Genomic DNA, 245,080 nt, shown 5'->3' on the forward strand with positions numbered 1-245,080 from the left:
GGAGAAAGGACCCCAAAACCCAAGCCAGGCGGAATCCCTCCCGCCGCCCCCGGAGAAAACCCTCTCCGGAGTCTGGAAAGCACAGAAAGGCGATCGTTGGGTTACGGATCCATCTCCGAGGAACAATAATAATAAAAATAAAATTCAGGCCGATGCCATAGAGGCTACCCCCAAAAAGCCAAGAATAATTCCAACCTGGGCGTCCAATCCACCTTGAGAAAAATAAAGATCCACCTTAAACGCAGCCCCCCAAAGAGGCCGTCCTCCTTCGGAGCCAGTCCACCTTAAGGCTTGCTTTTCTGGCCTCCCCCCCAGTCTTTTTTTATCGCCCCCCCACCGACCAGTTTTTTTTTAGGGGGGTTTTTGCGCACGACAGCTGCCCAGATGCGCGCCGGGGAGACCCCCTTTTTCCCAGCGCCGGGTCTGCGCACGGGGATCCCCCGCCGGGCCGCCTTCCCGGGTCCCCCGCCGGGCGTCGAGGCGCCTCCGCCGCCGGCCCCGCTCCGGACAAAAGGCCGGCCGCCCGACCGGCTCCCTCCGACCGCGGCGCTGGAGAGCTCCGGCCGCCGGCCCGCTCGCCTCCTGGCCCGGGTTTCCTTTTCGTGGGGGGGAGCGCACGCGCCCTGGGCGCACGGAGCCGGCGAGCAACAGCGACTGCAGCCGCCTGAAGGCGGCGGCGGGGACGAGCCGGCCGCCTTTAAAGACGCGGCTGGGTGAGTCAGAAAGCCGAGCGGGGCCGGCCGGCACTGACGGGAGGGAGTCAGGGGCGCCGGGGCGCGTCAGCCGCGAAGCCCGGCGGAGAGCCCGTGGCTCAGGGGGAGAGCGCCTGCTCGGCACGCGGGAGGTCCCCGGTGGGAGCCCCGGCGTCTCCAGGGACTAGGCGGGGCGACGCGAAAGACCTCCGCCGGAGAGCCTGGGGAGCTTTGGGGAGGGGCTGTGGCTCGGTGGCTCAGAGCGCCTGCTTGGCACGCGGGAGGTCCCAGGTTCGATCCCCGGCGTCTCCAAGGTCTAGGCAGGGGGATGTGAAAGACCTCTGCCGGGGAGCCTTGGGGAGGGGCTGTGGCTCAGAGCGCCTGCTTGGCACGCAGGAGGTCCCAGGTTCGATTCCTGGCGTCTCCAAGGTCTAGGCAGGGTGATGCGAAAGACTCCAGGTTCGATCCCCGGCGTCTCCAGGCCCTAGGCAGGGGTGATGTGAAAGACCACTGCCGGGGAGCCTTGGGGAGGGGCTGGGCTCAGTGGCACTAGCGCCTGCTTGGCACGCAGGGGGTCCCAGGTTCGATCCCCCGCGTCTCCAAGGTCTAGGCAGGGTGATGCGAAAGACTCCAGGTTCGATCCCCGGCGTCTCCAAGGTCTAGGCAGGGTGATGTGAAAGACCTCTGCCGGAGAGCCTTGGGGAGGAGGTGTGGCTTGGTGCGCAGGAGGTCCCAGGTTCGATCCCCGGGGTCTCCAGTTAAAAGGTCTGGGCGAATAGGGGCTGTGGTTCAGTCTCCAGTTAAAGAGACTAAGGAAATGGATGTGAAAGACCAGGCCCGAGAATCTTGGAAGTTCAGTGGTAGAGGTTCAGTGGTAGAGCATCTGCTTGGCACGCAGGAGGTCCCAGGTTCAATCCCCGACATCTCCAGTTAAAGGGACTAGGCTAGTAGGTCATGAGAAAGAACCTGGCCTGAGATACTGGAGAGCCTTGGAGAGGGGCCGTGGGTCAGATGTAGAGCACCTGCTTGGCATGCAGGAGTTCCCAGGTTTGATCCCTGGCGAGTAGGTAATGTGAAAGTGGGGACAAGACATAGCTCAGTGGTCGAGCATCAGCTTGGCATGCAGAAGGTCCCAGGTTCAATCAAGGGAACTTAGCCTGATGTGAAAGACCTCCGCCTGAGCCCCTGGAGAGCCTTGGAGAGGGGCTGTGGCTCAGTGGTAAAACATCTGCTCGACACGCAGAAAGTCCCAGGTTCGATCCTCGGCTTCTCCAGTTCAAGGGACTAGGTCAGTAGGTGATGTGAAAGACCCCTGCCTGAGACCTTGCAGAGCCACTGCCGGTCTGAGTAGACAATACTGACTTTGATGGACCAAAGGTCTGATTCATTGTTCATGTGTGGAGAAAGAAAAAAGGTTGCCTTGGACCAGGAGAGCCCCCAAGCCCAACTAATAAATAATATCAACAACAATAATAGCAACAACAACAATAAATTATTATAATTATTATTATATATATAATAAATATAATAATATATAATAAATCATGGATTATTATTCTTATATAATAAATTTAAATGGATTATTATTCTTATATAATAAATTTATTGTGTGTGTTTAGGGTTGCCAGCTCCGGGTAGGGAAATATCTGGTGGGCAGGGTGTGGGGCTGTGCAGGGACTTCAATGGGACTTCAATGCCGTAGGACCAATTACCAAAGCGGCCATTTTTCTCCAGGGGAACTGATTGCTATTTCAACTCGGCAGTGAGCTTCACATACCATGTGGTTATGTCCCGCCGGAATCGGAACTCAACGGAACTGGTTTCTATCGGCTGGAGATCAGTTGTAATAGTGGGAGATCTCCAGCTACTACTTGGAGGTTGGCAACCCTATGTTGAGTGGTGCTTCTGACCCTACATGAATCGATGACCTCCAAAACATCCCTAGAAGTGAAAATGTCAATACCTTATGTATTTTCAGAGAGGGGAAAATCCCCAAATGCTCCTTCCAGGGCCACCTATCTCTAAACACATGGCTGCCGTTGAAAACGGCAGCTGTGTGCTTGGCTGGTCTCTTTCCCCTCCATATAGTAATACCCGTGAATGCCATCACGAGCTTCTACATTTCCTCGATACCTTCCAGCCCCAGCCGATGATCTGAAGCAAGAACAAAACAAAGAACTTTATGATGTCAGGATGTGGGCATTTGCCAAGGGGAGGGGCTAAACACATAGATGCCAATTTTGGCGGCAAGCATGCTCTTAGCCTGACCTTCTGTCCCCCCCATTGTTCACGTAAGTGCACTCTCAGGCATGGATTGATGCCCAAACATGTCATGGCCAAGACCTCTGGACATAAAACTGCACATAATCCAAGCCCTTAACTCAGGCCTGTGCAGCCTCAGAACCGCCAAGATAAATGTAACTCACCAGTTGCCCATTGTAGCCTGCAAGGTGCTGGACAGACCCCCTGTTCAGGCAGTCCCGAGGGCAGCAAAACAAACCGGGGGATTTATGGAGCCACCCCCCAAAATTGCAGCCTGTGCTTTGCATCACAATACGACCCGGCTGACCAGCAGTGATAACAGAATGTTCCTTCTCATTGTGTCTCTTTGGCTCATGTTGTTGGAGGCTTCGGGGAACAATGTCTGACAGCAGAAGAGAGTTCTTCCCCCACCAATTTGTACCATTTCCCCCCCTTTCCATTAAAGAAATGTAATGCAAGGTAATAGAATTCCTTCTGGAACATAAAGATTTGAGAAAAGCAATAGAGTTGCAAAAACAAATCGCCAGTCAAGTCACTTTCTATGGGACGAAGACGGCAGGGCATGTAGCTGAATTAGGATTGCCAACTCCAGGTTGGGACATTCCTGGAGATTTAAGGGCAGAACCTGCAGAGGGCAGGGTTTGCGGAGAGGAGGGACCTCAGTGGAGATGTGATGCCGTAGAAGAAAAAGAAGAGTTGGTTTTTGTACCCCACTTTTCTCTACCTTTAAGGAGTCTCAAAGCAGCTTACAATCGCCTTCCCTTCCTCTCCCCACAACAGACACCTTGTGAGGTAGGTGGGGCTGAGAGAGTTCGGAGAGAACTGTGACCAGCCCAAGGTCATCCAGCAGGCTTCATGCGGAGGAGTGGGGATCAAACCCGGTTCTCCAGATTAGAGTCCACCACTCCTAACCACTACACCACGCTGGCCACCCTCAGAAGTCACAATTTCCCTGAGCGGAAGAGATCGCCGTAATCTGGAGATCAGTTGTAATTCCAGGAGATCTCCAGGCATTGCCTGTAGGATGGCAACCTTAAGCAGAATGCCACTTGTTACCAATAACTCACAATGGAGAGGTTTTAGCTGGATCATAAAAACTCCACACGTTCTCCTGGAAGATAATCCTAGGCGCACTTCCTTGGGAGTAAGAAGAAGAAGAAGAGTGGGTTTTTATCTGCTGACTTTACCACTCAAGGGAGACTCAAACCGGCGTACAATCACAGACACCCTGTGGGGTAGGTGAGGCTGAGAGAGCTCTAAGAGAACTGTGACTAGCCCACGGTCACCCAGCTGGCTTCATGTGTAGGAGTGGGGAAACAAATCCAGTTCACCAGATTCGCCTCCGCCGCTCATGTGGAGGAGTGGGGAACCAAACTCGGTTCTCCAGGTCAGACTCCACCGCTCCAAACCACCGCTCTTAACCACTACGCCACGCTGGTTCCATAGAGCACCACGGTAAGCACCATAGAATGCAGTGGGACTTACTTCTGAGTAGACGCGCCTAGGGTTGGGCTATAAGTGCGTTTGCCTTTAAGGTGCCCTAGGGCTTTTTGTTGTGTTTGGACCAAATGGGTAGATTATACAGCGCATGTGTGTTTTGTGCGTGTGCCAACCATTCAGTGGCGTTTCACAAAGGAAGCAGAATTTTCATCTCCTGATAAGCTCCCAGGTTGCGAAGTGGAACACTCCACCTGGGAGAACACCTAACGAAGAAATCCATTAAACAATTAATGTTCCGCAACTGAACAAAGGTGTGCGCCGCTGAACACGAAACAAGCCCTCGTGTTGAGCCTATGTCAACAACGCCAGAATAAATTTATAAATAAATGAAAGGCTGCTGAGACTTCTCGGAGCTGTATATCCCACGGAGTCTGCTTGTTGCATCTCTGGTTGATGCCTGGTTCTGACCTTGCCCCCTTCCAATCACCTTTTGCTGGGACAGAGGATTCTCTGAACTGAGCGATGCAGGATTATGAAACGACGCAGTGGAATAATTTGTCCTTAGAAGAGGGTCCCTGTTGTATCTCTCCATGAGTCATCACGTTGGGTTAGCCTCCTTCCAATCAGAAAGGTGCACTCAGCACTGTGATTCACTCAGAAATGCAGGCCGTGGGCTTCTCCGAGAGTATGGAATTCTTTATCGTTCCCTTGCCTCTCCAAAATGTGGCTCTGTCTGAAATGGTTTGGGAGACCTTGGTAGTAGGGTTGCCAGCTCCAGGTTGGGAAACTCCTGGAGATAGGGGGATGGAGCTTTGGGAGGACAGGGACCATAGTGGGGTACAATGCCACGGAGTCCACCCTCCAAAGCATCCATTTTCTTCAGGGGAACTGATCTCTGTAGTTTGGAGGTGCTGTAATTCCAGGAGATCCCTATAAGTCACCATAAATCGGAAGGAACTTGACAGCACTTAACACAGAGACACAACTCACTTCGTCATAAGTCGGAAGGAACTTGACAGCACTTAACACACACGCAACTCACTTTACTCAGGTCTTTGTGAGGCTCGGTTATAGATTTATCCTGTCCTTCCACAAGGAAGGATTTACTGAGTTAAAAGCCTTTTTCTTTAAATCTCATCCAGCCATTCAAATAATAATTTAGTTTAGAATTAGCGTTGCCAACCTCCAGGTACTAGCTGGAGATCTCCTGCAATTACAACTCATCTCCAGCCGATAGAGATCAGTTCCCCTGGAGAAAATGGCCGCTTTGGCAATTGGACTCTATGGCATTGAAGTCCCCTCCCCAAACCCCACCCTCCGCAGGCTCTGCCTCAAAAACCTCCCGCTGCTGGCGAAGAGGGACCTGGCGACCCTATTCAGTATAAGAACCCAGGAGGTTGAGCTACAATAATTAATTACAATAAAAATACATTTATTATTGCGTGAAGTTGCGCTTTAGAAGAGTTGCAGACGTAAATTTCAAAAGGTCAATGTCATACCTTTGAGGAAGCAAATGAGATTTGCCATGTTTTTAACTCTTTAAAGGAGATCCCTAGGTCCCACCTGGAGACTGGAATCCCTACGCGGGAGAGAGAGAGAAAGAATTCAACCACTGCGAAGAGGTCTAACAGCACAATGTAGGTTCATCTCTCCATCCCGAGCAAATTAGATGCATCGCTGCTTAATTAGCAAGAGGGAGCCTGTTGTGTTCGTCGCACCTGGGGTAGCTTGTTACGCAGAATTATAAAGCAATTAGTGATGTTGCGGTTGAAAAGCTGGGAGGGGGGAATGCTACAGGAGGCATCCCAAAGGACTCCCATGACATCGGCAAGTTCTGCTGGGAAGCGTTTTGAGGATGTTCTTGCCATCAAAGGCATAAAAAAGCCCTCAAAACATCACTGAAAGGGTCTGTAGAGAGCTAAGGAGAGCCGGTATCCGCAAACATGCTGAAAATTAGAAGGATTTTGGAGGATAGTCCTCCAAATCCCCATTTCTGAATCCCCATTCAGAGGCAGGAAACCCCTGAAATCCAGAGCCAGGAGACACCATCAGGGGGAGGCCTCGGCCTCCATGCCCTGTTGTTGGCCCTCCATAGCAACTGGTTGGCCACTGTGTAAGTCAGGATGCTGGACTAGATGGACCACTGGTCTGATCCAGCAAGACTCTTCTGATGTTCTTATGAAGCCCTTGGCCTCTATGCCCTGTTGCTGGACCTCGAGGAGAACTGGTTGGCCACTGTGTAAGACAGGATGCTGGACTAGATGGACCACTGGTCTGATCCAGCAAGACTCTTCTGATGTTCTTATGAAGCCCTTGGCCTCTATGCCCTGTTGCTGGACCTCGAGGAGAACTGGTTGGCCACTGTGTAAGACAGGATGCTGGACTAGATGGACCACTGGTCTGATCCAGCAAGACTCTTCTGATGTTCTTATGAAGCCCTTGGCCTCTATGCCCTGTTGCTGGACCTCGAGGAGAACTGGTTGGCCACTGTGTAAGACAGGATGCTGGACTAGATGGACCACTGGTCTGATCCAGCAAGACTCTTCTGATGTTCTTATGAAGGCTTCGGCCTCGTGGCCTCTTGTTGGTCCTCCAGAGGAACTGGTTGTCCACTGCGTGAGACAGGATGCTCACTGTGAGAGGAGAGACCCTGTGGGGTAGGTTAGGCCAAGACAGGGCGACTGGCTAAAAGGCACTAAGCAAGTCCTTTCTCTCCGCTGCTCCATGCCGACAATCCAAACCCTTGGCAGCTATTTTAGGCTTTTGTAAAATGCTGGGGAGATCCAGCCACTGATAGAAGAAGAAGATGCCTGTCCACAGCTGCTGGCGAAACGTCAGGAAAGAAAATACCAAGACCACGGTCACACAGCCCGGATAACCTACAAGAACCAATGAACTCTGACCGTGAAAGCCTTCGACAATATTTAGAAGAAGAAGAGTTGGCTGATTTTCTCTGCCTTTTAAGGAGTCTCAAACCGGCTTACAATCTCCTTCCCTTCCTCTCCCCGCAACAGACACCTTGTGAGGTAGGTGAGGCTGAGAGAGTTCGGAGAGAACTGGGACCAGCCCAAGGTCACCGAGCAGGCTTCATGTGGAGGAGTGGGGAAACAAACCTGATTAGCGTCCACCGCTCATGTGGAGGAGTGGGGGATCAAACCACCGCTCTTAACCACTACACCATAGGAAAAGCCCTGCTGGATCAGACCAGTGCTCCATCTAGTCCGGCATCCTGCCTCACACAGCGGCCACCCAGTTCCTCTGCAGGGCCAACAACAGAGCACAGAGGCTGAGACCTTCCCCGATGCTGCCTCCTATCATGGCTATTCAGAGGTTTACTCCCTCTGAACATGGAGGTTCTCTTTAGTCACCACGGATAGTAGCCACTGATAAGACTTATCCTCCATGAATCTGTCTAAACCCTCTTTAAAGATGACTACGCCTGTGGCCCTCGTGACCTCCTGTGGCAGCAAATTCTACATTTCCTGGCAACTCCTTTGCAACAAAATGAACCCTATGCAAACTTTTGTGAGTCCAAGCTCACTTCTTCAAATACATGAAGTGTACATCCATTAGGCGGAGCTAGATTCGAGTCCAGTAGCCCTTTATCAAATCTTGTTGGTTTTAAGGTGCTACTGAACTCAAGCTTAGCTCTTTTACTGGAAACCAGCATTGATACCCTCCTGAAACTATCCATTTGGCAGATCTGTTTCGCCTAGGCTTGCCAACCTCCAGGTGGTGAATGGAGATCTCCTGCTATTACAACTGATCTCCAGGTGACAGAGGTCAGTTCACCTGGAGGCAATGGCTTCTTTGGAAAGTGGACTCTATGGCATTATACCCCATCGAAGTCCCTCCCCAAACCCCACCCTCCTCAGGTTCCACCCCCAAAATCTCCAGGTATGTCCCAACGCATAGCTGGCGACCCTGGTTTCTCCTCTGATAAACTTCCATGGCTTCAAAACGGGAAAACTACAGTAGTAGGAAGGGGTTAGGAAATCCTGAGCCAAGAATTACATAACATAAGAAAAAGCCCTGCTGGATCAGACCAAGGTCCATCAAGTCCAGCAGTCTGTTCACACAGTGGCCAACCAGGTGCCTCTAGGAAGCCCACAAGCAAGACATAAGAACATAAGAAAGGCCATGCTGGATCAGACCAAGGTCCATCAAGTCCAACAGTCCGTTCACACAGTGGCCAACCAGGTGCCTCTAGGAAGCCCACAAGCAAGACATAAGAACATAAGAAAGGTCCTGCTGGATCAGACCAAGGTTCATCAAGTCCAGCAGTCCATTCACACAGTGGCCAACCAGGTGCCTCTAGGAAGCCCACAAACAGGACGACTGCAGCAGCACCGTCCTTCCTGTTCTCAATGCCCTCCCAAGAACCACAGTTCTCAGAGCTTCTTGGGCAAGAAACCAGGACAGTCAAAACTCATCTGGAACCCCTTCAGATCTATTATAGCGTGGGTGTCCTTGGAGTTTGAAATCCCTGCAAAGGGAACACCGTTAAGTCCATCTGCTTGGCTTCAAAGTGCCGGGTAGTTTTAAATTCCATGGAAAAACAAATACCAGCTCAGCCATCTCCCTGACAACAGAGGTTCATGTTCTGATTAGCATTGGGGAGACACCCAATTTAATTGCTGGAATTTTAAATTCTCAAATGGCCTGTAATATAGTTAGGGTTGCCAACCTCCAGGTACTAGCGGGAGGTCTCCTGCCATTACAACCGATCTCCAGCTGATAGAGATCAGTTCACCTGGAGAAAATAGCTGCTTTGGCAATTGGACTCTTATGACATTGAAGTCCCTCCCCTCCCCAACTCTGCCCTCCTCAGGCTCTGCCCCAAAAACCTCCTGCCGGTAGCAAAGAGGGACCTGGCAACCCTAAGTATGGTGTTTAGAATTTTGAACTAGGTGACTTGGGTTCAAATCTCTGTTTTGCTATGAAGCTTCCTGGATGACATGAGGCTAATCTCCCGCTTTCAACCTCAACGACTGCATAGGATCATTGTGAGGATACAACGGAGAAGAAGAAGAAGAGTTGGTTTTTATATGCCGACTTTCTCTAGCACTTAAGGGAGACTCAAACCGGCTTACAATCACTTTCCCTTCCCCTCCCCACAACAGACCACCCTGTGAGGTAGTTGGGGCTGAGAGAGTGTGACTAGCCCAAGGTCACCCAGCTGGCTCCGTGTGTAGGAGTGGGGGAAACAAATCCAGTTCACCAGATGGGCCTCCGCCGCTCATGTGGAGGAGTGTGGGAATCAAACCCGGTTCTCCAGATCAGAGTCCACCGCTCCAAACCACCGCTCTTAACCACGACACCTCACTGGCTCTCTCAGGGGGAGAGATCCCTGGAGAAAGGGTGAAGTAAAAATGTGCTACTTAAATTCTTTTCTTTTTTGCTTCTCTGTCTCAGTTTCTTCTTGCCATGGCCTCCTCTAATCTAAGCAAGCCTGCTAACATATCCTATTTTAAGATTTTACAAAGCGCAGAGTAGGATTTCTCGATCATACTCCAAAATATCCTCTCTGCTGCTGGTATACAGGCCATTCAGCCTGATGAAGAATTCTGTGTCACCGAAAACCTCACTTGCTATTTTTGGGACATTTTGGGCCATAAAAAGGCATTACGCAATTGCCATTTATGGAAGTTACCTACGATCTGTCACACCGGCCCACGAGACTTATCTAAACACAGCTGCGTTGCAGAACGGTGCCGTTCTGTTTGCTCTTCGTTGCTGCCCTTCTTCTACGGCTGGATTTTGAACCCCTGCAAAAAAAAGAAGAAGAAGCCAAAATTAAATTCATACCCTGAGACTCTTGCCAGTTTCCAACGGAAATGGCAGCTGAATACGCAAAGCTTGGCGGAGCCTCCGTTTAGCTGGGAAAGAGGGCAGAAGTCAACAAATGTTTGGAGATGGCCAGAGCCAAAAACTACAGAATGAATGGGGAAAGGAAGCACAGCTGTAACTACGGGTTGAAGGGGCATGCTTCTAGTCCACAGTGAGAGCCAGAAGTGCAATGTCGTATTGCTGAGTCATTCTACCAATTAAGGAGATGCAAGTGGTAGAAAGCTGAACTACATATTTCTGAGTGCTCCCTAGGGTTGCCAACTCCAGGTTGAGAAATTCCAGGAGATTTGGGGGTGGAGCCTGGGGCGGGCAGGGCTTGTAAAGGGACCGCCACAAGGTATAATGCGATAGAGTCCACCCTCCCACGTAGCCATTTTCTCCAGGGGAACTGATCTCTGTCATCTGGAGATCAGTTGCAAATTCCGGGACATTTCCCTGCCCCACCTGAAGGTTGGCAACCATATTGCTAGGGTTGCCAGGTCCCTCTTCACCACCGGCAGGAGATTTTTGGAGCGGAGCCTGAGGAAGGGAGGGACTTCAATGCCATAGAGTCCAATTGCCAAAGTGGCCCTTTTCTCCAGGTGAAGTGATCTCTATCAGCTGGAGATCAGTTGTAATAGCAGGAGATCTCTAGCTAGTACCTGGAGGTTAGCAAGAAAAAAACAGCACAAGGCTCTCTATATATTCAAATTGCAAAAAGTTATATTAAATAGAAAATATTACAAAAAACAATTTTAAATAGTGCATCGAATACAATTTTTCTTTCGATGTATTCGATGCACTATTTAAAATTGTGGAATTAAGATATTGTTATCTTGAGCAAAATCTTCTTTGATGCTCATTGAGAGATTTTTCCATGTTTGTATTTCTATGTTATTTGTTTGGTCACTAATTGGGTGGTATTCACATTTGTCACATTGTTTGTCATTTTTGTCTATTTAATATAACTTTTTGCAATTTGAATATATATAGAGCCTTGTGCTGTTTTTTCTTGCTAACCGCTTTGTTATAGCACAGGTGTATTTTTCCTTCCAGTACCTGGAGGTTGGCAACCCTACATAGTGCCCCCCAAAGTTTAAAAAAACCAACAGTCCAAAGACACCGAATATAGAAACATAGCAGTTCAGGGAGACAGGATTTAAACATCGCATCGCCACAACCAATACTCTGATTCCATCCTGGTTTAATTGCTGTAATTCACTTTGAGAAGACAAAAATCACTGGAAAAGACAACAATGCTAGGAAAAGTTGAAGGCAGCAGGAAAAGAGGAAGACAGAACATGAGATTGATCAATTCAATCAAGGAATCCCCTGCCCTCAGTTTGCAAGACCTGTGCAAGGCTGTTAACGACAGGATGGTTTGGAGGTCATTAATTCATAGGGTCGCCATGAGACGGAAGGAACTTGAAAGCGCTTAACACACACACACACCTCACTTTACACACAGGTCTCTGTGAGGCTTGATTATAGATTTATCCTGTCCTTCCGCAGGGAAGGACTTAATGATTTAAAGTCTTTTTTTAAAAAAATCTCATCCATCCATTCAAATAATGGTTTGGTTCAGTATAAAAACCTCGAAGGTTGAGCCTCAACCATTAAAAATAATATTACAAATATATATTTATTAAGTGCAATTGCATTTTAAAAGAGTTAAAAACATAAATTGCAAACAGGTAAATTTCATGCTTATGAGGAATCACATAAAATTTACCTTTTGAGGTTTATGTTTTTAACTCTCTTAAAGCGCAATTGCACTTAATAAATATATATTTGTAATGTTATTTTTAATTATTGTGGCTCAACCTAGGTTCCTAGTCTGTTTCACAGGTTGGGCATAGCTCTCTTAGTTTGGTTGGCCCAGTATAAGACAACTTCAGATGATAACATTTCCGGATATCTCAATTAGTGTAATGTTTTGTCCTTTGTGGCAGTGCCAGTCTCCGTTCTCGATACAGTCTCTAACCATTTCTGTCTGTGAGGCTTGAAGCGCGGGCTAGCCTGACCTTAAAGCAACTGAAAGCACAGCTCTGCAGGCACAAAATTTACGTGCCATTTTACCGCAATATGAAAGCCAGGTTGCAACTCATTGGGTTGGACAGCCCTGGCCCCGGCCTGGTGGCACTCCCTTTCTAATGAGACCAGGGCCCTGCGGGATGCTAAGGAATTCTGCATGGCCTGCAAAACGGAGTTGTTCCACCAGTAGGGTTGCCAACTGCCAGGTAGTAGCAGGAGATCTCCTGCTAATTCAACTGATCTCCAGCCGATAGAGATCAAATCACCTGGAGAAAAATGGCCACTTTGGCAATTGGACTCTATGGCATTGAAGTCCCTCCCCTCCCCAAACCCTGCCCTTCTCAGGCTCTGCCCCAAAAATCTCCCGTTGGTGGCGTAGAGGGACCTGGTAACCCTATCCACCAGGCCTACGGGGTTGCCAACCTCCAGGTAGTTACTGCTATATTCTGTATGGAAAAATACCAAAATAATAAAAAAAATTACAAATAAACCTTATTTCCTTTTTACTGTATGTTGTATATACTTCATACAAACTCACAATCATTGGACTTCTCACAGACATATACATACAGATTTACAAATCTGAATGTATAGGCATGATATGCCCTTGCAGTTTTTTCAAATCTGGTATAATTGCCAATTTTTCTATGAGCATTACTTGCCCTCACAATCTATGCTGTGCCATGTGCCATGCCAACTTTATTTCCCGGGATTGGGTAAAGTTTCAATAATCTTTATCAAGGCATCAACCTAAAAAATAACAATAAAAACATTTATAATCAAATGCAAGTAGCATTGGTTCTCGTAGGTTATCCGGGCTGTGTAACCATGGTCTTGGTATTTTTACACAGCCCGGATAACCTACGAGAACCAATGAACTCTGACCGTGAAAGGCTTCGAAAGCCTTTTAGCAAGTACCATAATTTAATTTCTTTTACCCTTACCATACTTACTGAAATTGAGGCAACAGCCTTCCCTTGCCGGTCACGATTGAAAAGTGCCAGACCTAACATGAGGTCCCTATACTTTTTATTTTGGCAATTGGACTATATGGCGTTGAAGTCCCTCCCCTCCCCAAACCCCATCCTTCTCAGGCTCCTTTCTTTATTTTGTCTCTGTCACCTCTGGTCCAACAGGTTGCCCAGGTTTTTGAAACAACGCCTACACAACCTGTTCACCAGCGGCATCAATGGCATGAGCGTGCATCCCACTAGCGCTCTTTCATCTCTCTGAAAATAAGCAGCCATCGCCTGTCTCTGGCTTTGATTTGAAATAGGACCACCGGGACAAAAAACAAACAAACATAGCTTCAGGTTCCCCACCAGTGAGGCCCTTTTAACAAATCAAATCTAAAAAATCTCAGAGGCAGATACATGAAGGGGATAAGATCAATGCATGTGTCAACATCGCCGAGGACACAGAAAGAGAAACGCTGAAGCGGGCAGAGTGACAACCGGCCTCTTTGCCAGGCCTCAAGGTCATCTGTCTGGCTCCCCGCATGACTTTTCAGCCCAACGTAAAAGCCAAGCACAGTCTAACACTGCAGATGGCTGCCATCCAAGAAGAAGAAGAGTTAGTTTTTATATGCTGAATTCCTCTACCACTTAAGGAAGAATCAAACCGGCTTACAATCACCTCTCCTTCCCCTCCCCACAACAGACACCCTGTGAAGTAGGTGGGGCTGAGAGAGTGTGACTAGCCCAAGGTCACCCAGCTGGCTTCATGTGTAGGAGTGGGGGAACCAACCCAGTTCACCAGATTAGCCTCCATCGCTCATGTGGAGGAGTGGGGAATCAAACCTGGTTCTCCAGATCAGAGTCCACTGCTCCGAACCACCACTCTTAACCACTACAGAGGAAGAAGAAGAAGAGTTGGCTTTTATATGCCGACTTTCTCTACCACTTAAGGAAGAATCAAACCGGCTTACAATCACCTTCCCTTCCCCTCCCCACAACAGACACCCTGGGAGGTAGGTGGGGCTGAGAGAGTGTGACTAGCCCAAGGTAACCCAGCAGGCTTCATGTGTAGGAGTGAGGAAACAGATCCAGTTCACCAAATTAGCCTCCGCCGCTCATGTGGAGGAGTGGGGAATCAAACCCGGTTCTCCAGAGCAGAGTCCACCGCTCCAAACCACCGCTCTTAACCACTACACCACGCTGGCTTATCCACAGAGAGCAGAGTCCAATTTCTTACCTGCGTCTTGGATCAGGGCCCACTGGTGGACCTCTGGAAAATTTCCGGTGAATTTCCAAAGTATGTTTTGCAATCAGATCCACAAGCATACAAATTTGTAGCAGGTGTAGAGTTTCCCATTTCCCAAACTCCTTATTTGTTTATTTTTGTTTAAAGAAGAATTGGTTTTTATATGTCGACTTTCTCTACCTTTTAAGGAGAATCAAACCGGCTTACAATCTCCTTCCCTTCCTCTCCTCACAACAGACACCTTGTGAGGTAGGTGGGGCTGAGAGAGTTCGGAGAGAACTGTGACCAGCCCAAGGTCACCCAGCAGGCTTCATGTGCAGGAGCGGGGAAACCAACCCGGGTCACCAGATTAGAGTCCACCGCTCTTAACCACTACACCACACTGGCAAATATATTGCCTTTAAAAGAACTGGCAGTGTCAGGAGAACAGTGAAAATGTTGCTTATAGTTAGGGTTGCCAGCTCCAGGTTGGGAAATACCTGGAGATTTGGGGGATGGAGCCTGAGGAGGGCGGGGTTTGAGGAGGGGAGGGACTTCAACACCATAGAGTCCAATTGCCAAAGCGGCCATTTTCTCCAGGGGAACTGATCTCTGTCGCCTGGAGATGAGTTGTAATTGCGGGAGATCTCCAGCCACTACCTGGAGGATGGCAACCCTACTTATAGCGTGGTTCTGTTTATTTGTTTAGCATATTTCTACGTGCCCTGACCCGGATGGCCCAGGGTAGCCTGATCTCGTCAGATCTCGGAAGTTAAGCGGCCAGCGGGGTCACCCTGGCTGGCGCTGAGAGACCACCAAGAAAGTCTAGGGTTGTCACTCAGAGGCAGGCAACAGCAAACCACCTCTCTTTGTCTCTTGCCTTGATTGTAAGGATTGCTGTAAGTTGGCTGCGACGTGATGCCACTTTTCACCACCACCCTATTTTTATGCCGCCTCTTCAAAACCTTGCGTGAATTGGCTTACAATTAAAAAACGCAGTATAGAACACAAGCCATTAAAAATCGCAAGTGGCTCTACAGAAGCTCAGGAAAGTGAACATGAAAAAAAGAACAAAAGAAAAGCCTCGCTGGATCAGACCAAGGTCCATCAAGTCCAGCAGTCTGTTCACCCAGTGGCCAACCAGGTGCCTCTAGGAAGCCCACAAACAAGACGACTGCAGCAGATTGTCCTGCCTGTGCTCCACCGCACCCAAAATAATAGGTATGCTCCTCTGATCCTGGAGATAATAGGTATGCATCATGACTAATATCCATTTTGACTGGTAGCCATGGATAGCTCTCTCCTCCATGAGCATGTCCACTCCCCTCTTAAAGCCTTCCAAGTTGCCAGCCATCACCACATCCTGGGGCAGGGAGTTCCACAATTTAACTATGTGTTGCATGAAGAAATACTTCCTTTTATCTGTTTTGAATTTCTCACCCCTCAGCTTCAGCAGATGACCCCACGTTCTAGTATTAGAAGAGAGGGAGAAAAGTGTCTCCCTGTCCACTCTCTCCAAACCATGCATAATTTTATAGACCTCTATCATGTCTCCCCTTAACCTTAAGTGGAAGAAGGTGCTGCTAGCCGCAGAATTCAGGGTGGTGTTTAAAAGCAAGCTCCCAGTCCTTCTGGTGGCAAAGACATGCCTGGAAAATATATGGGCAAACCCTGATGAAATCTCAGGAGCCAGAGGGAATGCTGAGTAGAGATCCAGGATATCAAGGGTGTGGCTTGATTGACCCATATAACCCCCCCCCCCGGCTTCTCCCTATTATTGGGAGAAGCATAATACAAAATGCAAATTAGTAAACATTACAGAACAAAATATGCAAAACGAAAGCCATCACGTCGACTGATTCAGCTTTCAAAGTTCAAGTACCAACCATATCATTCAATATTGTTTGTTGCATCTTCCGGGGTTACACCGGTGTTCAAACGCGTTTCGCTTTCTTTAGAACATGATCCTCATAGTCCCCTATCTTTGGCCATTTATGCCCGGGAGGTTTTGCCTTGGACTTGCCGCTCAGTCGAGGCACATTTTCCCCGTCCGAATTCTCAAAACTCCAAAATAAGCCCCCATGCAGAGTTTTGAGGTTTCTGATGGGGAAAATGTACATCTAGAGAGCAGCAAATCCAAGGAAAAACCTTCCATGCATAAGAGGCCTTTGAGAAATCTTCAGAAACCTGGCAGGGGAAAGGAGAATCAGAGTGGCATTTATGGTGGTTTCCTGCATTTCCCAGCAATATGTTCTACCACGACTTTACATCAGTTCCACAGCGCCACATGGGGTTGCCAGCCTCCAGGAGGGGCCTGGAGCTCTCTCAGAATTACAGCTGATCTCCAGACGACAGAGATTAGTTCCCCTGGAGAAAATGGCTGCTTTGGAAGGATGGACTCTGTGGTATTATAACCTGCGGAGATCCCTCCCCGTCCTGAAACCCCATCCTCCCTAGGCTTTACCTCCAAAATCTCCAGGAATTTCCCAACCCAGAGTTGGAAACCCTAGCTCCACATTTGCTGTAGACAGTTGTTGTTTTCAGTTGAAGGACACAGGAGGAGCTAGGCTGTCCAAACAAAAACCAATCTGGAACTAACTATGTGTTTTTTTATTGTTTTATTGCACCAATTTTGACCTGGATATTCCAGACGGGGTTTCCCCCCCTCATAAATAAATAGTTCCTATATAGCCACCGAGGAGTCTCTGATTGTGTCTGCTGTCCCCACAACACAATAGCATTGTGACAAAAACATGATCCCCGAGTAGGGTTGCCAACCTCCAGGTACTAGCTGGAGATCTCCTGCTATTACAACCGATCTCCAGCCAATAAGAGAGCAGTTCCCTTGGAGAAAATGACCGCTTTGGTCATTGGACTCTATGGCATTGAAGTCCGTCCCCTCCCCAAACCATGCCCTCCTCAGGCTCCGCCCCAAAAACCTCCCGGCGGTGGTGAAGAGGGACCTGGCAACCCTATGCAGCTTCTTGTTGAATTTTCAGACTTGTCTGGAATTTTTTTAAAGCCCAGTTGGACCCAGATAGGCAGAGAAATCTTTCCTTAATGGAAAATCGCCTACGGTACATTTTGTTCCGACTCTAATCACAGTGGATTACTCAAATCGTGCATGTGTTAAACTTAATTGCGGCTGTCTCCAGATGCCTGTCTCTGTTTGCTCAATGTGGGCATACGATTATGCCCTTCACCTTTATCCCGTGGGCCTGCCGCCGACACCTTTGGAAGTCCATTGGAAGAGGGTGCATACATACAGACCCACATCGCATTGCTCAAAATCCAGATCCAGACGTCTAAACATGCCCATTTGGGCCCCGCACAAACTCAGAGGTTGTACCCATGTGCTGACACAGGAGTCAGGTGCCCAGAGGAAAGGTAGAGCAGTGGTTTTCTTCAGATCAGGCCTGTTCTTCCATTGGTAGGGTTGCCAATTCCAGGTTGGGAAATTCCTGGAGACGGGGAGGTACAGGTTGGGGAGGGAGGGAGCTCAGCAGGGTTTAGCCAGCGTGGGGTAGTGGTTAAGAGCGGTGGACTCTAATCTGAAGAACCGGGTTCAATTCCCCACTCCTCCATGTGAGCGGCGGACTCTAATCTGGTGGACTGGGTTGGTTTCCCCACTCCTACACACGAAGCCAGCTGGGCTAGTCACAGTTCTCTCTGAACTCTCTCAGCCCCACCTGCCTCACAAGGTGTCTCTTGTGGGGAGGGGAAGGGTAGGTGATTGTAAGGCAGTTTGAGACTCCTTTCGGTCGACAAAATCGGGGTATAAATATCTCTTCTTCTTAATGTCAAAATGTTCACCTTCCAAAGCAGCCGTTTTCTCCAGGGGAATTGATTGCCATAGTCTGGATATGTTGCCAATCCAGGAGATCTCTAGGCCTCACCTGGAGGTTGGCAACCCTATCATTGAGGAGGTCCCTGTGCTAGAGAGCATTAAGAACCAGTGGTTAGCTGACTGTGCAAGAGCTGGGAAGATCTGTCTTCCAAACCTCTTTCAGTTATAAAACTCATGGGTGACGGGGGGTGACCTGGGGCCAGCCGAGAACGCAATTCACGTCATATCTTTTATGGACCAACCCAACAACACAGAACAGCCCGAGAGCTTTCAGGTTCATGAAACCTCTTCTTCAGGCTGGGTGTTAAAAAAAAAATGTTTACGAAGGGTTTGGGGAAGAGACAATGCTTCGGGACATGGTGTTAAGTCCTGTTGAAGTGTACACTGTGTATTAGATGCAGAGCAGATTCGAAGCAAGCTGGCTTTAAGTTCCTCGAAGCGAGAGGCCATAAAATGATTAAACTCCATAGCAAAATTAGTTCAACGAATGTCTTTGTTCCCTTTCGCTGTTAGCTGTTATCTCTCATCCTTACCTACTTCAATGGTAGGGTTGCCAGGTCCCTCACCAAACACACACAAAGCGGGTGCTAGTTTTTTTGGTAAAGCATTCAGCACCTTGGCTGAAGCAGACGCCCGTCTAAGCCTGCAATGCTGGCTTTCTAGTAGGACCGTGAGATGAGTCAAGAAACCTTGGATCAATTACGAGAGTCCTTAAAAATCAATTAACCTATTGAATCTGCATAACTTTGCATATGACTAAAAGGATCGTGCCGGAGGTTAAAAATAGGTATCTTCTTTTGGTCTCAAGTGACCAATGCATGTGTCACACCGAGCGTTCTCTCAGAAGAAGCATTCCTTCTGGCGTGAAGGAGAAGGCAAGAATGCCTCTTCTAAGACGGTGCTTTGATTTTGCTCTTAGATGAGATACTCATTGTAGCATGACGGGCGACGTCTCAGAAGACGCATTCCATTCCGTGTGCGAGAGAAGGGGGCCATGTGTATCCCAGGAAGGCACCTTGTTTTAAAATTAGGTACCCAAGCTAAGGTTGCCTACCTCCAGGTACTAGCTGAAGATCTCCTGCTAAGACAACTGATCTCCAGCTGATGGAGATCAGTTCCCCTGGAGAAAATGGCCGCTTTGGCCATTGGACTCTATGGCACTGAAGTCCCTCCCCTTCCCAAACCCCGCCCTCCTCAGGCTCCACCTCAAAAACCTCTTGCCGGGGGTGAAGAGGGGCCTGGCAACCTTAACCCAAGAAGCATCCGAGAAGAGGCTTGTGCCTGTTTGGGAGAGACGGGGGATGCTTCTTCCAGGAAGGTGTTTGTCTTTTTTTGAGATGATGAGAGACCAGGAAGTGTTTCAGACGAGGCATTCCCTCAGAGTCAGAGAGAAAGAGAGGATACCTCTTCTAAGAAGGTGCTTTGTTTTTAGGTGATGTGCCCATTGTAACATAACAGGCCGCACTGGGAGGGGGGGAGGCCTCTGAGTGCAAGGGCGTAGGGGATGCCTCCTCTAAGAAGTCCCCTGCCACCCATGGATTTGTAAATCCTGCGATTCAAAATAATACTTGACTCAATAACGGCAGCCACAGCCTTCAGTTTGCCAGGCCCACACAAGGCTGTCAACATTAGTACATTTGGGAGGCTGTTCATTCATTCATATATATATCACCATCAAGTCACATCTGTATGAACACATGAAGCTGCCTTATACTGAATCAGACCCTTGGTCCATCAAAGTATTGTCTACTCAGACTGGCAGCGGCTCTCCAGGGTCTCAGGCAGAGGTCTTTCACATCACCTACTTGTCTGGTCCCTTTAACTTTAAGTGGACATATTCATGGAGGAAAGGGGTATTCATGGCTATTAGTTAGAATGGATACTAGTCATGCTGCATACCTATTCTCTCCAGTATCAGAGGAGCATGCCTGTTATTTTGAGTGTGTTGGAACACAGGCAGGACAATGCAGTCATCTTGTTTGTGGCTTCCTAGAGGCACCTGGTTGGCCACTGTGTGAACAGACTGCTGGACTTGATGGGCCTTGGTCTGATCCAGCAGGGCCTTTCTTATGTTCTTATGTCGGGGATTGAACCTGGGACCTCCTGCATGCCAACCAGATACTCTACCATTGAGCCACAGCCCCTCCCCTAAAGTAAAGTAAAGTAAAGCATTATCGGTCAAGGAGGGAAATATGGAAATATATTGAACACATGAACACATGAAGCTGCCTTATACTGAATCAGACCCTTGGTTCAGCAGCTCTCCAGGGTCTCAGGTAGAGGTCTTTTTCATCACCTACTTGCCTGGTCCCTTTAACTAGTGATGTTGGGGATTGAACCTGGGACCTTCTGCATGCCAAGCAGATGCTCTACCACTGAATAATAACCCTTCCCCTAACGTAAAGTAAAGCATTATCGGTCAAGGAGGGAAATATGGAAATATATTGAACACATGAACACATGAAGCTGCCTTATACTGAATCAGGCCCTTGGTTCAGCTGCTCTCCAGGGTCTCAGGCAAGGGTCTTTCACATAACCTACTTGCCTGGTCCCTTTAACTGGAGATGTTGGGGACTGAACCTGGGACCTTCTGCATGCCAAGCAGATGCTCTACCACTGAGCCACAGCCCCTGATGGGGTTTTCAAGGCAAGAGATGTTCTGAGGTGGTTTGCCATTGCCTGCCTTGTGGTCACGCCCCTGGTATTCCTTGGAGGTCTCCCATCCAAATACTTGCCAGGGTCAACCCTGCTTAGCTTCTGAGGTCTGCCGCGATCAGGCTAGCCTGGGCTATCCAGGTCAGGTCATAATTAATTCATAGGTTCGTCATAAGTTGGAAGCAGCTTGACAGCACATAACATATACAACTCTTTAACCTCCCCAAATGCCCTAAAACCTGACTAATTGGGGGCAGCACCTTTTAAAGAGATTAAAGGATTTAATTGATTTCTCTGTTTATTTGCATCCAGCGTTTATCAACTCTTTAACCTTCAAAATACCCTGAAACCTGACTAATTGGGGGCAGTACCTCCTAAAGCGATCAAAGGATTTAAATTGATCCATCTGTTTATTTATTTACAGCGTTTCTCAACCTGCCTTTCTCCCGTGATGGGCTCAAGTTGGCTGATCGATTGATCAAATCGATTAACTGGCAAGGCCGCTATATTATACATTTGGTTGCCAGGTCCCTCTTCGCCACCGGCGCAAGGTTTTGGGGGAGGAGCCTGTGGAGGGCGGGGTTTAGGGAGGGGAGGGACTTCAATGCCATAGAGTCCAATTGCCAAAGCGGACATTTTCTCCTGATGAATTGATCTCTGTCGGCTGGAGATCAGCCGTAATAGCAAGAGATCTCCAGCCACCACCTGGATGTTGGCAACCCTAGAATTCATTACGGCTTTGAACAAAGCGAGACTTCCTAGCTGAAATGAGATCAACCCCCCGTTACTACAGCATGTTCTTTGTTCAGCTCTCTTTAACCACAACATTTCCCAACATGGGACTTTGTATTTGTTGATTTGGGAAGGGGAGAAGGCGGGGACAGTGTGTCTGCTCTTGCTCGATGCAACCGAGTTAGCAGATCTTATCTCCAGCTCTTTCAAGTTCTCCCGGACTTGCAGGACGAGCCCAGGACAAAGCCGATGGATGAGTCAAGTTTATTCAACTGTGGCATGACTCACCACAAGGATCCACACCGATCAGCCGCAGGGCTGCTGACAGATGGATCACAGTGTCCCGTGAACACAGCATGTCCGGCATCCCTCGACTAGGTAGGAAAAGTTGTTGTCCTTGACTCATGGACTTAGTAAGGAGCCTTGTGAATTGATGAGGCAATTAAAGTAATGGATTGGGCTCCGACCTGGAGAAGCTTTTGATCTTGGGATTCCAAAGGGTGTCATGCGCTCGAGATGCTCTTCTAGTGGTAAAGCAGGGCACGAGACATGGCATCTAGATCCATTGGGTAAAATAAGAATCGCAGGTCGAGACACAAGCAAATGAACATCCAGGGAAACCACGGGGAGAGGTGGACAGGAAGAGATATAGGCAACAGTAGGCCAGAGAAGATGCGGAGAGGTTGTATTTAAAAGGGGACAGGAACATAAGAAAAGCCCTGCTGGATCAGACCAGGGGTCACATGAACACATGAAGCTGCCTTATACTGAATCAGACTGTCGGTCCATCAAAGTCAGTATTGTCTACTCAGAATGGCAGCGGCTCTCCAAGGTCTCAGGCCGAGGTCTTTCATATCACCTACTTGCCTGGTCCCTTTAACTGGAGATGCCGGGGATTGAACCTGGGGCCTTCTGCATGCCAAGCAGATGCTCTACCACTGAGCCACAGCCCCTCCCCTAAAAGATAAAGGATCCATCTAGGCCATCATCCTGTTTCACACAGTGGCCAACCAGTTGCCCTGGAGAGCCAGCAATGGGGCATAAAGACTAAGATCTTCCCCAAATGTTTCCTTCCAGCATGTAGTTTCTGAGGTTTACTGCCTCTGAATATGGAAGTTTCCTTTACTCACCAGGGCTAGTAGCCTTTGATGGACTTCTCCTCCATGGATCTGTCTAACCCCCTTTAAAAGGGCTTGTGGCCATCACTACCTCCACTGGCAGGGAATTCCACAATTTAATTAGTCACTGTCCGGTATCCATTGCCCATCAACTTCGTTGGGTGCTCCCAAATTCTAGTATTATGGGAAGTGGAGGGGCCGTGGCTCAGTGGTAGAGCATCTGCGTAACATGCAGAAGGTCCCAGGTTCAATCCCCGGCATCTCCTGTTAAAGGGACTAGGCAAGTAGGTGATGTGAATTCGGCCCCCTTGAGAGCTCTTATACAGGCCGCAAGCCAACCACACACACCCCACTCTCGATCTGGGCTGGCGAGGCATGGCTTGGCCTGACCAAGTGACTTTTATGTCATACGAAGACGAAGAAGAGTTGGTTTTTATATGCTGATTTTCTCTACCTTTTAAGGAGAATCAAACCGGCTTACAATCTCCTTCCCTTCCTCTCCTCACAACAGACACCTTGTGAGGTAGGTGAGGGTAAGACGGCTGGAAGAGAACTGTAACTAGCCCAAGGTAACCCAGTTGGCTTCATGTGGAGGAGTGGGAAACCAGCCTGGTTCACTAGATGAGCCTCCGCCGCTCCTGTGGAGGAGTGGGGAATCAAACCCGGTTCTCCAGATTAGAGTCCACTGCTCCTAACCACTACACCATGCTCTCCGGCCCTTGTAACAATTGAGTTCGACACCCCTGTGATAGCGCTATCTCTGCACATATCATCTAAGGCTACCTTATCTCTGCACCTATCATCTGAGGCTACCTTATCATGAGTCAGATGGTTGGTCTGTCAAGCTCACTGTTGTCTACTCTGGCCATGGCTCGCTGATATCTTGGTTGGAGACCTTTCCCCGATTACCTGAGATCCTTTGGCTGGAGACAGCAGGAATTAGGGTTGCCAGCTCCAGCTTAGAAAATTCCTGAAGATTTGGGGGTGGAGCCTGGTTGTGGACCTCAGTGGGGTACAATGCCATCGAGTCCACCCTCGGAAACAGCCATTTTCTCCAGGGGAACTGATCTCCGTTGTCTGGAGATCAACTCTAATTCAGGGAGATCTCCAGGCCCCACCTAAAGGCTGGCATCCCTAGCAGGAACGGGAACTTGGACCTTATACATGCGAAGCAGATGCTGCACCGCTAAGCCTGCCTCCAGTCTGCCGGCCGCAGAAAAGCACATTTCCAAGTGCTTTGGGGCCTAACTACATTACAAAGATCTCGTCTGTGTCGGCCACAAAGACTTTCACTCAGATGGGGGCAGCGAAGCACCCCTCTGGTAGCCCAAATCTCGGACACATGGGGATTTGATTTAGATTGGGATCATGGCGAGCAGGGAGATGGGATGTGTACCCCCCCCCCCTTACCATTTCCCAATCTCAAACGGCCCTGGGGAAATAATGTTTGCCCCATCTGCGGCCGCGGTTTCCTTTTGCAAAATCCTGGGAAGATCGGATCTCGGATCTCCCAGGCTCTCCTCTCCTTTGGCCTGATGCAGAGATTATATGTTATCCCCGGAGTCAAAGGCTCTCAAGCTATTCCAGCTACTGGTTGTTTACATATCCAAGAGGTGATTAAGAGGTTAAAGGGAGCGGACGACTCCCTAGCAAGATAAATCGCTTTTCTTGTCGCTGTTACGTCCTGCAGATGTCAGTGGAATATATGCAAAGCGAGATACCAGAAGAAGCCGTTGTCCCAGCTGTGCTGGGTGGCGTGTAACAAGAGTTGCATCATCTATAGATATTTTCTTTTATGATACATCTACGGAACGGGTCATGAGGGCAGTGTTGTAGATGACGGAGTGGGAATGGAAATATGGCACATAAGAAAAGCCATGCTGGATCAGACCAAGGGCCATCAAGTCCTGCAGTCTGTTCACACAGTGGCCAACCAGGTGCCTCTAGGGAGCCCCCAAACAAGACGATTGCGGCAGCATTGACCTGCCTGTGTTCCAAAGCACCTAATATAATAGGCATGCTCCTCTGATCCTGGAGAGAATAGGTATGCATCATGACTAGTAGCCATTTTGACTAGTAGCCATGAATACCCATCTCCTCCATGTACATGTCCACTCCCCTCTTTAAGCCTTCCAAGTTGGCAGCCATCACCGCATCCTGGGGCAGGGAGTTCCACAACTGAACTATGCGTTTTGTGAAGAAATACTTCCTTTTACAAGTTTTGAATCTCTCACCCTCCAGCTTCAGCAGATGACCCCATGTTCTAGTATTCTGAGAAGGGAGAAAAGCGTCTCCCTGTCCACTCTTGCCAAACCATGAATAATTTTATAGACTTCCATCATGTCTCCCCATAACCACCTTCTTTCCAAACTGAACAGGTGCCTCTAGGAAGCCCACAAACAAGACAACTGCAGCAGCACCATCCTGCATGAGTTCCAGAGCACCTAATATATCCGGCATGCTCCTCTGATCCTGGGGAGAATAGGTATGCATCATGACCAGTATCCATTTTGACTAGTAGCCATGAATACCCCTCTCCTTCATGAACATGTCCACTCCCCTCTTAAAGCCTTCCAAGTTGGCACATGATTGAGAATTATTTGCAGGGTGTGATTTCGATTTACAGGAACATTTCACCACACCACGTCAGGCCTAACTAAATGTTTACTACATGTTTACACGGGTCTGCTATGGGGGCTTTTAGTCAGATGTCTGTGTGAGAGAGCCAGGGTGGTATATTGGATAAAGCGTCGGGCTAGCATCTGGGAGACCGAGGTTTGAATCCTCACTCTGCCATAGAAACTTTCTGGGTGAACTTGGGCCAGTCGCACTCTCTCAGGCTAACCTGCTTCACAGGATTGTTGTGAGGCTACTGTGGAGGCGAGAAAGATGTAAGCCCCTTTAGATCCCTGTTGGACCGAAAGGTAGGGTATAAATACCATCAATTAATAAATTAATGCAGTGGCAGCCGCAAGTCCCTCCGTGGGAACCCAGTTTTCTGGTGTGCGGGGCCCCACTTCAGATCCACACCAGTGTGCAGGAATCAAGGGCTTCTATAGGTTAGGGATGTGCCAGAGGTTCAAATGTAAACAGGGAGAAGGTGTGAAAAGGGATGTCCTTAAATTTTGTATTTGCACTTGTTCACTGCATTTAATCCCTTTCCTCTAGGATGATTCTCTGTTATTAATAGTTTAAATGCTATCTTCCAGACCTGGGATTCCAGCCAATTCAGGATCATGCTCAGAATGTGATTTCAGGTAGTCAATCAGAAGACTTCTGATGTGGGACTATGTGATGACGTCATGAAGCTAGTTCAACACAATGTCAAGTAGTATTGCCCTGACTTTGGATGGATTACCCTTTTTCTCAGTCCCAACTCACAAAAAAACACTAAAGAGTATCTCCCATTTGGCTGAACTTCAAGATAACTTTGGGTATTGCAAACATTTACCAAGTTGGTGGAAGAGTTTTGTGAAAAGCTTACATGTCACCACAGAAATCTAAATTACTGCTACCCAAGCTATTATTTGACCAAATGGTATCGTCGGTTTTTAGGATCAACCACAATTAAGGTAATTTTATCGGTCCTGTTTCTTGCACTATAAAAATATCATATGATAAAGTATTAAATGATAACATTAAAAATGAAACAGACAATTCCGTTTGATTGCATTCTGCACTTTTCTAGAGTTAAACACAGCGTCCATCAAGTCACATCTGAAATGATGTACGGGCTGCCCCATCATTGTTTCCATTTCTCATGCAAGAAGGCATTATTACCTTGTCAGGGAACCATTTCCATGTGTCACCTCTGGCAAAGCTGGCCCTGATCCAAAAAGTCTGTCATAGTTGAACGCTTCGATGTCAACCCTTCATTCCCTTATGGTTGTCTTCTGTTATTTTTTTTAATGGGATTGGAATTTGGGTGCCTTATGTAACTCATTAGTAAAAGTGTGTCCCTAAGATGACTTGGCTTGCCCAAGACGGACACGTGAGCTGTCCTCAGGAAGCTAAGCAATCCAGTCATGTAGCAAGCATGAGGTCTTGCCTCGAGAACTCAGCCGCCTGCTTGCAACTCACCCCAATCCTGAATTTCACAACTTTGTTCCGAGCACATTCATGCCCAGCAATTCCTTTCACTTCATTGGTTTGAGTTCTGAAGTTTCGCCAACAGGTTTCTTGCAAAGCTGGTTTGGACCAAAGGGTTTGCTCACCGTCAGCCTTTGCATCCGCAACCAAAAGTAGTGACCAAGGGCACCACAAAAGGGAGCCAGCGTGGTGTAGTGATTAAGAGCGGTGGTTTGGAGCAGCGGAGTCTGATCTGGAGAACCGGGTTTGATCCCCCCACTCCTCCACATGACCAGCGGAGGCTAATCTGGTGGACCGGGTTTGTTTCCCCACTCCTTCATATGAAGCCAACTGGGTGACCTTGGGCAAGTTACAGTTCTGTTAGAGCTCTCTCAGCCCTACCTCACAGGGTGTTTGTTGTGGGGAAGGTGATTGTAAGCCAGTTCGATTCTTCCTTAAGTGGTAGAGAAAGTTGGCATATAAAAACCAACTTTTCTTCTTCATCATCTCCATGGATCAGGGACACGCTGGGAGAGATGGCACTAACCACAGCAACCACAGCAAGGTGAGAGCATGGTAAGAGCCAGTAGTGGTTAAGAGCAGCAAATTCGAATCTGGAGACCAGGGTTTGATTCCCCACTAGGGTTGTGCAAAAAAACATTTTCCAGTAAATTTCGGGTTCAAGTTTATTGGGCCTGATTTTTTTGGTAAACCCAAAATAAGCTCAATACCCATACTAGTAAATTTCGGTATTCAGCTTATTTTTGGGTTTACCGAAAAATTCAGGCCCATTATAGTCTATGGGGGGCATTTTTGGAGGTAGAGTGCTCTACCACTGAGCCACAGTCCCTCTTGTCCTACCAGTCAGTTCCTTGCAACAGCTTGGCATTACAGACCAGTGCATTTCCCAAGAAGCCAGATCTGCTATCAACAAGGCAAGTGTTGGAATGATCTCTGTACTTGCAATCAAACAATTAGTATTTTTTTTTAACAAGCGGCAGCTGGTTATCAAGCTGAGCGCTTGCCAAGGCTTCCTAGATATTTATCAGCATGTGCCGCACTGATGTCCATTTTGCACGTGTAAGCGCATAAGGGAAAAGCGAGGCCAGGAAGTGAGAGTTGCCATTAAACGCAAAATTGCAGAGGATTTCAAAGGTGGCTCACTGACCGAGCAAAGATAAATGTAACATTGGCACATTCACCACAGCATATCCTTTCCTCAAGGAGCAATCCTGGCTACACAAACTTCCTTACACTAGTCAAAAACATCTTCAATCATCACACGCAGTTAGCAATGGGCAAATACCCCCAGGAACCACTTGCATTTCTGCAAGCATTCTGGTCAAATGCTCGACGAACATTTGCGAGCATTCAATGGATACTTGCTTATGCAACCTTCCCTCACAGCCAGAAAGAAGGCGGTTAAGGGAAGCCATGATAGAGGTTTATAAAATTGTGAATGGTATGGAGAAAGTGGACGGGGAGCAGCTTTTCTCCCTCTCTCAGAATACTAGAATGCGGGGTCATCTGCTGAAGCTGGAGGGTGAGAGATTCAAAACTGATAAAAGGAAGTATTTCTTCACAATAGAGTCGCCATGAGTCGGAAGCGACTTGATGGCACTTAACACACATTTCTTCACACAACACATAGTTAAATTGTGGAACTCTCTGCCCCAGGATGTGGTGATGGCTGCCAACATGGAAGGCTTTAAGAGGGGAGTGGACATGCTCATGGAGGAGAGAGCTATCCATGGCTACCAGTCAAAATGGATATTAGTCATGATACATACCTAATCTCTCAAATATCAGAGGAGCAGGCCTATTATATTACGTGCTGTGGAACACAAGCAGGATACTGCTGCATTTGTCTTGTTTGTGGGCTTCCTAGAGACACCTGGTTGGCCACTGCTGGACTTGATGGACCTTGGTCTGATCCAGCAGGGCCTTTCTTATGTTCTTATGTTCATAACACTTACTTTTGTGAAGGGAGGGGGAAGAATCCTGCAGCGGGGGGACAGGTCTATCTTCCCAACTTTCCTGAGCATCGTTTCCTTTTAAGGCTGTTGGGAACTGTAGTTTCTGAGATGTCGCAAACTGAGTTGGAAAGCCAAGAGCATTGCCGTTCCCATCGACCCCAGCAACCCATTAAGTTCTGAGCAGGCACCAAAAGCTGTTACCGGCTGACTTCCTACGCAATGATGAAACCCTGCCAACTGCACAGATGCAAATACACTAAAAAATGCTGCTCCTCTTAAACAGTAAGCCTATCAGGTGCTCGACAGGAGAAGTATTCATCGCAAGAAGACTTGAGCTCGAATTCTGAGCATGGTATTTGCACTACTTCACGCAGGGCTGTCCAACCTTAAAAACAAACATTTTGAAGTAGCATCTATGCATTCAGGGAAGCAGGGCCATTCCTAAACCTGGACGTAAGAAGAGGAGTTGGTTTTTATATGCCAACTTTCTCTACCGCTTAAGGGAGAATCAAACCGGCTTACAATCACCTTCCCTCCCCCTCCCCACAACAGACATCCAGATCAGAGTCTACCGCTCCAAACCACCGCTCTTAACCACTACACCACACTGGCTGGAAAGATCCATCTACCTCCTGGCCAGCATGCCAGAGACATCATCACTGCCATACTGGGGACTGACACTGGTCCTCAGAAATAGAGCATTCTTAGAAAATGGTATTTAATTATTTTGACCGTAACCTCTTTGGGATTGGAAGTGCATTTGGGAACGCTGTCATGAGCAGGTGTGAGCCCATGTGGCAGAGAGGGCTGATCAACCCACCAAACAAAACAATCCATTCATGCTTTACCATACTCTATCAGATGAATTGCTAAGATAAGCCGTAAGAGAACCGTTGATCACCAATCGTGTTGGAGTTGGGATTCCTCCCCACCCCCTGGAAATGGAAACAGACTTTCTAGAATTATTTTTAACAAGCGGGGCCCCGCAAAAGTTGCAGGGAGGGAAACCATCCTCTGATCCCGGAGAGAATACCTAACGGAGCCAGAAGTCACACCTCTTGACAGCTTTGCTCCATTTCTTTCTAAAATCTCCGCAGTACGTTTGACCATCTGTTAGGGAACGGCTCTCTTCTCGACTAAATCTGGTTGTCTTTGCTGCCCCCCTCTGGCAACAGATGAGATTTTGTTCTGAATTCTTCGAATCATGGAGTTGGAAGGGACCACCCGGGTCATCTCGTCCAACCCCCTGCACAATGCAGGACATTCACAACTACCTCTCCCACACACACCCAGTGCCCAGAAGGTGGCCAAGATGCCCTCCCTCTCATGAACTGCCTAAGTTCATAGAATCAGCATTGCTGACAGATGGCCATCTAGCCTCTTGATGCAAATGACGTAGCGGTTGGGCGAGGCCTTTTCTTTAACTCTGAAAACACAGGAACGGGATTTGAATTGAATGGTTGCGGAGCTGGAGGAAAGAGGATTTAATCCCCCACAATGCCATGTTTCTAACAGACCTCTCCTCCACCCTCCCATTCAGGTCTGTACCATGGGAAGGAGCTGTTCTCCTCCCTAGGCTGTGACGTCTCACCTACGGACCACCATTTTTGGCTACAGGGGGTCATGGAAATTGTGCCCCGCAGTCTGTTTTAGAGATGCTGAGACTGGTCCTGGCTCCTGACTGGACAAGGAGTCACCGAGGTTTCCCCTTTCAACCAACTAACTTGGCCGCCAGGGTTGCCCCTTATCTCTACAGTTAAATAGTTAAATTGTGGAATTCCCTGCCTCAGGATGTGGTGATGGCTGGACTTGATGGAGCCTTGGTCTGATCCAGCATGGCCTTTCTTATGTTCTTACGAGATGCCCATGGGAGAGGTCATCTTCCAGCGAACGACTGTGGCTGTGGAGAGGTCTTTCCCTAATTCCCTTTCCCCCAAAAAAGGGCAGGTGGTGATGGTCAATGCTATCCCCCCACAACGGCAGAAGGTTGGGGATCAGCAGTGGGCCATCCTGGGATAATGGGATCCTGGCCACTGCCCAAGGAAACTGACCTCCACTGACCCACAGGGATCCTAGTTCTGACCCAGCAGTGCCTAACTATGGTCCAGCAGATCTCTTCAGATCAGAAGAAGAGTTGGTTGTTATATGCCGACTTTCTCTACCACTTAAGGCAGAATCAAACCAGCTTGCAATCACCTTTGGCATTGTACCCTTTGCATTGTACCCTTTGCATTTTACATTTTGCATTGAACCCTTTGCATCCTGACTCCCTTCTTTGTAGAAGAAGAAGAGTTGGTTTTTATATGTCAACTTTCTCTACCACTTAAGGGAGAATCAAACCGGCTTACATTCACCTTCCCTTTTCCTCCCTACAACAGACACCCTGTGAGGTAGGTGGGACTGAGAGAGCTGTGACTAGCCCAAGATCACCCAGCTGGCTTCGTGTGAAGGAGTGGGGAAACAAATCCAGTTCACCAGATTAGCGTCCGCCGCTCCTGTGGAGGAGGCAGGGAATCAAACCCAGTTCTCCAGATCAGACTCCATTGCTCCAAACCACCACTCCTAATCACTACACCACTCTGGCTCTCTACATCAGCTGCCAGAGGGGGCAATCTTTCCGCTCTCTGGCCTGTTTCCTAGAATTATCTGCCCATTGCCAAGCCCTGCACTCAGACTCTGCACCTTGGACTGTGACAGAAACCTCTCTGCGGCCAGAGAGTCAGTAGTTCGAAGATGACCTCCCCCATGGACATCCTGTCCAGTGTGACATGACCCTGGTTCAGCATACGACTTACCTCTTTCGACAACGACCGTGCCAGGTCCCGAGTTCTCTTTTCTTTGTACTTGGACTCCCACCTGCCTTTGGAAAAGAGTGAGAGTCCAGCAGCACCTTAAAGACTAACAAAATTTCTGGCAGGGTATATGCTTTTGTGATCGATCTCGACTGCCTTGTTTGCAATAAAACCCTTGTGCAATTACCACGTGTGCCAATTCTCCCTCCACCTTCTCTTTGGGTACCAAAGGTGTTTTATTCCCAAGACCTAGAGCACGATATGGCTAGGCAATATTCCTGACTCCAAGATGAGTCAGAACCTTTATTCCTTCCAACGTTTGGGGCAAGGGAGTGGGGAAACAAGAAAGTGAGAACCCCTCCAGAGTCTGCTGTTAAAGCTCGTTAAATTAAAAGAAGAAGAAGAACGAAATCGGAAAGAAAGACCCCCCAAAATAAGCAAAGTTCACTTCTCATGGAGAATCTGAAACCGTTCCCAACACGTTGCTAGGAATGTTGTTGTTGTGTGTTGCTCGTTTTAACAGTGCGGCATCCTGTGATTTTTTTTTAACCCCCCCTTGCATCCCTGAATTGCTGCGGTATTGTCCGGTCCTTGTCCTGCTAGCTGTCATAGCGGCCCGGCGGCCAAAGCTGCTGTCCGAAGGCTAGCAAAGATGAGGCCGGCGGAGAGTCCGAGCACTGAGCGTGACCAGAGCGGCTTGGAGGAGGACGAGGTACACGAGCACACCTCACTCTCGGAACGGCTCTCGTCGTGGTGTCCTTGCTTGGAGCGCACCCTGGTCCTGGTGCTCTCGGCCGGCTCGGGCGCGTCCGACTGCATGTCGCCGCACACCAACCAGTCTCTCGCAATGGATTGTGGGTATCCGGGCTCTGCCTCCAGGCTGCCGTCCAATACTTTCCAGTATTCTTTGCCTTTGAAGAAGTAGAGAGACCCTGCGTGGGGAAAGAAGAAGAAAAGGGGTTGATTTTTATATGCCGTCTTTCTCTACCACTTAAGGGAGACTCAAACCGGCTGACAATCACCTTCCCTTCCCCTCCCCATAACAGACACCCTGTGAGGCAGGTAGGGCTGAGAGAGCTGTGACTAGCGCTTAGATGAAGTGTGCTACAGTTTGTATAAGAATGCTTATTTCTTTTATTTCAGTTAGCATTTCTGTGATGTCTGCAGGGAGGGATGTTACCTAGTTAAAGAAAAACAGGTCAAACTAACCTTATGAGATCTAATCAAGACAAGCCCGTCATAATATATTTGTCTAGGAAGAAAACACAAGGGGACTAAAGACATAGCTTTGAGATCAGGAGCTTGTCTTGTTGAAGGCTCCGCCTTAGAAGAGACATTCCCCGTCTCTTGCATACAGGAGGGAATGCCTCTCCTTTCCCCAACAGACAGGAATGTCTTTTCTAAGGCTCCATCTTAGAAGATACATTTCTTGTCTCTTGCATACAGGAAGGAATGCTTCTCCTGTCTCCATCAGACAGGAATGTCTTTTCAAAGGCTCCACCTTATAAGAGGCATTCCCCATCTCTTGCATACAGGAGGGAATGCCTCTCCTTTCCCCAACAGACAGGAATATCTTTTCTAAGGCTCCATCTTAGAAGAGACATTCCTTGTCTCTTGCATACAGGAGGGAATGCTTCTTCTATCTCCATCAGACAGGAATGCCTCTTCTAAGGCTCCACCTTATAAGAGGCATTCCCTGTCTCTTGGATACATTAAGGAATGCCTCTCCTCTCTCCAACAGACAGGAAGGCCTATTCTAAGGCTCCATCTTAGAAGAGGCATTCCCCAGCTCTTGCATACAGGAGGGAATGCCTCTAATGTCTCCAACAAGTAAGAATGCCTCTTCTAAGATGGCTTTTGCCCCCTGTGGTATTTTGAAAAAAGAACTTATACTAAAATCCAACAGTGAATTTTCAACCTGCTGAACAATTACATTGGTGACCTGCTTTAAGGCAGCCTAAAGACTTTCGGATCAATTCACCCCGCCAGATTACACAGCCACAAGTTACAGCCCTATCTTCACCCACAAACAGCGATTCACTGTCATTTGTCTGGGAAACAACAGGAAAACGTTATCAGCCCTTTGACGTCAATTGCATTGTGGGAGGACCCGTGGGAGCAAGAGGAACAGACCCGCCGATGTGGGATGTTGGACTTCTGCGCTGGGACTTGTGGTGTGTTTCGTGGTTCTAACAAACAGCTGTGTGTGTATATATGTCTATGCAGAGGGAGGGAGATATGGATCAGGGCAGCGGCACTGAGAAAGAGGATCTTCCAGCTTGGGTAATTCATCCCATCCAAAATGTACCTCCCCCAGGTTGTTTTTAGCCTTGGTAGGGAAAATAAATGAGTTAAATTGTGGGACTCCCTACCCCAGGATGTGTTGATAGCTGCCAGCTTGGAAGGCTTTAAGAGGGGAGTGGACATGTTCATGGAGGAGAGGGCTATCCATGGCTAATAGCGAAAATGGATACTAGTCATGATGCATACCTATTCTCTCCAGGATCAGAGAAGCATGCCTATAATATGAGGTGCTGTGGAACACGGGAAGGATAGTGCTGCTGCCGTCATCTTGTTTGTGGGCTTCCTAGAGGCACCTGGTTGGCCACTGTGTGAACAGAGTGCTGGACTTGATGGGCCTTGATCTGATCCAGCATGGCCTTTCTTATGTTCTTAGGAGTGTTCCCCTGTCTCATGCCAGGGCAAAGCACCACTGTTAGCCGAACGGACCCACTGTTAGCCTTATACTTGACACCCCTGCTCTAAGCCTACCCACTCACCATCTGACCACCGCGTGGCGTCATCCAAGTTGCTGGGAATCCCCTTCCACAAGATGTCCTCCGAAGGGTAGCCAGGGTCCATGTGCCGCTCGCGGTCGTTGTAGCTCCAGTAGAGATTATCCTTAAAGAAATAAGCCTTGTCATTGTGGGCCCAGGAAAACGCGGCGTCGATGCCTCCCAGCGGCAAGCCAAAATCCGAGATTGGCCGAGGGTAGCCTTCCTCCACATTATTGTCTTTGAACACCCAGTATCTGTCTCCTGGGGAGAAGAAACAGGCAGGTGGGTAGCAACGTCATTTCTGCCGCGCAGCAGAGAGCCAGCTTCCCGCGCAGGCAAGGTTACCCCGCACCGCCAACTGCTGCAGCAGCCCTTCAAATGGAATCTGCCACACTCCGGGAGGGGAACGAGAAGAAATCATGAATTGCCGAGAAAGCTGTTTTAGTGTGCACATTCCAAACTCAAGTATAAAAGGTACAGAAAGAGGTAATCTGCTAAAGGACGCTTCATTTGCAACCGACCCAGATACCCTGGTGCTTTTCGACAGCGCAATATCACAGAATTCCCCTCTCGTTGGCTCAAAGAGATAGTGTGTGTTGGAGAGGATAGCATCTTGGCCTTGGCAGTGCAGTATGAAATCCTCACTTGCCAGGAAGTAACATTAGGCTAGTCATTCTATCTCATCTCAGCCTACCTCACAGGGTTGTAGAGAAGATGTTTGAAGACTGCCTGTGAGGGGGAGATCACCACCTCCCTAGGCTGCCAATCTCACTGCTGAACTACTCTCAATGTAAAAAAAAACCAACTCTTCACTAGCCAGGCCGTAATTTAAACCCATTATTGTGAGTCCTATCCTCTGCTGCCAACAAGAACAGCTCCCTGCCCTCTTAAGTTGTTTTCTGTTTCCCTAGAAGGTCGGACCAGAACCAACAGGTTGAAATTAAATCAAAAGAGTTTCCGTCTAGACATTAGGAAGAACTTCCTAACTGTTTGAGCAGTTCCTCAGTGGAAGAGGCTTCATCGGGAGGTGGTAAGCTCCCCTGGAGGTTTTTAAGCAGAGGCTAGATGGCCATCAGTCAGCAATGCTGCCTCTATGACCTTAGACAGATCATGAGAGGGAGGGCATCTTTGCCATCTTCTGGGCATGGAAAAGGGGTCACCTGGTGTGTGTGTGGGTGTGGGGGGAACGGTAGTTGTGAATTTCCTGCATTGTGCAGGGGGTTGGACTAGATGACCCTGGTGACCCTTTCCAACTCTATGATTCTATGATTCATGAGTCAACACTGGGGTAACAATGGGCCAGATCATTAGTGCATGTAGCTCAGTAGCTCAGGATTTTGGCCACCTATGAGGGCTAGCAAATGACTCTGGGAGCTCCACAAGGAGGATGTGATGGTGATGCCGTAAATCCCGCTGTTGGGATCCCTCATGGGACTGTTTCTCAAGCTTCCTTCCGCCCAGGAACGCTGTTGCATCAGCAAATGCTGAAAACGGGCGTCTTTGCTAGGTGAGCCAGCAGAGGGCAGCTTAGTCAACAAAACACTCAGCCTTTCTAACAAACTACTGGACATATTAACACCCGTCTAAAAGAAGACTAACACAACCTGCAAAATGTGTCTTGGGAAGGAAAGCAACGAGGGGAAGAAAATGCACATGCAAAAATCCTTATTGCACAAGATACATTATGCAGGAGGTGTCTGTCTGTCTGTCTGTCTTCTAGCTCGCCATCCCCGGCCACAGCTGGTTCAGGGCGGGTAACAACATGTAGTCTGTCTGTCTGTCTGTCTGTCTGTCTGTCTGTCTATCTTCTAGCTCGCCCTCCCCGGCCACAGCTGGTTCAGGGCGGGTAACAACATCTAAAACCATACCACAATTCATAATAACATCAATAAGCAATCAGTATAAAACCTAAAAAGGCTATCGTATTTTGGTCACGTCATGAGATGACAAGAGTCACTGGAAAAGACAGTCATGCTAGGAAAGGTTGAAGGCAGCAGGAAAAGAGGAAGACCCAACAAGAGATGGATTGACTCAATAAAGGAAGCCACGGCCCTCAGTTTGCAAGATCTGAGCAAGGCTGTCAAAGATAGGACATTTTGGAGGACTTTCAGTCATAGGGTCGCCATGAGTCGGAAGTGACTTGACGGCACTTAACACACACACACACATAAAACCCTATAGCATAAAATCATTAAAATCGTGCCTGGCCAGCGATCTATTTTGGGGGGATACACTGGATTGTGTTCCAGTGGTGAAATGCGTGAGGTGGTGGAGGGTGTTGCTGAATGGCAACAAATGAGCAAATACAGAGCTCTCGGGATACGACAATCATGGCGGACACTCTCTTACCTTTGAAGAACACAATCTTATGGTCGTGGGTCCTTTCGTAAACAGCATCCACACTATCCAGATTGAGAGGCAAGCCCCGCCAGAAACGATGGATCTGGGCTGGCTGGAGGGAGACCAAATGCTTGTTGCGGGTCAGTCTCCAGAAGTATTTTCCTGCACAGAGAAGTGCTGGTTAGGACAGCGGTGGGCAAGATTCAGGCTCGAATGGTCTACTGTGCTTGTTTGTCTGGGATCCGCCAGGTAGGGCTGATTGGAAAAAAACAACACCCCAGTTTCCCCTAAGGATGGAGCCACCCAGACCTGGATGGCCCAGGCTAGTCCAATCTCATCAGATCTCAGAGACTAAGCTGGGTCACACATGAACACATGAAGCTGCCTTATACCGAATCAGACCCTTGGTTCATCCAAGTCGGTATTGTCTACTCTGACCGGCAGCGACTCTCCAGGGTCTCAGGCAGGGGTCTTTCACATCACCTACTTGCATAGTCCCTTTAACTGGAGATGCCGGGGATTGAACCTGGGACCTTTTGCATGCCAAGCAGATGCTCTACCCCTGAGCCACAGCCCCTCCCAACCCGAGATCAGGAAAAACAATATCCTTGTAGTGGACAAATTTGTCCTTTTTTTTCCATTTGCAACTTTGAAACTGGCTTTCTGGGCTCAGCTAGGCACGTTTCCCCCTCTTTTCATTGATGTGAGAGGTGGCAAACATCAGGCAGGGCTAGGTGGAGGCTTTATCGAATCAGACACAAGCCTGCCAGTTCCAGGCTGTGTGCTGGAACTTGCAGGAGTTTAATAGCTGAGCCGTGACACAACCAGCACCCGCCTGATTAACATGTCCTCGTTGATTTAAGTTCATTGTGTCTTAAGCTTCTCACCTCTCCCCCATCCCTTTTCTTTGTCCTTTCCACGCTGGGAGCCAGCGTGGTGTAGTGGTTAAGAGTGGTGTTTTGGAGCGGTGGACTCTGATCTGGATAACCGGGTTTGATTCCCCACTCCTCCACACGAGCGGCGGAGGCTAATCTGGTGAACTGGGTTTGTTTCCCCACTCCTACACATGGAGCCAGCTGGGTGACCTTGGGCTAGTCACAGCTCTGTTAGAGCTCTCTCAACCCCACCTACCTCACAGGGTGTCTGTTGTGGGGAGGGGAAGGGAAAGTGATTGTAAGCAGGTTTGATTCTTCCTTAAGTGGTAGAGAAAGTCGGCATATAAAAACCGACTCCTCCTCCTCCTTCTTCTTCATCTTCTACTCCAGAGTATTTTGCGGGGGGGGGGCACAGAGAGTGCATTCTCTGGTGTTGGAGGAGCGTTTTAAGGATACCATGGACCGCCAGAAAGACATATAAATGGGTTCTAGATCAAATCAAACCTGAACTATCCCTACAAGCTAAAATGACCAAACTGAGGCTATCGTACTTTGGTCACATTGTAAGAAAACATTGGAAAAGACAATAGTGCTAGGAAAAGTGGAAGGCAGACGGAAAAGAGGAAGACCCAACATGAGATGGTTAAAAAAAGAAGCGTTGGTTTTTATATGCTGACTTTCTCTACCCTTCTTTATGCACAGCAGCAATCATAGGATGGGGGAGAAGTCCCAATTCAAGATTTGTATTTGAGATAGCTGGCTTCTTTTCTTCTGCATCTTTAACAGCTGGTGAGATTGTCTTTCTGCATTCTATGGAAATTGGTTCCTCGCCAGTAACGCAGGAGGCCAAATGTCCCGCCCTTCAACATCTGCAAGGCAGTTTGGCTTTCCCCTCTTTTTACTTATTTAAAATTATAATTATAAGGATTTATATCATACAGTGGTAATTATTCCCCACTTTGTGGATTTGCTCTATATGACACCAACGGACACATGAATAATACATGGGAGGGCATCCGGGGTGGCAGCGATTTCCTACTTCTTTGACGAACGGTTTTTCAAAAGGGAAAGGAGAAACCCGAGCTACCATTTCGGCGGCCTCTGCATATTTATGGGAAACATGTGCAATTAAATATGGTGATCCTTTGCATCCCTAACGATGCTTGCGCTAGGAAAGGGCAGGCGCCTAATGCTTCAGGAAGTAATCATCGTCGGGCTGCATCAGGGTTTCTTCCCTCGCAAAAGGTATTATATGTCCAAAGTTCAAAGCAATCCAAAACTCGTTCAACTTAATAGGAGGAAATGTGTGTGGTGTGCTGTGTTTCGGAGTTGTTTTCTTTCTCGAGGATGGGTTAAGGCAACCCCTGGTAAATAAGTCTAACAGCAATATGCCATAGCATTTTGCTTTTCACGCAGAGTTGGGTGGGGCCATGGCTGGGTTGTAGAGCGACCGCTTGGCATGCAAAAGGTCCCAGGTTCAATCCCCCGCACCTCGAGCTAAAACAGATCAGGGAAGTCTCATCTGAGACCCTGGAGAGCCGTGGCCAGAGTAGACAGGAGATGCCAGAGATTGAACCTGGGACCTTCTGCATGCCAAGCAGAGGCTCTACCACTGAACCACGGCCCCTCCCCAGTGGTTTGATCCAGCAGGGCTCTTCTGATGTTCTTAAATGCCCCATTTTTTGGCCATTTCATCTTGATTATAGCCAAGAACAGCCCCTTGAATCTTCCTATAAAGAATGTACTTCTGTCCCCTCTTTCTACTGTACCCTGAAAGGTCCCAGGTTTCATCCCTGGAATTTCCATTTAGAGGACCTTGAGTAGACTAAAATCTGCCTAAAATCCTGGACAGCTGCTGCCACTATTGAGCTAGATGGAATGACCCAGAGTCCTTATAAACATTCTTCACAACGGATAAGCAGGGGTTCCGCTAAAAATAAGAGGGGGAAAGTAAGTCAAGTGCTGATATTCTTACAAAGGTGTCACAACGAGTCCCATGATAATAATGTATGTGAAGTGAACCCTGAAAGGTCCCTTAAATGTCAAGTAACCCTGTGGTATAGTGGTCAGAACGTCAGACTAGGATCTGGGAGACCCAGGTTCAAATCCCTACTCGGCCATGGAAGCTTGGGTGACCTTGGGCTAGTCCCACTCTCTCAGTCTAACCTGATTCACAGGGTTAGAACATAAGAACATAAGAAAGGCTCAGCTGGATCAGACCAAGGCCCATCAAGTCCAGCAGTCTGTTCACACAGTGGCCAACCAGGTGCCTCCAGGAAGCCACAAACAGGACGAGTGCAGCAGCACCATCCTGCCTGAGTTCCACCGCACCCAAAATAATAGTTATGCTCCTCTGATACCAGAGAGAATTGGTATGCAGCATGACTAGTATCCATTCTAACTAATGGCCATGAATACCCCTCTCCTCCATGAATATGTCCACTCCCCTCTTAAAGCCCTCCAGCTGGCAGCCATCACCACATCCTGGGGCAGGGTTGTTGTGAGGATGAAATGGAGAAAAGGAAAATGATATAAGCCGCTTTTGGTCACCATCGTGGGGAAAGTGGGGCGTAAGTGAAGTCGCTACATAAAATACTAAAGTACAGGCTGTCAACATATGTCAAAGTTATGCCTAGTCTGCAGTTTGCTAAACAGATCATACTGATCAGAGTGACAGCTAGGTCATGTGATGATGCTGGTCTGATCCAGTTTGTACAGCCAGGAATGGGGATTTCCAGAATGACTCATCTCAGGTGAACTGTGATTGGTCATGAATGTGTATATAAGTCTGTATAGTGAATGTAAGTTACCTATTGCCTGAAATATATATGCTGGCGGAGCATGCTGATGCTCAGAGCTGTGAATGTTAACAGCCAAAGGACTCTGTGTAGATATTGTAAATAAACTGTACATAGCAGAACTGCGTGGTGTGAAGTTGCTACCAGGTAAACTCCTGAAGTCCAGACAAGCTGTGCGCGACAGGGTTATGGGCCCAGATAGACTGCGCTGAGAGCTGGAGGTTCTATTGGAGTTGGTGAGCTGCTGCCGTGAGTTGCTGCTGTGAGCAGTTTGGATGTCTACAGAGGCCAGCGACGCTGAGGACCTTGATGTACAGTCTGAAGACGGTTCAGTTGTTTCTGACAAGGAGTCGGAGGAGGAACCAGGGGAAGATAATCAGCTACTGCCGGTGAGAGAAGATATCGTGGCGCAAGCTGTTTCTGCTATGCTGGTTGATAAACTGACTGCAGATAACTATGCCGTGTGGTCTCTGCGAATGGAGCATTATCTTAAGCGTGAGTCATTGTGGACGTATGTGGATTCTCCCCCACAAGCTCCCACACCTGAGGAAAGTTTAAAAGACCAGAAGGCATTGGCCACGTTGATATTAAGTGTTGCTGATGACCAGTTGGTGCATGTGGCGGGACAGGGGTCAGCTAAAGATGCCTGGAATAGCCTCAAGGCTGTATATGTGCAAGACACAGCTGGATCTCTTATTTCCCTGATGAGAAGGATTTATAGAAAGACTATGGAGCCAAATGAGAGTGTTAGAGCTCATTTGAACACCTTAGCCATGTATTTTCAACTGCTGGCTCAGAGGGGAAAGCAGATTTCTGACCAGAACCAGGTGTTTATAGTTTTAAGTTCCCTGACGGAGCATTTCGACCCACTTATCTCAGCCCTTGAATCTGTGGATGCAGCAAAGTTGACCTTGCAGTATATCTCAGGCAGATTGCTAGAGGAAGATGCGCGACATATGCAACGGGAGTTGGCAGCCGGCCAGACCGGGAGCTGTGCCAAGCAAGAGATAAGGAAGGATACAAGCCTCAGCTGTGAAGCAAGTAAGCCTATACCTATGGTGTTACGTGAAAAGAGATGTTTCAGATGTGGGAAAGAGGGACACATTCAAAGATTTTGCCCTGCTGCAAGGAAATACAAAGAAGGAAAAAGGACTCAATTTGTGACCAAACAGCAAGCTACGCTGGTGAGAGCAAGTCCAGACTCCCTGAATGACTCTTGGATAATTGACTCAGGAGCTTCACAAATATTTGTGAGGGAGGAAAGACTATTAATGAACTCACATCAATCGGCGTTAGGTCATGTAAGTTTAGCAGATGGACGTTCTGCAACTGTTTCCTGTGAAGGAAGTGTAATGTTTGGAAGTTTAAACCATACATTCAATGATGTGCTTTGTATACCATCTCTTGAAAGAAACTTATTAAGTATAAGTGCACTAGATTCTGCTGGATTCAGTGTGACTTTCAGAAATAAGTGCTGTAATATTCTCAAAGGTGATAAAGTTATGGCAGTGGGGAATTTGAAAGATAATGTGTATGTGCTAGAGAACATGGCAGGTAAAGCACAAACAGTGTTAAATAAAAACCCACACCATAAATGTATACATTTGCTACATAGAAAACTTGGCCATGTGGGTTGGGGTACCTTGAATAAAACTCTTGCCATGCTGGGCAAAGAGAAGGTTGAAAGGTGCAAAACATATCTGGATTGTGATGTGTGCAAGCAAAGTAAGTCTAAAGCACACCCAGTTGCACCAAGGAGTGACAGAGTAACAAAAACCCCTCTATATCTTATACATAGTGATCTGGTAGGCCCTTTCCCAGACAGTATATCTAAAAGAAAATATCTTCTTCTTTTGATAGATGATGCCACAAGGTTCACATGGGTGTATCCCATAGCAAAGAAGTCAGAGGTGTGTGATACTATAAAGATGTGGGCTAACAATGTGCAAAGGCAATTGGGGCATAAAATTTGTAAGTTCCAAAGTGATTTTGGGGGCGAGTACATGTCTGGTGAAATGGCTCATTGGTTTAAGACTCAAGGTATTGAACACAGAATTGCTAATGTATCCATGAGTCAAGAAAATGGTGTTGCAGAGAGAAAGGCAGGAGTACTGCAAACAATGATAAAATCAATGCTACTTGATGCTGGATTGCCAAAAATGTTCTGGGCAGAAGCGGCAAAAAATGCTTCTTATATTTCAAATAGAATTTGGACAAGTGCCACAAATAATATTCCATACAAGGCTTTGTATGGGAAAGATCCCAGTTTGGATCATATCAGGATATTTGGCAGTAAAGCATGGGTAAATATACCACTGAAACAACGGAGGAACGGTGGTGAAAGAGCAAAAAAGTTGACACTCCTGGGGTATCAGACAGGAATGAAATCTTACCGTTTTGTAAATAACCAGAATACATTAAGTTTCAGTCGTTCAGCTTCATTCTGTGAGGATGCTAATTGGCCTAAAATACATGCAAACCAATTACCATCCACAGTACTGTTACCTATGAATAATGATTCTGATAACATGCCAGAGGTGAAACAGGAGGTGCAGTCACCAATACATGCAGACTCTGAGAGTGTGCAAAGTGCAGATCAGAGAGAAGTGCCAAGAGTGTCCTCTAGATCTACAAAAGGTATTCCACCTCAAAGGTATGGTGTAACTGCTAACCATGTGTTTGTGAAAGTTCCAACTGATTACAATGAAGTGTTAAGTTTAGCCTCAGAAGAGAAAAATGCCTGGCTGCAAGCCATGGAGGCGGAATATAACTCATTGGTGTCAAATGAAGTATTTTCCTTATCTGAATTGCCGGCAGATAAGAAAACTCTGAGTTGCCGTTGGTTGTACAGACTCAAAACCTTGCCAAATGGAAATGTTAAATATAAGGCAAGATTAGTTGCGAGGGGATTTACGCAGGTGGTTGGACAAGATTATTATGAATCATTTGCTCCCACAATTCGCATGGAAACAATAAGAGTTGCATTAACTAAGGCTGGAGCAGAAGGAATGCTAGTTGATCATTTTGATTTTGATACTGCATATCTGAACGCACCTATTGAGGAAGAGTTATATCTTGATCAAATACCAGGGTTCAAATGTCAAAATGCCAAAACAGTGTTAAAATTGCACAAGGCATTATATGGCTTAAAGCAATCAGGACATGCATGGAATATGTGTATAAAAAATGCTTTAACCAAAAAAGGGTTTAAGCAGAGTGTGTCTGATCCATGTCTGTATCAAGCAGAAATATGTAAACAAACCTGTTATTTATTACTTTTTGTGGATGATGTATGTCTAATGTACCACAACAAGGAACAGTTGAAATGGTTTATGCAGACCATACAAGAAATGTTTAAAATGAAACATCTAGGCCCAATTAAGAATTACCTAGGGGTGCAAGTCTCCAGAAATGAGAATGGTTGGTTTGAACTAAGCCAGGAGACTAAAATAAGTGAATTGCTGGAGAAGTATAACATGAGTGAGGCGCATGAGGTTACAACACCTATGACAACAAGTTACAATAGGGAACCGGATGATAAAGTGTTTGAACAGAAAGGATTGTATCAATCACTAGTGGGATCTCTACTGTACATAGGATGTTGGACCAGGCCTGATATATGTGTTGCTGTTCACTGGTTATGCAGAAAACATGCCTGTCCATACCAGAAGGATTGGGTGGCGGCAAAGAGAGTTCTAAGATATTTAAAGGGAACTATAGCCAACAAATTAGTGCTGAAAGCAGATCAAAAACCAGCATTAATGGCTTACAGTGATGCCAGTTGGAGTGAACATAATGATGGCAAGTCCACAACAGGATTTACATTGTATGTTTTAGGATCCCTAGTACAGTGGAAAACAATAAAACAAACCCACGTTTCCACTAGTACATGTGAGGCAGAATACTCAGCTTTAAGTGATTGCCTAGTACAATCAGAATGGTGCATTCAATTACTGTCTGACTTGAAGATAGAATGTATGATACCAATAACTATAATGTGTGACAATACTGCAGCGCAACAATTAGCAAATGACCAGGGAGTGCGCACTAGGAGTAAGCACATTAATATACGGTATCAAAATGTACGGGAAGCTGTGAATAGAGGAATAATAAGTCTGAAATATTGTACCTCTGAAAATAATGTAGCAGACATATTTACTAAGTGTTTGAATACTGAAAGATTTCATTACTTAAAGAAATGGCTGTGTTTAACAAACGTTTGACTAGGGAGGCGTGTCAACATATGTCAAAGTTATGCCTAGTCTGCAGTTTGCTAAACAGATCATACTGATCAGAGTGACAGCTAGGTCATGTGATGATGCTGGTCTGATCCAGTTTGTACAGCCAGGAATGGGGATTTCCAGAATGACTCATCTCAGGTGAACTGTGATTGGTCATGAATGTGTATATAAGTCTGTATAGTGAATGTAAGTTACCTATTGCCTGAAATATATATGCTGGCGGAGCATGCTGATGCTCAGAGCTGTGAATGTTAACAGCCAAAGGACTCTGTGTAGATATTGTAAATAAACTGTACATAGCAGAACTGCGTGGTGTGAAGTTGCTACCAGGTAAACTCCTGAAGTCCAGACAAGCTGTGCGCGACACAGGCAAGTACTGGTTTTGGACATTTTTGGGAGGAGAAAAAAAAAACCATTCTCATAGGAGACCAAACAGAGACGAGACGGTGCTTGGATGAAGAAGTAGCAGAAGGGTTCTTCAGGGCCGTAGTTTTGTTCCTGGAGAAGTACCGCCAGCAGATGGTTGGGAAGTGCGAAGACAGATGGGCCATATAATTAAGGTGCAAACTTGTGACATTTGGAATGAGAGGACATACACAGATTGTCACCTTGGGGGGAAAAATCCAGAGCTTTCAAAAAGGAGCAGGCTGACAGCCAAGAATTGTGTGGCTGAAGGACTTAAGGGACCACCGGAGGGATTACTACAGGGCCACACAAAGCAATCAACACCTAAATGGAAGCAATAAACTACAGGTAGTCACATTTTGATAACATAACTTTAAAAGTCCCCAACGGTGGAGAGCTTGTCAATTATCTCAGAGCTTTTGCATTCACTGGAACAAGGGAAGGTGGGGCAGTTTTGCTTCTTAGGAACACTTCAGGGATACCACTGAAAATGGCATCCTCATCTCAAATCCTTCCCTTCTTCCCCATCATGTGTAGCTTCACATACCCAGTGCTTGTCATGACATTGCTCTCCCCGTGCATGTTGAGAGGAGGCATAACGTGATGCTATCAAAACATGTTGTTTCATGTTACGAAGGATGGGTCACAGGGAATGCCATTTTCAGCAGCATCCCCATGTCACCTGTTCATAATATAATAGCAGCTGTGCTAGGTCAGACCAAGGGTCCATCCAGTGCAGCTTCCTGTTTCTCACCATGGACAACTAGAAGAAGAGAAGAACGTGCCGTCAAGTTGCTGCCGACTCATGGTGATCCCTTCCACAGAGTGTTCCAGGCAGGACAGGAGTGGAAATGGTTTGCCATTGCCTCCCTCTGAATAGCAACCCCTGTCTTCCTTTGCAGTTTCCATCCCAGTACTACCCATAACTAACTGTGCTTAGCTTCCAAGACCTAATGAGCTGGGGCCAAACTGGGCTAATCAGGGTGCTAAGGAAACCTTCCATGTCCCCAGATGTCCTACAGGCTGGGGATAAAGGTATCTCCCTGATATGATCAGGGTTTTGGAGACCAAGCCCAATGAAGAAAGGCTGAGGGACTTGGGAATGTTCAGTCTGGAGAAGAGGAGAAGAAGAAGAGTTGGTTTTTATATGCCGACTTTCTCTACCACTTAAGGAAGAATTGAACTGGCTAACAATCACCTTCCCCTCCCACAACAGACACCCTGTGAGGTAGGTGGGGCTGAGAGAGCTCTAAGAGAGCTGTGACTAGCCTAAGGTAAGGGGGCAGCAGTGGGCGCTAGAGGTGGGCCCCTTCAATTGTGCTGTTCACTAATTTACAATAGATCAGGCTATGACACCATGCTGGCAAACTTGGTGGAAACTCAGAATTTTTGGTTCTTGTGGGCTATCCGGGCTGTGTGACCGTGGTCTTGGTATTTTCTTTCCTGACGTTTCGCCAGCAGCTGTGGCAGGCATCTTCAGAGGAGTGACACTGAAGGACAGTGTCTCTCAGTGTCAAGTGTGTAGGAAGAGTAATATATAGTCAGAAGGGGGTTGGGTTTGAGCTGAGTCATTGTCCTGCATTGTCCTATCAGAATTTTGTTCCCAGATTTTGAAAAGCTGGTACCACTGGATCAAGTCCATCAGTTTTGTTGAATAAATTTCAACTAAAAAGTTTCCTTTGGATTTGAACAGATTTTCCAATTAATTGTTACTGTTTTGAAATTGTATTGTTATTGCCTTCTTTAGTGTGTCATGCAAACCCCTGCTTTGAACAATGCTTTTTATAGGATAGGATAGGATAGGATAGGATAGGGGGCACTGGGATTGAGTTTGTGGAACCGAGGGACGGTGGCCTGAAAAGTTTGGGAATCACTGGCCTAGAGCATCCCTGACAAGTGCTTGTCCAGCCTCCGCTTAAAGACTGCTAGTGAGGGGGAGCTCACCGCCTCCCAGCATTCAAAGCACCCAAACGAGGACAGAAAGAAAGAAGATGAACACGCTCACCTTTGAAAAAGAAAGCCTCTCCTCTGATTTGAGCCACTGCGTCAAAATGCGTGCTGCACCGGTTGGGCACGTCTCTCCGGAGCCTGGCGGAAAGAGAATCACATTGCGTTGCTCGGTGGCGACCGATGCCGCCGGCTCTGCCCAGTGAGGCAGAATTCCCCCAAACCTCCCAGGTACCAAACACTGCAACCGGGACAAAAAGGTAGAGGAAGCAGCAGCCAGGCATTCTTCCATCATGCCTGGATGCAACTGGGTGCCCTTGCTCTTCCAGCTGTTAGCAATGGGGCTTCCCCACCCCAATAGGTATAGAGTGCTGGCTGCAACTAACAGAATCAGTCTAATGGAACGCTGACCTGAAAATCACTGCATTAGAGGGAGGCATTCCCACAAAGCACTCATGTTACCAGTAGGCACAGCAGATGAACACATGAACACTGCCTTATACTGAATCAGACACTTGGTCCATCAAAGTCAGTATTGTCTACTCAGCTCTCCAGGGTCTCAGGCTGAGGTCTTTCACATCACCTACTTGCTTAGTCCCTTTAACTGGAGATGCCAAGGATTGAACCTGGGACCTTCTGCATGCCAAGCAGATGCTCTACCACTGAGCCACAGGCCTTCCCCGAACTGTATGAACACGTCAAGCTGCCTTATACTGAATCAGGCCCTTGGTCCATCGAAGTCAGTATTGTCTACTCAGACAGGCAGCGGCTCTCCAGGGTCTCAAGCAGAAGTCTTTCACATCACCCCCTTGCCTAGTCCGTTTAACTGGAGATGCCGGGGACTGAACCTGGGACCTTCTGCATGCCGAGCAGATGCTCTGCCACTGAAGAACTGCACACCCAACATTTCTCTTTAAATCCCACCCTTCCTTCCAGATAAATCTGCAGGGTAACTTGAGGCAAATCTAAAAAAATCATCTAAAATACAGCAATCCAGAAAGAAAAAGCCGAAACCACAGAGCAAGCGGGAAGGGAAAATAAAATACAGACTTCCAATAAGCAAAGTAGGGTTGTCAGCTTTCAGGTGGGGCCTGGAGATCTCCCGAAGTGACAACTGATCTCCAGATGACAGAGATCAATTCCCCTGGAAAAAATGGCTGCGTTGGAGGGTGGACTCTGTGGCATGAGACCATGCTGAGGTGACTCACCTCCCCAAGCCCCGCGCTCCCTAGGGCCCACCCCCAAATCTCCTGGAATTTCCCATCCTGAAGTTGGCAGACACTAGTCCGACACTCTTAACCACGACCCCACAAAGCAGCCATTTCCAACTGGATGAAAACGCAGGAGCAGCGAGATCACCCCTTTCCTCAGCCCTGCCACCACAATCCATATTATTCCCCCCCACCTCTCCATAGGGCTAGAATGATTAGGGGACTAGAGTAACTTTCCTATGAGGAGCGGATAAACCACTTAGCGGATAAACCACTGTCTAGCTTGGAAAGAAGGTGGCTGAGGGGAGACATGATAGAGGTCTATGAAATTATGCATGGTTTGGAGAGAGTGGACAGGGAGAAACTTTTCTCCCTCTCTCATAATACCAGAATGCGGGTTCATCTGCTGAAGCTGGAGGGTGAGAGATTCAAAACTGATATCCATGGCTACTAGTTAAAATGGATACTAGTCATGATGCATATCTATTCTCTCCAGGATCAGAGGAGCATGCCTAGTATATTAGATGCTGGGAAACACAGGCAGGATGGTGCTGCTGCAGTCGTCTTGTTTGTGGGCTTCCTAGAGGCCCCTGGTTGGCCACTGTGTGAACAGACCGCTGGACTTGATGGACCTTGGTCTGATCCAGCAGGGCTTTTCTTATGTTCTTATGTCAGAAGTTGCAGGTGCGGAACGCCATCCCCATGTGGATTTCGGCTTTTACAACTACGCGTAAACGTTTGCTTTTGAAAACGCTTGAGAAAACCGCCGGCCTCCAGAGAAGCTGCAGAAAACGGAGAGTGAGAGATTGTGCGATTGCCGGAGAGAAAAAAGCGGGCGCATTGAAAAATTAATGGGGCCCGAGTTTGCCTGAGGGTGTCAGAGAAGGAGCGTTCCCGCCCCCCCCCCCCCCCGCTGCAGCCACGAAGCAAGGAGACTTTAGGGCAAAGAGAGGACGCTAAACGTCTTTGATGTCCCTTCAAGGACAAATCTCCGGCAAACCAGCTTGAGGGCAACTTTGCTTCTTCATTATTGCAAGCACGGACCTTTCCTCTGGAAGCAGTAGCTAGGAACCAAGAGGTGATGGGGTGGCAGCAAAGTATAATTCCTGCTCTCTTCCAGACCAGTGCCGAGAGAAGGAATGGGCCCTGCTGAATACAGTAACTAGCCATCTGAAGAGCCCTGCTGGATAGGACCAAAGGCCCATCCCATCCATAAGAACATAAGAAAGGCCATGCTGGATCAGACTAAGGCCCATCAAGTCCAGTAGTCTCCTCAAACAGCGGCCAACCAGGTGCCTCTAGGAAGCCCACAAATAAGACGACTGCAGCAGCATTGCCCTGCCTGCATTCCACAGCACCTAATATAATAGGCATGCTCCTCTGATCCTGGAGAGAATAGGTATGCATCCTGACTAGTATCCATTTTGACTAGTAACCATGAAAACCCCTCTCCTCCATGAACATGTCCACTCCCCTCTTAAAGCCTTCCAAGTTGGCAGCCATCACCACATCCTGGGGCAGGGAGTTCCACAATTTCACTATGCATTGTGTGAAGAAATGCTTCCTTTTATCCATTTTGAATCTCTCACCCTCCAGCTTCAGCAGATGACCTCGCGTTCTAGTATTATGAGAGAAGAAGAAAAGCTTCGCCCTGTCCACTCTCTCCATACCATGGATATTTTAAAGACCTCTATCATGTCTCTCCTTAACCGCCTTCTTTCCAAGCTAAACAGCCCTAAGCATTTTAGACCCTCTTCGTAGGGCAGTGGCTCCAGTCCCCTGATCATTTGGGTTGCTCTTTTCTGCACCTTCTCAAGCTCTGCAATATCCTTCTTTAGGTGTGGTGACCAGCATCCTGCTAGCCACAATGACCAACCAGATTCCTTCAGGATGTCCTCAAGGAGGGCATGACGGCACCAGCTGATCCTTGCTGTTACCCCCCCCCCCCAAAAAAAAACTGGCAGTCAGAGTTACTCTGCTTCTAAATCCCCATGAATCTAATTAATTCGTGGGCTTGGAGGGTTTCAATTGCTGGACCGAACTGGACTCAGATCCTTGCTCAGCCAAGAACGTTTTAGGGCGACTCGTGAGCACGTGACTTTCTTTTAACCTTAGTTCCCCTGTTGTTCCATTGGGGATTTTCCCAGTGCTGACCAAATGACAGCGCATCAAATTCAAATCCAGTCAGCCCCATTTGCACTGCCCGTTCTTTTGAAACTGACATTGGGAGCAAGGACTTCAGATGGTTCGGCCCATGCCCGCTTTGCTCCGAGTAGAAAGGCATAAAAAATGCCGTCAAATTAAAACGTTCCGCCAGTTCAGAACGCAGCAGCCATCTGGTTTTTTAGCTTCAGCTGCTGAAACCACACAGACACGCTATACGCCTCTTTCATCAAAAGAACTAGAACACGAACATTCATCCAGCATTCAAACTGTGGATTCTGCAGGCCTCACACTATGGCCATTTATGCAGGGTCAATTCTGATGCTCGCTCAAAGCTCTTTTTTAAAATGCGACCTTTTAAAATGCCTGTTCACAGTCCCGATGCAAAAGGAGAAATTCCATCCTCCCACTTGCCTGCTCCTTCGTTCCTTCATTTCCATAGCCATTAGCAATCTCCGTTTGCATAGCTAACGCACGGCTGTGGTTTTGCATGCTTCCTTGAGGGGATTCTTCAAGGCGGGGGTGGAGCAAACACAAAAGGTCGTGTTAAAGGAGCTCATAAGAAATGCGAAGCAGGTATGCGCCGGCTTCGCAGTCACTTCCTGAATGGCGGTTCAGCGTGAAAAACTAAAAAAAAATATGCAGGGCACTTCAGCCTGGAATGTGATGCTAATTACCAAGCATAAATGGCCTAAAATTTAAATTCTGCGCTTCGGCATCAAGACCTTAGATCCAAGCCGCTCTGAGCCCCATTTTGCGGTGGGATGGCAGGATATAAATTGAAATAAATAAATAAATAAATGAAAGAAAGAATCCCAGAACAATGTTTTCTACTTATTTATTTACTTATTTATTTTATTTTATACCTGCCCTCACTCCCCAACTGAGGCCGGGTTCAGGGCAGCCCTGCCCCACATTCCATCACACAATGGGTATCGATTATTTATGTCTGGATCTCACTTACGGGATGGAGGAACGATTCTCCGGCAAGTCGGGCAGGAAGGGGTGGTCGTCCTCTTTCGTGGCTTCGAGCCTGGCTGTCGGGGACACAGACTCTCTGACCCCTGAGCACAAAGACAAGGATCAATTCAAGCACGATGGACAGTTTCTTCACCCTTCTCCTTAACCTTCCCCAGTTTCTTCCCCTTCCCCTATGAGTGGTAGACCCAACCAATACAACATCCTTGAGGGACAGAGGACCTCCTCAGCCATGATCCATCATACCCCCTCCTGAACAGTTTGGTTAGTTAGGGTCCACCCCCTTTGGCTTCAAAAGAGACAGATTCCCTCCAGTGAAAAAGTAGGGAGAGACCACAGACTAGGGGGTCTTACTGTCCAGAGGCCACGCCATTCGGTAATGTCAGAAACAACAGGATCTCTCTTCCTACCATGAGATAGGCTGATTTGCTAGCTGCTGCCTGTCATCTGGCAGGCAGCAGTTAGTCAATCAGTCTGTCTTCCCCAGGGCCTTAATGAATTACCCTGAGGTCAAGAACAAACATACCTAAGGGCCAAAATTAATACTAAGTGCAAATTATTTTCTGTAATTATATGTAATGAATTTATTACGGACAAAGATCAACAACTTGTATATAGCCCTACTATAGCCTCTATATTTCTATTAAAAACGGGAACGTAAAACACAACTAGACACAACCAATTAGACCCAAACTAAGACCAAACGCGTTTCGGCCATGTGGCCTTAATCCATTAACTCCAGAATGCAATTATACCTTTATACAGATATACAAATATATGTCAGTAAAACAATCTTTATGACTGAGTGAAAGTGGTGTTTATAAAATATGAAGATTACTTATATAAACACCATCCAGGTTTTCCTTCTCAATTTTAGGCTTCAGTAAATCTGAAAAATTAATTTCTTTTATTTTTTAAAAAAAACCTTGAATGGGGAGATGTTAGATTTCTTGCCTACTATGGTGAACTGATCAATGTATCCCAGTCATAAAGATGTCCAGGGCCTTCCCAGAACTTGCATCTGAGGAAACCCGGACCCCCGAGTGTTAGAGAACTCGATGAGATCTATGGGCTACCCAGCCAGTTCTCTACCCAATGCAACTCAACGTGGGTGTGGCCCAGGGCAATCAACTCACCATACAGCTGCCAGATCCGGACTTTGTCTTCATATGGCAGGTCGTACTTCAAGGGATCCCCGACAGGACCTTGGTAATATGGCCTCATGATAGACTCTATGGCAGAGATGTGGCTTAAGCCAATGGCGTGACCAAATTCATGGACTGCCACAGCAAACAGGTCCATTCCGTTGGTATCTGAAAATCCGGTGGGATAATACTGATAAGCTTTCAATGTTCAAAGCAGCTCACCATGTTATAACTCCTATTTTGGCCCTGTAAAGTAGGCCAGAACTTTTAATCCCTATATTGCGGGGGACGGGGAATGAGATAGAGAGGCTTCTCTAAAGCAGTTGAGTAAGTCTGTGGCGGTCATTGATTAAGGGTAACCTCTCAGATAGTAACTCATTCAGTTATCTAGTACAACGTCACAGTGGTGGAAAGTTGCAGCTGATTTATGAAGACCCTGTAGGGTTTAGAACGTAAGAACGGTCATGCTGGATCAGACCAAGGGCCATCAAGTCCAGCAGTCTGTTCACACAGTGGCCAACCAGGTGCCTCTAAGAAGCCCACAAACAAGACGATTGCAGTGACATTATCCTGCCTGTGTTCCAAAGCACCTAATATAATAGGCATGCTCCTTTGATACTAGAGAGAATAGGCATGCATCATGACTGGTATCCATTTTGACTAGTAACCACGAATACCCCTCTCCTCCATGGACATGTCCACTCCCCTCTTAAAGCCTTCCAAGTTGGCAACTATCACCACATCCTGGGGCAGGGAGTTCCGCAATTTATCTAGGCAGATGAGCAGAGGCGGTTTGCCATTGCCTGTGTAGCAACCTTTGGAGGTCTCCCATCCAAATACTAACCAGGGCCGACCCTGCTAAGCTTCCAAGATCTGGCGAGTACAATATTATAAATACATAGCTCAGAATGGTTCCCAGAGCTTGCTAACGTCAGATTAATTTATGTATTTATTTTTAAATTCTACATTGCCTTTCCATTCTCAAAACCCTTAACATACTATGGACAAGATTCTGGCTCTGCTCCAAGGATGTCACCTAGGTGGCTTCCTGTACTCAAAAAACATCTGTAGCCAGAAGGGACCTCAGTAGTAAAGCAGATATTGTGTGTAAAAGGTCCCAGGTCCAGTTTCATCACCCGCAGCAGATGTTGGGAACAGCTTTCTCTGCCCGAGACCTTGGAGAACGACAGCCAATCAGAGCAGGCAATGCTGAGCTAGATGGACCATTATGACCGCTTCATGCAAAGGTGGAAATGCTCAGTGTGCCATGTTCTCAGCCTCCCACGACTGTTTCCGCCCCCTATTCCACGTTGTGATTGACAACTCCAAGCCTAGTTTCTTTTTATTAGAAAAAGTTGGAAGGAAGTTGCTTGAATTCTACCTGGAGGCCAAAAGGGCCCCTTGGGAGTTTGGCAAAGCACACGGGGAAGAAGAAACAACCTTTCTTCCTTCTCCACTCAAGTAGAAAGCGGGAATAGTTTTTGATCTACCTTAGCTTTTCAACATCCCCGGGATATCCAAATAATTCTTATTTCTCGTAGAATATGTTTTTCTTTCTGAATTTCCTTCTTTCGTTTATGACAGCTCATTTGCGACTTCCATAAAGAGAGGGTGGGGTTTTTTTTTGTAATCACCAGGAACTGCTTAGCCCCAGGAGAACAAATGAATAAGATGCATGCTTCCAGAAACCTCAATGCCAAATTGACAACCGGGAAGATATTTTTATGCCACCCGCAGAGGTCAGGGAGAATGGACTCAGTAAAAGATAAGGCTCCAGACACCTCCTGATTTTTGTTATGTGGCTGTATTTCCCCCTTGTCATGAAGTGCTCTTGCATCCAGGGTTGTGTGTCTCTGTTGACACAGCGATACATAACTACAGACACTGTCAAAAGTCATAATTCCCAGGCTCCGTATGAGAATCTGTCTGTATCATAATGACTGGGTTGTATTACGAATCAAGCGCTGTTTCCCTGAGAAGTTCTGCTGCCGACCAGAATGTTAAGTGCACATGTGAAATTGGCATTCAGAAGTCTGGCGGCGCTGATGAAATTCACAATTCCCTGACTCAGCATGTGATTTTGTCCTGGCTTGTAATGAAGAAGAAGAGTTGGGTTTTATACACCAATTTTCTCTACCTTTTAAGGAGAATCAAACCAGTTTACAATCTCCTTCCCTTCCTCTCCCCACAACAGACACCTTGTGAGGTAGGCGAGGCTGAAAGAGTTCAGAGAGAAAGAGTTCAGACTGGCCCAAGGTTACCCAGTGGACTTCATGTGGAGGAGTTGGGAAACCCACTCAGTCTTATCTTAGACAAACCTACAACATGTGGTTGCGGTCAGGATTAGATGGAAGAGGGGTAGTGCCGATCGCCACTTTGGGGTCAGGAAGCAATTTTCCTCCAGGACAGATTGGCCAGGTATCCTAGAGGGGTTTTTTGGCCATCTTCTGGGCATGGAGTAGGGGTCACTGGGGTGCAGAGGGGGAGGTAGTTGTGAATTTCCTGCATTGTGCAAGGGGTTGGACTAGATGACCCTGGTGGTTCCTTCCAACTCTGATTCTATGAAAACCATATTTCCCCCTGGACAATAAAATGTGACTGAGATATACTGACCAATGTTTCACCTAGAAGAAGAGTTGCTGTTTATATGCTGATTTTCTCTGCCACTTAAGGAAGACTCAAACCGGCTTATAATCTCCTTCCCTCCCCCTCCCCACAACAGACACCCTTTGAGGTAATTGGGGTTGAGAGAGCTCTAAAAGAGCTGTGACTAGCCCAGGGTCACCCAGCAGGCGTCATGTGGAGGAGTGGGGAAACCAACCCGGTTCACCAGATTAGAATCTGCCACTATATGGAGGAGTGGGGAATCAAACCCGGTTCTCCAGATGAGAGTCCACCGCTCTTAACCACTATACCACGGTGAATCTCTCCTAGTCCAGCACATCCTGGTAGTTGGTCCAGGAGTCCAGTAAGGGCCTTTCCAGGGCTATAGAGCTGCCAAGAACTGAACTAAAGCCCCCTTTTCACCACTGAGCTCGGCAGGAGATGGAATTACTACAGCAGTTTCATGAGCAGTTGCTGAAATCCGGGTGAGAATGGCTCAAAGCCAGCAAGCTGTCAATTCTGCACAGTTGTCCATACGAGATTCACAAAACATTGCCGCTTATTCAACGTACCGTTGGATTTTGCGTCGTTTATATGTTGAACTGCACAATTTATATAGTGCTTGACACTTTTACTTTTCTTTTAATGTTACGGCAGAACCCATGGGGCCGTATGAGCACCCCCCACACCACACTTATAGTTTTCGCCTATGATATTTGGGTATGGACATACTACTCATTCATCCGCAAGTGTTACCAGCCAAGGGCTAAAAAACAATACAAATGTTTTATTCATTCCTTCATCCACTGAACTGTGGGTCTCCTTAATGGAGGTCCAAGGCTGGGAGGGGGAGGGAAACCAGCCAATGTGGTACAGTGGTAAGAGCGCTGGACTAAGAACTGGAGGACCTGGGTTCAAATCGCCACTCAGGCAGGGAACTTGCTGGGGGACCTTGGACCCCTCTCTCAGCCAAGCCTACCTCACAGGGTTGTTGCTGGGAGGACAAAATGGAAGAAGGGAGAATGAAATAAGCTGTGTTGGGATCTCGTTGCCGAGAAAAGCGGGTCTTAAATATCTACAGAAATAAATTTAAACCGCAGCTACCTTACAGGGTGGTTGTGAGGATAAAATGGAGAAAACGGAGGATCAGAATGTGACAGAGAAGTTATTTTCAGCGCCATGGCACATTCTAGGTCAAACTGGGCCCAGAATCCCATGAAATAGAAACATAACCACCCAGGGTTCTGTAAGATTTGGGAAGAGCAGAGAACCTGTCATTCAATTCTCCGAGACCCTAGAGCAGGGGTGTCAAACGTAAAGAGACAAAACTAGAGGATGCTACGGTCTTTTTCTTCATATTTCTGTGTGGTTTGACCAGCAGAAACCCAACAGTTACTATGTGTTTCACCACAGAGATGCAGTAGGAAATGGCGCCCCTGTTGAACTTCTGCCTTTGATGCAGCTGTCATAGAAACTTTGCCAGAAAAAAAGATGATAATCCAGGGCTTCCCATCCCCTGCTGGCACTCCATGGGGTGGGGTGGGGGAAGGTGGGTAAAAACAGTAAATGGTGGGTAAAAAAAAAAGTGATGCCATTTCCAGCCAAAAAAGTGGAAAATTGTCACCGCATCATGTGACGCTCTAGGAATCCCTGGAAACTCTATGGTTTTTACCACAGAGCTTTGGGGAAACCCTAGAGTGTCTTGCAATGTGGTGATATCACTTCCTGGTTTTTTTTTTTTTTGGCTGCATCATGTGAAGCCATTCCTTTATGTCCCAATCTTGGCACAGCCAAGGGCTGGCAACCCTGCCCTATGCCAAGAAAACTCCAGAGGTCAGCCAAGAAGCCCGTGGAAACCCATGACTTTCACAGAGGCCAGTCTTCCCTTCTGCGCCTTCTTCATCTTCAGAGCCGCCCATAGTAGAAAAGAGAAAACCTTCTAGTTTCTCTGCTGCTCTCTTACCCTGACATACCTGCGGATCGGAAGGTCCAGTATTCATCATCGTCAAAGTGGGTGTCTCCAGCGGTGTGGTGTTCCCCCGGGAAGAAAGCATGAGCCACCGTGCCGCCCGGGCCATCGAAGGGGTACCCGTCGTCGTGGTCCGATTTGGAGAAGTCGATTTGTATGTCGGCGTTGTTGCCTGCCACTTCGTGGAAATTCAGCGGCGTGATGTCGCTCCACACCTTCAGGGCATAGTACATGAGGGCACGGACGGTGTCGTGGCCCAGGTGAGATTCCTTGGGGAAGGTGCGGACTCTGAAACAGAAGGAGGAAACCCAACGATCTGAGAGGAGGGAAAGGGCTCAAATAAGGGAGCGCTTGCTGAAGATGCAAGGGGTCGGGGACTCGGTGCCCATATTTGTTAACAAGATCTTCTCCCCTTTGGAGACCCTGGAGAGGCGCTGCTAGTCAGAGTAGACAATATTGACATTGACAGACCAAGGGACTCAGGATAAGGAAGTTTAGGGAGCTCATCTGTGTACCTTAGGAATAGGGTTGCCAACAACCTGGAGGGAAAAGTAAACGTCCTGCCCCTTTAACAGAGGCTTAATGCGTGGAAATGGGCAGCTGAAGTTTTTCATGGCATGGAGGTAAATAACATTGCCTGGGCAATTACATCCCACTGGGTTACCCTGGGCCAGTCACTCACCCTCTTTCAGCCTGCCCTACCTTGCAGGGTTGCTGTAAGGATAAAACAGAGCAAGAGAGACTCACGTGCACTGTATTCAGAGGGAGGACAGGATAAAAATGTAATATATTGAGGTTAAGGAAAATGGGGTTCACATTGCATGGAAGTGGATTTTGGGTTCAATATTAGAGTAATATTTTGGGGTAAATATTTTGGTAAATATTAGAGTAACAGCTAACCTAAGAGTAATTAAGAATAACAGTAACTTAAAAATAACAGTTGTTCAACAGCTTGCTTCGGGAGGCTGTGGGTCGTCCCTCACCGGAGGTCTTGAAGAATCTGCTGGAGATACCGTAGCTGTGTATTCCAGAAGTGGCCTGGGAGCGAGGTTGGACTAGATGACCTCTAAGCCACCTTCCAGCATGCCCTCTCTGCTCTTCTCCCCTACGCTACTATTCAGATTAAATCTGCAAGCTTTCAGAGCTGCGTTCATTTCTTTCTTCCGTTCTCACTGTCTCTCAAAGGCAGGGAACACATAAAGCGCATCAAGCAAGAATACAAAATAGAAAACGAAAAAATACATAGAAACTTAGAAAGCAATAGCACACATATACCCGTGAAAGAAACAAGAAAATAAGATCTGGGTGACCATAGAGACATTTGCTAAGATTACAATAATTTCCCTTTAATAATAAACTATTCTACCATCTTAATGATAAAGCGCATCATGTCTCATTTGGCCCTAAGAAGCAACTTTGCTTGCTGGGAATGTAGGGTTTTTTTCTCTCTCTCTCTCTCTGTCTTTGCTGGTTATCTACCTGGAACAGCTTCACGCTGAGCCCTCTGATTATAAGCAGGGAGGGGGACCGGCAGTATTTGATGGGGGAATGAGCAAGCCGAGCATCGGCGCTCGACTCCGGGGGGATTTGGGGGGCAGGCACCCCAGGAACAAACAGCAGCTGCTGGCGGCCGAGAACAGCAATTACCTCCCCCGCTCACACATATACCGGTCAACACCCCTGTTTTCGGCTCGAGGCGATAAAGCCGGGGACCCTTTCTAGAAATCTGCTCCGTTAATTGGCTCCGCGCGGCGGACACCGATCCGGTTATCTTTCGACGCCACAGGTTGGAGGCTGCTTAATAGCCGGCCTGCGCAAGGCTCAAAGGCCCAATTGAGAAAAGCCATTAGTCGGAGCATTAATTAATGAATTCCCACCGGAGCTGCGGAAGGGCAATAAACGCTTGTTTATCTCAAAGCGCAGGTGGGGTGGTGGTCTCCCCGTTCGGTATGCGCGGTCCTTCGTCCCTCCCCACACTGTGCTCAACAGACCATCCTTGGACTGTTCAAGATACGTCACCAGATGTCCGGAAGAGAATTCAGAGGAAAGGTCTTTATTCAGCTTTTCAGAGCAAACATGGAGAAGGGGTGATGGGTGGTGAGAAAAAAGATTTGCCCCCTGCTTATCCTTTCCACTGTTCTTTCATGAGGTTTTGGTGGCGGTGGCGATCGCAGTCCCCTCCCCGTTGGAAGCCATATTTTTTTTACCCGTGAGGGACCAGAGTGAGGGCAGGAAACATGGCTTCCTGACCTCACGCTGCTGTGTGGCTTCAGCTGACATGCAGAGATAAAAAAATAGGCCAAGATCGATGGTGGAAATTTGTCATCAGGGGAGTGGACATGTCAGGGGAGTGGACATGTTCATGGAGGAGAGGGGTATTCATGGCTACTAGTCAAAATGGATACTAGTCATGATGCATACCTATTCTCTCCAGGATCAGTGGAGCATGCCTATTATATTAGGTGCTGTGGAGCACAGGCAGGACAATGCTGCCGTCATCGTCTTGTTTGTGGGCTTCCTAGAGGCACCTGGTTGACCACTGTGTGAACAGACTGCTGGACTTGATGGACCTTGGTCTGATCCAGCAGGGCTTTCCTTATGTTCTTATGGAGGAAGGGGCTATCCATGGCTACTAGTCAAAATGGATACTAGTCATGGTGCATACCTATTCTCTGCAGGATCAGAAGAGCATGCCCATTATGTTGGGTGCTGTGGAACACAAGCAGGATGGTGCTGCTGCAGCTGTCTTGTTTGGGGGCTTCCTAGAGGTTGGCCACTGTGTGAACAGACTGCTGGGCTTGATGGACCTTTGACTGATCCGGCACGGCCTTTCTTATAGTCTTATGTAAGTGGCAGCCGGCTTATGGCAACCTCGCAGGATTTACGAGGTCAAGAGACGAACAGAGGTGGGTTTGCCATTGCCAGCCTCTGCAGAGCAACCTTGGCCTTCCTTGGCAGCCTCCCATCCAAATACTAACCAGGACCGACCCTTCTTAGCTTCCGAGATCTGACAAGGTTCTGGACAAGCTCCTGGACTATCAGCTAAAAATTCCCTAAGCTTTGAGCCCGCAGGCTTCTTCGGGGGAATCTGTTAGTCTTTCAGACGGTTGCGTCTCTGTCTGTTACTGCTCTCGATATGCTTCCTTTCGCTTTGCTTCCTCTGGGAATGGAAAAATTCTAATGCAATGGGAGCGAATGAAGTGTGTTGGATTTAATGCTGGGCCTAGTTTGTGGCATTGGGCGAAAACGCATGGACGCTTTATCCTCCTTGAATCCCTGTTTCAGCCAGGATTCAGCCAGGATCGAACGCATGCGTTTCGCCTAATATGCATTCAATCCTGGCTAAAACAGGGATTAAAGGAGGATAAAGCGACCGTGCGTTTTCGCCCATTCATTCAGTATTCACTCAGCACTCAGTCTCAGATCCTGTCAAAAGTCAGACGTCTCTCTGTATAACTGTGTTAGCTCTCTGCCTCACACACAATGAATAAGTAACAAGCCTCTTAAGCAGAGAATGTTGTTTATTTACAGAACCTTATAATCCTTTTATTAAATACAGTTTTCTTTTATCTTACATGCGTGAGTTGTTTATATTCCTCCACTTACCTTTTGGCTTTTTTTACTCTGCTGACTTACAAGGGTGGTGTATCCCGCAACAAGTGAGTACCGGGACATTGCCCCACATAAGGAAAAGCATTAACCTCCATTTCCCCCCCTACAGTGTATGCGCACATGTGTGATGTATGTAGAAGGAGTCGTGCCTAATGCAAAAAAAAAAAACAACAACACCCCAACACACCAGAAAAAAACACCACACACACCAGAATTGCTTGCTCTCAAAGGAATGTTTCAGAGCTCTGAGCGCACCTTGTTCCAGCGTCACAACCGACCAAGCAGAACCCATTAGGCAGAGAACGCAAAACGATGCCAATTGTCTTAATTTGCATAAATTTATATAGGCTGTGCAATAAAGCTCTTCTTGGCACGTCAAACCAGAGCTAACTCGGCTCTCCCAATTAAGCTTTTTTAAAGGTCAGAGGACGCAACAGTCCTGCTGATGGGTAATTCAAGATGACCGGCTTAATTGCCTACCGGATGGTCCAGGGAGTCAAAGAGGGGCAAAGAGGAGACCGAGCGACAGATGGAGGCTTGACCTCCGAGCGCGGCACTGGCAAGCCATACAGCCCTGCGCTCGTGGCTTTTGCTACGGCTGCCGCTGCAAATCCCTCGGCCTGTTTTCGTTCCTGGCCTTGTCACAGAGCTGAAAAGCGTCCTGCAGCTCGTTGGGCAATAAAGTCCGAGGAACAGCTGTAGTCACTGACCCGTCTCTGCAAAAAGGCAGCGCCTGCTTGGAAGTCCCACGATCTCCAGGGCATAGGGCTTGCTTCCCTGCCAACTTTGCTGCTTTAATAGGCTTTAATAGGATAGGGCTATCCGTGGCTACTAGTCAAGATGAATACTAGTCATGATGCATGCCTATTCTCTACAGTATTTGAGGAACATGCCTATTATAAAGCAGGTGCTGTGGAACACAGGCAGGATGGTGCTGCTGCAGTCGTCTTGTTTGTGGGCTTCATAGAGGCCCCTGGTTGGCTCCTGTGTGAACAAACTGCTGGACTTGATGGACCTTGGTCTGAGTTAGGAGGACTTTCTTTATGTTCTTATGTTCTACCGGACTCAGCTGACGCAGGCCTTTGATGGTCACTAAGCCACTCATAAAGGCCCCAAGAACTTCCTCTGCTTTTCTGGAGTACCTGGCCACACCTGTGGCATTCTCCCATGTATCCTCAGGGCTTGACTACATGATACTCTTTCCCAGGAGATGTCCCTGGATCCGACTGACAGATGTGTGGCCAGGACATGATTCCCAGATAAGCATGCAGGCTCCAATTTGGATTGGGACCATAGCACACCTACCTCACAGGGTGTCTGTTGTTGGGAGGGGAAGGGATTTTAAGCCAATTTGATTCTTCCTTAAGTGGTAGAGAAAATCAGCATATAAAAATGAACTCCCCTCCTCCTCCTCCTCCAGGTATGCCAGCTTTCTAGGTACAGGGAGCCTTTTATGCTGGGGAGGGCTTAAACTTTCAAAAAAAACCTTCCAGAAATGGCGGGGAGAAAGGCTACAACGCATCCTTTTTAAGGGATGCTTCTGGTGCATATATTGGCATGTGTGAAAATGTCACGCACACCGTTACATGTGCTGATGGCATGCGTGCCCATTTGCAACACGGCGTGGGAAGCAGCCATCAATGGCTTTCTGACATGTAGCAGCAAAACCAGCAACGGCGGGGGGGCGACAACAGAATTTGTTCCATCTGTTCCTGCCTAAGAACGCCAAGGCAGAGTAACCAGTTCTTCCCAGGGAATTCTGCTGGCCTCCAATTTACGTCCGCCATGGGGGTGTTTGCTGCCTCTCGCTGAGATGCCACCCTCCCGCGTCGCTGTCGGCCTGACTGACATTTTCCAGTAAGCCGAGAGTTATCAGAACCAGAGGGGTTGTTTTGGCTTTGAAGACCTGCTCGAAAGATGATGACTCAGAGTCCGGGATGTGTCCTTTCCGACAGATTGACGGTACCCAGGATGAGTCTCCGGGAAGGGTTTTTCTGGAGGAAAATGCTGAGTCAGTCTGCAGGCCGGGGCCAGCTGCCTTTCCCTGTCGTTTCACTGCATTTACACAAGGAAATAGGTGGGACAGTGTGATTTCTGAGCAGATGCTTGCAGTATGGGATGCCAGGGGGAGATAGGGAGAGGCAGGTACTTACCGTGGTGGGGGGAAGGAGGAGGAGGAGGAGGAGAAGGAGAAGGAGAAGGAGAAGGAGAAGGAGGAGAAGGAGAAGAAGAAGAAGAGTTGGTTTTTATATGCCGACTTTCTCTACCACTTAAGGAAGAATCAAACCGGCTTACAGTCACCTTCCCTTCCTCTCCCCACAAGAGTCACCCTGTGAGGTAGGTAAGGCTGTGAGATCTGTGACGATCGCTACTGTGACAGCCCCCTAAAATCCTCTTTGGGTAGGGTTGCCAGGCTCATTGGATGAGCTTGGGCCGGTCGCTCTCAGCCTAACCTGCCCTGCAGGGTTCTTGGGAGGATAAAACGGAGGGGGCAAGAACGAGGTACTCCACTCTGAGCTCTTCAACAATACAAAAGCATATTTGGGGAGAGCTCTCCTAAAGGGGTCTTTGAATTCGACTGATTTGTGACAAAAGGTGGAGGCAGTCAGGTTGATCCATCTGAAAAAGAATGACAACCAACACTGGTTCTGTAATAACTTTCTAGAGGGGACCTATCTAATTTCTGCAGAATTCTGAGCATGCTTGAGAGCTCTCCCAAATTCTTCATCAGGAGGGGGGATGTTTAGTCCCAAAAGAGGAAGGGTGGTGAGAAAAGGCTGTTTCAGAGCATGCAGTCTGCAGTCAGAAGAAGAAGAAGAAGAAGAAGAAGAAGGAGAGTTGGTTTTTATACGCCAACTTTCTCTGCCACTTAAGGAAGTATCAAACTGGCTTACACTCACCTCCCCTTCCTACAGACACCCTGTGAGGTGGGTGGGGCTGAGAGAGTTCATAGAGAAGTGTGACTAGCCCAAGGGCACCCAGCTGGCTTCATGTGTCGGAGCGGGGAAACCAACCCAGTTCACCAGATTAGCCTCCGCTGCTCATGTGGAGGAGTGGGGAATCAAACCCGGTTCTCCAGATTAGAGTCCACCGCTCCAAACCACTCCTCTTAACCACTATACCACGCTGGCTCCGTAGCCACCCCACAAGGGCGGCTTTTAGTTAGACGACGCTGCATGCAAAACAGATTTCAAGATGCACTGAAAGCTACTGGGATAGAGAAGGGGAAAGACTTCCGCTCTCCCTCGGAAAAGATAAAAGCCAGCAGTTACTCAGATCCCTTCCCCGCGCGAATCAGGACACTCAGCTCTCTCACAAGGAAGAAGGAAAAAACAAGGTAGCCTCTATATTAGCAAAAATGGAGAGTGATTTTAGGCGATGTCTTTATGAGTCATTAGCTCTGCTCCCCCCCCAGCTCTGATTTCACATGTCAATTTTTGCAAGGCGCAGCAGGGGGCGCTGTTGCCACGCAGGCCAGTCCCCCAAATGCAAGAGACGTGCCCCGCACAGCGTTCTAGCAGAGCAGACCCCCCGTGGGGAAAGAAAGCTCCAGCGAATGCGGTTCTTCGAAGACCACAGAACAGAACAAATCCACTGCAAGCCCCAAACACGTCTCTTTCGCGCTTGATCTCAGTTCGGCGGGTTGCGCTCTCGGGTGGCTCTCTTCTTCTGCGCAGGACGGCCGCTACAGATAACTTTAAAAAGTTCTGCTAGGAACAAATCAGGCAGCGGCCTTCGACGTCAATCCGACAAAAATAAGGAGCCGCTCGAAAAGCTCCCCGCCTCGTCGCAAGCACTGTGACCCAAGTCTTTCCTCCGCCGGCCGTCTTCGTTCTGCTGAGTGTTTAATTTCGCCTTGGACTTGGTACCCCACCGGTTTGCCAGGGCTGCTTTCCTTTTGCCACCCTGACATCCAAGGCGATCGTTTCAAAGGGTAGCTGTTTTGGTCTGCAGTAGAAGACCCAGATTCGAGTCCAGTAGCACCTTAAAGATCAACAAGATTTCCAGGGTGTGAGCTTTCAAGAGTCAATGCTCCCTTTGTCAGATACAAGCAGGAAGAAGAGAAGAAGAGAGAAGAAGAGTTGTTTCTTTATATGCCGACTTTCTCTGCCACTTAAGGAAGAATCAAACCAGCTAACAATCACCATCCTTTCCCCTCCCCACAACAGACACCCTGTGAAGTAGGTGGGGCTGAGAGAGCTCTAAGAGAGCTGTGACTAGCCCAAGGTGACCCAGCTGGCTTCATGTGTAAGAGTGTAATTTCTGCAGAATTCTGAGGATGCATGAGAGCTCTCCCAAATTCTTCATCGGGAGGAGGGATGTTTAGTCCCAAAAGAGGAAGGGTGCTGAGAAAAGGCTGTTTCAAGGCATGCAGTCAGAAGAAGGAGGAGGAGGAGAAGGAGAGTTGGTTTTTATATGCCGACTTTCTCTGCCACTTAAGGAAGAATCAAACTGGCCTACAATCACCTTCCCCCCCCCCCCCACAACACACACCCTGTGAAGTAGGTGGGGCTGAGAGAGCTCTAAGAGAGCTGTGACTAGCCCAAGGTCACCCAGCTGGCTTCATATGTAGGAGTGGGGAAACCAATCCAGTTCTCCAGATCAGCCTCCGCTGCTCATATGGAGAAGTGGGGAATCAAACCCGGTTCTCCAGATTGGAGTCCACCACTCCTAACCACTGTTCTTAACCACTACACGCTGGCTCTCCAGCCAGAAATGGAGATCCCTAAGTCCTTATCTTCTGGTCAGAAGGTGGAAGGGTTGCTACAAAGAAGGGAGTCAGGATGCAAAGGGTACAACGCAAAATGTAATCCGCTTGATTAGAGCAGGGGGAAATGCTTAAGGGCATTCTGCCCTCCCACCTTCTGACTGGGATATAAGGACCCAGTTAATCTCCGTTCCTACTTGCAAGGAGCTTTGACTCTCGAAAGCTTATACCCTGAAAATCTTGTTGGTCTCTAAGGTGCTGTTGGACTCGAGTCTGACACCAGCATGGTCCTTTGTGACTGGTGGCAGCTCTCAAGGAAGGACACCTTTCCTGAGACGCCGGAGATGCAATTGATGATTTTCTGCATGGAAAACACACGCTCTGCCACTCAGCCATGAGCCCTTCCTGCTGAAGAGCCAGAACATAAACTCAGGTGATCTGTTATTTATCCTTTCCTCTGCCTACAGAAGTATCATTGCCCTGCGAACGTATGAAGCTGCCTTATTTGGAGCCAGATCTAGATCAGTGTCGTCCACTTCGGTTGGCACCAGCTCTCCGGGTTCTCAACACTTGGTCCCGATGGTTGTTTATTCAGAGAGGCCAGCGGCTGAACGTAGGAGCTTGTGCGTGCAAAGGTGCTCGGTAACCTTTTCCAGACTGAAACCGAAAAGCCCTTTAAAGTCTTCATGACAAATGCATCTTCTCTTCCAACATTCGGGATTGGGTGCTTAAGAGTGAGGCTGCATCAGACAGGCAATCAATCTCCCAGTCCAAATTCTCACCATGGTTTAAACAGTTTAAAAGGGACCATGTCAGAGCTCCGTATCTGGTCAGTATCCCCTGCCATAACCTCAGAATAGCTTTGACCTCCCTCCGGTTTCAAACCATGCCAACGGCTTTGATAGCTGGACGTTACTCCCAAACACCATGGGTCTCTTGCCTATGTATTTGTGGAGCCGCTCCAGAGGGCCTAATTCATTACACCTTATTCTGTCCTCTCTACACAGAGCCCAATCTAAATTTCTCGGAGCGTTTTTGAAGGGCCTACATCTTTTTCGGATCAGAGAAGCTGCTCTTTCTCCTATCAGATGCCAACCCTGATGTTTCCTACAAAGTGTCACTCTTTGCTTTAGCAGCCAAGAAAATCCGAGCTAAAGCTGTTGTTAATCAGGGAGTTTAACATATTCAATTACTAGCTTCTTGGTGGTCAGACTGGTTTAAAGTTATTTTAATCTTATATTAATGTTATTTTAATGTTATTTGGTGTTTTGTATGGTAGATTGTGATGGCCTTTGGCCACAAACAATAAACTTCATTACCAGCATCTTCTCTCATTCCAAACAAGAAGGACACAAAATGGTGGATGCAACCAAGAGGGCAGCATAAGTTTCTACACCGATTTCAGTCCCTTTTGCAAACTAGTGGCGAGTCCCGACGCGAGAAACCACTTCAATACCAGCAGCTGGCACCATTCCAGCGGCCATCTGTTTGGCCTCCCGATCTCTCTTTTTCTGACCAGCAAGCAAATGACGATTTGTATTCCCAGCATCCTTTATCACACCGCCACAGACAGCCAACGTTGAGTAAACTCTCAAGCCACCTTCAAGAGGCTGGAGCTCCGAGTTTTGTGCTGGGCATGAAAAATCCATGATCAAACGTTCTCGTGTGCTCAAAATATTCAGGACAGGCTTCTCGAATAAATCCCCAGAAGAGGAAGGCATGAGGAAAGCAGGCATGGATCAGAGAGGAAAAAGCTAGTCGCAAAAATACAACATTAGTTCAGGCTAGGGAAACACACAAGAGTCACTGGAAAAGACCATCATGCTAAGAGAAGTTGAAGGCAGCAGGAAATGAGGAAGACCCAAAAGAGGTGGATTGACTCTATAAAAGAAGCCACGGCCCTCAGTTTGCAAGACCTGATCAAGCCTGTTAAGGAGAGGACATTTTGGAGGACATTGATTCATAGGGTCGCCATGAGTCAGAAGCGACTTGACGGCACTTAACAAACACGCCCACAGGGAAACACCATTTGGTTCTCTGCCACAGCTTGCCTGTATGGACTTAGGCACAACCCCAGTGTGTATCAGTTAATCCTCTGCTGTGAACATTTTGCAATGGAGAGAAATGATGGGTAAGCTTGGCTCACTATGGCTGCTTAGAGAGGATGGAACTTAGCATTTTCTCAGAGGCTCTGCAGCTGGCCTACCAGCATAACCCCCCACGGTATTTATTTATTTTGTGCATACCCCCCACTTTCCTCCCCAGTAGGGACCCAAAAGGTCTTACATCATTCTCCTCTCCTCCATTTATCCTCACAACAACCCTATGAGGTAGATTAGGTGGGGTGTGACCCCCAAAAAAACCTCCCACCGGTGGCAAAGAGGGACCTAGGACCCCTAGTGATGGCTTGAACACAAATGCTAATCTACAATGTGACGACCCAGCATGTGTGAACCAGCCCCGAGAAACTCCCAAATTCGGGGTTAGATGCATGCCTACCTCCAAGATAAGTTCCTTTTATTCCACTTTGTCACACCCTGAGCGTGCCGCTTCCTCCGCACCTCCGATTCGGAAAGATCAGGTAAAGAGCACCGAGGCGTCTTCATTAATTTCAACGTGGCTTTGTCTGTATTTCAAAAAACAAGCCACAAAAAAAGCTGGGTTATTGCCTTGGAATATAGCACAATGGAACAGACCTGTTTGCAATGGTGGTATTACTTGCAGGCTTACAAGGTGCTGGAGATGGGCAGACTTCAACCGGGAATGCCATTTTTGATGGCAGCCCCGTGTCGACTTCTGTCCTTAGAGCGCAGGACTGCCTGCAGCTCCAGATGTGCTTTTCTCACATCTGTTGGTTAAATGTTAACGCTTGTAATGTCAGACTCAATCAGACATTATTCAGTTATCACAATTGCCGCTGACAGACGCGCATAATTTTATGCAATGCTTAGGAAAAACCACATGAATAGCATGGAATTTTTTTAGCCAGTGTAGCATATTGAGGAAGAACTAGACCTCAGTTCGAATTCCCTATTCTACCATGAAGTTAACTGGTTAACCTTGGGCCTTTCATGCTCTTTCAGCCTATCCTCCCTCACAGGGTTGTTGTGAGATAAAGTGGAGGAAGGGAGAATCATGCATGCTTCCTTTTGCTCCTGGGAGAAAGGAATGAGATAGAAAGTTGTACTCACAAGGCTAGTTCTTGGGAGAGATTGGAAAATTGATTGCAATCCCTTTGCAACCAGAAACGACTCTTTAAAATTATGGGAGTTAATAGTTTGAGCGAAACGAACAGTTAACCAAAGTTCAAATAAAACGTTGCATTTTAATTGGAAGGCTTTTTTTAACCAAGAAAGAGGGATAGAAATGTTTCAGATAAATCGATCAGATTCTCAGCATTAAAATACTGATACTGGCTTCCTGAAGGTAGCTTACAATGAATATATTAATCAAGATGAAACTTACTTTTAAAAACCCATCAGCATTAAAACTGCCAATAGCAACTGTATTTTTCAGGATCCACTTCCTAAGTAGCTTGCCTTCTCTAAATAAAATGTGAGAACCCCACATTGTGTATGTGTGTGTGTAAAGTGCCATCAAGTCACAGTTGACCTAAGGCAACCCAGTAAGGTTTTCAAGGCAAGAGACTAACACAGGTGGTTTGCCATTGCCTTTCTCTGCATAGCAACCCTGGTATTCCTTGGTGGTCGCCCATCCAAATACTAACCAGGGCCAACCGTGCTTAGCTTCCGAGATCTGATGAGATTGGGCTAGCCTGGGCCATTCAGGTCAGGGGTCTCCAGGGTCTTGTGTGTGTGTGTAAAGTGGTGTCGTCGCAGCCAACCTACGGCAACCCAGTAGGGTTTTCAAGGCAAGAGACTGAGAGATGTGGTTTGCCATTGCTTTCCTCTGCATAGCGACTCTGGTATTCCTTGGTGGTCTCTCATCCAAGTATTGACCATGGCTGATCCTGCCTCCCAAGTCCTGATGAACTCTGGCCAAACCAGGCTATTCAGGCAGTTGAAAATCATGGAGGAAGGATTACCCTCAATCTCTGTTTAATTTCAGCAGCTCCATGGTTGAGTTTTGCAAACTAAACAAAACAAGAGATCAGTCACAGATCTCCGGGTATCATATCTAGCAGCATCCTTATTTGGGGACTTTTTTTTTTTTAGGAATCTAGAACATTTCTGCATGCTGCCAGTAGTAAGCAGTAATAACACAACCAGCACATAATATGCTAATATTTCCTGTCGGAGCCTTAATGCCCTTTGGAATTCCTTCTTTGTTCTCCTGCCCTCACACTGCTGTGTGGCTTCAGCTGTCACGTAGAGATAAAAAATAGGCCAAGGTCAATGGTGGAAATTTGTCACCAAGTCACAGCAGACTTATGGCGATCCTGTAGGGGTTTCAAGGCCAGAGATGTTCACAAGTGGTTTGCCATTGTCTGTGTAGCAACCCTGGACGTCCTTGGTGGTCTCCCATCCAAGAGCCAGAGTGGTGTAGTGGTTAAGAGCGGTGGTTTGGAGCGGTGGACTCTGATCTGGAGAACCGGGTTTGATTCCCCACTCCTCCCCATGAGCGGCAGACGCTAATCTGGAGAACTGGATTGGTTTCCCCGCTCCTACACTTGAAGCCAGCTGGGTGACCCTGGCCTAGTTACAGGTCTCTTAGAGCTCTCTCAGCCCCACCTACCTCAGAGGATGACTGTTGTGGAGAGGGGAAGGGAAGGTGATTGAAAGATGTAAGCTCTTTTTGGTCCCCATTGGGGAGAAAAGCGGGGTAGAAATGAAGTGTGTAAGCAAGCCAACATCAATTTGCCAAAGAGCCTCCATTCCTAGCTCACCCTCTTCCTCCTTCTCCCTCCTGGCTTTGAGAATCACTTCAAGGGAATCATGTCCTAATTTGGGGACTTGACCCACGGCTACAGAACTGGTGACTTAAAGAAAAAATGAAGTTGTGCATGTGATATGAAAAAAAAAAAGATCATAACTTCAGGATCTTTCACCACTTTGGGGTCAGGAAGCAATTTTCCTCCAGGCCAGATTGGCCAGGGATCCTGGAGGGTTTTTTTTGGCCATCTTCTGGGCATGGAGAAGGAGGAGGAGAGTTGGTTTTTATATGCCGACTTTCTCTACCACTTAAGGCAGAATCAAACCAGCTTACAATCACCTTCCCTTTCCTTCCCCTCCCCACAACAGACACCCTGGGAGGTAGGTGGGGCTGAGAGAGCTGTGACTAGCCCAAGGTCACCCAGCTGGCTTCATGTGGAGGAGTGGGGAAACTAACCTGGTTCACAAGATTAGCCTCCGCCGCTCATGTGGAGGAGTGGGGAATCAAATCCGGTTCTCCAGATCAGAGTCCACCGCTCCAAACCACTGCTCTTAACCACAGCATCACGCTGGCTCTCTGGAAGTCACTGGGGTTGTTGGGGGAAAATCGTTGTGAATTTTCTGCACTGTGCAAGGGGTTGGACGAGATGACCCTGGTGGTCCCATCCAACTTTATGATTCTATGATTTATTCAGGCAACTGCTAGCGTGAGTCTGGTTTCAAGATCTCTTTTCGAAGGAAGTGATTACCCGCTCCCATTTACATTTCAGGGGCACGCTCTTCAAATTTCAACAGCCGGGCAGGCAAACCAATAAAAACAAACCATCCTCACTCTTTTGCTCCCGGGCACCTCGGTGCATCCGATAAGATAGGAAAGAAAAATAATTACACATATTTAATTAAGAGCCAGGAAGGAAAGCCCAGCCAACGCAGCAAGAGGGGGAGGAAGGGAGGAAAGGGAAAAGCTGTCAAACGAAGAAACCCAACGTCTGCTGCTCAACGTCTGAGTCACCCAGAGCTGCCAAGGATGTTCTTGCATTGGGCAAAGACGCTGGATCTCTGAATTAGCAGCTTCTCTCCTACAAGGGAAGCAAATCTGAGGAGTGACCCGCACGATGGCAGACTTAACAGGATGTCTTTTTTCATCAAATGGGCACAGGTGCACTGCGCATGCTGCCAAAATAAATTGCTTCTAATGCACAACCCTGACAATTCAAATTTAGTGCAAAATTCTGCAACCGCAGTCATTATGCACCTTTGCATCGGTCCTCTTATCGTCTTAATTCTGGTTTTGTTGGTCCCAGAGAGGGGAAAGAGTCCACAGGGCACTGAATTTACACTCGGCTTTGCTCTTCATACTTTCAGGGCCACCTTTTCAACCAAAAGTGCTAGAAGCTTTTCAATGAACACAGAAGTTCTCAGAAAAAGGCAGTCCATATATTTTTATTTTGTTTACACCCCTCCTGTCTCCCCTATGGGGATCCAAAGCAGCTTACATTGTTCTTCTCTCTTCCATTTTATCCTCACAACAAACCTTCGTGGTAGGTAAGGCTGAGTGTGTGTGACCGGCCCAAGGTCACCCAACAAGAACATAAGAAAGGCCATGCTGGATCAGACCAAGGTCCATCGCATGAACACATGAACACATTAAGCTGCCTTCTACTGAATCAGACCCTTGGTCCATCAAAGTCAGTATTGTCTACTTAGTCCGGCAGTGGCTCTTCAGGGTCTAAGGCAGAGGTCTTTCACGTCACTCACTTGCCTGGTCCCTTTAACTGGAGATGCCGGGGATTGAACCTGGGACCTTCTGCATGCCAAGCAGATGCTCTACCACTGAGCCATGGCCCCTCCCCTAAAGTCCAGCAGTCTGTTCACACAGTGGCCAACCAACAAGCTTCCATGGCAGAGTGGGGATTCGAACCTGGGTCTCTCAGATTCTAGTCCAACACTCTGGCAAGTGGCTGGGAGGAAGGAGTGTCAGGGGAAACGCAGGGCGAACTTTGAGGTCAGCGCACAAGTACGCAGAGAGGCAGTTTTACGCGTGGCTCATCTGGGAGAGCTCTGTCAAGGATCGCCAGCGCTCCCAGCGTCTGAAATGGAAGGCAGATGCTGTCGTCGCAGGAACAGTGCGCTCCAATGCCGAGAAAAGTAATAAGTTCCTAGCCCTTATGGCTGAAGGCAAAGGGCATATTTATTGTGGCAGAAGGAAGGTTTAGGGACACCAGCTGTCATAAAAGGCTCACATAAAAGAGAGGGAGAATTAATTTTATCCTGGACGCCTATGGAAAGGACAACAGAGATAGAAAGAAGAGTTGGTTTTTATACCCTGCTTTTCTCTACCTTTAAGGAGTCTCAAAGCGGCTTACAATCGCCTTCCCTTTCCCTCCCCACAACAGGCACCTTGTGAGGCAGGTGGCCATGCTGGCTCTTTAAGACTATTGATAGCTATTAGAATAGCTCAGTGAAACTTCCTTGCTGGGAGGAAGCATAACTGTATGTCAGGTACTGGAGGAAAAAAAAAATAGGAGATACGGATTCATTGGTAAAACTACACAGGGCTGGAAAAAGTATACCCCTTCTTCCTCTGAGTTACAATATTGAACTGAATCTGGATGGCTGCTAGTGGGTTTTGTAAAAATGCTGGGAAAATCTAGTCCTGGATCTTCCATGGGGAGAGGAGTAACACTGAAGGACAGTGTTTCTCAGTGTCAAGTGTGTAAGAAGAGTAATATATAGTCAGAAAGGGGTTGGGTTTGAGCTGAGTCATTGTCCTGCAAAGTATTAAAGGTAATGTGCAAATCATTGTCCTGTAAGTATCAAGATAATGTGCTAATAAGTATGTTAATGTGGAACCATTGTATCCTGAAGTGATCTGTTAACATGTGGAATCCAAGGCTAATCCGCATGGCTATTGTGGACTGTAGTCTTTGTTAGTCTGGAGGTTTTCAGGACAGGAAGCCAAGCCTTATTCATTCTTAAACTCTCTTCTTTTCTGTTAAAGTTGTGCTGATGTTTATGAATTTCAATGGCTTCTCTGTGCAATCTGACAAAATAGTTGGTAGAATTGTCCAGTCTTTCAGTGTCTTGGAATAAGACCCTGTGTCCTGTTTGTGTCAGTCCATGTTCAGCCACTGCTGATTTCTCAGGTTGGCCAAGTCTGCAGTATCTTTCATGTTCTTTTATCCTTGTTTGTATGCTGCGTTTTGTGGTCCCGATGTAAACTTGTCCACAACTGCAAGGTATACTGTATACTCCTGCAGAGGTGAGGGGGTCTCTTTTGTCTTTTGCTGATCGTAGCATCTGTTGTATTTTCTTGGTGGGTTTAAACACTGTTTGTAGGTTATGTTTTTTCAAACATTTCTCCATCCTATCAGTGACTCCTTTAATAAATGGCAAGAATACCTTTCCTATGGGAGACTGTTTTTCCTGAGTTTTCTGATTTTTGTTTGGTTTAATGGCCCTTCTGATTTCATTTCTGGAATAGGCGTTTGCTAGCAGTGCGTGATTTAGATGATTAATTTATTCCTTGAGAAACTGTGGTTCACAGATCCGTCTTGCACGGTCCATTAATGTTTTGATTATTCCTCTTTTCTGTCGGGGGTGGTGGTTGGAGTTTTTGTGTAAGTAGCGATCTGTGTGAGTTGGTTTCCGGTAGACCTTGTGACCTAACTGAAAGTTTGTTTTACGACTTTACTAATAAAAATGGATACTAGTCATAATGCATACCTATTCTCTCCAGGATCAGAGGAACATGCCAATTATATGAGCTGCTTTGGAGCACAGGCAGGATGGTGCTGCTGCAGTCGTCTTGTTTGTGAGCTTCCTAGAGGCCCCTGGTTGGCCACTGTGTGGACAGACTGCTGGACTTGATGGACCTTGGTCTGATCCAGAATGGCCTTTCTTATGTTCTTATGTTATTACCAATATCCTGAGTCACTTGTGTTTCAGTAGCCTCAGCTTCCCGAGTAGGGTTGGGAACAAGCTTGTTTTCTGTTGCTGCAGAGACTAGGACACAGAGTAATGGATTTAAACCAAGGGCGAAAACGCATGGTCGCTTTAGCCTCCTTTATTCCATGTTTCAGGCAGGATTCAGCCAGGATCGAACGCATGCGTTTCGCTGAGCGTGCATTCGATCCTGGCTGAATCCTGGCTGAAATAGGTAATAAAGGAAGCTAAAGCGACCATGCGGTTTTGCCCTAAGAGAAAAGCAATTCCACCTAAACATTAGGAAGAGCTTTCTGACGGTGAGGGCTGTTCGACGGTGGAATGCCCTGCCTCGGGGTGGGGTGGGGGGTGGAGTCCCCGTCTTTGGAGGTCTTTAAGCAGAGGTTGGATGGCCATCTGTCGGGAGTGCTTTGATTGTGGGATCCTGCATGGCAGGGGGTTGGACTGGATGGCCCTTGTGGTCTCTTCCAACCTTGTGTGATTTTGTGATTTTGGGTTCTCTTATATGCGCCCCCTTTTTGCCACTAAGCTCAACAATGGTAAAATTTAATCACAAAGAATTAATATTTTAGCTCCGCATAAGGGCAGCTTTGCTAGAGTCATTAATAAAAAAGAAAGGGCTGTTTTCCTCAGTTTTGTGAAGTAATTAAAGTGGGGAAGGGGGAACAGGAAAGAAAAAAAAAACAGAAAGCAGGAAACACACCAGCTGTCTAGATGGTTTATCTCACAGAGGGAGGGGAGAACAGAGTCCTCCACAACACTGCGGCACCCCCAGAAGCAAGCGAGGCTGGGGAAATAATTGCCCGCCTCGGGTTGCCGAATGCACAGGGCAACAAAACACCTGAGCCATGTAATTGCTTCCTTGAAACAGCAAATGGGGCCGGGTGGTGTTTTTGCACACAAACACCCCTGGCTCCTCCAAAGACAGCTGCGGAAAGCCCTCTGCACAGAACTATCAGCCACAAAAGAAACACAGCATTCCCAAGAGCAGGATTTGATGCATGAAGCAGCCTCATGCTGACAGCTGACTTGGTGTAGAGGTTTGAAAGTCACACTAGGACAGGGGGGGACCTGGGTTCAAAACCCCTCTCTGTTGTGACGCTCACTGAGGGACCATGGGCCATTCAGCCTAACCTACCTCACACGGTTATTGGCAGTAGAAAATGCAGGAATGGAAGACAATGTAAACGATAACTCTGTCCTCCTTGGAAGAACGGGGCTGTGGCTCAGTTTGTAGAGCATCTGCTTGGCATGCAGAAGGTCCCAGGTTCAATCCCCGGCATCTCCGGTTCAAGGGACTAGGCAAGGAGGTGATGTGAAAGACCTCCGCCTGAGACCCTGGAGAGCTGCTGCCTGTCTGAGAAGTCAATACTGACTTTGATGGACCAAGGGCCTGATTCAGTATAAGGCAGCTTCATGTGTTCATGTGACTTTGGGGAGGGGCTGTGGCTCAGTGGCAGAGCATCTGCTTGGCATGCAAAAGGTCCCAGCTTCAATCCCCAGCATCTCCAGTTAAAGGGACCAGGCAAGTAGGTGATGTGAAAGACCTCCACCTGAGACCCTGGAGAGCTCCTGCCGGTCAGAGTAGACAATGCTGACTTTGATGGACCAGGGGTCTGATTCAGTAGAAGGCAGCTTCATGTGTTTATTGGGGAGGGGCTGTGGCTCAGTGGCAGAGCATCTGCTTGGCATGCAGAAGGTCTCAGGTTCAATCCCCGACATCTCCGGTTAAAGGGACCAGGCAAGCAGGTGATGTGAAAGACCTCTGCCTGAGACCCTGGAGAGCCGCTGCCGGTCTGAGTAGACAATACTGACTCTGATGGACCATGGGTCTGATTCAGTCAAAGGTAGCTTCATGTGTTCATGTGTTAATTGGGGAGGGGCCGTGGCTCAGTGCTCAGTGGTGGAGCATCTGCTTGGCATGCAAAAGGTCCCAGGTTCAATCCCCGGCATCTCCAGTTAAAGGGACTAGGCAAGGAGGTGAATTTCCCAGCAAATGATGCCACATGTTAATTAGCAATAAGGACTGGTGTGGAATAGAGGTTAGAGCATATGACTAGGACCTGGGACAATGGGGCTTGAATCCCTAGCACAACCATGGAAGCCCACTAGGTGACCTTGGGCCCGTCACGATCTCTCAGCCTAAACCTACCCTCACAAGGTTGTTGTCGCGGAAATTAAGTGGAGGAGGCGGGAACAATGTGAAAAGCGAGATATAAATAAAAATAAGCATAAAAATAAGAAGGCAATGTCATCCGGATTGGAAAGCGTCTCAGATGTGACCCACTCCTTTTATTCTATGCTTCAGGTCAAGATGGTGGCAAAGGGCTCTTTAGCACTCTCCCTTCCAGGCTCAACAGCAATGGAGATTGTGTTCGAATACTGCCCAAATGCACCTAAGCAACATGTAAGAACCCTGCTGGATCAAGCCAGTATCGTGTTTCCCACAGTCGCCTGCCAGATGCATCTACAATGATGACCAACAGGGAGAATTTTGACAAGAGTCTCCATTCCTATCAACAGCAGAGGCCTTTGTCAACAGAAGAGGCCTTTGCCATGCAAGCGAGCATCCTGCCTAGGGCAGACACCTGCTGGCCTACAGTGTGCCTCCTGCGGAACGGCAGGCATCAGATCTGCGCAAGATAACAACCGAGATCTCTTCCGGTCGCGCTCTTTCGCTCACCTAGAATACCCGTGGCTTCGAGGCCCCCGAACTGTTGCATGGCCATGATGGCTTTGGTGAGCTCTTCTTGCGTCTGAAGCTGTCCCGTGACGGGATCCGGAGGGGGCAAGTAGCCAAATTTCGTCAGCCAATCCTGTTAAAAGAGGAAAACAGAGGTCCTTTAGGCATGGGAATTTCACCTGAGGTTTGTTGCTCGCTGGACCCACACTTTCCTGTTGTGAATCTATGCACCATAGAATCATAGAGTTGGGACCACCAGGGTCATCTAGTCCAACCACCTGCACAATGCAGGAAACTCACAGCTACCTCCCCCTCCCACACCCCCAGTGACCCCTACTCCATGCCCAGAAGATGGCCAAGACTGGCGGTCTCCAAGCTCAAATCAAGTCCCCACCCCTTGAAACGCTGCTTTGTAATTGGCTTACTTTGTAGAGCTTACTGTGAGAGAAAATCCCCCCCAAATCCAACTGCTGCATAAAAAAGCATTTTAAGAACAAAAAACAACAAAAAACTGAGCAATCTGAAAGGAGAGGGGGAGAAATCCAAGCCTTGGTTGTAAAAAGCCTTTCTTCTGTTAAGAAAGAGCTCCGAGGAAACAGGAAGCATTTGAATCCACGCTGCTTTGTAACTGGCCGTGAGCAAAACCAAGCTTGCGTGTCCCATGCTTTGCCTTATGCGTGGAGATTGCACCACGGCTGAGCTCAGGGGAGAAGGAAGAATCGGGTTAACAGAGGAACGGGAAGGTCCGGAATTTGCAAGGGCTAGGCATCTCTAATGGACGGAAAACTCATGCATAACTCCAAGGAACAACCGAGACAGACCGGGGTGGGGTGGGGGTGAATTTGAGTGAAAGTACCCATGCATAAATGACCAGAAGAGTAAACAATTCCACAAGGCAACGGGTCCCCCCCCGCTCCACCCCCAGCGGCCTCTGTGTTTACACCATTTCCCCCATCCAATAGCGCAGCCCATGTTAACAAATGGATGGATCCGTGTACATTACTTTAAGTAATGGAATCTAATGAACTTTATGTGTCCCAGTGCTGACATTTAATTTTCCCAACCAGCTACGAAAACACCTCTGATTACGGTGATGGCAGTTACACAAAACCTGAGATATCCCCTCCGTCTTTGATTTTCTGTCACTGGCTAGAGTGGACCCCTTTGCAGGGAGGCGGGTGGAGCCTAAACGGAGATGTGGATCTTGGCTGTTACCCTGCCTGAATAACAGGCTTACTTAGAAAACTGTAAATGCTGCAGTTAGAGAAATACTGGATTAAAGAAACCAGGAAGTGTCATGGTACCCTAACAAAAAAGGGGAGATTCTTCCCTATATTTTTCCCCCCAAATTCATAAGAACATAAGAAAGGACATGCTGGATCAGACCAAGATCCAAAGGATCCATCAGTCTGTTCATACAGTGGCTAACCAGGACCATGTCCGCACTTTGCGTTTGCAGCTCTGATTTCTACAGGGTTTCCTGCATGTTCATCTCTTCCGAAGGATTCCGGAGACATCTCCAGAGCACAATTTCTCCATGTTAAGAGCATTCGCTTATATAGCGAATTAATAGAAATTAAATGCTTTCCTCACCCGGAGCCTGAAGTGCGAACATAAAATCTGTCTTCAATCCACTTCATGCTGCCAGCCCACCATCCACTCCCCCCGCCTAACTGCCCATGCTGGACCAATCGCCGTCCTTGTTCCCCCCATTCCCCCCGCCTCACTGCCCACACTGGACCAATCGCCGTCCTTGTTTCAAGCACCGAGTGGGCATGCGCGGCAGGCTACCACCTCAGCCAATCACAATGCTCCTTCGAGCTGGCGCATGAATGCTGCCGCGAGGGGAAAACATACGGGTTTTATCTAATACAGCGGAGGAAGGCGTTGCGGTGGGAACAGAAATGTTAAGTCGTGTTGGATGCTTGAGTACTGGACACGTTTAAATTGCGAGGTAAGTTGCTAGTGCGTTCACGGGCCAGGTGCCTCTAGGAAGGCCACAAGCAAGACGACTGCAGCAGCATTGTCCTGCCTGTGTTCCAAAGCACCGCATATAATTGGCATGTTCCTCTGATCCTGGAGAGAATAGGTATGCGTCATGACTAGTATCCATTTTGACTAGTAGCCATGGATAGCCCTCTCCTCCAGGAACACTTCCACTCCCCCCTTAAAGCCTTCCAAATTGGTAGACATCACCACAGAAGAACATAAGAAAAACCATGCTGAATCAGACCAAAGCCCATCAAGTCCAGCAGTCTGTTCCCACAGTGGCCAACCGGATGCCTCCCTTCCAGACCAGTGCCGATAGAAGGAATGGGTCCTGCTGAATAGAGAAACTGGCCATCTGAAGAGCCCTGCTGGATAGGACCAAAGGCCCATCCCATCCATAAGAACATAAGAAAGGCCATGCTGGATCAGACCAAGGCCCATCAAGTCCAGCAGTCTGTTCCCACAGGGGCCAACCAGGTGCCTCTAGGAAGGCCTCATACACGACAATTGAAGCAGCGTTGCCCTGCCTGTGTTCCACATCATCTAATATATAATTGGCTGGCTCCTCTGATCCTGGAGAGAATAGGTATGCATCATGGCTAGGATCCATTTTTACTAGCAGCCATGAATACCCCTCTCCTCTATGAACATGTCCCCTCCCCTCTTAAAGCCTTCCAGGTTGGCAGCCATCACCACATCCTGGGGCAGCTGCTACGGGGAGGGGCTGTGGCTCAGTAGTAGAGCATCTGCTTGGCATGCAGAAGATCCCAGGTTCAATCCCCGGCATCTCCAGTTAAAGGGACCAGGCAAGTAGGTAATGCGAAAGACCTCTACCTGAGACCCTGGAGAGCTGCTGCCGGTCTGAGTAATAATACTGACTTTGATAGACCAAGGGTCTGATTCAGTATAAAGCAACTTCATGTGTTCAAAACCTATGTGTATCAATAGCAGCTCTTCCTCTGCATAGTTCCAAAAACCAAACTGCCTCTCCCCTTCTGATTCCTCCCAAGTTCTCCTTCCCCATCTCTCCTCCGTCTAAGAAAGAGGATACGGCTCGCTTGCGATTTCACCTGTCAACTGCCATTTTCTTTATTGGTATCCAAGGCGTATCGAATTATTGAGTTGCTACGGGCTGCCATCGATCTGGGCTCTTAACTTGGTCAATACTCCATTAACTTCTTTCTTGGAAAGATTCATGCCGAGCATCCACGTCAGGTTAAAACAGACGTGACTGCTTCCTCTCTCTGCAACGCCCCAGGGTGGGGTGGGGGCTCTGGGGAAGGGACAGTGGATAACTCCCCAACTTGGACTGCGGCACTGGTACATGCCGGCCTCCCCCCCCCCCCACAATCCATTTACCTTGCTTAGTATTCAGGTCTCTATTCTAAATCCCCCTGAGGCCATTCTAAAGCAACGGAGAATGTTAGGAAGGGGGTAAGACCACAAGAAGAACCAGGGTTGGACCTTGGTCCACCTAGTCCAGCATCCTGTGCCCTGCAGTAGGCAATCAGATAACATTGGGAAGGCTACAAACAGAGCATGAAGGCAACAGTCCCACCCCAGTGTTTGCCCACTGGTAACTAGGATTGAGATACACTGCCTTGGAACACGTAGGCTCCATTTGACTGTTATGGATAAGAACAGAAGAAGTGAGTTTCTGCCTCCCTGGGGAAGAGACTCTTTCCAAGGAGGGAGGAATGCACACAAGTGGAAGGAGAAGAAGAAGAGGAGGAGGAGGAGGAGGAATTGGTTTTTATATGCTGACTTTCTCTACCACTTAAGGAAGAATCAAACCGGCTTACAATCACCTTCCCTTTCCCTCCCCACAACAGACATCCTGGGAGGTAGGTGGGGCTGAGAGAGCTCTGAATAGCCCAAGGTCACCCCGCTGGCTTTGTGTAAGAGTGGGGAAACAAATCCAGTTCACCAGATTAGCCTCCACCACTCATGGCAAGGCATAAATGAATTAAACAAGAGCAGGCATGGTATAGTGGTTAAGAGCGGTGGTTTGGAGTGGTGGACTCTAATCTAGAGAACTGGGTTTGATTCCCCGCTCCTCCACATGAGTGGCGGAGGCTAATCTGGTGAACTGGATTTCTTTCCCGACTCCTCCACATGAAGCCAGCTGGGTGACCTTGGGCTAGTCACACTCTCTCAGCCCCACCCACCTCACAGGGTGTCTGTTGTGGGGAGGGGAAGAGAAGGAGATTGTAAGCCGGTTTGATTCTTCCTTAAGTGGTAGAGAAAGTCGAAACATAAAAACCAACTCTTCTTCTTCCCGCCTTCATCTCAGCCTTCACCTTCCAACCAGGCTTCCTTCCACCCATCCTCCCTCCCTCCCTTCTTTCCCCCTCATCCCAGAAGAAACCACGCAGCTGAGGACCCATCGGCCACCCAGCGAGGCACCATCTTCAAGTGTGGCCGCCAAGCCGGGCTCAACGCTTATCAGCTTCACTTTCCCGGCACCAATTATTTGTCCCCTTTGCCTAGCTAAAAAAGCGTTTGTGACAGAAATTAGATATACAATTTGCTTCTGATGCTTCATGAGAAATCATCTCTGACATGCAACCCGATGCTGGCTCATCGATTGCCCAAAGCCTTGCGGAGCGTAATTTGGTTTCCTCCGCCGGTGTCATTTATCCACTAATTGTTAAGGAATCTTCGGGACGCTACAGAATTTACCAATTTGACCACGTTTGCAGCGACTGCAAGAATGAAACGTCGGCTCCCAGCTGAGAAAAAGAGAGAACTTCGCAGCAAAGTAATACTTAGCATTTACATAGCATTATGGCTAGCCCGATCTTGCCACATCTTGGACAAGAAGAAGAAGAGGAGTTGGTATTTATATGCGGACTTTCTCTACCACTTAAGGGAGACTCAAACCGGCTTACAATCACCTTCCCTTCCCTCCCCACAACAGACACCCTGGGAGGTAGGTGGGGCTGAGAGAGCTCTGACTAGCCCAAGGTCACCCAGCTGGCTTCATGTGCAAAGGTAAAGGTAGAGGTCCCCTGTGCAAGCACCGGGTCATTCCTGACTCATGGGGTGACGTCACATTTTGACGTTTCCTAGGCAGACTGTGTTTACGGGGTGGTTTGCCAGTGCCTTCCCCAGTCGTCTTCCCCTATACCCCCAGAAAGCTGGGTGCTCATTTTACCGACCTCGGAAAGATGGAAGGCTGAGTCAACCTTCAGCCAGCTACCTGAAACCGACTTCCGTCGGGATCGAACTCAGGTCGTGAGCAGAGCTTGGACTGCAGTACTGCGGCTTACCACTCTGCGCCACGGGGCTCCTTGGCTTCATGTGGAGGAGTGGGGAAACAAATCCAGTTCACCAGCTTAGCCTCCGCCACTCATGTGGAGTGGGGAATCAAACCCAGTTCTCCAGATCAGAGTCCACCGCTCCAAACCACCGCTCTTAACCGCTACACCACGCTGGCTCTCTAAACAGGGTCAGTACTGATTAGTACTTGGATGGGAGACCCCCAGGGAGGTCCAGGGTTGCTACACAGAGGTGGGCAATGGCAGACCTCCTCTGTATGTCTCTTGCCTTGAAAGTAAGTTGGCTGTGACTTGATGGCTCCACCCCCACTTTATTCACTATATCAGTACACGAAGGGACAAAGTTACCCAGTGCATGGCCCCCATGTTCACAACAGTCCTGCAAAGTTGGACAGGCTGAGCGGAAACAATGTGCCCAATGAGATTCAGGGCTGAACAGAAATCTGAATCAAGATCTTTCTAGTCTAGTTCCCTACTCATAGAAACATAGAATCAGAGAGTTGGAAGGGACCACCAGGGTCATCTAGTCCAACCCCCTGCACAATGCAGGAAATTCACAACTACCTCCCCTCCCCCACACCCTCAGGGACCTCTATTCCATGGCGAGAAGATGTCCAAGATGCCCTCCCTCCCATCATCTGCCTAAGGTCATAGAATCAGCATTGCTGACAGATGGCCATCTAGCCTCTGCTTAAAATCCTCCAGGGAAGGAGAGCTCACCACCTCCCGAGAAAGCCTGTTCCACTGAGGAACCGCTCTAACCGATAGAAAATTCTTCCTAATGTCTAGACGGAAACTCTTTTGATTTAATTTCAACCCGTCGGTTCTGGTCCGACCTTCTGGGGCAACAGAAAATGATGCCGCCTGGCCTGCACAGATCCCAAAACTCTTGAGCTCGAATGCTCGCTGCTGCCACAGCGTCTCCTTTCGCGATGCCTGCAGAATACATGACACTTCCTCCCCAAAGCAACAAAAAGACAACAAAATAATAAAGTCAGATGTTCCAGCGTTATTGCTGAACGCTAAGACGTTTGCAAAAATTCTACCATTGTTCTGACATTCGGAAAAGAATATTTTTTGGGGAGAAAAAGTCAGAAGTGCTGCTACATTCAGACAGAGACAGAGAAAATCTCGTACGCGTCTTTGTGCAGCTCTCTGCCATAAACACAGCTGGGGCAAAAATCCTGCCCTGCTGTGGTTCTCGGTGCTGAGCCATGAAGCTGGTTGAGATGTGATTGGAAGCTTCCGCTTAACTGGAGAGGTGGAGAGGCATTTCGCTGACTTCCTGCATTGAATCAAAGGTACAAATGGTGAAGAGTCACGGTTGCATCTGATAAGGCTCGCGAGAGCGATGCTGGGGGGGAGGGGTCAGGGAAGCCCCCCTCCCCCATTTCCCCAACTGAAAAATGGCAGCTCAGTTGGGGAAACGGCATGAACCCATATTGTGCTTGACTGCTTTTTGGAAAGGCCCGCTGCTGGTGCAGGAGCATAGAGACCAAGGGAACCAGAATCTTCTCTCTTTGCACTCAGAAGAGAAAGAAGAAGAGTTGGTTTTTTATACCCTGATTTTCTCTACCTTTAAGGAGTCTCAAAGCAGCTTACAATCACCTTCCCTTTCTCTCCCCACGACAGACACCCTGTGAGGGAGGTGGGGCTGAGAGAGCTCTCAGAGAACTGTGACTAGCCCAAGGTCACCCAGCTGGGTTCATGTGCAGGAGTGGGGAAACAAACCCAGTTCACCAGATTAGCCTCCGCCGCTCATGTGGGGGAGTGGGGAATCAAACCTGGTTCTCCAGGTCAGAGTCCACCGCTCCAAACCACCGCTGTTAACCACTACGCTACGCTGGCTCTCTATTCAGCCAGATGCCTCGCCACCAACTACAACGATGCAAACCCATTCAAAACAATGCTCAATTTGACACTGTGGATGAACAGCCAAGGCGAGCACACGGGGTACTCGACAGAAGAGAAAACAGTAGTGGCAAGGAAGGCGCATTTGATTTTCCAACATGTTACGAGCTAAGATCACACCATCACTCTTTATATTACAAAATCAATTTAACAGCATCCATTTAACTAAAACAGACAGACTTGGTTGCAATCCCAACCTGCCCTTCCCCATTTGGCAGGCTCCGCTCGTTTTAAGGCGAAAGTTCCCTGGATTTCTCTCCAGCCCCCACTCCCCACTGGAATCTAGCAGTTCATTACCAGCAAGGCTTAGTTTTTCAGTTCAAAAATGATTTAAAAAAATATATATATCCTACTGGGAATGCAGTTTAATAAAGCGCTTTGATAGCCCTGGGCTTAACGCAGTCCGAGGAGGCGGGAGCAGGGATTCAAATGCTGTAATTTTTAAGTGGCTTGATTTAATGTGTTTTCCTTCTCTGTTGCCTGCTGCATTTGGCGATCGAGACAAAAGACGTTTGAAAGGGATGGCTTTCGACTGTGGCCCGGACTTCAAAAGCAGAAGTAAAAGAAACGTCCCCGCTGCGCAGTCGCTTGTTTAACTAACTCGAGTGAGGTTTTGTTTCCTTCACTTTCCAGCGGTCGCTTTGAGAACCCACAGCCTAGCCAGGGGTGGGTGAGACCCCTATTGAATCACTTGGAGAGCCCGTGGGGTAGGCTGGTTAGACTGTATAAGAACGTAAGAAAGGCCATGCTGGGTCTGACCAAGGCCCATCAAGTCCTGCAGTCTGTTCCCACAGGGGCCAACCAGGTGCCTCTAGGAAGCCACAAACAAGACAACTGCAGCAGCACCATCCTGCCTGTGTTCCACAGCACCTAATATAATATAATAGGCATGCTCCTCTGATCATGGAGAAAATAAGTATGCATCCTGACTAGTATCCATTTTTTTTGGCAGTCATGGATAGCCCTCTCCTCCATGAACATGTCCCCTCTTAAAGCCTTCCAAGTTGGTAGCCATCACCATGTAAGAACATAAGAAAAGCCGTGATGGATCAGACCAAGGCCCATCAAGTTCAGCAGTCTGTTCCCACAGTGGCCAACCAGGTGCCTCTAGGAAGCCCACAAACAAGTCCACTGCAGCAGCATTATCCTGCCTGTGTTCCACAGCACCTAATATAATAGGCATGCTCCTCTGGTGCTGGAGAGAATAGGTGTGCATCATGACTAGTAGCCATTTTTTACTAGTAGCCATGGATAGCCCTCTCCTCCAGGAACATGTCCACTCCCCTCTTAAGCCTTCCAAGGTGGCAGCCATCACCACATCCTGGGGCAGGGAGTTCCACAGTTTCACTATGCGTAGTGTGAAGAAATACTTCCTTTTATCTGTTTTGAATCTCTCACCCTCCAGCTTCAGCAGATGACCCCAAGTTCTAGTATTATGAGAGAGGGAGAAAAGATTCTCCCTGTCCACACCTTGAATAATTTTATAGATTTATATCATGTCTCCCCTTAACTGCCTTCTTTCCAAGCTAAACAGCTCTGCCACAAAAGCTTGCTGGTTGACCTTGGGCCTGTCGCATAGCCTCACCTCTACCTCACAGGGCTGTTGTGGGGATGAAATAGGGGAGAAGAGGAGAATGTTGGGGAGAAAGGCAGGGTTATAAAGGGATTAAATAAATAAACAGAAAAGAAAGGCAACCTGCCTGTGCATGGACACACTTCTTACATTTGGGTCCCTTGTCCCTCTGGAAAATAAAGCTTATTCTTCCCAGGAGAAAAACATCTGCACAGACTCAAGGGCATTTATCTTAAGAAGCCAGAATTTTGACCAGAACTGGTAACTCTACTCTTGGAATGTCATGCATGCTTGAACCACTTTGTACCATGGCCAATCTGGAATTTCTCTCTAATCTCTTTTGCCCCCACAATGGGAAAAAACACACTCTAAGTACTCAGAGGCTCTTTACTCAAATTGGTAATCCCTTTGAACACTTAACATCAGCAACCGTTCTTGCTAGACCTGGGGGTTCAATTCCCTAACGGATAGGGTTGCCAGGTCCCTCTTCCCTATCGGCGGGAGGTTTTTGGGGTGGAGCCTGAGGAGGGTGCGGTTTTGGGAGGGGAGGGACTTCAATGCCATAGAATCCAATTGCCAAAGCGGCCATTTTCTCCAGGGGAATTGATCTCTATCGGCTGGAGATCAGTTGTAATAGCAGATCTCCAGCTACTACCAGGAGGTTCATTTATATAAAAAGTGAAAAAACACCACTACACACCTGAATATAATGAATTATATAATTTTCCAAAAAGGTGATTTATAATTTTAAACATCAACTTATAATTTCCAAAACCCTTCTGTCAACACAAAACAAACTATACAAGGTTTCGCGATTTATCCTCGTTTCGCATATCAGCTTCATCGGATGTTTGTTGCTCTATATCTTGCCATTACAGGAGAGTCTTGACTGCTCCATTGAGTCTCTCTGATCCAAACCCTGTTACCAAGCAGATTACTCTGTTTCATTTGGGAGACCACGCTGCCGGGGCTTCACCTCTCTTTCGCCTAGGTCTGCCCTGGAGGTTGGCAACCCTACTAACGGACATCCATGAAAATAAGAACATAAGAAAGGCCCTGCTGGATCAGACCAAGGCCCATCAAGTCCAGCAGTCTGTTCACCCAGTGGCCAACCAGGTGCCTCTAGGAAGCCCACAAGCAAGACGACTGCAGCAGCACCATCCTGCCTGTGTTTCCCAGCATCTAATATAATAGGCATCTCCTCTGAGCCTGGAGAGAATAGGTTTGCAGCATGACTAGTATCCATTTTAACTAATAGCCATGAATACCCCTTTCCTCCATGAATATGACCACTCCCCTCTTAAAGCCTTCCAAGTTAACAGGATGCTAACAGAATGTCCCAGCCAGTAATATCAGAAACCAATCTCCAAGGTAGAATTTCTCCCCCTCCCGCAACTTCCAGCAAGGGCTTCATCTAAACAGAAAGCAAGCCCCGTCTCCATTCTGGGGGTGGGGTGGGGAATATCATACAGCTTTTTCTATTATTTTGGCAATTTTCCTTCCTTCCACAAATTCTTGCAATTATTTCCAAACGGCGCTAGGAAGAATGCCTGTTAATTAGAAGAACGCATATGGAGCCGCTTTCCTCCAAGGGACGCCCTCTTCCCGATGGGTCCCCCCCATCTGGGTCGTTTTTTGGGGGGGGAGACTGCAGTTTCGCTCCAAAGGTTGCCGCGCATCATCCTGATGAGTGGCTGCCTGCGGATCCCGGGCTGATTAATTCATTAGGTGGAGACGCCGAGAAGCCTGGCGGAGGCCCAGCCTGTGGCTGCCCGCACCGAAGGGGCGGCTTCATTAGTCTCAAGCCAAAAGAGCTCTTTGGAAACCAAACAGCTATTAGATTTCTGAGGAACCCACTCGGGAAGCCGGGATGCAGTCTTGGCGGAGATACCGCCGCTAATGAACATCCCCCCCCCCCCTCGGGCCCCAGACCCCTTCCCTCTCTTTCAAATCGTTCAATTAGAAGAAACAACAGCAAGAGATGTTCAAGGGCGCAACCCATAGCTCCTGGCCCCCACAGTGCTGGAGAGAACAGCCTTTGATGCCAGCAAGGCAGGAGCAGAGGTCTCTCGAAAAGACCTGCCAACAGGGAGTGGTGCGTTAGCTGGCAAGCGTGGGTGGAATTGGCTCGCTTTGTTCCCAAGCGGAGTTCTGGGGACCTGGGCACCCATCGCCATCTCGGAGCTCTTAAAGATGTTGAGCTTGCATTAAGAGTGCCGAAGGGTGCAGGAGGCGTTGCCTGGTGGCGCCAGCACAGTTGCATTTGGGGCTTCTGGTCCCAAAGCACCCAGGTCCACAAGTTGGGTACGGGCAGTCCTGTTGTAACACCCCCCTCTGGTCATCATGCCTTCCAACATTTCACAGATTAAATAGGGATATGCTTCAACCCCCACCCCCCAGTTAGACCACAGCGGTGCCGGATTTACGTATAAGCTAAACAAGCTATAGCTTAGGGCCCCACTCTCTTGGCCCCCCAAAAAAATTTAAAGGAAAAAAACCTGGATGTACATTTCCAAAATATAAGATAAAAAACAAATAAAATAAAACCTACATACAGCAAATGGCTTTAGATACCTATTAGTGAAGTGCCTATAAACTTCATTTATGGGAAAACATATATTCTTTCATATGTATAAACATTCATAGGTTCATGAAGTGCTATGCTCAAGAATAGAGCATAGCATCAGGCAGATATATTCTACCCACACATGGAAACTTTGGGAACGTTGGCATCCATAACTATAAGAGGCCAACAGAACACATTGCCTGGTACAGGCTTTCCCCCGTAGAGAAAAACAGTGTCTTACCTTCACTGTTAGGAATGTGAATCACAAGACCAAGTGCTTGCTTAGAGACAGCTTCTACCAATCTCTATATACTATGTTAATTAAAGAAAGGCAGACAACCAATGTTTAGTAAGTCGACGTAATTGGAACATCCCTAACCAGAAGTTATAATTGGGGTAGCAATCCTTTGTTCGGGGTGAAGACTGTCCTGTGCATTAGGGCAGTTTCATCCGGTATGTATATTGAGCTCAATAAACGACTGCTTTGAACTATCAACCTCCCACTGTGTTATATAGATTCGAAATTAATATTATAACACAGGCATTTCATTAGGTCCATAAATTACCATATAGCATATATTAAACACAAAAAACAGCAACAATTTGTTGTTGACAAAGGACAGCTGGACATATAAAGGGCCCCATTACCTTCAGCAGCTTAGGGCCTCATCAAACCTAAATCCGGCCCTGGACCACAGAGAGGAGGAGGAGAAGGAGAAGAAGGAGGAGGAAAAGAAGAGTTGGTTTTTATATGCCAACTTTCTCTACCACTTAAGAAAGAATCAAACTGGCTTACAATCACCTTCCCTTCCCCTCCCCACAACAGACACCCTGGGAGGTAGGTGGGGCTGAAAGAGCCCTAACGGAGTTGTGACTTGCCCAAGATCACCCAGCTGGCTTCATTTGTAGGAGTGGGGAAACCAACTCTGCTCACCAGATTAGAGTCCACCGCTCCAAACCTCCACTCTTAACCACTACACCACGCTGGCTCTCTGTGTAGTGTTGTGGTTAGAGTGTCGGACTAGGATCTGGGAGACACAGGTTCGAACTCTCGCTCTACCATAGTACTTGTTGGGTGACCTTGGGCCAGTCACACATTCTCGGCCTAAGCTACCTCGCAAGTTTTTTGTGAGGATAAAATGAAGGGGAGAAAACCAGTGTAAGCCAATTGGGGTCCCCATGGGGGAGAAAGGCGGGGTATAAACGAAGTAACTTAATAGATTATTCCCTGAACGTTCCCACCCCAAGGATATATTGCTCTCTTTACTCAACCGTAGGCTGTTCCATCAATCTCAGAAGTATGAGCAAAAGCAAAAAACAAAAGTTTTGATAATGTAACACAGAGCCGCAACAGTTAGTAAAGGGAGGAATGAAAGTTTGGGTCTGAATTGCCTGTGAACAACAGGTGCATCCATGACGTTTGTAATACTGTTATGGTCCTGTGTCATACTGTCATCACTTTTGCTTTTTGCATTTTCTCATTATTTGTACAGTGTAATACATCTGAGGAAAGGCTGAAGGAGCTGGGTATGTTTAGCCTGAAGAGGAGAAGACCGAAAGGGATATGATAACCATCTTCAAGATAACCATCTTCAAGGGCTGTCAAAGAGAGGATGGTGCCGAGTTGTTTTCTGTTGCCCCAGAAGGTCGGACCAGAACCAACGGGTTGACATTAAATCAAAACAGTTTCCTTCTGGACATCAGGAAGCATTTTCTAACAGTTAAAGCGGTTCCTCAGTGGAACAGGCTTCCTCGGGAGGTGGTCAGCTCTCCTTCCCTGGAGGTTTTTAAGCAGAGGCTAAACTGTCAGCAGTGCTAATTCTATGAATTTAGGCAGTTCATGAGAGGGACGGCATCTTGGCCATCTTCTGGGCATGGAGTAGGGGTCGCTGGGGGTGTGTGTGGGAGGTAGTTGTGAATTTCCTGCATTGTGCAGGGGGTTGGACTAGATGACCCTGGTGGTCCCTTCCAACTCTATGAGTCTATGTTTTGCAATTTACCTGAACCCTTGTTGTTACTACTATTTGGTAAAATTTTGGAACAGCTACAAGTTATTAGATAAATGCCTTGTAACCTCTGGTGTTTTGCACATTTTTGTCCATAGTTTTTTAAAAGGGTCGTGAATTGCAGGTGCCAACTGTTGCTCTAAACTGGATCCTGCTAATGGGGGAATGCAGAGCTCAGATTTATGTATGCTACAGGTGGTTAGCAAAACAACAGTCTTCAACAGTTAGCTGCTGCCCATTCTGATAAGGAGCCCTTCACTTACAAACACTTAAGGGCTGGAAGTAGAGCTTTGGTCTCTTTTCTCAGCTCACTGTGGGACTTTATTTCTTTAATTCTTTTAAACGCTGCCTTGCTGGACCCAAACTGGCTGACGTTACATTCCTCTCCTCCATTTTATCCTCACAGTAAGCCTGTATGGTGGGTTAGGCGGAGAGCATGTGACTGGCCCGGGGTCACCCAGCGAGCTCCCATGGCACGAATCTTCCAGACAGCAGTCCGACATTCTTAACCACCATGCCATGCTGGCTCTCTACTTGCGACCTCCGCAAGTCACTCTGTTGAAAGAGATGCATTGCAACAATTGTGTTTCCAGACGACAAGCCGGTCGACAAATCCGGCAACTGCAAGAGTGAGTCATAGAATCATAGAGTTGGAAGGGACCACCAGGGTCATCTAGTCCAACCCCCTGCACAATGCAGGAAACTCTGAACCACCTCCCCCCCACACCCCCATACTTCATGCCCAGAAGATGGCCAAGGTGCCCTCCCTCTCATGAGCTGCCTAAGATCACAGAATCAGCATTGCTGACAGATGGCCATCTAGCTTCTTCTTAAAAACCTCCAGGGAAGGAGTGCTTACCACCTCCCGAGGAAGCCTATTCCACTGAGGAACCGCTCTAACTGTTAGAACATTCTTCCTAATGTTTAGACGGAAACTCTTTTGATTTAATTTCAACCCGTTGGTTCTGGTCTGACCTTCTGGAGCAACAGAAAACAACTCGGCACTCTCCTCTATATGACAGCCCTTCAAGTACGTAGGCCGTGACTGGGCCACATGAACACATGAAGCTGCCTTCTACTGAATCAGATGCTCGGTCCATCAAAGTCAGTATTGTCTACTCAGACCAGCAGCAGCTCTCCAGGGTCTCAGGCTGAGGTCTTTCACATCACCTACTTGCCTAGTCCCTTTAACTGGAGATGCCGGGGATTGAACCTGGGACCTTCTGCACGCCAAGCAGGTGCTCTATCACTGAGCCACAGCCCCGTCCTGGCTCCCAACCCTTAACAGGTGCCCACAGGTATCTCTCCATCTGGATGGCCGCTATTTTGCCAGCTCTGTCCCCTTGCCAGATGCTGCGGCGGTTGCCATAGTAATTGCTTATTAATTTGTACCCGGCAAAAAGGTTGTCTCGGAGCCCCGTTTGTGCAAAGCTTTGGGTTGCCAAGAGGTCGCGTGCAAAGACGCCGCTTCCCACTCCTTTCGGCTCTAATGATGGGATGCTGAAGACGGCCTTTGCCAGGTGACACTCCCTGGGAGAAGACAGCACCGGAGATTTTGGAAGTCTTTCTAAAATGTGTTGCATTATAGGAGAGCTGCCAGGTTGTTGTTTTTTCTTCCGCGGACAGAGACTCCAGCAGCTGCAGAAGAAGAGGAAAAGAGTGTTCTGGCCAGGAGATGCTCGGCTGGAAAAACCTGCACGTTATACCGACATTCTGTTTGTGCTAATAGATCCATAATAGCCCTGTGATGGGATTGGAGGAGAGGCATATTAAACACGCCGTCCGTGTGTTCGAATAGCAATAGCAGTGGATCTCACATTGCAGAAGAGGAGAGGTAATTAGAAAGCTAATTTGCTCGCAAAGTTAGTCAATAGATAGGGGTGGTGGTGACGTTGCCTAGGAACTGCTTGGGGCCTAGAAGTCTCTTCTCCTAGTTTGTATTGCCCGTTTCTTCCTTCGGAGGTCTTTCTTATCGCCAACAACCTGATCCGTTTTAGCTGGACTTGCTGGCGGCCTTCAAGCAGAGGTTGGACGAACGCGTGTCATGGATGCTCCAGGCCAGGGGTGTCAGACTCAGTTGTTACGAGGGCCGGATATGACATAAATGTCACTTGGTCGGGCTGGGCCAGACCAAGTGACATTTATTACCGGGTTGATAATTGCACACATTTTATGTGGGAGACATATGCAGCCCAGTTGAACCTGGGACCCTCTCTCCCTGCCTTCTTCTAGGTTGCTCTTCAACGGCGCGGCTTTCCCTCTCCTCAATTAGCCGCACGCTTAGCTACGGGGCAATTTGCTAGCAATGTAGGCTAATCACCGCCTTCGCCCCAGAGAGCTGCAGCCTGGTTTATTTCGTTCCCTGTAGCAATTTCCTCGCAGCCATCGCTGTTCCCCACAGCCCAACGGCGGTGGTGTCGCTGCGCCAGACAGAAACTGTAGGATGCTTTGAAAGGAGACCGCTTGCTAGCAAACTCTCAAACAGCTCTTTCACTGGCCAATGGCAGAGAAAGGCCTCCGAGCAACCAGCCCGAGAAGGAACTCCCTTCTCCCAGGGCAGAGAGCCAGCATGGTGTAGTGGTTAAGAGCGGCGGTTTGGAGCGGTGGAGTCTAATCTGGGGAACAGGGTTTGATTCCCCACTCCTCCACATGAGCGGAGGACACTAATTTGGTGAGCTGGATTTGTTTCCCCACTCCTCCACATGAAGCCAGCTGGGTGACCTTGGGCTAGTCACAGTTCTATTAAGAGCTCTCTCAGCCCCACCTACCTCACAGGGTGTCAGTTGTGGGGAGGGAAGGGAAAGAGATTATTAGCCGGTTTGATTCTCCCTTAAGTGGTAGAGAAAGTCGGCATATAAAAACCAACTCCTCCTCCTCCTCTAATATACAACAAATGTGTCATATTGGTCACGGATGGGCAGGTGGGTTAGAAAACCTGTTTCTTAGTAAGAACCCTCTATGGATTCCTTTGCAAGGCCGTTTTACGCATTTATTTATTCGACTTCTACCCTGCTGTTTCCCAACAAAGCTGGGCTCAGAGTGGCTGACAATATTCTGCATCATGAATAAAATGAGCGTGTACAAACCAAAGTAAAGCTACAAAACCCATGACATATCTAAAATACTTTAAAGATGGCGACCTCAGTTATCCCTTAATAAAGGGTGAACACATGAACAAATGAAGCTGCCTTATACTGAATCAGACCCCTGGTCCATCAAAGTCAGTATTGTCTACTCAGACCAGCAGCGGCCCTCCAGGGTCTCAGGCAGAGGTCTTTCACATCACCTACTTGCCTAGTCCCTTTAAATGGAGATGCTGGGTATTGAACCTGGGACCTTCTGCATGCAAACCAGATGCTCTACCACTGAGCCACAGCCCTCAGTTTCAGTCAGTTTTAAACAACGGGCTTGAACAATCAGCTATTGCAATAGGATCCATCTCCAGCGGCTTCCGACTGCCATTAGAGGGAGGGGACAGAGCAGCCAAGCATCCCCCTCCCATTTTGCTCCAAGCGAGCTCCAACTTGGAGCCCTCCTCCCTCCAACCACCGTCAACGAGACCCACCGAGGGACAGTAGCCAGGTATCCCTCCTTGCAGCAGGCCTGGATCCAGGGGCCAGCTAAGGGCCACTTTTCAAACTATCACTGCCGAAACCAGAGCGAGGGGAAGCAGCAGCCGGAATCCAACCTGGTTCTCCAGATTAGAGTCTGCCACTCATGTGGAGGAGTAGGAAATCAAACCCGATTCACCAGATTATTTATTATTATTTATTTGTTTGGATTTAAAGCCCACTCTCATTCCCAGCCAAGGGTTGGCTCAGGGCGGGCTCAGATTAGAGTCCACTGCTCACATCGAGGAGCGAGAAATCAAACCCGGTTCTCCATTAGAGTCGCCACTCATGTGGAGGAGTGAGGAATCCAGCCCTGTTCTCCAGATTAGAGTCTGTTGCTCATGTGGAGGAGTGGGGAATCCAGTCCAGTTCTCCAGATTAGAGTCCGCCACTTATGTGGAGGAGTGGGGAATCCAACCCGTTTCTCCAGATCAGAGTCCGCCTCTCACGTGGAGGTATGAGTAATCCAGCCCGGTTCTCCAGATTAGAGTCTTCTGCTCATGTGGAGGAGTGAGGAATCCAGCCCGGTTCTCCACATTAGAGTCCGCTGCTCACGTGGAGGAGTGAGGAATCAAACAAAACTCCAGCTAAAGCTGGAGGGTGAGAGATTCAAAACAGATAAAAGGAAGTATTTTTTCACACAACGCATAGTGAAATTGTGGAACTCCCTGCCCCAGGATGTGGTGATGGCTGCCAGCTTGGAGGGCTTTAAGAGGGGACATATTCATGGAGGAGAGGGGTATTCATGGCTGTTAGTTAGAATGGATACTAGTCATGCTGCATACCTATTCTCTCTAGTATCAGAGGAGCATGCCTATTGTTTTGGGTGCGGTGGAACACAGGCAGGATAATGCTGCTGCAGTAGTCTTGTTTGTGGCTTCCTAGAGGCACCTGGTTGGCCACTGTGTGACCAGACTGCTGGACTTGATGGGCCTTGGTCTGATCCCGCAGGGCCTTTCTTATGTTCTTATGTTCAAACCTGGTTCACCAGATTAGAGTCCGCCGCTCACGTGGAGGAATCAAATGCGGTCCCCCAGATTAGAGTCCGCCCCTCTTAACCACTAAACCACGCTGGCTCTCTGCCACCTTCTTCTCTTGCATGTACAGACCGGCGTTCTCTGAACAATAGCACCATGTGGTGTTTTCGTTGCATAATTACGCTGGAGGAACAGAGACTTGGCACAAAGAAGCAGCCAGGGTAAGAAAAAAATTAACCTATAGACGCTGTTCAGAAAGCACCATTTACCAAAACATCTGGTTGACCCCAGATGGTATGCAAACAAGCCAACCGTGCTCCTGGAAATCGAACCTCTTTTATGCCCCTTTCAGCATCTTCTGTCACAAAGGCTCAGTTGTCACCATTGAAACTGATATTCTCTTCTCCAATTAATAACGTTTTTGCTGACAGGTGAGCCCCGGGCAAAACGAGAAGCGGCAGAGAGAGGTGAAGAAACGATTCCCTTTGCTCCAGCCAGGAAGAGACTTGGCGTGCAATAATTAGGGTGATTGAAGTGCTCGGAATATCGAGCACATTTTCATTCTGTTTTTAAATATGCTGAAGAAAGGGGATCCGGAACCCATCGTGCTTCCAATCACATCATTATTTTTCATACGGAAATCCCCATAATTTGCAATAACGGTTACCAAAAAAAAAAAAGGTTCTAAGTGCAATTTCAACATTTTATAAGTCAAGTCAATTAAATACATTTTGCTGACAACTGAGCCTCAGGCAAAACTCGAAGCACTGGGGAAAAGATAGAGGAATTATCTCCTTTGCTCTCAGATTTGCAACAGGCAGAAATCTAAGCGAGACTCAGGAGATCTCACAGCAAGGAACGACTGAAACAAGAAGGGTATTTATATGGGCGCACATGTGCCCATTTCAGAAGCTGGTGTAACACAGTTATTAAGGCCGCACGCCCCTTTTCTAGGACTTTATGTAGAAAAGTGGGGAAATCAACCCAGTTCACCAGATTCATCTCCGCCGCTCATGTGGAGGAGTGGGGAATCAAACCCGGATCTCCAGATCAGAGTCCACCGCTCCAAACCACTACACCATGCTGGCTCTCTTGGCCTTAATTCTGAGTAGACCTTCTCAGGATTGCTCTCCAAGGGACTTCCTGTGCAAGCCTAAACAGAATCGCATCCTTCTAATTCAATCGGGCTTTGAAGAATGTCGCACTGCTAAGAATTGCCCTGCAAGTCATGAATTGAGAAGTCATGGGTTCAAATTTTTCCTCTTCCATAAACTCCCTTGGCAGTCTTAGGCAACCTCCCCCCCCCCCCCCCCCGGCCTCACCATCTCAACCATGGGGATTTTTAATATATTGAAAATATTTATCCCACACACACACACACACAAGACTCAAGCTCGAGTGTTGGACTAGGATTTGGGAGACCCAGGTTGAAATCCCCACTCACTTGTTTGGGTGACTTTGAGCCAGCCACGCCAAACATGCCTAACCTACCTACCTACAGGGTTGTTGTGAGGATAAAATGGAGGACAAGAGGAGGATGGAAGCCGCTTTGGGTACCTACTGTGAAGAACGGCGGGGCACAAATGAAGTAAATCTACAAACAGGGCACCTCCTTTGTGCACAGGTTTCAGGTTCAATCCCTGGCATCTCCAGTAAAAGAAGCTCAGGTAGCTGGCACTGGGGAAACATATTTATGGAAATAGAGCTTGAGAAGGTGCAGGAAAGAACAACCAAATTGATCACGGGACTACAGCAACTGCCCTATGAGGAGCTGTTAAAAGGTTTAGGGCTGTTTAGCTTGGAAAGAAGGCGGTTAAGGGGAGACATGATAGAGCTCTATAAAATGATGCATGGTGTGGAGAGAGTGGACAGGGAGAAGCTTTTCTCCCTCTCTCATAATACTAGAACGCGGGGTCATCTGCTGAAGCTGGAGGGTGAGAGATTTAAAACAGAAGTATTTCTTCACACAATGCATAGTTAAACTGTGGAATTCGCTGCCTCAGGATGAGGTGATGGCTGCCAACTTGGAAGGCTTTAAGAGGGGAGTGTACCTGTTCATGGAAGAGGGGGCTATCCATGGCTACTAGTCAAAATGAACACTAGTCATGATGCATATCTATTCTCTCTAGGATCAGAGGAGCATGCCTATTATAAGAGGTGCTGTGGAGCACAGACAGGGCAATGCTACTGCAGTCGTCTTGTTTGTGGGCTTCCTAGAGGCACCTGGTTGGCCACTGTGTGAACAGACTGCTGGACTTGATGGACCTTGGTCTGATCCAGCATGGCTTTTTATATGTACTTAAATATGCATATCCCACTTATCTGCAGAGATTTCAAGTTGGTTCATAAAGTGCCAACAGCAGAATACGACACAGCAAGAAAAGCAGAACACTAAAAACAAGTCAGCCTGAAAACAAGTACTACCAAATGTCCTATTCTGCCCTCCTACGACCAGAATCAGAGAACAGCCCTCTTAAGAAGAAGAAGAGTTGGTTTTTATATGCCGACTTTCTCTACCACTTAAGGGAGACTCAAACCGGCTTACAATCACCTTCCCTTCCCCTCCCACACAACAGACACCCTGTGAGGTAGGTGGGGCTGAGAGAGCTCTAACCGAGTTGTAACTTGCCCAAGGTCACCCAGCTGGCTTTGTGTGTAGGAGTGGGGAAACAAATCCAGTTCACCAGATTAGCCTCCGCCGCTCCTGTGGAGGAGTGGGGAGTCAAACCCGGTTCTCCAAATCAGAGTCCACCGCTCCAAACCACCGGTCTTAACCACTACACCACGCTGGCTTTTAAGTAGGGCAGATTTGCAAACATTCCTAAAAAGAGGAGGCTACCCTACTTCGCCCTGACCTGGATGGCCCAGGCTAGCCTGATCTCGTCAGATCTCAGAAGCTAAGCAGGGTCAGCCCTGGTTAGTATTTGGATGGGAGACCACCAAGGAATGCCAGGGATGCTGTGCAGAGGAAGGCACTGGCAAACCACCTCTGTTAGTCACTTGCCATGAAAACCTCAAAAAGGGGTTGCCATAAGTCGGCTGTGACTTGAAGGCACTTTACACACACACCCTACTTCAAATGTCCTTGAGTAAACTGTCCCACAAAACTGATCCCACGAATCAAAATGCCCTAGAACAAGAAGGGGAGGCACGGAGAGGTTACCCAGAGAAGGAGGGGACCCATGGGGCATAACAGGCGTGGACTTTTCTCTGCCCCCCAGTCTGGAGGGGTGCCACCCGTCAGAGTAATAAATACCAAGGGAATTGGGCCAATGTTTTTGCATTAGGCAAATCCATTCTGTAGCAGTTACTAGAGAGCTGTGTGTCTTTTTTTTTTTCTGGCTTAAATGCAAAGCATAACAGGTATCGAGTTGAGGAAGTAAAACGTAATGTGAACATAATTAAGTTACTAACCTTCCTGCTTTAAATTAAGGCGGTGGTGGAGGAGAGCTGTGCAGAAATCAATGATGCTAAACTACCAGGTGTAGGACAGGTGCATAATTGTTGCACAGCCAGGGGATGGGAATGCGGGATCTTTAAAACAAACCTTCCAGCATTTTGGTCTTGGTCTTCGGTGGAAATCAGCAGCAGGAAAAATGGGGAGAAAAAGTCTGGTACGAGAGCAGCAAGAAGATGTCACAGAGTTTCAGGGGGGAAACATCACTTACGTTCATCAGAAAATTTAGGGCCAAACAAGGAGACGTGTTAAATAGAACCATAATTGGATTGCCAGTGCATTCCTTCCCCCAACTTGGGTTGTGTATGTGTAAAGTGCCATCAAGTCGCAGACGACTTATGGCGACCCCAGCAAGGGGCTTTTAAGGCAAGTGAGAAGCAGAGGGTGGTTTGCCATTGCTTTCCTCTCCATAGCAACCCCAGTCAGAGTGGTGTAGTGGTTAAGAGCAGTGGTTTGGAGCGGTGGACTCTGATCTGGGGAGCCAGGTTTGATTCCCCACTCCTCCCCATGAGCAGCGGAGGCTAATCTGGGGAGCTGGATTTGTTTCCCCGCTCCTACATACGAAGCCATCTGGGTGACCTTGGGCTAGTCACAGCTCTCTTAGAGCTCTCTCAGCCCCACCTACCTCACAGGGTGTCTGTTGTGGGGAGGGGAAGGGGATTGTAAGCCAGTTTGAGTCTCCCTTAAGTGGTAGAGAAAGTCAGCATATAAAAGCCTCCTCCTCCTCCTCTTCTTCTTCTCCTTCTCCTCCTCCTCCTCCTCCTCCTCCTCCTCCTCCTCCTTCTGTCTCCCATCCAAGTGTGACATGCGTATGTAAGTGCCATCAAGTTGCCACTGACTTATGGACCCCAGCAAGGGGCTTTCAAGGCAAGTGAGAAGCAGAGGTGGTTGGCCATTGCCTTCCTCTGCAGAGCCTTCCTTGGCGGTTTCCCATCCAAATACCAGCCCTGTTTAGCTTCCAAGATCTGATGAGATCAGGCTATGCCATTCCTCCTTCCCTCTCCAACTTGGTTTACAGGTACAAACTATACAAAGTGACACATCACTTGTACAAAAAAAACCCTTCTCTTTTACCATCAGCTTTGTAGGAGTGAACACCTTTATGCTGACAGAGAGAAAGAAAGACTCCTACCCCCCTTTGATTCGGATGGGAGCATAGAAAAATTGCCATGCTTTTGTGGTTAAAATTTACAACCCTAAAGCGCTGCTGGTTTACCCAGGCATATGGCAGAGCTGGCCCCGGAGGATTCTCCTGCAAAACCATTTATACTATTAACAATGAAATTCCTTTGACAATTACCCACAGCGGGCTTGTAGATAAGGTGTTCACTTGGTCTCCACTGGCGAGCAAGAACGTTCTACAGGTGATTAGGTGTGGGGAGATTCTGTAAACCAGGAAAGAGTAGAGGGCTTCTTTGGTGAGCAGAATTTTTGTGGGTTAATAAAGGCCCGTGGCGCAGAGTGGTAAGCTGCAGTCCTGCAGTCCAAACTCACGACCTGAGTTCGATCCCGACAGAAGTCAGTTTCAGGTAACCGGCTGAAGGTTGACCCAGTTTCCCATCCTTCCGAAGTGGGTAAAATGAGTCCCCAGCTTCCTGGGGGTAAAGCGTAGAGGACTGGGGAACGCAATGGCAAACCACCCCGTAAACAAAGTCTGCCTAGTAGACGTTGGGATGTGACGTCGCCCCATGGGTCAGGAATGACCCGGTGCTTGAACAGGGGACTACCTTTTACCTTTAATATCTCTGATGGATTAAGATTGGGATGGGTTCTTTGGCAGCAGCCCTCTTAACCGCAGTTAAGAGCCTGAGGATATTGCTTTTTATTGATTAGGTCTGCGCGTTCCTTTCCAAAACAAAAGAGAAAAGCCAACTCTGAAAGCAGCCCGCTTTCGTTTCCATGTGTTTCGAAATAAAATCGAATGAGACTTGAAGTGAACGAACGCCACGACTTACTTACAATCACTTTTGCAGGCTCCTTTGTATCGTGCTCGCGCGTCCCCCAGTTTTAATATTCGATTTATACAGTGCACACACACCATTTCTACATGTAACACACAGACAGTGCCGGTTTGCTGACAAGTAAGATTAGCCAATGCAAACACTGCAGTGTGATGAAACAGAACGAGACGCAGAAAGAACGAGTCACAGATTCAATTCGCACGGGGGGAGCAAAATCAAAACGGGAGGGGGATACTGGTTGAAGCAGGAAGAACAAGATCTCTGACACTGCTCTTAGGTCTGGGCTGAAAATATTTCCTTTGTAGCTCAGACAGAGAAAATTAGAATACACTACAAAGAGGGGGTAAAGTTGTTCCCACCAGGTCTCCTTTGGAATTTAAGATTAGCTGCTTTGAGACTCCTTAAAGGTAGAGAAAAAGCGGGGTATAAAAAACCAACTCTTCTTCTTACAGTGCCATCCTAAGCAGAACGGCGGCCATTTATGTAGGGGAGGTTTTGCCTTGGATTTGCTGCTCTCTAGATGCACAGTTTCCCCATCCAAACGCTTAAAACTCAAAAATAAGCCCCCCTTGTAGAGTTTTGAGAATTCAGATGGGGAAAATGTGCATTTGTAGAGCGGCAAATCCAAGGCAAAACCTTCCATGTGTAAATGGCCTGCGTTTGTGTGAAGCGCTGTCAAGTTGCTTCCAACTCATGGCGACCCCATGAATTAACAACCTCCAAAAAGTCTTGTTGTTAACAGCCTTGCTCAGGTCTTGAAAACCGAGGGCCGTGGCTTCCTCAATTGAGTCAATCCGTTTCACGTTGGGCCTTCCTCTTTTCCTGCTGCCTTCTACTTTTCCTAGCACTCTTTTCCTGGCAGATGTACACCCTTTTCAGCCCACTGGCTTCGGTGCACTTAGAAGGATGTAACTCTGCTCAGGACGGCCCTGTCAGTATCTTAACGGCGGCCCAGAGGTCAGGGCTGTTCCATCTTCCCTGACCCTCATTTACAATGCTGATCTGAATCAGGTAGGCTGCTAACATCTTACAGGAAATTGGATAGTAGGTGGAATCAGGTTAAAGCAAGATATGAGACAGGGCGATGGGAACACACACCATGCTGGCTTTTTTTTTTAAAAAAAGTTTTTGATTAATGGGTTCCCACACGAATTCAGCTCCCAAAGATCAATCTTGATTAAGAGGGGGGAAGGGGGAGGAAGAAATCGAGGCTGTTTGACTCTCTCTCTCTCACTCCATGCCCCTCTTGGTCTACTTCAAGCATGTCAAGATAAAGGAATTGTGCAGAAAGTCGACTCCAATGATCATACTTCAGAGGGCGAGAGACTGGATAGGAAGTGAAGTGTTAAGCTGTCTTAATGAGAAGCTCTCTTGAGGACTCTTCAGGTCAGTAATTCGGCTTTATAGATCTGTAACAATTTCATACAGGCATCCTCTCCTGTTTCCAACAAAATGGGCCATCCCGGTGGGATTTTTTTTTTCAGACTTCAAAAAAACCCACTATTGGTTGCTTGATAACTGCAGAAATGAGACTGAGAGGAGGAGGAGGAGGAGGAGGAGGAGGAGAAGAAGAAGAGGAGGAGGAAGAAGAGGAAGAAGAGGAGGAAGAAGAAGAGTTGGTTTTTATATGTTAACTTTCTCTACTACTTAAAGGAAAATCAAACCGGTTTACAATCATCTTCCCTTCCCCTCCCCACAACAGACACCCTGTGTGGTAGGTGGGGCTGAGAGAGCTTTAAGAGAACTGTGACTAGCCCAAGGTCACCCAGCTGGCCTTATGTGTAGGAGTGGGGAAACCAACCCAGTTCACCAGATTAGTGTCTGCCGCTCATGTGGAGGAGTGGGGAATCAAATCCTGTTCTCCAGATTAGAGTCCACCTCTCCAAACTATCGCTCTGAACCACTACACCACGCTGGCTCTCACTTACAGGATGGGGGAATCTTATTAATTTCCATTTGGTCACCACTTTGTGCATCTGACAAGCAAGCGCTGCTCTGCAACAAATGCATGCCACCATAAATTTAAGCACCAGAAGAATCTGTTGCTGCTCTGAAATCTGTAGTAACTCTAATTGCAACATCTCATATAAATCTGTGGGGTGGTGAAATTGACTCGAACAGACTGGAAGGCCCTTCAGGTCCAGTCAATTTCATTACTAAAGGAATCCAGAGGAAAACCGGAGGGAAGAAGTGATGGATAAGTGAACAGATGGAAAGAGGAAAAAGAGAATTGAATAGTGGGGCAATTTTTATGTATTTATTATTGGAATATATATTTCATCCCACTTTTCTCCAAGGACTCAAGGCAGGTAACAAAATACCAATGATACAATAAAACTCCAGTTGCCCAAATCAACAACTTAACCGTGAGAGCACAGACAAATCCTTCAAAGACAACTGTCAGCCAAAAGCCAATTTCAAGCACAGTAACCTCAAGTCCAGGAACCTTCTTATCAGCATGCAATAATGGAACTTTCAAGATTTTCTTCAATGTTCCCAAAGGCCTTGGCTTGAACAGAGGATAATTCCCCAAACCTATAAGAAGGCAGCAAGAATAGAGACGCATGAACACATGAAGCTGCCTTATACTGAATCAGACCCTTGGTCCATCAAAATCAGTATTGTCTCCAGGCTCTCAGGCAGAGGTCTTTCACATCACCTGCTTACATAGTCCCTTGAACTGGAGATGCCGGGGATTGAACTTGGGACCTTCTGCATGCCAAGCAGATGCTCTACCACTGAGCCACGGACCCTAACCATCAGAGGAGTGTCATAGTACAAGGGTTGACATAGGGACATGTGGTCCCTTTGGTATGTGAATTCTAGCTTCAAATTGCCTTTACAAATAAGATGCATGTCCGTAAGTGTCAAGTTACAACCAACTTATGGCGACCCCAGCAAGGGGCTTTCAAGGCAAGTGAGAAGCAGAGGGGGTTTGCCATTGCTTTCCTCTGTAGAGTCTTCCTTGGTGGTCTCCCATCCAAGCACCGACCCTACTTAGCTTCTGAGATCTGACAAGATTGGGCTATACCATGCCACCTTCCCTCCCTTACAAAGAAGAACTAGCACAATAAAAAGGAAGCCAGAATCAAACAGATAAGAGATGTTTCAGCAACAGATTTAAAGGATCGGGTGAAAATAAATAAAAACAGAGGTTCCCTACAGGCAGTGGAAGAATCCTGCCCTGTTTTCTATTCTTCCTGAAAATCCAGCCTCAGTCACAGGGCAATTAGCAGCTAATTCCCTTTTTTTTTAAGGGGCCTATGAGTAACCAAAGGCCATTTTCTTTATCTATCGTACTCTGGTCAAGATGGGTTGGTTCCATTTCAGGTGGCACAGTGAACAACCGGAAACAGTACCAAAAGGAATATCAACTGCAGCTTAAGCAACTGGCATTTGTGCATCGCAAAATAAAACAAGCGTTAAGCACAAGGCCTTTTTATGTTCCGGAAATCTGATGTCTCCTACTGTCTGCTGTTAGTTACAAACCTCTACTAATGTCTCCCTTTTATTAGCTCATTACCCTCACGAAGAGCCTGTCAATTAAACCCTTTGCAGGCGCATCCTCGTCACTGGCGCGCTCTCCCCCTTCTTGGCGTTCATGCAAATGTCACAAAAAGAACGTTTGGGCAGAATTAGTCAGAGGTGGGCTGTTGGTATCTTTTCCTGGCATGGGGTGCTGGGGGGGGGAATTTCACGCTGTCACGGAGTTCCAGGGCAGGGCTCCAATGGGAACACAATCGATGACTGGACACGGGTGGGAGGCAAAGCGTGATGGGCGGGAGGGGGCGGGTGGGCGGGATGAGCTGATTCCAAAGGAGGATTTGGGAAGCAGGGTGACATGCCGCCACCAACAGTTCCTCCCTGAAAGTCAAAAAGTTTATGAACATGTCACGATGTCGCGCCCGCTCCCTTGCTTACCGGTTGGGGTCTTGCAGCCAGCCCTAGGGAGAGCTGTCCGTGGTCCTGACCTCTCCATGGCTCAGCCTGGATTCTTACCAGGATGCCACTGCAGACATCACCCAGAAAGCCAGAGAAGATGAACTTATTTTTATTTACTGACTGACAGCACATTCCAGAGAAGCGCCGGCGTCCAGGGCAAAAGCCCTTTAGGAGGCCGGACAGGGCCCACTCCAGTGTTCGGGCCTCCCGCGCCGGTGTCCGGCCAGCCAACGCTGGCATATGCGGCCCATACACTGGCGGGAAGGCCTGTACACTGGTTGCAGGCTGCTGCCGCAGCAGCAGCAGCCCGAGACGCCGACGGAGCCTTCCGCCGGTGTCCAAACACTGGCAAAGGCCGCAGTGATGTCCCGGGGTGTCCCAACATCCCGGGAGGCGTTCCTGGGGCATTACAATGCCAGGCTGGGGGCGGGTCCGCCTTTAGGCGGCCTCCAAAGCCGTTCTGGCCTGGGAACACCCCCCTTTTGGGGTATCTCCCATGGTGTATCTCCCATGCAACCCTATGCGTTGCCTCCTAAGCCTGGCGAAGACATACTTCTCAGGAATGCACTGTTACTTACTTACTTAATGTTTTCAATTTATTGCCTGCCCTCCCCAGCCAAGGCCAGGCTCAGGGTGGTGGGTCACGTCATTTAAAATACACATCAGTATATCTCCGTCATCAAAATTGAAAACGCTAAAAACAATAAAGTTCCAGTTAAAACAAACAAGTCAAGAGGGCACTCTACGATCTACTGATTTGACTGGGCAATGAGGCAGGCCACCCCTCAGATGGATTTCAGTATACAATACCATCGGGGTGTGCGTGGAATAGGGAGGCCAGCAAATATACTACAGTATCCATGGCTGCCCTCAACTCTAGGCCTGGTGGAACAGCTCCGTCTTACAGGCTCTGCTGAACCCCTTAAGGTCCTGGGCCCTGGTGTTACCAGACAGAGCATTCCACCAACACTCTGAAGAAGATCAACAGTGTTGGGCATGAGATACCTCTTCATCTTTTGCGCAAAGGTCAAGGATGTCCTCTTTTTGAGGAAGATATGCTCATCTTTTGTAGATAAAGGCTGTGCTCATCTCTTGCATCTATTGATCATCTCTTGCGGATAAAGTCAAAACCTATCTGATGTTGCCATGGAAAGCTACGGCTCCAGCATGGTGGAATGCTCTGTCTGGTGACATCAGGGCCCTGTGGGACCTTAAGGGGTTCTGCAGGGCCTGTAAGACAGAGCTATTCTGCCAGGCCTATAGTTGAGGCCAGCCGCAGACACAGTACTATATTTGCTGGCCTCCCTATTCCACACACACACACCCCGGCCGAAAAGGCCCTGGCTCTCTTCAAAGGCAGCTGCACACTCTTAGGGCCGGGGACCGCCACTAAGTTATCAGCAGATCGCAGCGCTCTTCAGGGGGTATACCAGGAGAGGCGGTCACGAAGATACTGCTGTTATATACCCTCATTTATAAACTGCTGTTTATACCCCTCATTTCTCCTCAGTGGGGACCCGAAAGGGCTTATAACCATTCTCCTCTCTTCCATTTTATCCTCACAGCAACCCTGCGAGGTAGGTTAGGCTGAGAGCGTGTGACTGGCCCAAGGTCACGCAGAAAGCTTCCATGGCACGGGTGGGGATTCAGACCCAGGTGTTCCAGATACTAGTCCAACATTCTTAACCACTGTATCACAGTGGCGTAATGCTTGGCGGAGAGAATAAAGCCTCTGCGTTTGAAAGGCTTTCATTTCTGCCTTAAAGCCAAGGGGTAGAATGATGAATCCTTCTTGGACTTCCCCACTTTTATTTATTTTTAAATCCCCTGGGTATCATTCTGTCCATTAACTCCCAGCTGCATTAATGGAATGGAAGGGGAAGTGTACGCCTGGTGGTGCTTTGAATAGCAAATGGATTTATAGTTGATCAGCCCCGGTACAATTAAGACAGAGTGAATTTATGCAGCTAGCAACGCATTTAGTGGAGCACTTAGAAGAATGGGTGTTTGGCAGGGCTGGCATTATCCGTCCTGCCCTCCTGCTGAAACCTCGTGTACTTTCGATTTCCTCCCCTTACTTCACTCATCCAATAAAACACATTGGCCAGAGATTATAGCCATGAGTTAAGCATCTTCTTCTTGCAGATCCTCAGAGAGGGCTGGAGGGGTTTCGAGATTCTAAACAGGCAGGTCAAAGAAAAGCAGGAACCTCAGCACAATCAAAGATGGCATTTCTAATTAACGTAAGAGCAACCATGCTGGGTCCGATTAATGGGCCGTCAAATCCAAAAGCCAGTTTCGCACAGCAGTTAAACAGATGTTCTTGGAAAGTTTGCAAGTCGGGCACAGAGTGGTGTGGGAGTGGTGTGGGAGCCAGCGTGGTGTAGTGGTTAAGAGCGGTGGATTGGAGCGGTGGACTCTGATCTGGAGGACCGGGTTTGATTCCCCACTCCTCCACATGAGCGGCGGAGGCTAATCTGGTGAACTGGATTTGTTTCCCCACTCCTACTCACAAAGCCAGCTGGGTGACCTTGGGCTAGTTACAGTTCTATTAAGAGCTCTCTCAGCCCCACCTACCTCACAGGGTGTCTGTTGTGGGGAGGGGGAAGGGAAGGTGATTGTAAGCCGGTTTGAGTCTCCCTTAAATGGTAGAGAAAGTCAGCATATAAAAACCAACTCCTCCCTCCTCCCCCTCTTCCTCTTCTTCTTCTTCTTCCAGCTTCTACCCCCACTGTTGCCCCCCCCCAAACTGGTAATAAGGGGATTACTACCCCTGGAGGCTTCATTTAATTATCGTGGCCAACAGCCAAGGATGGACTCATCCTCCATGAATTTGTCGAATCCCCTTCAGCAGCCAACTGAATAGTGGCCAACCCAACCTTGCTGGCCCAGGCTAGCCAGATCTTGCCACAGCTCAGAAGCTAAGCAGGGTCAGTCCTAGTTAGTACTTGGATGGGAGACCATCAAGGAAATCTGGAGTCGCTATGCAGAGGGAGGCAATGGCAAACCACCTGTGAATGTCTCTTGCCTTGAAAATCCTAAGGGGTCGCCACGAGTCGGCTGCGACTTGACCGCACCTTTCCACCAACAAACAGTGTCAGTGACCATCACTACAACCAAGGCAGAGAATCCCACCAGTCTATTAATCTTTGAGTGAAGAAGTACTTCCTTTTGTCTGTCCTGAATCTACTCCCCCATCAGCTTCATGGAGGAGGGAGAAAAATTTCTCTCTACCCATTTTCTCCAACCTTCAACCATTTTATAGGTCTTTATTATGTCCTCCCCTTCCCCCCCCCCCAGCCGATCCTCCTAATGTTTTGTGGGAAGAGCAGCAGAATGTTCCTGCGAAGCAGGAAAAGATTCACAGATCTGTGCAACACGCAACCCACTGAGCTAAAATAAAAGCTGATCGGCCACATGTCACAGCCTAGAAGGACCTTTTCTGTAGTCCAAGCAGGCAGAAGTTTAAGATCTGGGGCTGCAGCTCAGCAGCAGAATGCTTTGGGAGGGGGGTAGAGGTTGTGGTTCAGTGGAAGAGCCTCTGCTTTGCAGGTAGAAGGTCCCAGGTTCAATCCCCAGCATCTCCCATTCAAAGGACCAGGCAGTAGTAGGTGATGTGAAATACCTTACCTAAGACCCTGGAGAGCCCTGACCTGGATAGTCCAGGCTAGCCCAATCACAACAGATGTTGGAAGCTAAGCAGGGTTGGTCCTGGTTAGTATTTGGATGGGAGACCACCAAAGAAGTCCAAGGTTGCTATGCAAAGGCAGACAATGGGAAAACACCTTTGAATGTCTGTTGCCTATGGGGTTGCCATACGTCGAGCTGTAACTTGACGGCACTTTCCCCTTCCTTCCATCCCCCTCTGGATATGGATACCAGCTCCTAGGGGTTAACATTGGGGGAGGGTTCCACAAAAGCAGACAGAATCAGCAGGTCTCGAAATGGTCCCATCCACTGATGTCATAGGAGGAGGCAAGAGATACGGTTTCTGTCCATCACCACCTCCTGGGCCCATTCGGCCACTGACTGTGTCTGATCCAGGTCTACCAGCACCACAGGGGGTTGGTTTGCTCCCACAGGAAGCAACAGACAAAATCGAGTTGGAAGGGTCAATAGAGGCCATCTAGTCCATCCCCCTGCTTAATGCAGGATCAGCCTAGAGCATCCCTGAAAAGTGATTGTCCAGCCTCGGTTTATTGGCTTGTAGCAATCTTCAGCTGGCCCTGGCTGAAAGTTGTGGAGATGGGCAGGTAATGTCTGCAGATATGAGCATAGTGAGATATAGAACCACAGAATCATAGTTGGAAGGGGCCACATACGCCATCTAGTCCAACCCCCTGCTCAGTAAAGGATCAGCCTACGGAAGAGGATGGGGAAGAAGGGAGACATGACTTTGGAGGCCTTTGAAAGCAGAGTTCGTGTTGAATACAGGTGTGGATAAGACACCAGCGCAAGATCTTAAGCAGAGTTTGTAGTGGTTAAGAGCGGTGGTTTGGAGCAGTGGACACTGATCTAGAGGACCAGGTTTGATTTCCCACTCCTCCACAGGAACGGCAGAGGCTAATCTGGTGAAGTGGATTTGTTTCTCCACTCCTACACACAAAGCCTGCTGGGTGACCTTGGGCTAGTCTCACTCTCTCAGCCCCACCTACCTCACAAGGTGTTTGTTGTGGGGAAGAGAAGGGGTAGTAAGCCGGTTTGATTCTGCCTTAAGTGGTAGAGAAAGTCAGCATATAAAAACCAACTCTTCTTCTTCCTTCTCATCCAGGGTTGACCTAGGTAGGCTGGTAGACACAAAAATCAGCCTTACGTCGTGTGTGTGGGGGAAATGCTGACATTGATCAAGTCTCCCCCGCCCCACCTTGATGTACTATGGACTAATCTATTCTGCCTGGGATATTTCAAAACAAGTTCTATTGCATTGTTGTGTTAAGTGCCGTCAAGTCGCTTCCGACTCATGGCAACCCTACGAATGAAAGTCCTCCAAAATGTCCTACCTTTGACAGCCTTGCTCAGAGATTATCCTGCATTAAACAATTCTCCACTCAATTCAGCTATTCAGCTGAGTTCTCTCAGCGTTTTTGTGCGTGTGAAAAAAACAACCCAACAAAAAGAGTTCAAACCCATTAAGTAGAAAATTAAATCAGATGCCCAAACTTCATTACAACAGGGCCACTTGTGGCTTTTAAAAAAAAACAAACCAAAGCATTAGCACTATTTATTTGGTTCTTAGTAGCAGCAATATTATCCTTTCTACAGAAACATCTCTTTCCTGAAAGTACAATTGTGTTCTGTGGCCAATATTATTTTCCTACTTTTATACAGGAAGCTTCTCCTCTGTGGACAGGAACAAACAGTCCTACCCAACCGATTGGTATTGTTTGCAAAGTACGAATAATCCAAATTGTTAATAGCCAACCAAGAGAAAATGACGCTTATTGTCTGCAAATACTTATATCATCAATGGATGGATTGCAGTGAATGACCTTGGTAGTTTGTATTATTTGCAATACCCTATGATCAGTGGGGTAGTGCTTTAAAGGATACACAGTGATAGGTCCCTGCCCCAAGAACTATAGAACTCATGGAAAAATTCCACGAATTTCCCCCCTGATATAAAAAAAAGAACAGACAGCAGCTGCTGTGATTTAAAGGGCGACACTGAAGTTGGAGAAATGGGAGAGGGCTACTGATCTAATCCCCCTTGAGCTGTTTTGCCAGCGTGGCATAGTGGTTAAGAGCGGCAGACTCTAATCTGGAGAACCAGGTTCAATTCCCCACTCTTCTACATGAGCGGCGGACTCTCATCTGGTGAACCGGGTTGAAGAAGAAGAAGAGTTGGTTTTTATACGCCCACTTTCTCTACCGCTTAAGGGAGAATCAAACCGGCTTACAATCACCTTCCCTTCCCCTCCCCACAACAGATACCCTGTGAGGTAGGTGGGGCTGAGAGAGAGTGACTAGCCCATGGTCACCCAGCTGGCTTCATGTGGAGGAGTGGGGAAACAAATCCAGTCCAGGGTTGGTTTCCCCACTCCTCCACGTGAAGCCTGCTGGGTGACCTTGGGCCAGTCACAGTTCTCTCAGCCCTCTCAGCATTTCCTACCTCACAAGGTGTCTGTAGCGGGGGGTGGGAGAGAAGGTGATTGTATGCTGCTTTGAGACACTGCTTTGTAAGAATAAAATGGGGACAAGAGAGCCAAGCATGCTTCCCTGAGCTCCTTGGAAGTAGGATCACACAGGCATGAGATAAATGTATTCAGCTTGAACTGGCGGAGATGGCGAAATTGACTGCGTTGATAAATCAGGATGAAAACGAAGAATTTTTGAGGGAGTGGGAGAGCTGGATTGTATATTGTGATAATGAACTAAAAATGAAAAATGTAAAAGGCTATGACTTATTTTAATTCAATTGTTAAATAGCAAAAACCTCATCTTTAGAGGCAGAAGAAAATTAAGTAATTAAATTAAGCTGAAGCAAAATTTTGTATAATGAACTATGATGAATTAGATACTAATCGTAAAGAGGATATCTGGGACTATAAGAGATGGAGGAGGGTGATGGGGAAGTTAGAAAATAGAATTTAGGTGATCTATATAACATAGATACACTGTAGATACAGAGAGAATTATGTTAACAATGTTAATGAAATGTATGTGATTGAACTAAGAAAAATAAAAAAATATTTAAAAAAAGAGATAAATGTATTCAGTGCACTCTTTTTTTAAAATAAATAAATAAAGGAGTCAGGGGAAAGCATCAGGGGACCAACGTGTCATTCCAACGGTTTCCCAGTTTGGAAAGCGATGACTCGGTTTCCCGTTCAGAACGGCACGTCTGCTTGGAAAGTTCAGGTGACGCCTGCATGCAAACGCGGCACCTTTGAATCGCTAAGCCGCCCGACTCAGTGAGAATTTCCAAAAGTCAGCACACGCCGGAAAGACGGAGCCGGCCCGTCAGCATTCTGGCAAAAGCAGATGCCTTCAGCAGGGGACTCTCCAGGAACCGCATTTCCACAATCAAGAGTCAGATGCCTCCAGACTAATAAAACGACCTTCCAGAACCCAGGACTTCTGCATGATGCCACGTCCAGTGTGACCCTAAACAGAGTTACACCCTTCTAAAATCATTGAAGTCCCTGAGCTTAGAATGGTATAACTCTGCTTTGGATCACCCAGTTAAACTTCAGGTTTGTTTTATTTGAAGGCAGCAGGCCTCATTTTAAATGTATCGTTCACTGAACTATTTACGTCCTGCCTTCTGAGACAAAAGCACCAGGGTGGCGTATGAAAAAACGACAACCCAGAAGCCCCAAACACTGATTAAAATGGCATGAAAAACCAAAACCTAAACCCCCAAGCTAAGGAAAGAGAAGAAGAAGAGTTGGTGTTTATATGCCGACTTTCTCTACCACTTAAAGAAGAATCAAACCGGCTTACAATCGCCTCCCCTTCCCCTCCCCTCCCCACAACAGACACCCTGCGAGGTAGGTGGGGCTGAGAGAGTGTGACTAGCCCAAGGTCACCCAGCTGGCTTCATGTGTAGGAGTGGGGAAACAAATCCAGTTCACCAGATTAGCCTCCGCCGCTCATGTGGAGGAGTGGGGAATCAAACCCGGTCTCCAGATCAGAGTCCACTGCTCCAAACCACCGCTCTTAACCACTACACCACACACTCACGGGCACCATGTTGCGGGATCGCTACTCTGGCACACTTTCCTTCCACAGAAAGAATAGTTTCTTGGCTTTCGAAGCTGCTGCACAAGGAAAGGAATCAAACTGATGGCGCCTCTCCTTCAGCACGGTGCAGGGAAGGGGGTGTTATCAACACTTCGACAGCCTCATTCTGAACCAGACGCAGACATACATCTCCATTTTGGGCAGAAGTGCAACCAATAAATATTATGTATAAATAAGCAACTAGATAAATCAATCCACTAGGTTCCGAGAGATCACCCTGATGAGTTCTGGCACCAATCGACGCTACCGGCAAGTGCTAAATTAATCGGTCCTTTTCCAGTAAATCTGCCCAGCGTTTCAACCCTCCAAGAAAAAAGCGGCGCAGTGGCCATCTGTTCTGACCTGCCAGGGGCTGGGTAACCGCTTCCATTTTGCAGCTGCCTGCAAGGAGCAAATCCCAAATGTTTAACCGCCGACGGGTCACCGCGGAAGCTCATGAAGTCGTCTTATCCCAAGCCAGACTCTGGGCCCGGGTATTGTCTTCCCTGCTCGGTGCTAGCTTTGCAGGTGTTGGGCAGAAACAGGCCTTGAGACTGGCACGGAACCCCTCCTTGGATCATGCGCACCTGCGTTTGATGATGTGACATTACACATCAGACTCTGCTCTGTCATACATGCTTCTGGGCTGAACACAGTTTATGGATTACATGCGAGCGTAACGGCGACTGAAGAAACATGGATGTGAAATAGGTCTTTAACCGGTTGCCTGTCTTGCCATTCGCATTTTGTACAATCTAGTGTTGTGTTGCAGGAGCTTCGTGGCGCAGAGTGGTAAGCTGCAGTACTGCAGTCAAAAGCTCTGCTCACGACCTGAGTTCGATCCCGATGGGTTTCAGGTAGCCAGCTCAAGGTTGACTCAGCCTTCCATCCTTCCGAGGTCGGTAAAATGAGTACCCAGCTTGCTGGGGGTAAAGGGAAGATGACCGGGGAAGGCGATGGCAAACCACCCCATAAACATAGTCTTCCTAGTAAATGTTGGGATGTGACGTCACTCCATGGGTCAGGAATGACCCAGTGCTTGCACGGGGGACTACCTTTACCTTTACCTCTAGCAGATACTGAACGATGAATGTTCCTTTTCAAAACAAGTACATGGCTTCCATGTGGTTTCCAAACACAATTCAAAGTACTGTTTTTGACCCACAGAGTCCTTAGTTGAGCTGTAGAGTTTCATCTGATGGGGCCATGGCACCAGTCATTGGGTTTTCTGGCACCCGGATGGCCAGGGAGTTTTATCAGGCTCGGTGGAACCTAAGTGGATCGGTCCACTACCGGATTATGGATGTGGGTGCTGGACCAAATTCAGGAATCTTGGAAGAAGGCGTGATCCACCTCATACAAATGTACCGCAAACCACAGCCGCTGCGGTCCCTGATGGATGTGTTTAGGGGAAGCCAAAGGAACAAAATGTATTCACGTCATTGCGGTACAGTTTAATCTGACTAAATGCAATAAAAACACAAAAGAGGCACCAGCGGGAGAGAAGTACACGGTAACTGCAGCCCACTTAGCTCAGCAGGATGAATCTTAATGGACCTCTTGGTCCGTGTTGAAAGTTACTTTGTTATGGACTGGGATGTTTTTAGCAGCTAGGAAGGGAACGGAAAAATGGCTTTAGCCTCTACAGGTTTTGACAAGGATGGCACGCCGCCTCCCTCGGGCGATTCTCACAAGGCGTCGCTTTGGGCTAGCTCCATAAAGTGACCTTTTCAAGAACTCCAAAAGCTGCGGGGAGGAGGGGGAGGAAGAAGTGACTGCTAACAGGAACACGGAGCACTTCTCACAATCCCAATAAGGAAATCGCAGGCAATTTGATAAAGAAAGTCCAGGTGAAGTGGGAAATGTATTTTGATTATGTAACAAAATAATATATGTATGTGTAGAATGATGCTAGATAACTTTTTTTTTATTAACCATATATTCTTTATGATATATATTTAAAGAATGATTAGCGGTGTCGATTATATAGGCTGTTACGAATAGTTATTATGGTAGATTCGATGAATACAATTTGGGGCTGAATGATAGCATAAAACTGTAAATGTTAGTATCAATTTTTCAACTTCATCATCATTGTAATCAGGACAAACAATTTAGGGAAAGAGAATAGTTGCTTATATAGCCATTTAATTATTGAAGCAAGTGGTCGCGTAGACCGAAAGAATAATATTAGATTATATAAAAAATATCAAAATCGCTCTATTGTATATCAGAGGAGGATCTTGTCGCGGATATGAAGTATGAAGAGCATGTCATGTTTGTGAAGTTGCTTATGTTTCACTAAAAATTAATAATAATAATAAAGAAAGTCCAGAGTTAATGGGGAGCAGATGCCGGCAGCCTACCAAAGAGGGTACCGCACACAGTAAAGGGAAGATCTGTCCTTAGAAAGAAACACGGATAGGGAAGTGTCCAAGAGGGAGAGCCAAGATAAAAGCACAGGTTGAAAAAGGGAAAGCTTCAGATATTTGATCTTCAGGAAGAACATAAGAAGGTAAGAAAGGCCCTGCTGGATCAGACCAACGCCCATCAAGTCCAGCAGTCTGTTCACACAGTAGTCGACCAGGTGCTTCTAGGAAGTTGGCAAACAAGACGACTGCAGCAGCATTATCCTGCTACAGCACCTAATAGGCATGCTCCTCTGGTCCTGGAGAGAACAGATATGCATCATGACTAGCATCCATTTTTACAAGTAGCCATGAATGGCCCTCTCCTCCCTGAACATGTCCTCTCCCCTGGCGGCACTTCAAAAGAATCTCAGAAAACCAGACTTGGGGGGGAAATCTCCAGCGTGGGGCAAAGAAGTTAGCCGAATCTGTTTGGTCCAAGCTATCCCACAATACAGCTAGCAGTAAAAATTGGCCGATATAACAATTTGCTGTCTAAAGAAAGATTTTTCTCCTTGCCTGCTGGGTAAAAAAAACAACACCTGCCTTTATGTGCCCTTTATATGGATCTTTTAGTAAGCCATTTCTGGGATTAATTTCCAAGAAAAGTGATTGGCTGGCTGTTGAGGTTTACACTCGGGGCCAAAAGAGATCTCTGTTATTCTGCAAAGGGCAAATGACCAGCACACCTGGACACAGATTGCATAGGGGGCCAACAGGGGCAGGGGGAAAGGGAGTTTTAACCCTTCAGCCCCTGGACAGATTGATGAATCGAAGCACCTCTCCCAGCACATGAAAGGAAAAAAATATTTTCTTTAAAAAAATGACCTCTCATTTTCCTTTAAAATACAGCGCAACATGGGGAGGAGGGCCTAGGTTTGATCAGTGAAATTCTGCTAGTTTCTCCTGCAAGAGTACCAAGCACAGTCACCTAGAGGCACAGCCCCCCCCCTTAAGAGCTAGTATGGTGTAGTGGTTAAGAGCGGTGGTTTGGAGCGGGGGACTCTGATCTGGAGAACCGGGTTTGATTCCCTACTCCTCCACATGAAGCCAGCTGGGTGACCTTGGGCTAGTCACAGCTCTCTTAGAGTTCTCTCAGCCCCACCTACCTCAGAGGGTGTCTGTTGTGGGGAAGGGGAAGGTGACTGTAAGTCGGTTTGTGTCTTCCTTAAATGGTAGAGAAAGTTGGCATATAAAAACCAACTCTTCTGCGTAATCTGCTGTCAAATAGATCAGTGAATTGTGTGAGAGGCGTGGCAACCTTTCTCTCTATAGTGTCAAGAAAAATAATTCTCATCTCCCCTTCCTTTTTTTAAAGTGTGAAATGGTAGATGAATAGCCAATGGCTGTTAAATCTAGGGAAAGGAGAGTCCTTTGTGCATTCACACCTAAAGAAAGATGAAAACTGGGGACTTCCCGAATCTGAAGATCATGCTTTCCAATGTATCTCTAACATGCAAGTCACCCGCTCCTGCAGTCCTAATTTGCATCAGGGCCTTGAGAGGAAGGGAAAAGGGGGTTTAACCCTTCAGTTTCCTCTCTGCTTTGCTAATCAAAACAAGGCTCCTCACTTTATTGTTAGTGTTTTAAATGGGAAAAGCCATGATGAATACATGAAGCTGCCTCCGACTGAGTCAGGCTTGGTCTAGGAAGGTCATTTGTGTCTACTTTGACAGGCAGCAGCTATCCAGGGTCTCAGAAAGACGTCTTTAATATCACCTACCATCTGATCCTTTTAGCTGGAGATGCCAGATATTGGACCTAAAGAACATAACCCCCCTCACCCTTTAAAATTCGAACAGCACAGACAAGGTGGTTTTGACTAGCAAAACCAAGTGGAGGTTGAAGAGTTAAACCCTCTTCTCCCTTCCCTGCATGGCCCTGATGTAAATAAGGGTTGCATCAGCCTGAAGTTTGCATTTTGCAGAGAAGCAGGGATCCTCAATCTTTGCTTCATCTTGTTTTGCCCTTAGCCATGATTATCTAATTAATTTGTTACTTAAATCCTTTGCAGCCCCACCGCTGCCAGAACAGCTTCCAAGGTGACTTCCAAAGTAAACAAAACCAAAACCCACAAAAACTTCACAATAGTAGTAACGCAACAACACCGGTGATCTTGCTGCTTCCTTGATGGGTTGAGCATCTTTTGAATTCATAAAATCATAGAGTTGGAAGGGGCCATACAGGCCATCTAGTCCTTTGCCGGACAAATGACTTTCACACATCATTCTTTCTCAACTGCAGCCCCCCTTCCTCCACTTGACACTACAGGAACAATAAGATTCACCTACCTTACAGGGTTGCTTTATGGTTATAAATTGCAAGATAATGTATACAAAGACCTTTGAAGCTTATATAAATGCTAAGCGTTAATATATATATATATATATATATATATATATATATATATATATATATATATATAAATATATATATATATATATATAATCAGTAGTTTTTATGCCAAAGTTGGACCCAGCGACAATGTTTTTATTGTGCACACACACCCATAATGTTAGCACGGCTCCTGAAAAGCAGAGCTAAACTGAACAGAGTCCAATGGAAACCAGAGGGATTCCCTGACAGCAAATACGATTTGGAAAGAAACACCGAATCACCCCTCCCCCCTTTCAACAAAACCACGCAGCAACGAACGACTTTGGAGCAAGAAACGTTAACGGAGCGTGACATCTGTTATCAGAGTGGCAAATCTGAGCTGGAAACAAATTTGCGCCATACGGCCCAATTTCACACCGCTGTGCTCCTGAAAAGATGGCCAGGCTCCGTCGGCGCTTTGCATCACTGCTTGCAAAACCTGCTCAGCCTTTTTTTTTTTTTTAAGGGAAGCAGAGATAACTTTGCGAGGAAGAGAGCTGCAGACAACTGGCAGCAGGTGTGGACACTTCCTAATAGCCAATGGCAAGATAAACTTGAGTTCGAGAAGAAAAAAGAAGAAGAGTTGGTTTTTATACCCCCATTTTCTCTACCTTTCAGGAGTCTCAACACCCCTGAAAGATAGGCCCAGATTATTATTACCCCTCTGTTGTAGACATTATTACTCGTCTATTGTATTGGGAGGGGCCATAGCTCAGTGGTCGAGCATCTGCTTGGCATGCAGAGGGTCCCAGGTTCAATCCCCGGCATCTCCAGTTAAAGGGACTAGGCAAGTAGGTGATGTGAAAGACTTCTGCCTGAGACCCTGGAGAGCCGCTCCCGGTCTGAGGAGTCAATACTGACTTTGATGGACCGGGGGTCTGTTCAGTATAAGGCAGCTTCATGTGTACACGTGATTTGCTAGTAGCTTCCCCAAGGTCAGCCAGAGTACATGGCAGAGGAAAGATCTGAATGAAGAAGAAGAGTTGGTTTTAATACCCCGATTTTCTCTACCTTTCAAGTGTCTCAAATCAGCTTACAATCGCCTCCCCCTCCCCGCCTCCCTTGCCTCCTCCTCCAGATTAGAGTCCACTGCTCTTAACCACTACACCATGCTGGCTCAGGTCCATGGCTCAGGAACTATCTGGACATTACATTTTCCCTGTGTTCAGACACGGCTTAATTCATGTGCTAGCCTGGCCCATCCAGGTCAGAGCCCCCAGGATTAGTCCATCACATTATCCTACAGCAGATTAGTCACAGACAGAAAAATTCACAGGCAATTTTTAACAAAGGCTGAAACTTCGGTCATTTCTGCATGGGAGTTTTACCTGAGGTTCGTTGCTGGCTGGACCCACACTTTCCTGTTGGGAATCTCTACCAGCAGTCTCCAAACTCAAATCAAGTCCCACCCCTTTAAATGCTGCTTTGTAATTCGCTTACTCTGCAGTGCTTACTGTGAGAGAAAATCCCCCCCAAAAACCCAATTGCTGCATAAAAAAGCATTTTAAGAACAAAAAACGAAGCTATCTGATAGGAAGGTGGTGGTGGTGGGGAGAAATCCTAGCTTCGGTTTTAAAAAGCCTTTCTTTTGCTCAGAGAGAGCCCTGAGGAAGCAGGAAGCATTTGAATCCCCGCCTCTTTACACACTGCTTTGTGACTGGCTGTGACAGAAAGCAAGCTTCCGTGTCCAGTGCTTTGCCTGCTGCATGGAGATTTCAGCCGGGCTGAGCTCAGCGGAGAGGGAAGAGTCGGGCTAACAAAGAAATAGGAAGACCCGGACATTGAGAGGGCCGGCAGCGAGGTCATTTCTAATGGACGGAAAACTCATGCATAACTCCAAGGAACAATCGAGTCAGACAGGGGGTGAACGTGAGTCCAAGTACCCATGCATAAATGACCTTCCTCTTTCAAGGTTCTCAAACGGCTTGCTAATTGCCAGGGGAGGGGTCCTTATTGACCACGAATGGCCCACCCAGTTGGGCTTCGCTTCAAAGCCAATTCTGAAAAGGAAGCTGGAAGGACTTCTGCCCACGGGGCTCTGAGGTTGATTGCATGAAATGATTTCTGTACTTTGCGTTTAATTATAATTATTCATCTTTGTTATTAAAAAAAGGTCTCCCTGCCAGCATTCAAGGTGCCTTCCAAATTCCTGAACACCAAGCAATTAAAAAAAAAGCAGCATTAAAAGGAGGCCAACAAACAGTTCAAACACACAAAGAAAAAGTGTAAAAGATCAGCAGCCAGGACCAGCGTTCCAGCTGCAGTCTCAGTTGGCATCAATATAACGGCACAGAAACAAAGAGAGAAAATGTCTAACTGCCACCAAGGCTTCTGGTGCTGAAAAGGCGACTAAGTTGGTTCTGCGTGATCATCGCTCTGGAGGGAGTTCTGTAAATGGGGCACAACCGTGGAGAAGGCCCCATCTCTAGGTCCTACCTAGAAGGCCCCACCTTCCTACTAAAATGCCCACAAACAAGACAACCGCAGCAGCATCCTGCCTGTGTCCCACAGCACCTAATAGAATAGGCAGGCTCCTCTGATACTAGAGAGAATAGTTATGCATCATGGCTAGTATCCATTTTGACTAGTAGCCACGGATAGCCCTCTCCTCCATGAACATGTCCACTCCTCTCTGAAAGCCTTCCAAGTTGGCAGCCATCACCACATCCCGGGGCAGGGAGTTCCACAATTTAACTATGCATCGTGTGAAGAAATATTTCACTCTATCCCCTCCCAGGATGCCTCTACCCACCACAGAGAGAGCTACTTTCTATCTAGAAAGGAGAACCAAGGTCTGCCCTGTCTTCCTAGGGCACTGCTGAACAAGGACCTCTCTTGAGAAGAGTCTCCGGCAAATATACCCCTCCACGTGAAACTCGTGCTTAGAAGATGAACCCAGTGTCTTGACGGAACTTGAAAGAAGGAAATCACGCTGTTGGTCTAGGACAGTGGTTCCCAAAGTGAGCAGTAATACCCCCTAAAGGGCAGTAGGATTACCTGGGTGGGCACTAAGAGGCAAGGGGGCAGCAGAGGGGTGCTAGAGGTGGGCCCCTTCAACTGTGTTGTTCACTAATTTACAATAGATCAAGCTATGGCACCATGCTGGCTAATTTGGTGGAAACTATCAGATTTTTTTTCCAGACTTTGAAGAGCTGGTACCACTGGATCATCAGTTTTCCTGAATAAATTTCAACTGAAAAGTTTTGATTTGATTTTGAATAGATGTGCAATTAATTGTTACTGTTTTGAAACTGTGTTGTTATTATCTTCTTTAGTGAGTCATGCAAACCCCTATTTCGAATAATGTTTTTTTATAGGACAGGGTAGGGGGTTCTGGGGTTCAGTCTGTATAACCAAGGGGGCGGTGGCCCGAAAGGTTTGGGAACCACTGGTCTAGGAGAACGTAGCCCCAGAAAACTGCCACCTACCCCATTTCTAATCTTCTCTCTACTTTTACTGCTTAAACAATGGTGTGCAGAGAGGGAGTGGTTATCAATGGCAGATTGCACATAATGGGCCATTATTTTGACAGAAGAGCACCAAATGGCCATCTTTCTTGCTGCTGCTTCTGCCTCCGTCCCCCGTCGTCACGGTACTTTTCGGCATTATGCTGAGCACCAGTAATTTCTGGCTGCTCTCTTTCTCTCTCTCTGCAAAGAAGCTACTGCAGCATCTTCCAGTAATCGCTCCCAAACACCGTTATGCTCCCAAATAATGCGCTGTTGCCGATCCCTCCTCAACAAGGATGTGGCCAGAACAAGGGGTTGCAGTTATTGGGAAACCTACTCTAATGGTCGCCACGCAAAAAGCATACCTGATGGCAGAGGAGGCCGCTATGCAGAAGATTCTTCCGAGACGGAACAGAAGGACACGCGAGCCGTCTTGGCAACGATCGCGGTCACTTTGGATAACGTGGACCGAACTGTTGGCCCCACGTCAACGATTCACAAATGATTTTCCCGCAGAGGGCTTGCAGCGGGTTTGGGAGACCAGAATGGAAATGCTACAGAAAACTAGACGTTTTCCTTGTATACTCCATTCCTGGCTTGAGGCAACCTAATTCTGTCGAGGGCAGGGTTTGCGATCAACAACATCCTTAAAGGGGAGAGGAGAGAAATATGGCAGTATCTGAGCCGCATTAGGAGGAGCCGCGGCTCAGTGGTAGAGCATCTGCTCTCCGGGCAGAAGGTCACAGGTTCGATCCCCGGTATCTTCCTCATCATAACCACCCCATGAAGTGGGGTTAGGCTGAGAGGGACAGGAGGGAATACGAGCAGCAGGCAATCTGGCTTGCTCAAAGGTCAGAGGGAGGCAAACCAATCACTTTTTAGGGATCAACTTTTACACCACCTGGGCCCAGTGCATTTTCAGAGCCAGCATGGTGTAGTGGTTAAGGGCGGCAGACTCTAACCTGGAGAACTGGGTTCGATTACTTACTCCTTCACATGAGGGGCGGAGGCAAATCTGATGAACTGGATTTGTTTCCCCACTCCTCCACGCGACGCTAGCTGGGTGAACTTGGGCTAGTCAGTTCTTTTTGAGCTCTCTCAAACCTCCCGTTGTGGGGAGAGGAAGGGATTGTGATTGTAAACTGCTTTGAGACTCCTTAAGGCAGAGAAGAGCAGGGTATAAAAACCAACTCTTCTTCAGAATCATCATTAAAAAATGTATTAAAAATGGACATAGAGGTTTATATGTCCATGTGGCCATTTTTTCAATGGGAAGAAGAAGAAGAAGAAGAACAAGAACAAGAAGGAGGAGGAGGAGTTGATTTTTATATGCCGACTTTCTCTACCACTTAAGGGAGACTCAAACCGGCTTACAGTCACCTTCCCTTCCCCTCCCCACAACAGACACCCTGTGAGGTAGGTGGGGCTGAGAGAGCTGTGACTAGCCCAAGTTCACCCAACAGGCTTTGTGTGTAGGAGCGGAGAAACAAATCCAGTTCTCCAGATTAGCCTCCGCCGCTCATGTGGAGGAGTGGGGAATCAAACCCAGTTTTCCAGATCAGAGTCCACCACTCCAAACCACTGCTCTCAACCACTACACCACGCTGGCACAGGCATTAGCAGCTGCAAAACTAGGCCCTTCCCAATTTCACTGGGGGTGTCCGCAGAACTCACACTTCCTCCAGTCTCCCACAGGTTCGTCCTTTTTGGTTCTTCTGAAATGTTTATTTTAAAAATTCTATTTTTCTCTTCCAAGCAAGTAACAACCAACTCCACCCCTCCAAATTCCAGGCTTTTACAACTCATCCGGTCATGGAATGCCAAAGATTGATGCCAAAAAGATTGTGTATGTGTGTGTGTTTGTATCTCGGCCCACGCATATGTGCAACAACAGAAGGTTTTCACTTTTTTTAAAGATGTCGAGCGGGATTAAATCTCAGAGGTTCCTGCCGAAGAAAGGCTGTTTGAATTTCTCTGTCTTCGGCTTCTGAAATATTCAGGAAACACCTGCTCGGCTGCATTCGTCTTTCACTAGGGGTACGTTTGCGCACAGCCCAAAAATGGTTCTCTGATCAACCAGCCTGGGCCGCTCTCGGTTTTGGAATAGACATGCTTAGAAGCCGTGAAGAGAAACTGCATCAAAGATTCGGGATTGTGTGTGTGTGTGTGTGGGGGGGGTAGCCTGCTCTAAAACAAAACTCTTGTGGATGATGCATTAATTTACAAAGTGCCCACAATTGGATTTATTTATTTATTTAAACCAGGGGTCCCCAGCATGGTGCCTGTGGGTGCCACGGCACCCACTGTCACCTTTCCTGGTGCCCACTGAGTGTTTTTTTTATAGTGGGCGGGGCTCCTGCCCACTTGGGCTTCTGATTGCCCCCTGAAGACCTGATCAGCTATGCAACCGGCAGCCAACACTGTGTTTTATTCACTCACCCCTCTTTCCCGGTGTATTTTTCAATTACCCCTCTTCTCCCCTGCACTCGGGCTTCCTCTGTGTGTGCGGCTCCGCTTCCTGCAGCGTCCATTTTTAGTTGGCTCCACCCTCCGCGGCAGCCATTTTGTGGTTGCATCCGGTAGCTTGTGTCAAAAAGGTTGAGGACCCCTGATTTAAATGACTTCTACACATCTCTCTCTGTGTGTTAAGTGCCGTCAAGTCACTTCTGACTCATGGCGACCCTATGAATCAACCTCCTCCAATACATCCTCTCCTTAACAGCCTTGCTCAGATCTTGCCAACTGCGGGTCGTGGCTTCCTTTTTAGAGTCAATCCACCTCTTCTTGGGTCTTCCTCTTTTCCTGCTGCCTTCCACTTTTCTTAGCATGATTGTCTTTTCCAGTAACTCTGGTTTCCTCATAATGTGACCAAAGTACGGCAGCCTCAGTTTAGTCATTTGAGCTTCTAGGGTCTGTTCAGGCTTGATTTGATCTAGAACCCACTGATTTGTTTTTTTGGCCGTCCACGGTATCCATAACACTCTCCTCCAACACCACATTTCAAAGAAATCTGCTTTCTTCCTATCAGCTTTCTTCAATGTCCAGCTTTCACACCCATACATAGTAATAGGGAATACGATGGCATGAATTAACTTGATCTTGGTGGCCAGTGACACATCCTTACACTTCTGAATCTTTTCTTGCTCCTTCATGGCTGCCCTTCCCAGTCTCAATCTCCTTCTGCTTTCTTAGCTGCCATCTCCCTTTTGGTTGATGATGGAGCCAAGAAACAGAAAGTCTTGGACAATACTATGCTGCACATCTAGCATAGTATTATCCCAGCCTTTCCCCCAAGGACCTCAGGGCAGCATACATGGCTCTCCTTGCCCCCATTTTATCCTCACAATAATGCTTTGAGGTAGGCTAGGCTGAAAGAAATGACTGGCCCAGGGTCGCTCAGGGAGCTTTACGGCCGAGTGGTGATCTGAACCAGGTTCCCCCAGCTCCTAGTATAACCACTAAATTATGCCGGCCTCCATCTCAACTAGAAGGTTCTTGGTGCACTGCGCAAGAATAAAAGAAACCAAATCAACCGGCTATGATCGATTTTAAAAAATCAATAAAAGCCAGCTGTTTGCCCACATATAATGAACTCAACCCAAACGCTGATGGTTAGAAGGTAAAACGATTCCATTTAGCAGCTGATACGAAATGTGAAAACACAAATAAGAAGAGTCGTTCCCTCGGGTCCAAGAGCATGGCTGGAAAGCACCTGATATAGCAACTTGGCTGAAGCTAATTTGGCCTGGCAGTGGGCAGTACCCAGGTGGGAGAAGCTGTGGCTCAGTTTGTAGAGCGTCTGCTTGGCATGCAGAAGGTCCCAGGTTCAATCCCCAGCATCTCCAGTTAAAGGGACTAGGCAAGTAGATGATGTGAAAGACCTCCGCCTGAGACCCTGGAGAACCTTGGAGAGAGGCCGTGGCTCAGAGCAAGAGCATCTGCTTGGCATGCAGAAGGTCTCAGGTTCAATCCCTGGCATCTCCAGTTCAAGGGACTAGGCGAGTAGGTGATGTGAATAGACCCCTGCCTGAGATCCTGGAGAGCCGCTGCCAGTCTGAGTAGACAAGACTGACTTTGATGGATCAAGGGTCTGGTTCAGTATAAGGCAGCTTCCTGTGTTCATGTGTGGGAGACATCTTGGGACCCCCTCCCCCCGCAACACACACCACTGAACTGGTTTGGCTCTAACTAGGGATGGTTAGATGTTCAAAACAGAATAGTTCAGGAGTACAGCTGCGAGCGGTGATGTAATAGATCAGCTCAGGAGGTGACCTCTTTAAAGGAGAACCGTCATTCAGGAAGGGACTGCGAAGCCGGTGCTTCGCATTTCTTAAGAGCCCCTTTAATGCAACCTTTTGTATTTGCTCCGCCCCTGCGCCGAAACATTTACTGAAGGAATCATGAAAAATCACAAACGCGGGTTAGCTATGCAAACGACCATTGCCAATGGCTATGCAAACAAAGGAGAGAAAGAGCAGGCGAGTGGGGTGTGTGTGGAATTTCTCCTTTTGCATCGGGACTGTGAATAGCCATTTTAAAGGTCGCATTTTAACAAAAACAGCTTTGAGCGAGCATCAAAACTGACCCTGCATAAATGGACTTAACTTCCAATATTGTTGTCATTCAAATGTTATCATACTTTGTGATTGGCTTATTGACCGATGGAAAGGTTCTCTCGTACTTGCAATCCACCTTGCGTCCCAATGAGAAAGGTGGGCTATACATGAAAACCACTTTCCATTTCTCAAAGAGAGAAGAGGCGGCACCCTTACAACACAGGGATTGCAACTCCAATGAGAACTTCCACTCTGAGCCCCTGGGAGGAGGTGAGCCCAGAACAGTGACTCCTAGAGACAGGACATGCTGCCACCACAGAAGAGAGCCAGCATGGTGTAGTGGTTAAGAGCAGTGGTTTGGAGCAGTGGATTGAGCTGGAGAACCGGGTTTGATTCCATACTCCTCCACATGAGCGGCGGAGGCTAATCTGGTGAACTGGATTTGTTTCCCCACTCCTACACACGAACCCAGCTGGGTGATCTTGGGCCAGTCACAGCTCTGTTTAGAGCTCTCTAAGCCCCACCTACCTCACAGGGTGTCTGTTGTGGGGAGGGGAAGGGAAGGTGATTGTAAGCTGGTTTGAGTCTCCCTTAAGTGGTAGAGAAAGTCAGCATGTAAAAACCAACTCTTCTTCTGAAGGTGGCCCACTGTGCTGCATCTCTGCATTGGACGTGATAGAATGACCCAAACCGCATGGCCCAGCAGAATGTCCCACCTTCTCTGTGGAAAGCTGATTCAAGAGAAGGCCAAAGCAGTGACTCGTGCAGAGCTGCAGCAGGCAGACTCCTCCACAAGTGGCTATTTTGAGCTTCTGGGTGCTGCCTTCCCCTCCCTCTGAGAGATGAGCCTTTAATTATTCATTATCCCGTGACGCATTAGGTTGGAAACCGTTGGTTTCTCTGTTTCAGAAGATGACCCCCCCACACACCATTCATTCGGTGCTTCCTTGGCAACCAGTGGAAGAAGACTTTGTGTCCTGTGGAAATGTCACCTCTTGGCCCAGCAGCTGTCCAAATGCACTTTGGACCGCTGATCTTCTCCAATAGTCTTTGGTCAAAAGCAAAGGGGGGGGAAGAGCACCCTTCCAGTACAGAAGGGGGGCCAAAGGGCCTCCGTTGCTCGGACCTTTCTTCACTGGGCCATACATCTTCTGTGGCTTGATTAAGGAAGCCGGCCCCTATTTGTAGAACAGCAGTTAAACAGAAAATTAGCTTCCCGAGCACTCCGGCAGAAAATAAATAGCCTGTCATGGCACATTTGCCAATGGATTGAACTTGATTGAATGTGACAGCTGAACCCTTGTCTTCGTCAGGAAACCCAGATCCTGGGGAATGAGGCCCCCTTTCCCAGCAAAAAGAAAAGCAATGCAGCGGGGAAAAAAACAACATTATTTATCCTGTTAATCATCTTTTCCCAAGACAGCTTTCCTACTGAAATGAGCAGAGGAAAGGAAATATCCAAATATGGTTCTCACTGAGGTGGCAAAACCATATTTGGACTGCTTCAGACTACAGATTGGGGGGGGGGGCATCTCATGAGGGAATGCTCCCCCAGGGGTGTGTGGCACATTGGAAGAGAAGAACAGTTGTTTTTTATATGCCGATTCCCCCCACTTTTTAAGAAGAATCAGACCGGCTTCCAATCCCCTTCCTCTTCCCACAACAGACACCTTGTGAGGTAGGTGGGGCTGAGAGAGCTCGAAAAGAACTGGGACTAGACCAAGGTCACCCAGCTGGCTTCAGGTGGAGGAGTGGGGAAACCAACCCAGTTCACCAGGTTACGCTCCGGCACTCATGTGGAGGAGTGGGGAATCAAACCCGGTTCACCAGACTAGAGTCCACCTCTCTTAACCACCACACCACGCTGGCATCCTCTTGGCATGAAGAAGGTCCCAGGTTCAGCCCCTGGAATTTCCAGTTAAACGGACCAGGCAGTAAGTAACGTGGAAGACCCTGCCCCAAAACCCTGGAGAACCACAGCCAGACAAGACCAACCTTGAGGGACAGAAGGTCTGATTCAGTATAAGGGAGCTTCATGTATACATTCAGGTTTGCTTTAAAAAAACCCTGCTCACAGAAACCAGAAAATCAAGGAGAAGGAGTTCAAGCGGAGTTTCCTTTCCTACATGCTTGTTTTCTATATCTAGTGTCTATATATATATTTGGTATGAAGGAGTTTTCAGTAAGGCGAGCCCTTGTCTGAAGTAGTACTTGTAAGAGGCTTCAGGCACGAACTTCATTTCTGAATGTATTATGGGTTCTACACTGAAGGTGGGGGAATATTCTCCCCAAACTAAGCCCGTGCTAAATGGCCTCCCTCTTTCCTAATACCAGAACGGGTGGGGGGGGGGAGGTCATCTGCTGAAGCTGGAGGGTGAGAGGTTCAAAACAGATGAAAGGAAGTATTTCTTCACACAGCGCAGAGTTAAACTGTGGAACTCCCTGTCCCAGGATGATGGCTGCCAACTTGGAAGGCTTGAAGAGGGGAGTGGACATGTTCATGGCGGGTAGGGCTATCCATGGCTACTAGTCAAAATGGATACTAGTCATGATGCGTACCTATTCTCCCGAGCATCAGAGGAGCATGCCTATTATATCAGGTGCTGTGGAACACAGGCAGGATGGTGATGCTGCAGTCGTCTTGTTTGTGGGCTTCCTAGAGGTACCTGGTTGGCCATTGTGTGAACAGACTGCTGGACTTGATGAACCTTGGTCTGATCCAGCATGGCCTTTCTTACGTTCTTATGTTCTTAACCGAATTATCAACATAATACTTTGCCAAATATTCGTGCCCTTTAATGGCTTTTTGGCACCACCGGGTTCCCCCGGCTGCTCCATTACTTGGGTTCTGCCTTGCCTTTGTTGCCATTTCATCTGATACCATACACCGTTTTGTTTATAGGCATTTATGATTTCATCATGCTCTATGTAGCAAAATTGGGGGAGTTAGGAATTACCATCGGGGAGCTGGAATGATGTAAGAATTTTTCTAAAGAATTTCTCCACTGAGGGTCAAAGCAAATAAGATGCTGGCACGGTCCTGAACAGATCTCCATACCCATGTTCACTGACTCAGTTGCCACTTTCCCCGCTTTCATAGAATCATAGAGTTGGAAACGACCACTAGGGTCATCTAGTCCAACCCCCTGGACAACTACCTCCCCCACACACCCCCAGTGACCCCTACATGCCCAGAAGATGCCCTCCCACTCATGATCTGCCTAAGGTCATAGAATCAGCATTGCTGACAGATGGCCATCTAGCCTCTGCTTAAAAACCTTCAGGGAAGAAGAGCTTACCACCTCCCGAGGAAGCCTAATTCCACTGAGGAACCGCTCTGTTAGAAAATTCTTCCTAATGTCTAGATGGAAACTCTTTTGATATAATTTCAACCCATTGGTTCTGGTCCGACCTTCTGGGGCAACAGAAAACAACTTGGCACCATCCTCTATGTGACAGCCCTTCAAGTACTATGTGACATCCTCTATGTGACAGCCCTTCAAGTACTATGTGACATCCTCTATGTGACAGCCCTTCAGACTGGGGCAACTCACGCATCCTTCCGCTGGTTTCGCAGCCTCAGAAGTTCCTCTGCATGATGCTCCCCCTCACACTGCAGGAAACAGACAGTTGTGTGCAAATTGTTGGCATGTTTCCTGCAATGAGGCCAATAATAGTTCTGTGGGGTGGAGTGGGGGGGTCTCCAAGGTCAGTAAAATGGCACGAAAGGTTAAAACACACCAGTCAGAAAAACGGATGCAGCAGTCTTTTAAACCGGTGCAGTTTTTTAACCAGCCAGCGTGGTGCATTGGTTAAGAGCTGCGGACTCTAATCGGGAGAGCCGGGTTTGATTCCCCGCTCCTCCACATGAAACCTGCTGGGTGACCTTGGGCTAGTCACCGTTCTCTCCAAACTCTCTCAACCCCACCCGCCTCACAAGGTGCCTGTTGTGGGGGCAGGAAAGGTGATTGTATGTCGCTTTGAGGCTCCTTAAAGGTAGAGAAAATCAGGGTATAAAAACCTCCTCCTCACAGTTGTTTCTGATCTTCTTTTTTGCTTGGGAAAGAGGTAGCTTCTCTTTCCCCTGCACTGCAGCCACAACCCAAAGAGGTGGTTCTGGTTTGCCGGCGTGGTGTAGTGGTTAAGAGCAGTGGTTTGGAGCGGTGGACTCCGATCTGGAGAACCGGGTTTGATTCCCCACTCCTCCCCATGAGTGGCGGAGGCTAATCTGGTGAACTAGATTTGTTTCCCCACTCCTCCACATAAAACCAGCTGGGTGATCTTGGGCCAGTCACAGCTCTGTTAGAGCTCTCTCAGCCCCACCTACCTCACAGGGTGTCTGTTGTGGGGAGGGGAAGGGAAGGTGATTGTAAGCTGCTTTGAGTCTCCCTTAAGTGGTAGAGAAAGTCAGCATATAAAAACCAACTCTTCTTCTACTTCTTCTTTGCCATGGAACCTCTCAGCTACTATGCTGGCTCTGTCCTCTCCAATATTTCCCAGACAACAAGAACTCTCTTGTATACTAGAATCCCCCCTCCGCCGCCCATTTTCACACTTCCCACACATTATTGGACAGTTGCTGAAGGCTGTTCGCTGCCCCCTGTATTCAGTTCATCTGCAGTACCACGCACGGAAACAGATTTTAAAGCAAAGACGCCGTTGTTCTTTTCGTTAAAGAGGTGGAAGACAAATGAAAACGTCCCAACAGTATGTTCTCAGGAGTTCCACGCGAACCCGAGCAGCTGGAGAGCGTGAACAGCCACGCTAGGCCCAGGGTGGCATCTTAGCGTTCGCAGGCGTGCATTGACGTGTATGCATGCTAAAGAATCTGACTCATGCTCAGAAGATGCTCAAGGAGGGGGCGAACACTTGAAAAATTGCCAACTGCATTCTCAGGAGAGTCCCCTTCTCAAACATTCACCCAAAGGAAAAACGGGGACGTTGAATGACAGGGAAGAGGTACTAGAAAATCAGAATTGTTCGTGGGAAGGAGGGATGATCAGTCCATCTACAGCACTGGTTCCCAACCAGGGGTCCGTGGACCCCCAGGGGTCCGCGAGAACTAAATTAAGGTCCGCAAAACAAAGTTATAAACCCATAATAAATTAATATTTTCAATTAAAAGTTCTCTATTATAATATATATATATATTCAAATATTATTCTAAGTTTAATGTTTAACTAACAGTTATGATTAAAGTTTATTTTCAAATTCTCAGAATTTTTATTTTGAACCTTGGGGTCCCTGCACCGAACAAAAAATTTCTAGTGGTCCCTGGTCAAAAAAAGGTTGGGAACCACTGATCTACAGCCTCAAGACAACAAATTGGTTTCTACTAGGCTTGCGGCTCAATGGTGGAGTACCTGGTTTGCATGCAGAAGGTCCCAGATCCAGTGCTTGGCACCTCCAGTGAGGTGAAGAATATCAGGCATTAATATTGGGACATTTTGAAGAGCCGCGGCTTGTTCCAGTAGGCAACGACGGAGCAACAATGATGCTTTCTAGCTTGGTGTTGTGGTTAAGAGCAGTTGTTTGGAGCGGTGGACTCTAATCTGGAGAACCGGGTTTGATTCCCCGCTCCTCCACATGAGCGACTTGGGCATGTTTAGTCTGGAGAAGAGGAGGTTGGGGGGGGGGACATGATTGCTCTCTTTAAGTATTTGAAGGGCTGTCACTTAGAGGAGGGCAGGGAGCTGTTCCTGTTGGCAGCAGAGGATAGGACTCACAACAATGGGTTTAAATTCTGGGCAGAAAGGTAATGGCTGGATATTAGGAATTTTTTTTTTTTACCATAACAATTGTTGGACAGTGGAATCAGCTACTTAGGGAGGTGGTGAGCTCCCCCTCACTGGCAGTCTTTAAGCAGAGGCTGGACAAACACTTGTCAGGGATGCTCTAGGCTGGTCCTGCATTAAGCAGGGGGTTGGACTAGATAGCCTGTAGAGTCCCTTCCAACTCTATGATTCTATGATTCAAGAGAGTCAGCATGGTGTAGGGATAAACTGTTGGACTGGGATCCTCAAAGACTCAGGTTCAGATCCCCGCTTCTACCATGGAAGCTCGATGGGCAGGCCACCGCTCCTGTGGCATGCAGAGAGGGTGGCAGAACTGCCTCTCCTACCTGGCCCACTCCTCCTATAGGAGAGGCAATTCTGCCGCCCTCTCTGCATGCCACAGGGGTGGCAGCTGCCCTCCTCGCCCACCCCAGCTACGGCCCTGTCACTGGGTGACCTTGGGCCCGTAATAAGCCCTCAGCCTACCTCGCAGGGTTGCTGCTGTGAGAGAACGGAGAAGAGACGTTCAAAGCATCTTTGAATCCCAAGCTGGGAAGAAAAGCAGGATATAAATAAATCGATGCATGCTCCTTGTGCCGCTGGAAAACACCTTCTCTAGTGGAACAACTGTGGGACCCAACTCCTCTGTTCCTCTTCGTCGCCTCCTCTACCATAAGGAGTGTGCCCCAATGAAGGTGGGGGGTAGAACGATTTTTCCTTCTCTGTGTTTATGTGTTTCTAATAGACCTCTACATTTTTCATGAAGGAGAGGTTATTAAAATTGAATGGGGCTCTCCAGGGAGTGGGGGGGGGGAATAAGCCTGTCTTCCAGGAGCAAGAGTATGCTTAGAGCAAAGCTCAGTCAGCTGTCATCAAAAGAGGAGGATTGGGGATGTTTCTCCCCCCATTTACACCTGGCAGCCAGACGTCTCTTTGGGCCGCAAGGTACAAAAAAGAGATGTGCTTCAGAAGACTCGACCAGCCTATTGACTTTGATCTATCCCAGAATAGCCGTTGATTGGGCTACCGCAAAGAGGGAGGAAAGCATGCTTTTGTGAGGAAACTCGAACAGCTTTTAAAACTTCCCTTTCAAAGTTTCCATTCTTCGGAATCGTTGCATAGCGTTTGGTCCTACATGGGGAGCTCGGCCTGGCTAGCTTTTTTGTGGGAGCCGACTGTGGATAGCGAAGAAGTAGGAGGAGGAGGAGAAGGAGGAGGAAGAGTCGGAGTTGGTTTTTAAATGCCGACTTTCTCTACCACTTAAGGAAGAATCAAACTGGCTTACGATCGCCTTCCCTTCCCCTCCCCACAACAGACACCCTGTGAGGTAGGTGGGGCTGAGAGAGCTGTGACTAGCCCAAGGTCACCCAGCTGGCTTCATGTGTAGGAGTAGGGAAACAAATCCAGTTCGCCAGATTAGCCTCCACCGGTCACGTGGAGGAGTGGGGAATCAAACCCGGTTCTTCGGATCAGAGTCCACTGCTCCAAACCACCACTCTTAACTACTACACCACGCTGGCTCTCCAACGGAAGACATTAGTGCAGGGGTGTCGAACTCATTTGATACGAGGGTCGGATATGAGATGTCACTTGGTTGGGCCAGGCATGCCTCGGCAGCCCAGATTGGGGCTGGGGGTGGTGGTGGTGGTGGCTGCTTCATGGGCCGTATAAGAGTTCTCAAGGGGCCAGATCCGGCCTGCGGGCCTTATGTTTGACACCCCTGTTTAACAGAGCTTCAAAGGTCACCCGGCTCCAATAGTGGGTATAACAGGACTCTGGCTTCAGTAGACCTGGCACATGAACTGTCAGGGTCCACATGAACACATGAAGCTGCCTTATACTGAATCAGACCCTCAGTCCATCAAAATCATATTGTCTACTCAGAACGGCAGCAGCTCTCCAAGGTCTCAGGCAGAGAAAGGAAGAAGAATAGTTGATTTGTATATGCCGACTTTCTCTACCACTAAAGGAAGAATCAAACCAGCTTACAATCACCTTCCCCTCCCCACAACAGACACCCTGTGAGGTAGGTGGGGCTGAGAGAGCTGTGACTAGCCCAAAGTCACCCAGCTGGCTTCATGTGGAGGAGTGGGGAAACCAACCCAGTTCACCAGATTAGAGCCCGCCGCTCATGTGGAGGAGCAGGGAATCAAACCCGGCTCTCCAGATTAGAGTCCACCGCTCCAAGCCACCGCTCTCAACCACCACGCCATGCTGGACTTGGAAAGGGCTTCCCAGAACCTCCCGCCTGACGTCCCTTTAAGTGGAGAGGCCAGGGATTGAACTCGGGACCTTCCGAACGCAAAGCGGGCGCTTTACCCTTGAGCCACCGCCTTTCCTCTAAGTTAACGGTGGCAGAAAGTCAGCATTCAGAAACCCCTAATCCGTAGCAACAGCAAGCGTCACCCAGCCAGGGAGGAAAGGACGAAGGCATAACAGGGAGAGACAGCGGCGACAAGATGTACCGAATGTGTTTGAGCTGGGATGCCCTCGCTATTACGGGGAGAGACAGGGAAAAGGTTAGGAGCTAATCTGTTTACATATTACACGTACGCCGGGGAAAGATGTACGGAATGTAAATCGTGCCGAGAGATCAATCTTCACGGGTAGGATGTCTGGCTAAGGAGCAGTACGAGTTGAAGTAATTTTGCTGCCTCTTTTTGGACGGATGGGCTGTATTTCCCCAAGGCCTTTTCGAGAACTACTGTGATATAGAGCAGCTGTGGGCAAATCCTCCCTTACAAAATCCAGCGGGTGACCTTGGGCCAATTCCATATGAGCAGCCCTGCTAGAGCTCTAAGAGAGCTGTGACTAGCCCAAGGTCACCCAGCTGGCTTCATGTGCAGGAGTGGGGAAACCAACAGTTCACTAGATTAGCGCCCGCCACTCATATGGATTGGTTTCCCCACTCGTCCGCATGAAGCCAGCTGGTGACTTTGGGCTAGTGACAGCTCTCTTGGAGCTCTCTCAGCCCCACCTACCTCACAGGGTGTCTGTTGTGGGGAGGGGAAGGGAAGGTGGAGGGAGGGAGGGAGGGAGGGAGGGAAGGAAGAACAGCCCATCTAGTCCAGCATCCTTTCCCATATTGGCCATCTGGTTGCCCTGAAAGATGAACAAACAGGTCATAGAGGCCAAGGCCTTCCTTGAGGTCGAGAGCCAGCGTGGTATAGTGGTAAAGAGTGGTGGTTAGGAGCAGTGGACTGTAATCTGGAGAACCGGGTTTGATTCCCCACTCCTCCACATGAGCGGCAGAGGCTAATCTGGTGAACTGGATTGGTTTCCCCACTCCTCCACATGAAGCCAGATGGGTGACCTTGGGCTAGTCACAGATCTCTTAGACTTCTCTCAGTCCCACCTACCTCGCAGGGTGTCTGTTGTGGGGAGGGGAAGGGAAGGTGATTGTAAGATGGTTTGATTCTCCCTTAAGTGGTAGCGAAAGTCGGCATATAAAAACCAACCCCCCCCCACCCTCCTCCTCCTTCCTTCCTTCCCTCCCTCCACTGGTATTCAGAGGTTTACTGCTTCAGAAATGAAGAATTTCTCTACAGTCATACCAACTCCATCCTCACCCCCCCCCCCTGACATTTTCCTTATACAATTCTCCAAAATTAGTTCTTTCCATACCACCTGAAGATGTGAGCTCTGACTCCTGAAAGGGCATGCTGGAATAAATAGGTAAAACTACCAGCATGTTTGGATATTAAGAAAAATTATGTCACTAAAAACACTGAAATATTTAACAACGTGTTATCATTAAACACATACATTTGCTTGCCAAAAATTATTTACATTTAAACAAAAACAAATCATTGAAAATGTTGTTATATGTCTACAGTTTACATAGGGATTATTATCTACAGTTTACATAGGAATTATTAAGCGATTTTCCTCCCGGCCAGATTGGCCAGGGATCCTGGAGGACTTGGGGGGGGCATCTTCTGGGCATGGAGTAGGGGACACTGGGGGAGTGGTGGAGATAGTTTTGTGCAAGAGGTTGGACTAGATGACCCTGAAGGCTCCTTCCAACTCTATGATTCTAAATGCTGTCGGCCTTTAAGGTGTCACTGGTCTTCTCTTTTGTTTTGCTATAATAGGCTAACAGGGCTACCTCTCTGGAATTATCTTCTCTAGTAGCCAGTGATGGACCTCTCTTTCATGACGCTACCAACTGTATTTATTCGAAAGACCACCCTGAATAGAGGAGGAGGAGGAGAAAGAAGAAGAAGAGTTGGTTTTTATATGCCGACTTTCTCTACCACTTAAGGAAGAATCAAACCGGCTTACAACCACTTTCCCTTCCCCTCCCCACAACAGACACCCTGCGAGGGAGGTAGGGCTGAGAGAGCTCTAAGAGAGCTGTGACTAACCCAAGGTCACCCAGCTGGCTTCACGTGTAGGAGTGGGGAAACAAATTCAGTTCACCAGATTAGCCTCTGCTGCTAATGCATTTGTATCCAGGATGCTGTCATATTATCCTGCATATATACCATCCTGTAAAACAGCATGGTGCAGTGGTTAAAAGCGGTGGACTCTAATCTGGAGAACCAGGGTTGATTCCCCACTCCTCTGCTCACGTGGAGGAGTGAGGAATCAAGCCCGGTTCTCCAGATTAGAGTCCGCTGCTCATGTGTAGGAGCAGGGAAACCAACCCAGTTCACCAGATTAGCCTCCGCCACTCATGTGGAGAAGTGAGGAATCGAACTCGGTTCTCCAGATTAGCGTCCGTCACTCTAATCCATTACACCACGCTGGCCTTGGTCTGATCCAGCCTGACTTTTCTCATGTTCTTACGCTCTTATGAGAACCGACCCTGCAATTCTGCATGACAAACAGACTCAGGGAAGTACAGTCTACTAAATTTCCTCGACTCCTTACAGGCCCGGGAAATAAATCGCACGTCCCCTCTCCCTCTTCGTGCCCAATATTGCTTATGTTCGGCGAGGCAAGACAACAGCTATTTGGCAAATTATTCAACCCAGGAGCCATTTGACTGCAAACAAGAAAAAGAGTTGGCGGAAATGGGAACGTCAAACTAGCGAACAGGGTCGTTTAAAAAATAAATAAATCCTCAGAGTCTAATCAGAAGAGCTGGAGGAAACGATAAGATTCCTGGAGGCTCGGTTATGGTCAGGAGCATAGATGTTAGTGGATTTTCTACGGACGTAAAATCCATTGCACACTGGCTCAGACTGTGCAGTCGATTCCTGGCTATGATCTGGGAAAGCGGTCACAAGAAACAGGCTTGTGCGTGTATGTCCTGTTAAGAGATTACACTCCGAGTAAAAGCCACGCCGTGACGGAAGTGGGGCCAACACACACAACAGATATTTGCTTGCTTCATTTATACCACTGGTTCCCAACCAGGGGTCCGCGAGAACTAAATTAAGGTGTGCAAAACAAAGTTATAAACCCATAATAAATTAATATTTTCAATTTAAGGTTCTCTATTATAAAAATATATATTCAAATATTATTCTAAGTTTAATGTTTAACTAACATTTATGATTAAAGTTTATTTTCAAATTCTCTGAATTTTTATTTTGAACCTTGGGGTCCCTGCACCGAACAAAAAAGTCCTAGTGGTCCCTGGTCAAAAAAAGGTTGGGAACCACTGATTTATACCATGCCTTTCTCCCTAGCGGGGCCCCAAGGCAGCTTATATTGCCCTCCTCTCTTCCATTTTATCCTCATAACAGCCCTGCGAGGTAGGCTAGGTCGAGTGTGTACGACTGGCAGAAGAAGAGTTGGTTTTTATAAGCCGACTTTCTCTACCACTTAAAGGAGACTCAGACCGGCTTTCAATCACCTTCCCTTCCCCTCCCCACAACAGACACCCTGGGAGGTGGGTGGGGCTGGGAGAGCTCTGACTGGCCCAAGGTCACCCAGCTGGCTTCATGTGGAGGAGTGGGGGAACAAGTCTAGTTCACCAGATCACCCTCCGCCGCTCATGTGGAGGAGTGGGGAATGAAACCCGGTTGTCCAGATCAGAATCCACCGCTCTTAACCACTACGCCACGCTGGTTCTCAGGTCACCCAGCAAGCTTCCATGGTAAAATGAGAATTTGAACCTAGGACTCCTGGATCCTAGTCCAACACTCTAACCACTACACAATATTGGGTCTCCTTAGCCAGGCAAGGAGCCCCGTGGCGCAGAGTGTTAAGCTGCAGTACTGCAGTCAAAAGCTCTGCTCACGACCTGAGTTCAATCCCTATGGAAGTCGGTTTCGGGTAGCCGGCTCAAGGTCGACTCAGCCTTCCATCCTTTCGAGGTCAGTCAAATGAGTACCCAGCTTGCTGGGGGTAAAGGGAAGATGACTGGGGAAGGCACTGGCAAACCACCCTGCAAAACAAAGTCTGCCTTGGAAACGTTGGGATGTGACGTCACCCCATGGGTCAGGAATGACCCGGTGCTTGCACAGGGGACCTTTACCTTTAGCCAGGCAATGGATGCTCTTGGTATTGTTAGCTACCATACCTAGGGGTAGCAAAGGGGGGCTTTTGGGGTCTGATCCGGTACAGAGAGTTTAACCAATAGTATTTTACGAAATCAATCTGATTGGCAGCACAAAAAAACTGACATCTGTTTAATCTAATGAAAAACAGGGCCAGTCCTCCACATAAGAGACCATTTGGATCAGCACACCAAGGAGCGCGCGACAGTTCGCTGGAGCTCAGCTTGTTCCCGGTGACACAGAAGCAATGCTGCCTCGTGGTGTAGTGGTCAGAGTGCCAGACTAGGGCCTTGGAGACCTAGGTTCGAATTTCCAATGAGCCACAGAAACCCGCCAGGTGGCCTTGGGCTATTCGCACACTCTCAGCCGCATCAACCTCACAGGGTTGTTGCGGTAAGGATAAAATGGAGGAGGGGAGAACAAGAGTCACACACTCTCAGCCGCACCAACCTCACAGGGTTGTTGTGATGAGGGTAAAATGGAGGAGGGGAGAACGAGGTTGTAAGCCACTTCAGGTCCCCATTGGGAAGAAAATGGGACATAAATGCCTAAAACAAGACGAATTGATCTCTCTCTCGCTGCCTCCTGGTACCCATGCCTACGTTGGCCGGCTCCTTTTCAAACCCATCTAATGCTGGCAGAGCTGCTTAGGCTCTGCTTGCTCCGAGCTGCCAGTGACACAGGAGGAGGAGGAGGAAGGGAAGGCAGGGGGAACCTCCTTCGCCCTCCCCTCCGAGACCCGCATAGCTGCTGGCTGGATCCATGTGTTCATGTGTTCAACAACTGACCCTCAAGTCCTTTGGCATCATGACTGACCCAGACACAGGATGCCAATCAACAGTTAACATATACAACGATCTGGTAAGGTCAGTTAAACTCAGAAATTGCTGCTTGCCCATGTTTATCCAGCAAGTGTCTGATATGTGGTAATTTGAACCCCGGGGGCTTCCCTTCACGAAAGCCTAGAAATCTAGCTTTTACACCATTTTTTTTTTTAAAGAGCATAGGCTTCTTTAGCCAGCTCTATGACTTGGATTTCAAATGGGTACACACATCATTGAGCTGGGAACCCCAAGAGCTCCCCTATGACATCTCATGTGGGGTCGTGGTTCAAGTTGGTCACTGAAGCATCGACCCCACCTTCTGTACGGCGCATTCATTAACTTCGCCATTGCCTGTCTCCCCCTGATTTAAAAGCTTAGGAGGGTGTTTGCTCTTCGGGTTAAAGATGTAGCAGGAACGCCATAACTGTCCTGCAATATGCTACTGAGAGTCCAAAATAGACTTCAGCAGCTGGAGAGCGAGAGTCGGCAGGATGAGCACAGCGGGGGTGCTATGGTGTTCCTACTCAGGCGGTGACGACGCAGGAGAAGATGCATCAGCTCCGCACACCTGATATTTCACTTCCAGGGACCCTGGGGAAGGCAGCTGAACCTTGACAAAGGACATGTCTAGCAACTCGTACTATACACTTGAAGGGAGTAAAAGAAGCCCCTACATGTGAAAAATGGGGACAACAATAGACCAGGGACCAGGGACTGGGGTGGGGGGAGGAGGAGGAGAATTGTTTTTTATATGCCGACTTTCTCTACCTCTTAAGGGAGAATCAAACCGATTTCCAATCACCTTCCCTTCCCCATAACAGACACCCTGTGAGGTAGGTGGGGCTGAGAGAGCTCTAACAGAGCTGTAACTTGCCCAAGGTCACCCACCTGGCTTCATGTGGAGGAGTGGGGAATCAAACATGGTTGTCCAGATCAGAGTCTACCGCTCCAAACCACCGCTCTTACCCACTACACCATGCTGGCTCTCTGGGCATGAAATCTCATGCTTCCCTTCATTCTGCCAACTGAAAGGCTTTAAGAGGGGACTGGACATGTTGATGGAGGAGAGGGCTATCCATGGCTACTAGTCAAAATGCATACCTATTCTCTCTAGTATATGATGAGCATGCCTATTGTATCAGGTGCCATGGAGCACAGGCAGGATGGTGCTGCTGCAGTCGTCTTGTTTGTGGGCTTCCTAGAGGCACCTGGGTGGCCGCTGTGTGAACAGACTGCTGGACTTGATGGACCTTGGTCTGATCCAGCGTGGCCTTTCTTATGTTCTTATGATCCATAGTTTATTATTTAACAGCCGCTTTGAATAAATGCCAAAAGTTATAAGCAAGTTAAGCCTAGATCCTTATTTGCATACTGGCGCTCTTTCCGCACTGGAATTGGAACAGGAGTAATACTAAGAACTTATCAAGTTACTGAAGAATTTGGGGAGGGGGACACAGAAGAGAGAAGACAGAAGATTTGAATTTGGCAGCGGCGCACATTTCGCAAAAAGACCATCATCTCCCGGGCTTCTCTTCGAGAGTGCGCTCTCTCTTCCGTGGCCTGCCGTGGCTCTGGCCAAGAGGCATCATTTCTTTCAATTAGCTTGTCTCCTAGCCCCGGCTCCCCTCCAGGAAAGCATCCATTTGAAGGAAATAAGCTATCACCTCACGGGAGGGAGCGCGCCGGAAAAGTGGCAGAAGTCGAGAAACGGCTCGTTCACAATGGCGCTCCCCCCCCCCGCCCTTTCGAAGGCAGGAGCTTGCTTTCCTCTCCGCGCCTTCCTCCGTAACTTTCTAAAAGAGCGCCGCCGCCATTCAGAGATGATGGCCAGAATCCCAGCGGTGGCCGGTTTTTCCCCCTCCAATTAGGCCGGATGGAGCCGCTGGAGTGAAAGGGGAGGACTATCACAATGCAAAGCCGTCCACTTCTTCTCCTCGGATTCCCTGCGTGCCTTCCGATTATGGAAGCCAACGGTCCTCCGACGGCCCTCTGGTTTCCAACACCTCCGCGTTTTGCAGAGTCCTTTTCCACACAGTTTCACCTGAGATCAATTCCCGGCAAACCACCAGGCCGTACAAATGAAGTCCTCCTTTTCACCGAAACGGAGAGGGAGGGGAAACGATTGCACCACCGGAGGATCATTTCATGGTCTTTTGTTTGGGAATGTAAGCCTGACTTTAAGTACCAGAATATTAACAGTCCCACGTCTTGCCCAAGAAAAGCCGTGGTCTGAAACCGAAACCTCGTACGCTACCCTGAGCTCCACGGCAGAAGGACGCAACCGAAATCTGACAGAATTTGTTAATTCTGAATCACAGAAGAGAGAGTGAAATTGGCAAACGCAGTGAGCATCAGGTTATAATCCAATCATGGTTCATTAGGTCCAAGCTAAATTACTAAGGCACATTACGTAGGAATTAAAAGACCTTCATGGTGCTTACGAGCCCTGCGGTTTTGCAGTGCTACGGACACCCATAAGAACATAAGAAAGGCCCTGCTGGATCAGACCAAGGTCCATCAAGTCCGGCAATCTGTTCACACAGAGGCCAACCAGGGGCCTCTAGGAAGCCCACAAACAAGATGACTGCAGCAGCATTATCCTGCCTGTGTCCCACAGCACTTCATAGAATAGGCATGCTCCTTGGATCCTGGAGATAATAGGGATGCATCATGGCCAGTATCCATTTTGACTAGTAGCCACAGATAGCCCTCTCCTCCATGAACATGTTCACTCCCCTCTTCAAGCCTTCCAAGTTGGCAGCCATCACCACATCCTGGGGCAGGGAGTTCCACAATTTAACTCTGCGTTGTGTGAAGAAATACTTCCTTTTTTCAGTTTTGAATCTCTCACCCTCCAGCTTCAGCAGATGACCCCGCGTTCTAGTATGACGAGAGAGGGAGAAAAGCTTCTCCCTGTCCATCCCAGGAGCAACCAGCTCTCAGAGACACTCTGAGCCATTCTTTCCGCCCTGACATCGCGCTTCCTCTCCACCATCTGGCTGTCTGGTCTGCTGGAGAAAAACCCCACACAAAGCTTAAAAGCATCTCTCGAAACCGCCCTCTCAGACGGGCAGAGCGCAGGTCCTTTTGTGAGCAAAAAAAACACGCGAGCGAAATGTCTGGAGGAGCCCAGGAAAGGAAAGATCTGGGGAAGCTGCCAAACCACCCGGGCCATCAAATGTCTCATTGAAGGACAATCTCGTTTTCAAGAGTAACATAAATCCCAAGGGCAGAGGGGGCCCTGTCCTTTCACATTAAGGAGGAAAGGAAGAGACGGAGCTGTTCAATGGCAAGGAACCAATTAGCCAGCGGTGCAGAATAACAGGGCTGTGCCCGGTGCGATATGTGGAGGGGCACGGATGTCCGCTGTCTGAGCTGCCAGGTTTAGAAAGGGGGAAATAAGTATGGCTCATGGATTCAACCGGTGTTATTCCTAACGTAAGCGAACAAAGAAATAAGAACATAACATAAGAACATAAGAAAGGCCATGCTGGACCAGACCAAGGTTCGTCAAGTCCAGCAGTCTGTTCACCCAGTGGCCAACCAGGTGCCTCTAGGAAGCCCACAAACAAGACGACTGCAGCAGCACCATCCTGCCTGTGTTCCACAGCACCTGCTTTATAATAGGCATGTTCCTCGGATACTGTAGAGAATTCATTTTGACTAGTAGCTATGGATAGTCCTCTCCTTCATGAACATGTCCACACCCCTCTTAAAGCCTTCCAAGCTGGTAGCCATCACCACATAAGAGCATAAGAAAAGCCATGCTAGATCAGACCATAGCCCATCAAGTCCAGCAGTCTGTTCACACAGTGGCCAACCAGGTGCCTCTAGGAAGCCCACAAACAGGATGACTGCAGCAGCACCATCCTGCCTGTGTTCCACAGCACCTAATATAATAGGAATGCTCTGATCCTGGAGAGAATAGGCATGCATTCTGACTAGCATCCATTTTTACTAGTAGTGATGGATAGCTCTCTCCTCCATGAACATGTCCACTCCCCTCTTAAAGCCTTCCAAGTTGGCAGGATCCAATGCACCACATGCATTCCTTACGACAAGGACAATGAAGTAGGTGGGGCTGCGAGAGCTGTGACTAGACCAAGGTCACCCAGCTGGCTTCATGTGAAGGGTGCGGGGAAACAAATCCAGTTCACCAGATTAGCCTCCGCCACTCATGTGGAGGAGCTGGGAATCAAACCCGGTTCTCCAGATCAGAGCCCACCACTCCAAACCACCATAGTGCTACACCACGCTGGCTCTCAAGTTTCTTAGGTTCTTCGCTGTCGATTCATAGGGAAGGACTCTACCCAGTGAGCTATCGAACCAAGTTCATACCAACAGGTAAATCCATCTTAAATCACAGATCAGAGCGAGCATCTCCAGGTAGGAAGCTTTTGAGTGCATAGCTTCTCGTTGAAAAGACTGGACAATTTTCCCCCCTGTGACTGTTCTCTGGATGGAGGCAGCAGGTGCAGGGGGAAAAAAATAACCCAATCCGCACAATTAGCTGCTGTACATAAATGCCTTGCTGTGAAGGGGCAGCCACCATCTGTAGCAATTTCCAGCGACTACCAAAAGGCTGTGGTCCTGCGGTGAGCACAGCTTGCGGGGGAGCGATGAAGCTTCCCAGCTAATTCCATCACCGTGATTGGCTCCTGGATCACCGAAAATGGTTCCTAGCCAGGTCCACGTTCTGGGGCTTTGCCTGGGCTGCAGATTATTACACTTCTCTTTTTATTGCCTGTACGGCTAACTATATAAAGCCGAGCTAGATTAAATCAAAAGGTCCAACTAGATCAGCTGTACGAACCTGGAAGCTTTTCTTAGCGACCTTGGCCAGTAGCCAATGCCAGTTTTATCTTCCACAAATGTATCTAAGCCGGTGGCTCCGACATCTTATAGCAGCAAATGAACTACACGCCATGTGAAGAAAGACTTTATTTAATGTGCCCTACAGCCAAATCCATTTCATTGTGTGATCCCAAGTTCTGGTGTGATGTGGAAGGGGGAGGGGAGAAAACCCCTACCTACCTTCTCCACTCTCCACCCTCAGATCTCTGCTGTAAAGTAGAAATGAAAACAGATGAGGAACTAGGGAGATGGGCTCTTCCCGGCGAGTTTTAAAGAGAGGTGTCAGGCACAAGTGGCCCTGATCCAACTTGCGGGGAAAGAGATTAACCTTTCCCCTTCTACACGGAGGAGGAGGAGGAGGAGGAGGAGGAGGAGGAGGAGGAGAAGAAGGAGGAGGAGGAGGAGGAGGAAGAGGAAGAGGAAGAGGAAGAGGAAGAGGAAGAGGAGGAGAAGGAGAAGGAGAAGGAGAAGGAGAAGGAGAAGGAGAAGGAGAAGGAGAAGGAGGAGGAGGAGGAGGAGAAGGAGGAGGAGAAGGAGGAGAAGGAGGAGAAGGAGGAGAAGGTTTTTATATGCCGACTTTCTCTACCACTTAAGGAAGAATCAAACTGGCTTACAATCACCTTTCCTTCCCCTCCCCACAAAAGACACCTTGTGAGGTAGGTGAGGCTGAGAGAGTGTGACTAGCCGAAGGTCATCCAGCTGGCTTCATGTGGAGGAGCAGGGAAACCAGCCGGGTTCTCCAGATTAGCGTCCACCGCTCATGTGGAGGAGTGGGGAATCAAACACGGTTCTCCAGATCAGAGGTGATTGTAAGCCGGTCTGATTCTTCCTTAAGTGGGAGAGAAAGTTGGCATATAAAAACCAACTCCTTCTCCTCCTCTTCTTCTTCGTCATCTGCTTTTTCTCAGCTCTCTCAGCCCCACCTACCTCACAGGGTGTCTGTTGTGGGGAGGGGAAGGGAAGGTGATTGTAAGCTGGTTTGATTCTTCCTTAAGTGGGGAAAGATAGTCGGCATATAAAAACCAACTCCTTCTTCATCTTCTGCTCCCTCCCATTGGTTGGAAGGGGAGCCCTGCCAAGAAAAAAAGGCAGCCGTCCCACCTACAGTGCAAGAGACCAGCAGGTGGTCGAGCCCCAGACTACTGAAAGTGTGATCAGATGTGTGCCAGAGAGGGAAATACAGCCAAAGCTCTCAGATAACAGCGGCAATCCTGGATTCATTAGCTGACTGAGCAGGCTCTGTTGCCAGTGCTGTCCTCCAAAGGTATGTCAAAGAAAGTTGGCATGGTGATAAAGGGATGTAGGGTACCTTGATTAATACACCAGGGGCACAGGCCCCCAGATAGGTCACCCTCTTCCCTGGGAACGAAGCCATAAACCCCTCAGATACCAGGCCAAGAGGAGATGGGCTCCCTTTACGGTGACAAATAGCCAGGTCGCCGGAACCATTTGCCCACCTGTCAGGAAGAGGTGAGACAGATTGCTTTTGAGAAATCCTGAGGGCTGGGCTAAATGCCAGGGACAGACACAATATGACTGGACAGAGGGGCCATGGCAGGAACCCGGAAAAGAGCAGAAGTGTACAAGCGGACTGGGGAACAGGGAGGAATGGAGCAAATCCCACCTTGGCCAGCCTCTATTTCAAAGTTCCTGCTTTGCTCGTGTTCATCCCTTGGAACAGAATACCAAAGTAAAACCAGTGATGAGTACAACCTAGGCTTCTTGGTTTTCTTGTACGGAGTTTCTGTAACACATGAAGCTGCCTTATACTGAACCAGACCCTCAGTCCATCAAAGTCAGTATTGTCTACTCAGACCAGCAGTGGCTCTCCAGGGTCTCAGGCAGGGGTCTTTCCCATCCCCTACTTGCCTAGTCCCTTTATCTGGAGATGCCAGGGATTGAACCTGGGACCTTCCGTATGCCAAGCAGATGCTCTACCGCTGAGCCACGGCCCCTCCCCTAACATCCCTGCTTATGTTCTGATACAGGTTTCCTATGTTTCTGGGCTTCTGGAAGCTAGGAATGGTTGTCAGTGAACGAAGATCGTTTCCCTCTTTTAAAAGATCTCAGACTGTGACCAAAGATTCTTATCCAGGCACCTGGCTGTTCACCCACGCAGAGACCAAAACTCCTAAGTGGGTAGAGATAATTAGCAGGTGGCCGGGGGTGGGGGGGAGAGGTGTGTGTGTCCACTAACACACACACGCATGCAGGCATGGTTGCCTATATCAGCATCTCAAAGGGCTGATAGCAGGGGAAGTGCAGCGTTTGAGTGGCCGCAACCCACCCCATACGTAAGAACGGAAAGGGGCACATGAATACATGAAGCTGCCTTATACTGACTCAGACCCTTAAGAACATAAGAACGGCCATGCTGGATCAGACCAAGCTCCGTCAACTCCAGCAGTCTGATCATACGGTGGCCATCCAGGTGTCTTTAGGAAGCCCACAAACAAGACGACTGCAGCAGCATTGTCCTGCCTGTGTTCCAAAGCACCTAATATTGATTGACCCTTGGTCAATTGAAGCCAGAATTGTCTACTCAGACTGGCAGCGGCTCTCCAGGGTCTCAGGTTAAGGTCTTCAACTGGAGATTGAACCTGGGATCTTCTGCATGTCAATCAGATGCTCTGCCACTGAGCCATGGTTATTCCCCTTGTGGGAGTAGGCAAGCCCCTTCTTGGACATGTAGATTCCCTACTACCTCTTGGGTACTCTTGGGCAAGGAGGTACTCTCAGGGAAGAAGGTAGAGGATCATCACAGTTGGAATTTTAAGGGTGAACTGCCCAGGAACACACACACACACACACACAAAACCCAACTAAAAAGTCACCCAGTTGAATGCCCTGAACTGTAGAGGGGTGGAAGCAATGAATTTAGAATTTTCCCCAGGCGTCCTCCTGCCATGCTCAGAGCCCTTGCATATTCTCCAGAATAGGGGTCGCCAACCTCTTCTTTAATGAGAAGTACTTCCAAGTAATGGAAAAACATCCCCAGCTACAAACCATCTCCTGTTGGCATAATGCCAAGTTTTGGCCTGCCCTAGAAACAGAACATAGACTAGGAAAAGCATCAGGAATGAAGCTCTCCGCTAAATAGCACAGAGAAAAATCCTACAAAATATTTTGTTTTAAAAAAACAAAATGTCTAGAGCAGAACTTTTTGTGATCTTTTCCCAGGTCTCTTACGGGACACCTGAGCGACTTTGCAGAAGCTGGTGAGCGACTGGTCGCTCATGATCTACCTATGAATAGAGATCCCTGCTCTAGAGATTGAACAGAATGTCCTGGTCTAGGAGAGCCAGAGGGATGTAGTGGTTAAAGAGCAGTGGATTCCCCCTCCTCCGCAGGAGCAGCGGACTCTAATCTAGAGGACCAGGTTTGTTTCCCCACAGGTTTGTTTTCCCACTCCTCCACAAGAAGCCAGATGGGGGTGACCTTGGGCTAGTCACAGTTCTCTCTGAACTCTCTCAGCCCCACCTACCTCACAAGGTGTCTGTTGTGGGCAGAGGAAGGGAAGGAGATTGTCAGCCCGTTTGATTCTCCTTTAAAAGGTAGAGAAAACCGGCATATAAAAACCAACTCTTCTTCTTCTAGGAAAATAAAGCCGAAGTCTAGTGGCACCTTAAAAAGTGACATTTCATGAGCCTGTACTAAACAGCCTTCCAATGCCTGCAAATGCCCAATTCCTCTTTCCCAGTGCACAAGAAGCTACTTATCTGCCGCTCCAGGGGACAGGGAGAAAGAAAAAGTAAAGATGGCTGTCACAAAGAAGCTCAGAGCAAGCATCTCACCTTCACAAATCAGCTGTTCCAAGAGAAGAGAAAGCCACAGCCTGGGGGAAAGGAGGAAAACTGATCCTGCCACCATTTTATCAGATGCCTTGCTGGCACATGCTGGAAAGCCACTGGACAGTAGCAGCTACAGCCTGCAGGGAACCAGGTTCAAATCCATGCTCAGCCACAAATGATGCTGGCAGGGTTCTCTCTCTCTCCCTGCCTAGCCTACCTAGCAGGGTTCTTGGGAGGACAAAAGAGCTGCTCAGGGTGCTCTTAAGTAGAAGGGTGGGGTAGAAACCTGTAATTAAGTTATTAATTAAATGGGGGGACACATTATGCTGTCTTTACAAATGACTCTCTCTACACACACATGCACACACAAACACACACATATTAATAGCAAGGTGGGGGTATCACAAATGCTTCCCTGTATACTCGGAACATTGGGAAAAATAATTTTCCACTGACACACAATTTTTGTTGCAGGAGTTAAAAAAAAAAGGCAGAACATGTATTGCCTCTACCTACAGTCTGATATAATATGATCCAGAAATAACAAATCGTTTTTCTTTTTTTAAAAATCTTTAAAAATACTTTGCTATCTGTAAGTTCAGGACCGGTTACAAAATCAAGCGGGATGCTGATTATTTTAATAAGGGCCATTAATTCATATTGGCAATGCTGCTTGCTAATAATGACTGTTAATTGCCCATTAATAATAATTAATATTATATTTACAAAGCACACCAGAAGCTAAGTGCTGTACAATACTAATGCTATAAAGAATAATAGCATTACAAAGCATGAACTCCAACTGCGGGTTTGTAATCCCCCCTCCCAAAAAGAGATGGCAATAAAGAAAGGGGCAATGAAAAGAAAAGGTTTAGAATTTATCCCATTTTTACTTCATCCTATGTCCAAGAAGCTCAGGGCGGCACACACATTTCTCTCGCCCTCAGCTTCATTCTCACAACAACCCTGTGAGGTAGGCTAGGCTGACAGAGTGACTGGCCCAGGATCGCTCAGCATGAACCCAGATATCCCAAGTCCATCTAACTACTACACCACAATGTCTCTTAAGGAGAAGAGGTATGTCTTCAGACATGATTCTACCATCTTGTCTGCTCTTTGCAAGAACTAGGTCACAAGCTAGTTTAATTTAAAAAAAAAGTACGCCACCTCTCCAGGCAAAATAAAACAAAAAAACCTTTTAAAAGACGCTAATTAAAATCCAGCATTAACGACCCAATCCGGCAGAAAAACATAGGCCATAGAACTGATAGCTGACAGCTTAAAATAACAGTTTCCAGACTAAAACAGTATTAAACGATCAACCACCTTAACTAAAAGCCTGCATGAACAGAAACATTTTGGCCTGGCAGCTGGAAGAAAGAAAACTAGGTGCCAGGTGAGCTTCAAGGAGAAAGACATTACATAAGCAAGGTGCCACTACTGATAAGAGCCCTGCCTCTGGTCGCCACCCGCCTCGCCTCTGAGGGAGGGGTCACAGAGAGGCAGATCTTAAATGGCAGTCAGAAGAAGAAGAAGAAAAGGAGGAGGAGGAGGAGTTGGTTTTTATATGCCAACTTTCTCTACCACTTAAGGAAGAATCAAACTGGCCTACAATCACCTTCCCTTCCCCTCCCCACAACAGACACCCTGTGAGGTAGGTGGGGCTGAGGGAGCTCTAAGAGAACTGTGACTAGCCCAAGGTCACCCAGCTGGCTTCATGGGTAGGAGTGGGGAAACAAATCTAGTTCACCAGATTAGCCTCCGCCGCTCATGTGGAGGAGTGGGGAATCAAACCCGGTCCTCCCAGATCAGAGTCCACCACTCCAAACCACCGCTCTTAGCCACTACACCACGCTGGCATGGTGGAACCAGAGATGGGTCTCTGCATTTTTACTGCCTCATTCCATTCCTGCTAGGGAGGAAGGAATCCTTCCTGGAGTTAGGATGCATGGAAGTATTATCCTGGAAGGTATTCCTGGACGTATTATCACCTCCTAAAAAGGGAGATTTTGGAACAGGCTGCTCGGTCTGCTTTGGAACAGGACGCTGGTTCCAAGACAGTTAGGGCTTTGAAGGTAAGAACCAGAACTTTGATAGATGATCTCCACCGCTGACTACAACTTCACAAGGCTCTCCAAATACACACACACACACACACACACACAATTCATAAAGCCACAACTAACTATGCTGGGGATATTCCCAGAAAACAAAGATCTAATCTCACATCCTCAAGCGGCTGCTTGCAGAACAATAACGGCCCAGCGGAGAAGCTCTTTGGCACCATATTTAGAAGTCCACGAAGTTAAAAAGCTCCATACAAACTCTGGAACTATTTTGCCCGAGACCGACTCAGGCACAACCGAGCCTGGCAAGAAGCCAAGCTAAACCAGCGTCCTTTTATGCAGCGAGCAGCGATCCATTTTTAGAGTCCAGACGCGCTTCAAAGACACAATCCCTGTCAACCCACCAGCAAACTATATTAAACGCCTGCCGAAGCAGATGACGAACACGCCATCAGCTGACCCAGAATCTAAAAAGAATAAGAGATGAGCAACCATGGGGATTTTAAAAATTTGTTAACAAAGGTCATTGTGCATTTTGTTACGTGACTTTGGCTGGGTGCATATTTACGTACAAGCTCAAAAGCTTGTAGTAATTTAAAAACAAACAAACAGAAAACCAGCATGTCAGGAAAAAGATAAAGAAAGGATCCATCTCTGCAAAATGCTAGCTTTCCTGGAGCAGGGATGTATTTTGTTATAAAGGAGCATTCAGCATACAAGCTTCATATGCAGACATAAGTGGTACAGCCCTGATATAGCTTTACCACTGAGTGAGTGGCTGGTTTAATGTTAATTTAAGAACATAAGAAAAACCATGCTGGATCAGACCAAGGCCCATCAAGACCAGCAGTCTGTTCACACAGTGGTCAACCAGGTGCCTGTAGGAAGCCCACAAACAAGACGACGATGGCAGCATTGTCCTGCTTGTGTTCCACAGCACCTAATGTAACAGGCATGCTCCTCTGATCCTGGAGAGAATAGGTATGCATCATGACTAGTATCCATTTTTACTAGTAACCATGAATACCCCTCTATTCCATAAACATGTCCACTCACCTCTTAAAGCCTTCCAAGTAGGTAGCCATCACCACATAAGAACATAAGAAAAGCCATGCTGGATCAGACCAAGGACCATCAAGTCCAGCAGTCTGTTCACACAGTGGTCAACCAGGTGCCTGTAGGAAGCCCACAAACAAGACGACTACAGCAGCATTATCCTGCCTGTGTTCCACAGCACCTAATATAATAGGCATGCTCCTCTGATCCTGGAGAGAATAGGTATGCATCATGTATCGTGCCTATTTTTACTAGTAGCCATGGATAGCCCTGTCTTCCATGAACATGTCCACTCCCCTCTTGAAGCCTTCCAAGTTGGCCGCCATCGTCACATCCTGGGGCAGGAAGTTCAACAATTTAACTATGAGTTGAGTGAAGAAATCCTTTTATCAGTTTTGAATCTCTCACTCTTCAGCTTCAGCGGATGACCCCGCATTCTGGTATTATGAGAGAGGGAGAAAAGCTTCTCCCTGTCCACTCTCTCCATACCATGCATACTCTTATAGTCCTCTATCATGTCTCCCCTTAACTGCATTCTTTCCAAGCTAAACAGCCCTAAGCATTTTAACCCCTCCCCATAGGGCAGGTGCTCCAGTCCCCTGATCATTTGGGTTGCTCTTTTCTGCACCTTCTCAAGCTCTGCAGTATCCTTTTTAGGTACACAGTATTTTGTGTACTGTACAAATACACTATTTGTACTGGCAAGTTGGCTGGTGGCCTCTTACTTTCTTGAGTTTATTTCTAGGCCTACAGCATATTATTCGTCAAGTCTAAAACAAGAGTCACACCCCGCCTATGTAACCACACCACCGACCTCCCCTCCTCTACATTCCTTGTACATCTATTCTGTTTGCTGGTGAGAAGCCAGGGAAAGCGATTGCGATCTGAAATCTGATTTCACTCCATTGTTTATTAGCCTGTCGCCTTTTCTAACCTTGTCTGAGCCCATTGTGGCTTCCCGTTGCCTCCTCCTCCTGAATGCATTAGCCGATGCTTTCAGAGAATCTATGGTTTGGTGTAAGTCCAAGTTATTCAGTTTCGGTTAATGCTATACACTTTTCAAGTAGCTAGGAGTAAAAATGCTTAAAATATCATCTGCTCGTTTCGAGGCAGTCTCTGGAAGGCAGCAGCTGGATCGACGCTTAGCTACCAAGTTCTGATTTTGGGAAGTTGAAGCCTATCCATCAGGCCTGGACACAACTCTTGTTGACAGCTCCAACCTCCCAGCTTCCCAATTGCCACCAGAGGGAGAAGAGGCAGCAGCTGCTAGACATCATTCCATCCTGCCTGGATCCAGAGGGAGAAGAGGCAGCACCCAGTAAAAGCCACATGGTATAGTTATTTGCTCTGCTGTTGCCCCCACCCCCCGGCCATTGGCATTTAGAGATACACTGCCTCTAAACATGGAGGTTCCATTGAGCCCCCACAGCCAGGGAGAGATCTATCCTCCGTCAATCTGTCTGCAAGACTCCTGAGAGTAGGTCCTCCTCGAAAAACACCCTGCCAGAAAAATGTTCTCACGGCCGCTTTAAGAAGCAACCAGCCAAGTCAATACGGAAACCTCTGGAGAGGCTTTGGCCATAAGAACACAAGAGCACAAGAAAGGCCATGCTGGATCAGACCAAGGCCCATCAAGTCCGGCAGTCTGTTCACACAGCGGCCAACCAGGTGCCTCTAGGAAGCCCACAAACAAGACGACTGCAGCAGCAGCATCCTGCCTGTTTTCCACAGCACCTAACAGCATGCTCCTCTGATCCTGGAGAGAATAGGTATGCAGCATGACTAGTATTTATTTTGACTAGTAGCCATGGATAGCCTTCTCCTCCATGAACATGTCCACTCCCCTCTTAAAGCCTTCCAAGTTGGCAGCCATCATCACATAAGAACATAAGAAGAGCCCTGCTGGATCAGACCAAGGCCCATCAAGACCAGCAGTCTGTTCACACAGTGGCCAACCAGGTGCCTCCAGGAAGCCCACAAACAAGATGACTGCAGCAGCATTGTCCTACCTGTGTTCCACAGCATCTCGTATAATAGGCATGCTCTGATACTGGAGAGAATAGGTATGCATCATTACTAGTAGCCATGGATAGCCCTCTCCTCCATGAACATGTCCACTCCCCTCTTAAAGCCTTCCAAGTTGGTAGCCATCACCACATAAAAACACATAAGGAAAGCCATGCTGGATCAGACCAAGGCCCATCAAGTCCAGCAGTCTGTTCACACAGTGGCTAACCAGGTGCCTCTAGGAAGGCCACAAACAAGACAACTGCAGCAGCACCATCCTGCCTGTGTTCTACTGAACCTAACATAATAGGCATGCTCCTCTGGTCCTGGAGAGAATAGGTATGCATCATGACTAGTATCCATTTTAACAAGTAGCCATGGATTGCCCTCTCCTTGATGAATATGTCCACTCTCCTCTTAAAGCCTTCCATGCTGGCAGCCATCACAACATCCTGGGGCAGGAGGTTCCACAATTTAAGTATGTGTTGTGCCAATGAGGAGAGAGATCCATGGCTGAAACAAAGAAGCTACCTGCGCTTGGTTCTCCCACCAGACTTTTCCAAAAAGATTTACGTCCCAAGTGGTGTGAGCACACTGGTGCAGAGAAGGTCACAGGAAAGGCATTTTGTCCTGGGAGCGCTTCCAGATAAGAGGAAAGGCAGTCCTTTCCTAGTGTTTACCACAAAGAAAACCCTAAAACAAGCAGCTTAAGTATGAAAAGAACAGCTCCATTGGAGAAACCTATTCACCCATCTGTTGAAAGGAGCTTTGACTCTCAAAAGATCATACCTTGCATGGTGTAGTGGTTAAAGAGCGGTGGTTTGGATTAGTGGACTCTGATCTGGAGTTTTGTGGTGGGGTGGGATGGAATTTGAACCTTGGTATCCATTTTCTAGTGTTTTAACCACTGTACCACATTAGAACTTCCAAGTTCAGACGCAGAGTATCTTTAAATACTAGCCACTGGGTGGACACAATAGACAGATGTTTTGCCCTGCTTATATGTTTCTGGAAGGTGTACCTTTGGCCTAGCCAGAGAACAGGATGTTGGATTAGATGCTTGCCCGATCCACCGGGGCTCTTATGTTCAAGGTGCCGGAGAGCTCTTTTTGCTGCTACCAACGTTACAACTACCACATTAGCCAAATAAACCTGGACCTGCGTCTTCTTTCCGCCTGAGCCATCCATCCCCCATGGAGCGTTAAAAGCAGTTGCTGGCACGGGTTTCCCTTCCTCATGCCTTTCCCCCTTTATTAATAAGATTGAAAGTGCACACTCATTTGGGCAGATGGCCACTCCTCTTGATTATAGATGGTTGCCATCCAATTCCTGCCAGCGTCGCAGATCTCGCTTCCCTCTCTCCCCAGAACAGCTCTCTCATAATGCACCAAGTCCCTCAACTGACGCTGGAGCCCGTGAATCAGAGCATCACCTGGAGATGATGGATTGGCCTTCTCCACCTCGCCCAGATGGCTTGCTAGTCCGGAGGTCACACTCTGCCTGTGTAAGCAGGAGGGGGGTGGCATCCAGCAACACCTCCTCTGCCATCAGCAGAGCTTCCAGCCTCCTTCTGTTAATTTGTTGAAAAATTAGTTTTCTTTTTCCATGACGGCTACCTGCAGGCGGAGAGAGAAGATGGGTTTCTCTCCCCTCCCTCTCAAAGCTTCAGTCTCGAGAGAGATGTTTGTCAACGTTGTGGCAGGCATCCTTAACTTTGCGGGAATGATTCAGTCATAAGAACATAAGAAAAGGCCATGCTGGATCAGGCCAACTCCCATCAAGTCCAGCAGTCTGTTCACATAGTGGCCAAGCAGGTGCCTCTAGGAAGCCCACAAACAAGACGACTACAGCAGCGCCATCCTGCCTGTGTTCCACAGCGCCACATATAATAGGCATGCGCTGATACTGGAGAGAATAGGTATGCATCATGACTAGTAGCCATGGATAGACCTCTCCTCCATGAACGTGTCCACTCCCCTCTTAAAGCCTTCCAAGTTGGTAGCCCTCACCACATAAAAACACAGGAAAAGCCATGCTTGATCAGACCAAGGTCCATCAAGTCCAGCAGTCTGTTCACACAGTGGCCAACCAGGTGCCTCTAGGAAGCCCACAAACAAGACGACTGGAGCAGCATTATCCTGCCTGTGCTTATCCTTAGCATGCTCCTCTGATCCTGGAGAGAATAGGTATGCATCATGACTAGTATCCATTTTGACTAGTAGCCATGGATGGCCCTCTCCTCCATGAACATGTCCACTCCCCTCTTCAAGCCTTCCAAGTTGGCAGCCATCACCACATCCTGGGGCAGGGATTTCCACAAAATAACTATTCCAGTCTACACCCTTGCATCTAGCTTTTGCCCCAAAGAGAACTTCAGTAAACTAAGAGCAAAGTTATTTTCAGGAGCTATGTTTGAATCCAGTAGCAGCTTTGAGACCAACAAGATTAGCAGGGTTTCACTGTTAGGAAGTCAAATTTCTTTGGAAGGGACTGTTGAGAGCTTATGCCCTGGAAATCTTTTTAGCCTTCAAGGTGTTTACCAGACTTGGATCTTACTCTTCTACTGTAGAACAACATAGCTATGCACTCCCAGGATTAAAAATAATGGGGAGATATTAATAAAGCCGTTTGCAGGGCTGCTATCAGGTTAGAATCATAGAGCTGGAAGGGGCCATACAGGCCATCTAGTCCAACCCCCTGCTCAATGCAGGATCAGCCTAGAGCATCCCTGACAAGTGCTTATACAGCCTCTGTTTAAAGATTGCCAGTGAGGGGGTGCTCACCCCCTCCCTAAGTAGACGATTCCACTGTTGAACAACTCTTACTATAAAAAAAAATCCTAATATCGAGCCATTACCTTTCCTCCCACAATTTAAACCCATTATTGTGAGTCCTATTCTCTTCTGCCAACATGAACAGCTCTTTGCCCTCCTATAGGGCAGTGTGGTGTAGTGGTTAAGATCAGTGGTTTGGAGCGGCGGAGTGTGATCTGGAGAACTGGGTTTGATGCCCCACTCCTCCACATGAGCGGCGGAGGCTAATCTGGTGAACTGGATTTGTTTCCCCACTCCTACATACGAAACCAGCTGGGTGACCTTGGGCCAGTCATGCTCTCTCAGCCCCACCTACCTCACAGGGTGTCTGTTGTGGGGAGGGGAAGGGAAGGTGATTGTAAGCCGGTTTGATTCCGCCTTAAGTGGTAGAGAAAGTCAGCATAAAAAAACCAACTCTTCTTCTTCCATAAGTGACAGCCCTTCAAATACTTAAAGAGAGCAATCATGTCCTCCCACAACCTCCTCTTCTCCAGACTGAACATTCTCAACTCCTTCAGCCTTTCTTTGAAGGGCTTGGTCTCCAGGCCCCTGATCATCCTTGTCGCTCTCCTCTGCACCTACTCCATTCTGTCCACATCCTTTTAGAAGTGAGGCCTCCAGAACTGTACACAGTACTCCAGGTGCGGCTTGATCAATGCAGTGTACAGCGGAACTATGACATCTTGCGATTTGGATGTTATGCCTCTGTTGATACACCCCAAGATTGCATTGTGTGTGTGTGTGTGTGTTAAGTGCCATCAAGTCACTTCCGACTCATGGCGACCCTATGAATGAAAGTCCTCCAAAATGTCCTGCTTTAACAGCTTGCTCAGATCTTGCAAATTGAAGTTGAGGCTTCCTTTATTGAGTCAATCCATCTCTTGTGATGATCGCATTAGCTTAGACTTTATCCTGGAATACATGTATACATATTTTGTCCTTACATAATTTTTAGAGGGTGTAACCTTGGGCCTTGGGTTTTTACTTATATTGATATTTTCTTGACCTTTTGGGTACTTAATTCTGGTGTTCAGGGTCAAGTTTCCCCCCACCCCTTTGTTATTGGCGTAGCAAGTGAAGATAACCTAGCTTCATCCATAGGGTTGCTAAGTCCCTCTTCGCCACCGGTGGAAGGTTTTTGGGGCGGAGCCTGAGGAGGGTGGGGTTTGGGGAGGCTAGGAACTTCAATACCATAAAGTCCAATTGCCAAAGTTGCCATTTTCTCCAGGGGAACTGATCCGTATCAGCTGGTGATCCATTGCTGAATACCTATTCTCTCTAGTATCAGAGGAGCATGCCTATTATATTAGGTGCTGTGGAACACAAGCAGGATAATGCTGCTGCAGTCGTCTTGTTTGTGGTTTCCTAGAGGTACCTGGTTGGCCACTGTGTGAACAGACTGCTGGACTCAATGGGCCTTGGTCTGATCCAGCAGGGCCTTTCTTATGTTCTTATGTTGTAATAGCAGATCTCCAGCTTGTACCTGGAGGTTGGGACCCTATTTGTCCATGCTTCAAGCTTGGAGAAGGTGTGACCGGGACCTGCTCCTGATGCTTGGAAAGACCCCCTTGTGACGGCTCATGCGGAGAACAGGACAGAAAGGGCAGCTTGCTGGCAAGGGAGACGAACAGAAGGATGCTCCGTTGTGCGTTCAAGTGGGCAGGAAGGATGACTAAACTCACGGTGTCGCTCTGTGGAGGATGTGTTGCCTTTGATGGTATTTGCGAGAACAGACGGGGGAAGCCAGCTTTGACGCGACCCTCGGTGGCAGGCAGGGAGTTTTGCTGTTGCTAAAAAACGAGTCATAGAAACCCCGCACGAAACAGACATGGAGCTTCCTAAAACGAGATCAATAAAAACAGGCTCGATGCAGACCATCAAAAAACAGCGAGAAAAAGGTGGAATCCCACTCAGTTAAAAGCTTGGGTACAAAGAAATGTTTTGACCTGATGCCTACAGGACAGTGAAGAAGGTTCCAGGAGAGTCACAAGGGGTGGGGCAATCCAAAGAAAGGCACCACCCCTAAAAAGGCCTCATTTCTGCTCATGGAGGTTCCATTTAGCTCTCACAGCTAACGGGCACTCCTCTCCCTGCCGGCCTGCATTCTCCTTCCAGTAACCCCTTCTAACAGGGGAACTGGCTTCCTCAGGAGGTGGTGGGCTCTCCTTCCTTGGAGGTTTTTAAGCAGAGGCTAGATGGTCATCTGTCAGCAATGCTGATTCTGTTAATTTAGGCAGATCATGGTAGAGCGGGCAGGAAGGGTTGCGTCAAGGTATGGCTCTCATGGCCCTTTCTTGCATGCCCAGGGAAATGCCGATTGCCACTTTGGGGTCAGGAAGCAATTTTCCTCCAGGCCAGATTGGCCAGGGATCCTGGAGGGTTTTTTGCCATCTTCTGGGCATGAAATAGGGGTCACTGGGGTGTGGGGGGGAAGGTAGTTGTGAGTTTCCTGCATTGCTGATAGGGTTGCCAGGTCTCCTTTTGCAACTGGCGGGAGGTTTTTGGGGCGGAGCCTGAGGAGGGCGGGGTCTGGGGAGGGGAGGGACTTCAATGCCATCGAGTCCAATGGCCAAAGCGGTCTTTTTCTCCAGGTAAACTGATCTCTATCGGCTGGAGATCAGTTGTAATAGCAGGAGATCTCCAGCAAGTACCTGGAGGTTGGCAACCCTAGCTTAAGTCCTATCTGACAACCAGCTCTGCCTTTTCCCTGCAGCTTTTCCCTGCGGATCTGCGCCAGCCCTCCATCTAACCGAGGTCCCCACCCTGCCAGGACTCTCCCCCTGGTTCTTTCTATGCCGAACGGTCTGCAGCCTGGCTCTCAGGAGGCCTTGGAGGCACTGATGCTTTGGCAAAGACACAGCCGCAAAAGAGGCACCGCCGTGCCAAGATGACCTTTCTCATCTTCCACAGGGGGGCACCATGACACAATGCAAAACAGCTGCTCTGCAGGTCCCTAACAGAAAGCGGTTCTCTCCCCCCCCTTCCCTCCTGGCTTTCGACACACATGCAAAAACCTTCCAAGATTTATGGGCGCTGTAATCCAAACCTCCCCGGCTCAAAAGCCTACAGGCGCTAAATCACGACACGGCTTTGACAACAGGCCACCGAGCAAACCGCGCATGATGCTCTTGCAGATGCGGGGGTGCTTTGCAGATCCCCTTTAAGAATACCCATGAAATCCTTCCCGTGAGCCTAATTTTAAAGTGGGGGGAGGGATGAGACAGTGGAACAGGCCAAGTGAAGATAGATTGGGACGCTCCCGGAGAAAGTCTCCGGGGAGACGGAGGAAGGAGGAGAAAACACAACAGCGATTCATCTTCCTGAAGGCTCTTACGAAAGTGGCTAATTGTTTTAAATTATTTTACAACTTGGGTTACTAGCTCTTGCGATCAAAGTTGGGCGGGAGGGAAAGAGAGGAGAGAGGCCAGGGAGGGCCTACTCTAGAGGAAAAGCCTGCGACACAGGCCACTTAAACTGGACACTTAAAACCCTTTTCAAATGTAAGGATTGCCAATCCTGAGGATCTTTCCCATCTCTTTATCACATTTTTCATCCCACCCTTCCTTCCAACGAGCAGAAACCCAGGAGCACAGACTGGCACATCTATCTAGAATATTTTTATTGCGCTGCTCTTCCAAGGAATTAGGGGCAGCAAACATAGTTTCCCCTTCTCCTTTCTATTTTCACAACAACCCTGTGAAATGGCTAAGAAAGAGAGAGCATACGCATCTGAACAAAGTTCACCCAGTGAGCTTCACAGCCAAGGAAGGGTTTGAGACTGGGACTATAACACTAGCCCAACACTCTAACTAATACAGTATATTGATCTGGGTAATCTGCTGTCCTGAGCAGTGACTCATGCAGAGAGGCAACAAGGTCTTAAATCAATTAACTGGATTTACAAAGTCTATCAATGGCTTGGGGGGGGGGTCAAAAAGATACTTTCCTTTACCTTTTACCTTTCATCCCTTAGAAGCTCCTTGATCCATTGATCTTGAGCAGCATATATCTAGTGTTTGAGGGATATAAGGACTGAAACAAATCTTGCCACTGACAATGTAGCCTTGGGATCCCTATAGCTTAGTAGAAAAGGCATTATGTCAGACATAGAGGCATTAGATTTGTATGTTAAAAGGGGGGAGATATAATGTGACCGAAGTTCCTCGTAAAAGAGGCATTCCAAAAGGGCATGAGCTAGTGAATCGATAGAGCCAGAAGAACAAGGACAGGTCCTGTCTGAATATGGTATATTCAAAATTCTGCCCTGCAAAACCATAGAGGGGTTAGCATTCAATCTAGCTAAACAGAAGGCTCTAGAAAGATGAGGAGTTGTAAAAGATACTTTCAGGAATGTTTCCTAGGGGAAAGGCAGTTAAGGAGTTCTGTCCCCTAGGCAGTTCCTTATTTCTTCCCCATGTCTCTATTTTTTATCACTAGAATTGCTAAAGCCTCTCAAAGTTCAGCAGGGGGTTGGGCTAGATGGCTTATATGGCCCCTTGCAACTCTATGATACATGGTCTATACATGGTCTAAGGAGCCCCGTGGCGCAGAGTGGTAAGCTGCAGCGCTGCAGTCCAAGCTCTGCTCACGACCTGAGTTCGATCCCGACGGAAGTCGGTTTCAGGTAGCTGGCTGAAGGTTGACTCAGCCTTCCATCCTTCTGAGGTCGGTAAAATAAGTACCCAGCTTGCTGGGGGTAAAGGGAAGATGACTGGGGAAGGCACTGGCAAACCACCCCGTAAACAAAGTACCTATCCTTGAGAAACTATTATTTACTCCAGAAGAAAAATAATTATAGTCTGATGCTGAATCCTTCAGATATCATTTAGACTGAAAGATGCAATCGCTTTTCACTGATTCAGCTGAGGCTCCCTTGACTTGACATCCGTGGGCTAACCTGTTCCTTCTTAAGCTCACATCCCTGCCTCATCAAAGGCTCCCTTTCTGAACAACAACTGAGAATACTGGACAGGTTCTTAGAAGAGAGAGTCTTTGTTCTTGGTGCACTGATGCATCCAAATGCGCACCGTTTTAATTTTTAAAATAAATACTATTTATCACTGTCATCCCTACCGGCTCAGTTCAGAGCAGATACCGAACCGCGGTTGGCTCTTAACAGCCGGTTTGACTCAGAGGCAATCCCAAAACAGGTTTTTGAGCTACACAGTGAATTTTTAAACTCCTCCGAAGCTTAGCCGTGACATCCTGGCAACACCATCCTAAGCAGCATTACGCCCTTCAAAGCCTGTTATTTCAAGGGACTTTCAAGGGTGCCATTTGGTTTAGGTTTAGGAAACAATACCGAAGGTAACAGCCGGTAACTACTCACAGGAAAAACCATACATGAAACTAATGCGTGAAATAGCCAGGTGATTGCCAGGGCACTCAGGCATTGTTCTGCGGGACCTGGTAACACACTAACGGATTAGCCGGTCAGGTCTCCATTGAGGTGTAGATGCCAGGGGGGATGGGCAGAGGTCGAAAGCCAGGAAGCCTTAGCTGACAAGCTCCTATCAGTCCTGTTGGACCCAGCGGGATTCATGTCCGGATGAACAGGTGCATGAGGCTAGTATAAGAGTTTTGGTGCACCTGAAAGGCTAACGAATATAGGTACGTCCTCTTGTGAACCAGATCTCACTTTGCTCCAGTGTAAGTCTGAGATCCAATGAAATCTATTGGAGGGCAGAGGAGTTTGGACTGGATTATTCTTCTGAATTTAGTGGGTCTAAATTGGGTAACTTTCAAGTACTCAGCTGGTTTGCCCTTCTGTGGACCAACACGGCTAAAAGGAGACAGTTAAGGGGTCCCTGCTGTTGGTGAGTCAGTTTTGAAAAAGAGTAGTAGGTGCCATTATAAACTGGCAAGGCCAATCATGAAGTAGGTGCCATAGGAGGCTGTCCCACCTATAAAATGGCTGTTATAGGGGAAGGGGAATCACAAAATGTCAGGCAGTTCCAAGCCTGGTGTCCTCTTGCTACAGAGGTATCTGCTTCCAAATGGGCACTCTGCGTGGAGGCAGAGGATGCCTCTTGTGATCTTCTGAAGCACCACCTGTTCCAAAGACTTGGATCATCATCTTTCTCTGGGGTAGTAATGCCTCTCAATCTCAGTGACCAAAGTTTTAATTCCATTTGCCTCTACATATCTCTGCAAGAGTGGATTTTCAATGCTTCTTCATATCAAAACAAAGGCAAGAAACAGACTAAATGTTGAGGATGACATGAGGTTGGCTTTAACAAACACCCAGCCACGAATTTTGAAGCTGGTTACCCAGATGCAAGCACAACCATCACATTAATTATTAATTAATTATTTAATGAAATTAGTTAATTAAATATTACATTGGAATTATATTCTGAAAAATCTATTTTTAATGTGTTTTCTTTATCCTATTGAAAATGTCATTTTATGGCTTATGCAAATGTGGCGGGGGTCGCAGGTTACTTAACAATTGTAAAAGGAGGTTGCGACTCGAAAAAGGTTAGGAACCACTGGGCTAAAGGTTACTTCGCGAACTTCATGGAAGAGTAGAGAGTTGAACCCAGGTCCCCTAGGTCCTAGAGTTTGACACCTTAACCACTATCCAACATGGCTCCATTGAAAAGCCACTGCTGGAAAAAGAAGAAGAGTTGGTTTTTAGATGCCAACTTTCTCTACCACCTAAGGAAGAATCAAACCGGCTTACAATCACCTTCCCTTCCCCTCCCCACAACAGACACCCTGTGAGGTAGATGGGGCTGAGAGAGCTCTTAATAGAGCTGTAGCTTGCTGGGGGTAAAGGGAAGATGACTGGGGAAGGCACTGGCAAACCACCCCATAAACAAAGTCTGCCTAGAAAACGTTGGGATGTGTCGTCACCCCATGGGTCAGGAATGGTCCGGTGCTTGCACAGGGGACCTTTACCTTTTTAACTTGCTCAAGGTCACCCAGCTGGCTTAGTGTGTAGGAGTGGGGAAACTTCACCAGATTAGCGTCTGCCACTCATGTGGAGGAGTGGGGAATCAAACCCAGTTCTCCAGATCAGAGTCCACCACTCTTAACCACTACACCACGCTGGCACGGTGGAACCAGAGATGGGTCTCTGCATTTTTGCTGCCTCATTCCATTCCTGCTAGGGAGGAAGGAACCCTTCCTGGAGTTAGGATGCATGGAAGTATTATCCTGGAAGGTATTCCTGGACGTATTATCACCTCCTAAAAAGGGAGATTTTGGAACAGGCTGCTCCGTCTCAGGGAAACAGCTCTGTCTGCAGTGGACTGATGCGTCTGATAGTACTCTCCGGCACTTCTGCTCCGTGACACAGGTCTTGCAAGAGGGAAGAGAGGCCAGGCGACTCTGTCGGTTTCATTTACAGCCCTCGCAATGACGGAGGTTGGCTGGAGGACAGAGGGCCGTGTAAGACGATGCTTGGAATTGTTTAACTGAGGGAGAGAGAGAGAAGTCCAGACCAAAGCGACTAAGAGACACAAAAACACAGGCTCTGGTCCGCTTCACGTGTTGCTTTTTAGGTGTATAACTCAGATATTTTAGTCCGCCTAAAGAGGACAACCTGGATAGCCCAGGATAGCCCGATCTTGTCAGATCTCGGAAGCTAAGTGGGATCTGCCCGTTTAGTATTTGGATGGGAGACCACCAAGGAAGTCCAGGGTCAGAGGCAGACAATGACAAACCATCACTTAACATCTCTGGCCTTGAAAAGCCTATGGAGTCGTCATAACTCAGCCACGACTCGACAGCAAAAAAAAGGGGGTAATGTTTTAAATGTGCACACTTGCAAATCTGAGAACACTGCAAGAGTGTGCTTGCAAATCCGAGCATCATAGAGACACAGGCACGCTCAGTGAAAGCTACCCCGACATAAAGGGGACAATAAAAAGTGGGCATTCCAGTTTATTCTTCCCCACTCCCGGTCCAGTTGACTTCAAACGTATCGTAAACGCAATGAATGTATACATTTATTCGTTGCTTTGCTGTGGAAAGAAATCTTAATAAAAGCAATGTACAAAACATAGGCTGAGGGAACAATTCATACTACGGTTGTCAGGCCGCAGCCTGGAAACCACAGGAAGATTTGGGGACCGGGGCACCAATGTAAAGATTTGAACTTGGGTTCCTCCCTACCTGTTTTTTTGTTTGTTTTTTAATTTTTTAAAAATAAGGTTTTTATTGGTTTTTTAAATGCAGGATACAAAAATCTAAAAAGGGCTATTGGGGGGAAGAAAGAAAGAAAAAACAGAAACATAAGCAAGGTAAAACAACCACCTGAAGCATTATTATTTGAATCCCTGCTATATTTACTACTACGATATTTTCTCAGTGTTAAAATATATTACTAAGCAAAAATATAAATTCCACTATTTTATACCAGTTGCTGTATTAGTTTAAACTTTAAATACAATATCATGTTTTATTATATAAAACCGTTCTACCTTTCAGCATCTGTATTTATACCTAACTATAACAAGAAGCTACTGTTAGATGTGCCTCATACGGTGTTTCAGTTCAATTACATACCGTTGCTTACTTCGTATATCCCCTTTACCACTTAATAAATTCTCATTTTCGTAATATGATATACATGTTGTGTGTTAAGTGCCTTCAAGTCGCTTCTGACTCATGGCGACCCTATGAATGAAAGTCCTCCAAAATATCCTATCTGTGACAGCCTTGCTCAGAACTTGCAAACTGAAGGCTGTGGCTTCCTTTATTGAGTCAATTCAATTATATTTCCTTGTTTCACCTCTATATATTACTACTGTCATAATTCTTAATATTAGTGTTATATTAATTGTCTTAAGCCAATTATCCGTCTATTCAGTCATTCAACTATAGGTTCCTCCCTGCCTGGCTGAAGCCCAAGCCTCTAACCCCTACGGCACACTGTCTTTATACAGGTGCTACCGCCACTAAACTTTCCCACTGCCTCGCACAATCTGGAATTCAAAGATTCTCCGTGGCGGCGTTTCCCCCATTCACGGCGCCGGTCCTCGGTATTTTTAAAAACCTTTTCCTCATCCTTCCTGCCAAGGTTACCTGCATGATTCGTTGCCCCGCTCCTGAGTCAACCTCCCCTGTGAGGAAGCGAGGCCGAAAGCATGTTTGGCTGGCACAAGGTCAGGCGGGGTGTTTCTTCGGTGAGGCGGCATTTGAACTCGGGTCTCCCCCGTGGCCTGACACTCTAACAGTGCACCACCCTCCTTGCAACCATCAAGTTACAAAGAGACATGCATGCGTGACACAGTTAGTTTGTACAGGGAGAGGGCGTTTGGAAAAAGAACAGACTGCAGAATTACAAAGCTATTTCTCTCCCCAATGCTCCCGAATGGGCTGCATACAAGAAACCACTGGAGATTGCCAGGACCGCGTGCTGACTAAGGGCCTCTCCCTTTTTTTCTTTCCTTCTCTAAATCTCCACTGGTTTCTCTATTAGCAACACAGTTGGCTTCTTAACCCCCCACTGATGCCGAATGGCTGTTCTGGGAAAGCGCAACTTCAGAATGCTTTTCTTTCTTCTCTCTCTTTTTTCATTTCCCACAGAAAGAAATGCAACCGAAGAACAGTTTCCCAGCCAACAGGACAGGGCCATGGTGTCTATGGGGAAGTCATTAACAAGCCTGGCCTCTGGGTAGCCCCCAGACCCCTGCTGAAGAAAACTGGACGCACGGCACCCAAACAGTACATGTATGAGCATCATGCGTCTTGGTTGTCACAGGAAACAAACAGCCGTCCGTATATGCCTTCTAAGAACTGACACTTTAAAAAAAGGAGCAATTAACGCAGCATTTCAGTGTTCAAGCCACTTCTCCTGCATTCGTTCAACCCTTCTTACAAACAACCTTGTGTGTGTGTGTAAAGTGCCGTCAAGTCGCAGCCGACTTATGGCAACCCCTTTTTGGGGTTTTCATGGCAAGAGACTAACAGAGGTGGTTTGCCAGTGCCTTCCTCTGCCCAGCAACCCTGGTATTCCTTGGTGGTCTCCCATCCAAATACTAACCAGGACTGACCCTGCTTAGCTTCTGAGATCTGATGAGGCTAGCCTGGGCCATCCAAGTCAGGGCACAAACAACCTTAGAACATAAGAAAGGCCATGCTTGATCAGACCAAGGACCATCAAGTCCAGCAGTCTGTTCACACAGGGGCCAGGGGCCCCTAGGAAGCCCACAAGACGACTGCAGCAGCACCATCCTGCCTGTGTTCCACAGCATGTATAATAGACATGCTCCCCTGAGACTGTAGAGAATAGGTATGCATCATGACTAGTAGCCATGTTAACTAGTAGCCATGAATACCCCTCTCCTCCATGAACATGTCCACTCCCCTCTTAAAGCCTTCCAACTTGGCAGCCATCACCACATCCTGGGGCAGGTAGTTTCATAATTTAACTATGTGTTAAACCTGTATGAGCAGCAATACTGCTGCAACTGGAACATCCCTCCCCAAGATGGTTTACAGCCCCCTCCTTCAACTGCTTTGGGGTGTGGGGTATGTGATTTTGCTGTCAAGCCACAGTTGACTTATGGCTACTCCTTGGGGTTTTCAAGGCAAGAGACGTTCAGAGGTGGTTTGCCATTGCCTGCCTCTGCATGGGCTGAGAGAGTTCTGAGTCCAATGTTCAGCAGCAAAGAGCTGAGACTTCCTTGAACTTCAAATTACATGGTGTCAAAGGATAAATTCATCCGTCACAAAGAACCAACAGGTGTGCCAAAAGATGCTTTCCGCATCGTCGACTGGAAAGGAGTTGTCAGATTCCTTCCGAGACATCGTCAGCCGTCACTCTTCAACAACGAGCAAACGCTTAATGTGTTTTGTTCATTTCACCCGCGATTTGGGGTTGCGCGTTGCGTTCCATTGGAAGAGATTGTCACGCAGGGCTATTGTTTCTCTCCAAAGTTACAAGGATCGCGGCCGATGTGTGCAGTCGATGAGGTAATAAAATGGTGTCAAAAAGAAAAGAGAACAAACCACTGCTTGGTTCCTTTAAATACAATCGGTAGCATCAACGAGAGAAAGGGACAGGCTGAACAGCACGGTTAACACCTGACGGGGGATTTTACACATAAGCAGCGCGGCAGAGAACAGGCAGATGGAATAAAAGCCCATTTAATGTCGGGAATTTATCTAAGCAACCAAGAACTCTCCCTCGACTGTCATCATTCCATGACCTAATCCGGAATTGAGAGACTTGAAAATAATAAGGTGCAAACATAGCAACAAAAAGAAGAAGACTTGGTTTTTATATGTCGACTTTCTCTACCACTTAAGAGAGACTCAAACCAGCTTACAATCACCTTCCCCTCCCCACAACAGACACCCTGGGCGGTAGGTGGGCCTGAGAGAGCTCTAACAGAGCTATAACTTGCCCCAGGTCACCCAGCTGGCTTCGTGTGTAGGAGCGGGGAAACAAATCCAGTTCACCAGATTAGCCTCCGCCGCTCATGTGGAGGAGCTGGGAATCAAACCCAGTTCTCCAGATCAGAGTCCGCCGCTCCAGTCACCGCTCTTAACCACCACACCAGACTATCACATCAAAGAGGAATACACGGCCGCGCTTTCCAAAACTTTACACGGAAGTTGCAGCTCCTGGGAAAAGAGATTATCATCCAGGGGATACACACAAACACATTAAGCTGCTTTATACTGAGTCAGACCATTTGTCTGTCGAGGTGAGTATCACCTGCTCTGACTGGCAGTGCCTCTCCAAGGTCTCAAGCAGAGGTCTTTCACATCACCTACATGCCAGCATGGTGTAGTGGTTAAGAGCGGTGGTTTGGAGCGGTTGAGTCTGATCTGGAGAACCGGGTTCGATTTCCCACTCCTCCACATGAGCGGTGGAGGCTAATCTGGTGAACTGGATTTGTTTCCCCACTCCTACACAGGAAGCCAGCTGGGTGACCTTGGGCGAGTCATGTTCTCCTCGGCCCCACCTACCTCACAGGGTGTCTGTTGTGGGGAGGGGAAGGAAAGGTTTGAGACTCCCTTAAGTGGAAGAGAAAGTCAGCATATAAAAACCAACTCTTCTTCTTCTTCTAGTCCCTTTAACTGGAGATGCCAGGGATTGAACCTGGGACCCTCTGCATGCCAAGCAGAGGCTCTACCACTGAACCACGGCCCCTCCCCTATGTCTATGAAGTCTTTTCTTTGAACCCTCCTCTGCAGAAACTAAACCTGGCCACATATCACTGGAACGTATGCATGGTCTTTTTCCTGTTTATCCATACCCCCATATTCCTCCCCTTCCTATGCTATCTCCCTCATCTCGGATTGTTACTGTGAACTCCTTGGGGCAGGGAAGTAAAAGATAAACCACAGAAGCAACACGAAGGGGAACAGAATCTGAAGGGCGATTATCCTTCCCCAAACAAACGGAGTTCGCAAATACTAAGCCCCTTCGCCTTCCAGCCGAGCTGAAATTGCCAAGCACCAGCTCGTGTTTGAATTGCAGACAAATAATTAATACACAAATGTCCATTCGGTGGCGGAGAAAATTATTTTCCTTCTAGCCGATGTCGATCCGCATGTCACCCATATGATTTCATTGCATGTTTGGGCTGCTAAGGAAATTCGAGCTAGAAGCATGCTGGAGGCCTAAATTACTGTAGCTTGATTTGTGTTTTTTGTTGTTTTCAGGGGCGGGGAGGCTAGGAAATTGTATTTCTGTTTTTGCTTAGGTAAAGGTAAAGGTAAAAAGGTAAAGGTCCCCTGTGCAAGCACCGGGTCATTCCTGACCCATGGGGTGACATCACATCCCGAGGTTTACTAGGCAGACTTTGTTTTACGGGGTGGTTTGCCAGTGCCTTCCCCAGTCATCTTCCCTTCACCCCCAGCAAGCTGGGTACTCATTTCACCGACCTCGGTAGGATGGAAGGCTGAGTCAACCTCCACCCCCAAAATCTCCAGGAATTTTCCAACCCAGAGCCAGCAACCCTACTGCTGCTTCTAGCTTCACCATTCAAGGGGGGGGATCTTGTAAAAACATATCCACAGCAGACAGTTGCATCACAAGCTGTCAAACGAACCTCCGTTGATACGGACCACACTCCAGGAAATCATCACTGCAGGTTTGTTACATGACAAGTTGACACCTCCAGACAAGTCCATCACCTTCCAGCAGTACCCGTGACACTGGCAAGATTGCTTTCTATTGTAATTCTTCACCGCGAACCTAAAACTAATCTTCCCATGTTCCTTTCTTATGGCTCTTCCAAGGTCACAGCTACAGACACACAGCTATGGAGATCCCAGCTCCCATTCCAGGATTTTCAGCTCTTTTTAAAGAAAGGTGTTTAGGTTTTTGGTAAAACGCTCAAGAAAATAAAAAACAAGCTTTAAAAAAACTTTTACCCCAACTTTCTCCAAAGCATTTGGATTCAAAGGGCTTTGCTGATATATATCATGGCTCAGTGGTATTTGCATGAAGAAACTAACTGTTTCAACCCCAAGCATTTCCAGTTAAAAGGGTCAGGAAATAGCTAGACCTCCATGTAAGATCTCAAAGACACTCACTACCAGCCAGAGTACATGACATCAACCTTGAGACACCAAGGGTAAGACTCCGAAGAATCACAGCATCACAGAGTTGGAAGGCACCACCAGGGTCATCTACCCCAACCCCCTGCACAATGCAGGAAATTCACAACTACCTGGATTGACAATCTGATGCATTCGTTATCATTAATGGACTGCCAAAAAAGACAAATCAGTGGGTTCCAGGATCCCTTCAGCCCTGGAAGCTGAAATGACTAAACTGAGGCTACCGTACTTTGGTCTCATCACGAGAAGACAAGACTCCCTGGAGAAGACAATCGTGCTAGGAAAAAGTGAAGGAAGCAGGAAAAGAGGATGATACAAGAAGCCACGGCTTTCAGCTTGCAAGACCTGGGCAAGGCTGTTAATCTTAGGACTGTTTGGTTTTTGGTTTTTTGCAGCTGACTTACGGCAACACAGGGAGGTAATTAATTCACAGGGTAGCCATAAGTCAGAAGTGACTTGACAGGAAGTAACATGCACAATTATTATTTTCCACCTTCATGTCTATAATATTACAAGGATATAACCTCTCTTCAGTCTAGTATTATTATGACTTCTGTTGTTTTTGTGACAAGTGCATGAGCTATCAAGAAGTTATTGTTTCCTTCTGCACGATTGTACAGACACAATCCTCGTTCTTCATTCAAACTTTACGTGTTAGAGAAGAAGAAGAGTTGGTTTTTATATATTGACTTTCTCTACCACTTAAGGGAGAATCAAACCAGCTTACAATCACCTTCCCTTCCCCTCCCCACAACAGACACCCTGTGAGGTAGGGTGGGGCTGAGATAGATGTGACTAGCCCAAGGTCACCCAGCTGGCTTCTTGTGGAGGAGTGGGGAAACAAATCCAGTTCACCAGATTAGCCTCCACTGCTAATGCATCTGTATCCGGGATCCTGTCATATTATCCTGCATATATACCATCCTGTAAGACAGCATAGGAGTCCTTTGGTGCAGAGTGGTAAGCTGCAGTACTGCAGTCAAAAGCTCTGCTCACGACCTGAGTTCGATCCCGACGGAAGTCGGTTTCAGGTAGCTGGCTGAAGGTTGACTCAGCCTTCCATCCTTCCGAGGTCGGTAAAATGAGCACCCAGCTTTCTGGGGGTAAAGGAGAAGACGACTGGGGAAGGCACTGGAAAACCACTCCGTAAACACAGTCTGCCTAGGAAACGTTGGGATGTGACGTCACCCCATGGGTCAGGAATGACCCGGTGCTTGCACAGGGGACCTCTACCTTTTTAAGACAGCATGGTGTAGTGGTTGAAAGTGGTGGACTCTAATCTGGAGAACCAGGGTTGATTCCCCACTCCTCCACATGAAGCCTGCTGGGTGACCTTGGGCCAGTCAGTTTTCTCCGAACTTTCTCAGCCCACGTGGATGTAGGCAATGGCAAACCTTGAAAACCCTACGGCGTCACCATAAGTCAGCTGTGACTTGGTGGTAGTTTCCACCACATACAATCTTGTACAGTTCACTGTACATGTTCATATGAATTGTGAGTCCATGTTACTCTACTGCAAACAGATCTTGTAAAATTATACTTTCATTTTGGTTCATACTTCACTATAATCTTCCATCAGGTTTTAGGTATTCCAGGCTATTTTCGCTTGATAATTCCTCCCCGTTGGATATTCTAGAATGGCCTTGGCTCCGCCCTAGACTTTTCATTAAATGACTGGTTAAGACATCAGCTTTCATGGACTAAAGTCCTCTTCTTCGGATGTTTGACATGTCTCAGTCAGCACCCAAACAGAGAGAGGAAAATATAGCCTGGCTAAGCTAATTTAACATCTGTAGTATGAGAGGAACCCATGATCATGACTGAGCCTTAATTGAATAGCACTGAGCTTCTTGATAATTCCAGCTTGGCAGTTTCTTGCTGAGGTCTTCCTTTAAGCTTGTATGGCTGAATAATGACAAAAGCTGTTCAGAAGTTAGAGCGGTTCCTCAGTGGAACAGGCTTCCTCGGGAGGTGGTGAGCTCTCCTTCCCTGGAGGTTTTTAAGCGGAGGCTAGATGGCCATCTGTCAGCAATGCTGATTCTATGACCTTAGGCAATTCATGAGAGGGAGGGCATCCTGGCCATCTTCTGGGCATGGAGTAGGGGTCACTGGGGTGTGTGTTGGGGAGGTAATTGTTAATTTCCTGCATTGTGCAGGGGGTTGGGCTAGATGACCTTGGTGGTCACAACTCTATGATTCTATGATTCTATGACCCCCTACCTGTTTTCAGGCTCATCTTCACAACAATAAGGACCAGAAACTTGATAGTCTGTCCTTCAAAAATGACAGACTCTCCACCTGTTACCAGAATCCTTGTGCAGAATAATAGCATGCCCATATTCCAACTGAATAATTTAATAGCTCACAAAGGGAGGAAGAGATCCAACAACTCTAACATGCATATCTGTTTTTTCCCCTTCTGCATTCCAGGAAAATTCTTCTAAGGTGAGCCGGCCTATTCTACTATATCATTAAAGTTAATCAAAGCATCAGCATCTTCCTTTGAGGACTTTACTCTTGGTGAACTTTAGCATCTCTGGTCTTGTCCTATATACCGTACTGCATTTCTTTTTCTTCAACATGAAAATTACAGGTCCTTTCAAGTACATTCAATCTAAAATTCCAAGAACCGCAGTTTGTTCAAAGGACTTTTCTCTCTTCACCCCCACCCTTGTGCGTTAAAAACACACACTCCTCTAGGTGGAAACCAAAGGTTTAAGAGTGTGTAAGAGAGAGGGTTTTTTATATAACATCAAATCTTTTAATTCTCTGACCCAGAAATCACAGACAATCTCACAAAAATCTGGGACAAACCCTACCCCCCTCTGTGCGCACAGATGCGAGAGCCAGAGCCCCCCGGATCTCCCAAATCTACCTATTTAAAATGATTGTGATTAAAAGGAAACCTCTTCAGGCAAACCGTCTCTATTGCATCTTGGTTTATTTTTCTGCCGTCACAAAGCCCCAGGGTTCGGAGCACCGCTTGACACTCACATATGGTGGCTGATCCCTGCAGCACAGAGTCAGACAACGATCTGTCTCCGGTGCTCCGAGAGCTAAGCAGGATACTTTCAGCGTCCACTAGCAGAAAGATGCGCAAGCCCAAGGACCTCTGCCTGGGTAAAAAAAAACTTAAATAACTGATTTTTCCTTGTGGCTTCAGTCAATGTACATCTAAAGATGCTGATGACTCACTCGCTGATTCTCCCACGCACAGGGGTATCAGGAGTGTCAGGATGCTTCCACAAGACAAAGAAAGCTGAAATTTTGTAAGTCTGTAGTCCAGGATGACCTCTTTATTAAGGGGGGAGGATCTGAAAATTGAACAGTTGCACACCTTAAGCACAATAAATGAATCACCAAATAGATGTTGCCCCATACCACCCAGAAAGAAGGAACTGTCACCCGCATTGCTGGAGGCATCCCTCAGTTACTAGGAAAATGAGGTTTAAAAAAACATGGTAAACAACTCAGGATGCATGAATAGGCCCGTTCTCCATTCCCCTATCACCACCGCTGGGGATGCCGAAGTGTTCACACTGACCACAGAGCATCCATACAGGAGTTTTATGCACACTTTCTGACCAGCCCATATTTTCCCTGCATCCTGACAAGATGGAGGTCATTCTGGTTGGCAAGTATCAAGTCCTGACGGACATTTTGCTTCCCACTTTTGACGGGGTTCCACTGACCCTTGCCGATTCGGCCCCCGACAATGACTCGGCCCATCTGGCTACCTGGACTGGACTACTGCAATACATTCTACCTGGTCTGCCCTTGAAGTCAACTTGAAGACTTCAGTTGGTGCCGAATGCCACAGCTTGGTTATTACCAGGATCTAAGCAGAGCATGCATATTACACCACTTGAGAGCCAGTGTGGTGAAGTGGTTAAGAGCATTAGACCAGTGGTTCTCAACCTGGGGCCATATGGTGAAAATTGTATCCAAGGGGGCCACAGGTGAAAATTGCGTAAATGGGGGGGGGGGCCACGGCACGAGATATGGGGACCACACAGGGAAGTGAGAATTGAAGAAAACAGAGAAGTGACCTAGAAAAGAAAACAGGAAAGAAAACAGAAAACAGAGAAGTGAAGAAAATAAAAACAGAGAAGGAGAGGGAACAGAGAAGTGACCGTGCTTCCCAGTGCGTAGATCGCCATGCCCAATCTGCGGCAACATTGCTGTGACCACGTGACGACTCTGTATCTAAACACAGGTTTCGTTTAGGAATACAATTTTCAGATCCTCCCCCCTTAATAAAGAGGTCATCCTGGACTACATACTTACAAAATTTCAGCTTTCTTTGTCTTGTGGAAGCATCCTGACACTCCTGATACCCCTGTGCGTGGGAGAATCAGCGAGTGAGTCATCAGCATCTTTAGATGTATATTGACTGAAGCCACAAGGAAAAATCAGTTATTGAAGTTTTTGTACCTTCAGTGGACTGAAAACCTAGCACATGACTTTCTTCATTGCACTTCTATGCACCGTTTGCAACTGTGGGTTTTTGTATCGCTGTAATCTTGGGCAACGGTGGTAGAGGCTTTGTTCTCCCTTGTATGTGAACACTGTTGTTTGTTAGCGTGTTGTGTTCCCTTTTTGTGGGGTATTTTTTCTAAATTTCAGTTTCCCAATAAGAACGGCATGCATGCATTTTGTGTGGCCGTTTATGCTCCTTCGTTCCTTGGCTACCTACAATCAAAACATTTCAATAGCTACCTTTGTACCGGCAGGACAGGGGGGCCACAGGAAGGAAACAAGGTCGGAAGGGGGCCACGGTCAGAAAAAGGTTGAGAACCGCTGTGTTGGACTAGTATCTGGGAGAACCAGGTGCAAATCCCCACATGCTATGGAAGCATAGGGGAAGGGCTGCGGCTCGGTGGTAGCGCACTGAGAGTGCCCCCACACTTTGATGGACCAAGGGTCTGATTCAGAATAAGGCGGCTTCGTGTGTTCATGCGAAGCTGCCCGGGTGACCTTGGGCCAGTCACATCCTCTCAGCCAGGCCTATCTCGCAGGGTTGTTGTGAGGCTAAAACGGAGGAGAGGAGAACGACGCTTTCAGAATGCAAGCTCCATCGAAGTACGTAAACCTGATGCAGACTTAAGTGGGTGAACATGAACCCGGGTTCAAATCTACCTTCTGTAGCTGCTAAAGCTGGGTTGGTGATGCGGAATCACCTTCCCCCCCCCCCAAAAAAACCCCTCTCTTTAGAGGTTCAAGCCCATTAGCAGCTCCTGACTTTTCAAATGCCTCTAGAAAACAATCCTTTCAGTCAAGTCTTTGCTGTTCCTTCTATTCACCAGATGCCCCAGAGGTCTCTCTTGAAACCCCTGGAAACGCTGCAGCCGCGGGAGTCGGTAAGGAAACGCTACAGAAGGCCATTGCTGTGATATCACAAAAAACATGCTCATTAGTGCCACCACACTTCATATGGCTCGAGATCTAAGCAATAAAAAAAGGGAGACTGTTCCAGGGAGCTTCAAAGAGCTAACAAATTTATCGTAGCATAGATGCAACCAGAGCCCTCTGCCTCCAGACCGCTGAAGCAAATTCTCAATTAGGAAGGATTTTTATATACAGAGAGGAAGACGGGAGGAAACTTGCGAGCAGAGGGTTAAAAGGCCTGGGCTTGCAACATTTCAACAAACCCCCAAAAGCTCAGTTATCACCGGCAATGCCTGTGTTTGGCAATAACAGAGATTACTTAGTAATGCAAAGCAATTTAACGTCATTTGTAGCCCGCCTTTCTCCCCAGTGAGAAACTCATGGCAGCTTACGTTGTTCTCTTCTCCTCCGAACATAAGAAAGGCCACGCTGGATCAGACCAAGGCCCATCAAGTCCAGCAGTCTGTTCCCACAGTGGCCAACCAGGGGCCTCTAGGAAGCCCCCAAACAAGACGACTGTAGCAGCACCGTCCTGCCTGTGTTTCAATGCTCCTAATATAATCGGCCTGCTCCTCTGGTCCTAGAGAGAATAGGTATGCATCATGACTACTATTCATTTTGACATGTCCACTCCCCTCTTAAAGCCTTCCAAGTTGGCAGCCATCACCACATCCTAGGGCAGGGAGTTCCACACTTTTAATTTGGCGTTGCGTGAAGAAAGACTTCATCTGTTCTGAATCTGTCACCCTCCAGCTTCAGCAGATGACCCCACGTTCTAGCCCTTTCTTTTATCCTCACAATAACTCTGTGAGGTAGGCTAGGCTGAGAGTGGGTGACTGGCCCAGGGTCACCCAGGAAGCTTCCCATGGCACGTGGGGATTTGAACCCGGTTCTCCCAGATACTTGTAAGAAGAAGAAGAGTTGTTTTTTATATGCTGACTTTCTCTACCACTTAAGGAAGAATCAAACACGCTTACAATCACCTTCCCTTCCCCCCAAAAAAACAGACACCCTGTGAGGTAGGTGGGGCTGAGAGAGTTGGAGAGAGCTGTGACTGGCCCAAGGTCACCCAGCTGGCTTCATGTGCAGGAGTGGGGAAACCAACCTGGTTCACTAGATTAGCCTCCACCGCTCATGTGGAGGAGTGGGGAATCAAACCTTGTTCTCCAGATCAGAGTCCACAGCTCCAAACCACTGCTCTTAACCACTACACTATGTGACTCTTGCCTTCTCATAATGTGACCAAAATACGACAGCCTCAGTTTAGTCATTTTAGCTGCTAGGGTCAGTTCAGGCTTGATTTGATCGATAACCCACTGATTTGTTTTTTGGGGGCAGTCCATGGTACCCGTAACACTGGATTCGTACAGGTGTGTTTTTAAGAAAACTTAGTCGACGCTTCTACTGACTCTCTCCAAGGAATTATTGAGCATTCACATGGTTTTGATGGCTCTTTCAGACTAAGCAGAACAGGAGTCAGCAAATCAAGAAACGGGAATCGGCAGGTTCCAAAGCTCAACAGCAAAAGCAGGAGACATTTTTTTTTGAGCCAGACTGCTTAGAGTAACTGGAATCAGTAGAGCACATTTTGCTCTGGAGCCACGGCGAACTTTTCCACCAGCAGAGGGATTCTTCAGCTTCATGGGAGAGCTGTACTCCTTCAAATAGGAAGGGCATGCCAAGCAGAGGCTCTACCACTGAGCCATGGCCCCTCTCCAAGGCTCTCAGGCGGAGGTCTTTCACATCACCTACTTGCCTAGTCCCTTCAACTGGAGATGCCGGGGATTGAACTGGGACCTTCTGCATGCCAAGCAGATGTTCTACCACTGAGCCACAGCCCTTCACCCAGACTGGAAAAACGGACAGGTATGAGTCTGTTTAACTGCCCAGGTATGGATTTTCCTAACCCACAGCTTCTTCTCACATTAGCTCTTCAGCTTGGATTTGTCGTATAATCATGCCCGAATCTCAACATTAATCATGCGTCGATTTGCTGCCAAAATCAACTCCCCGTTAGCCAAATATCAGGCCGTAATAGGGCCAATTCCACACTAGCTGTTATTTGAACACATGAACCTGCCTTATACTGAATCAGACACCTGGTCCATCAAAGTCAATATTGTCTACTCAGACTGGCAGCGGCTCTCCAGGGTCTCAGGCAGGGGTCTTTCACATCACCTACCTGCCTAGTCCCTTGAACTGGAGATGCCGGGGATTAAACCTGAGACCTTCTCCATGCCAAGCAGATGCTCTACCACTGAACCACGGCCCCTCCCAAAGCTCATAAGAACGCTGCCTCAAGATGGCTTCTGGGTAGGGCTGAGACAGAAAGAAATTTTATATGACTACCAAATCGCCATCTTAACACGACCACCATGGGTCAGGATGGCAAATTTCCCAAGGCACCGAATTGGCCCCACGCTGGCCCAGACGCTTGCCATGTGAAAATATGGCCTTTTGTGTCAACAGGGAAGTGTTTTTCATGAGAAAAGCCTGCAAATTTCCATCTCTGCTGCCTCGGGAGGCTGGTTGAAAGCAAAGGCTCATTATCTGGAGTAATTTAGCTTAACTACCCACAGAAATTCAAAAGACCGAGCTCTCAATAGAGACTGAACCGAGGACGAAGTTTCAATGCCCGCATCTCAAGGTCTGCCATTCACCGGGCTGCAAAGGAAGTTGCCATCCTAACCAGACAGAGCTGAGTCGCCTCCCCTCCCCTTTAAATACGGGATTAAAATGCTTTCGCAGCACCAAGGCCTGTTTGAAAAGCTCCCAGCCAACCCTTTGTCAACCTGATTTAGCCTCCATTGTAATTTGGCTCCAAACAAGGTCTTAAATCGAGCCCTGTATTTTAATGCGCAAAGCTTAAAACACACAGCAGAAGCGGCCAAGAGACACAGCCGAAGGTTCGAAGACAGCTTATTACCATATAGTGTTTTATAGACCAACTTTCCTCTCTTCTGGATATATCCCACATCTGTATTTACGTTTCTCTTTTCCGTATGGCTTTGTCCCAATTTGCCATTTTAGAGAACTTATATTGTTTTAAATGTTTCATTTTGCCATTAGAGTAGGATTCCGTGTCAACGCAGTGTATCTTTCTAACCATAAACTTTGGTCAGGTTATACAGGGATTGAGGGTTTATGGCTTTTATTAGAACCAGTTCATTGTTATTTCAAATCTACAGCATAGGAAAATATCCAACCATGTTAGATAAGGAGGCAACATCTGTAAACTGAAAACCCAGTAAAAGCACAACAAAATTAACTGAATCACCAAGCATAGCTACTAGTGAGCTATCCATTTTCTAGCTGAAGATCCCATGCTGTGTTTCTGTCGATCATGGCTCAGTGGCAGAGCATCTGCTTGGCATGCAGAAGGTCCCAGGTTCAATCCCCGGCATCTCCAGTTAAAGGGACTCAGCAAGTAGGTGATGTGAAAGACCTCTCTCTGCCTGAGACCCTGGAGAGCCGCTGCCGGTCTGAGTAGACAGTACTGACTTTGATGGACCCAGGGTCTGATTCAGTAGAAGGCAGCTTCATGTGTTCATGGGTTATCTATGAGAGTCTGAGTGATAAAAAACATTGGACCAAAATCCAGGAGGTGGTGGTGAAAAGTGCTTTCCAATTGCAGGTGACTTATGGTGACCCTGTAGGGTTTTCAAGAGGAGACATTCAGAGGTAGTTTGCCGTTGCCTGTCTCTGTGTAGTAAGCCTGGACTTCCTTGGTGGTCTCCCATCCAAGTACTAACCAGGGCTGACCCTGCTTCGCTTCCAAGATCTGATAAGATCCTGGGCCATCCAGGTCAGGACAAGACCTGGGTTCAAATCCCCCCTCGGTCATGAAGGTCAGTGGGTGTCCTCGGGACAAGCATTCCTTCTTAGCCCAAACCACATCACAGGGTTGTTGCAAGGATAAACGGAGGAGGAGAAAACTAGGAAAGGTTGAAGGCAGCAGGAAAAGAGGAAGACCCAACAAGAGATGGATTGGCTCAATAAAGGAAGCCACGGCCCTCAATTTGCAAGACCTGAGCAAGGCTGTCAAAGATAGGACATTTTAGAGGACTTTGATTCATAGGGTTGCCATGAGTCGGAAGCGACTTGACAGCACTTAACACACACACAAGTTGGAAACAGCAGTTAAGGAGGCAGTTGGGAGCTGGCAGGGATAAGAAGATGTCTGACTGAGGGAAACTATGGAGAAGAGCTGCTTAGAGTTGGCTGAAAATAGTCAACTCGTAACCAAAGGATCCCAACTGCGTGAACAGGACGTCAGTTCAAAAATTCAATGGAAGCCAAACGTTGTAACTTCTACCTTACTTTCTTCGGTGTTATGTTAATGACATAAATAAAAGTCAACTTTTTGTTTTGTTTAACCCAGGGGTCCCCAGCCTTTTGAAGCCCGAGGGAACATTTGGAATCAATCACGCCATGGGGGGGGGGCGCAGCGACAAAATGGCTGCCGCAGGAGGTGGAGCCAGCCACAAAATGGTTGCCAGAGCTTAAACTCCAGTAACACAGCGTAGATCCTTGTGCTGTTGTGGCATCTGCTGCCAAAGCAACATTTTAAAAAAATCTGCACAGCCAATGAAATCTCCAATAGTCAATCAAAAAGCCTTGCTGGCCAATAGCCCTACCTGGTCCAGCTGAGCTCCTAAAAACGCTTGGCAGGTGCCAGAACAAGTATGGGTGGGACCCACGATGCCTATGGGCACCACACTGGGGGCCCCTGATTTAACCCTATGGCCTGCATGGCAGCCAGCGTGGTGTAGTGGTTAAGAGCGGTGGACTCTGATCTGGGGAACAGGGTTTGATTCCCCACTTTTCCACATGAGTGGCGGATGCTAATCTGGTGAACCAGGTTGGTTTCCCCACTCCTCCACATGAAGCCAGCTGGGTGACCTTGGGCTAGTCACAGCTCTCTTCGAGCTCTCTCAGCTCCACCTACCTCACAGGGTGTCTGTTGTGTGGAGGGGAAGGGAAGGTGATTATAAGCCAATTTGAGTCTTCCTTAAGTGGTAGAGAAAGTCAGCATATAAAAACCAACTCTTCTTCTTCTAGTGCCTATAACAAATGTCTAACCAATCAGACAGGTCTATGTTTGGGGGTGCCCTCAGCAAAATGCCATCCTGTCAGCCCTCTCCCAGGCAGGGCTGTAACACAGATGGAGAGGGCAGGCGAGAAAGTGATACTCCTCTTGGCTTCTCACTTTCCTGGACAGAAGAGCTGCTGCCACCTCTTGGCTCCACTGACCTCTCTCATCGGGTGGTGGCAGCTGCAGCTATTAGCAACTACCTCCTGCTCAGGTGAGCAAACAAAAGTCAGCAGCCTATAGGGGGAGTCCCTGCTGCCTATCCCCAAATGATCAGGCAGAGGAGGAAGAGGAAAGTGGCATCTATTCCAAGGGATGGAGGCAATCTATGCAGCCCCAGTCCTTCTCATAAGAGGCCCAGTCTAATCCTACCATCATCCAGACAGAAAGGGCAGCCTGTAATCACTGCTGGCATAGAGCAGAAGGCCCTCCCAAGGTGCCAGGGCCTCGGCAGCCTCCCAGCAATGCCAGGCCTTGATGCCAACCAGGCAAGTCCCCAAGGAAAAGCTTGTGCAAAGCAGCCAGTGATCTGGCCACCAAAAAGGTCTTCTCCAACAATCAGTTTGACCTTCTCCATGGACAATTGTCTTTTCTGCTGTTACTTTTGTCCAAGGAACATCGAAGGATGGCGGGGGGGAATGAACAAAGCAGAGTCCGCTCCCTCCATGTTGGTTGCCCAGCAAAGATGCAACTAGCAATCCTGGCTCTTTAGAGAGAGCTTGGCTGGAGAGCAGAGAGCCAGACAAAGAAAGATTCTCCCACCGGCCGCCAGTTCTAAATGCAAACCAACAGCAGCCCAGAGGGATGCCAAACGAGAAGGGGCTCGCAACAGGAGAACAAAGCAGAACCGTGATTGAGCCACATCCGGCACTGGCTTTCCGAGGAGTGTTTTCCCCGCAGAGGATAAGGAGAAACCCCGGGCCAAGCCGCGAGCGATGCTGCCTGGAAATCCAGATGTGTCTTTTGGCCCCGAGAAGCAACTGTAGAATGAGTCAACTGGATTAGGGCCAGGATGCTAAGGAAAGGGGGGTTAACCCCCACCATTTCCCTGATCAGAATCCTCCCCAACCTGGTTCCTTTGAGTCCCAGGAGGATAGCTCTTCTTTCCCCTCTGGAATTTCAAAGTAGCCTAGAGGAGGGGCATTCCTTAACAGGGAAACAGCATGTGGTGGTGGTGGTGGGGGGACAGTTAACCCCTTGCATGGTAACCAAGCCCCAACCCATGTTGTCCCCCACAGTTGTTTTTAGGGACAAAAGACATGTCTAGAATTCTAGTCCCAGAATCCCAAGAACACACAGGTTGGGTATTTCTCCATCCCTTAGGCAGTTCATGAGAGGGAGGGCATCTTGGCCATCTTCTGGACATGGAGTAGGGGTCACTGTGTGTGTGTGTGTGTGTGTGTGTGGGAGGTAGCTGTGAAATTCCTGCATTGTGCAGGGGGTTGGACTAGATGACCCTGGTGATCCCTTCCAATTCTATGATTCTATGGATTGGAATAGATCAAGGCTTTTAAAACTTTTTCCACTTGTGACCCCTTTTTGCCCGAGAAAGTTTTACGAAACCCCGGGTATATAGGCATACAAAATAGTATACAAATCAAACGTTTACTGATAATAAATCATAAAGAAACCTTTTACTGTTGCCAAATCTTTCGAGACCCCCACATGCAGTTATGAGAACCCATATGGGGTCGTGCAACCCAGTTTAGAAGTTTGGATTAGATGACCTCCAAGGTCCCTTCCAACCCCACAGTCTGCGACTTTGGCTCAAGTCCCCACTTGGCCATTTAAGCTCACCGGGTGGGGGCGGCAGCTATAATCACTCAGCCAAGCCTGCTCCACAGGATTGTTGTGAGGACAAAATTTGGGATGGTGGGAAACTGTGTTTGCTGCCGAGGTCCCTAGAGGAAGGGGACAATGCATCCAATGTGCACAATTTATTTAAATTGCATTGTGATGGGATTGTACAAGATAGGTGCGCATGGGAAGTAAATTTTAAAAGGGTGCTGTGCCACCATCCCACAGCCGAGGATTGAACCTGGGACCTTCTGCATGCCAAACAGATGTTCTACCACTGAGCCACTGCCCCTCCCCAAGGCTCTCCAGGGTCTCAGGTGGAGGTCCTTCACATCACCTACTTGCCTTGTCCCTTTAACTGGAGATGCCGGGGATTGAACCTGGGACCATCTGCATGCCAAGCAGATGCTCTACCACTGAGCCACTCTGCATGCCAAGCAGATGCTTTACCATTGAGCCACTCTGCATGCCAAATAGATGCTCTACCACTGAACCACAGCTAAAGACACTTTCTGAGAAGTGGATGCTGCGTTATCTGCTGTCAAGTAGATCAGTCAATTGCGTGAGAGAGATGGCAACTTTTGTCTTTTCAGTGTCAAGGTGAAATTGAATTTCATTGCCCCCTTTCAAAGTGTAAAATGGTTGACGAATAGCCAACGGCTGTTAAATCTAGGGAAAGGAAAGGAGATCAATGATGTGTGAGCAGCCCTGAACCCGGCTTTGCTGGAAAGGGCAGGGCAGAAGATTGACAAAATAAATAAATAAATAAAGCCTCACCAGAGTGGTGCAGCCAGCCACTAGGCCTCAGCCCCACCTACTCCACAGGGTTGCTGTGAGAACAAAACGGGGGGGGGGGGAACCATGTTTGCTGCCCTCATCTCCCTATGAGGAAGGGGAGGAGGACAACTCATCCAGTTTTTAAGGGTTCAAGTCTCTGGCCATTACATCTACTTTGCAAGTATTAATACAGAGACAGCGACCTCTCAATACAAACGCACACACTCCTAAGAGCTATGGAGCCACAGCTGCACCCATCTGTCAAGTCTAATATTGCAATGCTACAGCCAATCTTTCTGTCTACCATGGAAACCCAGCTTCCGCTTTGAAGATCAAACTGCTTCTCAAGAGATGTGCATCGCTTCCTTGAAGGTTGGTACACAAAGTCTCCCGGAAGACTGCCTGTGTGAAGAATTCGCCTCCATACATGGCACGGTGGGGGGGGGGGGGAAGGCCCGTATTTTAAAAGCTGGATTTGACAGCCAGCTCCTTTTGGAGAGAAAAAGAAGGTCAATCGCCCTCTAAACACACATTCTGAAGTATCACGGTCCTTAAGTAGCAGAACAGAGGTCTGTCAGCAGCGGTTAGCTACAGCTGGAGAGCGGAAGGGGCCTCCGTATTTACAGGCAGGATACTTCTGATTGGCCTTTTCTGCATGGGAGTTTTACCTGGGGTTCGAGGCACTCTTGACCCACACTTTTCTGTTTTCCGAATCCTAAAAAGGCTACGCACGTTGTTTGTCCTGGGGAAAGTCCTGGGGTTTCCGGAGTTCTGCAAAATCACCAGCAGAAATCTGGAAGCGTCTGAGTCCCCGCCCCTTGACAACTCTGCTTTGTAATCGGCTGTGGTGCTTACTGGGAGAAAAACGCCACCCACCCCAGCTTCCCTCTCCCCCTCCCCGCCCACGGAAACCCAAGTGCTGTTTTAAACCCCATTTTACAAAATGGAGCTCTTTAAAAGGAACGGGGGGGGGGGGAGAGAGAGAGAGACCCAAGCACAGTTTTAAAACCCATCGCACTGTCAGAAAAACATCACCCCACCCCCACCCTCCCATGCTTTGTCTTATGCACAGAAATGGGAACGATTTGACCCTGGCTGGTCTCAGGGGAGATTAAAGAATCACATTACAACAGGATAGGGAAGACCCGGACATTGCGCGGGCTGGGCGCGAGGTCATTTCTAAGGGACAGAAAACTCATGCACAATCCCCACGAAAAACCGAGTCAGACCAGCGGAGAAACCGAGTCAGACCAGCAGAGAAAGTAAGTCAAAGTGCCCATGCATAAACGACCGCTGTCAGATTCTAGGGATAAACAGGAAGAGGTGGATTTATGCCCCTTTGATAAGCTTACCAAAGGCTTTGGACTGCTCACCGCTGGAAACAGAGCAATGGGTCAGAGGAACCCCAATCATATTAAAAACAGAAAGAAAAGCAACTGGAAAATCACCTGATTCAATCGCTAGAAGCATATCTGGATTACTTATCACGCCTCTGAGACTTCATGGTGCCACATACTGTGGGGGAAAACTCTCCAAGCTACCTGTCCCAGAAGTGCCTTTCACACGCAAGGAATCATGATGCAAAACTCTAGCAAGTTAGACAAGCCGTAAGCTATCCAAGCGGGCCAGATCAGCAACTCCAAACTCTCAACAACCACACAGGGCAGAGGACCACTTTCTTACTCCAATATGGGTTAGGCAGCTAATAGACAGAGCCAAACCAGATGACATGGCATCCGTCAGCATGCCTAGGAGACACTGCCGCTATTTTACCACTGGAATCCCCTAACTTTGCAAGTGCTATGGAGGTCCAGTGCTGCTTGGGACCATGGTGTGGGAGGAAGGAGGGCCCCCAGGGGGGAGATAGGAGACCCTCCTCCTCCAGCGCCACAGACCCAAGCAGGAGGTAGAGGAGGAGGAGGAAGAAGAGGAGGAAGATGAAGAAAAAGATGATGATGATGATGAGTTGGTTTTTATATGCCAACTTTCTCTACCACTTAAGGAAGAATTAAACCAGCATACAATCACCTTTCCTTCCCCTCCCCACAACAGACACCCTGTGGAGTAGGAGGGGCTAAGAGAGCTCTGAGAGAACTGTGACTAGCCCAAGGTCACCTAGCAAGCTTCATGTATAGGAATAGGGAATCAAACCCGGTTCTCCAGATTAGAGTCCACCACTCCAAACCACTGCTCTTAACCACTACACCACCCTGGCGTTTGTAAAGTGAGAGAATTCCAGCGGTAAAATGGCAGCGGTATGCCATATTACCAAGTCTGACCCATGCATTTAAAAGAGGGGGGTCCCAACGCCAATCAGTGCCCTGGATACATTGCTTGGTTTCAGGCGAGCCACCCTCTCTCGGCCTCGGTGATGCCCTCTGTACAATGGGACTAATACCAACCCAGTTCACAATTTGAGGAAAATTGCAAGACAAAGCTATGTGTTGAAGGCGCTCTGAGATGAACTGAAGATTTCAAGGTTTGGCCCTTCTGCACTTACACAGGAGTAATTGCACTTGAAATCAATGGAACTTAGAAATTAGGAACTTCAGGTGGTGTGGTATAGTGGTTACACAGTAGACAGATTGATCCCTGCTTCAGATTTCACAAGTGCCGTAAACTCAGAACAATGTTTCAGGTTCATCTGATATCTACTAACTCCCTAGACAGAGTTGATTTAAAGGAAAACACAACCCTACACCGCAAATAGCTGTGGGGTTTTGGCAAGTGCAGCTTTCTTCAACCTTGTACAATGAACCAAATCTGGCAAAATCCCTTCTTCCTTTGTCCATCATCACCATATAACCCCCGGACACAAATGCTTTGTGACCTGGGTCGTGCTTCTCTCACAGTTCTATGCTACGAGAACATTTAATATTGGCTGAAGAATTTAAATCCCCAAGAATCTCAGCTTTCATTTAAAACCACCACCAAGTTTTTAGCCCTGATGGATGCAAAAAAGAAAAAAGAAAAAAAAAGGCAACACGTAGTGAAATCAGTGAGGTAGGCAAATAAAATTTCGGCAAAAATAACAAAACAGACAAAGAGTTGTCTAACATGCATCTTTACTGCAGTTTGAAGAATCCAACTTTCCTGAGGGATGAAAGGCATTCCTTGTGGGAGAAAATCATCCTTTCCTCTAACCTCAGCAGCAGTGTTTAAACGGCAATTTATCTACTTGAAGATTAAACCAATCCCGGCGACTTCAATTACTGGGATTACTCCCCTTGCGATAATTTGATGCAGATTTTTGGATGAGGATCCAGCCGCCAGCCACCATATTGAGGTCTTGTTACAGAGCGTCTACACGCCGACACGCTTTTCTCACACACTGCTGGAAGACTGGAAATGAGCTATTATCCGGAGTCTCGTCATGAAATTTTAAAGTCCTTGGTTTACTCATCATAAAAGTGGAGCTGAGTGCTATCATTTGCAGTACGGTTTACACTTTCTTGAGTACTTCTTTGGGGCTCTTTGCCAGCATATCAAAAATCTGCTCTCCCCTTTCCCCAGTGTACAAACATCTGCAGACAACCCTAGGTAAAGGTCCCCTGTGCAAGCACCGGGTCATTCCTGACCCATGGGGTGACGTCACATTCCGACGTTTTCTCGGCAGACTTTGTTTGCGGGGTGGTTTGCCAATGCCTTCCCCAGTCGTCTTCCTTTTACCCCCAGCAAGCTGGGTACTCATTTCACCGACCTCGGAAGGTTAAAAAGGCTGAGTCAACTTTGAGCTGGCTACCTGAAACCAACTTCCGTTGGGATCGAACTCAGATCGTGAGCAGAGCTTGGACTGCAGTACTGCAGCTTTCCACTCTGCGCCACGGGGCTCCTCATGCAGACCCATGTGCAAATGTATGCATACAGGCTTTGTGTACAGAACAAGAACTCAATTTGAACAAAGATGGTGAGGGATCTGGAGACCAAGTTCTATGAGGAAAGATGAAGCCAGCTGGGTGATCTTGGGCTAGTCACGCTTTCTAGGCCCCACCTACCTCACAGGGTGTCTGTTGTGTGGAGGAGAAGGGGAGGTGATTGTAAGCCGGTTTGATTCTCCCTTAAGTGGTAGAGAAAGTCGGCATATAAAAACCAACTCTTCTTCTGCTTCTGCTTCTTGCTTTCAAGCCAGGATTCAAAATGAGGATCCAAAGGTGGTTTGCCGACAATTTGCCAAAGCATCCAGATGTGCAAACAAAATTACGCAAACATCTTGCTTTAGAAAGTGATGCACACAGGCACGCTCAAGCTCCCTTCTAATTAACTGTACATTCATTGAACAAGTGAACGGGGCTTACATTCGACTTAACTCATGAGCAGAATTGGGACATTGTTTCAATAGCACAGTACAGTTTTCAAGGCGAGCGACCCTCTGGAAGTGTCTAGAGAGCCAGCGTGGTGTAGTGGTTAAGAGCAGTGGTTTGGAGTGGTGGACTCTGATCTGGAGAACGGGGTTTGATTCCCCACTCCTCCATATGAAGCCTGCTGGGTGACCTTGGGCTAGTCACAGATTTCTTAGAGCTCATTCAGCCCCACCTACCTCACAGGGTGTCTGCTGTGGGGAGGGAAGGCAATTTTAAGCCGGTTTGATTCTTCCTTAAGTGGTAGAGAAAGTCGGCATATAAAAACCAACTCTTCTTCTTGCAAAGCTGCACATGCAGTGCCAGATATTTCTTTTAAAATTAACTTTGATTTGTTTTTAGGTGCCTTGCTGAGAATTTGTCTCCTGGGGGCTGAGATTGAGCGAAACTGTATTGTTAGGATCCAATGGATCATTGGAGTGATTGGTTCCTTCGACACTGGCAGACAGCTTTGAATTTCTGGATGGCGCTACAGAAATGCCTATACTAAATTAGCCAGTTTTTGCTTTATACCAGCAATACACAGACTGTGCCAAGAATAAAGTATTCTCCATCATGCCTGGATCCACTTCCTCCTGACAGCCCCTTTCTTATGTTCCAGGTGCTATTGATGGAACCATTAAAGGGAAGGCAGAAAAGAAGAAGTTGGTTTTTATATGCTGACTTTCTCTACCTTTTTAAGGAGACTCAAATCAACTTACAATCCCCTTCCCTTCCTCTCCCCACAGCAGACACCTTGTGAGGTAGGTGAGGCTGAGAGAGTTCCGAGAGAACTGTGACTAGCCCAAGATCACCCAGCAGGCTTCATGTGGAGGAGTGGAGAACCATATATAAGCTACCCTGAGCTCTTGGGAAGAAGGGCAGGATACACAAGTTAAAGATATTTTTGGACACGTCATGCTACTGAATAATTGTTTAATTGTAACCCACTTTGAACCACGAGGAAAGGCGGGATCTAAATATTTAAATAAATAAATTGCTGTTGAGGGGAGGCAAAGAAGCAGAAAGGGAGCAGATTCCAAAGTTACCCTTTGGCCATTCCTTGTTATCCTTTACCCCACACCATCACACAGATGGTATATTCCAGAACCCCATCACTCTTCTTGGGTGCACTTTAATCACTCAGAACCGCATAGGCTATAATTTTCAGCAAATAGACTGGAGGGTGAAGGGGAAAGAAAGAAACCGGAAACCTCATTCTGAGCCCGAGAGCTCTATTGAATTGACATTGCATTAACTGCAGAGGGTACTCAGAGACATAGTATTCCTGAAAAGGTTTGTGCAACTTTCGAGCGCTGTCGTTTCATGCTTCTTGGTTTCCAAATACGACGAGAGAAACGCTTCGACAGCCATGGATTCTATTCGCCTTACAGGAACGGATGCCGGAGAGGATGTCTTTGACCGTCTGTGTTCCCCGCCAATGAGCCACCGCTGTAACTATCTTGTACGCTCCCCACGCTGCGGCGGATCATGGTGATTTTCCTCAACCAAAGCCCGTTGAAATGAACGGGCTGAGACTGGAGTAGATCTCCTTAGGGTAGCACTGTAGGTTGCCTAATTTGCAACGGGTGATGTCTCCATTTATGAACGCATGAAGCTGCCTTATACTGAATCAGACCCTCGGGCCATCAAAGTCAGTATTGTCCACTCAGACCGGCAGCCGCTCTCCAGGGTCTCAGGCAGGGGTCTTTCACATCACCTACCTGCCTAGTCCCTTGAACTGGAGATGCCGGGGATTGAACCTGGGACCTTCTGCTTGCCAAGCAGATGCTCTACCACTGAGCCACGTCCCCTCCACCAATTTATCATCTACCCAACCATTTTTATCCACTCTCTCTTTAAAGAGCTTGGGGGGGGGGGACTGTCCATGGGAACTGTAGGGAAAGTATTCATGAAATTCCTCTTTGCTTAAAATGTGGAATAATATTTCTTTATGTGAGTCTCGGATAATCTTCCTGATTAAAAAACACACACACACCCTGTGGCGATTTTTAAACTTGGAGTTGTTCAAACCCCACCACCGAGGATCAATTAATCCTGATTGATTAATCATTACTCCATGACTGACAGAATCCTGATCAAGGATTATCATTGATCCTGTATCAGAAGCACGCCTTGAAAAACAGGATCGCTTGCTCTAGAGAAGTGCAGGAGAAAAGGGAGTGATTAAGTACCAAGGGGAACTGCAGAGATTTCAAGTTTTGTGCTGAAATCAACGGGATTTAAACCCAAGTAATTGTATTCAGGGACACAGGATCAGCAAAGTGACTTTAAAATATATATTTTAAAATTTAGAAACAGGTACGGTTAAGTGAAGAGGGGGCATAACAGACCCCCCCCCAAAAAAGACACAAGTTCTGACTGAGCCAGAAGGAGGAAACCGCTGGATGATAAATCCAAACAGCAAAGTATCTTATTGCACCTTAAAACTCAACACACATATTGCCCTGTACACGTCCAGGAGCCCAAGCCACAATGTACAATGCAAGAATACCACACATCTGATGTTCCTAACTGGCAACCGTTTGTATCACAATGACCATCGAACCACATAAGACACTGGGGATCCGTGCTTAGATTCCCAGATGTCTGAACAAACGGCAAACAGAAAATGTATTTTATTTGTTTATTAGCTTTACTGTACTTTCTCCCAATGCGGTTTACATCATTCTCATCTCCTCCATTTTAACCTCACAACAACCCTGCAAGGTAGATTAGGCCGAGAATGTGTAATCGGCTCCAAGTAATCCAGCAAGCTTCCATGGTAGGGTGGGGACTCAAACATGGGCCTCCCAAAGGCTCCGCTAACATTTTCATTCTGCACCACACTGGCTATCTCTGACTTCTGGTAAGCCCCATACAAGTTGAGGCCCCATTCTCTTAGCCTAACCCACCTCAAAGGGGTTGCTGTGGGGATCAAATGAGGAAAGGAGAGCTATGGGTGCCACTCTTGAGAGGGGAAAAAGAAGCACCTATGTTATGCTTGTTCTTTTCCGGTCCCCTCCCTCTTGGGACTTACAGCAACCTTGACGTCGAGACCATTTCTGATCGATGAAATGTTGCAAGGGGAGGAAACAGTTAACCCCCCCGAGCACTGCAGAGACAATCAATATTGCCCCTCCCTATGCCTTTTTTTTTAGATTGACTGCTTGTATATAAATGTAAACACGCATCCCCAGCATCACAAGGTCTTCAAGGATCGCCATAGGATCTCTTATTGTTTGTGCTGCTCTACTAGACTCAGGGGACAAGTAAACATACTTATTGTTTGGGATGCAGTGTGGGAACACTCGAATCATTGCTTGTCAGATCCCTTATTGTTTGGGCTGCCCCACTACACTCAGGGGACAAGTAAACATACTAATTGTTTGGGATGCAGTGTGGGAGCACTCGAATCGTTGCTTGTCAGATCCCTTATTGTTTGGGCTGCCCCACTACACTCAGGGGACAAGTAAACATACTAATTGTTTGGGATGCAGTGTGGGAACACTCGAATCGTTGCTTGTCGGATCCCTTATTGTTTGGGCAGCCCCACTACACTCAGGGGACAAGTAAACATACTAATTGTTTGGGATGCAGTGTGGGAACACTCGAATCGTTGCTTGTCAGAACCCTTATTGTTTGGGCTGCCCTGCTAGACTCAGAGGACAAGTAAACACATTAATTGTTTGGGATGCAGTGTGGGAACCCTTGAGTCGTTGCTTGTTGCCATTCCATCATGTTGGATAATCCTTAGTGCGCCTCTACAACTTATCGTGTACGCTAATGTGTTTTCCGGCTTGTTTTTCAAGAAGCATGGGGAAGGAAAAAACAACAACAACAAATGCTTCATCCCATTTGTAGCGTAAAGGAGTTGCTTGGTAACCAGACTTTCAGCACTACGGCCTGCGGTTCCCAGAACAGGATCGAGCGTTTATATAGCCCTCCAAGGGGTTCCACATACAGAGTCTCTGCAATCCTTATGACCACCCTGAGAGGTAGATCAGTAGTATTACCCTCTTATGTGGTGGGGGAAAGTGCCATCAAATCGTAGCGGACTTCTGGTGACCTCACAGGGTTTTCAAGGCAAGAGAGAAGCAGAGGTGGTTTGCTATCGCCTGCTTCTGCACAGCAAGCCCTGGACTTCCTTGGTGGTCTCCCATCCAAGGGGAGGGGCTGTGGCTCAGTGGCAGAACATCTGCTTGGCATGCAGAAGGTCCCAGGTTCAATCCCCGGCAACTCCAGTTAAATAAGAGGAGAGAAGAAGAAGAGTTGGTCTTTTATATGCCAACTTTCTCTCCCACTTAAGGAAGAATCAATCCGGCTTATAATCACCTTCCCTTCCCCTCCCCACAACAGACACCCTGTGAGGTAGGTGGGGCTGAGAGAGCTCTAACAGAACTGTGACTAGCCCAAGGTCACCCATCTGGCTTCATGTGTAGGAGTGGGGAAACAGATCCAGTTCACCAGATTAGCCTCCGCCACTCATGTGAAGGAGTGGGGAATCAAACCCGGTTCACCAGATGAGAGTCCACCGCTCTTAACCACTACACCACGCTGGCTCTGCTAGAGCAGACTAGTAGTCCATCTAATCCGGCATCATGTTTCACACAGTGGCCAATCAGCTGCCCTGGAGGACCAACAAGAACCGGGCTACTAAGCTAAGCATTGTCCATTCTGATGGGCGGCAAGTCTCCAGCAGATAGAAGTCCGTCTTTCTCAAGCTACATGAGGTCCTTTAACTGGAGATAGAGCCCAATACCTTCCAAGGGCAACGTGGGTGTTCCACCACAAGTCATGGCCCTTCCCATAATGCACAAAGTTGCTCATACCAAATCAGGCCAATGGGTCACTTGGGTTCAGCCGCTGTCTACTCAAACTGGCCACAGCTCGCAAGGGTCACAGAAAGACAGCTTTATTTTCCCGGAAATCGACTCTGGGACCTTCAGCATGCAAAATACAAGCTCCGCTGCCAAGACACCCTTCCAAAATCCAATTCTAGAATGCGGGGTCATCGGCTGAAGCTGGAGGGTGAGAGATTCTAAACAGATAAAAGGAAGTCTTTCTTCACACAACACATAGTTAAATTGTGGAACTCCCTGCCCCAGGATGTGGTGATGGCTGTCAACCCGGCAGCCTTTAAGAGGGGAGTGGACATGTTCATGGAGGAGGGGGCTATTTGTAGCTACTAGTCAAAATGAATACTAGTCATGATGCGTAACTATTCTCTCTAGTATCTGAGGAGCATGCCTATTCTATTAGGTTCATTGGAACACAGGCAGGAAAGGTAATGCTGCTGCAGTCATCTTGTTTGTGGGCTTCCTAGAGGCACCCGGTTGGCCACTGTGTGACTGCTGGACTTGATGGGCCTTGGTCTGATCCAGCATGGCTTTTCTTCTGTTCTTAATTCGCCTGCATACGCATCACGGAAGTGAATGGGAACTCTTCTCCTGCTCAATCCTGCAAGGGCTGCGTCGGAGAACTTTTAACTAGGCGCATCTTTTACAAGCGCTGTTGAATTGACCGCAATACAATCAATGGAGACCTTCTACTGTCTCACCTCTTCCTGGCCCCGGTTAAGTAACAGCCACACCATCAAACGTTGAAGGAATCCAAGCTAGTTCAAGCTAGATTCCTCCCATGCAAGACAACAGCAGAAGCCAACGCTGCTATGCCTGGGCTCACCCCAACGACAGACACATTTGCTTCCCCATCGAGCAACATACTCAACTGAACCAACGATACTGCCTTATACGGAGCTGGAAAACAGGCCCATCCAACCAACTGCAGCAGCAGCTTGGGTTGCCAACTCCAGGTTGGGAAATTCCTGGAGATGTGGGGGTGGAACTTAAGGAAGGAGGGTTTGGGGTGGGGCTTCAGTAGAGTATAATGCCACAGAGTCCACTTGCCAAAGCTGCCTCTTTCTCCAGGGGGACGGATCTGGATATCAGTTGCAATTCCTGGAGATCGGCAACCTCCCAGGTCTCCTGTGGAAGTGTTTGCCAGTTCAGCTACATCAAATCTTTTCCCACTGGAGGTGCCAGAGACCAAATTTGGGACCAGCTTCATGCCATGCACAGACTGTATTATTGAACTATGATCCCTTACCCTCCAAAGCATGGATTTGTCTAGCAGCTCAACCAAGGATCTCTCTCCCCAAAAAGAATCATATCCCTAATCCTAAAAAAGATGACCAGAGATCATCAAGTTCCATAATGTAGTCACTGGGTTACTGCCCTATTTCCTAGGGGCAACAAGGCAGAGAAGAAGCTAAGAGAACATAACAGGTCCTGCTAGAGCTAACCCAGTTTGAAAGGCCCATTAAGACTAGCATCCTATTGTACACAGCAGCCAACCAGAGGCCCCCAGAAATCCCACAACAGGCCAAAAATCTCCCCTGTTCTTGCCCCCCATCACTGATATTCAGAAGGTCCATCAACGGACCTCTCCTCCATGACTAATCCCCTAAACAAATGACCATCAATACATTCAGCAGTCATTAATTCCAGAAACCAATCACTCTTGGGAGTGAAGAAGTACTTGAAGGGAGTCATATAGAGGATGGTGCCAAGTTGTTTTCTGTTGCCCCAGAAGGTTGGACCAGAACCAATGGGTTGAAATTAAATCAAATGAGTTTCCGTCTAGACATTAGGAAGAACTTTCTAACAGAGCGGTTCCTCAGTGGAACAGGTTTCCTTGGGAGGTGGTAAGCTCTCCTTCCCTGGAGGTTTTTAAGCAGAGGCTAGATGGCCCTCTGTCAGCAATGCTGATTCTATGACCTTAAGCAGATGATAAGAGGGAGGGCACCTTGGCCATCTTCTGGGCATGAAGTATGGGTCACTGTGTGTGTGTGTGTGGGGGGGAGGTAGTTGTGAATTTCCTGCATTGTGCAGGGGGGTGGACTAGATGACCCTGGTGGTCCCTTCCAACTCTATGATTCCTTTTTCCGACCCCGATTATCATTATCAGTCACAAATCAACTTCCCCATCACTGGTCTCTCCTCCTTCTCAAAGCCTTGTGGCTTCTCTCCAGGTAGTGGCTCACACACAAATCAGTTTTTCCTCCTCCACAGCAGGGATAGACAACCGGTGGCTCAGAAGCTAAACCCAGCCCTCCTCAGCGACCGTCAGGTACCCAGGTGCGGAGGAAGCGTCAACCTGGAGGCATCTATCATCGTTTCCAAAAGTTGAGACCCATGCGACGCCTTCACATCTCATTGGGTGTTGCCCCATAACCACGAGAGCTTTCTCAACCACCCTCGGACGAGTACGTCCATCTCAGAGCGCGAAAAGGCAAAAAAATCCACCCGTGGCTACCGAAGAAGGCACTGGGAAAGAAAGCCACCCTTGAGGATGCAGAAGTTGGCTTCCTCGGAACCAGAGAGAGAAACCTCCTGTCTCTCCAGAAGGGGTTATCAAGCACATCGCCAGGTCTCTGCCAAGAGCTGCCCGCCAGCTAGAGCTAAAGAGCTTTCTCTGCACAGGAAAAAAAAGCTCGGAACAACTGCCCAAACATGGACGGAGCACAATTCAGTCGCTGGCAGTTGGATGGGGGGGGATGGCGCGGTGGCCAAGTGGTTCTATTGAGCCATCTTGCCCGCAGGGTCCGTCTCTGCATTATCCTGTCTGTTCCGCCAAGGGCTCCTCTCCGGGGGCTCGTTTCGGGAACCCTGGCACAGATCCCATAATTTCAAAAGCCGGAACCAGAACCTTCTTCGCTTACAAAGGGAGGAAAGAAATCCAGCGAGAAACTCCCATGGTCTCGACGAAGGGTATCCACCATCAGGCTTCTGAAACAGGGTTATCAGCAAGGGTTTTGGCCGTTCCGCTTAACCGGCTGGCGGATCAGCCAGAGACCCAAAGTGGCAGTGGGTGATTCCCCCCCCCCTTTGCACCCCAGCAGGGGTTTAACACCTGGAGAAAGTTGAGGCTCCCGGAGAGAGGGTGGGCATCTCCACCAACCGCAGTGCCTCCCCTCTCCCAGCCCCACACCTCCCCACGCCGAGTGCCGCCAGCAGGTGGTTCCAAAAGCAACCTGTTCCTCCTTCCTTCGCCGCCGGCCGGGGTCGATCCCCAAAGCGATCAACAGATCCCCGCAAGCCCCCATCCCCAAATCCACGCACGCCCCCAGGAAAGCCATGCGTGCCCCCCACCAATTTATGCACGCCCCCAGGAAACGGGAGGAGTCTTTGCTTTATTGTGTGACCCCCCCCCCCTCCAAGACAAAAACGCAAGCAAGGCTTGTGCAAATCTCAAAGCAAGCGAGGCTAGGTCAAACCTAATAACGATGATTCACAGTGGGTAGCCGTGTTAGTCTGTCGGCAGTAGTCAAAAAGGGCAAGAGTCCAGTAGCACCTTAAAGACTAACAAAAATATTTTCTGGTAGGGTATCTGAAGAAGTGAGCTGTGGCTCACAAAAGCTCATACCCTACCAGAAAATATTTTTGTTAGTCTTTAAGATGCTACTGGACTCTTGCCCTTTTCTACTGCTGCAGACAGACTAACACGGCTACCCACTGTGAATTATATTCATGGAAGGCACCACATTTAGCCGTACAGAATGGAAATCCATCAACCTTGTGAAGAAACTTGCCCAGGTACTAATGCTTGTCTGAATTCACTCTCCTCTACTTAAAAGACAGCTGGATTCCCATTCTAGCTGTATCTGAAGAAGTGAGCTGTGGCTCACGAAAGCTCATACCCTGCCAGAAAATATTGTTGTTAGTCTTTAAGGTGCTACTGGACTCTTGCCCTTTTTGACTACTAATAACGACGGTGGCACAAGGGGGGGGTGGAACCCCCCCCCACGGAGGCATCAACTCCCCCTCCCCCTCGCAGGCGCTGGGAAAGGAAGCCAGGCAGGCTTTTCCCCAGGGGGATGGATGGAGAGCGGGATGAATCGCCCTCTTTCTTCCTCTCCCTCCTTGAACCCCCCCGCCGCCCTCCCCCCGGGGAGGTGGGGGGGGGGAAGAGAGCCCAGCGCCGACGGCTTCACTTACAACTCCCAGGGTCATCTCCTCGGCGGTGGGCACGGGCGCTGCCCAGGTCTGCCTCGAAGCCCAGCAGAAGGCCAGCACCACCAGCATCTCCCGGAGGGCAGGCGGGGGGGTCTGCCGCGGGGCCCCGCTCCGGAGCATCCCTCGCTCAGTCGTCCGGCAGCCGCCCAGCCGCCGCGGCTCCGGCGCTCGGCTGCGGGAGAGCGGCCGGCGGAGACATCTAGGGCAGCCGGCCGGGCAGGCTCACATCGCCGGGCGCCCCCTCCGCCGCTCCCGGCCGCCGGGGCCGACGCCCACCCCTCCGAAACGAAGACAGGTCCGAGGAAGGAGGGACCCCCCCCCCCCCAAAATGGCTTTGCAAACCCACGCTGCGAGCGGGGCTGTGCGCGCCACCGACGCGCGCCTTTGGAGAGGGCGCAGCAGCCCGGCTCCGGCCGCCGCGCGAATCCTCCACCAGCCGCCGCCGCGGGAATCCTCCACCAGCCGCCGCCGCTTCTGGCCGCTTCTCGGCTCCAGCCCGGGAAGTCCTTCAAACGAGGCGGAGAGGAGAGGGGCGGGCGGGGCCACGGGGAAGGGGCGGGGCCGTGGCTCAGGGGCGGGGCAGCTGCTTGGCCTGCAGAAGGGCCCAGGCTCGGTCCCCGGCATCTCCAGTTTGAGGGACTAGGCCAGTAGGTGATGGGAAAGACCTCCGCCTGAGACCCTGGAGAGCCACTGCCGGTCGGAGTAGACAATACTGCCTTTGATGGACCTTGCTGGTCTGATTTAGTAGAAGGCAGCTTCATGGGGACAGGACATAGCTCAGTGGTAGAGCATCCGCTTGGCATGCAGAAGGTCCCAGGCTCAATCCCCGGCATCTCCAGTTAAAGGGACTAGGCCAGTAAGTGATGGGAAAGACCTCCGCCTGAGACCCTGGAGAGCCGCTGCCGGTTGGAGTAGACAATACTGCCTTTGATGGACCTTGCTGGTCTGATTCAGTAGAAGGCAGCTTCATGGGGACAGGACATAGCTCAGTGGTAGAGCATCCGCTTGGCATGCAGAAGGTCCCAGGCTCAATCCCCGGCATCTCCAGTTAAAGGGACTAGGCCAGTAGGTGATGGGAAAGACCTCCGCCTGAGACCCTGGAGAGCCGCTGCCGGTCGGAGTAGACAATACTGCCTTTGATGGACCTTGCTGGTCTGATTCAGTAGAAGGCAGCTTCATGGGGACAGGACATAGCTCAGTGGTAGAGCATCCGCTTGGCATGCAGAAGGTCCCAGGCTCAATCCCCGGCATCTCCAGTTAAAGGGACTAGGCCAGTAGGTGATGGGAAAGACCTCCGCCTGAGACCCTGGAGAGCCGCTGCCGGTCTGAGTAGACAATACTGCCTTTGATGGACCTTGCTGGTCTGATTTAGTAGAAGGCAGCTTCATGGGGACAGGACATAGCTCAGTGGTAGAGCATCCGCTTGGCATGCAGAAGGTCCCAGGCTCAATCCCCAGCATCTCCAGTTCGAGGGACTAGGCCAGTAGGTGATGGGAAAGACCTCCGCCTGAGACCCTGGAGAGCCGCTGCCGGTCGGAGTAGACAATACTGCCTTTGATGGACCTTGCTGGTCTGATTTAGTAGAAGGCAGCTTCATGGGGACAGGACATAGCTCAGTGGTAGAGCATCCGCTTGGCATGCAGAAGGTCCCAGGCTCAATCCCTGGCATCTCCAGTTCGAGGGACTAGGGCCATTGGTTCCCAACCAGGGGTCCGTGGGCCCCCGGGGGTCCGCGAGAACTGAATTAAGGTCCGCGAAACAAAGCTATAAACAGAAAAGAAAAGAAGAGAGTTTAAGAATGAATAAGGCTTGGCTTCCTGTCCTGAAAACCTCCAGACTAACAAAGACTACAGTCCACAATAGCCATGCAGATTAGCTTTGGACTTCACACATTAACAGATCACTTCAGGATACAATGGTTCCATATTAACATACCACACCCTCATTAGCACATTATCTTCATACTTACAAGACAATGATTAGCACATTACCTTTGATACTTTTTGCAGGACAATGATTCAGCTCAACCCAACCCCTTTCTGACTATATCTTCCTACCCACTTGACACTGAGAGACACTGTCCTTCAGTGTTACTCCTCTGAAGATGCCGGCCACAGCTGCTGGCGAAACGTCAGGAAAGAAAATACCACGACCACGGTCACACAGCCCGGATAACCTATAAGAACCAATAAACTCTGACCGTGAAAGCCTTCGACAATATTTTAAAGTTATAAACCCATAATAAATTAATATTTTCAATTAAAAGTTCTCTATTATAAAATATATATATTCAAATATAATTCTAAGTTTAATGTTTGACGAACAGTTATGATTACAGTTTATTTTCAAATTCCTGGAATTTTTATTTTGAACCTTGGGGTCCCTGCACCGAACAAAAAAGTCCTAGTGGTCCCTGGTCAAAAAAAGGTTGGGAACCACTGGACTAGGCCAATAGGTGATGGGAAAGACCTCCGCCTGAGACCCTGGAGAGCCGCTGCCGGTCTGAGTAGACAATACTGAATATTGTCGAAGGCTTTCACGGTCAGAGTTCATTGGTTCTCGTAGGTTATCCGGGCTGCGTAACCGTGGTCTTGGTATTTTCTTTCCTGACGTTTCGCCAGCAGCTGTGGCCGGCCTCTTCAGAGGAGTAACACTGAAGGACAGTGTCTCTCTGTCCTTTAGTGTTACTCCTCTGAAGAGGCCGGCCACAGCTGCTGGCGAAACGTCAGGAAAGAAAATACCAAGACCACGGTTACGCAGCCCGGATAACCTACGAGAACCAACAGACAATACTGACTTTGATGGACCAAGGGTCCTGATTCAGTATAAGGCAGCTTCATGGGGACAGGGCATAGCTCAGTGGTAGAGCATCCGCTTGGCATGCAGGAGGTCCCAGCTTCAATCCCTGGCATCTCCAGTTCAAGGGACTAGGCAAGTAGGTGATGGGAAAGACCTCCGCCTGAGCCCCTGGAGAGCCTTGGAGAGGGGCTGTGGCTCAGCGGCAGAGCGTCTGCTTGGCACGCAGGAGGTCCCAGGTTCAATCCCCGGTGTCTCCAGTTAAAAGGTCTAGGTGAATAGGGGCTGTGGTTCAGTCTCCAGTTAAAGGGACTAAGCGAGTGGATGTGAAAGACCAGGCCTGAGCATCTTGGAGAGGGGCTGTGGTTCAGTGGTAGAGCATCTGCTTGGCCTGCAGAAGGTCCCTGGTTCAATCCCTGGCATCTCCAGATAAAGGGACTAGGCAAGGAGGTGATGGGAAAGACCTCTGCCTGAGACCCATGGAGGGGCCGTGGCTCAGGGTAGAGCATCTGCTTGACGTGCAGAAGGTCCCAGGTTCCGTCCCTGGCATCTCCAGTTAAAAGGACTAGAGTAGGTGATGTGAAAGACCCCTGCCTGAGACCCTGGAGAACCGCTGCCGGTCTGAGTAGACAATACTGACTTTGATGGACCAAGGGTCTAATTCAGCAGAAGGCAGCTTCATGTGTTCATGAAAGGCGGGAGCACGGAAGGCGGCCCCTGGCCTGCTCGGCTGGACTCAGGAGTCGCCACCAGAGGCCCCGCAAGGGTCTCCTAGCCTTGCGCCTCGGGAGGGGGGCGCTCGGGTTGCGGCGCCTCGGGAGCTTAGCTATCGGGAGAGATCTCTCCGGGCCACCGTTTCTGCTTCCCAAGGAGCCTCGAGGGAACCGAGAGGGGCCAATCGGTTACATTAAGCTGCCTTGTACTGAATCAGACCCTTGGTACATCAAAATCAGCATTGTCTACTCAAACTGGCAGTGGCTCTCCAGGGTCTCAGGCAGAGATCTTTCACATCAACTACTTGCCGGGTCCCTTTAACTGGAGATGCCGGGGATCGAACCTGGGACCTTCTGCAGGCCAAGGAGGTGCTCTACCACCGAGCCACATCCCCTCCCAAAGTGGAGATGCTGGGGATTGAACCTGGTGCCTCAAACTTCCAAAGCATGCGCTCTACCACTGAGCTACATCCCCATACCTGCTAGTCTGCAGCAGTGTCAGCCTCCTTCATGGTTGCCAACCTCCAGGCTGCATCTGGAGATCACCTGCTGTTACAATTAGAATTGCCAAACTCCAGGTGGTGACTGGCGATCCCTGGGGATTACAACAGATCTTCAGGTGACAGAGTTCAGTTCTGGATAAAATGGATGGTTTGGAGGGTGGACCTATGGCATTATACCCCATTTAAGGGCCTCCCTAACCCGCACCCTCCTCAGGCTCCACCCCCAACCCAGAGCTGCCAACCCTAATTGCAATTGATCTCCAGATGGGCAAGATCAGTAGCCCTGGAGAGAATAGTCGCTTTGGAAAGTGGGTTCTATGGCATTGATGATACCCTCCTGAAGTCCCACCCTCCCCAAACTCTGCCCTCCCCCATCTTCACTCCCCAAATCTCCATGTATTTCCCAACCCAGAGCTGGAAACCCTGGCCTCCCCTCGAGGAATTACTTCCCATGGGCTTGGAAACTGTTAGGGTTGTGATCCTGGCTGTACTTCCAGCTTCGGTCCCATTGGGGGAAGGTTGATGGCATCGGGTATTGAGGTCTGCTCACTTGGGTTTATATTATTTAGAGCCCTTAGAGCTGCCAATGTTGTCTTAAAGACACCTGAGTGAACGGCAGCTTTCTTCGAGTCTGCCATGCCACAGCATCATCCTGGGTAAGCTGGCTCACAAGTAAATTGCTTGAACATTAGGGAGGGCCCGTGGCTCAGTGGCAGAGCATCTGCTTGGCATGCAGAAGGTCCCAGGTTCAACCCCCGGCATCTCCAGTTCACAAGATGAGGCAGTAAGTGATGTGAAAGACCTCTACCAGAGACCCTGGAGAGCCGCTGCCAGTCTAAGTAGACAATACTGACTGGGATGGACCAAGGCTCTGATTCAGTAGAAGGCAACTTCATGCATGTGTCCAAGGACAATGGCTCCCAATTAAGCATGTTAAAGATTGCAGGTTCACAGGTCGTATCACATGGTGAAGTGCATCAGACAAAATTGAAATTGTTCAAGACTTTCTATTCCTTGGCTCCATCGTCAACCAAAAGGGAGACTGCAGCCAAGAAATCAGAAGGAGACTGAGACTGGGAAGGGCAGCCATGAAGGAGCTAGAAAAGATTCTAAAGTATAAGAATGTGTCACTGGCCACCAAGATCAAATTGATTCATGCCATCGTATTCCCTATTAATATGTATGGGTGTGAAAGCTGGACATTGAAGAAGGCTGATAGGAAGAAAGTAGATTCCTTTGCAATGTGGTGTTTGAGGAGAGTGTTACGGATACCGTGGACTGACAAAAAGAACAAATCAGTGGGTTCTAGATCAAATCAAGCCTGAACTGACCCTAGAAGCTAAAATTACTAAACTGAGGCTGTCGTACTTTGGTCATATTATGAGAAGGCGAGAGTCACTGGAAAAGACGACCATGCTAGGAAAAGTGGAAGGCAGCAGGAAAAGAGGAAGACCCAACAAGAGATGGGTCGACTTTGTAAAGGAAGCCACGGCCCTCAATTAGCAAGATCTGAGCAAGGCTGTTAAGGATAGGATGTTTTGGAGGACATTGATTCATAGGGTCTCCATGAGTTGGAAGCGACTTGACGGCACTTAACACACACACAAAGTGCAGCAGACTAGGAAGTGGGAAACCCAGGTTTGAGTGCCCACTCCGGCACGTGAGCTCTCTGGGCAACATTAGGCCAGTCACACACTCTCCACCTAACCCACCTCACAAGGCTGTTGTTGTGAGGATAAGGATGCTGTGAGGATAACAAGGAGAATGGTGCTATGTGCTGTGGTGGGTCTCCATTGGAGAGAAAAGCGGGTTTTCATTTTGTAAATAAGTATAGTTCAGAAGCAGGTTTTCAGTTCAGTGGGTCTGTACAAAGAGTCTTTAGAAAGGGGAATTCACAGACATCGCTTGGGGGGCCTTTTAGTTGCATTCTAAAAGTCACGGTGGAGGAGCATTAAAAAACAGTGCAAAATCCATGGTTACCTTGCAGGTTGCTCATGCAACAGAATTAGGTGGTAGAGTTCAGCCAGTAAGAAGTCCTGTCTCCAACTGCAGGTGGGGGCATGTCATTGGTGAATGCTCTCCCCCATGGAAAATGGCCCACATAAGCAGAAAGCCAGCCCATTGGGGAGAAAACGTTCTGAGTCAGAAGAAGAAGAAGCAGTGTTGATTTTTATGCCTCGCTTTTCTCTACTTTTAAGGAGTCTCAAAGCAGCTTACAATCGCCTTCCACTCCCCACAACAGACACCTTGTGAGGTAGGTGGGGCTGAGAGAGTTCAGAGAAAACTGTGACTAGCCCAAGGTCACCCAGCAGGATTCATGTGCAGGAGTGGGGAATTCAGCCCAGATGCCCAGATTAGTCTGCTGCTCTTAACCACTACACCGCACCACGCTGGCTCTCCACCCTTATCATCTGTGCTAGCTATCAACCTTATCGTCTATGCTAGCTATCAGTTATGGATAAGAGAAGTTAATTAAACTCAACCGTCATATCAGAGAAGTTAATTAAACCATGATAATAGTAGAGCAATCAGCTGATCCACAGACTGGGGCTTCTTAGTTCTGAGAAAAGATTATTTCCATCAAGCTCCAAGAGATATGGAGAAGGGAAAAAAATATTCTTAGCAGGTTATAAAATTTACAGAAAGAGTTCTGTTTCCAGTTCCATTTACTGTGGAAGATCTGCTGGTTTGGTTAAATTTTGGCAGGTTTATTTATTCATTTACAAAATTTATTTCTTTATAACATTTGTATGCTGCCTTTCTGCCCAACCTGGGCCACCGAGGTGGCTAACAGTTAAAACACAACATTATAAAAACATATCATCAAAAGAATTAAAACCAAAACTAAAGTACTTACTAAGTTCAATAATGCTTACAACAATGGAAGCTTGCATAGGGTCACAGCCTTCCATCTTGCTATTTATTTGCTTTTCCCTTATTATTGCCAAAGGTCCTGTCTGTTTTCACTTGTGGGGCAAAGCAACATGGGATTTGTAGTCTTTAGGGCTGTGTAACTTGCAGCCCAATCCTTATTCATGATGTATTGTCGAAGGCTTTCACGGTCAGAGTTCATTGGTTCTTGTAGGTTATCCGGGCTGTGTAACCGTGGTCTTGGAATTTTCTTTCCTGACGTTTCGCCAGCAACTGTGGCAGGCATCTTCAGAGTAGTAACACTGAAGGACAGTGTCTCTCAGTGTCAAGGGTGTAGGAAGAGTAATATATAGTCAGAAAGGGGTTGGGTTTGAGCTGAGTATTGTCCTGCAAAAGTATTGTCCTGTAAGTATCAAGATAATGTGCTAATGAGGGTATGGTATGTTAATATGGAACCATTGTATCCTGAAGTGATCTGTTAATGTGTGTAATCCAAAGCTAATCTGTATGGCTATTGTTGAATGTTGTCTTTGTCTGGAGGTTTTTCAGGGCAGGAAGCCAAGCCTTATTCATTCGCTTGGCTTCCTGCCCTGAAAAACCTCCAGACAAAGACAACATTCAACAATAGCCATACAGATTAGCTTTGGATTACACACATTAACAGATCACTTCAGGATACAATGGTTCCATATTAACATACCATACCCTCATTAGCACATTATCTTGATACTTACAGGACAATACTTTTGCAGGACAATACTCAGCTCAAACCCAACCCCTTTCTGACTATATATTACTCTTCCTACACCCTTGACACTGAGAGACACTGTCCTTCAGTGTTACTACTCTGAAGATGCCTGCCACAGTTGCTGGCGAAACGTCAGGAAAGAAAATTCCAAGACCACGGTTACACAGCCCGGATAACCTACAAGAACCTTATTCATGATGACTTATAAGTAAGTGAACATATTGCATACAAAAGTACTTACAAAGTTCAATAATACTTATAACCATGGAAGCATGCATAGGATCATAGCCTCAGTCTTGCATATTTATTTAATTCCAGTTCGCAATGCATCATAGGTTTTGTGACCTAAAACTGAGTAGATACGTCCTCATTTTGGGCAGCACCTGTGAATCAGGGATTTGGTAAAATTATGGTTTGGGTTCAAAAAGCAAAAAAAATCATTATTTGTTGCTACTTGCAGATTTCCTTAAGAAAGGGATAAAACAGCATATCCTCTTTCCCCTAAACTAGGAGTGCAAGTAGTCAGAAATAGTTCATTACCTCAGTTCTCAGAGATGGGACTTATCCCATTGTCCCTCGATACCTGGTGAAGATGAAGTCCCAAGAAAGGCCATGCTGGATCGGACCAAGGCCCGTCAAGTCCAGCAGTCTGTTCACACAGTGGCCAACCAGGTGCCTCTAGGAAGCCCACAAACAAGACGACTGCAGCAGCACCATCCTGCCTGTGTTCCACGGCATTTAATATAATAGGCTCCTCTGATCCTGGAGAGAATAGGTTTGCAGCATGACTAGTATCCATTTTGACTAGTAGCCATGAATACCCCTTTCCTCCATGAACATGTCCATTCCCCTCTTAAAGCCTTCCAAGTTGGCAGCCCTCACCACATCCTGGGGCAGGTAGTTCCACAATTTAAAGAAAAGGCTTAGTCCTTCATGGTTTAAGCCAAAAATGGCTAAGAACATCTAATTGCTTCTTTCTCATGGGCAGGGAATACATAATCTCCCCTTGCCCACCCCCTTGTGAGTCATCCTCTTCTTGTTCAAAGGGAATGGATACTGTCTACCCTTTGGCCACTGAAATTCTGGGTTCAGAAGTGTGACTCTTTAGCTCAGGTGTGAGCTGGGATCTCTTTGTTCTCCCCAGCACAGATCCTCAGCACTGAATGGGCCCCTGCCTGAGAGATGAAGAAGAAGAAAAAGAGTTGGTTTTTGTATGCCGACTTTCTCTACCACTTAAGGAAGAATCAAACCGGCTTACAATCACCTTCCCTCCCCCTCCCCACAACAGACACCCTGTGAGGTAGGTGGAGCTGAGAGAGTGTGACTAGCCCAAAGTCACCCAGCTGGCTTCATGTGTAGGAGTGGGGAAACAAATCCAGTTCACCAGATTAGCCTCCGCCGCTCATGTGGAGGAGTGGGGAATCAAACCCAGTTCTCCAGATCAGAGTCCACTGCTCCAATCCACCACTTTTAACCACTACACAACACTGGCTCTCTATGATGCATCATTCCCCTATAGCTTCCCCATTGCAAACTGTTATCCTGTAGAAAGGCATCTTAGGGCATGTAAAGAGGGCAGACTCAAGTTATTGAAAGTCTAATGTGAAATTCTGGGATGTAGGACATTTCTCCCCAACACGCACAATGCTTAGTTACACAGTCTAAAGACGACAAAAGCCAAGACGCATTGCCCCCTTCCACCACTGCAAAAGAGATCAGGGATCACAAGGTTGACCAAATGTGCAGCTGGTGGCACAGCTTAGCATTTTCCCTCGGGTGGCAAAAATGCCTAAGGCCGGTCCTATTGGAAGAGTAATTCCTCTGAAGAAAGACTCTGCATTCCCTCTGAATCCAGCATTTACTTTCTCCCCGTAGAGAAAAACAGACAACACTTGTTTCGGATGCGCCAAAGCACATTTGTTTTAATAATTCAAATACTTGCAGGGCAAAAGACATTTGCCACCGGCTAAACTCACAGCAGCCTTTTCAAAGCAAAGCGCTCTTGTCTTCTGGCTTCCTGATATTAAGGTCCTTCATTCTCGCTGAGAAAGACAAGCTCTTGTCAATCCCATGGAGCCCGCACAATCCACCAGGCAGATTTCCCTCCCCGGATAAGCCTTTGCTCTGGCAGCATCCCAGCCGGAGTTATGTGGCCCACCCCACCAACCGGCGCTTCTAATGAGTTCTGGATATCAGCACTTGAGGAACTGCGCCAGACTGTGATGCGAACAGGGGGCCAGGAGCACGAAAGGCACATGGACACCACAGATTCTAGCCAGGCCGGAGAACAGAGAGACTCAAACACAGTCAGTGAAGGTTGCGGCCGCAGGCTGAAATCCCCAGGATGCGATAAAATAGCGAAGCCCCAGTGGTGCCGTGGCGCATCCCGTTATCTGGCTGTTACTGCCTGAAAGCACATCGATGCTGGCTGGTAATCTGTGATTCACACATCTGCAGTTATCACTCAATTACTTGTGAGATGACTCAGTGGTTCATGAGTCGCTGGGGAATCCGGGGACGGGCACCAATGGAAAGCATCACCTTGGAGGGGATGCGAGGGGATTGGAAGTCCTTTGGGGAGCGTTTGGTTTGTCAAACCTCCAAGGGTCTCTTAACTCATCGGGGACCTTCCAGGGAATGTCCCCGCCTCTGTTAATCGCTCCCCTCTGCTTTACCTTTGGGAGAGGCCTGCTAAAAACAGAAAGCCCCCGTGGAGTGTGGTCGCAGTGTCACATGACAACAAATGAGACATGGGTTCAAGTCCTGCTGTACACGGCATTGGCCGGGCCACACCTGGAGTCCTCACTTCAAAAAGGATGTGGACAGATTCAAGCGGGTGCAGAGTAGAGCAAGAAGGACGATCCGGGGCCTGGAACCCAATCCCTATGAGGAAAGGCTGAGGGAGTTGGGAATGCTCAGTCTGGGGAAGAGGAGGTTGAGGGGGGACATGGTTGCTCTTTTTAAATATTTAAAGGGCTACTTAGAGGAGGGCAGGAAGCTGTTCCTGTTGGCAGCAGAGGACAGGACTCGCAATAATGGGTTTAAATTACGGGCAGAAAGGTTGGATATTAGGTGGAAAAAATTGACAGTAAGAGTTGTTTGACCATGGAATCAGCCACCTAGAAAGGTGGTGAGCTCCCCTTCACTGGCAGTCTTCACACAAAGGCTAGACAAACACTTGTCAGGGATACTCTAGGCTGATCCTGCATTGAGCAGGGGGTTGAACTAGATGGCCTGCATGGCCCCTTCCAAATCCTATGATTCCTTGCCCTGCCACACAGCATGCTTTGTGACAGCCCTCTCTCACGCACGGGCGCTTTCTTTTTCAGCTTTGCCTACCACACAGGGTTGTTGTGAGGATAAGCTGGGGCAGACTGGGAAGCAAAAGTCGCTGCCTTGATGAAGGGGGGGAAGGAAGGACAAAACGGACTGGCCCTTCCTTCCCTGACACGGGGGGGGGGAGATGGAAGGAGCAGGCTCCTGGGGGTTTCTACCTGACTGGTGGGTGGAAAGCGCCGTCAAGTCACAGCTGAGTCACGGCGACCCCGTAGGGTTTTCAAGGCAAGAGACGTTCAGAGGTGTCTTGCCCCTGCCTGCCTCCACGTGGGCTGAGCGAGCTCGGAGAGAACTGTGACTAGCCCAAGGTCACCCAGCAGGCTTCGTGTGGAGCAGTGGGGAACCGAACCCAGTTCTCCAAATTGGAGGCCGCCTCTCTTAACCACGACACCACGCTGGCTCTCTCACCTGCCTGCTGCACATCTGCATTTTGCAGGGTGGGGGTTACCAGCTCGTAGCAACAGTAAATCCCACCCATTTTGCACAAAATTGTCCTGGGGTCTGGTCACCCCCCTTGGCTTTCGACCTACCAGAACTTTCCCCAGTAGTCTTAATGGCCAATCTGCCCCTGAGCTGGGGAATGGCTTTAATGAATGTGTTCATTAATCAAATTATTCCTGCATTTGTTTCTTTTAGTTACAGAATTTCTATACTGCTTTTCACTAAATTATCTACTGCCGGCTTTCTTCACTTAATTAGATCTGTCCGATCACCGGTACGGCCCATCCAGAGGGGCCTGAGCGTGGTTTTAGTTTCACTCACCTCATTTTGTCGCAGAATAATGAATATTTGCAACGATGGCGGGTGACTGCCGCATTCCTTCAGCCAAACACATAGGGAATATCCTACTAAACAGCAAATACTCAATTCCAGACCAAAACACCAGATTTGTTTAGTGGTTAGAGTATTGGAGTAGGATTGGGGAGACTGGGGTTACCATCCTATTCACCCATGAAACTCACTGGGTGATTTGGGGCCTGCCACTCTAGTTTACCTCCCGGAGCGACTGTGAAGAAAAATAGGCATGTGTACACTGGAGAGCCAGCGTGGTGTAGTGGTTAAGAGCGGTGGTTTGGAGCAGCGGACTCTGATCTGGAGTCCGGGTTTGATCCCGCACTCCTCCACATGAGCGGCGGAGGCTAATCTGGAGAGCCGGGTTCGATTCCCCACTCCTCCACATGAAGCCAGCTGGGTGACCTTGGGCTAGTCACAGCTCTCTTAGCCCCGTTTACCTCACAAGGTGTGGGGAGGGGAAGGGAAGGTGACTGTAAGTCAGTTTGATTCTAGCTTAAGTGGTGGAGAAAGTTGGCATTTTAAAAAAAAAAACAGCTCTTCAACTCTACACTGTCCTGAGCTCCTTGGGAGGAGAGGGGGATAAACACACAATTAAATGAATAGAAATTGTCAAAAGAGGAGCAGAAAGGCAGAAGAATGGAACGCAGAGGCACAATTCAAGAAATGACAATGGAACAGAGCCGGGGTGGGGTTTGCTCATCCCCTGAGGTCACTCTTCCTTCTCATCTTCCCACCTAAATGTGTTTTTTTTCTTCCAATTTGGTACCACAAGTAAAGAGTTTTTCACCTGTGCTATTGTTCCCTCTGTGATTTCCCCAGCTCTGGGTCACATTGCCATATGGATTTTTCTGAAGCAACGTCAAAGAAGATTTAGAAGCCTTCCAGGGGGGAAAAAAGTAAAAATGACCAACTGCTCCCTCCCTCTTTTTCTGCTGTCAAATGGTACCTGATGTCCTCTAGACCCGCTAATTTCCTCTCTCTCAAACAACCCACTTTGGGTTCATTGCTGTTTTCAGCTTAGTGGCTCTCTCAATCTCTGTCTCTTCTTCCTCTATTAATCTTTCATTATAACCGCGTTCCTTAACTCGCTAACGTACCGTGGGAGATGAGAGACAGCGTGCGGAAGTCAGACAGAATCACCCCGAACGTGGAGAACATAATTTTTTAGACAACGTTACATCGGCCGCCAGTTGTCAGTCATTAGGATGTTCCGGGTGCTGGAGGCATTTTCCTGGGGTGAAAAGGAAGACATTTTTTTTTAAAGAAAGTACGTGGACCATTCAGAATTTTGAATTGAAAGCAAATGAATTTACGCTGAGGAACAAGAATATCATATGAATTAGCAGCACTCCAGGGGCCTGCATAATTTGTGTATTAGTTAGCAAACTTCTAGAAAGCTCTGTATAAAATATACCCAAAGGGGCTGACAAAACAATAGAAAAATAAGCCTTAAAAAGCACAAAAAGAAGAGATGGTTTTTATATGCCGACTTTCTCTACCACTTAAGGAAGAATCAAACCGGCTTACAATCACCTTCCCTTCCCCTCCCCACAACAGACACCCTGTGAGGTAGGTGGGGCAGAGAGAGTGTGACTAGCCCAAGGTCACCCAGCTGGTTTCATGTGGAGGAGTGGGGAATCAAACCCAGTTCTCCAAATTAGAGTCCACCACTTTTAACCATTTCCTGCTCCAGGATGTGGGGATGGCTGCCAACTTGGAAGGCTTTAAGAGGGGAGTGGACACGTTCATGGAGGAGAGGGCTATCAATGGCTACTAGTCAAAATGGATACTAGTCATGAGTCATACCTATTCTCTCTGGGATCAAAGGAGCATGCCTATGATATTAGGTGCTTTGGAGCACAGGCAGGAGAAGGCTGCTGCAGTCAAGCCCAGCAGTCTGTTCACACAGCGGCCAACCAGGTGCGATAGACTCATCTTCAACAGACTCATCTTCAAAAAAACAGGTGCAATAGACTCATCTTCACCTGACTTACAGGGACATCCCCATTCTGATCTTGGCAATCTCTTAAATTTACCTTCCAGAACTGCTGAGGGTAGGGTCCCTTCACTACCAGTCTTTAACTCTCTTTCCCGCCTTCTTAGCCAACAGCTCCCGATTCTTCTCCTCCAGCAGCAAGCCCTTAATTTCTCTTCTCTAGGGATGGCTTCCCGGTTCTCGTCATTGCAATATACGATTGTAATTGGCCAAACTTCTACTTCTCTCTCTTCCCCCATTCGCTAAACAAACAAACAAACAAAACCATTGATCCATCCAAAAAGGGTTGCCATTCTTTTGCTCACCCCCCACCCCACCCGCTGCGTTCCAATTTCGAAAAAGTATTATCTCCGAGTAGTTGGTGGCAGGCTGGCATTGCTTAGCAACACCATGCACAGTGATTTTGCAACTAAGTAGCTCCGGAATCTCTTTCTTATTAAGAGTCACATCACTTGGCGGTTGACATGACTCTCTAGGCAGATCAAAAATTACCCTGCCGAGGGATTCAGTCAGTACAAATCCACGCGAGCGAAAACAGCAGCGGCGAGAATGGCAAAGGACGATTGCTTCCAACAATGCTGATATTGTGTTGCGCCCTGCTCCAGCTGGGAAGGGATCTGATGCACACCCAAAAAGCATCAGGAACTTTGCAAAAAAAAAAAGAAAAAGATGGAGGATAGGCAGCTGAGAGAGGAATTTCCAGGGGAAAGGAAGAACAGCCCTTCTTATTTCCAGTGCAAATTGCCCCCTCTTGAAATGTGTTAACTTAGCGAGTGTAGTGCAGTGGTAAGAGATGGAGTCATGAACTGCAAGCTCCTCTGCGTGGTGAAGAGCGGTGGACTCTAATCTGGTGAACCGGGTTGGTTTCCCCCCCTCCTTCACATGAAGCCACCTGGGTGACCTTGGGCTAGTCACAGCTCTGTTAGAGCTCTCTCAGCCTCACCTACCTCACAGGGTGTCTGTTGTGGGGAGGGGAAGGGAAGGAGATTGTAAGCCAGTTTGATTCTCCTTAAAAAGGGTAGAGAAAGTTGGCATATAAAAACCAACTCTTCCTCCTCCTCTTCTTCTTCTTCCTCCTCCTCTTCCTGGAGGCTTTGAAAGGTTTGTCAAGACAGTGAATCAATTTGTTCCCACAGCTCAAAGCAGCCTGTAATTTCCCATCCACAGGCCTAGTTTCTCTCTCTCTCTCTCTCAATTCCAGGTGCCGCTTATCAGCAAGGAGACTTGTTGTTCAAGGTCTTCTCACACCACTTTCATTAAGTCCTGGGAACATCTGTGGCGATGAGATGGGCGGGGTTGCCTCATCTTCCCTAGCAAGTCCAGTCTGGCCTGAACCGGTCAGAGACACCTGGAAGGTTCCAGCTACGATCTATAGTGATTGGGAGCTATGGGCCATGTGTTATTGGCCTGCTTTTTCCAGAAGTGCCGGCTTCAGCCAGCGTGGGGTAGTGGTTAAGAGCGGTGGTTTGAAGCAATGGACTCTGATCTGCAGAAGCGGGTTTGATTCCCCACTCCTCCCTATGAGCGGCAGATGCTAATCTGGTGAACTGGGTTGGTTTCCCCGCTCCTACACCTGCGGCCAGCTGGGTGACCTTGGGCTAGTCACACTCTCTCAGCCCCACCAACCTCACAAGGTGTCTGTTGTGCGGAGGGGAAGGGAAGGGGATAGTAAGCCGGTTTGATTCTGCCTTAAGTGGTAGAGAAAGTCGGCATATAAAAAATCAACTCTTCTTCTTCGCCTCCTCCTCCTTCGAAACAAATCCGGTCCTCCAGATTGGAGTCCGCCACTCTTAACCCCTATGCCACGCTAGTAAGCAAGGTCAGTGTGAATCGTAGCTCCATGGTATGTATATCCACATTCAGGAAGCATTAGTATTCAATCTGTTATTAGGCTTTTTTTGTCAACCTCCTTGGTGACCTGATTTTTCTGGGTTGAAGTATTTTTCTCTTCCCCTTCCTGTTTTGGTTTTGCTCCAAGTATAGTTCCTTCATCGCAGCCCTCCACAGCCAGCGCCTCCAGAGAGAACAGAACGCCGAAAGTCACAGGAACCTGCTTCTTTAAACCGAGTAACCACTAGGGGGCAGATGGGTACATTTCATAGTCACAAAGTTATTTTAGACTTTGAAACTGTGCTAAGGTTTTATGTAAGAAAAATGTGGGGGACGGGGTGGGGTGGGAGTCCGAAAAGAAAAGAAAAAGGAATACAAGCGACTGCTTGCCGCAACTCTTAAATGAACCATACAAAAATGGGTGCGGTGGAACACAGGCAGGACAACGCTGCTGCAGTCGTCTTGTTTGTGGGCTTCCTAGAGGCACCTAGTTGGCCACTGTGCGAACAGACTGCTGGACTTGATGGGCCTTGGTCTGATCCAGCAGGGCCTTTCTTATGTTCTTATAATAAAGACTTGGAAAGGTAACATTTACACCTATCTAATGAAGAATTCGAGATGTGGAATGGTGTGGTACAGCCTGATCTTATCAGATCTCGGGAGCTAAGCTGGGTTGGTACTTGGATGGGAGACCACCAAGGAAGGCTCTGCGGAGGAAGGCAGTGGCCAACCACCTCTGCTTCTAGACGTCTGCTTTCTATGCATGCTTTGGTACGATGCTGCTCAAAAAGACACCGCATTTTGGGAAACTGAAAACTTGGGCCACGGAGGCAAAACATCCGAATTGCTTTGTGGGCATCTCAGTTGCCTGAGCGATGCAGAAGATCCTCCCCCCTCCCCAATGCCTTTGGCAGGTTTAATGTACGCCGCAATAGTTGGACAATTTATTTTCCAATTAGTCCCGCGCCTCGGACATATTTGTTATATTCAGTATTCATCTCTGCTTTCCCAGCGGCTGCTCTGCGATCACTCCCTCCCGTTGTTCAGTCGCTGATGGGCCTAATCAGCTCCTCCATCAAGCCAAGAGAACCTTTTCTTCCCTTGCCTGTGTTCCCCCCCATCCTCAGAGTTGTACAGATCAGCCTGCAGGGAGACACAGGCCTAGGGACGTCTGGGGAGGATGCTATGCTGGCCCACCAGGGCAGGGAGCTGCTGTAGCAGTGCAGTGCTATGAGGAGGCCTGCAGCAGGCTGGGCAACAGGCTGGGGTTTCTGAAGCCGAGGCTTCCACAGCTGGCAGCTGTACCAATTGGGAATGGGTGTAGTAGACAAAGTCCAGTAACAGTCCAAAGTTCAGTCAGGGTGAAAGGTCAGAGCAAGAGGCAGTGTCGAGGTCGCCGGTCCAAGGTCAGGCAGGGAGTCCAGAAGCATTCCAGGTTGAGAAAACAGTCTGAGTCGATACACCATCAGCCAGAGTGGCGTGTCGCAGGTTCGCCATGCGTTGCTTCCACAGCTTCTGCTGACTCAGCCCTCCTAAATACTTGCCGCTGTCTGGGGAAGGCAGCTTCTGTAAAGACTCAATCGCTACCTCCATTGCTGTCCCGGTTCCTTCTTTGTTGCTCCAGCCTGGCCGAACGCCGGTGTTGCTCTGCCAGGACCCGGCCCATTTTCCTCCGACAAGTCCCAGGAGACATCTGTTCCTCATGGTCTCCCGGCTCCCTTGGCAGCTTCCTCGATGTTCCCGGGTCGGCCAGCGTCTGGTTTTCCTTAGGCTGCTCTTTAGCCGGTGACTTTAAGGTTTGTCTTGGCAATACATCACCATCAGCTGTTTTCTCTGTCAGTGTGGGTGGGGAAGGAGGACTCTGCCCCTGGATCTGGTCTTCGTCAGCGTCTGAATCTGTTGTCAGGCAGCCTCTGACAGATGCCCTCTCTCTCAGATCTGGCCTGGCAATCCAGGTGCCAGAACTTGGGCTGTTTGGAGCCGGGGGCAAAAGACACCCAGCCTTTCCCCAGTGTAGTGGACCATGGATGGTGGGAGAACTTCCCCCCTGCAGGGATCAAATACATGTTGCATCTAGGGTTGCCAGCTCCGGGTTGGGAAATACCTGGAGATTTTGTAGGTGGAGTCTTAGAAGGGCAGGGTTTGGAGAGGGGAGGGACTTCAATGCCATAGAGTCCAATTGCCAAAGCAGCCATTTTCTCCAGAAGAACTGATTTCTATCGCCTGGAGATCAGCTGTAATAGCAGGAGATCTCCAGCCACCACCTGGAGGTTGGCAGCCTTTGTTGCATCCCACCTGTTCTTCTTGGAGGTTAGGCCATTCACTATCACTAGGGTTGCCAGCTCTGGATTGAGAAATACCTGGAGATTTTGGGGGGAGCCTGAGGAGGGCAGGGTTTGGGGAGGGGGGACTGATCTGAGGTGCCATCTGGACACTGTTAAGTATTCCAGGTGAACTGATCTTTGTCACCTAGCGATCAGTTGTAATAGCGGGAGATCTCCAGCCACCACCTGAAGGTTGGCAAGCCTAATCTTGGTAGGGTTGCCAGCCTCCAGGCGGGGTCTGGAGATCTCCCAGAATTATAACTGACCTCCAGACTACAGGGATCAGTACTTTGGAGAAAAGGGCTGCTTTTCTTCCTCCACCCCAAATCTACAGGAATTCCCCAACCTGAAGTTGGTTTCCCTAATCATGGAGGAAGTTGAAGGTTTTGCTTCAAAATACACCCCCCCAAAATACCCCCCAAGTCATTGATACCTCCCCTTCCCAACCTGAAGGAACTGTGATAGATGAGAGAGGTACGATGCACCGTATGAAATGCAAAAATTAACGGGTTTGGTTTCCTGCTGCAAAACCTGGGGGAGAAATTTGTCGGAGGATTTGGGAAGCAGCCGTATTAAAAAGCAAATCAGGCAGTGAAACACCCAAAGGAACTCAAGGACTGATCATCCAAAGGGGGTGTTTTTAATCCACCCTCTGAATGAATTCGGTGCGCGCATTATTCCGATGTCAGCCCTAGACATGCGGCCACGGCCCTTCACACTGATTATGGTACCTTAATACATGTTTTACATTTCCTATTAATTGGTGGGGGGGGAGGCAGCCAATTATGCACTGTGCAGAGAGATGGAGGGAGACCAATTTTATTGTCGTATCCACCGGGTCATAGCACGGAAATGACAGCCGCGGTCAGGCGGCTTGCTCATTGGCACAAAGTGTTACGCAAAAGGGAACACATTCGCATCCGTAGACATCTCCGTAAGCATTTCTTCAGCGGGGGTAATTGACTAGCTCAGTGACGTGAGATGGGCGCCCATCGTTCAGGGCACATTAACTTCGAACATAAAGAGGTGGTTTCATATTGAGTCAGACCACTGGCCTGTCAAACTCAGTATCATCTCTTCTGATGGACGGAAGATCTCCAGGGGCTTTTCCTGTCCACGTGAGGTCTTGGAACTGGAGATGCCAAGGGCTGAACTGGGGATCTGAACCTCCAAACAAATCCATTGAATTCTGGGATTATAATTTTGCAAAGGATAATATAATGTAGACTCTCCCCCCCTCAAGATAGATTTCATTGAAATAACAATAATAAAATCCTTAATTACATAACCAGTTGAAATAAAAGTAGAAAAGAGCAAAAGTCCAGGAGCTCCTTAAAGACTAACAAATATTTTGGCAGGGTATGAGCTTTCCTGAACCATAGCTCATGTCTTCAGATACAGCTAGAATGTATTAAAAACAAACCAGGCACTGAAAAGCAAATCAGGCACTCTCCAGTATCAGGGGAGCATGTCTATTATATTAGATGCTTTGGACCACGGGCAGGATAATGCTACTGCAGTTGTCTTGTTTGTGGGCTTCCTAGAGGCACCTGGTTGGCTCCTCTGTGAACAGACTGCTGGACCTGATGGGCCTTGGTCTGATCCAGCAGGGCCTTTCTTATGTTCTTATGTGGTGAGGGCTACCAACTTCGAAGGCTTTAAGAGGGGAGTGGACATGTTCACGGAGGAGAGGGTTATCCATGACTACTAGTCAAAATGAATACTAGTCATGATGCACACCTATTCTCTCCAGGATCAGAGGCGCATGCCTATTATATGAGGTGCTGTGGAACACAGGATAATGCTGCTGCAGCTGTCTTGTTTGGGGGCTTCCTAGAGGCACCTGGTTGCCCACTGTGTGAACAGACTGCCGGACTTGATGGGCCTTGGCCTGATCCAGCAGGGCCTTTCTTATGTTCTTCTAACCCAAAGCTGTGTCTGAAGAAGTGAGCTGTGGCTCACGGGAGCTCATGCCCTGACAGACATTTTGGGAGCCTTTAAGGTGCTACTGGACCTCTGGCTCTTTTCTACTGCTCTTGACAGACTAACCCGGCTTCCCATCGTGATCTATCAGTTGAAATAAGCAAGACCGGAGGAGACACAAATTGGTGGGAGCATTTTCTCCCCTCTGCCAGGGAAGCTGATCAAAAAGAATGCTATTGAGAGCGAGGGCCCACCTGATGCAAAGGGGGAAATGATTGAGCTGCTTCCGAGGAGTTTTCAGCAAGCCCTTAATGGAGTGTGATGTCTTTTCATTCTCCGAATATTGTGATAAACAGAAACATTTGCAAGTAGCTTCGCTTGTGGAACTTTATGGGCAATTTGGTTTGGTTCTAGGGTTTATTTTGCTCTTAACGGGGGGAAAAGTTAACACAAATCTTGTCTCTCTCTCATATATTTATGGCAAACCATCTCTACTCCTCTCTTGCCTTGAAAACCCTACTGACTTGCTATAAGTTGGTTACGACTTGATGGCGATTTACACACACAAACACACACAGATATTTAAATGTCTGTGATGTTTGGATGTTAGCCACCTTGGGGTCCCTGAGCTGGGTGGAAGGAGAAGGAGAAGAAGAGTTGGTTTTTATATGCCAACTTTCTCTACCACTTAAGGAAGAATCAAACCGGCTTACAATCACTTTCCCTTCCACTCCCCACAACAGACACCCTGTGAGGTAGGTGGGGCTGAGAGAGCTCTAACAGAGCTGTGACTAGCCCAAGGTCACCCAGCTGGCTTCGTGTGTAGGAGCAGGGAAACCAACCCGGTTCACCCAATTAGCATCCGCTGCTCACGTGGAGGAGTGGGGAATCAAACCCGGTTCTCCAGATCAGAGTCCACCCCTCCACTCTTAACCACCGCTCTTAACCACTACATCACACTGGCTCATAGATCAAAGGAAGACACAAAGGTCACTCTTAAGTGCCTGTAGAGAAGATGGAACGTCATTCGGAGGACGCTTGTTTGAGAGAAAGTTCACAGAATCACAGAGCTGAAAGGGGCCATACAGGCCATCTAGTCCAACCCCCTGCTCATTCAATGCAGGATCAGCCTAGAGCATCCCTGACAAGTGCTTGTCCAGCCTCTGCTTAAAGACTGCCAGTGAGGGGGAGCTCACACCCTCCCTGGGTAGCTGATTCCACTGCCGAACAACTCTTGCTGTAACCCCCCCCCCCATTTCCGAGATTGTCTTTGCTCAGGGAGAGTGGGACCGGTCCCTTTGGAACAGGAGAAAATTCCATCAAGGCACATCTGCATTTACGGTAGGGGAAGCAGCTGGCAAATAAACAGTCGATCAGATTAGCATGGCTGAGGGCTGCATCAACCGGCTGCAGCCAATTTGGAAGAAAGAACATGACAATTAACAGACATCCCCCCCCCCCAAATATTAAGCAGGAAGATTCCTGGAAATGTGATTTTGCTTCACAGACACCTGTAATGCAAAAGCCTGATACCCTGATCAGGAAATAACAGGGCGCCAGCCGCAATCAAAAATTAAGAGAGGAGAGAATAATGGTAATGTTAAATCCCATTTTTAAGTGGCAGCGTTTGGAGACTGCTGAGCTCAGATCTTTGGATGGGGGAGGAGAGGAATCAAACAGAAGAAGAAGAAAAAGACGACTTGGTTTTTATATGCCGACTTTCTCTACCACTTAAGGGAGACTCAAACCGGCTTACAATAACCTTACCTTCCCCTCCCCACAGCAGACACCCTGTGAGGTGGGTGGGGCTGAGAGAGTTCTAAGAGAGCTGTGACTTGCCCATGGTCACCCAGCTGGCTTCGTGGGTAGGAGTGGGGAAACAAATCCAGTTCACCAGATTAGCCTCCGCCGCTCATGTGGAGGAGCGGGGAATCAAACCCGGTTCTCCAGATCAGACTTCACTGCTCCAAACTACTGCTCTTAACCACTACACCACATTGGCAGTTGCAGGGAATCATTACAAAGGATGTGGAGTGTTGCACAGTTTGCTCCGATGTGTGTATTCTCAGAATTTTTGGAGGTTTGGGGGGACGGAGCCTGAGAAGGGCGGGCTTTGGGGTCTTCAGTGCCATAGAGTCCAATTGCCAAAGTGGCCATTTTCTCCAGGGGAACCGATCTCTATCGGCTGGAGATCAGTTGTAATAGCAGGAGATCACCAGCTAGTACCTGGGGGTTGGCAACCCTATGTCAAACTAAGAAACGGGATACAAAGGCCTGACATACATATCTGACCTTGCAAGTCTAGATTCACCCCAGATAAGAAACACAATGCACGACATCCAATAATATGAAAGGCTCCAGACTAGTGTGACCCCCCCTTTCCCACCTCTGGAGTGTATCCCAGTGACAGGAACTTTGTTAATTAATGAAGTCTTTTCAACTTGATCTAAAAGGTCATTTCCTAGGCCTTTTTCATCATTAGAGGACGTTCCCCATGACCGCCCGCCAGAGGTTTAAAATAAAATATGTTCTCTTATCAAGCCATACCAAGTTTTCTCTCTCTTTTCTTTTATAAAAAAACCACCATTACTGCAAAAGGTCAGTCAACTTTGGAGCCCTAGTAGGGTTGCCAACCTCCAGGTACTAGCTGGAGGTCTCTTGCTATTATGACTGATCTCCAGCCGATAGAGATCAGTTCACCTGGAGAAAAATGGCTGCTTTGGCAATTGGACTCTATGGCATTGAAGTCCCTCCTCTCCCCAAACCCCACCCTCCTCAGGTTCCGCCCCCAAAACCTTCCACCAGTGGCAAAGAGGGACCTGGCAACCTTAAGCCCTAGGCAGCACAATATACTGAGAATTAACTGGGCTTGATCAGGTGAAGGATGCTGGGGGGCGAGTGTTGCCAACTTCCAGGTAGTAGCTGGAGCTCTCCTGCTATTACAACTGATCCCCAGCCGATAGAGATCAGTTCCCTTGGAGAAAATGGCTGCTTTAGGCATTGGCATCAAAGTCCCTCCCCTCCCCAAACAATGCCCTCTTCAAACTCCACTCCAAAAACCTCCTGCCGTTGGCAAAGAGGGACCTGTCAACTCTAGCAATTGGGCTCTATGGCATTGAGGTCCCTCCCCAAACCCTGCCCTCCTCAGGCTCTGCCCCAAAAACCTCCCACCAGTGGCGAAGAGGGACCTGGCAACCCTATGTGGGGCAGAAGCCCAAAGAAACACAATCTCAGTGCTAGACTGTAGGCAGCCAGGGCAGACTCAAACTCGAGTGCTTCCAGGACTGTGATCCAGTGAAAAGGTCAGGAAGGCGCCAGCTCTCTTGGCTTTCCGCAAACTATGCAAAACCAAATTATTCAAAAGGGCTTTTCCACGCAGGCAAGAGGGTAGCACTGTACAAACATGAATCACCAAGTCACTTCGATAAATAGTTAAGGTCTGTGGTCTCTACGACTGAGTATAGTTTGCTATACGTTGGATCCTACTATGTAATTTGTAGGGTTGCCAGATCTGGTTGGGAAATACCTGGAGAGTTGGGGGGTGGAGCCTGAGGAGGGTGGGATTTGGGGAGGGAAGGGACTTCAATGGGGTATATAATGCCATAGAGTTCACCTCCCAAATCTTTGCATACAGCATTCAGCTTTTACGCTACGCCTTGATCTCTGGGCTCTAAGGTTGCCAGTCACCAGGTGGGGGCTGGAGATCTCCCAGAATGACAACTTGTCTCCAGACTACATTAGGGTAGCCAGCTCCAAGTTGGGAAATACCTGGGGGTTTTGGGGGTGGAGCCGGAGACGAGAGGTTTTGGGGGAGGGGAGGGACTTCAGGGCGGTATAGTGCTATAGAGTCAACCTTCCAAAGTGGCCATTTTCTCCAGGTTAACTGATCTCTGCCACCTGGAGATCACATGTAATAGTGGGGGATCTCCACCCACCACCATTGATGAGAAAAAGAGGGCTTAGCTAGTTTGGTTTTACAGTCTTAGGGGCTGACCCCTCTTGTTGAGCCAGCATGGTATAGTGGGTAAGAGTGGTGGTTTGGAGCGATGGACTCTGATCTGGAGAACCAGGTTTGGTTCCCCACTCCTCCACATGAGCGGCGGAGGCTAATCTGGTGAACTGGATCTGTTTCCCCACTCCTACACACGAAGCCAGCTAGGTGAAGGGGAAAGGAAGGTGATTGTAAGCTGCTGCTGCTGCTGCTTCTCCTCCTTCTCCTTCTCCTCCTCCTCCTCCTCCTCCCCCCCATGCTATCTTTGTTGTCTGTGCATCATTGAAATGAGTACTGGGGGGGGGGGAAGAAGCATACAGAAGGTCAGTGGGGGCCAGATGCCCTGCATGATTAAATAAAGTTAACTAAAATAAGTTTGGACTTCTGCCAGAGAGAAGAAGGAAGAGGGTGGCGGAACAGAGCTATGATCTCACCGGGAAGCACAAAACATGCCAACAGGCTGACTCTCCAGGGAATAACATGTTTAGTATAATGATCAGTACAAAATGAATGGAGATCGGTGTTCATTTTATGGACAGAAGAGACCCTTAGAATGAGATTTTAAGTCTCATGTGCCAAGATAGGAAAAAGGGGAGCGGGAAAAGGATCAGTGCTTGAAGACGGGGAAATCTGGCTTCAGAACCAATGCAAATTCAACTGGGACATACAAATCTTCCAAGTTTCAAAGGCAAAACGCATACATGACAGTGAACAGTGTGCGCCAGTTTAAAATGGATGGATTTCACAGCAACATACACAGAAGCTGTTTTTCCCAGGAAGGCTTAGAATTGGTTGGCAACCCTACCCGCTGAAGTCCCTATCCTCCCCAAAGGGCAACGAAGATGGTGAGGGGTCTGGAGACCAAGTCCTATGAGGAAAGGTTGAAGGAGCTGGGTATGTTTAGCCTGAAGAGAAGACTGAGAGGGGATATGATAACCATGTTCAAGTACTTGAAGGGCTGTCATATAGAGGATGGTGCTGAGTTGTTTTCTGTTGCCCCAGGAGGTCGGACCAGAACCAACGGGTTGAAATTAAATCAAAAGAGTTTCTGTCTAGACACTAGGAAGAATTTTCTAACAGTCAGACCAGTTCCTCAGTGGAACAGGCTTCCTCGGGAGGTGGTAAGCTCTCCTTCCCTGGGGGTTTTTAAGAAGAGGCTAGATGGCCATCTGTCAGCAATGCTGATTCTATGCCCTTAAGCTGATCATGAGAGGGAGGGCCATCTTCTGGGCATGAAGTATGGGTCACTAGGGGTGTGTGTGTGGGGAGGTAGTTGTGAATTTCCTGCATTGTGCAGGGGGTTAGACTAGATGACCCTGGTGGTCCCTTCCAACTCTATGATTCTATGATTCCACTATCTCCAGGATCCCCAGGATCCAAATCTCCAGAAATTTCACAACCCAGAATTGGCAACTGTATTTGACATTATTATTCAGATCGGACTCTCTTCCCAGACCTCCACTGGTTCAGACCAGGAATGTAGGGCTACCTTAGCCTGTCTCTGATATTGCTCGTGGTCTGTTAAACCCCTCTCAACTTTCATTGTTTCTTCTTTCTAACCCATTTCCATGGAAATGAAAGTACGCAGAGGCATTGAAAGTGAGTGCAGAATGATGGTTACAAGGGTGCCAGACTAGTAGGGTGGCCAACCTCCAGGTACTAGCTGGAGCTCTCCTGCTATTTCAACTGATCTCCAGCTGATAGAGATCAGTTCCCCTGGAGAAAATGGCAGCTTTGGCCATTGGACTGTATGGCTTTGAAGACCCTCCCCAAACCCTGCCCTCCTCAGGCTCCACCCCCAAAACCTCCCGCTGGTGGCTAAGAGGGACCTGGCAACCCTACGGTCTAGGAGCGGTGAGACCTTTTTTGTGCTTGAGATGGGATTTGAGACACCACTGCCCATTCAATGGATCAGCTATGCAGAACATGATCTGAGTGTGGGAACCAGAATCAGAAGCAGAAGACTTCAGCTCCAGAGCCCTAAAAGGAAGCACGATGTGGCTGGAATAGCAACCGAGTCCTACTATTCCCGTCTTGTCAAAATGACCCCCTCCCATGCCTTCCTTCTGCCTCACATCTTTCCTGTATCTGTTGGATGTCTCCGATTGCATTAAGCGGAAGATTGAAATTAGCTTCACCACTGTAATCGCATTATCCTTGTAACATCTCCCTGTTTAGAAAAGAGGGAAGAAAAGATCTGTACCTCTGCAGCCCAAATTACATTGGCGCGCACAACCGCATCGGAGAGAGGGATTTTAAGATGACTTCAGAAGGAACGTAGTTTTCTCAGGGATGAGTTTAATTTCATTGGTTTGGTGTAGTTCAGTTTCCATTTGAACAGAGGAGACTAATGTATCCATGAGAAACTTCAGTTTTCTTTGGGGGTGGGGGGGCATGCCTGTACAACAATAAAGGAACACATCAGCCGGAGATACATGTACATGATTCTTGGAAGAAAGTTTGCTATCCAACTGTTTATATTGTTGATCTGGCTGTACTTGTTCCTCACAAGCACCTGCTAGGACGTTTGTATGACTCCCCTGTTATTTAGCTCTTCCAGCGTGGTGTAGTGGTTAAGAGCGGTGGACTCTTAATCTGGAGAACCGGGTTTGATTCCCCACTCCTCCACATGAGCGGCGCACTCTAATTTGGTGAACCGTGTGGGTTTCCTGCACATGAAGCCAGCTGGGTGACTTTGGGCTAGCCACAGTTCTTTCCGAACTCTCTCAGCCCCACCTACCTCACAAGGTGTCTGTTGGGGGGAGGGAAAGAGATTGTAGACTGGTTTGAAAACCAACGCTTCTGCTTCTATTCATTCATTCATTCATTCATTTAAAATGTTTATATCCCACCTTGTTTCCTTGGGCTCAAGGCAGCTAACAAAGAAATGAAATGGGTAGGACACTGACAAAGTTTTTAAAAATGCACACTTTTTTTTAAGCAGCCGTATCAGTTTACCCACCACCAACCACCTTATGAAACCATCTTATACACCTCCCTAAATGTACCAAGCTGTTAGAAAGCTGATAGGAAGAAATTAGATTCCTTTGAAATATGGTGTTGGAGAAGAGTGTTACGGACACTGTGGACTGCCAAAAAACCAAATCAGTGGGTTCTAGATCAAATCAAGCCTAAACTGACCCTAGAAGCTAAAATGACTAAGCTGAGACTGTCGTACTTTGGTCACATTGTGAAAATACCAGAGTCACTAGAAAAGACAATCATGCTAGGAAAAGTGGAAGGCAGCAGGAAAAGAGGAAGAACCAACAAGAAATGGATCGACTGTATAAAGGAAGCCACAGTACTCAATTTGCAAAACCTGAGCAAGGTTATCAAAGATAGAAATTTAGGAGGACATTGATTCATAGGGTCGCCATGAGTCGGAAGCAACTTGATGGAACATGTCCACTCCCCTCTTAAAGGCTTCCAAGTTGGCAGCCATCACCACATCCTGGGGCAGGGAGTTCCACAATTTAACTATGTGTTGTGTGAAGAAATACTTCCTTTTATCAGTTTTGAATCTCTCACCCTCCAGCTTCAGCAGATGACCCCACATTCTAGTATTATGAGAGAGCGAGAAAAGCTTCTCCATGTCCACTCTCTCCATACCATGCATAATTTTATAGACCTCTATCACACAGACTACAGAGATCAGTTACCTTGGAGAACACAGTAGCTTTGGAGGGTAGATTCTATGGTATACTATATAGGACAAACTGAAGTCCTAGAATGACATCACATCCCTGTGAAGCTCCCTCTCACCCCTAAAGACTACCCTCCCCATATACCATCACCAAATCTCCAGGGATTTCTGAAGCCAGGGCTGGCCACTGTAATTGCTGCTGCTGCCACCAGGTGAAGTTCAAATGAATGGTGGTCAGAGGCAAGATTTATAGGCTTATGGGTGGCGAGGCATTGGGGAACCCAATGCAACAAGAGCTACTGAGTTTCAGAATTGGGCTCATAGATAGGCTTGCCAGGCCTCCCGCAAGCAAGTCCCGTTGTCTGCTACTATTCCAAGCAGTAGTAGGACAAAAAACCCATGGCAACATCACTGATGTCACTACATCACTTCCAGCTAAACCCAAAGGTGACATAAGGTAGCTCTAGGAATTGCCAGAAACTCTATGCTTTTTACACAGACTTTCCAGCTATTCCTACAGCTACCATCTGTCACTTCTGGGTTTTTTCTGGAAGTGACATAGTGACATAGGGAAGGGGCCGTGGCTCAGTGGTAGAGCATCTGCTTGCCATGCAGAAGGTCCCAGGTTCAGTCCCCGGCCTCTTCAGTTAAAGGAACTAGGCAAGTAGGTAATGTGAAAGACCTCTACCTGAGACCCTGGAGAGCTGCTGCTGGTCTGAGTAGACAGTACTGACTTTGATGGACCAAGGGTCTGATTCAGTAGAAGGCAGTTTCATGTGTTCATGTGGATTACTCTGTAAAGCACTAGGTATTACCAACTTATTTATGAAGTGCCTAATGTGCTAAATGTTGCACATTTTAAAAAATCTAACATATCCCTGCCACCAGTACATAGGATCTAGTAAATCTAATAAACATAAGATCTCTGCCTTGAGACCATGGAGAGCTGCTGCCAGTCTGAATAGACAATACTGACTTTGATGGACCGAGGGTCTGACTCAGTATAAGGCAGCTTCATGTGTTCATGTCAGTGACATTGCATGCATCTCTGCCCATGTCCCACCCCTAGCCCCCCAGCTGGGTGCCATGCTCAGTTTGACAAGCTCAGTTCTGAACTCAGGCGGGACAGGAGCAGTTTGGCCCTCACTAATCATTTGAGGTGTGCCTTCTTCTTCGTCATTTGCACACTCCTTATCGAAAAGAATCCGACAAGTGCCCCTGAGCTGTTAAACCAAACCGTCAGGAAAAGGATTTTTTTGAGGATCTGTTGATGTGGACAAGAATGTACGCCCCACATTGGGGACCATTAACACATTCAAGGCAGATCGGGGCCACGGCTTTTGCCAAGCATAACCCAAAGCTGAGCGCTTCTGTTGACAAATGTACGGGCAGCAGCATTCGTGTGTTGCATTTTTAAACACCCCTTGCTGTTCCCCTTGTAAGGATCATTTCCCTGCTGACCCACACACTCAAAACTTTGGTCTTCTCCTTCCCTCTCAGCGATCTCGGCCACTGCTCATTCGAGCATGTGAAATGTTAAAAGGGAGAAGGTCTGGAGCAGAAGTGATACAAACATGAGGAGGGCAAAGGAGATCCAGGCAGAGAGTGGATAAAAGTCTACTTATCTTAGGGGGAACAGAGGTGTTTAAAAGGTGGGTGGTTGTCCGTCCCCCCCAGCATGTTCCACATCCGGACTGAAGCCAAAGGAGGTGGCTTACTCTTTGATCAACTCCTACACATGAAGCCTGCTGGGTGACCTCAGGCTAGTCACGGTTCTCTGAACTCTCTCAGCCCCACCTACCTCCCAAGATGTCTGTTGTGGGGAGAGGAAGGGAAGAAGATTGTAAGCCGGTTTGATTCTCGTTAAAAGGTAGAGAAAGTCGGCATATAAAAGCCAACAGAGCCAGGATACAGGATGATCTTGACAGGCTGGAGAATTGGGATAAAACTAATAAAATGCATTTCAACAGAGATAAATGAAAAGTTCTATGTTTAGGTAGGAAAAATCAAATGCATAATTATAGGATGGGGGGAGACTTGGCTTGGCAGTAGTGTATGCAAAAAGGATCTTGGGGTCTTAGTAGTAGGGCTGTTGAAATTTTTTTTGGTAAAATTTGGATTCAGCAAAATTTGGCCCGTTTTTATTTGGGAAATGCTGAAGTCTGAACTCCCCCAATTCGGATCCGTGTAATTCGGCACTAAGTTCGGAGTTCGCGAATAAATTTGGCCATTTAAAGCCATTAAAAACACATCCGCGCCTTTCTGCGGCTCTGGGGGGGTGTTTTTGCAGGTAGAGGCCCCAAACTTTCAGTGTAGATTGAGGGGACCCTTCTTGCAAGAACTCCCAAGTTTTTTAAAGATTGGGTCAGGGGGTCCGGAGTTATGGGGCCCAGAAGGGGTCCCCCCAATCTGCCCATTGGAATAAAGCCATTAAAAACACATTTGAGGCTTTCCGCGGCTCCGGGGGGGGGCATTTTTGGAGGTAGAGGTCCCACACTTTCAGTGTAGCTTGAGGGGAACCTTCTTGCAAGAACCCCCAAGTTTTGTTAAGATTGGGTCAGGGGGTCTCGAATTATGGGGTCCGGAAGGGCCCCCCCCCTTGATCAGCCCATTGGAATGAATAGAATAGATCTTTTGGAGTTTGAAAACCATTGCAATTGCATTTGCAACATGCGACCGAGACTGTGCAAACATTTGCAACACGCGACCTAGACTGTGCCACACTGACTGTTTTCTGCCCTGCTCCTTTTTGTCATGGCATCACTCCCGTGCCTGCCAGCACTGGTAATCACGAAGTGTGCAGACCTTTTGGAGTTTGCAAACCCCATTGCAGATCTTATTAATGCGGGAAAACCTGAAGACACACACCTGAAGCCCCCCACCCCTCAAACCAGGGAGAGAGAGACGCTCCCCCGGGCAGAAAAGGCAAAGCCCCCCCTCTCAAACCAGTACAGCTCGGCTCAACCCCAAACAGAAACAAACCAAGGAAGAGGAGGCGCGCGGGTACCGAGCGGAGGGAGACTCTCTCCGCATTCAACTCCGGGCGAGGGTGGCAACAGGCAAAAAACCAAAGCAGAATGCACACTTCCGCAGAGGCGAGAGGGCACCCCCCGGGCAGAAAAGGCGAAGCTCCCCTCTCAAACCAGTAAGGCTCGGCTCAACCCCAAACAGAAACAAACCAAGGAGGAGGAGGCGCGCGGGTGCCAAGCGGAGGGAGACTCACACTGCACCGCCGCACTCAACTCTGGCCGAGGGTGGCAACGGGCAAAAAACCAAAGCAGAATGCAAACTCCCGCAGAGGCGAGCTGGCATTCCCCCAGCAGAAAAGGCAAAAGCCCCCTTTGGCTCCCCCCCACCCACAGAATCTGCCCCCCCACATAATCTGATTTCCCCCCACACACACACACACAGAAGAAAAGGTCTAGAGAAAACCCCCAAAATCAAACTCTGTGGATGTCTTCCAGCAGGAGCACAGAGAAGTAAATCCAATCCTATTCTGGTAAGCAGCAGCAGCTCGGCCCAGTCAGGATCTCTCAGCAGCACCACCACCAAAATGGAAGGAGATGAATACAGTCAGGACGGGAGTTTTTATACCCTTCTCCTGGCCATTTCAAAAGTGAGAATCCCTGCTCTGATTGGCCAAGAGAAGACCCAGCTTGGCCACCATTGGCCGCAGGAGAATGCTGCTAACTAACTGACGGTTATGAGGCTGATTCGGGGCCACCAAATTTGCCTGAATTTATTCGGCGTCTGCCCGAACTCGCTGAATTCGGCTGGCCGTTTCCCCGCCTTTTTTGAATTCGGCTCCATCCGAACTAGAAACCGCCGAATTGGGGAAAATTCAGCTGTTTTTCTTATCAGATGGAACCGAATCGACAGCCCTACCTAGTAGACCAAACACTGAACATGAGTCAGCAGTGTGATGTGGTAGCTAAAAAGGCAAATGCAGTCTTGGGCTGCATCAACAGAAGTATAGTGTCCAGATCATGTGAAATGATGGTATCGCTTTTCTCTAGTTAGACCTCACGTAGAGTATTGTGTTTAGTTTTGGGCACCACAAATTAAGAAAGATGTAGACAAGCTAGAACGTGTCCAGAGGAGGGCAACATAGATGGTGAGGTGTTTGGAGACCAAGCCCTATGAGGAAAGGTTGAAGGAGCTGGGTATGTTTGGCCTGGAGAGGAGAAGACTGAGGGGTGATATTACAACCATCTTCAAGTACTTGAAGGGCTGTCATATAGAGGAGGGTGCCGAGTTGTTTTCTGTTGCCCAAGAAGGTCGGACCAGAACCAATGGGTTGAAATTAAATCAAAATAGTTTCCGTCTAGACATTAGGAAGAATTTTCTAACCCTGGCTGCCCGTCGACCAGCTGAGGGTCGGCGGGCAATGCGTGCACGCGCACCTACACGCCACGTCACTTCTGGTTTACACCCGGAAGCGCCGCATCGCAGCGGTAAAAGGCCCGTTGCGACGAGCAACGTCTGGGTGTAAACACATCACAAGGGGTCTAGGAGTTTGAGTGGTAAAGGGCCCCTTGCGATGCGGCACTTCCGGGTGTTAAGTAACCGGAAGTGATGCAATTGCGTCGGCGCAGCCGTGCAAGCGTGATCTTTGCCTCGCCTCTGCCCCAAAAACCTCCCGCTGGAGGAGAGGGGGACCTGGCAACCCTAATCTTTACTGGCCTACCCCCTCCCCCTTCCTATGTATGGAATGGTTTGGTTTGAGGGGTGGTCGCCTGTGTGGATCTCACAGTAGTATGGGATTCGTGTGCCATCTTTGACTGGGGGTTTTAATGCTTAATTTTATTGCAGGTTTTTCCTTACTATTATGTGACAGCTGGGTTTTAAATGATGTTGCCCGCCCTGAGCCAGCTTGCTGGGGAGGGCAGGCTACAAATTTGAAAAATAAAATAAAATGAAAATTTGAACCTGGGTCTCCGAGATCTATGGTTGCCAGCTAGCAATCCCTGGGAGACTTGGGGGGGGGGGGGGCAAAGAATTACAAAAATGGCACCCTGTGATATCAATTCCAGTGGTGTAACTGGAAGAACGTCACTGTGTTGCAGGACGCTTAGGTTGTCAGCACCGGGTTGGGAAATTCCTGGAGATCTTGAAGGGAAATCTGGAGAGGGTGGGTTTGGGGAGGGGAGAGACCTTAGTGGGGTATAATGCCACCTGGAGAAAATGGCCGCTTTGGCAATTGGACTCTATGGCATTGAAGTCCCTCCCCTCCCCAAACCCCGGCCTCCTCTACAGGGAAGCTCATCTCTGTGGTCTGAAGATCAGTTGTAATTCCAGGAGACCAGAGATCAGCTTCCCTGTAGAGGAGGCCAGGGTTTGGGGAGGGGAGGGACTTCAATGCCATACAGTCCAATTGCCAAAGTTGGCAGAACTAGGGATGCTATAGGTTTTCCCCAAAACTCTATGGGAAAAACCACAGAGTTGAAGGGGACCCAAGAGCATCCTGTGACATGGTGATGTTGCAGAATGCAGTTTCGGTCTCCCCACTTCTCTATCGAACAGATGAGGGAAACCAACACAGAGAAGGTGGGCAGACCTTGCTATAGGGTTGCCAGGCCCCTCTTCACCACCGGTGGGAGGTTTTTTGGGGGGAGCCTGAGGAGGGCAGGGTTTGGGGAGGGGAGGGACTTCAATGCCATAGAGTCCAATTGCCGAAGTGGCCATTTTCTCCAGGTGAACTGCTCTCTATCGGCTGGAGATCAGTTGTAATAGCAGGAGATCTCCAGCTAGTACCTGGTAGTTGGCAACCCTACCTTGCCACCATACCAAGATCCTGGTCTGACATTCAAACTATTGTATCATGCAGATGTAGCAAAGCCCTCTGCAAAGTTATTGAGGGGATAAAATGAGTACGGGGAAACCATGTACAGCCCGATTTCTTTGGACAAAGGCGAGAATAAAAATCTACTCGATAGGTACACCAAAACACATCAGCCCACACAGAGAAAGCACACTTAATTTAGATTTCAGAGAGTCCTATAATCAGTTTCTCATTGCCTAGTTTTGGAACAATCAAACGGTAATCAGAGAAAGAGAAACCCCCAAATACAACTTTAGAGACCGTTTTTTTTTTAAAGCAACATAAAACGAAAACGTATCCTGTCTTTCCCAGTAGAAAAATCACTGTAATTTAAAAACGATTGTCAAGTAATTCCATGAATTTTCCATAAGCTCTAAAAATACTGTTCTAACATCCAAAAAACGGTTCCATTTTATTTTTATTTGACTCCACAAACAGCTACATTTGCCATCTCTGGGCACTTAGGCAACATGAAAAGCTGGCCCATTTTCGGCGGCAGAGAGCACTCCCCGGGCTGTTTCGAGTTAACCTGCCTAGCAATCGGTGAGGATGAATTGGCAGCAACCCCAGGCAGGCTGCTTCGATGGATTCCCCCCCCCCCATCTAACAGGAATTTTTGTCTTTTGAAAGCCAAATGGCACCGAAGCAGCAACGAATCTGCTCAGAAACCTCGACTCCGAGGCAACCAGGAATTACCCGGTCCAGTTCCTAGCTCTGCCTTGGAGCACTTTTCGTACTCTTGACCAGCCCAGAACTTCGGTCCCAGTGGGCAAACAAGCTCTTTCTTAAGGATGACCCATTACCCATTTTGCATTTTCAAAAGTCCTCCTCTCCCTTTTGCACACAGTCGCATGTATTATGGGATGGCTCGTTCCATCCTCCCATCTCGCAGCTGCCCTGGCGCTCAGCTCAGCTGCATACCAAATGTTTCAGCTTCACAGCTTCGAACCTAGGGTTGCCAACTGTCAGATATTAGCTGGAGATCTCCTGCTATTACATCTAGGGTTGCCAAGGGCCCGGTGGCGGCGGGTAAAATCCCACCAATCCACCAGGCTGCCCGCCGACCAGCTGAGGGCTGGTGCGCGCATGCCAGCATTGCTGACCAGAGGGCTGGTGGGCAATGCTGGCATGCGCGCAAACTGCACACACGTCACTTCTGGGTTTACTCTATGGAAATCATAGAGTTTCGGCCTAGATCACTAGAGCGTTTGTGTCGCTTCCGGGTAAACCCGGAGGTGACGTAGGCACATCACGCGGGGTGCTTGTGCGTGCTGCGCCAGGCACACGCGTTGCGCACTGCGGCCCCACAAAGTTCCTGCCGGTGGAGCAAAGGGGCCTGGCAAGCCTAATTACATCTGATCTCCAGCCAATAGAGATCTGTTCCCCTGGAGAAAATGGCTGCTTTGGCAATTGGACTCTATGGCATTGAAGTCCCTTCCCTTCCCAAACACCGCCCTCCTCAGGCTTCACCCCAAAAAATCTCCCACCGGTGGCAACCCTATTCAAACCTGAGGTCCTGGGACATATCTAGGGTTGCCAGGTCCCTCTTAGCCATCTGTGAGAGATTTTGGGGGTGGAGCCTGAAGAGGGGAGGGTTTGGGGAGGGGAGGGACTTCAATGCCATACAGTCCAATTGCCAAAGCGGCCATTTTTCTCCAGGTGATCTGATCTCTATCGGCTGGAGATCAGTTGTATCAGCAGGAGATCTCCTGCTACTACCTGGCAGTTGGCAACCCTAGACATATCTCAGAGCCTCAGTTTTGGCTGGAAAATGGTGTGCAAACCACAGACTAAAGGGATTTTAAGTGGGGCTGCTGGTATTTTAATGGCCCCTTTCACCTGACTTTGGTCTGTCAGATAAGCAGTCACTATCTGAAGTTGGCTGTCCTGAGTTCAAGAGTTCCGGGAAGGGGCTGTGTCAGCCAGCCTGCATTTTCCTGTACTCATCATAACTCTGCTAGACCAAAGCAATTGCAACATTAGGCCCTGTGCAGAATTAAACACCTGCTGTTCCTGGCAGGGGCCGGCATGCAGCGGAGAAAGGGCTAATCCATTGGAAGCAAAGCGTGTAACAATTATTCACGAGGCTGGAAGAAAAATGGGAGAGCCATTCTGGGTTCATTTGGCCAATTATGTGGGATTTTACTAGCAGAAATACAGAGACCGTTCAACAGCTGGCAGATGAGAGACCACCTTTGGACTCACCTAATTGCTCCGGATTGGAAGGATTTAAATCACGAACATATGACTGGCAGAGGTTTCTGTTATGTCAATTGGACTTCCAGTGATATGCCGTGCAGATTTCAGGGTTACTTTACCTAGTCTTCTCTTGTGGATGAAAAAGTTGTGGCTTCCTTTGGGATCTGAGAAAGGCTGGGTAGGGAGAAGGGTTGCCAGGTCCCTCTTCACCACTGGCAGGAGGATTTTGGGGCGGAGCCTGAGGCGGGCGGGGTTTGGGGAGGGGAGGGACTTCAGTGCCATAGAGTCCAATTACCAAAGCAGCCACTTTCTCCCGGGGAACTGATCTCTATTGGCTGGAGTTCAGTTGTATTTGCAGGAGATCTCCAGCTAGTACCTGGAGGCTGGGAACCCTAGTAGGGAGGGAGGGGTACGTCAGCCTTTTCCTGCCCTCCAGTTCTCATCTCGGTAACCCTCCCTCTACTTGGCTGCTTTTCCAGATAGGGGGAAAGATATCGGTCCCTGGGTTGCCAGCTCCAGGGTGGAAAATACCTGGAGATCTGGGGATGAAGCCTGGGGTAGGCAGGGTTTGGGGACAGGGTTGCCAGGTCCCTCTTCACCACTGGTGGGAGGTTTTTGGGGTGGAGCCTGAGGAGGGCGGGGTTTGGGGAAGGGAGGGACTTCCATGCCATAGAGTCCAATTGCCAAAGCAACCATTTTCTCCAGGAGAACTGATCTCTTTCGGCTGGAGATCAGCTGTAATAGCAGGAGATCTCCAGCTAGTACCTGGAGGTTGGCAACCCTATTACGTATATAAGTTAGTGTATTGATTAACCACTGTGTTATTTAGAATTGTTAACTGACCTCGCTGGAAGAAGCTAAATCTGTATGTGTATGTGTAGTGTTTGTAATGTTTAAAATGTTAATTATATATATATATACACACACACACACACATATATATATATATATATATTTTAAAAGGATGATACCAGTAGGCAACCAGCCACTAGCCCTTTCCCGTCAGCTGACCATCTTTGCAAAGAAAAGTTTGGGAAGCGGCAACACCTGAGAAGTCCTTTGACCAAGTTGAGGGCCTGGTTTGCCTCTCAAGGAGGGCAAACACACTCAAGATCCACCTTGCCTTTGCAATGGTACATTTCTGAGTGGCGTTAAGATTTGCCTCCTGGCAGTCCAAGAACGAGCGGTTCTTAGAATGAAGGCAGCTGATCCTACTGGGAAACCGCTAGGTTCGCTTCAATTATGACAAGGCCCATTTAGGGAAATTTAAAGATCAGCTAAGTGGTTATTAATATTACATATGGATAGGAATTAAAGGTAGCGGCGCCTCGCCCCTCATCTTGGAGGCGCTGAGAATGCCTCCGTCATGTGGAGAGGCAATTTTCATTAAAAAAAATTTAGATGTCCATGCCCTGTTAAGAGAGGATGTGTCCACTCAAGCTCTCACTCTTGATTTGTTTCAGAGATTCCCAGAAGAACTAAAAAGCAACATTATACTTGATACTGCCCTAGAAAGGCTGAGAGAGGGCAAGCCTATTTGATCCCGAAACGGCATCAACCATCCCAAGTTAGGAAGAAATAGGGTTGCCAACCTCCAGGTACTAGCTGGAGATCTCCTCCTATTACAATGGATCTCCAGCCAACAGAGATCAGTTCACCTGGAGAAAATGGCTGCTTTGACAATTGGACTCTATGGCACTGAAGTCCCTCCCTTCCCCAAACCCCCCTTTCTGCAGACTCTGCCCCAAAAACCTCCCGCCGGTGGCGAAGAGGGACCTGGCAACCCTACACCGGGAGGTTGGTAACACCAGTATGAGGATGAATAAATGTATTTGTGTAGGGCTGTAGGCCATTACAAAACACCATCAACAAATAAGACACATTAAAACATAAATCTGCATAATGAAAATCAAGCTATAAAATTGGGATTACAATAGTATAAACGACCTTCAAATAATTAATTTTGATGGAACAATACAGACAACAACCGCAGACGAAAATCAGTTTTACATAACTGCTCTCGAAGAGACAGTCTTTGCCCTTACTTTCTTGGCTGCTGGGGGGGGGGGGTGGTATCTCTAGTACTCACCCCCAGTTCCCCCCCCCCCAGCCTGTTGCATACCCTCCAACAGATCACAAGCAAAAATAAGGACATGCTTATAACATCAAACCAAGGATTATGCCCTCCTGTTAACTACTGCCAAAGACTTTCCTCGATTGGATGTATTAATTTATGCTTCCGCAGACTCTCTTGTCTGGTTCTAAAAGCCTCTCTGTTTGTTGTTATTGAGGTTAAAGATATGCGGGGCGGGGGGATAGCTGTTTTGCAGTCTGTTAACATGTGTCTCGCCAGCATGAGAAACTACAGGTTGTACAAAACGCGGCACTTTAACACTCATGCATCTCTGGTTTCGATGCCACATGCATAAAAGATGAGATGCATCCACCACCCTTGACTATTTGACTACTGCACTGTGCTGTATGTGGAGCTACCCTTGAAGCTCCTGCAGAAACCTGCAGAAATAGTGCCAAATGCAGCTGCCGAGCTGATAATTGGGGCAGAGAATGTGTTCCCACCTGTTTTTGCTAGGATTGCACTGGCTTCCACTTTGCTTGAAGAGCCCACCTCTTGCCCGCTAGCTTGTTAAGATCTAAGACAGCAGCGGTGGAATGCCATAGACTTCACCCTCCAAATATGCCATTTTGTCCGGGGGAACTGCCTGTGTTTCACAGCACCTAATAGCCTGATCTCATCAGATCTCAGAAGCTAAGCAGGGTCAGCCCTAGTTAGTATTTGGATGGGAGACCACCAAGGAAGTCCAGGGTTGCTATACAGAGGAAGGCACTGGCAAACCACCTCTGTTAGTCTCTTACCTTGAAAACCCCATAAGGGGTCGCCATAAGTCGGCTGCGACTTGACGGCACTTTACACACACACAATATAATAGGCATGCTCCTCTGATCCTGGAGAGAATAGGTATGCATCATGACTAGCATTCATTTTTACTAGTAGCCATGAATAACCCTCTCCTCCATGAACATGTCCACTCCCCTCTTAAAGCCTTCCAAGTTGGCAGCCATCACCACATCCTGGAGCAGGGAGTTCCACAATTTAACTATGCGTTGTGTGAAGAACCCTGAAGGACACTACTGGAAACTCTTAACAACAAGTTAACAAGGTATTCCCAAGAGGTCAAAAATAAGGTCACAGTCTGGACAGTGATTTACCGGCGGCGTAGCAGAACATCATGACTGCCTCTGTTAAATGGGGACTGTTGTCCGTGTCAAAAATCTGCAGCCTTGCGGAAGAGCCATTAACAGGCTCAAGAGAAGGAAATATGGGCAGCATAAACAGATACGTTATGAGAGAGATTCTTCGCATGCGTCGAGTGTTGTATTTCTCCTCTGCTTTAATACTAACACCATCACCATCCTCAGGGCATAACGCAGGACGATTATCCTCGATTTGCAGCCATTTAATTTTGTTAAGAACACACAACATTACTCATGCTGTCAAGGCAAAAAAAAATATTGCTGGTAAATGAAACGGCGTGATAAGCAGATGCTTTGTTTGTAATAATAAAACATGGGCGTAATTGTCATGGCCACTTCATTCAACTTGTTTTCTATTTTCTCATAGCCCAGGCCAAACTTTGGGTTTTAACAGCCACGGTGGTGGTGGAAATTGCTGTCAAGTCGCAGCGGACTTATGGTCAGGGTAACCAACCTCCAGGTACTAGCTGGAGATCTCCTGCTATTACAACTGATCTCCAACCAATAGAGATCAGTTCCCCTGGAGAAAACGGCCGCTTTGGCAATTGGACTCTATGGGACTGAAGACCCCAAACCCCGCCCTCCTCAGGTGGAGTGGAGACTTAACAAAATGGCACCCTATGAAGCCATGACATCATCAATGGCTGCATAACAGGAAGTGACATCAGTACATCAGTGCATAGTTAAATTGTGGAACTTCCTGCCCCAGGATGTGGTGATGGCTGCCCACTTGAAAGACTTTAAGAGGGGAGTGGTCATATTCATGGAGGAGATGGGGTATTCATGGCTACTAGTTAAAATGGATACTAGTCATGATGCATACGTATTCCCTCCAGGATCAGATGAGCATGCCTATTATATTGGGTGCGGTGGAACACAGGCAGGATAATGCTGCTGCAGTCGTCTTGTTTGTGGGCTTCCTAGAGGCACCTGGTTGGCCACTGTGTGAACAGACTGCTGGACTTGATAGGCCTTGGTCTGATCCAGCATGGCTTTTCTGATGTTCTTATGTTCATCATGGGACACGGTAGGATTTCCCAAAACAATATGGTGCAAACTGTAGAATTTAGGATCCTAGAGCATCCTTCAGCATGGCGAGTTCTGATTACGGAGCTAGAAGTGACATTTTGGCACTGTAGGATGCCATTTCAGTCCCCCCCCCTTTTTCACCCACCGCCCTACAGGGCAGGGTGGGGGACCAAGGACGAGAGTGGGTCACCCTATGTAGGACTGGGACAGATATTCACACTGCAGTGTACCTAAAAGCAGTGGGTACCAGGGCTCAAGATCGCTTAACAAGCTTCATGATGATGTGCACATTTGAATCCAGACCCCCCCAAATCCTAAACCAATGCTAACTACTTTACTGCAATAATGCTGCACCCCCTCACCCAGTACCATGGCACAGATCCAACTTGGGGGGGGGGGGGCTACAACTGAATCATAGAATCACAGAGTTGGAAGGGACCACCAGGGTCATCTAGTCCAACCCCCTGCACAATGCAGGAAATTCACAACCACCTCCACTCCACAACCCCAGTGACCTGTACTCCATGCCCAGAAAATGGCCAAGATGCCCTCCCTCTCATCATCTGCTTAAGGTCATAGAATCAGCATTGCTTACAGATGGGCCATCTAGCCTGTGCTTAAAAACCTCCAGGAAGGAGAGCTCACCCCCTCCCGAGGAAGCCTGTTCCACTGAGGAACCGCTCTGTTAGAAAATTCTTCCTAATGACTAGACGGAACCTCTTTTAATTTAATTTCAACCCATTGGCTCTGGTCCGACCTTTTGGGGCAAAGAAAACAACTCGGCACCCTCCTCTCTATGACAGCCCTTCAAGTATTTGAAGATGGTTATCATGTTCCCTCTCAGTCCTCTCCAGGCTAAACATCCCCAGCTCCTTCAACCTTTCCTCATAGGACCTGGTCTCCAGACCCCTCACCATCTTTGTTGCCCTCCTCTGGACACGTTCCAGCTTGTCTACATCCTTCTCAAATTGCGGTGCCCAAAACTGAACACAGTACTGAACTGCTGTATAAAGAATGCGAAAAGGTCTGTTTTGACCCAATTAAACTCTAATGGGGAAGAATATTTACCTGTCACAATCGTCAACGTAAGTACATGTTGACTTCCAGCTCATCTCCTGTTACACGGTTTTCTTTTTTCTGTTTTCGTTTTGTTTCTTTTTTTGCAAAAGGATAGAAATTATTTTGAATGATAATAATGGCCGTGTAATGACTGTTTTTCATTTGCGTCCATCTCTTTAGAATTAGCTTGGCATTTTAACAAGTTCAGTTTAAAAAAAAAGAAGAAAAGAAAAGCTAAGCAACAAAAGGACACACAATTGGATACTTAGAAAAGGCGGTGGGCGGGGGGAACGCAGGCCGGTCCCTCGCCGTATTTCATTTTCAGATCTCTTATTAAATTATAAGGGCTGCTGATGTCACTGTTTCCCCTTCTCCCTCCGAAGCCACTAAATTCATTTTATCCACCCCTCCTCCACCCCCACCCAAATGCCCTATATTAACCCAGTCAGTTGGCTCAAGTCTCTAATCCTCGGGATGCCAGAGGGCAAGTGAAATAAATAAATAAACCCAAGAGGTTCTTCAGATAACTCCATTTCCTGGCAGTTTTCTTCTCGTGAGAGCAAGGTCAAATTATTGTCACGGTTTCCGTGAAGCCACTTGAAATGCAAGATGGAAAAATACATCACAGCGGAGAGGGGCAAGGGGAAGAGAGGAATATTATCCAATGCTATGAAGGTTTAACAGCCAGGAATCTGCGCTTGAGATAAAAGGGTCTTCATGGGGTTGCCAACCTCCAGGCACCAGCTGGAGATCTCCTGCTATTACGACTGATCTCCAGCCCATAGAGATCAGTTCAGCTGGAGAAAATGGCCGCTTTGGCAATTGGACTCTATGGCATTGAAGTCCCTCCCCTCCCCAAACCCCGCCCTCCTCAGGCTCCGCACCCAAAAACCTCCCGCCGGTGGCGAAGAGGGACCTGGCAACCCTATTGGAATTGCTAGGAGAGTGACTGGTGTCTGGGCTTGTCCACATGGGGCCTTTTACTTAGTTCTGGCCCCATCCTGCTTTGGTTTATACCCTGATTTCCACACACTTTTTTTTGCCTAGTTTCCATTTCATTTTTTTCTCTCCCCCACCCCCATTTCCCCCCTAGTTCTTTTGAGACTCCTTTTACCCCAATATTTTTCTGGAAGCTGACTTTGAGTCTCCTTTTTCCTCGTGCATAATGTTTCTGTTGGTCTTCTTTGTTCTGCCCATTCCCACCCAACTAGCTGACTCTAATCTGGAGAACCGGGTTTGATGCCCTGCTCCTCCACATGAGTGGTGGACTCTAATCTGGAGAACCTGGTTGGTTTCCCCACTCCTACACATGAAGCCAGCTGGGTGAACTTGGTCTAGTCACAGTTCTTTCTGTACTCTCTCAGCCCTATCTACTACACAAGGTGTCTGTTGTGGGGAGGGGAAGGGAAGGAGATTGTAAGCCGGTTTGATTCTCCTTAAAAAGGTAGAGAAAGTCGGCATATAAAAACCAACTCTTCTTCTTCTTCTTCTTCTTCTGGAAGCTACTTAATTTTTTTCAAGAGAGTTGGGAGCTACCAGTCACAATATGGCGGCTAGGTGGATGGAGCCAATCTCAGCCCCACCTACCTTACAAGGTGTCTGTTGTGGGGAGAGGAAGGGAAGGTGATTGTAAGCCACTTTGAGACTCCTTATAGGCAAAGAAAGGCAGGGTATAAAAACCTTCTAGTCCAAAAAAAAAAACACAAAACCATCTCTGGGGCCTTTGAAAATGCAGCTTTTCTGCCCCAGTTCTAAACATTTGATAGCTCAAAGTCTCAACCTCTTTGTATGTCTTGCATGAAAGACCAATTCCGATTTTTGTGGCTGGCTTTCATATGGAAACTTAGAGCTGTCTGCAAGAAAGCAATCTTTTTTCCCCGCACTGAAGTGTTTCCAGTTGTAGCATTCTGGCATGCATAAAAGTGAGTGATGCACAGATTTCGTTGCCTTTGCCTTCTTCTAGATCTAGGAGAGATAACGACCTTCATTTGAGTTTCACAATCACTACTATTTTCCATTAGCTGCAGCTTCACAACCCAACAGCACAATATTTTACAGTGAGCAGCAATACTTGTTAGCAGGTAGAAAAGGCAAGCTGGCTCATTAGAAATGAACCGGGCATGCATTCATTATTTGCTTTCCACTTGATTCGACAAAGATTTTTGACGCGCTGTTAACAGCTCAACAGCCTGATATTTTGATTTCTTTGTAATAGTGTCTCCGATTGATCATCCTTCAGCATTTTTTGGCTTTGTTACATTGGCAGCCAACAGAGTAAAAGAAAACGTATAATTTGATAGGTATTTATACATTCTATTTAGCAGCTGGCCGGGTTTTTCCCAAAGAAGTCGCATTTCATTCAGTCGGGATGCTTTACTTGGGTGGTTTCAAGAGGGTGAAGATGAAGCCCTCAGGGATTTACCAGCGTGGGCTGGTTTGTCAGCTGGGGCTGCTTCTGGAGAAAGCATGCGTGCCTTGGTTACAGCCAGACTAGACTACTGTAGCATGCTATCCCTGGGGCTGCCTTTGAAGACTTCACTGAAAACTTCAGTTTATACTGGATGTCTTAGGCTGTCGGATTGAATCTTTCATTTATGTTTCGTCACCTCCCTTGAGTCTTGTTGAGAAAGGTGGGGTATAAATGAAGTAAATGACGTTGCTGCAAAATGTAGCAGCTAAGATTTTGACCCAATAATAAACATTTATGGTACAGTACAAACTTATCGTATATAGCCAAAGGCCGTTACAATCAAATAAACATAAATCAGAACAGCTTCTACTAAAAAAGACACCAGTAAAATCAAGTACCAATATACATTGCTATCAAATTAGATTTAGTTATCCGGTCTAAGTACAATACTGGCTTGCATTTCCCTTGCCACTAAGGCAAAAAAAAGAAGAGACAAATTGTAAGAAACAACAGGGTCATTCTCGGGAGAAAAAGAAAGCTCCTCCCAAACATTAAAACAGCTGATAGCAGATAAAAATAAACCAAGAAATTTGGATCTAGGTTCACAGTATAAAGGGCAGTGCAATACATGATGAGAAGGGCATCTGAAGAAGAACTTAATGAACGGGAAGGTTCATGCAGGAGGTAGGCATGGTTTCAAAGTTCTCATCTCTGCTGTTTAGACTCGAAAATCTCATTCAATTTTGCTCCCCTTTGGTGTTAATTGAATCTATGGGTCTCTGTTTTGGGGCCATAGGTGGTGTCCAATCTGTGAGCCAACGTGGTATAGTGGTTAGGAGCAGTGGATTTCGAAGTTCTGGAGAACCGGGGCTGATTCCCCACTCCTCCACATGAAGCCAGCTGGCTGACCTTGGGCTAGTCACAGTTCTCTCCGAACTCTCTCAGCCCCACCTACCTCACAAGGTATCTGTTGTGGGGAGAGGAAGGAAAGGAGATTGTAAGCCGGTTTGATTATCCTTTAAAAGGTAGACAAAATCGGCATATAAAAACTTCTTCTTCCTTGGACCTAATTTTCCTGTAAAATGTATACTTTTTTCAACATTATACATTAGGTATACACACACAGAGGAATATCTCCTAGAACACGGCTTCATTATGGAGCTCTTCAACCTGGGCATAATTCTTCTAATAAAACAAACATATATCCTATGTACGAAATGAGTGATACGGTGAACACAATCCTATTAGAACAGTGTTATAAATACCTCCTGTAGCATTGTTCCGCACAGCGCTCTGTTTCCAGGAACATTTCCACGCTGCTATAGGAGGCATTGCCGTTAATAAAATTCGTTCTGTGTATGAGCGCTGTTTCAGATGCAACCAACATGCATACACAATATAAACCAATCTTCAAAACCAATAGCAAACACTGGGAAACCATACCTGGTGACAAAACTATTAACTGATATAGAAAGGAAAGCAGCTGGGAATCTTTACTCGTACCTACCGGGATGAGCCGGTCATCATATGACCAATAACACTGATCGCCTGATCCTACAGAAACGTCCCTACTTGGTGTTTCTAATTTGCCCCAACCTGTCACTGGCTTAAGCCTGACTGACAGCATAGTGGGGGACTGGAATTAAAAATGTTCTTCCGACAGATGTGACTCCGCTTCGTTTTTATCTTCCTTTTGAGAGGTACCCTCTGCTAGCACACAGAACTAACAGAAACTGACGGCAAATCGAGGGGCTTGTCGTCGGGAGGGAAAATTGAGACTACATTTGTACACCCTACGCACAGGAGCCCGTGTGTCTCTCGAAATTATTTTGGATTGAAAATAATTCTCGCCTTGATTCAATGTTGGCTCGTAAAAAGAAAAACCAAGGAGCGATTCAAACAGGCCGAACATGCAGTTGAAATAGCTCTCCTCGTCTGTGAGCCATAGAAACACCAGTGGCATCTTCATGGGTTTGTTATGGAGATGGTGATAACAATGTGATGAAGTCGGCAAGTGGGTGGGCGTTCCTAATCTGGGGACAGCAAATGAAAAGGCCCCGCTATGAGTGTCAGCCAATCCCACATTTAAAAGCCCTGATGGATCTGACCACTGGTCCATCTAGTCCAGCATCCTGTCTCACACAGTGGCCAACCAGTTCCTCTGGAGGTCCAACAACAGGGCATATAGAAGGTTGGTTTTTATATGCCGATTTTCGCTACCTTTTTAAGGAGAATCAAGCCGGCTTACAATTGCCTTCCTCTCCCCACAACAGACACCCTGTGAGGTAGGTGGGGCTGAGAGAGTGTGACTAGCCCAAGGTCACCCTGCTGGCTTCAGGTGTAGCAGTGGGGAAACCAGCCTGGTTCACCAGATTAGCATCTGCCACTCATGTGGAGGAGTGGGGAATTGAACCCGGTTCTCCAGATTAGAGTCCACCGCTCCAAACCACCGCTCTTAACCACTACACCATGCTGGCTCTCCAATATAGGCTGAGGCCTTCCCTGGATGTTGCCTCGTGGCACTAGAATTCAGAAGTTCACTGCCTCTGAATGAGGAGGTTCTCTTTATTCACCAGGGCTAGTAACTATTGATGGACCACTCCTCCATGAATCTAACTAATACTCTTTTAAAGCCATCCATGCCTGTGGCCGTCCCAGCATCCTCTGGCAGCGAACTCCTCATTTTAATAATTTGTTGTGTAAAGAAGTATTTCCTTTTGTCCATCCTGAATCTTCTACCCATTCGCTTCATTGGATGCCCTCAAGTATTAGTCTTTTGCAAATGCTCATGATGTGCTGGCTCGTCATGCCAATGTGCTGAACAAAGCGGAGTATGACCAGCAACGCTGGAAACTCCAAGTCCAAGAACAGCGCAAATCTGTGTTTGACCGCCATGTTGTGCTCAGTTAACTGAGCATAATTCAGTTTCTCCGCTTAATGTTGGAAGAAAAGAAGTTGGACTAAAGTAAAGCACTGATTTGTCTTCCTGATATGCCGTTTCAGAAAATGTTTTGCTCAGTGGTAGCAAAAAATAGTTGCAGACATGGCAGACGCAATCAACGGGAGATATTTAAATCTTTAACAAGCCCAAACCTAACTCTATATGCTATTCTATGGCTCTTACCAATAAAATATCTGTGTGGTAAAAAAAGAAGAAAAAAAGTACTAGTATTTTGGGGAAAGGAGAAGAAATTCTTGTTGTTAGCCCTCTCCACCCCGTGAAAATTTTTATAAACCTGTACCATGACCCCCCTTTATCCAGGTCCAGAAATAAGCATCTTCTACCTGTGAAACACCCCCCAACAACAACAACCATGCTTGGTTGGCCACCCCCTCCACTAGAAGCACACATTTTCAATATTCCTATTGATGAGCCAGCATGGTGGAGTGGTTAGGAGTGGGGGTTTGGAGCGGTGGACTCTAATCTGGAGAACCGGGTTTGATTCCATCTCCGGTTGGGAAATACCTGGGGATTTGGGGGCGGAGCCTGAGAAGGGCAGGGTTTGGGGAGGGGAGGGACTTCCATGCCATAGAGTCCAATGGCCAAAGCGGCCATTTTCTCCAGGTGAACTGATCTCTGTCAGCTGGAGATCAGTTGTAATAGCCGCAGATCTCCAGCTAGTACCTGAAGGCTGGCAACCCTAGGGGTTGCATTGGCATTGCAGGAAGGAAGTTGGGATCCTGGCTCATTTTTCTCCTAAATAATTCACACCGAGGCCTCCCAGATCCTAGTCTGATCCTCTACACAGCGCTGTAGCTTGTTGACCTTAGACTGAAAAAAGGATAAAAAGCCAGAGCTCAAATCTTTGTGCATCTAGGCAGAGACCAAGTTCTGAACAGAGGCTCAGGTGCCCTCTCATCCCCTTGAAGTAGAAGAAATGGACGTGACCGAGGTCAAAGTTTCAGAAACATGATGTAATTTGGAGGTCAACGGGGGTGACACCTGCTGCTAAACCAGGGCATCCTTCCATCTGCTCAATCGAGGCCGAAACGGACGAGGCATTTCTTCTGGTCCCATGTGGCTTTCCTTCTATTATCGGAGCTCTGATTACCAGTTTTATGACAAGGTGATGCCGAGAATGCGGAAAACCCGCAGTGCTGGAAAGTAAATGGAGTCTGCCGAGGAGACGTGGCCGGTCACACCGGCTAGCCAAGGAGGGGGGTCGAAGGCCCTTTCCATTTCACGCCAAGCGAAGCGGGGAGGGTTGACTCGCCGGCGCAAAGGACATAATGGCAAGAGATTGCCAGCAGCCGTTAATAGGAAGATGACAGCCAAAGCTAACTGTGACGGCAGCAGGCTGGTGTATAAATCCCAGGTGAAAACTCCCAGGATTCAATTTGCCGGGGTGTGAAGCATGAAGGAAAAATGGAACACACAGATTAGAGGAGCCGGCGACCCTCTGGTGCTTCCCTCTGGCAAGCAGTTCGCCAAAGCTTTGGGCAAGCTGCAATTCCATAAGGGCACAGCGTTTCTTTTCTTTTTTTTGTTGAAAACACAAGTTTCTAGCTCTCATGAATGTACAAAGGATCAAAAGAGCTTGGGCCATGCCAGCTTGGTGTAGTAGTTAAGAGCGGTGGTTTGGAGTGGCGGACTCTCATCTGGTGAACCAAGGTTGGTTTCCCCACTCCTCCACATGAAACCTGCTGATTGACCTTGGGCTAGTCACAGCTCTCTTTGAGCCCTCTCAGCTCCACCTATCTCACAAGGTGTCTATTGTGGGGAGGGGAAGGGAAAGTGAGAGATTCAAAACTGATAAAAGGAAGTATTTCTTCACGCAACACATAGTTAAATTGTGGAACTCCCTGCCCCAGGATGTGGTGATGGCTACCACCTTGGAAGGCTTTAAGAAGGGAGTGGACATGTTCATGGAGGAGAGGGGTATTCATGGCTACTAGTTAAAATGGATACTAGTCATGATGCATACCTATTCTCTCCATGATCAGAGGAGCAGGCCTATTATATTAGGTGCCGTGGAACACAGGCAGGATGGTGCTGCTGCAGTGGTCTTGTTTGTGGGCTTCCTGGAGGCACCTGGTTGGCCACTGTGTGAACAGACTGCTGGACTTGATGGGCCTTGGTCTGATCCAGCATGGCTTTTTCTTATGTTCTTATGGGATTGTAAGCTGGTTTGATTCTTCCTAAAGTGGTAGAGAAAGTGAGCATATAAAAACCAACCCCCCTCCTCCTTTTTCTTCTGTCATAGATGTTAGAACAGTAGCTGAATAATTTCCAGTGACTGAGTTTCTTGGGAAGGGGCTTCAAGGCTCCTCATGTGACCAGAGCACTTTTAAAGACCAGTCAGGGGGAGACAAGGGGTGGGGGAAAGCTTTGGCCTCCAGTCCCTGCTTAGATTAACCTTTTGAAGGCCTCCGGAATTTGACCATTAATTTGATCCAGCAGGGCTAGTGATAGAAACCCACCGAAATCTGCAACATTAATGCATATATCATACATTCCTTGACAGCTGTTTGCCCGCAAAACGTTTTTAAAAGAAAGCTCCTATTAACAAAAACTCAGAAATCAGCTTGCAACCGCCTAGAGGCAAAAAAAAAGAAAAAAGAAAAGAAAAAGAAGCATTCCACACTTCTTTTATTCCTAAAACATTTAGTACTTGTCAAATGCAGTAAAATGACTGCAGCAGAAGTAGAAAAAGAAATAGCGACATTTGCCAGCACCCCTTTTTCTAAACAGGAACACTTTCTCGAGCAATGGAGCTATTAAATATACCTTTTGAAATGTTCACAGCAATGTTTTTAGAAGGGGGGAGAGGGGGGGAAGCATCCTCCTCTGGGAACGTAAACACCACACGCCAGCCTCCACGAAGCCCCGAGAACATGGTGTGAAAATGCAGTTAAACGTGAGATTACCTTGGAGCTCATATTCCAACTTGTTTTGCTAAAGATGCACCCGAGGGTTTAAAAAAAACAGGCATGAGTCACATATAAGAAGTTTGAGAAGCAACTAAGTAGTCGCTTTAGCGCAATTGCAGTAAATAGAACTATTGAGAAACTGTATGATTGAACTGTAGGAAAAGACTAGAGCAGAATTTCCCAAACTTTTTGAGTCATGGATAACTTTTCAGGAGAGAAATTAATTACGGAGCGCTAATTTTCACCTAGCACCTCTATACTAAACCGAATGACAGTGGCATTTTTCTTTCCAATCTCTTCATGGAGCACTAGGAGATGTTTCATAGAATCATAGAGTTGGAAGGGACCACTAGGGTCATCTAGTCCAACCCCCTACACAATGCAGGAAATTCCAAACTATCCCCACACACATGCCCCCAGCGACTAGGCTTGCCAGGCCCTGTAGCTCCACTGGTGGGAGCTTTCCGGGGCCGTGGCTGCGATGTGCGTGTGCACACCCCGCGCAACGCACCTACATAACTTTCGGGTTTACCCAAAAGTGATGAGTGCATGCATGTGCATGAGCGTGAACACAGTGCCCGCTGGCCATCAGGGTCCTGAGTTATGGTGCCCAAAAGGGGTCCCCCCACCCACCTGCCCATTACAGCCTTTAAAAACACATTCGAGTTGGGCCGTACCATTACCCCGGCCCGGGGGTCTGGTCTGGTGGTTGCCTCGGCAGTTGGGCCATACCATTACCCCGGCCTGGGGGTCTGTTTGCCTTGGCAGTTGGGCCATACCATTACCCTGGCCTGGGGGTCTGACTAAAAGGCAATTAATCCCGAGTTATGAGGTCCCCCCACCCACCCATTGGAATGAATGGGAGCAGGCAATCCTTAATGTGCATCTAGAGAGCGGCAAATCCAAGGCAAAACCTCCCGTGCCAGAGAGTATGTGTGTGTGAGTCCTCCCAGTCCTTGCTCCTGATAGAAGAAGACATCCACAGTAAGACCCATTTGGGGGATGTTCTCTATAATTCTCTATACTTTTTTCCCCTGTGTGTGTGTATGTGTGTGTGTGTGGGAGGGAGTTTCTGTGTGTGTGTGTGTGTGTGAGGGGGGAAGCCAAAGGGGGGTGGGTTTACTTGTTCTGCTGGGGGGTGGGCTTGATTGCCTCTGTGTGGGACTGTGCTTTCTACTGTTTTCACTGGTTGCCAGCTTCGTGTGGAGTTAACTGTGGGTCAGTGAGTCTCTCTCTGGCTGGTTCCTATTGTTTCCAATGGGCTGTGCAGCCGCTCCTGTTGTTTCGAATGGGCTAGCCTGTCATTCGTTTTATTACATCCCCTGTAATGTATTTCAGTGCAGTCAATGCAAGTCAACCAACATTCCCCTCTTCCATTATCTTCAATGGGCTGGGCAGCCTCTCCCATTGCTTCCAATGGGCTGACTTGTCATTCGTTTCAGTACATCCCTTTTATTGGCTTTATTCCAATGGGCAGATGGGGGGACCCCTTCCGGGCCCCATAACTCGGGGGGCCCTGACCCAATCTTTACGAAACATGGGGGTTCTTGCAAGAAGTGTCCCCTCAAGCTACGCTGACATTTTGGGACCTCTACCTCCAAACCCCCCCCCGAAGCCGCGGAAAGGTGCGAATGTGTTTTTAATGGCTTTATTTGGCTGAATTTTTCCCCAAACTCGGAACTTGGCGCCAAATTCCACGGATCCGAATTGGGGGACTTCGGATTTCGGCA

At 48.0% G+C, this 245,080-nt stretch overlaps 1 protein-coding gene and 1 non-coding gene across 2 annotated transcripts; one reads left to right on the plus strand and one right to left on the minus strand.

Moving 5' to 3' along the window:
* Window positions 1-22,987: 22,987 nt before the first annotated feature.
* TRNAV-AAC (transfer RNA valine (anticodon AAC)) lies at window positions 22,988-23,056 on the plus strand. Its single transcript has one exon. It is a non-coding gene; the product is annotated as a tRNA-Val (tRNA).
* Window positions 23,057-32,232: 9,176 nt separating this feature from the next.
* On the minus strand, window positions 32,233-194,267 carry MMP17 (matrix metallopeptidase 17). Its single transcript, XM_056859321.1, has 10 exons — window positions 194,202-194,267; window positions 76,860-76,992; window positions 67,899-68,025; window positions 57,084-57,367; window positions 52,498-52,674; window positions 51,348-51,447; window positions 47,068-47,150; window positions 36,753-36,905; window positions 34,407-34,664; window positions 32,233-32,558 (listed from the first exon to the last, which is right to left on the minus strand). Exons 1-10 carry the CDS (start codon window positions 194,214-194,216, stop codon window positions 32,233-32,235), a joined length of 1,656 nt encoding a protein of 551 aa, XP_056715299.1. The 5' UTR covers window positions 194,217-194,267.
* Between the last annotated feature and the right edge of the window lie 50,813 nt (window positions 194,268-245,080).

The sequence above is a fragment of the Euleptes europaea genome, chromosome 13 (assembly GCF_029931775.1).
Source record: "Euleptes europaea isolate rEulEur1 chromosome 13, rEulEur1.hap1, whole genome shotgun sequence".
NCBI classification, from domain to species: domain Eukaryota; kingdom Metazoa; phylum Chordata; class Lepidosauria; order Squamata; family Sphaerodactylidae; genus Euleptes; species Euleptes europaea.

Excerpts from the sequence above, each read along its gene's own strand:
- MMP17 (XM_056859321.1), bottom strand. Across the intron at positions 36,906-47,067 it reads AGAGGCTTTCTTTTTCAAAG|GAAAATACTTCTGGAGACTG; the intron begins GTGAGCGTGTTC and ends TTCTCTGTGCAG. Across the intron at positions 32,559-34,406 it reads CGCCACGCGGTGGTCAGATG|GGTCTCTCTACTTCTTCAAA; the intron begins GTGAGTGGGTAG and ends TTCCCCACGCAG.